General features: G+C 46.6%; 3 protein-coding genes and 1 long non-coding RNA gene across 10 annotated transcripts; 1 reads left to right on the forward strand and 3 right to left on the reverse strand.

Annotated features, from left to right (window-relative positions):
- Positions 1–34361: 34361 nt before the first annotated feature.
- Positions 34362–102480, reverse strand: Rasgef1c (RasGEF domain family member 1C). Of its 3 annotated transcripts, none has more exons than XM_052758081.1 (14): positions 102402–102480; positions 56113–56295; positions 55856–55978; positions 54578–54715; positions 52593–52793; positions 51950–52024; positions 45968–46057; positions 44121–44223; positions 43590–43720; positions 43408–43503; positions 42250–42345; positions 38136–38259; positions 35627–35699; positions 34362–35096 (listed from the first exon to the last, which is right to left on the reverse strand). In XM_052758081.1, exons 2-14 carry the CDS (start codon positions 56287–56289, stop codon positions 35072–35074), a joined length of 1452 nt encoding a protein of 483 aa, XP_052614041.1. In that variant the 5' UTR covers positions 56290–56295; positions 102402–102480; the 3' UTR covers positions 34362–35071. The 3 variants fall into 3 exon arrangements, with proteins under 3 accessions (XP_052614041.1, XP_052614040.1, XP_052614039.1); XM_052758080.1 differs by having other exon boundaries at positions 56113–56291; positions 102402–102424; XM_052758079.1 differs by lacking the exon at positions 102402–102480 and having other exon boundaries at positions 43590–43669.
- Positions 102481–102570: 90 nt separating this feature from the next.
- LOC128123202 (uncharacterized) lies at positions 102571–107511 on the forward strand. The gene is made up of 3 exons (XR_008222597.1): positions 102571–102970; positions 106042–106222; positions 107267–107511. It is a non-coding gene; the product is annotated as an uncharacterized LOC128123202 (long non-coding RNA).
- Positions 107512–116382: 8871 nt separating this feature from the next.
- On the reverse strand, positions 116383–162160 carry Mapk9 (mitogen-activated protein kinase 9). Of its 5 annotated transcripts, none has more exons than XM_052758090.1 (12): positions 161939–162158; positions 151834–152004; positions 142807–142936; positions 138935–138993; positions 136942–137080; positions 129467–129632; positions 128004–128075; positions 123907–124089; positions 122401–122525; positions 121329–121392; positions 120450–120518; positions 116383–119491 (listed from the first exon to the last, which is right to left on the reverse strand). In XM_052758090.1, exons 2-12 carry the CDS (start codon positions 151953–151955, stop codon positions 119334–119336), a joined length of 1287 nt encoding a protein of 428 aa, XP_052614050.1. In that variant the 5' UTR covers positions 151956–152004; positions 161939–162158; the 3' UTR covers positions 116383–119333. The 5 variants fall into 5 exon arrangements, with proteins under 5 accessions (XP_052614050.1, XP_052614049.1, XP_052614053.1 ...); XM_052758089.1 differs by lacking the exon at positions 128004–128075 and adding an exon at positions 128423–128494; XM_052758093.1 differs by lacking the exon at positions 161939–162158 and adding an exon at positions 151226–151466 and having other exon boundaries at positions 151834–151947.
- An 8032-nt stretch (positions 162161–170192) lies between these two features.
- Gfpt2 (glutamine-fructose-6-phosphate transaminase 2) lies at positions 170193–216682 on the reverse strand. The gene is made up of 19 exons (XM_052758100.1): positions 216557–216682; positions 203357–203464; positions 201205–201303; positions 199295–199420; positions 197947–198005; positions 197157–197291; positions 193724–193785; positions 188421–188500; positions 187817–187934; positions 185516–185679; positions 185053–185148; positions 184871–184968; positions 184443–184563; positions 182120–182277; positions 181759–181873; positions 179730–179857; positions 176115–176282; positions 173540–173701; positions 170193–171079 (listed from the first exon to the last, which is right to left on the reverse strand). Exons 1-19 carry the CDS (start codon positions 216561–216563, stop codon positions 171035–171037), a joined length of 2049 nt encoding a protein of 682 aa, XP_052614060.1. The 5' UTR covers positions 216564–216682; the 3' UTR covers positions 170193–171034.
- Positions 216683–288358: the final 71676 nt, after the last annotated feature.

Raw genomic sequence — 288358 nt, forward strand, 5'->3', positions numbered from 1 at the left:
ACTGACGCGGCTGAAGCCAGGAGCCAAAATCAATCTTCCCTTCTTGAAGTTGCTTCTTGGGTGTCCTTGTCACAGTGCTGAAAGTCCGGCTTCCACAGCAACTCAGAGAGGTGGAGTGAGAAGCAAGGGAGATGGTGGATGGGTGGAGAAGAGTTCTCTTAGCTTAGATGCTGAACCAGCCCTCCCTTCTCTTCTGCACATCTCTGTCTAAATCACTCTGTGAAAGATCTCCTGCTAATTACATCGAAATGCAGTTCTGAATGATATAAGTGGATTAAAAGGGAGTAAATTAAAAGAAGAGAGATACTTGAAGCTTGAAATCTGGTTTCTGTCATCTGGAGACTTCCCATGCTGTTTAAGACACCCAGATTTGTTTAAGCCTAGCCTAGAGAAACGAGCCATTCTTGACTCAGCTAAGAAAGGCCCGAGGTCTTTGGCTATGAGGGAAGGCATCTGGGAGAACCTCAGAGCAGGATTGTAGCCTGCAGATCAGGGTGGCATGTCATCATTTGGTCTCATTTTAGTTGCCGGAATTCCAGTTCAGTCAGGAGAATTTAGTGGGACCTTTATGCAAAGTCTGGGGCTTATTCTCACTTCAGGCACCACTATGACAGGAGACTAAGAACTGGGGGGAGACATCAAGATTAACATGTAAAACAAGCCAGTTCACAGAGGAAGACTGGGAGCCCTTCCTTACCTTGGCATCATCTAAAGAACAGAGCATGCTCATAAAACAGCCTGGGAAATACAAAAGGAAGAGGAGGGGCTATGAAAGACAATACCCCTGAGGCTTCGGGCTCTTTCCTCAGCTCATTAGCATCCTTCCATTCTTGGGAGTGCTTTTTCCTTTCCTTTTTTTTTTTTTTTAAATTTTTTCGAGACAGGCTTTTGCTGTAGAATATTATTTTAGCTAGGCAAAGATATGTTACATTTGTTTCTGCTATGGAGTATTTATCTGTGTAAAGGTGTGTTACACTTGTTTCTGCTGCCTTTGTTAGTGATGTAAGGATGTATTGCATTTGTTTGTGCTGCAGTTGTTTAATTAGGTAAAGATGTGTTGCTTTTGTTTCACCTTGCCTGCCTAAGGCACCTGATTAGTCTAATAAAAAGCTGACCTGCCAATAGCTAGGCAGGAAAGGGATAGGCAGGGCTGGCAGGCAGAGAGAATAAACAGGAGGAGAAATCTGGGCTCAAGAGGAATGAAGAAGGAAAACAGAATGAGGGAGAAGGAGAACATGCCTGGAGCCAGAAGCCAGGCAGCTGCCAGCCAGCCAGCCATGGAGCTGCAGGAAAGTAAGATAGATAGATAGATAGATAGATAGATAGATAGATAGATAGATAGATAGATAGAGAGGGAGGGAGGGAGGGAGGGAGGGAGGGAGGGAGGGAGGGAGGGAGGGAGGAAGGAAGGAAGGAAGGAAGGAAGGAAGGAAGGAAGAAAGGTAAAAAGCCCTGAGGCAAAACATAGATAAAGAGAAACAGATTAAAATAAGGCCAAGCGTTCATAACTAATAATAAGTCTCCTTGTCATGATTTGGGAGCTGGTTGGTAGCTCAAAGAAAAAAACCAGGTACAGGGTTTCTCAGTATAGCCCTGGCTGTCCTATAACTAGCCCTGTAGACCAGGTTGGCCCCAAACTGAAATCTGCCTGCCTCTGCCTCCCCAGTGCTGGGATTAAAGGCATGCACCAACACCACAGGCTTTTATCCTTTTTTTTTTAACAAGCTGTCTCTTTGTATTCCAGGCCTGTCGGGTCCAAAGCACCCCTTCCCCACTCCTAATGGCAGTAGTGGTGACCATGTTCTAAACTTGAAAGACTCCAGCTAGGTAAACCTAAAGGTGGGTTTCTGTTTACTAGAAAAAAACAGATCTTTTAAGGTAGTTCCTGTTTGCTAGGAACCCTCTCCCCATCCCCTACTCCCTACCCCACCCCCTACTCCCCACCCCCCACCTTAACCTTCACCCAAAGGTCAACCCACCTCAGGCAAGGACTTGTAGTTAGTCAATCTGGGCAGCCTGTATCAGCTCAGATCCTCACCCTGAGGACTGTCATGTAAACTATTCTTGCTTTTCTGTCACTTTGCTTTTCTCTTTCCCACCGCCAAAGACAGCCTTGGCAGTTGATCCCCAATAAATCTTTTTTTCTGCCCATAGAGTGGTCTAGTTCAGAAGTTTCTGTGCACCATTGCTTATATTTGGTGCCCAAATCCAGGAGGTACACTGGACCTCCCAAAAGGCCCAGCCTCTCATAAATGAACCAAACTGCTGAGTTTTGACCCCACCCCCACCCTGGGTATGGATCACTTGCTCTTGCTGGTTCCTGCCACCCGCTGTATTCAACACCGAATTTTTCTGCCTCTCCAGCCACTTCTCCACCTGTTCTAACCACTAGTCTCCCCCCTCCTACTTGGTAAGTGTCTCTCTCAGAGCTGCCTGCTCTGTCTTTCTGGGCTCCTGGAGCCTACCACAAAAATCACACCAGGGAATCAGGCAGCCTCCCTATGCCCTTTGGGTCTCTCGGTCAGCTTGGGGACACCCTGGATTGAAATTCTTGTCCCACAACGCTTACCCTTTCATGCGTCACCTTCCTTGTTTCTGATGCAATATTGGGATCCTTCTTCTGATGGAATCCTGCTTGCAGCCCCCTACGTCTCCCCATCCCCTTACTCTGCTTCTAGCTGCCGTCCTGCTTACTCTCTAGCCATGGCAAACCACTTGTCTCTCCTGCCTCCCCTTAGGAGCTGCCTGCTCCGTCTCTGTCCCTCTCGCTGGCTCGCTGGAGCCTGCTGTGTCCCCTCTCTGCTCCTGGAGCCCACTCTACAGAAGTCCTGCACGTGCACCAGGCAGCTTATCCTGGCCCTCTACAGTATTGGTACCCTCCCTCTGGCAGAGTCCCCCTCCATCCCTAGGCCTGCTCTACCTGCCCTACCTCCTTCTAAGGATGTCCTTCCTGCTTGCTCTGTCTCTCCCCTCGCCCGTCTCTTCCCATGGGCTTGCCCAGGCAGAATTAGACGCCTCCACTCCTCTCCTGCCCTCTAACCTCTTTGCTCCTCAGACTCAAAGATTCCTGAAGGCATGCTGTCTCACTGCCGACAGTTTGGCATCAGTACAAACTAGATAATCAGTCTCAGTGACCAGAAAAGGGCACACTCGATTTCCAAATTCTCACAAATTGTAACAAGTGCCACCACACATGTAAATGTTCCCCCAGCCCCCTTACCTCTAAGCCTTCTCTGTTCTCCACTCTTGAAAATCTCCACTCTCTGAGTCTCTGCTTCCTCCCATCTTTCCCCTGGCCACTCAATTCAGTCTTACAGGGATTCAAATGTTCAGTATTATCTGAACACTTGTTTCATACTTGAATGAAAAAAGAAATAAATGGAAAGACATGGCTGCTGCTAGGTATGGTGGAGGAGAAAGTTTTTTGTGGCTAGAAGGGAGAGCATAGCCAGAGTCAGAGACATTTGGGACAGTCCAGAGTGGACATGATCCTGAGCCATGAGAGAAGTGGGGGAGGGGAGGAAGAGGGAAGCAAGGGGAACCAGGTGCAGCAACCAAGCGGCCAAAGGTACAAAAAGGGCAGGTAACCAAAATGCCCTTCTGGGGGAAGGGTAGCCCAGCCCCTGGGCTGGAGAGTTGGGGTAGAGGGCAGGGTGTACCTGCCATAGCCTATAATAGGTAGGGACCGAGGGATGCTGGGAGACGTGGTGGCCAGGTCTGCTTCAATATGTTAGTCGGTCACCTTAGCAGTTTGCCCCAGGGTCTGAGACAATGCTGTTCTACTCCACTAAAAGCTGGCTCTGGAGTTTGGTTATGGCTCCACATCTCCAGACCCAAGCATGCTTGTTTAAAAGTTTCCTCCTTGGGTTGGGGATTTAGCTCAGCGGTAGAGCGCTTGCCTAGCAAGCACAAGGTCCTGGGTTCGGTCCTCAGCTCCGAAAAACAAAAAACAAAAAAACAAACAAACAAAAAAGTTTCCTCCTAAGTCTGTCCTGGATCAGGGCTGGCTACCTGATTCTGTGACAGGGAGAAGGGGAGCAGACAGATCAGCCCAGAAAACAAAAACAAAAACAAAAACAAAAAACCACCATGAGCTTTAAAAGCTAAAAAGTGAACTGTCCTCCAAAGTGATTACTGTGGCTTATCTCACACTCTTTTTCTGGGTTTTATTGAACTCTCTAAGTACTCTCCTTCTTAGAGCTCTAAAACTTTTGTTAAAGTATAATTAATTAATCTCAAGATGTGTAAGACCATTGTGTAAACTTTCTGTATTTCAGGATTTGTAAGTTCACTGGGTGCAGTAAAAAAAAAAATCTGTAGCAAAACGTTATTTAAAACAGGTAATAGAAAGTGTTGATAGTTTAAAAATTTTTTTATATAGGAATTCTTAATTTGCTACAGCATGTGTGCATGTGACTTGGTTTCAGTCCTTTTTAGGACAATGTCACCAGCACTGACATTTTTTTTTTTGGGGGGGGGGGGAACTTTGGACCTGACAGAGCCTAACTTAAAAGGCATGGACTTTTTTTTCCATCTCACTTCCTCAAGGCTGCTGGGTTTTCACTTAACCTATACTAGGCTTTTTTTTTTTAAACACTAATACAATTGTCCTTGAATTTCCTTCTGAGTCCATTTCTAAATTTTTTTTATCACTGAGACTAGGAACTCCCAAAAGGAACCTCAATTTCCCCAGGAACACACTACATCTAGGAAATTAAAAGATAACATCAGAGTTGGGTTCCAGCCCTGGCTCAGCCTTGATCTCATCTGGGTTGATATGTCATATTCTCGGATGGGCTTTATCAATCATCAGTCTCACATTTCACAATCTCCAACTGTGGGAGTGAAAAGAGCTGTATTGGAGCTCTTCGGAATTGTGATTGCAGGAACCACGGGCTCAGATAGCTCTGAAACAAACATATGAAGGAAAGCTGGCAATGGACTGGGGATGTCACTCTGTCAGCAGAGTTCTTGCTGCACATGCACGATTCCCTCCCTGCGTTTGATCCCCAGCATTTCATAAAACCAGTGTGATCCTAGCACTCAGGGAGGAGTTGGGAGGATCGGAAGTTCAAGAACATCCTCAGCTACATATCAAGTTTGAGGCCAGCCTGGACTAAAAGAAGGCCCATCTCAGAAACAACACCGAACCCAAGGCAGAGGACATGACATGAGAGATTAAAAGGGGAAGGCTATAAAACAATAACAATTCCTTTGTGAGCCAATAGTTTGCTCCTTACAAGGTCAACCGGCTCCCAGAGCAATATGAGGCATCTATTAAAATGTTCTGTAGCTCTGGTGGACCACCTGCCATGTTCTTCATGGGGGTGGGGGGCGCGGCGCGGACTCTAACCGGTGTCCAGCCTCCTAGTGGTTGACCTTCCTACTAAGAGGAGGGTCAACACAGGAAAAAACTCCTTAATGCTTCCAAGCCACGTCAGGGTCAAACAGGGCTTTGACTATCCTCATACAGATGGACCACGGGTAAAAGGAAAGCTAGAGGAACCAGAGGTTCCCCCAAACCCAGGTGATCCCGAGGACCAGTGCCTCAGAAAAACAGAGGGGGGGGGATGGTTAATTTGTGGCCGCTTACATCGTCTTAAACACCCGAATGAAAGTATAACCAAAGATTAAAAAAAAAAAGATCCAAATGTTTCTTTAACAGTACAACAGGAATCACCCACCCAGATATTAGGCTTAAGAGATATTATCCAGACGGCCATTTCTCACCCAAGATTTTTCTTTCTGATAAGGAAAATGCTGCCAGATAGAGAACATCATGACCTTGGCTCCATTCAACACTGCAGAGCCTACCTGAAGCCAAGAGAAACAGGCCTCTTATTGTCTTAAACTAAAAATCAAATGATGGCTGAAGTTTTTCTCTCTCCCCTTCTCTGGAAGCCATCTGGGAGGGACCACACTCTGGGATTCTAGCCACTCCAACAGCTGGGACTATCCTGGATTCACCACTCTTGAGTGTGATTAAAAGAAAACCAGGAGGAGCCCAATAGATGGAGACTCTTGGGAGCTCATCAAGACAGTCGAAAGAACTTTGATTTTTTTTTAAAACATTGCGCTCTGTTCTGGCTTCTCCTGGCTCCCTGGCTAGGACTTGCAATGCTAAATACTTTTGCTTTTACTTCTTCACATCTCTGTCCAGGCACTAGTCAAAGATGTCCTTTCCTCCCTACACCTCCCTGGCTGTTACAAAATGGGACTACTGATACACTCTTGGGGTCTTTCAAATAGTCCCACTGGAGGGGGTATCCCCACTGCCACATCTGATGCCCCCCATTCAACTAGAAGAAGCCAGATCTGTCATCACCCAAATTCCATAATTGCAGTTAGGGTTACCACTTCAGAGGGGGGCATGTTGAAAACAGTAGAAAATGACTAGGCAGTTTGGAGTAAAAAGCCCCCAAAGGAAAGTAGCCAGTTTCTACATTGGTTAAAAGCCAGAAGCATCCCTGAGCCTTTTGGCATCTTTATCCTTGCCAAAGGTCACAGATACCAAACATGTCTGGAGGCTCTAAACCCCGATCTGGTTCATAAATGACTTTTAGGGTTACTTCTTCAGGGGGAATGTTAGAGTAACAATAAAGGTCCATTAATAAAAGAATTCCGGCCGGGCGGTGGTGGCGCACGCCTTTAATCCCAGCACTCGGGAGGCAGAGCCAGGTGGATCTCTGTGAGTTCGAGGCCAGCCTGGGCTACCAAGCGAGTCCCAGGAAAGGCGCAAAGCTACACAGAGAAACCCTGTCTCGAAAAACGAAAAAAAAAAATAATAAAATAAATAAATAAATAAAAGAATTCCTTTTGGTCAAGAGGATAGAATCTGAGGCCTAGGTAGAGACTTAACATTCCAGTTGGTTTGGTCAATCACCCCTAGGAAGGTGGGCTCACCTTAAGCTATGCTAAAAAGACAGACAAAATACTTTTTCCTATAATGAGATACCCTTCCCTCCTAGAATTTGTGGTCCCTGCCAGCCACCTTGAGGTTCAGCTGGATCTGCCCACCTTTCTGAGGCCCAACTTTTCTGTTCTCTTTTTTTCCGTCTCCTCTCAGAACCCAGATGTGCTTTTAGTGACACTATAGGTATGGTGATATTTTATTTGTACTGAAATGTGATTTTATTTGTATGTTAATAAATAAAGTTGCCTGGGGGTCAGAGCTAATAGCAAGCCATAGCAGAAGCTGGGCGGTGGTGGTGCATGCCTTTAATCCCAGCACTTGGGAGGCAGAGCTAGGCGGATCTCTGTGTGTTCAAGGATACAGCCAGCATGAAGACACACGCCTTTAATCTCAATACCAACCACAGAAGACCTGGAGGTCTGTACAGACAGGCAGTGACGAGGAGGTCATGTGGTTGGGTTTATAACCAATGAGAAGGCAGAAGAGAAAGTCTATAAAAAGACAGATACACAGGAAGTAGCGCTCTTGCGGAGAGGAAACACAGCAGAGGCAGGGAAGGGTAAGGTTTTTAGCTATTAGCTATTGCTCTGACCTCTTGGGCTATTAACTCTGCATTTGGCTCTGTGTTTCTTATTTAATAAGACCGTTCATCTACACTATAGGTGTCCTTACTTATTCTTTAAATACCCGCCTTCCACTTCCCACTGTGTGTCTGACCTCTATGGTGGCTTAAACAGCAGGACTTCTTTCCTTCTCTTCTTCATTCTTCTCTGGGAAGCTACTGAGATTTATAGCTTGCCTGCCTTGGGGGTGTTTACCTTTTAAACTCTAATAAAATTGTCATTAAGCCTCCTTTTGAGTCCATTCTTCAATTCTTTTTATTAATGAGATGAAGACCCCAGGAAGGGGCCCCAGACTCCCCTGTCTCAGTACCAGCAGCTGGGGAATCAAACCTGAAACACATGATGTTTGGTGTACATTTATGATTCCAAACATGACAAAGCTCTATGGTCACTTCACTTTTATTAAAAGTTGACATATACATTTGCAATCTTGTTGGCTATAACTATCTTAATAAACAGGTGAACTTTTTGTCAGGTCCAAAAGAAACAACAAAAATTCCTTTGTGAGGTCGCATGTAACGGCCCTCACCTGTAATCCACGCACTCAGAGGCTTGTATTCAAGGTTAGTCTGCACCACACGATGAGACCCTGGTTTGGTTTGGTTTTGCTTTTTTTTTTTTTTTTTTTTTTGGTTTTTCGAGACAGGGTTTCTCTGTGTAGCTTTGCGCCTTTCCTGGAACTCGCTTTGGAGACCAGGCTGGCCTCGAACTCACAGAGATCCGCCTGGCTCTGCCTCCCGAGTGCTGGGATTAAAGGCGTGCGCCACCACCGCCCGGCTTTTTTTTTTTTTTTTTTAAAAAAAAAAAAAGGAAAGAAAAGAAAATATAATGAAGGGACTTTGGGAGTGTAGTTCCATGGTAGAGTGTTTGTTTACCGTGTGTTGAAAAAGAATATTCTTGGCATCGCACCAAGAAACACGAACAAATTCAAAGCCACCTGGCAAGGAAATTTCCTATTGCAAAGGGGGTGTGCCACAACCCAACTGGGTGAGCGAGCACACCGCGGGGGAGTCCGCTTTGTTTTTAACGAGGTGACAACTGTGTCTCTTTCTATTGGTGGGAGCTGGGCCTCACAACCTCACAGTCTCGGCTAATTCATAATCTGCATGTAGGAAAGAGTGTGGTAGAATCAAGGCCCAGGAGTGTCCAGGGGTTGGCCAAACAGGCATGTGCTCAGGAGTTTCATAAAATGGGGTGCTTATGGAATGCTGGCCCTGGGCAGGTGAGCCATCTTTGACAGGAAGAGAACCATTTCTCACATATGCCAGATCTTAGGTTTGATGCCCAGCACAACCACAGACACAACTAAATTACTTTCTAGGGAACTCCCTATTGACATTGAAAATTGAGTGAGAGCAGGGGCTACATGGCACAGGCTAATTAACAAGGAGGAGATAAGAACATGTTCAAAAACCAGGAGGCCGGTGCTTCTTGTTATGTGCCCGAGTCTCTGGAAGTGGTGTAACTCTCTGGTCTAGATGCCTACGGTCAGAAGGGACCCCAAATCCACACTCCCATGCAGCAGCTGGAAGCATGCCTAAGTCCTTCAGTGGTCTCCTGACTCCACCCCAACGGGCTCTCTCGATGTCCTACATCATAATCATCTTTCTTTCCTTACCTTTGAACTTCTGACCCTTCACCTCCACCTCTCCAGTGCTGGGATTACAGGCATACACTGCCATTCCCAGTTTCTTGAGTAGGCCTGCTTAACTCTGAGGAGCAGGAATAGAGGGACCTTGACACAACCCTGTCTGTGGACTGCGAATGGATGGTGTGGTTGAATTAAAAATAAAAAACTAAACATCTGGTCTTTGCCCCCAGTTCTCAGAGCACAACTCTTAAAACCCTGGGAATTTCAGATAATAGTGACTTTGGTATGCTAATTTAATAAGTAACTGGGGGGCTTGTAGATAGCTTTACATGGGAGTTGATTGGCAAAGGAACTAACCAGGTGAATAGGCGAACTGGACCACTCAATACTATGGCCAAAGCTCCCAAGGAGGGGAGAGAGGCTGGAGATTGAGTTATTCACCAACTGCCAGTGATTTAATCATTCAGACCTATACAAGTAACCTTCAAAATCCTTAAATTGTGTGGCCCTCAACTGCACACACAGGCAACTAAGGGATACTGAGAACGGAAGAAATAGTCTTCCTCAGGGAAAAGCACCAATTGGTTGTCCAATACTAAACTGTCAGCCCTAAAAACATACAAGTAACATACAGACTGAGCAGGTTATATTTAGGAATTTATACATGAATACAAGTATACATATACGCATGCAATAACAATTAATGAAAGGAGAGGCCATGAGTTTGAAAGAGAGCAAGAAGGGTATATGGGAGGATTTGGAAGGAGGTGAGAGAAGAGAAATATAATTACATTAATTTATAAAACAATAAAGAATAAAATAAAGCAATCCTTAAATTGCAGGTCCAGAGAGCTTATGGGTTGATGAATGAATTGATAGAATTGGAAGGGAACATCCACAGAAGGGACATAGGAACTCTACATTCATTCCCTAAGATCTTGCTCTATACTGTGGGAGGCCTTCTCCCACCTTTTAAAGGGTTCCTATGAGGAGGAGAGAGGTATAAAAAATTTTCTGATAGAAAGACAGAAACACAGGATAGCTTTGGGAGGACCTGGGTCAATACCCAATGGCCCCTTCTGCCTCTTCAAAGGGGCTTTTTATAACAATGCCAAGGGGTGGGACAAAAGACCTCCCCTTGCTAGATCAAAGCACACCGCACAGCCAAGTGTAGACCCTTCCAAACACCTGGTAAACACACCCGTGGTCAAATCATCCCCTTATGCAGCCCTGCTGGGTAAAGCAAGGCCAGATTCTCAAACCCTGAGTAATTTGAGCTCCCACACTATACATCTCTTCCATTTGACTGCTCTTAAGTTATATTCCTTATAGGCATTTTCTAATGGTTGTGCTATGGTTTGGATGTCTCCTCAAAACTCACATTGAAATTTAATTGTTATTCTGATGGTAGGGGGTGGGGGTGGGCCCTTTAAGAAATGATGGGGTAAGGCCATTATCTCCTGGAGTAGGGTGCATATCTTGAGAGCAGGTTATTAGAAAAGTGAGGTCAACTACCTTGTGTTCTCTTGCTTTCATTCTCTCACTGTGCAATGCCCTCTTCGAGGTCAAGACCCAGCAAGAAGATTTGCCAGATGTTGGGTCCTTAACACTGGACTTCAGCCTCCTGCACCATGAGAAACACATTTCTCTTCTTTATAAATTATCTATTCTGTGATATTCTGTTATAGTAACAAAAATTAGACTAAGCCCTTGTTTCCAGAGTCCTGTGAGTTGTGCAAAGTATAGTACAATAAAGAGATGTTGTGGGGACCTCTGACTTTGTGGCCCAGCTGGACAGAAGTGTGGATATTTGGAGAGTTGGAGAACTCAGCTGTTTGTGTGGCAGGGGAGATGAACAGAAGGGTTTCCTAAGGAATTTGGGGTGTTTTTGTAAGCATAAAGAGTGTAGCTCTGAGTACAGAAACTAATAGACACACCTGGACCTCTTCCCTATGTCTACAGGTATCTTGCTCTGATCCCAGGCTCAGAGTCAGGAACCTCTCCTGCACACACAAAAGGGAAAAAGGACCTTGAAACACTCCCCAGGAGCAGCCTGGGCTGGAAGGAGACCTATTGGCAATCCATTGGGATGCTTTGGGCTAAAAGTAGCCAAAGACCGGCCTTGGACTGGCTCACCTGAGAAGGAAATCCAGGAACAGGAAGGGCAGCAGACGGGCAGCTGCACATCCATTTCTTCACGCACTGACTTTGGCCCCAGGCTTTCCTCCCACTGCTGTACCAGCCGCAGCTAGAGCAGCTTACACCCTTGTTCCTGCTAAAGAGGCAGAGAGAAGGCCTTCTCTCTTCTCTACAACAGAAATGATCTTCAGTCAATTTTGATCCCTACCCAACAATCTCAGACAGGAAGGGTCAACAAGGAAATGCCAAGGCTCACTGATTTAAACCTGGGTCCCTGCTGGAAGATGGACAGGACTGCTCACACTGCTAATGTGCCCACATTAACCTTCTGAAGGAGCGGACTGCATGCAGTCAGGGTGGGCTCGCTCTGGGTAGACTTTCTCAGCACACAATGGCCACTGCCTAGTGCTGTCTTGAGCCACAGGGAAGACCTCTCGCCTTCTCTATCATTCCCTCCTCTTCCCCCTTTCTCTCCCATTTTGCCCTCTTTCTGCTCCACTGCTCTGTTCTTCTATCTCTTGTTTACCTTCCTGTGCCTTCCTGTTTTCTGGAAAATGTACATGTGTATATATCATACGTCAGCTATTCTGGTGGGCAGTTTAGCTCACATGAGTGCACATGCACAGCTGTCACCCGGTGTCTTAGTTCACCTACTTTAGAATATCACAGACCAGCTGTCGTGTGAACACAGCATTCTAAACAACCTCACAGCTCTGGAGGGTGAAGAATCCAAGACTGAGGTGCTGATAGATTGGGCGTTTGGTGGGGGCATTTCGTAGACCCTAGCCATGCAGAGACAGTGTGAACATGAGAATAACGCAGGCTACAGACAGCAGCCTCCTCAGCTTCATCTCTCCTGGGGTCACGTGTGAGCTTCTGTGGTTTGCCTGCCCTTCCATATCGTAGTTAATGATATACATAGTGACTTTCAGTTGGTCATAACCACGAACCTGCTTATAAAATTACGACTGGAGCCGGGTGGTGGTGGCGCACGCCTTTAATCCCAGCACTCGGGAGGCAGAGGCAGTCGGATCTCTGTGAGTTCGAGGCCAGCCTGGGCTACACAGTCAGTTCCAGGACAGGCTCCAAAGCTGCACAGAGAAACCATGTCTCAAAAAAAAAATTATGACTGGAAATCCTATGGGAAAATTCCTGTTGTCCAGTAATAGCACAGGGTCATGCTTGTAGAAACAAACTCACGGTCTTGCCAGTCATGAAGAGTTTAACATTTTTTTTTCATTGCATTACATATGATCATAGACAATGGGCTGTCTTACTGGTCTATGTGTTTTCTGAATTATACTTCTTGTCTCTTTATTTGAAAGAGGATTAGACTCTGAAGTCTAGGGATTATGCTTGACTGGCTTTTAACCCATAGCAATCCTCCTGCCTCAGCCTCCTTTCTGATGCTTTAAAACTATTTTATAAAACTATTTCTGTGTGTGTGTGTGTGTGTGTGTGTGTGTGTGTGTGTGTGTGTGTGTGTACTTGTGCCACCAAATATGTGTGGTCAGAAGACAGTTTGTAGAAGTTGGTAACCTCTTTCCTTGTGGGTCCTGAGAATTGAACTCAGGCCACCAGGCTTGGCAGCAAGTTCCACAACGAGCCATCTCACTGTTCTCGGGCACTTTTAAGTTATTATTACAATTTGCTTTTTTGTATGCTGGGGTGAGTGGGAGGGTGCACGTGTGTGTGTGTGTGTGTGTGTGTGTGTGTGTGTGTGTGTGTGTCGCACACACACACACATACATGTAGAGGCCAGAGGTGGGTGCTGGGTATCTTCCTCCTCTATTGATCCCCACTTGATTACTGTTATTGTTGCTGCTGTTCTGTGTGGGAGGCACCCTTTGTGTGCCATGGCACACTTTGTGGAGGCAGTCCTCTCCTTCCACCTTTCCGTGGGGTCCAGGGAGAGAAATGAAATCTCCAGGCTTGTGTGGCCAACATTTTACCTGCTGAGCCGTCTCACTGGCCTTCCATCTCACTTTTTGAGCCAAGGTCTCTCACTGAAACTGGAGCTTGCTACTTTGGCTAGACTGGCCGGCCAGCAGGCCCCAGGCTCCTCCTATCTCCACCTCCCCTGCACTGGTGTTACAGGTCCTACTGCCCCGCCCAGCTCTTTTCTTTTCTTCTTCTTCTTTTCATACAATATATTTTGATCACGTTCTTTACCTTCCCCAATTTCTCCCAGATTCTCCCACCTTCTCACCCAGCCAACTTCATGTTCTTTGGGTGTGTGTCTCTCTCTCAAAACAAAACAAAGCAAATGAAAATCAAAACAACAACAAAAAACAAAGCAAAAGAAATCCAAACAAACAAAAAAGTACACACATAAAGCAAGCAAAAAAACCAAAACCACATGGAGTCCATTTTGTGTTGGCCAACTGCTTTTGGGCATGGGCCTGCCCTGGAGTGTGGTTGAAATACCCAGCAACATTCCATTATAAAAAAAACTGATTTCTCCAGCAGGTATCAACTGCAAATAGCTTCTCAGTTAGGAGTGGAATCGTGTCTATTTCTTCTCTCCCCTCAGTGTTGAGAGCTGGTCTGCCCTGCCCAGCTTTAATGTGGATGTTAGGGGTCTGAACTCTGGTTCTCACAGTTGTACAGCAAGTACTTTACCCTGGAGCCATCTCCTCAGCCCACATTTATTTCTTCTTATATAAAAAAAAGTTTGCTGTGAAATAGTCTAGGAGCAGCAGCTCAAACATATCTCTTGAGTGTATCAAGAGGTCATGATAAACAATGGACCTTGACCATCTGTTTTTGTGTGAGTACGTGCTGATGTCCACTCAGTAGAAATCCCCTAAGAAAGCATTTCTCAGAATGTACTCTGACTGTTGGAAACTGTGTGTGTGTGTGTGTATGAGTGTGTGTATAACGCCTTGTTCCCTCTTTATCTCACACAATTCCTTAGGTTCACAGTGAGCATATGATCATAAAGCCGGTGAGGCAGGCAGTCCCCTCACAGATGGCTCTGACTCATCTGTTAGGCTCAGTAGGCATAGTGCCTTAGGCCACAAGGCTGGTAGGGGCTCATAGAGATATCTTAAGATTACAAGTAAAAGAAAAGCCTTTCAGTCAAAGATTATATTAGTCTTTATACTGATGCAGTCATAAAAATCGATTTTGTGAGGGAGGGCTGGGGGATGGCTCAGTAGGCAAATGTTTGTTGTGAAGCATGAAGGCCTGAGTATGGGTCTCCGGCACTCATGGAAAAGCTGGGCACAGCAGCAAGTCTATAACCCCAGTGCTGGCAAGGGGAGTGGGTGGTGACAGGCTGATCTTTGGGCCTTTGCTCAGTCTGTGTAGCTGAATCAGCGAGCTCCAGGTTCAGTGAGAGACTCTGTCTCAAAAGCTAAGGTGGAAAGAGATTGAAGAAGACACCTGATGTCCACCTCTGGCCTCCACATGCAGGTATATACACACACAAACACACACATCACACACACACACACACACACACACACACACCCACACACACCCCTATACACATACACAAAAAAACCCACAAAATAAATTGTTTGATACCTTGTATCATATATTTAGTTGTTTTTTTTTTCTAAACATTTTGGTATTTTAGCATCTTAAATGATTCCTTCTGGCTGAAGAGATTAGCTCTCCAGAGCTAGCCAACTCTTAAGAGATTGGGCAAATTTAGCCAGGGGCATCCCTGAGGTATACAGACTGACCTATTATAGTGGCACCTCCTCCAGCTGGCCCTAACACCCCAGGAGGATACAGGACCATTAATTACCTCCCAGAACCAGGTCCAAGGGGCTGAGGGAACACCTGTCTTGGCCTGTTTTGTGTTGTTGTAACAGAGCCCCACAGCTTGGGTGATTTCCAAAGACTAGAAGTTTGTTTGGCTCATGGTCTGGAGGTGGCAGAGTCCAAGATTGAGGGGCCAGGGGTGGTGGGTGCTCTTAGGCAGTGCCGCCTCCATGGCAAGACTCTGAGAGAAAGAGCAAGAAGGGGCCACCTCTTGTGACAAATCCTCTCAATGGCAACCCATTCTAGCAATCACGGCACCTACTCTGTCACGAAAAGCACGCCACTCACCACCTAACCAGTTCCTATTGGGTCTTCCTGCTGTTGGGTACTGAGTTTCCAGTGCATGAACTTTATGGGCACACTCAGTCACAGTACCACCCCTGCCCTAGTTTTGAGCCTGATGAAATTCTTCAAGCCAACCAGTCCTAAATCAACAGACAGCCTCCTTTTCAATTCATGAGGAAACCGTAATAAAAGCACAGTGTAAACCTGCCCTTCACTCTTGTCTTCTGCCTCTTGAACACCCTGGTGTCGTTTTCACGTGGCCTCGTGTGGCATGATACGCCTCCTCTGTCTGTGACCTGTGAATACATGCACTTTGATTCCTGGAGCCTTGTCTGAGAGACCCCCTGAGCTATCTCACTGGTCAAAGACACTCATCAGCAAGCCCCATAGCCTGAACTCCCGGAGTTCAATCCCCAGGGCTCACATGCTAGGAGAAAACAGACCCCCAGCAGCTGTCCTCTGACCTCCATATATGTGTGCCTTGTTATACGTGTGTGTGTCCCCTCTCCAACACGCAACTAAATAAGTGTAATAAAAAATAGAAACATGTAAACACAAAACATGTCTTTTACGGAGGAAGGGAAGAATGGCGAGAGTCCAAAAACATCACAGTGCAGCCCTGCCTACCGGTGGGCAAAGAGCCCAGTGTGGGTGTGAGCTGCAGCTGTGCTATGCATGTTGTTATGGTTAAATATTAAATGTCTTCCAAAGGCACCTACTTTGAAGGCTTGGTCCTTTGCTGGGGGGCTATCTCAAGCAATGAAAACTCCAAGAGGTGGGACCTAGGTGGAGGAAGTGGGTCTCCGGTGGCACGTGGTTGGGAGCCCCTTCCTGTCTCTCTGCTTCCTGCCCATGAGGTGATCGGCTGTGCCCCACCACCCACTCTCCACCATGACTCATGTGTCTCTGTCTATGGTAGACACATCGGAGTCAAGTGACTATGGACTAGAACCTCTAAAACGGCCCAAATAAAATCGGCTTCCTTTAAGTAGGTTTTTCTCAATCTGTGGGTAGCGACCCCTTTGAGAACTGAACGACCCTTTCACCAGGATCACCACTGGAAAACACAGATATTTACATTATGGTTCATAGCAGTAGCAAAATCCCAGTTGTTAGTACCAATGGAAATAATATTAGGGTTGGGGGTCACCACCAATGAGGAACTAACTGTTAAGGGGCCACAGCATTAGGAAGGTTGAGAACTACTGTTTTACGTTTTCTCAAGTATTTATCACAGTGACAAGCAACAAACACACACACACACAACCCTGACTAACTCAACACAGGTGTGTTCTCAGAGCCTTCCTGGATCTTCTGCGCAGGAGTATTGGCACATGTATGGAGGGGCTGCCCGAGAGGAGAGCAGGGCCAAGAGGGAAGCGCCAGCTCTGACCACTTTGCAGGTCCATCTGGCTCCATCTGGCTCATCTCAAGCCACAGTTCAGCCGGGCTTTCCAGTTTCTTGAGCCAAAGACTGAAATTTTTGCTGAGACCGGTTTATACTGAGTTCCTGTTACTCAAATCAAAAGAGTCCTGACAGACAATCCTACAGGGAAATGCTTTCTTTCTCCTTCATAAAACTACTGGAGTGCTTTAAAATTACAGGTGTGTCGCTTCTGACAAGCTCTCTTTCTCTGGGCCACAATTGCGGTGGCTTTGCTGTTATTGTTTTGGACCCTAGGCCTTGAGCAGGCTAGGTAAGCAAGCTATCATGACCTCAGCCTGTGTCTTTGTTTTTTCCTATACGTGTGGTGAGATATTTGCTTACACTGTGTAATGATATGTCACTCTGATTGGTTTAATAAAAAGCTAAACGGCCAATAGCTAGGCAGAATTTCCAGGCATAGAGGATGCTGGGAAGAAGGGCAGAGACTCAAGGAGACACGGAGGAAGCAGGAAAGCAGGATGAGCAGCATGTAGATGAGGTAAACGAGCCCCAGGGCAGCACATGTGAATAGAAATGGGCTAATTTAAGTTATAAGAACTAGCTAAAAACAAGCCTAAGCTATTGACTGAGCTTTCAGAATTAATAATTAGTCTCTGTGTTGAGGTTTGGGAGCTGGTTGGTGGGACAGAGAAAGACTCGATACATACATAAACTCTTGATAATATTGTCTCATTCATCAGAGAATTTTTACGTATTGTAAAAAAATGTAAATTGATGAAGTCAGTAATTTTTAGTTAATTATTAAAAGTAAATTGATGACATTAGTAAATTGTACTCATTGTAAAAAATTCTCTTTTCATTCTAAGTCCGATTGTGGTTCGTAATTTGTTTAATTAAACTATTCCTGTTTATTAAACTTTCACTGTTCAAATTATTCTATGGGGCTAGGAATCATGGTGCATGCTAATCTTAGCACTTGGGAGGCAGAGGCATGTGGATCTCTGTGAATCTGAGGCTAGCCTAGTCTATGTAGTGAGACCTTGTCTCAAAACTGAAAATAAACACAACAACAAAAACCTACTCTGGTTTCTCCATCCGGACAAGATGCACGTGTTTATGTTGTGCTCTTCTGTCGTACAGATGTGGAGACCGGAGGACAAACTCAGTGGCTGTTCCTCGGGTTCCATCCGCCTGTCCTTGAGTCAGGGTCTCTTACTGGCCTAAAGTTCATCAAGTGGGCTAGGCTGGCTCGTCAGCATGCCCCAGGAATCTGCCTGCCTGGGCCTCATCAGTTCTGAGACTATAAATGTACAGCACCACACCTGGGCTTTTTCATGAATTCTGGGGGGTTGAACTCAAGTCTTTGCGCATGCTTCACGCAAGCATTTTACTAATGAAGTCACCTCCCAGGCCCTGGGGAAAAACAGTAAGTTTTTAAAAGATGCTTATTTTTATGTGTGTGTGTTTTGCCTGCATGTATGCATGTGCACAGCGTGTATGTGTGTTGAATGCTGAAGTCTTGCTGGATTTTGAACCTTGCTCATGCTCCCTGTCCATCTCCAGCTGTTGGCAGCTTCGCTCTGTATAATTCTTCCTCGTGGACCTCATAGACAGAGTCTCCATGGCTTGAACACCGCTGCTCTCAGGGGCAACAGGAAGACTAGGACATCTACCACCTCTACCCACATTTCCCTGACTGAGATGCAGCACTGACTGCCTACAGGTGGGCAAAGAGCCCAGGATGGGTGTGAGCCGTGCCTGGTAGGCATGTTGTTATGGTTGAGAATGAAATGTCTTCCAAAGGCATCTGGATTCCAGAAGACAGAGGAGCGTCATCAAACCACAGGCCCAGGAGGACAAAGAGACAGACATTTCCATGATCAGCATTAGTCACCAGAGTAATCTAGTCACATGGTTATTTATTGTCACACAGGATGCATCTACGAAGAACATAGCCACATGGGTGACATATGCACGTGATACACACGCTCTTCAACCTATCCTGTAGTTATATCCTAAAATACCCATTCTACGTGTAAACATATAGTGTAAATAAAGCATGCATCATAAATACTACATATGTCTAATCTACCAAACATTGTATTATGGCTTGGCAATGAATTGTTATTGTTCTTTTCAAAAGCTGGTGTTCAAGGCATGCTTCCTGATGCAGTGTTCTGAGGCAGGCCTTGGGGAAGTGGTTAGATCATGGGGGCTCTGATTTCATCAGCGGATGGCAGATTTATGGAGTCATATTTTGATGTTGTTGGGAGGAGATAGATACCAGGAAGAGGGGCCTGGTTTGAGGAAGTAAATTGCTGGGTGTCTGCCTTGTTCCTCCCTCCCCCTCTCCGCCTCTCCTCGCCTTCCTTCCGTCTACCAGGGGTGAGTAACTTCCTTTTCCAAGCTCTTCTGCCCTGATGCACTGCCAGCTGAGCCCTCTCAGACCAAGAGCCAAACAGAGTTTTCTTCTTAAAAACTTACTTCTCTGTATTTTATGTGTGAATGTTTGCCTACATGTATGTGTGTGTGCCATGTGCATTCTTGGTACTTGTGGAAGTTGGAAGAGGGCATCAGATCCCTGAAACCAGAGTCCACCAATGGTTGTGAGCCACTGCCTGAGTGCTGGGAACTGAACCTAGGTTCTCTGTAAGAGAAGCAAGTGCTCTTAACTGCTGAGCCATCTCTCCAGTGGCTAATTTTTTTGTCAACTTGACACAAGCTAGAGTTATCTTGGAAGAGGAACTTTAATTCAAAGAAATGCCTCCATCAGATTGCCTGTAGGCAAGTCTGTGGGGACATTTTCTTGATTAATGATTGATGTGGAAGAGCCCAGCCCACTTGGGGCATTGACATCCCTGGGCAGGTGGTCGTAGGTGGTATAAAAAAGCAGACTGAGCAAGCCACAAGCAGCAAGCCAGTAAGCAGCATTTCTCTGTGGGCTCTGCTTCAGTTCCTGCCTTAACTTCCCCTAATAGTGGACCCTGTAAACCGAATAAACCCTCTCCTCTGCAAGTTGCTTTTGGTCACGGTGTCTATCGCAGCCATAGAAAGCAAATGAAAGAGAGTAAGTTTTTCTTTTCAGTTGTTTTTGTCACAGTGATGGAAAACTGACTGATACACGGAGCAACACAGCACTGCAGAGAACAGGCTGGTTCTCCACGTGGTGACGAGGCCATCTGGGACCTGCTCCTCCTGCCTAGACCATAATGGATCAGTCTGCACAGAATCGACTCACTAACTTCATGATACAAAGTATGCTGCCTACTGAACGCAATATAATAGCATAAAAAAATTAAGCTCAAACCACTGAAGTTACGGGTGTCAATGTAACCACATGGAGATGTTCTGAGGGGGGTGTGTTTACATGAAACACATCTGAACAGGTTCAGAGATGGGCTCGCCCCTCCCCATCAGACACATCAGCACTTTCTCTGGTTTTGTGTAGTATGTAATAGCTATATATAAGAATGCTTGTCACAGCATTGTTTTTTGAGACATCTCTTCAAGCAACCAAGAGCAAAATAACTACATACCAATAATAGAATGGCTATATCAGTTAGGACACATATATCATGGAGTATCACAGTTATTAAAATGATGATGAAAAGTTCTCCTTTAGTTTGGAGGGATTTCAAGGCTCATCAGTGGGTGAGAAACATGATTTGGTAAAGGATGGAGGAAAGCCAATGTTTTTGTAATAGAATTCTATTTTTGTAAATGATTCAAATCCACTGTACGTAAAGGTTATATAAAGGATATAGAAAATATATATGAGAAAAATATGGACGGGTAGTGATTAGGAGGAGGGGGAAGGGGGAGGCCAAGCAGTAGAACAAAGAAGATCATCAGAATGAGGTCAATGCGCAGCCATGATTGCTGTGGAGGAAACCATCTCAAAACAAATTGGACAGTTTTTGAAAGTATATGTTCAGGAAGTTAATAGTGGTTCTGACTGGATAGGGCTTTCCATTGATTTTTCAGTTTTCCTTCACATTAAAGTGGTTTAGATTAAACTGAGTAGTATAATAATACAGAGGGTTCCTAACTTAGATCGCTCAACTTAAGGCACCTTGATTTCATGCCGCTTCAAAAGTGACTCGTGTTCAGCAGAAAGTTCATACCCTGGAACCGAATCCGTGGGGGGATGGAGTCTGCTCTTGGGTCACTACAGTGGATTCTCACAGGTGAATTAAAAAGAAACGTACTCCTTACCATCCCGGGTGCGGGAGAGTCCAGTGTTAAGATGAGGACATCTGGGAAAGACCATCCTGCTGTATCCAAGGCGAGGCAGAAGGTGTCACACAGAAGGGAAGCAGCAGGCACATTGCTCGGATCTCTGTGCTTCTTAAAAGCCAGTAACTCCGTCATGGAGGGTCTACCTATGACCTCATCTAACTCACCTTATGACCTCATCTAACCTATCTCATGACCTCCTCTAATGCCCACTTTATGACCTCACCTAACCAACCTTATTACCTCATCTAATGTCCACTTTATGACCTCATCTTACCTACCTTATGACCTCATCCTGCCCTATCTTATGACCTTACCCTATCTCATGACTTCATCTAACCTATCTCATGACCTCATCTAACCTATCTCATGACCTCTAATGCCCACTTTATGACCTCATCTTACCTACTTTATGACTTCATCCTGCCCTATCTCATGACCTCATCTTACCCTATCTCGTGACCTCATCTTACCTACCTTATGACCTCATCCTGCCTTATCTCATGACCTCATTTAATGTCCACTTTATGATCTCATCTTACCTACCTTATGACTTCATCCTGCCCTATCTCATGACCTCATCTTACCCTATCTCGTGACCTCATCTTACCTACCTTATGACCTCATCCTGCCTTATCTCATGACCTCATCTAATGTCCACTTTATGACCTCATCTTACCTACCTTATGACCTCATCCTGCCCTATCTCATGGCCTCATCTCACTTTCACCCCAAGAGCTCATGTTAACTCTACCTTATAACCCATGTAACTCCCTTTATAACCTCATCTCACCAAACTGTAGGGCTTCATCTAATGCTCACCTCATGAACTCATTGAACCCTCCTTACGACCATATATAGCCCCCCACAACCTCATCTAACATCCCCATTTAACACCCACCACAGGACCTCACCTCACTTTCAAATACTATCAACATCTTGAAGGAATAAAGTTTTTAACTATGAAGTTTTTGGGGGGCATATTGAAGGCCTAGTGTAGGGTAGCTGGAAGACACTTGGGAAGGGTCGTTATGATCATGAGTGTAAAGCCCTCGTGTAAAAGATTGTTATCATTATTAAAGAGGCCCAAGGGCACCGTGCATAGCTGTGCAGGTCTGTAATCCTGGCACTTCAGAGGCTGAGGCAGGGGGTTGAAAGTTCAAAGCTAACCTGGGCTAAATAGTAAGGCTCTGTCTCAAAAACATAAATAAAAATAAATAAGAATAAAAGAGATCTGAGAGAACTCCCCATTCCTATCCCATGGGCACATAGTGAGCAGTACCTCTCCACGAACCAGGAACCAGCCCTTACTCCATACTAGCTGTATGCACCTTGTTCGAATACTTCCTTTCAGCTTCAGAACTGAGAAGCGCAGTCTGTGGTCTCTAGCCCTGCCAGGCTGTGGTGGACTGCCCACGGCCCAGGTGGGTGGCACACACACAGGAAAGAGTCAACAAGGGTCAAGTGTAACGTTGTGAGAAAGCCAGGCAGGAGCTGGAAGACAGGGAGGCCTTCCAGAAGTGGCCAGAAACCCGTGTTTTGAATAGTTTTCCCATTCTAAATGTTTGCCTGCCGTCAACTAAATTGCACCCGTTGTGGTTGCCAGGCTAGAGGGACTCAGCTGCTGTCTGGGTTGAGCACTTCATGCTTTTATGTGGTCATTGACTTGAACACTGTGCAAAAGCCCAGGCTGCTGTTTCGACAGCATGGGGCCTGCCCCCACCTGCATTAGTTACCATAGCGACGACTTCTGGGCCTACCTTGACTTCCCGAGCCAGAGTTCCAGGTGTGGGATCAGCGTTCCTGCCTCTGCTAGAGTGCCACAGTGGTGGTTCCTTCGTGCTCAATTTGAGAATTCTGACAACTGTAGGACCTCAACAATGTGCTTAACTTTTGGCCTTAGGATGCCTCTGTAGTCTAGATCACATGATCTGCACCTTGGCTTATCATTTAAATATCTGAGTGTAGCCAGAAGTTGAGTTTGAGAGCCCCGAGCTTCCGTCATTCACGGGCCGCCAACCGACTCAAATCAGGCAAACAGATGTGAAATCAATTAAGCAATCTCCACACCTCACCCCGGTTTTCTATGCATGAATGCTACCTGACCATGTTGCAGGCAGCTTTTCAAACACATTAATATTCTGTGGGTCTCCCCGTTCACCAGGTATTCTTTGCTCAATTAAAGTCTGTGAAATTTGCCTTGTCTGAAGTTTTGTTTTTGTTTTTTTCACTTGCAATAAATGTCATTTCTGGATTTCCATGACATAGGAAAATTTTGTTCGTGTTGCTGTTTTGAGGCAGAGTCTCACCTGGTATTTGTTCTGTAACCCAGTCTGGTTTTAAACTCATAACAATCCTCCTGCCTCAGTCTTCTGAGTGCCAGAATCAGTCACAGGCATGCATGAACCATCATGTCCAACTGAACCCCGCCTCCTCAATAAAGTTAGCTGCCGACATCAGAGATGGGGCCGTTTAACCCACAGCAGTCAGGACAACCTTGATCTTTGGGAGATGACTCGGCCATGTCACCTGTTTGCTCCCTCCCTCCCTCCGAGTCATGTTGTAAAGTGGGGAGGGTAGGTATGTGGGGGGAGCCAGAGGGGTAGAGGTAGGGTGGGGGTAAAATGTGGAGGTGGGGGTAGAGGTAGGGAGGGGGTTGGGGGTAGAGAGTAGGGGCTTGAGGATAGGTGGTGGGAGGTTGGGTGTACCAAGTGAGGGGTGCTAGTGGCCATCTAGAGGATTCCAGGGCTCATTCCTTCCCTGGCAAGTCCAGAGAGAGACAAGAGTCCCATCGAAAGAAAGCAACAGCTGTATCCCTTTGGGACGGGAAAAAATGGCCCTAAAGCTGTGATGCTCACGGATGCTGGTCGGGTATTTTGTAGGGCCTCTGGTCCTCCTCTTTCCCTTGTCGGTTCTTTTGAGATATGCTTCGACCTTTTTCTCGAAATGTCTCCTGGGAACCAGAAGCCACCATGGGAGGTGGGGGCGGGGCTTGTTTTCCCTTCCTTGTCTTCCTATGTCCCTAACTCCCCTGCACTGTTCCATCCTCACATGGCCCGAGACCCTCGCTACCCTGTCTTTCTCAATCTGTGTTGCCACTCCCAGAATCCCCTTCTCCCTGGTGCCACTCCCAGAATCCCCCTCTCCCTGTTGCCACTCCCAGAATCCCCCTCTCCCTGGTGCCACTCCCAGAATCCCCCTCTCCCTGGTGCTCAAACATCACTACTTTAGGGAGGCTTTCCCTAGAACCTGGGCGCAGCTCTTCTCTCCCCCACTCTCCAACCTCCCTGCTTCATTTTCTTTCTTAGCCTAATAGTTTTCACATAATGACACAACATGTAACACATTTTGTTCCCGATCTATCTCCTGAACATAGTGCCCAGTACAGATCGGAATCAGTGGTTCTCAGCCTTCCTAATGCCGCAACCCTTTAATACAGTTTCTCATGTTGTGATGACCCCCAACTGAGACGGGTAAGGCCGGTAAGGCCGAGAGCCCTGGGCTATGCCTTAAGCAAACAGAGAGCTCTGACAGGCGCAGTAGTATCCTGACCCAGAGGACCCTGAAACTGGACCCCTAAGATGACCACTGCTGACATACGACCCAGAGCCAACCAGGAAACACCACAGCAGCTGGAAGCAGAGCCCACCAAAAAGTACACACATAAATACCTCAGTCCTTTGTTTAATAAACGAGATTGCTTGCAGTCTACCAGAGCCTGTGCCGTTGATTTTGAGTCTATTCACCCCGTGCCCCCGGAATCAGAGACAGTGGGATTCCCAGCTGCAGAGCCAGCAACACCCAACCATAAAATTATTTTCACTGCTACTCCATAATGGTAATTTTGTTACTGTTATGAACCATAATGTAAAGGGGTTGCAACCCACAGGCTGAGAACCACTAGATTTTGTTGAGAATTATTTGTGGAGTGAGTGAATGGTGTCTGTGCAGACGCTTTCAAACTGGGCCTTTGCAGGGTGCGGTGGTTTGGAAGAAAATGGTCCCCAAAAGGAGTGGCACGATTAGGAGGTATGACCTTGTTGGAGGAAGTGTGTCACCGTGGGGGTGGGCTTTGACGTCTCTTTTGTTCAAGCTTCCCTCAGTGTGACTTTCAGTTGACTTCCTGTTGCCTGCAAGGCAAGATGTAGCCAGCACCATGTCTGCTCGCACGCCGCCATGCTCCCCGCCATGATGGTAACGGACTGAGTCTCTGACACTGTAAGCCACCTCAATTAAATATTTTTCTTTATAAGAGTTGCCATGGCCGTGGTGTCTCTTCACAGCGATCGAAAACCTTAACTAAGATACAGGACTTGGTGCCTGAGTTTGGAATGTTTTTTTCCCTCAGAAGAACTCCTATGTGGCTCCTTCTTGTCACTTAGGCCCCATCAAGTGTCTTTACCACAGAGATTCCCTTAATATCTCACCCTCCAATGCATCTTTTCCCTCTTCCTTAAGTTGAGATATAATTCATATAACATTTCATGTAACATAAACTCACTGTCTTAACATACATAATCAGGGCTTGCTTGTGGAATGAGCAATGTTATCAAATTCCCGGTCATGCCCATCACCACCCAAAAAAAGCCCATGCCCGTTAGCAGACATTCCTCATCCTCCTGACCTAGTTCCTGGCAAATGATGAGATTATTCTGTCTCTGTGGGTTAGCCTGCTTCAGGTATCTCATAAAATGGAATTCACAGCATACAGCCTTTTGTGTCTGACTTCCTCTATTCAATGCAAGGTTTTCAAGGTTCATTCTGTGGTGTTGATTCGACCAGAACTTCCTTCCTTTTTCTGGCTGAAACATGTTCCATTGTATGGGCAGAGCACATTATTCACTAATAATACATTTATTTTTATTTACTTTTCCCCTCTTGCTTTGGATCCTATGGGCAATGCTGCAATGAACATTTGTGTACAAGTCTTTACATAAATGCATGTTTTCATTTCTTTTGGGTGGATATTTACAAGTGGAATTGCTGGGTCATATGGTAACATTAACTTTTTTCTTGCTCTCTGAAGTTAACATTGGGATTTTAACAGTCTCTGCTGGGGCTGGTGCTAGAGTGCAGCGAGGACAGTGCTCAAGGCATGCTAAAGTATCTCAATCGCTGGCAGAAAGAATATTTTCAAACTTCAGGACCGGGGCTGAAGAGATGGCTCAGAGATTAAGGGAACTTGCTGCTCTCCCGGAGGACCCGAATTCAATTCCCGGCACCCACACTGAGCAGCTCACAAACACCTGTAATGCCAGCTCCAAGTAATCTGGTGCCCTTTATTGGCCTCCATGGGCACTGTATGCATGTGGCATTCACACACACATGCACACACGCACAGACACACAGACACGCGCGCACACGCACACACACACACACACGTACCCCCCTGCACATAAATAAAAATATTAAGTTTAAAGAATTAGAGCCACAAGATAGCTAGCTCGAAAAGATGCCTGCCTGCAACCATGGTGAGCCAAGCCATCCCCGGGACCCATAGGTGGAAGGAGAAAACTGACGCCTGCAAGTTGATAAGTTGTTCTCTGACCTCCACGTTGTGGCATGTGTTACCACTCTCTTACACACTAAGTGAATTTAAAAATTTCATTGGGACATAATTTTACATTTTTATGGCATATAGGATGATAATTTGATCTACCTATATAATGTACAATGATCAAATCAAGATAATTAGCATTTCAACTATAAGGTCAAAGCTGGAGCTTGAGACAAGAGGAAATGTGTAATCCTGGCGATGAAATATTAATACTTGGGCCATCAAGATGGCTCAGTGAGTGATCACCACACGAATTTGAAAACTAGAGTTTGGCCTCAGGACCCCATGGTGGAAGCGGGTCAGACTCCAGCAATAGTTCTCTGGTCTTCATTCCTGTGACGCTGCTGGTTCTCTTTCATAGGACACTAATTTAAAAATGGTGATGTGGATTCATCTTCACTGACTTTTTCTCTTTAAATTGCAACCTGGTGTGGTACCCCAGACCTATGATCCCAGTATTCCCAAGGCCAAAACACTAAGATTGTAGGCTCCAGGCCACTTTGGGCTGCACAGCAAGATTCTGCTTTGTTGTATTTGTTGTTGTTGTTGCATGAATCCTAAATGGTCTTATAATAATAATAATAATAATAATAATAATAATAATAATAATAACCCAGAGCCAGATATTGGGGTAAATGCTGAAAGATCAGAGAGACAAAGGAACAAGCCACTGCCATGTCTTACCTTGCCAACTCCACTAATCCTCTGACTGAATAGCTCTGAGTCCTCAGCCAAAAGGGGTCCAGCCAAAAAGACTTTAGTTCCTGTCTCCTCACGCTTTATATATCTTTCTCCACTCAGCTATTTCACTTTCTTCCTAGGGCTAGGATTAAAGGTGTGTGATTCCCAAGTGCTGGGATTAAAGGTGTGTGATTCCCAAGTGCTGGGATTAAAGGTGTGTGATTCCCAAGTGCTGGGATTAAAGGTGTGTGATTCCCAAGTGCTGGGATTAAAGGTGTGTGATTCCCAAGTGCTGGGATTAAAGGTGTGTGAGAGAAACTGTCTGGCTCTGTTTCTCTCCTAGGTTGAATCAATCTCATAAAGTCCAGGGTGGCTTTGAACTCACAGAGATCCAGACAGATCTCTGCTTCCTGAGTGCTAGGATTAAAGGTGTGTGCCCCCACTGCCTGGCTTCTATGTTTAATCTTGTGGCTTGTTCTGTTCTCTGATCCTCAGGCAAGCTTAATTTGATACACAATATATTACCAATATATTTTTTTTGTAAAAACTTCTTCATTAAGCTGGGCATAGTGGCTCATGCCTGTGACCTCAGCATTCCAGAAGCAAGAGGATAATTTCAGGTTCCGGGACAGCCTGGTCTATATAGCAGATTGCAGACCAGTCAGAGCTACACATCAAGAATCAATCTTCCTTTTCTTTTCTTTCTTTCTTTCTTCCTTCCTTCCTTTCATTTATTTATTTATTTATTTATTTTGAGACAGGATTTCTCCGTGTAACAGTCCTGGTCATCCTGGAACTTGCTTTGTAGACCAGGTTGGCCTTGAACTCACAAAGATTCATCTGCTTCTGCCTCCTGAGTGCTAGGATTAAAGGTGTAGGCCACCCCGCCCAGCTCCAAGAATGTATCTTTTAAAAAAACAAACAAAAAACACAGAAACCAAAACATTAAGATATTATTAACCTGAGTCTCGGTCACTCTACTAAATTTTGCACCAGGCTTGTGACATGCCCACTCATGACTACCCAAGTCCCTTCCAGAACATAAGCCTCAGACAGGCATCTTCTTCACACACTCAACAGCTTCGAGAAAGTTAAGGAAGGAACTGTTAGTGTGCAAGGATTAAACTACCAGCCTTCACTTTACAGTAGGTCCTCCAGCTGTGAAGTCAACCGTAAAATCAAATTATGAGAAAGACCTCCCCAGGGCATCTGTCTGCCTGTGCTGGAGCTGTGTAGGGGGGTGATGGGGAGAGGGCGCCTCCTAGTGGCTCCTCGTAGAACTGCTCACTCTTGATAACAGGCTCAGATTTGAAGAGGGCAGTACAAACCTCAGCAATCAGGATACTATTTTAATGCAATATTACAAAAAAAATCAATCTGTAAGCTGCTGCTTATGGGCTGGCCACTTTATTGGAAATTTGGCAAAGGGCAGAGCGCTAAGGCTTCTGGTGCCTGGGATGTTCCACAGAAAGGCACCAATAGGGGGATTGGATGGAGACACAGCTATTCGGGAAAGGAATTTGCAGTATCTGTTCAGATCTAAAAACCTTGGTCCCTGGACTCGAGAGATGGTTCAGCGGTTAAGAACGCGCACTGCTCTTTCAGAAGATCCAGAGGTCGATACCCAGCATCCATGTTGGGGCAGCTCACAACAGCCTGCAACTCCGGTTCTGGGGGATATGACGCCCTCTCCTGGCCTCCGCGGATACTGCACTTGTGCACCCCACATATTTATAATTAAAGATAAAATATTAGTAATTAAATAAAGCCTTGCTCTCTCCTTATACACCCCCCCCCCCGGCCTTCCAGTGTCGTTATTTTCCTTTTGTTTCCCACCTGGCACAATGACCACAGGACCCTCTTTCTGAAAAATAACGCGATGGTCAGAACCATGATTCTTCAATGGCTCCTGAGTTACTTATCCTATATCTTTATGACAAATTACATAACAGAAGTGACTTAGGGAAGGAAAGGTTTTTTTTTCTGATCGGGGAAACACGGTAGAGTCATGGTGATGGAAGCGCGGGGCAGAGGCTCAGGCAGAGAGCTCGGTGTTCAAGGACTAGATACGTCACCTTCCAAAGTTCATACCTTGGGTGATATTTTGTCTGTGCTCTGACAAATAAAGCTTGCCTGAAGATCAGAGGGCAGAGCTAGCCACTAGTTAACCACAGAGGCCAGGCAGTGGTGGCACACACCTTAAATCCCAGCACTTGGGAGGGAGAAGCAAGAAGATCAGGAGTTCAAGGCCACCCTGGGCTACACAACACTGATCCAGTCCAAAAGAGAAACAGAGCTAGGCGGTGGAGGCTCACACCTTTAATTCTAGCACGTGGGAGGAGGAGACAGGAAGTGATATGGCTGGGCGGAGAGAGGAATATAAGGCGGGAGGAGACAGGAGCTCAGTCCCTTTTAGGCTGAGGAGTTGGCGAGGTAAGAAGTGGCTGTGTCTTGCTCTTTTGTCTCTCTGATCTTCAGGCAAGCTTTATTTGTTAGAGCACAAACAAAATATCACCGCAATAGCCCACCAAACCAGGACCACCAGCTGGTAACCAAGTGAGCCCATGGGGGACAGCTCACATTCAAGTTATGGTAGCTTTCAAGGACCCAGAAGGTGAGAGGCGATTCCTCTGCACACACAGCCCCTGTCTGGCTTCCCAGTCTCTCACCCTCTACTCTCTGGCTTACATCTGGGCTATCCCCTGCATTCATTACATTTCCATCGCTGGCCTAAAAATACCTGAAAGAAACACCTAAATGGAAGAAGGATTTTGGCTCATGGCTGGAGAGGATAATGTTGTCCACTGTGATGTTGAAGGCATGGTAGTTGAGGTGACTAGAATGCAGCTGTTTACATCTGGGAGGTGAACACTGTCACATGCTCTTAGGAGATTCTGTTCATTTTCCTTTTCCCCTGTTTTTCAAATAGTATATTCTTTTTTGGTTTGTTTGTTTGTTTTTTGTTTTTTTCGAGACAGGGTTTCTCTGTGTAGCTTTGTGCCTTTCCTGGAACTCGCTTTGGAGACCAGGCTGGCCTCGAACTCACAGAGATCCGCCTGCCTCTGCCTCCTGAGTGCTGGGATTAAAGGCGTGCGCCACCACCGCCTGGCAAATAATAGTATATTCTATATTCATCCATCTTTCCATCTTCAAGCTTGCTGATTCTTTCTCTTTCCAATTCAGGTCTGCTGTTGAGCTCCCCCCAGTAATATTTGTTTTTTTATTTAAAATTTTAATTTTAGGTGTGTGACTGTTTTTCACCTGTGTGCCACCTGCATGCAGTGCCAGAGGAAGCCAGAAGAGGGCATCTGATTTCCTGGCAACTAGAGTTACAGTCAGTTGTTAGCCACCATGTGGGTGGTGGGAATCGAACTAGGCTCCTCTGGGAAAGCAGCAGCACTCTTAACCTTTGAGCCATCTCTCTTAACTGCCTCCACCAACATTAAAAAAAAAAACCTCATTTATTGTACTTTCAACTTCAGATACCATTATTTTAAAAATACTTTTTATCTGCTTGTCAATATTCTGTATTTGATGAGTCATTGCTCTCATAGTTTCCTTTATTTCTCAAGCACGCTCTCCAGTAGCTATTTCAACATATGCATAATGGTTGCCCTGGGGTTTGTTCACCTGACAGGTCCTCTCACAGGCAGTTTCTGTAGCTTTCTCCCACCCTACCCACACACCTCCCCCCACCCCCATTCATGGTGTACTAGTTCTGCTCTGTTTTGAACTCATGTCTTTTAAATTTTGGTTGGACACTGGGCATTTAGAGTGTGGCCCTGGACATACACGTGGTTAGTCTGGAAGGACAGTGGCTTGCCTAGGGTGCCCTGTGACTGTCCCCCATCTCCCTGTTAGTCTTTGCTGGGGTCACACCTAGCCGTTAGGTTCCACCTCATTGATAAGTAATGGGTCCGCTGCTCACAACTATGTCCTAGGGCATGCATTGCTGAAAGATTGATGCACCTGAAATACAGGCTCCTTCCCCAGGGGTAGTTTCCTGCAAGACTGCAGTTTGTTCTGACCCCAGGAGGGCTCCCTGTGGCTCAGTTTAAAAAAAATAAATAAATGATTTTCTCTGGTAGCTGTTTGCCTTGTGGTTTAGCTTATTGGGATTATGAGGCTGTGGCCTCCTGTTAATTTCTCGCTACCAAGATCTCTACTGTTTTTGAAACTGCCCCTGAAGAAGTCCTTGAAGAGTTTAGATGTCGGTGTTTACAGCTTGCCTGTGGCCACCAGGGTAACACCTTGCTTTCTGAGTTGAGTACTAACTAGGTGGGACTGGAGCTTCATCTGGCTCTTTTTCTTTTCTCCCAGCATGGTATTTCCACTGCATGGGTGAGCTAGTGTGAGCATGACCAGGGCCCCAGCACTCTCAGAGCAAGTGGCCAGCGCAATTTCTGAAATGTGAATGGGGCAGGGTGCAGGAAGGGCTCCTTGCCTTCCAGCCATGCTCATTCAAGACTGCATCTTGGCTGCACAGAGCTGGAGTTCAGTGGGAGAGGCTGGTAGCCTCTTGCCTGTAGGGCTGAGCTCTGGACTGGGGGCTGGTGAGGAGAGCTGGTGTGTTCTTGGCTGTGCCCCTGGAGCTGACTTCTGTTCCTCACGAGAGGAAGTGGTCACAGTTCTAATATCACAAGACTCATCGTTCTTACACAGTTTTAGTAGATTTTCTTTTTTCATTGTGTGTGTGTGTGTGTGTGTGTGTGTGTGTGTGTGTGTGTGTGTGTGTGTGTGTGTGAATGTTTTGGGTATGCTCATCTGTGCATGAGAATGCAGGCCAGATGTCAATATTCAGTGTCTTCTATTACTCTCCACTTTATCTTTTTGAGACAGGGTTTTCACTGAACCGGATTTCACCATTTTTGGCTAGACTGGCTAGCCAGTGGGCTCCTGGGACCTGATTGTCTCCCCCCACTGGTGCTGGGGTCACAGATGTGTGCTGCTGTGCCTGGCTTTTACATGGGTGCTGAGGATCTGAACTGGGATCCTCCTGCTTGCACAGCAAACATTTTACTCCCTGACCCATCTCCAAAGTCCAGATTTTCCTGAATAAACTTTCTTGAGTTGCTCCACGATCTAAGATAATTTCCAGAGAATTTAGAAGTCATTTCCACCACAAATAGCTGCTTTGCTGGAGGAGCTTGTCCACGGAGCTCTTCACATCAGCACAGGGCTCTGGGCAAGACCATAGGCTCTCAGTTTTGGGAGCTCGATCCCACCTCTCACTTGAAATTATTGCAACATTTGGAAGTCCTGAAGATTGAACTCAGGACTTTGTATATTCTAGGCAAGTGATCAACCACTGAGATGAACCACATCCCAAGGCACTGGAGAGGGAAAAGGTTTATTTTTGAGATACAGTCTTGCTATGTAGCCCAGGCTGGCCTTAGATCCTTGTGCCTCAGCCTCCTGCGTGTTGAGATCATAGGCATACAACCCCATCTAGCTTAGAGATTCAGTATTTGTCCAAGTGTTATTTGTAATAACTCAGTGTTGAAAGGCTTGTAACAAAGGCCTCCCCTCATTTCTCCCCCATGTCTTCCTTATCTCTATCCCCAGAGGCACTCTGCAGTTATGGGATGACCCACCGGCCAGCTTACTCTTCATGGAGGTTCCTCCTGGTGCCCTGGCTTCTCCCTCACTCTAGTTCCTCCCAGCTCCTCTCTTAACCCCAGCCCGCTGTCCCTCCAGGACTTCCTGTTCATTTTCTTGTGTTGGATTACATGATGGCTGAACCTCATCATCTTTCTTGATTTTATTTCTTTATTTGGGTGGCATGTATCTTGCTGCTGGTGGGGTTTGGGGAAGGACTCCTGAGCCATGCTGATGGGGTACAGATGGACACAGCCACCGTGGGGGGTCACAGGCATACCTTTTCTTGTCAGTGCCTAAAGCATCCTCATCACACCTGAGGAGGTTGGGCTCCGTAATCACTGACTTACGGATGCTGTGCGGTTCCCAGTCTTCTTTCTCTCAAACAGCTCTGCAGTAAGAGTTCATAAGCATAATGGCCAGATGAGTCACTAGGGGTGACAGCCACAGACAACATTCAAACATCTGTAATTTTGGTGGCACCTCCCTACTCTGGTTGGTCCCTAGATGGTGGTACCGGAAGGAACCTTGGGGCTTTTTTTCTTTCCTAGCTAGGGTTTCTTTGTGTAGCCCTGGCTAGCTCTGTAGACCAGGCTGGCCTCAAACCCACAGAGATCTGCCTGTCTCTGCCTCCTGAGTGCCCGGGTTAAAGGCATGTGACACCACAGCCTGGCAGAGCCTTGGAGCTTTTAAGAGAAGAACGTGAATGTAGTCCTTGAGGGAATCGAGGGTACTGCTCTCTCTATGAGGCCTCTTGGGAATTACTGCGAGGAACTCTCTCGGGCTGTCTGTAGAGTTGGCGATCCTCTACCCTCACAACTCTCCATCATTTTAATCTGCCCTGATGTGCCACAGTAAGGGACTTGCCAGAGCTGAGTCAATTCAGGTGCCATGTCCCTGACCCTCTGGACCTCCAACTAGACCTCCTTATTTTGTTAGTCTTTTCAAGTATTTTGCTAAGTGATTAACAGTGACTGACACCCTGTCAAAGTCAGCTCTGGAATGTATCAATTTACATTATAAAGGGCAATGCTTGGGCAGCCCTCATGGAGGGCTAGATGTAGACAAGTCATTGGCCCAAGGGCTGATGCACTCCCCAAACTCCAGTGGGCATCAGTGAGGAGTTGCATGAGGCAGAGGAGGCCATTTTGGTTGGATGCTGCCAGAACTCTTTCAGAATTCTAGGGATTCCTCACAGGCCTTCAAGTTGTCTTTGTAGCCGGGAGACAGGGATGGAGCTTTCTACCTTATTTTCTTGGGGGGGACAAAGGTTCTCACTGAACTTTCAGCTCAGCAACCAGCCACACTGGCTGGCCAGCAAGCTCCAGGGATCTGCTTATCTCTGCCCATCCAGCACTAGGGTTACAGATGTGCTCCACCAACACTGGCTTCTGCACAGGAGCTGGGGATCCAAACTCAAGTACTCCCCCGAGAAAGCCACCTTTCAACCCCACATCCTGTTCTGAAAGTGTACTGATACATTCCCAGGGACGATCTGGGAACCCCGCACTGTACTCCGTTAAAGCTCATCTTGGACCTAAGGATCAGACACACATCATGGACACTCATGTGCAGGATAGGTATACAAACGTGTGTGTTTACTCCGACTCTAAAGTTTACAAGGGAGCTAGGCAGAAGGTCATAATATACACATTGCCGACTCCATGACTCGGGTTTGGCTTACTGACTTGGTTCACTGCTGTCGCCGGAAGGCTATCCTGATACCAGCAGGATGCGAAAGGAGATGGGTGACTGCAGAAACAAGTCCACCGGCAGGGGCAGGACAGGGGCCCATCAGCAGAATGCCAGGGGCCAGAGTGGGCTCTGAGCTGGTGCAGGCACATCCCATGTTGCACCATGATGCCTGTTGCTGTTTTAGAGGCTCCCAAGCCACCTGGTGACAGATGGCGGTGTTCATCTCCATAGATCTTAACAAGATCATGTGATTGCAGTCGCCCAGCCCATTGGGGTAGCGCCGTGTCCCTGTCCAGAATGGACAGACTGAGTATGTGACCCACTTGGTCATGAAGGCAAAGTTTGCCCAAGGCATGTTACCCATGCTCTTGGAGGCCCTGCAGGTCAGCCAGGGCTGAGATCCCGTAAAAGGTTTCCTAGGCCAATGCGGCCATTGTGGCAGGTGCCAGGCCACAGGGTCTGGTTTGCAAAGTAGCGAGGCTTTGCGTCAACCTCCACCTGTTGGGCCATCTGTGACAGGGCTGGGATGGGCTGTCAGCTCCATTGCTTCCTCCTCCTCCTCCTCCTCCTCCTCCTCCTCTGTCTCGGCTTCTCATGTCTTCCCCAGAATAGAAGATCTGCAGATTCAGACACACAGGAGAGTAAGGTGAACCCCTCCCCTGGGGCCAGACTGCTTCCACCAGAGGGCACCTTCTCAGCACCGTAGAGGGGCCCAGAGGGGGTGTGGCAGATCCTTTGGGCTCGGCCCTCTGAGCCCATTGCTTGTTTCTGACTTCCACCTGGCTCTGCTAACATGCTGAGCAAGCTAGAGACAGTGTGTATGGGCGGGGTGGGATGTGCGCGTGCAAGCGTGTTGTTTTCTGGCATAAAAAATATGGACCAGGAGTTCCTGGCCCTGGGATATGCATCCTGACCATCCCACAGAGGTGCAATGACCCCAGGGAGGGGTCACTGGCTCAGTCTCCTTCCAGTATCCATAACCCTTGAGTTCCTCTCTGATCTCTCTGGTCCTGGCTTGTTCCTCTTCCCTCCTCACAGGGAGAAGACTGTTTCCTTGCAAACCCCTCTGCCCTGTCCTGGCTCCAAGTGACCCACTTGTCTCCCTCCACCCACCTTGCATGCCCCATCCTGGGGCACACAGACCCACCTTAGGGATCTCCACCTCTCCTTTTCTGTCTGGTTCTCTGGGCTCTCACTCTCATAGGAAGCCAAATACAGACCTAAACCAAAACGGAAGTGAAATTATACAATTATGGTAGATGACGGTAAAACTCTTTGTTCACCCAGAACTTGACCAGCTTTTTGTTTGTGAATTAAACATCTCGTCTGGAGGTCATTGTACATAGGCAGTTTTACAAAACAGCATGCAGAAATCCCATGGCCCCTCTACTCAGTTTCCCCCAGCAGTACCCACGTGCGAAACTATAATACAGAGCGTGTCCTTCACTTATGATGGTTTAATTTTTTTGCTCATGATGATGGTATAAGATGACACAATCTGAAATTTGAATTCGGATTTTTTTTCCTTGGCTAGCAATAGGAAGTGTGCTCCCCTCTGTGAGCTTCAGCCACACCCCCATCAGTCACGTGACTCCAACACATACAGTGTATCATAGTCAATAAACAACACGGACTATTCTGCATATAGTGATGTAATCTGTTTCATGTTAGACCAGGCATGTTGGCACACCTTTAAGCCCAGCACTCAGGAGACAGACGCAGTCAGATCTCTGTGAGTTCAAGGCCAGCCTGGTCTACATAGAAAATTTCGTGCCAGCCAGAGCTACATAGTGAGACCCTGTAATGTAAGCATTCTAAGCACGTTTGCCGCAGGTGATCTGTAGGCTCAGGGTACTAGAGATGTGTTTCTGACTTACGGTGTTTCCACCTTAGGATGGGTTTACTGGGGTGTAATTCCATCATGAACCGAGGTGCCCTGGTACAGTATTACCATAATCAGGACACTGACATTGGCAGAGTTTAGACACCAGTCATTTCATAACAGCTGAAGCGCCCATGGGCAAAGGGGCCCCTTTAGAGTCACCTCCACATCCTTTATTGCCTCACACTTCCTTTTTCCTTTATCCTCTCCTCCCCTCTTCTCCCTCACCCGCCCCCCCCTCTTTCTTTCTTTCTTTCTCTTTCTGTGATATTGGGGATTGAACCTAGGGCAGCATTCCATCACCAAGCTACATCCCAGATCTCCCGACCCCTTTTCTTAATTTCTGACAATCACTAGTGTAGTCTCCATTTCTTTCTTTTGATCATTTGAAGAATGCTATATAAAGTCATATATATATATATATATATATATATATATAACATATATGTAACCTTTTTGAGACTGGAGACTCATCCATGAGGTGGCATGTATCAGTGGCATGCATCCTGTTTGAGTCTGAAAAGGTCTAAAGCAGGGGTGTATCACAGTTGGTTTAACCATACACCCACTGATAGACACTGAGTTGTTTTCAGGTTGACACTGTAACAAAGGGAATTTATAGACACTGATATATGGAATTTAGTTTCTCTGTGAGCATGGATGTCATTTGTCTAGACTAAATCAATGCCCAGGAGTGCAATTTCTTGGTCATAAAATGTTAATAGTGCTCAGTTTTACAAGAAACTCTTTGTCAGTTGGGCATGCCGGTCCCTGTCTGTAATCCCAACGATAAGGGACCCAAGTGTGAGTTTGGAGTTAGTCTGGACTACATAAGTTCTAGGCTAACCTGAGCAACACAGTGAGACCCTACCTCAACAAACGAAACAGAACAAATCTAGATAACCACAGAAAGCAAAACAGACAACCCAAACCAAGCCCCCTTTGTCTGCACAGGGACTTCCTGGGATGTGACAGTTTGTTATGACCCGGCTATGTCCCAATAAACTCCTACAAAGGGAAACTGCTGTTCTTAAATCCATGCATTTAACAAGCCAGACATGGCGCCACAGGCCCGCAACCCCAGCTGCTCTGGAGGCCGAGGGAGGAGGATCATCAGGTCAAGTTTGCCTGGGCTACAAAATGAGTTCAAAGCCATCCCAGGCAACTTAGTGAGACCCTGCCTCAAAATAAAAAAGAGGCCTGGGGATATAGCTCAGTGTTAGGATATTTGCCTGGTGATGGTGTGAGGTCTTGGGTTCAATCGTTTCCAGAAATCAATGTCTCATGCCAGTGTGTATCACATGCTGCCCTCACACATGGCCCCCACACATGCACCATCCATGGAAAGACCCATAACTGGGCCATTGCTCTGCTCTCTCATATGAGCCCCAGTTCTTATCCTCATTCCTATCTTAGGAATGAAGAAAACAGGGGAGGTTGATGTTGAAACGAGCCTATACCCTACTCTAATTCTTCCATAATGTATAGAGTTCTGACACTGTGGAAAGACAACCATGTTAACTTATGCTTGCAACATAGTATGCCCATGGCAGACAGACAGGCTGCTCATGGTTAGAATGCCCAACGATGAAGTCCTAGCATGTACTGTTGAGTTGGCCTTGTGCTCCTTAGGAGGCACCTGGGTGCTCATTAGGGCCAGCAGTGTGATGTGTCTCTGCCCAGAGTTGGGGTCCCTGCACAGTGACTGACTAAAGGGCTGAAAGACCACTGGACAGTCTACTACCTGGATGCCAAGGCCATGGGGCTAACTTACCATCTTCGCTGAAGATGGGGGCGGTATACAGGTAATGGGTGATGCTGGGATCTTGCTCAAAAGGACATTCCACTTGTTTCCAGGTGATGAACTCTCCAACCTGTTTGGCCAGTTCCAGAAATTTCTGCAGGGTTTACAGAGACTCAAAATGGAGCAAAGTGAGTGGCTTGCCTTGGCAAAGCCCTGGCTCATCACCCTTGAGTGATCTTGTGGATCTGAGAAGAAACATGGGGCCACAGGTGACAGAGAACCTAGGAAGGATGCTGGGACTTCTGGGAGGATCACCTTGCCAATTCTCCTTCATCCTTCATAGCAATTCACGACACCTGTCATCTCATCAAGGGGGGTGGCAGCCATTAGCCTATAGTTTTGTCTCATTATGTAGCCCTGACTGGCCTGGAACTACCTATGTACGTCAGGCTGGCTTCGAACTCACAGAGATCCTTTTGCTTCTGCCTCCAGAGTGCTTGGATTTAAAGGTGTATGCCACCACACCTGACTGCCCAAAGCCTTTATCTGCATGTAGCAAGAATGTGCATAGCTTTATTTGAATTTATTTTAGTGTTTTTCTTTTGGGAAAGTGACATACACTTGTTGACTTATAGGGTGATGTAAATATAGTTCAGTAAAGCTATTTAAGTAAAATTCAAGTAATTTTAAGAGATATGTGTTATTTTTAATTATGTGTATATATGTGGGTATGTGCACATGAGCACAGGTGCCCACAGAGGCTAGAAGAGGGCGTTAGAACCCCTGGAGCTGGAGCACAGGAATCCATCCATGAGTCTCCTGACATGGTGCTGGGAACCAAACTAGGGGCTTGTGGAAGATCAGTACATGCTCTTAACTGCTGATCTATCTCTGCAGCACAGGTGACCTCTTAAAAATGTTATGCCATTTTATTTATTTATTGTGCATGTATGTACATGTGTAGGCATATGTGTACCTTGGTGCTCATGTGGAGGTCAGAGGACAACTTGCTGGGGTCAGTTCTGTCCTTCTAACCATGTGGATCCTAGGGATGGAACTCAGGTCATCAGGCAGCCAGTACCTTCATCCACGGGCTATCTCAACAGTCCTCAGTAAACTATTTCAAGTGTATTTTTAAATAAAATAATCTTTCAATATGCACAAGCAGTTGGTTCTAGGATTCCTTCAGCCCCCACCAAGATACCCAAATCCACAGAGGCCCCAGTCCCTTTTCTAAGATGGTATATTATTTCCATGTAGCAGATATACCTCATGTTGCCTGCTTCAAACCATCTCCAGGTTTCTCCTGACACCTAACACAATGTAAACGCTACGCAGATGGCTTCTGTGTGCACTGTTCCGGGAAAAGTGACAAGGGAAACAGTCTGTACATCTCCAGTACAGATGTAAATAAGAAATGTTTTCCACCAATGCAGAACTCACGGAAACAGAGGGCTGGCTACATGTGTGTTTAAATTTTCCAAGTATGCTAACTTTCAGAAGGGTTTTAGACACATAGCAGCTGGCTGTGGTTTGACTGTGAAATGCTCCCCACAGGCTGGTGTGTTTGAACACTTCTTCCCCAGCGGGCAGTGCTGTTGAAAGGTTACGAGACCTTCGGGGAGGTAGAGATTTGCTGGGTAAGTAGGTCCCCGGGGGTGGGCTTTGAGGGTTTACAGCCTGGCCCCACTTATTTCCGGAGTGCAGACGCAATGTGGTCAGTCAGCTTCCGGCTCCTACCTCCATGCTCCCTACGATGATGGACTCTCACTGCTTTAGAACTATAAGCCCAAACAAACCCCTTCTCCTTGGTTCTTGTCAGCAACAGCAAGGAGAATAGGACACAGCCCAAAGCCATGCCTGGGGCTGACAACCTGCCCTCGGTCACCCCTCAATCAGCCCAGTAGCTGGGTCTAGCCGCCACCACCTGCTCCCTCACTGTGTGGTTTCATGAGGGAGTGTTTCACAGTCTTCCCCAGCTCTGATTCTAGGGACCAATTCAAGAAGAGGAAATGATGGAGTCCCAACTCCCAATTATATGTCAGGATCACCAAAAACAACAACAAAAAGCCCATCCCAGGCCCCTGTGCCCCTGTGATCTCATCCATGTGGCCTCTAGACAAAAGCCTGGGAACACATGCTGGGTTGGACAGTCCCCTGGCTCTGCCAGCTTTGGGACAATTAGGCCTGTGAGTCACCTGCTATAGGCCAAAGAGCCTAGGCTTGTGCTGTGGTCCTCATGAGCAGGGAACACTCAGAGAGTTTTTGACAGCCGCCAAGACCTCTGTATGGTCACAGTTGTGGCCCATTTCACAGAGGGAGGGGATGAGCTTCCTATATCACTTCTCGACCTTCCCTTTAACACAGCTCCTCATGTTGTGGTGACCCCCGACCATAAAATTATTTTCATCGCTACTTCATAACTGTGATTTTGCTACTGTTAAGAACTGTGATGTAGCCAGGCAGTGGTGGTGCATGCCTTTAATCCCAGCACTTGGGAGGTAGAGGCAGGTAGATCACTGTGAGTTCAAGGCCAGTCTGCTCTGCAAAGCAAGTTCCAGGACAGTCAGGGCTACACTGAGAAACCAAGGTTAAAAAAAAAAAAAAGGATTGTAACGTAAATATCTGTGTTTTCCGGTAGTCTTTGGCAACCCCTGTGAAGGGGTCATTTTTGGACCCCAAAGTGTCGCAACCCACAGATTGAGAACCACTGAAATAGAGCAAGTAAAGGTCCAGGACTCATGTTTCTTGGAGCTGAAAGCTGAGTGGGCATCAGGTGACCATTGAGGGAGATCGGAAGGTCCCATTCCCACAGATCGGAAGGTCCTATTACTCCATGCCTTGCTCTGTTTGTAGAGCCCACCAGCCACCCTGGATGTGGGTGGACCCCTCTGAGGCATTCAGGAACTCCAGTTCTCTGAGCGAGTAACCAATGCCCTGGCCGGCTGTGGACCCCGGGCAGTGGGATCTCTCTGCCTGAGAGGTGCTGGGGACTTTCTGGAGGAGGGGACATTTGATGAGACTGGTGATCTGAGGGAGCAGATATCTCTCTTTGCTTCTGCCCTCTGTGGTTTCTGCTTCACAACTCCATCCTGTTGTTCAGGGACCGTCCTTCTGGGGACCTGCCCTGGCTCCCATGTACGACGCATTTGTGTGGTCCCTGGAGCACCTTGACAGCTGTTGTCATGGGTCTCCAGGGTTGGCTTTCTCTTCAACCTGATGCTCTTCAAGGATCAAAATGTTCCCTGTGCTGAGAACAACATTTAGCACGGAGGGCTTGTTGGCATGTGGCTGAGCCTCATCCTCTCTCTTGTTGGGGGACCCAGATAATCCTACTCCGAAAGGGCTGTAAGCTGTTGTACTCTGCCTTTTCTGGAGCCCCCATTAATCCAGGTATCTAGAGGCTAACAGTCCCATATTGTGAGATATTTGATTACACTGTGTAAAGATATGTCACTCTGGCTGGTTTAATAAAAAGCTAAACAGTCAATAGCTAGGCAGGATTTTTGGGGCAGAGAGAATGCTGTAAAGAAGGCAGAGTTGCCAGCCAGTCAGAGAGGGAGCAAGATATTCAGGAGGACAGGTGAAAGCCGTGAGTCATATGGAAACAGATAGATTAATAGAAATGGGCTAATTTAAGTTATAAGAGTTAGCTAAGAACAAGCCTAAGCTATCGGCCGAGCATTCATAATTAACAAGAAGTGTGATTTTGGGGCTGGCTGGTGGGACAGAGAAAGACTCACTACAGTCCCATGCTGGCAACTTTTGTCTATGCGTGTGTTTGTATCTGCATGACTACAGGTGCGTGTGGGCAAGTAGAGGCCAGGGGACAACCTCAGGTACTGTCCAGCTTGCTTTTTGAGACAGTCTCTCACTGGCCTAGAACTAACCAGTTAGGCTGGGCTGACTGGCCAGAGAGCCCCAGAGATCCACCTTTCTCCTCCTTCCAGGACTAGGATTATGAACATGCGCCAACAAACTCAGCTTCTCTTCATATGGGTTCTGGGGTTGGAACTCAGGTCCTCAGTAAAGTGCATCACAAGCACTTCAGTGAGGTGTCTCTCTAGCTGCCTCCCCTGTTTGTGCTGGGAACTTTTAGCAGCTTGTCTCACTTGCTGGCATCACTGAAGGCCTGTGGACCCACCTCAAAGTTGACATGCCCATTGGGAAGGCGGTTGGCGCAGCCCTCGTTGAGGAAGTAGATGTCCTTGATGAGCAGACTGAAGAAGGGGATGACAATCTAGAAGGGAGAGGGTGCAGAGCAACTTACAAGCACAGTCCCAGCAGCCCAGAGCCAGAAGGGGGCTCGGAGTACAGGCACATGAAGCCCTAGCTTATGGTCACCTGCCCCACGGTCACCCAGCCTCAGCATGGATGGGAGAAAAATCATGCAGAGATACACTGTTGGAAGAGACTTCTCCATTCAGAGCTCAGCCCAGCTTCTATATAGTCTGCCCTACAGTCCAACTCTTGAGCTGTGAGCCAGTACCTCTGTGACTAAAACACAGCACCACCTGTGTCCTGGCAACAGAGAAGCAGTCGATGGACTATAACAAGGCCATGGTATTCACAGCTGTGCAAGATGGGGTTTGATACCCGGCTCTGCCACGGCCTAACAGTACAACTGGACAGTGAAGAATCCTCTCTGAGACTCAGTCTTCCAATCTGGCAGATGGGAATGCTGAAGCCTGTCAGAGTTAAGCAGAGGGCCGGGAAGCATGGAGCCCAACGCACTAGATGCTCAGTGGAGAGAGCTTCCTGCCCTTGCTGCCTGGCTTCCTAACGTTCTGGGTCCTAGGCTGGGACAGGCTTACGAGGGCAGGGATGGAGCTAGGTGATCTGGTCCGCCAGGTTCCTAACTGCTACAGTTTGGATCCTGTGTTTTCCAAAGGCCCATATGGCTATGGATTGCTTCCCAGGGAGGTGTTCGTGGGAGGCAGTGGAAACCTTAGGAGGTAGGGTTTAGTTAGCAAGAGATATTTAGTTTCTGGGGATATGTCTTTGAAGGGACTATGAGACTCTGGGTTCTTTTTCTTCTTTTTGGCTCCCCTACCATCAAGTGAACAACTTAATTTTTATCATGTGTCTTTACCAGGAAAGGCCCACAGCCACAAAGTCAACCGATCACGGACTGAAATCGTTGAAATGATCAGCCGAAACCAAACCTTTGCTCCTTATGGGTTTCTGTAACAGAAAGCTGATCAACACATGCAGTGATACAGCCCGCCTGAGATAATACGGTCTGGAGGAGGGAGGAGCTATGGAGGCTGGCACTTCCGGCCTTTGACGGTCCCTTCCCTACCTTCTCTCTGCTGCTGTGGGCAGTCAGGGAGCGGTGAGCCGCCCCACGCAGGGCTGTCCTATAGTTGCAGAAATTCCCCGTTGGGTCCATCTGGTGCTGGAAGAAGACACGGAGGCATTTGAGCGGCTACGTTCGTTCGGGGACCTGCTGGCCACACCCCTTGGAGCAGCAACCCTGTTTACCTCTAGGATGAAGAACTTGGCTGTTTTCACTTTGGCCCAAGTCTTCTTCAGCCTGGAGACAGGGCTCATGTTCATACCGGCTGGAAGAAGGCGTATAGAGCTGGGAGGGATCCTCCAGCCTGGACAGTCCCCTTTGTTCCCACATGAAAAGAGGTCTCAGTGTGCCCCGACTGTGGCTGAAGGGAAGCTGAGTGGGCAGGTACTGGTGGACTCTGGACTGAGGTTGGCAGGTAACTGACCCTGTCCCAACTACATGGGCATCACCAGTACCTATTTTGGTCTCCTCATTCTCTCTGTCTCTGGGTGCACACTGCCAAACTCTTCAAATGCACCCCTTGGGGACTGGTCTTGCTTCAAATGGAGCAGCTCCATCAGCCTCTGGGGCAGGGATACGGCCTACTGGCCCCCTAGCCCACAGCCACCCACTGCAGGGAAGACCCTTGACATGCACCCCACCTGCCAGCCGTGCCCACTTTAACCTCTCTGGGGGTCCTCACACAGGGTGTTCCAGGCCCGGGCAAGCTCACTCACAGATAATGGCCATGAGGGAGTTGAAGTTGCCGATGTTGAAACACTCACGGGCCACATCAATGAAGAACTCGATCACCTGGGCTCTCTGCTTCTTCTTGGCTGGCTGGGGAGAGGACATCAGAGCTGCAGGGGGCACATGTCCCTCCCCCTCCCTGCCCAAACACCCCGTTCCACCAGCCTCCTCCTGCTCTTCTCAAAGCCCATTTTACAGCCGAGAAGACCAAGGCCCAGGGTCTCAGGACCCTTTTGCAGCAGAGCCAGTGCACACCGTAGAGGTGTGGAGGGCAGATGTGACCTGATGAAGCTCCTGTGGGGGCACAGGCACCCCTGCAGCTGCCAGGGGCTGTGAGGCATCTTTGAGGTGGTTCCCCTCAAGGCTGAACTTCCCCTGAACGACAGAAGTCCTGACATTTCCTTCCCTCTCGCCACGGAACTTGCCCTCTCCTCAGTCAGGGCCATACACCAAGTCCAGGTCCTGCTCTGTGGGCTGCCCCTCCATTGCTTTCTGTCTGAGAAAGTCACCTTGGGGACAAGTACTTGGGACTCTCTACCTTTCTGGCGGGTTGGAATCGAACTGTCCTTTTCCCCAGGCCACCCCAGGTGGGTTCCTGGGTGTCCAGCTATGCTCTGTCCAGCCTCCACACAGGTAAATCCTGGCTGAGTTGCCGAGCCAGTAATGTGACTATGGGAACGGGGCCGGGCCAGTACAGCTCAGGTGGATCCTGCTTGTCTATCCACACAGTGGTAGTCTCGCCAGCCACCAAGAAGTGTACCGTGACACCTCTGTAGATGTGGCCACCAAAGCCCCTCCAAGGAGTGGTCTCTGCTGCAGAAAGCTGCCCACCTGAGGTCTAGTCCTGTCCTTCAAATGGCGACACTCACCGACGACAGCGACAGAGGTTTAGATAAAGGCTAACATCTCACCCCACTATGGACACCCCAGGGCAGTTTCTCCATTAGCACACGCCTGACTGCCCTGTTCATGTCTCAGGGGCTGACCCCTAATGAGCATTGACCCTTGACCTCTGTCTCAATGCCTGCACCCAGTGAGCCCAATTGGACTGGCCAGTCTGTCCCGTTGTGCTTCACCTTATCGGACACTGCCCTTGGTACAAAGGAAAAGCAGATGAGAGGCAGGGTGTGGCCAGGGTGGCCAACACCGGGATGCCAGAACTTCCTGCTGACAGAAGCAGCCATTGGCCTGGACTTGTTTTACCATTCCGTTTTTTAAGAATTATGGTCCATCATTTTCTATATTCAGAAAATGACATATAAAAAGTGCACTGGAGACTGATGGTTTGGGTGAAATTGTTCAGACCCTTCAGAACACTGACTATACATACATGTTCAGTGAAACCTGCTTTTCCCCCTCAAATATCGTTTACTAACAGCACTAACAACAGCATAGCTTTAGATTACACTCAAGACTCTAGTAAAAAGTAATAGGGGCTTGATATGAAATAAAATAAAGGATTTAGGGATAGATTTATTCCCAATCTCATTGTTGGCCTGAACTTTTAACATGCAATTTCCCAGTTCTTAGAGGTTAGACCATTTTACCTCCAAGCCCCAAGCAAGCTACAGAGCCCAGCTGCCCGAGGCAGACAGGCCCAGAATGAGGCACACAGCCGCCAGACCTTGCTCCTCAGCAAACAGTCCGGCTTCCTCTGCAGCCTCGGCTGGTGGAGCCACCCTGAGATTTACCTACAGGGGACCTTCACTGGAGGGAAGAGGTGAACCTGGTCTGGAACGGTGATCCAGCCAAGCCCTGGACTTGGGAGGTTGGGATTCAGTACATCCTTCCAGGTAGCCTCTGGCTGGCAGGCAGGGCCAAGCTGGCTACTCACCATGCAGATCTCAGTCGCCACGAGATAACACAGCCTGTTGAACCACTTCACATAGGCCTCTACGTTGTTACTCTTGTCACTGAACCGGGGCTAGGAGAGACATGTGCACTGAGTCTCCTTGTTGGTAAGTTTTTAGGGAGCAGAAGCAGATCACAATCATTATAGAGAACCCAGACACTGTGACCGTCTCAAAGTCAGACAGAAACATAATGACCTGATGTGAACTTTCTGATCTTCTTCCTACAAGCCGGCAGCCCTGGTCTCAACCCCACCATCACGGTTCAGGGGGAGAAAACAAAGATGAGGACTGGGGTATAAAGCTCTGCAGTAGATTGCACACTCCTAATGTGGGAGGTCCTTGGTTCCATCCACAGCACCAGATAAAGTACAAATAAATGAATTAAGGAGGCTGTAATTCAAAATTATGGGTGTGTACACACAGAACCAATATTTATTATCCATAGACTCTGTATTTGCAAATCTGTCGACTGTTTAATTGTCTTCTGCAGTTCCAACAACTTGTATTGATCTCCCATTCATTGTGTGCAGGGACAGAAAGGCGAAATATCTGAACCACTCAACTTCCATCAGCATTTCCAGCCAAGACTGAACTAAATGAAGCTGTCCTGTTCTGTTCTGCTCGTACTGTGAGCAAGGATCCTTTCCCTGCCTTTGTTCAGTGTCTCTTTTATTTTTGTGTTTTCTTTGGAGAGCAGTTTCAGTGTTTGAAAGGATTCCAAGAATAATACTGAAGTGATATATTTTATTCCTAAGCACACGAAGGTTATGGTGTGTCCTACAGAGAAATAAGTGCTACACTGCCTTCATTTATCTGTGACTTATACAGACTTGGGTAGACAGAGAGAGAGATGGATATATAGACAGACAGATGGGCAGACAGACAGATAGATAGGTAGATGGAGAGATAGACAAGTCGGTAGATAGATTAGATATACATACAGATAAATATTTCCTTTCTGTGGTGCTAGGGCCTTGTGCATGGTAGGCAAGCTTTCTACTCCAGAGCTACATCTCAGACCTAGGCATGAGTTGGTCTGGCCATCTGCCCTGAGTTTAGTGTTAATCAAGGATGCACAGTAAATATGTGTCTTTAAACATAAGCACATAACCGTCATTATGTGTTGATTGTTTCTAGAAAGTATTAAAAAGTTTGTCAGAACCTAATGCTGCATTTTCCTCCAAGAACAATAGCTTAGGATTGCTAATTTGATGTTTGTGTTGGCATTCTAGAACATAATTACTTGGAATAGCAGAATCAACTCTGTATGTGTGTGTATTATGTATGTATGTATGTATGTATGTATGTATGTATGTATGCATGTATGTGTGTGTGCATATCTATAACTATAGATTTCCATTAGAAACTTTTCCTGAGTCATAAAATGATAGGAGAAAAACAAATTTAAATCTACGCTGAACATTCTCTGTGTGGTATATACTTGTGCCATTGTTTAAACGATTAAACTTAAGGTAAAGAAATGTGTATGTTGAGCCGGTGGTGGTGGTGGTGGTGGCACACGCCTTTAATCCCAGCACTCGGGAGGCAGAGGCGGGTGGATCTCTGTGAGTTTGAGGCCAGCCTGGTCTACAGAGTGAGTTCCAGGACTACAGAGAGAAATCCGAGAGACAGAGACAGAGAGAGAGAGAGAGAGAGAGAGAGAGAGAGAGAGAGAGAGAGAGAGAGAGAGGAGGAGGAGGAGGAGGAGGAGGAGGAGGAGGAGGAGGAGGAGGAGGAAAGAAATCTCTATGTGAAAACTAGCAAGATAAATTACAATTACTAGAGGAGGAAGATGGAAAAAGATGCAGAGAAAGGCAAGAGAGGGAAGTAGGCGGCCAAGGGAGAGAATGACAAATGCCGCGGGAGTCGGTGAGGACAAACCCTGTGGAGCGGCCACTGCAACCAAATCCCACTTCTTGCCATTTTCTAAGTCAAGGATAGAAGTAAAAAAGAAATAGGAAATTGCACATTTGCTGAAGGTCACATATTTGGAGGATCCAGACCTTTGTGGCTCAACTAAGATTTTTCAGCTTTATGGTGGGCTTGTCAGGATAGAACCCCGTTGGGAGAACAGGAGGGCCTGTAATGTTCGGACAGGTCTGAATGCAAAAAGTATTCTGAGGGAAAAGCATTGTAGAAGCAGTTAAAGGGTAACCACACAATAAGAGGTCCAATTCGTTAGAAAAATGTCCTGAGTTCAAACAGGTTTGTGCTAAGCAACATTATCTTCAAAATGTGGAGGTAGGGCTGGGGAGATGACTCCGTTTCCCGAGGTTGATGCCAAGAACCACAAAAAAAAAAAAAAAAGCCAAGCTTGGTGGCACTAACTTGTAATCCCACCCGGTGATGTGATTGTTACATTGATGAAGAAACAGAGAAATAAATCACAATGACTATTAAAGAGATGCCAACGCGGATGTGAAGAAATTTAAGAGAACAGTTATTAGTGAGCAACTTTGTATCTGTCAATGTGAAAACTTAAGGGAAGTGGTTAAATTCTTGAAACACTATAAGAAATTACAAAATAATTTAAGAGGAAAGAGAAAAGCAGGGCCCAGCTACAGAGGCTGAGGCAGGGGGATCCCACTTTCAAGGTCTGGCTGAACTAGTTAGTGAGCCTGTCACAAAATTTAAAAAAAAAAAGCGAAGAGGAGGGTTGGGGGTGTGCAGCTCAATGGTAGAGCATCTGCCTGGGAAAGGGAAGGCCCTGGGTTCGATCCTCAGTACCATGGGAGGTGGGGGTGGGGGTGGGGTGGGGGGGAGAAGAGGAAATAGAAAACCTAAACAGTCCTATAGTCACTAAATAATAGCAAAAAATAAACTAAGAAACAATCCAACAAAAACAAAAATTTTAGAGGAACGTGTTTCTCCTAAGAACACATCAGACTCAGATGTTTCCCTGGCAAATGCTGACTAATGCTCCAATAATAGGTAATTCCAGTCTTTGATACATAATAGAGAAAGAGTAGCCAAAAATAATGCCAGGAAAAAAAGTACCAGATCAATCTTACTCCTGGTTAACGATGGCAGAAACTCTAAACAAAACAGCTCACAGGACCCAGGGACGCACCAAAGAGATAAAGGTTTCTTTTGTCCCAGTTCTGCTTATTTCAGAAATGTAAGGTGGATTCAACGTTGATTTAAAAAAAAAAACTAATAAAAACAATCACTTAGCAGTTTAGAGGAGAAGCAACACACGAGTTCTGTGGCGATGCATTATGATGAAAATACCTCTCACATCTCAGAGACGGGAACTTCTGCTGCACCTTACAGGCAAGGTAATAATTACCTTGAGGTCACTGAAGAGTGACTGATAGTCTGCTGTGTACTCAGCCTGTTTGTTCAGCCTACCTCTAAGAGAACAATGTAAAAACATCCGTACTCGCCTTAGATTTTCCACATAATCAGCTTTTGCAGCCTCAGCTAATGCATAGCTTTAATCTTAAAGTGTGTATTCTTCCATGCCCCTGGCCCAGAGCAATGCATGTGTGTTTGTGTGTGTGTGTGCTATAGAAGTCGTTTGCTGGAAATAGCAAACACTATAAAAGAGACCTTGTACAATAAATATCTGCCACTAATGCTGAAAACAGCATGGAGATAGTCTGTCTGCAGAGCTGTTTGTTAGCTGGGTCAGTTGGAATCAGTGGGTTCATCCCTTGTAAAACTCTATGTTAGAGATTTCTGTAAGGTATCCATCAGTCCTTCCTCATGTGATGCCTTCTGTGCTGTTTAATAAAGGAAAACAAAGGCCCATGTTAGGGACAGATTCATAGGGCAGCATTCAGGCAGGCACAGAAATCAGACTCAACCGACAGATTACAGACAGGACAGACGGCAGACAGGCCAGAAACCATAAGCTACACAGAGACAGGAGACATGTGGAAAGGAGTGGAGAGTTCAAATTTGGGCTCACTCTTGGCCAAAGACCTCCAAGAGGAAGTGTTAGATTCTTTTCCTTAATTCTTTTCCTTAATGCGTATCGGTGCATCCAAGACTATCTCTAATGCTGTTAGTCTGTGCAGAGCAATAGAGCTGGAGAAAGAATTCAACAAAACTTCACAATCATGCATGAGGGACCTCTTGACAAACTAAGACGCAAGGCACCTTTCAGACACCTGAAGAAATAACCTAACAGCAAACACACTTGGGTATGGCCTGCTGAAAGTGTTCCTTCTAAAATCAGGAGAAGAAGGCTGTCTTCTCTCAATACCACTGCTCGACATTGTAGCGGGGGTGCAAGCTGGTGCTGTAAGCAAGATCGGGCAGGGGTGTCCCGCATTGGTTAATGATCTTAGCATTTCAGAGACTTAAAGTGATAGAGGAAGGCCTGTCTACTGTTCATGTCCCTCTTATACCAGTAGATTTTCTATTTTATGGCTGCCACAGAAAGAAAACCAATACTGTTTCATTGCTGGAGGGATGGCTCAGTGGTTAGGGGCACTTGCTAGAGGCTCCCAGCACCCACGTGGTGGCTCAGTGGTAGAACACTTGCCTAGCATGCACAAGGCTCTAGGTTCAATCCCTAATACCTAAAATAAAGTTCCATTCAGTACTGTCAGTTACAAAACTGATATCCAAAAAATTACTGTCATCTTAAGGCGGAGCACCTGTTGGCCTCACGTTGAACCACCCGCTGGTTTTCACTGAATATTATTCTGACTTGAATGACAGAGAAACTCTCATTATTCAGACCAGCATTCGGCTGATCTGGCCTTGATAATGAATGAAAAGCTTGTCACCTCCAAGAAAACAATCCACAGCATTTGCTGCCAATGATGAAGTTCAAGCTTTCAAGAGAAAATTGGGAACTTACAAAACCCCTGTCCACCTCCGTGAGCGTGACAGCCTCCGGGTGTTCACAAAGTTTCTTCCCCCCAGCAGTGGGGAGATCTGCTTCACTCAGTAGTATCTCCAGGTTTTTTAAGTGGTCAATGTATCACATATTCAAGGTGCGTGACAGTCCAGTGATGTCACGGTGTATGGAAAGCTCACGGATACATTGTTAGATCTTATGTTACAACGAACTTTTAAAAACAGCACTTGCAGTACCTAACAAGAATATGGACAAATATCTCACAAGAATATTTCAAATTCTCAACTACGCCCCACGAGATTGGCACTGGGATGGAACCCAGGGTTCCCTGCGTGAGAGGAAAGTGCTCTGCCCTTGTCCTCCAGCTCCCAGCCTGAGGACATACATCTCTGTAGTTGATGCCATTGCTCATCGGCCTTGTAAAGTCATGTGATCTCTACCAACAGTGTACAAGAGCTTTCTTTTCCTTCCATAACCACAGTATGATCCTTATGGTCCTTGCCTCTCTCAGAGGCAAAAAAAGGCACTCACACACCACAGCATTTAGTTTGCACACCTTTTGTTAGGCAGGGCCATCGGGATGCTTCCAGTTCTGGCTGGATCTAGCCCTTCGGTTAGACACCCTACTTCGGTGTTTGGGCCTCTAGGAACTAAGAACTAGCTCTAAATCCTGGAGTGGCTCTATGTGCCCAATCTTCTCAAGCATGGGGCACCAGCCAGCACTTCCCTCGGTGGCCGCTGGAGGGCACCGGCGCCCGCCGAAACGCACAAGGAGGACCTGCAGGTCCGCGGATATGCAGGATGCACCCTGTATCCAATCTCTACCCAGCATAGACGTAGACAGCTGACTCAAGGTGACAGCAGACTTCTCGACCACACAACCACCCTGGCTGGATGAGTGATTTGATGAGGTACACTCCGTCCGTCCCCTAGGCTCCCCGGGACTCAGTACTGTTGCCATCTGAGCTGGAAAGGCCTGGATGTAGTGGCCAGGGGCCCTCCATTCCGTTCTGGGCAACATCAAGGTTCCCCCAGCTGATGCCCGTGAAATCCATTCATATCACGCCCACCCCACCCCCACGCCCGCCTCCTACGTGACCACCACTGGGTGGAGGCCAATGTTGTTTCAGCTCTTCCAAGAACCTTTTACCTTTGTGCCCACCAGGGGGTCCTTGTTCACAAAAGCCTGGACAAACTCCTCGGGTCCTATGTGTCTTAGTCGCTCCTGCGTGGGAAAGGGAGAAGAGTCAGAAAAGAGGGAAGGCAGAGGGAGGGGTTGCATGCTGGAAGGCAGCAAGGGAGCCGTGAGGGGTACAAGTGTGGCAGGAAGGCGTCCACTTCCCTTCATTGCTTCTCTGGGGGTGGGGGGTGCTTTGGCCTCTGCACCTACGTAGAACCCCATGTGTTTGGGGCAAGGTCAGCTCATTCCCTTTTATCTGCATGAAGGGGGGCTTAGCTGCTACTCTGGAAAGCTGGGAAGGGCAGCCTCCCTCCCCCGACCCCCATGCACGTAGGGCCCAAATGGGAAGTTCCTCAGGCCTGAGAAGAGCAGGCATATTGAATGGCATCATGAGAGTTTGAACCCAGTTCCTCTGTCCTCGGCCTAGACTCTTATGCTGGCACCTCTAGACCTCCCGTCCCAGGCCCAAGGATGCTGAGGGACTGCTCCAAGGCCTTCTGCAGATGGCCCTGGTCACTAGGCCTAGATCCCTGGGCTAGCCTGAGATCAGGAAAGACAGGTTGGGGACAATACTGGCTACTTATAATGGCTCCCTTCCGTAGGTCCCACTCACCAGCTCCACATGGGTCAGTTGCTGGGCCAGCGTGTAGGGGTCGCTGCAGACACCTAGGAGCTCCCTGTGGATGGAGGCTGGAGGCTTGGTCCTGTACGAGATGGGCTTGTCCGCCCCTACCAGGCCTTCTGGCCCCTGGCCAAGTGATGCCAGTTTCTGGTGCAGGGTCTGCAGGAGCTGATGCATCCTGTTCCCGTAGGTCTAAGGCAGAGGTGAGGGGAGAAGGTGCTCAGGCCTGAATACCCACACCCCAAACTCATCCCCAGCCGCAGGCCCCTGGGTGTGTGTGTGTGTGTGTGTGTGTGTGTGTGTGTGTGTGTGTGTGTATATACACACGCGCGCGCCTCTGTGGACAAGGCCAGGTACCAGCAAATATCGTGGGACCTATCCCATCCTGAAAAAGGACTCTATGTTGGACATGTAGTTGGGGCCAAAGTGAAGGCCTGTTAGGGAGAAGGCTGGAGGGTTCCAGGTGGGGGCTGAGAAAATACTTTGGGTAGAACATCTCTGGCTAACGTACACCAGCTGTCTGAGCTTCGGGGTGAAGTGGAGAAGGCCAGCCAGGGAAGGAAGGAAGAGGAGGAAGGGACGGCATGGGACAGGCCCTGCCCGGAGGACTGGCCTCTTACTGGCTCCCGTGGGAACCATCCTGCTCTTCCAGCCCAGCTCAGAAACGCCTTCCCGACCAGCCTCACTCTCCCGCCTCAGTCCCTGGCAGTGCTACCTTCTTCAGTGAGACTTCTTCGACAGGGCCCTGGCTAGAATGATGCTGAATGGGACAGGAAATGCCATCTCTGTCACCAGAGCTCAGCCCAGCTCTGGGCATGCAGCATGTACCCCATGAATGGGGCAAGGACAAAAATCCACTCCACATGGAGCTCAGATGGACAGCCTGCTTTGGATTATGCCCTAAGTTGGGGGCAGGGACAAGAGGTTCCTAAAGGGGCACCCTCTTCTACCCACAAGGGGGAAATCCATCATCTTTCCTTCAGAGACCTTATTTCTTTTTTTTTTCTTTTCTGGAGCTGAGGACCGAACCCAGGGCCTTGTGCTTGCTAGACAAGCGCTCTACCATTGAGCTAAATCCCCAACCCAAGACCTTATTTCTTTAAAAAAAATTTTTTTAATTAAAAAAAATGGATGCAAACATGTTTGTTTGTGTGTGGGTGTGTACATTTCAGTGCAGGTGCCCTCCAAGGCCAGAACAGCGCTTCAGTCCCCTGGAGCTTGAGTTACAGGTAAGTTGTGAGCTGCTTGGAGTAGATGCTGGGAACTGAACTCACATCCTTCTGCTTTTAACCACTGAGTCCTGTCAGCCCCAGAGGCACTACTTCTAAAGAGAGAGATGCCACATGGGTTATTGAGACGTCTACATATCCCAAAAGTTTGGGCCAGTAACCCAGAATAGCCCCCTGAGTGTGTTAGCCTGTGGCAAATGTCACCCCGAGAGATGACTCTACTACTCACGAGCCAAGGAGCTATCCTGGGAGCTGGCAGAGCAGCAGTAGGCAGTGGGGGAACCTGCTCTCTCAGGAGCTCTCGTGGTTCATCTGTGGAGCCCTTCTCCTGCCTCAATTACAGGTCCCTGGTCACGAACACTGACTACCAGCTCGACTCTGCATGGGGAGCAGGGCAGTGGAGGGAGGCCCCTGTAGCACAGGTCCCTGGATATGGGACTTTGCAGGTGGCTTACTGGGCCAGAGAGCCTGGACACCAGTCCATCTGCGCCCATTGGTGGGTCTTATTCACCACCTAACACCATTGCCAGGACAGAAGGGAGAGGAAGAGATCCTGAACCTAAATCGGGCCCTGGGTCTCCTCCCTGATATGCAGGGTCTGGTTCCTCCATGGGCTCCGGAGGGCCCACTGAGGGGTTGTACTATGCCATGTGGGGAAAGAAGAGCCCAGAGGAGGCTGGAGGCGGGCTCAGGTCCTAGATAGGAAGATACAGGAAGGGGGAGTGACTTCCACCCCGGCTGGCCCACCTCGTCACACGGGGCGATGCGGCCCACGACGTCTGTTAGGTGTCCAATGGTGGACTCCTCCTCGAAGTCCCGGGGGAAGGTTTCAGTCCACTCGGCCAACAACTGGAGCAGCTTGGCCCCAAACTTCCGGACTCGGGCCTGCAAGGCGAAGCAGAAGCAGGGGCCACTTGGCCGGGGATAGTGAGGAGTTCTCAGGGCCCCAGGAGCCCCTCACTGAGCATGCTCTGCCTGTCGGGATCATACCATGGGCCCCCGCAGGAGGGGTGGTAAGCCTCAGGCTATCTGTGCCTGCAGCAGAGAGAGGACATCAGACTGGGGGGTGGGAGGGGAAGGTGCCCACTCGGCCCTGCTCACACAGGGGACGGGAGTGAGGCAGACACACATCTTGAGGCTGGGTCCATCTCATTTCTGTGGCCTACAGCATCCCTGGCTTCTCTCTTTCCCAGGGTCAGGGTATCTTAGTTTTCCCACGGGGCTCCCTCTCTTTTCCCAAGAGGCTCAGGGATGGAACTATATGAGCGCTACCTGATTGGTCCTAGCATTCAAATTCATCCTCTAATTCTATCACGTAATGACTGGCACACAGATGAGCATGTGACCTATACTAGGCCAATGAAATCTCAACCTTTTACCTTTAAAGGCCCTTCCACGTGATTCAAAGGTTAGAAGGTCTCCCTGACAGAGGAGGCCACCTACCACCGTGCAGGAGAATCTGCCTTAGTCCCAGATGAGATCAGGACAGAGCATCCAAGTGAGGAAACCCATGTCCTAAGTGCTGGGACTTGGGCCCCCAAAGAGAAGGCAGTTACACGAGTCAGTCATATCCTTTCCTTGAGCCGGCTGAAGCTGGGATTCTACCACAGTACCCAAAAGCCTGACTGACACGGGTGTAGAAAACCATGAGGTCAGGGAGAAGGGAAAGGGTCTGAGGCGCCGTGGCATGGAGAAGCCATCCTTCTCATACAGAAATAGAATGCAACTGGACGGAAGCCCAGCAGAGGCATGCGGCCATCCCAGGTCACAGGTGGCAAGGCCCCTACAGACTAGGCTCTGGGGACCCAGGTCTGGCTTTAACACGCTCTCACTGGACTTTGGAAAATGGCACAGGTATAAGGGTGCCTGTCCTTGCAGGTCCTGGGCCTCAGATAAGTCACAAACTTAATAGGCTCCCTTTCCAGAGGGCGGAGCAACCACGGCCTCCCGGAGAGGCTGACACTGGGAGGTCATGCCCCCGGGACACAGATGCACTCAGGGGCCCCCTCCTGCCCAGCCCCTCACCTTGTCCAGCACCGGCTTGTCCAGCTGCTGCTGCTCTATGCACAGGTGGCACACCCGAGCCAGGAGCTCCCGGGGCTCGATGAAGAGGCGTGAACTCAGCAGGAAAGTGAAGACATAGGCTTTCTGGGGAGGGTACCGCGCAAGCGCATCAGAGAGGGTGTCACCAGCCTGCCCCAACTCCCCCGACCCCACCGTCCCGTCCCATCAGCTGCCCCATGCTCTCTCCTGCCCCTCCCCCTGCCAGGAGGCTCACCTACCTCGGGGTAGTAATCGGCTGTGGGCACTAGGTGCTGAATCAGAGTGTCCAGAGAGGCTGAAGATGGAGCTCCGTCCAGGAGGGGCTGTCCAGCCTGCTCGCCTTCTGTGGATTCTGTGGGAGGCGGGCTGAGGCTGCCCGGGGTGACCATGTCGGAGGCACTCAGTGTCCGGGGCATGCCTGCCTGCAACGGTAAGAAACAGTTGGGGTAACCCGAGCTGGGCTCCAGGCTGGAGGACTCTGCCTCTCGCTGTCCGCTTCAGTTCAGTGAGCACGTCACGTGAGGCGGCCTGTGTCCCTTACTCCACAGCCCAGCATCCACTCTCCATTTTCGTGTAGCCCCTCAATTCTTCCCCTAGGAACTATCTCTTCTTCACTGTCCGTTTCTCCAGAACCTTCTCTTCCTGGGAAACCCTCCATAGAACCTGCTTCTCCCTCCGTTTCTCTCTCATCTTTATACTTCAGGCTGGCCTGTAACTCTCAGCAACCCTCCTGTTTCAGATTTGTCCGAGGCTGGCACTCCAGGGGTGAGCCTCCATGCCTACCCTTAATAGTCCTTAATAGTCACCATATTCCCCCAGCTACTGGCCACAAAGAGGCTCAGGGATGACCATGATCCAGACTAGGGGTTCAGGAACAATCCCAGATCTTCCTTGACTCTTTGAAGCTATTGTTCCCCTGAGGTCCTATTGACTGGATTTTGGGGGGATGGATGTAAGCTCGATATTGTTGAGTTCATCTTGTCATTATGAGGATCTGGGAAAGCAGGCACACTCTTTTCTGGGGGAGAGAGCTGAGAGTGAACCCTTGTGTATACTACCTAAGGGCTCTACCACTGAGCTAACATCCCCAGCCCTTTTGCTACTTTTCATTTCGAGACAGGGTCTTCTAAGTTGCCCGAGCTGGCTTTGTATGGACTCTGTAGTCCAGGCAGGCCTTTGAACTTATGGTCCCCTTGCCTTAGCCTACTGAGCAGCTGAGATCACAGACCTGCACTACCATGTCTGACTGAAAGCAGACACATTCCAAGAACAGTGTTAGAGCTGGATGCCCTTCCTGAGCCATGCTGCGGACTTCCCGGTTATCTGTATCTGCTGAAGTTGGCGTTCTTGGCAGTGCAGTTCAAATCTCTGCCTCCCGCAGCTGCCATTCCAGGAGCTTTGTGACACGGGTCCACTCACCCGCCCAACCTTGCTTCCTCCCTTTCCCCTTAGGCTTCTGCCACCACCACGTGCTCTCCTCTCCAAACATGTCCCATTCTGACCCCTGTACATGCTGTCCTTCCTGCAGGGTGGCTCCCACCCTCTTTACTTCTCTTCCCTCAATCCGTGTCTGAAACACCTCTGGGGCTATCCCTGCTTCCTCCCAGTGTCCCTCTACTCCAAGGCCATGCCTGATCCCTCGTGGACACCAGGGATCTTTCAGAGTCCTGTTCTAAGTCTGGGGCTTCTGTCAGCTGCTGGTGTAGAGAAAGCCCTCTGTAGGCATTACAGTGTTCTCTCCATGCAGGCCTCCTCTCCACCAGTGCCAGAGAGTCTCTGTGGCCTGGCTAGCAGAGGGCTGCTGCACATTTTTACAAGGAGCGTATGCTTACTCCCAGAAGCTCTTCATCACATCCCTATAGGCCAGTCTGTGGGTTTTGGACCAGCCTCAGCCTAGACAGTCAAATCACCCCGCTTTCTCAAACACAGAAACTTATGGGATCACCCCAAGGAACTTGCCAGGACTTAGTATTCTCTGCTGCCCCCTGAACGACTCTGGCTTTTTCTGCCCCTGAGTGACTCTGACCTGAGAGTAGAGACAGAAAGAGAGGGGGTCAGAGCACACTCAGGGATGAGAGGGAACCCTTCAGAGAGCTATCCACAGTCTGTGGTGTTGGAGGTGCTGGGATGGGGCTCGGTCGCCAGGCATGGTGGCACACACCTTTAATTCCAGCACTCTGGAGGCAGAGGCAGGCAGATCTCTATGAGTTCTATGCCAGCCTGGTCTACAAAGCAAGTTTCAGGACAGCTAGGGCTCATAGAAGCCCCGTCTCGTAAAACCAAAAAAAAAAAGGGGGGGCAGGGGGCTGGTCACTCCAGGTGGAGGCAGACTGGACAATCCTGACCTTGGTGACAGTCACAGATTGTCACCTCTCTAGCAAGCTGTAAGCACTCAATTTTCAGTCCTGAAACTATAAATTTCACAAACCACCTCTTGCCCAACCATGTGGGGAAGCCACTGTAGATGAAGATATGCAGGGGTGGGGCTAGGGTCCCCTGAAGATTCTCATTGGAGAGGGTGGCTATCTCTAGGGACAGCGGGTGCCAGCTCTGCCTCATGCCTGGGACTCAGCACCTGGTTCTAACTTCACAGGCCAAAGTGTGTGAGCTTAAAAGGTCCCCTCTCTCCTGTGTGATATCTGCTACCTCTTCACCCTGCAGCCTGTCCTGGACCCTGGTCCAATTTTCTCCAAGATAGCCTAGTGACAACATGGAGGTAACACTGAAACTCTCCATGGGACAGGGCAGCAGTCTGCCACATGGTGGGAGGAACCATAGAGGGATGCTTCACGAGACAATCAGGGAAGCTCCCAGAATACCTCTGGGCCTGGCTTAGCGGCCATCGGGCATTTGATGCTGGGTCCACGACAGTGGGTGGCTAGATCCCCAAGTTCACACTGGGAGCTGAAGGAGTGTCCCACAGGGATGACCTGAGAGGGGACAGGCTGCACACAGGAGGTTGGGAAAGTCACTGCACTGAGGCCTGAGTGCAGGAATGAGCCCGTGGAAAAACATGCCTGGTGAAGGCTGGGATGATTACGGAAGGTGTGCTTAGGTGGCAGGGGCCAGGTGGCAGGTCCTGAGTGACAGAGTAGGGGATAAGGGAAAGAACAGGCCTGCCCCCATATGTCCTTTCCTGTAAGTATGACTGACTTTTTATTAGTTTCTTAACTATTTCCCTGTAGCCTCTTTACACAAAGACAATATGAGCATATATTTCCCCCTTTCTTTATTACACACATACAAAATAGCATATCCCCCACACTGATCAGCTCTGGATTCTTTTCACTAACAATACATCTCGGAAATCTTTCTGTGGAAGGCCAGGGTTTGTTTCATTTTTTTTTTTTGCTTAAAATTTTATTTTAATTTTAAAACCATTTTATTCACTATTTATATGTCCAGAAGTAATTCCATAAAGCCAGTGATGAAGCATCCTACATGTTCATCAACGGACGAATGGATAAACAAAATGTACTAGATATATATGATGAATTATTATTCTTCCTTAAAAGGGGAGAAAATTCCGATACGTCCTACGGCATGGAGAAACACTGGGGACATTAGGCTAAGGGCAGAAGCCAGTGACAAAAAGCCAAAAGCTAGCCTGGGGAGACAAGCAGTTCCGAGCATATACTTCTCTTGTGACTCACAAAGCCCTCTTGTGGTTCCCAGAGGTACCACACTCAGTTGTGTTCTCTGTCTCTGTCTCTCTCAGAGCAATAACTGTTTGAATTTCTCTCTTGGCATTTTTTTTTTTTTTTTTTTTTGGTTTTTCGAGACAGGGTTTCTCTGTGTAGCTTTGAGCCTTTCCTGGAACTCACTTGGTAGCCCAGGCTGGCCTCGAACTCACAGAAATCTGCCTGGCTCTGCCTCCCGAGTGCTGGGATTAAAGGCGTGTGCCACCACCGCCCGGCTTCTCTCTTGGCATTTTTGGTGGCATGAAGCTGTGTGTGTGAACTGGATCCAGGCACGATATGGTTTTAGGAGGTCTCCATTTCATGACGCATCACTGAGCTTCACGGTACTGTAACAAATACCTGAGATAGTCAACGTATCAAGATAAATGGTTTATTTCAGCTTACTGTTTCGAAGCTTCCTTTCTGGTCAGTATCCGACTGGCCTAATCGCTTGGGCTAGCGGAGACACCATGATAGGGTTCTTAGTAGAAAAATAATCACTTGCCTCATAGCTGGTAAGTGAAAGAGATGAAGAGTAAGAGCTCAGCTACCATAGTCCTCTTCAGGTGCATGACCCCAGTGACCTGAAGAGCTCTCACTGCATTACACCTCTTAAAGGTCTGCCACCTTTCCACGGCACCATCCTGGGGACCAAGCTTTGATGCACAGGTCTCTGGAAGAACCTCAAGATCCAAACTAGAGTAAGACCATGTATAAGTTATTGTATCACTGCTGTGATAAATACCCTAGAGTAAGACCGGGTATAAGTTACTGCAAGTTACTGTATCACTGCTGTGATAAATACCCTAGAGTAAGACCGGGTATAAGTTACTGCAAGTTACTGTATCACTGCTGTGATAAATACCCTAGAGTAAGACCGGGTATAAGTTACTGTATCACTGCTGTGATAAACACCCTAGAGTAAGAACACGTATAAGTTACTGTATCACTGCTGTGATAAACACCCTAGAGTAAGAACACGTATAAGTTACTGTATAGTTGCTGTGATAAAATAACCTGACAGACATGGCTTAAGGGAGAAAGGGTTTATTCTGTCTCAGTTCATCATGGCAGAGGAGCTGTGGTGGCAGGAGCTGGAGGCATCTGGTCTCATTGCATCCATAATGACAAAGCAGAGTTATAAGGGCTGGTGCTCAACCTAGCTTTCTCCTTTTTATGCAACCCAGAACCAGAGCCCAGGAATGTTGCCAGTCACTTTTTTTATTTTATTTTAATTATTTAACCTAATTAAAATAATCCCTCACAGGCATGACTTGAGGCTAACCTAATCAAGGAAATCCCTCATAAGAGAGCCGGGAGCCACTAACCACCACAGACCACGAAATAGATAAGAATTATACAATAATCAGTGCTGGCGGGCATGTTGGAGCAACCCTTTGAACACTGCTGGGGTGAAGGGGTACATGACGACGTCGGTGCTTTTGACTTGTACCAAGATTCGGTTTCATGGGCCAAGTGCTTTGAATCCCATTGTCCTTTCACGCCAATCAAATCCTTGGCCACACACTCCATGACAATAATCACAAGGGAGGGGTGCTGGGAAGAAAGATGTGTGCGTCGGCTGTAACCTGGATCATAACTGAAGTGGCCAAGCCAAGGCTTACATTGCAAAGTCCACTCTGTGGTTTGTACTGGCAAGGGTCCCCTTATTTTTCACACTAGCAGAAAAGCTGCCAGCCCTCTACCCTCATGGGGACTTTACCTACTGTGTTTAGGTCATCTTATTTTTGTCATGAACGCTGTTCAATTTCGCCACTTCCTGTTCTGCACTGAGATGACTGGGCCTGTGTATGTGTGTTTCCAGTAACTGTGTACTCCATCCATTTCCAGTTGAACCATCCTTGCCTTCCATCAGTGGCTCCCACTTAATCCTGTGGTACGATCCTTTCAATGTGCTGCTAGGTTTGGTTTGATTGCTTTGTTGTTGTTGTTGAGGACTTTTGCATTGCATCACTGTTCCTGGAAGAAATACTGTCCTCAATTTTTCCTTTATTGTAGGACACCTGCATCAGACCAAATACTTGCCCTATAGAATGAGCTAGGAAGTGTTCCTCCCCTTCGATTATTGGTAAAATTTGAAAGGATTAGTATTAGTTCTCCTTCATGTATTTAACAGTGAGGCCATCAAGTCTGGGGCTTGTCTCTGTTGGTGCTTTTGATCATTAGCCCAATCTCCTAACTAGTCTCGGGGCTTTTTCAAATCTTCATTTCTTTGTAATTCGGATGTCATAACTTTTGTGCTTCTAGGAATTTCCATCTGCTTCATCTAGCTTATTCAATTTGTTGGCATACGATTGCTCGTGGCATTCTGATATCACTTCTATTTCTGCAGAACTGGCTCCATTCAGCTGTACTTCTTTCTTTCTCCTCAGAGCTTTTGGAAGCTTGGGCAAGAGGCTGGAGTCCCCAGCTTTCTCTCAGGGCCCGGAGCCAACCTGCTGTGTGGGCAGGCATCTAGAGGCAGGTGTTTAGGGTCGCAGCCAACCCAGGGCAGCAAGGCTGCTACTTTGCTTGGCTGCTTCTTCAGGAACAAGGAACAACCTATGTCCTTCAGGGCTGAGGCCCTCAACACAGGGCTGTTTCCAAGGGTCTGGGTGAAGAATTTGCTCCACCTAGTCCAGACAGGTTCTGATCTCCAGACGTTTCAGTAAGAAACAAATTCTGTGCCGCTCCTGGTCATTTAATCCTTAAAGCATCCTTTAATCCACCTGGCTTCATCCATAGGTGGCTGGTGACAGGACTGGCTGGGAGGGGAGCACTGGGCTGACTTACCTGGGGCTCCTGCTGACAGAGCCTGCTGCTTCCACACTCCCAGAAGCAGTGGTTTTGAAGGGCTTGGGACACTTGCAGGAAATCTGTTGTTGCAAATGTGGAGCACCAAGACCCACTGCAGGCTGGCTGCTGAAAAACAGAGTTCTCCAAAGAGGGCAAAGGTGGTGTCTCCCCTGCTCCACTCCCCACCCTCAGCCTTGTCGACAGCCATTTCCTAAACTTTATTTGGGGAGAGGCACTGGGTCAAAGGACACCATTCCTTGAAGAGCTGTCCCACTTAACTGATCCCCGAAACCACAGCAAAGGGCTACTGTTTCTACGTCCCAATCACCATGCTTCTGAAATTTTGAGTTGAGACAGGGTGTCCCTCTATGTAGCACTGGCTGTCCTTGAACTCGATATGTAGACCAGGTTGGACTTGAACTCACAGAGATCCGCCTGCCTCTGCCTCCTAAGTGCTGAGATTAAAGGCGCTCACCCACCAATGCTTGGCTCCAATCACTGTGCTGCTATTGTTGTTGTTATTATTATTATTATTATTAATTTATATGTCCGAGTGTTTACCTGCAAGTATGTATATGCACCATGTAGGTGCCTGGTGCCCATGGAAGTCAGGGAGTGTGTCAGATCCCCCAGAACTGGATTTTCAGACAGTTGTGAGCCATCACAAGGCTCACAAAAACCCAGGGAGTGCCTTTAAGCGCTGAGGCATCTCTCCACCACCCCCCAAGCCCCACCCCAAACCTCACTACCACTATCCCACCCCATGGCGCTTCTTTGCTTCCAGAAGTCACTTTTGCACTGGTTGGCACCCAAGCCAGGAAGACTAGAGGCAGGGTGGGGGTGAAAGAATCTGGTTCACGAAAGTGTTGAATCCTTTTCCTGCTGAGCTAGTGACCCAGGTTATACAATTAGAGTAACTTCCTGAGTCCTGTTTGGAGAAGACCATGGAGAAGTGTCCTTTTGGTATTTCCCCTTCATTAATAAAAAATTAAAAAAGAAGACTCTATAAGCATACCCAGAAGTTAAATAATAACAACTATTATTATTACTATCATTGTTATAAAATGAACATCTGCGACCTACTTCCTAAGCTAATAAAACGAGCATTACTGGTACTACAATGTATCATGCCCTTCCCTCCATCAGTCCCACTATTCACCCTAACCTTTGGTGGATAAGCGTCTTGACTTTTGTGCTAAAAGTTTCCTTGTTTTTATTTATAGTTTTTCTCATATATCTATCACTAGGCAATATGCAGCAATATATTGCTTAATTGTTGGAGATTTAGGAAAAGAGTTTATTAATGACTGAGAAATGCATCATTAGGTGATTTCATCATTGTGTGAACACTGGTATATGCTTATACAAATCTAGGCCAGTTGGTGCAGCCAAGGACGTGTGTGTGTGCATGTGTGTGTGTGTGTGTGTGTGTGTGTGTGTGTGTGTGTGTGTATGTGTGTGTGTGTACATATATGTACATATGTCATTGCTCCTAGGGCTATGGGGAACAAAAAATATGAGAGCAAACCAAAGACAAGAGAAAGTGATTTAATCAAGAAAAGTGACAAACGCATATGTACAAAGTTGTGCCCATGTGACATGATATACTTATTATCAAGGGTGATGGCTGGTATATTGTCAACTGGATGAATTTTCGAACCACCTAGGAGATGGGCCTCTAAGCATGTCTGTGTGTGTGGCGAGGGGTATCTTGATCATATTAATTGAGGTAGGGAGATCTTCCCACTGTAGGTGTCAGCATACCTTGAATGGGACACTGGAGGATATAAACGGGGAGAGGGAAATGAATGGCGCAGGCATGCAATGTGATCCGCTGATTCACGCTCTGCTGCCTTGATTTGCCTGCCGTGAGGGGCTGCACCTTGAACTGAGGACCAGAAGAAGCCCTTTCTCCCTGATTGTTGATCCTGTTTGGGCATTTTATCACAAAGTTACAAACAAAAAACAAACAAACAAACAACCACCAACAAAGAAAAAAAACCCCAAGACATCAACCAGTTTTATTATCAAGTTCATTATCATTAACAAGTGCTGTGGTTTAAATTTAAAAATGCCCCATCCCGGCTTGGTGTTTGAAAAGTTGGCTCCCAGCCAGTGCTGCTATTTTGGGAGATTGTCAAACCTTTGAGAAGTGGAGCTTAGCTGGAGAAAACGTAATGGAGCACAAAGGGTAGTCTCGGAAGGCTGTGGCCACCAGGGGCTCTAATCTGAATTCTCTACTCCCTGTTCTGGTCACCATGTAAGGTCACAAGCTCCTGTCACCGTGGCCAGGAGCCATGCTGTCATGCCACGAGAGACTGAAATATCTTGATGCTCTGAGTCAAGACAAATCTTTCTTCCCTTACGCTGTTCCCGTCAGGCACTTTGTCATAGCAACCAGAAAAGTGACTAATACAGAAACCTGGCGCCAAGAAGTAGAGCTGTGGCTGTGACAAACCTGAACATGTGGTCCTCGGCCTTTTCAATCGGCTTAGGGGAGGAAGGGGGAAGAGCTCAGAGACGTGGGGTAGAGAAGTCCTAGAGAGCTAAGTGGGCCATTTGGGTAGACGTTTGGATCAAAATGCTGGTAGACATGCAGGCAGTAAAGACAGTGCTCATGAGGGTTCAGACAGGAACAGCGACTCCAGCAGGAAATGAAATAGAGGCCGTTTCTGTTATATTCAAAGAATTTGTCATTCTGTCAGTGTCTGGAAAATGTGGGTGACACTTAACTCTAAAGTAATCGATCAAATGGTTTGGCTGAAGATATTTCAAGACAGTATCACATCCTGGCTGCAGCATGGTTATTACTTGCTGCTTTTAGCTAGATATGCAGAGATAATTTTGCAAAAAGTACAGCAAAAAGATGTGAAAAAAACGTGCAGCTTGGCAAAGAAAAGAATGCATTTAAAGCTGCAGACAGGTGGGTCAAAGAGAAACCATGCAATTTGTACTTGGACAACAGGAAAGATGCTTTGCTGAGGCAAGACTCTTCCCACTGAATACCTCAGCCTGTGAAAATACAGTTTGAAAGACTTCCCTTTGGAAAGAGAGTGTTTGGGAAATGGAAACTCTAGGGTACCTTGCTCAAACAAGAGAAGTAGTTTCCCTGGTTCAACTGTGTAGGCATTTGCAACCTACTGCGACCGTGATCAGGCAGAGCCCTGAGCTGGCAGCAAAGCTTGGTATAATTCATGTGGTGCCAATTTTGCAGGCAAGTCCAAGTGGCAGAGTTGTGAATCAGAGTTTCAGAAAGAAAGCCCGTGAAATCAGGCCATGTGTAACAGGGTCAGATCCCCTGCATGGAACTCTGAATGAACTGTACACGATGCTTTAAAGAGAAGCCTGAGTTGTAAGGAACCTCCAGGATTTTGGAGATTCTAGGAGCATGGAATATGTTGGAGTGGAGCTTGTCCAAGAGCAAGCCTGTGTGCTGAAGGCAGAAAGGCAGAGACACCCAAGCCTGTCGACCTCAGATGGTGCCACCATGACCCCCTAAACCTTCTCTGCTCAGATGGGAGTCACACTGCTGTGCCTTCTCAGTCATGGTGGACCGTAGCCTCTGGAAGGGTGAGCCAGAATAGATCCAACTTCCCTTCAGTTGCTTCTGTCACAGAAATGTGAAAAGTAACTAATACTTCAAAGGTTATGCGTACATAATCGTGCACACGGTGCTCTCTACATGGGGTAGCAGCATGGTAATTTTGCCACCAGCACCACCACGAATATGCAAGCAATGCACTATGACATCATGGGGTGATAATCTTCTGTCGCATATACAATCCATTACTGGCCAAAATGTTATATAGCACTTGACTGTACTTTCAAGGCAAAGAACAATTACAAAAGTGGCCTGCCTCCTCTGGATAGAGGCTCCAGGAAGAGGTACATGTAGATCAGTCTCAAGGTTCTGGTCTCACCTCTGCTTCTTCCATAGTAGCCAGAGAGGTTGTGTCAGCCAGAGTCTTGGTGGGGAGGGGGCCGCTCAGCACAGCTGGGAGTCTCGCAGGGCTGAGTTGTGGACTAGAGCTTGGACATGTGGCTGAAACAGTCGGAGGGAGGGGGCTGCCCTGTATTCTCTGCTCCTAAGATTGCAGTGACCTGTCTCCAGAACTTAAGGGAGAAACTGAAAACTTCTGTGAGTGACATGGAGGTCCTCAGCAGAGCAGAAAGGGAGAGACTCGCATCAGCATCTGGTGAATATGAAACAAATACTGTTGACAACCTAGGCCAAGTTCTCCAGGGCTTCTGTCCTCAGAGTTATCACACAGCCTGATGAAGACTGACTCGAAGTCAGCTGCAATCAGCACTGTGGTATGGTGAAAGAACAGCCCAGAAACAGTCAACTCCCAGAAACAGACCTCACACACAGTCAACTCCCAGAAACAGACCCCACACAAATACAGTCCACTCCCAGAAACAGACCCCATACAAATACAGTCAACTCACAGAAACAGACCCCACACAATACAGTCCACTCCCAGAAACAGACCCCACACAAATACAGTCAACTCCCAGAAACAGACCCCACACAATACAGTCCACTCCCAGAAACAGACCCCACACAAATACAGTCCACTCCCAGAAACAGACCCCACACAATACAGTCCACTCCCAGAAACAGACCCCACACAATACAGTCCACTCCCAGAAACAGACCTCACACAAATACAGTCCACTCCCAGAAACAGACCCCACACAATACAGTCCACTCCCAGAAACAGACCTCACACAAATACAGTCCACTCCCAGAAACAGACCCCATACAAATACAGTCCACTCCCAGAAACAGACCCCACACAATACAGTCCACTCCCAGAAACAGACCCCACACACAGTCAACTCCCAGAAACAGACCCCACACAATACAGTCCACTCCCAGAAACAGACCCCACACAATACAGTCAACTCCCAGAAACAGACCCCACACAATACAGTCCACTCCCAGAAACAGACCCCATACAAATACAGTCCACTCCCAGAAACAGACCCCATACAATACAGTCCACTCCCAGAAACAGACCCCACACAAATACAGTCCACTCCCAGAAACAGACCCCACACAATACAGTCCACTCCCAGAAACAGACCCCACACAATACAGTCCACTCCCAGAAACAGACCCCATACAAATACAGTCAACTCCCAGAAACAGACCCCACACAATACAGTCCACTCCCAGAAACAGACCCCACACAATACAGTCAACTCCCAGAAACAGACCCCACACAATACAGTCAACTCCCAGAAACAGACCCCACACAATACAGTCCATTCCCAGAAACAGACCCCACACAATACAGTCAACTCCCAGAAACAGACCCCACACAATACAGTCAACTCCCAGAAACAGACCCCACACAATACAGTCAACTCACAGAAACAGACCCCACACAAATACAGTCAACTCACAGAAACAGACCCCACACAATACAGTCCACTCCCAGAAACAGACCCCACACAATACAGTCAACTCCCAGAAACAGACCCCACACAATACAGTCCACTCCCAGAAACAGACCCCACATAAATACAGTCCACTCCCAGAAACAGACCCCACACAATACAGTCCACCGGACTTTGATGAGGGAACAAGAGCCATAGGATAGAGAATATATCACCTCTGCCACAAGGGTGCCAGAACATCTGGATATTCTCATACGAAAAACTAGTCCAGGGCTGGTGAGATGGCTCAGTGAGTAAAGGCCAAATTCTGAGTTCTATCCCTGGGCTCCCATGGTGGGAGGAAAGAACCAAATTCTGCAGGTTGTCCTCTCACCCTACATGCATGGAATGCATGTGCCTCCCCAGCCCCACCCCACTAAATAAAATGTGTAAAAAAGAAAGCAGTGACTATAGACACGGATATCACATTCTCCACAAATATCAAGTCAACTTGGTCTGTAGATATAAATGTCAAACACAGACGTCTAAACTCCTAGGAGAGAATGTAGACGAAAACTCAGGTGATCTTGGGCTTTTCAGGTTCGACACCAAAAACGCGTTCCACGAAAGAGAGAAATAATATGCTGGACTTCATTAAGATGGCCATTTTCTGCTTCTGAAAAGGCACTGCCCATCAAAAGGACAGAAAGAGGAAGCATGGTCTCGGGGTAGATGCCCTGTCATTGGCACTTTCCCGGTTAGCCTTTGTGGTTTTCTGAATGGGTACCATCTGCTATCAGGTACCTGGGCATGCTGTGGCTGAGTCTCATGACCTTCCTTAGTCTGTGGTCAGGGGTTGATTCCTCACAGAGGATGAATTAGCCTGTGTTGGAGACACATAAAACTACTGCTTCACCTCTTAGGTTCCCCCGCCTGGCTCCTTGAGTGGAAAGAAGACCTTCAAGCTAGCTGCCCACACCCACATCACTAGTCTATCCAGCATCACCCCTTCATCCATGCCAGCTTAGCCTCTGGGAACTGGCCCCTTGTTTCAGGAAAGCCATATTCAGTACACCTGACACCAGTGATATGGTGCTGGAAAGTTTTTAATGCCCCGACAGCTGGAGTGATGGCTTAGCGATTATGAGTATGTCCTGCTCCTGCAAAGAGGACCCGAGTTTGGTTCCCAGTCCTCACATCAGGCAGCTCACAGCCACCGTTAAGTCCAGCTCCAGTGCCCTCTTCTGGCCTCTGTGAGCAATGGCACTCATTTGAACATACCTATGTGCAGGCACATATATACATGCAATTAAAAAATAAAATTAGATGCTGGTGGTGGTGGTGGTGCAGCACACCTTTAATCTCAGCACTCGGGAGGCAGAGGCAGGTTGATCTCTGTGATTCCAGGCCAGCCTGGCCTACAGAGTGAGTTTCAAGGCAGCCAGGGTTACACAGAGAAGCCCTGTCTTGAGGAACCAAAATAATAATAATAATAATAATAATAATAATAATAATAATAATAATAATAATATCTTAAATTATAAAACGGCTTCAAACCTAAGAAATACAACATGAGCCACTAGATCAGAGCATAGTGGGAGGAAATGCAACTACCTACACCCCCAAGGGTCTGTGTCCAGTAATTCATACACAGTTCAGGAACCCACCCATAAAAACAGGCAGCTCCACAGTGCAGATTCACAAACGCTTCCCACAAGTGCTTCAGACCATCTTCCTCGCCCTGCAAACAATCTCATGCATATTCATAGCATCTTTATTTACAGTGCAACACAATGTGGTGATATGCAGGAACTGTATCAGTAAGACAGACAACAGAAAACTAAGAAAGGGGCGCTCGCCGGCAAACTGGGACAGCCCGGGAAGGCCGTGGGCTTTGAAGAAAAGTGGGTAGGAAGAACATTTCTTAAAATAGTGACAACTTCCCTACCAGCATGCCTTTCCCCATTCCGTCCCCACTCCCACAGCCGGCCCACACTCGGAGCCCTGGGGGAGGGGTGGCAACAGAGAGCAGAGAAATACAAAGACCCTTCCTTGGGCCTTTGAGCCTCGCTCACCCAGGGAGATTTCATGGATGGAGGGACGGTTCCTCCACTACAGTTAACAACAGTGGTTTTCTGTATACTGAAAACTCACCATAGCAGGAGATTTTAGGTGCTCTTACCATTAAAAAAAAGTATCTATATAAGATGATGGATATGTGAATTTGTTTAGTAATAACTCTAATATCTATCTATCTATCTATATCTATATCTATGTCTATATATATATCAGCACATTACATTACAAACGTCAAAAATAGCATGCAGAGTAGAAAGAAGTTCCCTTGCTTGAGGGAGAGGACATTACAGGAATAAAGGTTGAGTAAATGTTGGTAGCAAGTGGGAGAGAGAGAGGGCTTTCCCTCAGCCTGGGTCCCTCTGCAACTTTGGGGAGGTAAACATTGGCCACACAGGTGAGTGGAAGCAGTTTCCATGGGAAATGTGGAGGTAGGAGGAGAGCAAGAAATGGCTGTCGGTCTCTCTGCTGGGAGCCCCCACCTCACCTCATGTGGTTGACTCCCTATCATCCAGAGCTCTGGAGGATGCTGTCTCCTGGAGAGGACCTCTCAGTTCACACCACGCAAACCTGTCCTGTGGGTCCCTCAGCGTGACTTCACTGGGGTTATTTCTCTATAGCCTCTGGCATCTACTGAGGCTGTTTTTGTTTACTGATTTCTTCTCTGTCTCCCCCATAAGGCTGTGAGCCCTGGGACAAGGTCTCTCATATATATAGCCATGATCCCAGTGCTTAGAAAGTACTGGGCACCTGGAGGGTACAAGCCTGAAATGAAAAATGAGTCAGGGAATGGATGACTATTAGTCGTGTTTTTATTTGACTACCGACTTGCTGGGTGGCTTGGACAAACTGCTTCTCTGCTCTTGGTCTCATTTCCCTCCCTGAACTGTAGGAACGGGAACTTAACTTTGGCCTAGTACTGGTCTGCTGAGAAGTATGAACATTATAGGAAGTCATTAGCTGCCTGGGTTCCTGTTCACAGGTCCCACCTTCCTCCTCTTGAAAATCAAGATGCTATCCAGTTGTCTCTAGCCCCCAACCCTCCTCTTCTTCCTACACCATAGGATTAGCATCTAGCCCTGAGTTCTTAAGCACCAGGGGTCAGATCTATGTGGGCCAGGTAGGAAGCTCAGGGAAAGGGCATTTGTGGCATAGGGCCTGTGTGGCGGGCAGAGGACAGCCTGAGGGAGACAGCTCTCCCTGCCACCACACAGACCCCATGAATTGAACTTAGGTCATCGGGCTTGGTGGCAGAAGCCTTTACCCACTGAGTCGTCTCATTGATCTGTGTTGTTTCTGGTTAGAATATGACTGTTGACCTGCCATCAAGATAGCTCAACGAGTAGTTTGCTACCAATCCTGATGGCCTGAGCCATGTCCCAGGCTCCTCAGCTTTTCGTCACTACAATAGATGCCAGAGATGATCAATTTATAAAGAAAAAAGGCTTCATTTGCCTCAAGGTTTCAAAGGTTCAGTCTGTGACTGGGCAAACTGTCTATATCTAACCTGCGTGCAGTGAGGATAGTCTGTCCAGTGGAGCAAAACTGCTCACCTCACAGTGTCTGTGATGGTTGATATTGTCAATTTGACAGGATCAAGAACCACCCAGAAGACAGGCAGGCCCCTGGGTACATCCACAGGGGATTTGGCAGATTATGCTAGACTCTGGGCATGCCTGTGAGGAATTATCCACATGGAATTAACTGAGGTGGGAAGACCCAGCCCAGACAAAAAGGAAAACAGGAGCTGACCACAGCATTTACTGGTTTCTGATTCCTGACTTCAGGTACAATGTGACCAGCTGCCTCCAACTCCTGATGTCAGGGCTTCCTTCCATGATGGACTGTACCCAGGAACTGAGCAAAAAAAAAAAATTATTTAACAGCCTATGTCTCCTGAGGGTAGCACTCTCCACCCTTGCAGTGTAATTCCATTTAAACGTCTTTTTAAAAAGTTGTTTTTTGAAACTAGCTTCCTAATTAAAGGGTTTCTATAAGGCTTTTAATGTCTCCCTAGTTTTGGCTAACACACCCACTATTCCCTCCTCCACCCCATTCTTGTTTATTCCTTCAACTCCCAGTATTCCCCACTTTGAATACATATTCATTCTATTGGCTCTGCTCCTCTGCATGAACCCTAACGCATATAGAAAGTGATTTTTAAAAGGGTCCACTGAGCATGGGTGTGACATTGAGAGACCTGGTAGAGGTGGAGTAGGAGGCAGGTGGAGAGAAGCAGTATGGGTGTAGATGGGGTTCCTCTTCAATCCTCAGTTCCTGCCGCCATGCACAATGAAGATGATAAGCCTGTGTAGGTGTGGATTGGCTCTGAGCACACATGCCCTGCTCAGTACCACCTGTACATCTTACGATCTGCCCCGGCCTTCCTGCTGGCTTAGAGGGGCCCACCCCATAGGCACCAAGCCCATCTATCTAACATTATACATTTCCCCTACCTTCTCTCTTGTGTCCATGTGGGGTGAAGTCCTGCCATCCTTACCCTTAGGAATAAAATACACAACCTCTGCTCAGAGCTTGTACTCATTCCCACCTCAGGGCTTGCTGTCCTCTCATTGGACGCACCCTTCCAGGTCTTCCCCCTGGCTGCTCCTTCTCCTCCCTAAGAGGCTTCCCCTTTAACTGATAGTCTACATGGTACTTGCTGCTCAGTCCCTCTCTACCCTGGACCACATAAGTCATCTCATAACAAGTATTAAATTGCAACGTGAGTTCTAGAAGGCTCAAGCTATACTGAAGCCACAGCACCTTCGACATGTGGTTGGCTCCTGGGGCCCCCCAGCCTGGATATCCTCTGTGCCCAAACAGCTGCTAATTAGCCTACCCTTGTTTATGGTTGCCCTCCCAGCACGCCGAGCAGACTCTGCCAATGCTTGCCAGATAGACGAATGAATGAGTGAACGCACGACACCACTGGAGGTGAGTGGAGCAGATGGAGGAGGCTGGGTGGCAGGGCATGGAGGAGACAGCTCCGGATATGGCTGGCTGGAGGCCAGGGGTGACAGCAGCGACCTGGCCGCTTCTGCAGGGCTGACCAGCTGGAGGGCAGGTGGGATGGTGGGGAAGCAGCATGGTCGGTGAGGCGAAAACAAGTCCCTTATTTATTGTGGGGAATGGATGCCAGACTGTGCCAACATCCTCTTTGCCACCAAGACCTACGCAGTGACAAGCGCCCAGGGACACTGTGTCTTTGAACTGCCCTCACCCCAGCTGAGAAGCGCCGTCTTCTAGGACTGCCCACCCTGCCTAGGCATGACCACCTAGTCTCTGCTGCGACTCTCCTAAATCAGCCACGGTGGCTTCTTCACCCAGTACACCTTCTGTGGGGAACCTCTGCCCAAAGCCAGTCCTCCAGCGGCATTTCCTTCACCCTTTGTGCGGCACTGGGACCCCAGACGGCCACTTGCCCTGCCTACCTGGCCTCGTCATTCGATGCCTGAAGATTCTCTATGTGCTGCTGCCAGAGGGCTTCACCAGCCTGTCAGGCCACATCCCTCTCCTGATCCCGGTCCTCAGGGTCTGGTCGTAGTACAGTGACCCTTCCCTGTGGATCTGCCCCTCAGGTTGGGCTCCTTGGCTTGTTACCCCAAGTCCCTTTCCTTCCTCTCTCCCTCCCTCCCTCCCTCCCTCCCTCCGTCTTTCCTCTCTCCCTCCCTCCCTCCGTCCTTACTCTCTCCCTCCCTCCCTCTCTCCTTCCCTCCTTCCCTCCCTCCTTCCCTTCCTTCTTCCTTCCCTCCCTCCCTTCCTTTCCCTTTCTTTTGTGTGTGTGTGTGTGTGTGTGTGTGTGTGTGTGTGTGTGTGTGTGTGCTTGCGTGCACACGCACATGTGGAGGCCAGAGGTCAACATCAGGATGTCTTCCTCAATTGCTCTCCACCTTATTTTTTGAGACAAGGTCTCTCGCTGAGCCTGCAGCCCATTGATTGGGTAGACTGGCAGCCAACAAGCCCAGGAATCCTTCCCAGGGTTGAGATTACAGGCATGGGCTCTCTCATCTGGCTTATTTATGTGGGTGCTGGGGAATTTGATCATAATGCTTATGTAGCATACTTTACCAGCCCTGGGCTGCCCACTCTGCCTTCTCGTTGGCTTTGTTAGATGGGGCGCTGGCTCCTCCTGTCTGAAGCATCCTTGTCCTGCCAGGGCCTGGACAGGAGGAATACTGCTGAGCTGCTCCATTGGATAGGGAGATAGCTCAAGGCTAAAGTTTCATGTTCTAGGGTGTGGGGATCACTGTGTGACATAGGTCATTGTTCCCCATAATAGACCCTTGTCCTAGTTAGGGCTACTATTGCTGTGATGAAACATCACGACCAAAGAGCAACTGGGGAGGAAAGAGCTTATTTGGCTTATGCTTCCACATCATAGTCCACCATTAAATTAAGTCAGGATGGGAACTTAAACAGGGCAGGAAACTGGAGGCAGGAGCTAGTACAAAGGCATGGAGGGGTGCTGCTTACTGACTTGCTCCTTGTGGCTTGCTCAGCCTGCTTTATGATAGAACCCAGGACCACCAGCCCAGGGATGACCCCACACACAATGGGCTGGGTCCTCCCATATCAATTACTAATTAAGAAAATGCCGTACAGGCTGCCCATGGCCCATTCTTATGGAGGTGTTTTCTTAACTGAGATTCCCTCCTCTCAGATGACTCTAGCCTGTGTCAAATTGACATAAAATTAGCCAGCACGGACTCCTATATCTTTTCTCTAGTCCCAGCATAGGATCCTTCTGGGAAGCAAGACTCTAGTAGCACATAAGATGCCGAGAACCATTTTCAGAGGTGAGATTTCTGAGCCAGTTTCTGAGCCACGAGAGCCTGGGATGCTCAGTTCCTCTGGAGAATACACACACACACACACACACACACACACACACACACACACACACACACGAAAAAGAAGACTTGAGATGGAATATGTAAGGATGAGGGAGCAAACTGCAAAAGCAAAATGTGACCTGCTCACACTGGGGGTGCAGGTGTGGGGGGGCTAGAGCAGTGGCTTGTGTTTGGACATTTTTTTTTTTTTTTTTTTTTTTGGTTTTTCGAGACAGGGTTTCTCTGTGTAGCTTTGGAGCCTGTCCTGGATCTCACTCTGTAGCCCAGGTTGGCCTCAAACTCACAGAGATCCGCCTGCCTCTGCCTCCTGAGTGCTGGGATTAAAGGCGTGAGCCACCCCCGCCCAGCCCTGTGTTTGGACTCTTAAGACTTGTGGGAAGGGAATGTCAACAAAGACCACAGTCCTTCCTCCTTACAACTTTGGAACCCTAACAAAACTTAGAACCAGGGACCCTGCCTTTCTTTGGCAGTGAGCTGAGCCATCCCAGAGCCTGCCTGGGGATGGGTGTGCAGTGTTACTGCCCTTGCTGTGTCCATTCCAGCTGAGGGTGTCACCACATGGGCACCTGCTGCCAATGTGGGGCTTTGGGCTCGGCCTCTTGTTGCAGCTGGGCCATCCTGAACACCTGCTTCCTAGTGACAGGCACCCTGGAGAGATGCGGCCCACCCACCCACCCCCCTCCTCCAGAGTCTAGGGCAAAAATAGCCAGTTCCATCTCCAAGTGTCTGAGTGAGTCACCCACACCTCCTGACAAACCCCTCTCAGGCTCCTTCCAGAACGGGGAACATCAGGCAAAAATAAACACTTTACTTTTCCTCAGCAGGCTGCGGGAATTATGTCTAAGAGTGAGCCTGAGAGACAAAAAGTTTGGATGCGGCCTCAAAGACCTGCTTCAGAGATAGGGTCGGAGTGTGAGCCCTAGGGGTGGGGTGGGTGCAGAACAGCCCCCTCTACTTCCCAGGTGGGTCTCAGGCTATACGCTTTTAAAGTGGGGTCAGGAGCTGAAGACAGTCAGTGTTCCATTGGTGGGGTCCTGCTCCACTCATGTCTCCCAAAAGATGGACCAAGGGGGGGTCAGGAGGACAAGTTCTGTGATGAGAGGGACAGTAGGGGGAAAAGCCGCCGCTGGGTGTCTCAAGCCTGACCCAGGGATTCAGGACTGCACATGCTCACCAGCTAGCTGGCTGGTCATCCCTACCTGCCAACCTCTCTCAGGTGCCACCTCTGGGAAGCATCTCTAGGCCTGAACTGCTGTCCCTCCATCGCTGTTCTGTGGCCCTGGCCTCCACTGAGCTCAGAATTCAGGCCCTGGCTGAGCGCCTGTGTCCCGGTGTCCATGAGGTGGCTCCGGCAGTGGGGTGTATGTTGGGGAACAGGGGTGCAGGGGTCCCTAGCAGTTCAGACCCTGAGGCCACAGCAGCTGTATCTTCCAGATGGAGTCTGCATCCGACTCCACTCACACTCTCCCACAGAGCCACAAAGCTTAGGCATGAAGGTGCAGCCATCTTACGGGCCTCTTGGCCAGCAAAGAGCCAGGTCCCCACCCTCATTTTCTCAAGAGTCCCTGCCTAAGGCTGCACCCCAAGCTGGGGCCCACTCAGTACTTCCTTCACACACTCACCTACCTAGAGCGGTGCCCTCCCCACTTGTCCACAGTGTTCACTTCCAGCTCTTCTCTGTGCTCCCTCTCTCCATACCTTTGTGTCTACACTCTCTTCCCAGACTGTCCTTTCCCGCCAGCAGGCCTGGCAGAGGTTGTTCAGGTTCAACCCACGTTCTTTCCTCCAAGAAGCCTGTCTCAGCTCCCATCCTAGAGGCCATGGCTCCTTTTCTGGGCTGTGTACAGTCCTTTGGGTTCCTTTGTCTATTTTTTTGGTCTTTCGAGACAGGGTTTCTTTGTGTAGCCCTGGCTGTCCTGGATCTTGCTCTGTAGACCAGGCTGGCTCGAACTCTCAGAGATCTGCCTGCCTCTGTCTCCCAAGTGCTGGGATTAAAGGCGTGTGCCGCTGCTGCTGCTGCTGCTGCTGCTGCTGCTGCTGCTGCTGCTGCCGCCGCCGCCGCCCGCCGCCGCCGCCACAGCCACAGCCACCACCACCCTGCTACCTTTGTCTTTTGACACGTCCTGTTACTACTCCCTGGCTAGCTCCCAGCCTGTTCTCTTACCCCTGAGTCCCCTGAACCAGTCCTGGTAGGTACTTGCCAACTGCATACTGATGGCAACTCCAGATAAATGACTCTGAGGCTAACATATTGGGTTTCATGATGTCCTTTTTTCTATTAATGTGCTGGCATTATTTACCCAGTGGTGGCTTTCATGACAGTGTGTCTGCTTTCCCTGGCAAGCTAGGGGGATTGGCCAAATCAAGACATCCGTGCCTGGTAATGTCCATTGGCAAGAAGTGAGTGGTCTGCCTGTAGCCTGGGGAAGCCACCACAGCATTGCCCGATCACCTGCTCACCCCTGCTGTACCCAGACTGCTGTTCTTCATCTTATGACATCTTCTGTGGCTATCTCAAGTCTGGTCAGGAAGGGACTGAGGCAAATGTTCTGCTTCCTGAGGACACATCAGCAATCAGATTCTCACAATGACCTCAGATGTTCAGGCAGAAGTGACCACATAGACATCACACCTCGGGACCGTTTCCTTTCAGCTAGAGATGTCTGCCAAGGGTACAGAAAATCTTAGGTAATGAAGAATTAATAATCAAAACAATTTACATTTCTCCTCTAAGTCTGGAAATTTGGGGGAATGGGTTAAAACTTGTATTTTTTTCATAATGGTGATTTGTGACTTGAGTACATAGGTGTGGGGAACCCAGGGTGGGCACAGAACGTTGGGAAATTGAGAACCTGCTGCATCCTGAGAAGCTCCACCCTGTGAGGGATTTGGGGCAGGTCTTTATGGGGGGCAGGTCTTTGTGGTATCCCTAGAGACAGCGGGACTCAGAGAAACATCAAATGGCCACCATGGAGCTCAGGCCATATGGCGTGGGCTTGAAAAAACCAAGACACCAAATAAGACCCGAAATAGCTGAAAATAACTCTGAAAAGCAAGAAGCTGCTTTGAATATTTCTCATTTTTTTTTTGCTGGAAGAGTAGGCCCTCATGGCTGAACTTTAACAAATTCGTCACCGTCTTTTCTGGGAAGGACAAGAAAGATGAAGTCATTGGTGGTGTGATAAAACAAAGAAACATAGTGTTTCCTCTGCCTTCCCTTAGAAAAGACAAGCTCACAGAGAAAGGGCCCTTGTTAGAAAAACTGAGATGTGCGTGCGTGTGTGTGTGTGTGTGTGTGTGTGTGTGTGTGTGTGTGTACACCCCCACTCCCAGCAGCTCCACACAAAATTCTGGGCTCGGTCCCTTTCCTAGGTTACAGTCTCTAGGATAGTGGGGCCATCATTCATAGCCAGCACCCAGTGTGTGCACAAACACACAATCACTAACCTCCTTTCCTTCAATCGGCTGCTAAGGATTTTAAAACATGATAAGACGTGTTGGGATGAAGCTGACACACCATTCCACCCCCCACATGAGATGTACAACTCAGTGTCTTTTGGTGTGATCGTAGATTTCCCTCTGATTCCACAGGGACTTTCCTGTGCCTGTCTATCCTCATGGCAAAACCACTGAATCTTAATTATTACAGTTCTCTGCCTCCCCCACCCCCGTGTGTGTGTGTGTGTGTGTGTGTGTGTGTGTGTGTGTGTGTGCCTGCACCTGTTTGTGTTCACGTGAGTGCAGCTGTGTGTGGAAGTCAGAGGTCACTATTCTTCAAGTGCCACACACCATGCATTTTGAGACAGTCTCTCACTGGCTCATCAACTAGCCTGGCTGGCCAGAAGGTCCCAGGGATCTGCCTGGTTCTGCCCCCCAGCCCTGGGATTATAAGCGCTCACCACCACACCACCCAGCTTTTTTTTTTTTTTAAACTGTGGGCTCTGAGGTGGAGCTCCCACCCCCAGGCTTGCAAACCAAGCCCCTTACTGATGGGGTTTTCTCCACTGTTGTGGCTTTACAGTAAGTCTGCACATTAGAAAATGTGGGTGCTCAGTTTTGTTTTTCATTCAAGAGTGGATCGTTTGGAGGTCCTTGAATTTCCATATGAATTTTAGGGTCACCTTGTCAAATTTTCCAAAGAAATCCTCCAAGACTGTTTGCAAGGTTGTGTAAAGCCTACAGGTGATTTAGGGGAATGCTGCCTCCCTAAAAAAGCATTTTATCTTGAGGTATCCTTTTAGATAATCTCCAACTCAAAGATTTTATGCTGTAAGTTTTACATTTTGATAATCTTATTTTTCTTTTCTTTTTTTTTTTTTTTTTTTTTTTTTTTTTGTGTGTGTGTGTGTGTGTGTGTGTGTGTTTTCAAGGCAGGGTTTCTTTGTGTGACTTTGGAACTTGTCCTGGAACTCACTCTGTAGAGCAGTTTGGCCTCGAACTCACAGAGATCTGCCTGCCCCTGCCTCCCAAGTGCTGGGATTAAAGACGTTCTTTCTGTGTATTTTATGATTAATGCTATTATTTGATTCATATAGCATTCATAATCATGTAATATTTGTGGGATACAATGTGAAGTTTCAATACATATGATTATCTAATGAAGCTAACGGCCATATCTACAGCTTTAAGTGGATATCATATTGTGGTGAGAACATTAAAAAAATCTTCTCTTGCAAAGCAGTTGTGTTGCCATCTGCATTCCACAGGAAGGGAAACTGAGGCTTCAGCAGAGCCTGCCTACCCTGCACTTTAGCATGCAGCAGGAATGCAGGGTGATGGCTCAGGCTTAGCCCCTCCTATGGACTGAGACTGGTAATAGGTTTTGAGCATCTTTTGAAGATAGGTTTGGGGTTTCCTGTAGGTAAGGTCTCTGTTTCTGACTGGGGCGGGGTAGGTCTCCAAGTCCTAGGCAGCCTTGAGGTCTCCGTGGCTCAGCCCAACTGGGTCCTTTGATCTGAAAAGGAGCCTTCGTTTGGGCCCCTCCCACATGTGCTGTGTGACTCTGAGTCACGCAGAGAGCCTGGCCTTGGCTCAGGACCTTCAGGTCACTCCATTTCAGCGCTGTGAGTTGAAAGAGTCAGTTCAGGGACATTCCCTGGGGCCGAGCCCTCCCTGTACCACTCCCCCTGTTACTTACATTTTAAAATGAACGTTTATCCTCACCATGGTATCCGTGGGCTCAAGGGTAAAAAGCGCTAACTACATTGCTTTTTAGAATGCATTACAATAAACACTACTAATGACTGAAGACAGTGACTGATGTGGCATTATTGTATCTGGTTCTTAGCCTGAGTCAGGGAGGCAGAATTGCTGGACAACAAATCGGTGGAGGACACAGGCTGTTGGGGTAGATCGTAGACCTTGGCGGATTAGTCATTAAGAGGCTGGCCCTTAGCCTGGGTCTCAGTGCAGCAGGTGGGCCCTAGAGGCAGAGGCAAAGAGCCAAGGCAGCCCTCCCCACCCTTTGCAGGCTTTTGGTAACAGACAGTCCCCTGGAGGGCACTTGATTCAGCCACGCTAAGTGCCCACTTTAATCTTGCGAAGACGGGGCCTCACCCAGGTCCATCAATCCTGTCATCAGAATAATGACTTCCGGCCACATCTCTGCAGTTCTGGGATCAGCATGGGGCTTCTGGTCAGCTCAGGAGCTATCTATCACACCCACCCAGCTCTGCCAGGACAGGATGGGGGGGAGTGTTGCATGGGCTCAGCTGAGCTGTACCAATGATAGTGGGTCCTGGCTCTGTGTGTGTGTGTGTGTGTGTGTGTGTGTGTGTGTGTGTGTGTGTGTGTGTGTGTGAGAGAGAGAGAGAGAGAGAGAGAGAGAGAGAGAGAGAGAGTACGTTTGTGTCTAAGTATGTGTGTGAGAGTGTGTGTGTGTATGTTTGTAAGTTTGTGTGTGTGTGTTTTCAAAACAGATTCAGCCATGATAGAATATAGAAACACCACAACTCTAGAGATGCCAGCTCTTGCCGTTGGGCAGGGGACAATCCTATCTCCCTGTCTCAGCTTCTGCATAGCCCAAAGCCTGGCCTCTGACTCCTGCCTCACCTTAGTCAACCTGGCCTCTTCAAGGAAGAGGCTGAAGGTAAGGCAGAGGGAGTCTAAAGGAATGTTAATTTTATTGGTTTGTATGGAATTGGAGTGATAGGCACGGCCCTGGCAAGGATAGAGAGGTACAGCCAAGTAGAGTTACTTTCAGAAATGTCTAGAAGAAGATGCCTTCAGAGTCCTCTGCACAGGAGCTCTGTCTGTTTTCTCCGCCCAGCCTCCTCTCTGCCACTTATTATTCAAGCTGAACTCACTGAGTGCCTTGCTGTTCTCCAGCGCTTCCCTGAGGAAACAGGCTGCTAATTGTCTCCACTTTCAGCCTGTCTAAGCTCCAGCAATGAAGGCCCTCAGAGCACGCCATTGCTCGAACCTCCCAACCAGGCTGCAGGGAACTTGGGCACAGAGTGAGGCTAGTGTGGGGTAAGCCCTGTGTGAGCATAGCTTGCCTCTGGGTCCCTTGCCAAGGCTGGGACCTGCTGCAGCTGCCCAGGGTCGCAGCCTCTATGGCTTCCGCCTGCCCAGCATCTGTTCTTCCTCCGACAACAGAACCATTTGTCCTTCCTCTCTGGCCTAAAACAGAGGACACACAGTCCCAATGCCAATGGAGACGAGTCGCCTGGGTCGGCACCAGTCTGAGATGGACATGAGATCCAGGCTTGGGTGTTTACTTGGACTGTGAGTGCAGAGCCTGGCTCCTCCTGCTGAGGTCAAGGGAGGAACAGGAGGTGATAGTGAAGCCATTGGACCTTGTTGGGAAAGTCAAGAGTCAGACAGACCATGTCTTACATTCAACTGTGCCTGAAGTCTAGACTTTCTGTTCACAGAAGTTTGCTTTTGTGCTTAGGATTGTTTGAGTCAGGCTTCCTTACTTGTCATGGAATCCTAACCCCCAGGCTCTAGAGCCGGCATGTTTTTGGAGAGTGCTATTACCACCCACTACTGTGAGTCAGGTTTGGACTGTGGGAAGTTGTATTCACCTGTTTTCTGTTTCTATAACAGAATATCTGAGACTAGGTAATTGATAAAGAGCAGTGTATGCTGGTTCATGCTTCTAAAGGTGGAGACATCCAGGAACACGGTTCTGCTGCACCTCATGGTGGGAAAGAGGAGTGGGCAGAGGTGTGTGTGAAAGACATGGCCAGGGGCTGCTTTGCTTTATACCTATTTTGTGGTGATGAATTCACTGAGAGAGTTTACTCAGTGCTGTTACAGTGGTATGATCTCTCCACGAGGACGGAACCTTATAACCCAAACACTTCTTAATGGTCCTACCACCTTCCCAGACTGGGAATCATTGTGCAACACAACCATGTGTGTGTGTACACATGCACATGCATGTACATGTTCATGTGTGTATGTGCTTGTGTGTCTGTGCATGTCAGGGCCAGAGGTAGGCATCAGGTGTCCTCAGTTGCTCTCCCCTTTATTTTAAGACAGGGTGTCTCATTGAACCAGGTGTTTACCGATGCAGCTAGACTGGTCGGCCAGCAGGTCCCAGGGACCCTTCTGTCTCTGCCTCCCGAGATCTGGGGTTCCAGGTATGTAATGTTGTGCATGGCTTCTTTTTTTCCATCTAGTTATAAAATGGGTGTGTGTGTGTGTGTGTGTGTGTGTGTGTGTGTGTGTGTGTGTGTGTGTACCATGTTATATGTGTAGAGGTCAGAGGCGAGCTTGAGAAAACTGGTTCTCTCTTTCCACCATGTGGGTCCTGGTGAGCCATTTGGCCCATTTGGCTATTTTTTTTTTTAAATGTGGGTGCTGGTGACCCAAACTCAGGTTCTCATGTCTGCGCAGCAAACATTTTCTCGACCAAGCTATCTCCTAGCCCCTCAACGTGAGTTTTTAAGGGAACACCCCCCACCCCAGTCAAAGCACAGTGGCTTTCCCACAGGCTGATCAGAGGGCAAGTGTGGGATCCCTGCTGGTTGTGGGGTCCAGGGGATGTCATTTCCTTTGACATCTCATCTGTAAAATGGGCCTAAGGACCCCACCTCACAGGAGGATGTCGACAAGTGATATCTGGTCTGGAACATCACACAGGAAGGGCTGTGGGATGGACATCCCCAGAGCAGATGGAGATGTGAGTATGAGTTGGTGGGAGAGGAAGTAGAAGGCAGTGAGGACCATGGCCCAGAGAAGAGAGCACGCCGAGAAGAGCATCGTCATTACGTCTGGAACGAGGTGAGGGAGGACTCTCACCAGGAGGCAAGAGTTGTGGTGGAAGTGGGTGTGATCAAAGCCCCAGAGCAGCCCCGGAGTGGACAATGGACGGTGGCCAGAGGGAGAGTCAAGGGTCTGGAATGGACTGGACTTAAGTGGGTAGCAAGAAAGGGCTGCAAGCTAGCTGGACAGATCCGAAGGATGACACCCTGGGTCAGGCTACTGTTTGGATGGAGGTGGCCATCACATGACACATGAACCCTTGGCTTCCAGGGTCAGAGCAAGATAGATCCTTCAAGGACACCCTCCCCGCCCCTGTGATCCAAATCCTCCAACCAGGTCCCACCCTTTATAGCCCATCGATAAAATTAACCTTTGGTCATCTAGTCACTTCTCAGTGACCGGTTTCAGCAGCTGGGGTCCAAGCCTTCAACATATAAACCTTTAAGGGCACTTCATGTTCAAGCTTCAGTCATGGGAGAGTGTACAGAAGAACTGGAGGGTTTGGGAGAGGTGTGAGCTGCAGGAGGGAGTCCTGAAAAGGGAGGGGGTCTTGGCCATGCACTGAAAGGGTCCAACAGGTATCCTGTGACAAAACACCCTGATCAAAAAGCAAATTGAGGAGGAAAGCGTTTATTCAGCTTACACTTCCGCAATGCTGTTCATCGTCAAAGGGAAGTCAGGACAGGAACTCAAACAGGTCAGGATCCTGCAGGCAGGAGCTGGTGCAGAGGCCATGGAGGGGAGCTGCTGACTGGCTTACTTCCCCTGGCTCACTCAGCCTGCTTTATTATAGAACCCAGGATCACCAGCCCAGGGTGGCACCACCCACCATAGGCTGGAACCTCTCCCATTGATCACTAATTAAGAAAATGTCTTACAGCTGGACCTTATGGTGGCATTTCCTCAACTGAGGCTCCTTCCTCTAATGACTCTAGCTTGTGTCAAGTGGACATACACAACCAGCTAGTATAATGGGCCAGGAAAAAAAGAAGCCAGTCAGTGGACCAGAGATGCAGATCAGGGAAGAGGAGCTTGAGGGCATGAAAAACCCCAGAGTGTGATAATCCCAGCTTTGAGGATCCCTGCCCCCTCCAGAGCAATTCCGGAGAAAGCCATGAAAGCAGAAGCCAGCTGGAACTGATACCTTTGAGCCTGGACCCAGTAATTATCCTGAGGACCTAATTCAGAGAGAAGATGGCCAATGCAGCAGCTGTCAATGGCAAAAAAAAAAAAAAAAACCCTGACCACAGCACTGAGCAGTGAGAAGCAATTAGTCCAGCCATGGATGTGGGGTAAGCAAGAAACAGTCCACAGCCTCAGAATGCACACAGGGGCCTGGGGCTGAATGGCTGAACAGCCAAACTGTTTAGGACAGAATCTTCCTGACAGAAAACCACGCACCTCCTTGCAACTCGGAGAAAAGGCCAGGGTGTCTTCAAATACCTGGGTGTGGGAGGTGAGCGCTTTATTTTCTGGGTTAGCGCTCTGCATTTCTGACTTTTCCTCAGACAATGAACTTGGATCATTTTTACAAATAGAAAAATCAGAAAGGTGCTCTCAGTTTGGGCCGGGAAGAGGGGAAGAGAAAGGAAGAAAGAAAGAGAAGAAAAGAGAGAGGGGTGATGGGGGGTGGGGGTGGGCAACAGCTCTCTGTGGGCTGCAGCCCGGACTGGACTCTCTGGGCTGCCACCAGGAGGAGGCAGCCTGCCTGTGCGGGGACTTCACACAGCTCTGGGGGGAAGCCAGCCAGCCAATTACTCTAAAAGGCAGCAGATGTAGTTTCCTCTCCCTCCAGCCACTTATTACTCTGCAGAGGTAATAACACATCGGAGCATTTAGGGCACATTTGAGTATGACAAAGAGCAGGGATGATGGATTCCAAGCCATTTGTCAAAGTAGGAGTTGGCATGAAAGGTAGCCCCTGGCTGCCGACAATTACAGCTACCCGGGGCGCCCTCTTTTCTGAATCCAGCGCCCCATCACCGCCCTTTGATATGAGCTCCAGGGCCCACGGTCCGTCAGAATACTAACCAGCCACCGCACTGTACTTCACAGTTGGCAGCGTCAGACTGAAAGGTGCACGCCACCTTAGAGTTTGCAGAATCAGGCTGGCATGGGCACCCCTTTACAGTGTGCAGCGCCAGATTGGCACTGTGTCACATTTACAGTGTGAAGTGACAGACAGGAGCTGCTGCTGCTGCTCCTGGGTCCTCGGTTTCTTCATACACACTTAGGGAACTAAGTCGCTGTCCTAGACTGGCCACTGGGCAGTGTGCTACCACCCAAGGGACAGGCAAACCCATGCACCTCTATTACCTCTGGCTCCACTTCCAGACTCAGTTGTTGTTTGTATGAAGTTTTTACTGAAATGTACCCTACAGCATGAGTTATATATAATATATTATATATGTACATATAATATAATATAATATAATTTAATATAATATAACCTACAGCACATGTATTCGAAGGGTCAGCTAGGTAAATTCTCCTGACGTCATGACCATTCTCAGGCCAGCAGCACCCACACTAGGAAACAGAAGTTTCCAGCTGTCTGAAAAGCCACCAGTGTCCCTTTCCACTAAGCTCTGGGTTCCAACCACGAGGAAACATGATTAAGAGTCACCACATTGGAATTCGTTGCTACATATACCAACTTTCAAGTTTTAACACATTGTCCCCAGGTGAGGGCATTCCCTGAACACAGAAGAACGCCTGACACCATGGACACCAAGATGGGCCACAGGAAACAGCTGCTAGGGATCTGCCCACCTGCTGGGCCACCCCATCTTCTTCTCACATTCAGTAATCAGGACTTTTTCCCCCATCAAAATATATGTCAAGTATCCGTAATCCAGAAATCTGAGCTGCTCCAAAATCTGAATTCTTTGTGTAGCAACATGAAGCCAAGAGTGGAAAAGCCCCACCGTGGAACACACACACACACATTAGTAATACTGGTTAGCATCGTTCCCGGGCTGCAGATTGAAGTTATATACGACATATCCGTGAGTCTTGTGTTGATCCCACTATGGAAGTGTAAAGATTTCAAAATCTGAAAACAATTTGAAATCGGAAACACTTCTTGGTCCCAAGTATTTTGGATGAGAGATGCTCAACCTGGGTCACAATGAGGGAACACCCTGTGACAGTGACAAGAGACTGGAGTAGTGTGGCTTCACATCAAAGAATACAAAGAATTTCAGGGAAGCCACTGGAAGCTAAGAAGAGAGCAGGAAAAGGATGAGTCCCCTTCGATTCCAGACACACCACAGCTCTGCCGTCACCTTTAAAAATATTTTACACACACACACACACACACACACATACTCACTCACACTCGTGTACCCATGTGCCCACAGAGGCCAGAGGAGGACACCAGATTCCCTGGAGCTGGAGTTACAGGTGGTTGTGAACCCCCTGACTGTGGGTGCTGGGAACTGAACTGGGGGTCCTCCGTAAGAGCAATGAGTGCTCTTAATGACTTAGCCATCTCTCCTGCACTTACAGACCTCTTGCTTTCCTCACGATGAGAGAACAGACTTCTATTGTTTTATGGCATTCCAGTTTGCAACATTTTACTAGGGCAGTTCTAGGAAACCGACACACGTGCAAAGGCCTAGAGAGAGCCTTTGGAGGCATGCGGGCCCAGGGCTCACACACCTTCCTGAGGGAGAGCCTCTGGAGGCATGCCGGCCCAGGGCTCACACACCTTCTCCAGAAAGAGCCTCTGGAGGCATGCCGGCCCAGGGCTCACACACCTTCTCGAGAAGTGCAATATCCTCTGCAGGCCGCCTGTGCCAAGTTAACAGTGTTGCAGTGGGAAGAAATCTAAGATGGCCCCCAATTCCCACCCTGGTGTACCTCGCCTCGTATTATCCCCTCTCCTCGAGTGTTGGCAGGACCTGTCAATATGATGGATGTCACTCCTGTGATTAGGTTATGTTCTCTGGCAGAGATGAAGGGAGTTTTGCAAATTGAATTAAGGCCCTTCATCAGTTGACTGAGCTAATCAAGAGGGAGATTGTCTTCCGCAAAGCTAACCTGGTAAGGTGAACTCGGAAAGAAAGTCTAGACCAAGGCTCTCGTTTTAAAGAAGCAAGCCGCCATGAATTCAGCAGCTGCAAAAAAAGTTATGCCACCAGCCAAATGAGCGTGGAAGGAGAACAGGAGAACCCTGGTCTCAGGCGGAACCCGGCCCCAGCCCTGGACTGGTGGGGCCATAATGGCAGGACCTAAATAAACCATCGAAACACCTGATTCTTGCAAAATCAAATAACAGATGTGTGTTTTAACAAAGAAGAGATCATGAACTTGCAGGTGAGAAAGGTAGGAGGAGCTGGAGGGTGGGAGAGATGTACATACAGGGTTCACATATGAAGTTATCCAAAATAAAACTACAAAAGTAAGTAAGTAGATCAATGTGTGCTTTACCTTTTAAAGGTGGCTTAATGTTTGGGTGGCATATGTGTACTATGTCCCTTAAGCACTGAAACAGAATGAAAAGGAGCTAAAGTCAGACAACAGAGGGCATTAAATAGAATCACAAGTAGCTAATTCATTCAGAAGATGCTAGAAAAACAAGATCAAAGGAACAAATAGCTATGACACAAATAAAAATAGATTGAAGGAGGTTGGAGAGATGGCTCAGAGGTTAAAACCATGTACTACTGCGCCAGGTGGTGGTGGCACATACCTTTAATCCCAGCACTTGAGAGGCAGAAGCAGGCAGATCTTTGTGAGTTCAAGGCCAGCCTGGGCTACAGAGTGAGATCCAGGACATGCTCCAAAACTACACAGAGAAACCCTGTCTCGAAAAACCAAAACCGAAATAAAACATGTACTGCTCTTGTAGAGAGAGGGTCTCGGTTTGATTCCTAGCACCTATACTGGGTGTCTCATAGCCAGCGATAACCACAGGAAATCTGATGCCCTCTTTTGGCACTACAGGTACACACACACACACACACACACACACACACACACACACACACACACATTTTTTTGAGACAGGATTTTTCTGTGTAGCCCTGGCTGTCCTGGAACTCACTCTGTAGACCAGGCTGGCCTTGAACTCACAGAGATCCACCTACCTCTGCCTGCTGAGTGCTGGGATTAAAGGTGTGTGCCACCACCGCCCAGCTGTACACATATTTTTAATTAATAAAAAATAAAAGAATATTAGCAATAACAACAAAACCAGTAACAATAAAATTCCTAGAGAAAAATATAGGGAGAAAATATTTGTAACCATGAGGTAGGTTAAATTCCCTTAAACACCAAAATATGATCAAAAATATTCTGATGGAGCATGGACCCTCAAAATTACGAATTTACACTGATTCAATCCATAGTGGGGAAGATAAAATAATGAATCAGGTATCTGGTAAAGATCATGAATTCACAATATATAAAGAGCTATCAGAAAACAATAAGAAATCTTTAAAAATATGGAAAAAATGAACTCATGGTTCATCAAAAAAGATTTACAAATATCACAAGCATCAAGAAAATGAGAACTGAAGCCACACCAAGACATCACTACATACCTATATACCTAAAATTTAAAGGATAGATAGTATATTAAATGTGATAAGAATATGGTACAAACTAGAATTATCTTATGCTGCTAGAGGGAACATAACATGATTTGATTGCTTTGGGAAACAATTTGGTACTTTTTGTTAAAAATTAAAAGCAAGGGGTAGTGAGACGGGTCAGTGGGTAGAGCATTTGCTTAACCAATGTGAGGACCTGAGTTCAGATCCCTCGTCCTCACATAAACATCCAGGCATGGAGGGGGACCTTACTGGAGCTGATCTAGTCAGTTGGCAAGCTCTAGGTTCAGGGAGGGATTCTGTCTCAAAGCATGAGGTGGAAAAGTGATTGAAGAAGACACCTGATGTCAAACTCCAGCCTCTACATCACATAGGTACACACGCTGTATGCGCATGCACACACACAAGCGCACATACACACACACTCACAAGCGCACACACACACACACACACACACACACACACACACACACTGAAGTAAATTTAGCATACAACTAAGTCATTTGATCCATAGGCATTTATCTGAGAAAAACAAAATCCTGTGTGCACACAAAGACTGTCACAGCTTTATTTATTATCTCCCCAACCCAAATCTTCACCAGTAGGTTCAATGGCTACAAAGATTAGTTTCTTATTGCTGTGGGATTAATGAACACAAATTTAATGTTTTGGAGACAAAGCAAATCCATTGTTTCTTAACCTCCTGTAGGCTGGGATTCTGAAGCATTCGCATTGGATCCTCTGCTCACGTACCCAGCAGGCTGATATTAGGAGGCCCATTTGGTACTTAGTACTTTTGAAACTTAGTCCCCAATGTAACATGCATTGGTGTTTGGCCTGCATTCATGTCTGTGGGAGGGTATTGGATCACCTGCAACTGGAGTTACAGATAGTTGTGAGCTGCCACAGGGGTGCTGGGAATTGAACCAGGGTCCTCTGGAAGAGCAGCAAGTGCTCTTCACTGCTGAGTCATCTCTCCAATCCCAGAATCTGAGAACTTTAAAATATGTTTCCAACTATAATTTTTATGAAATTCAAATACATATCAATTATTTCTGATGAAAACAACCTTGGAATGGAGAGGTGCTGTATGTACAAAAAGATCACATTTGACTTTTTCAGTGTCTGGTTTTATGTTGGGTAATAACTTCTTAAATATATACCAGTTTAAATAAAACATATCATTAATACTCTTTTTAAAATATTTATTTAAGCCTGGGTGTGGTGGCATACACCTTTAATCCCAGCACTCAGGAGGCAGAGGCAGGTGGATCTCAGAGTTTAAGGCCATTCTGGTCTACAGAGCAAGTTCCAGAACAGCTAGAGCTATACAGAAAAACCCTGCCTCAAAAAACCAAAATAAAATAAAATATTTTTGTGTATTTGTGTATGGTGTGTATATACATGTTCACATGTATGTGGGTGTGTGTGTGCGCATGCATAGGAAGTCAGAAGTTGGTGCTTGGTGTCTTCCTTAACACTTTTTATATACTGAAGCAGGGCCTCTAACTTGAACCCAGGACTCCCCTATTAAGCTAGTCCAGGTACCCAGCCTGCTCCAAGGTTTCCTTGTCTGCCTCCCGAGTGCTGTCACTTTAGCAGGCTTCCATGCCCACCACCATTTCTGTGGGTCCTGAGGATCAGAACTCGGGGTGTCATGGTTGCTTGACAAGAGCCTTACTCACTGAGTTATTTCTCCAGACCCCAAGTTTCCCTTTTAATTCAGCTACTAGAAAAGTTCAAGTCACCCATGGGTTCCACATGCTACTTCTTCTACTATTAGCTCTGTAGGTCTAACTACTGTTGAGGGGGGTGCATCGCACAGGGAATAGACAGATGAGTTACATGACGTTCCAAGAATACAAACAACCAAATCCAGACTCATGGGATTCTCTCCAAATGCCCTATTTCTCTTAACACATCAGTGGACAAAAAGGAAAAGAGACTTAAGAGTTATAAAAAAGCAAAGACCACACGTGGAATCTGAATCATTCCCAATGTGAATAAATCAACTGCAAAAAGGCATGAGGGGGCTGGAGAGACCGCTCAGTGGGTAGGATACCTGCTGTGTAAGTGTGAGCGGATCCTGAATCCCCAGGGCCCACGTGAAAGAGCGGGGCATGGTGGCACGGTGGCACACAGGCACGCAGGCACGCATCCGTGAGCCCAGCGCTTCTACCGAGAGATGGTAAGTGGAGACAGGAGAATCCCTGGAAGCTTGAGGGGCAGCTAGCGTGCTGCACTTAGCAGTGATTGATACAAAGAGACTCCATCTCAAACAAGATGCAAGGCAAGGCAAACCACTCGAGGCTGTCCTCAGACCTCTGCATGCATGCCATGGTATGTGTGTGCTCATGTTCACACACAGGAATCTACTCACACATACAACACACACACATACACACCCCAGGAAGATTTCAAAATTCATTTTGAAGTAACTGGGGCATGACTGCCATAGTTTGAGTGTGGTTCCCACCCCGCCCCCAACAAGGGTCATGTTTCAGAAACAAATCCCTAAGGCCATATGCGGATGGTATTTGAAAGTGGGGCTTTTGAGAGGTCATTAGGGTTAGATGAGATTGTTGAGGTTGGGCCCCTAGGGTGGTGTTAGCGTCTCTAAAGGGAGAGGAGGACAGACCGAAGTTGACACAGTTGCTCTGCCTCCCTGTGAGAAACCCTCTGCCACTCTGTGAGGGAAGACCCTCAGAGGACACCAGCCAGTGCCAACCCATGCTTTGGGTTTCCCAGCCTCCAGAGCCATGAGCCAAATACATTGTTAGTCATTATGTGCAATACTATCTGATCTTAGGTATTTCCTTACAGAACTACAATATTATTAAATTACTGCCAATATGAATAAATTATTACCACTTTCAAGAAATACATCAAGAATACTAGGGTTATGAAAATGTAGTTGCTGTGTAGCCAAAGATATATATTGGAGGCTTAAGAGGACTTGAGATGGGACCTTAGATTCTCTTTAAGAAGCTAAGTGGAGGCCAGGTGGTGGTGGAGCCCACCTTTGATGCCAGCACTGGGGAGGCAAAGGCAGGCAGATCTCTGTGAGTTCGAGGCCAGCCTGGTCTACTAAAGAGAAGAACAACTCACAGGAGGTAAATGGAGGAACAACAGAAATGGCTAAGTCAGGAAAGCGCTTGTCACGGAGACCTGAGTTCAGATCCCCAGCATGCACATAAGACTCCACCAGAAGCCATGTGAGCGGGTGAGCTCCAGGTTCAGCAAGAGATGCTGTCTCAAGGTGGAGAGTGATGAAGATATCCACCTCAAACCCTGGCCTCTTCGTGCATGTGCACACATATGCACAAGCATCCATGCACACACAGACAGACAGACAGACAGACAGACACACACACACACACACACACACACACACACACACACACACACACACACACTAGAAGGCAAGCTGGGAGCTGATATCTGTGGGCGCTGGGGGATGGGAACAGTGTGACTTACACTCAGTCTATTCTCTCCATGTTTTTGAAATTTTCTGTAAGAAAAGGTTAGCCTTGAACTCACAGAATTTTATTAAAAAAGAAGAAAAGGAAGAAAGAAAAGGTTAGGGGGAAATAAGGCGGGTCTGTGACTTTCTTCCTGGAAGTCTTGGCAGCCCTTGATGCTGTGCGACCTTGGCTTTGACAGGGAAACCTGCTGGCTCCTGGTCCCTGTCAGAGCCAGGGAAAGACGGTAGCAGGAGGGACAGTAGGCCCCCCGTTGCTCTCTCTCCTCATTAAGGTGAGTGGCAGTCCTGCTGATCGCGTTCATTATGTGAAATGTGCCTCTGTCAACGACTCCGCACATGAAATTGGTGACGGCACAATAACCTAATTTGTTCCTCTTCCTTAGACTTGCTGTTTGCAAAATAGAAGTCCATTTTCCCCCGAACAGCAACCCAAGGCGCCTGGCGCCCCTTCCATCACCCTGAGTGCTATACAATTTGGCTGCGCTCGTTCCCAAACATCTGTTTGTAAACCGCAGGCCACTGGGGACCTGCAATTCTTGTCCCCAGAGCAGCTGTCACACACTCTGTCATCTCCGCCTCTTTAAGCCGTTCCCGCAATCTGCCTCGCACAAGCTCCCAAGACCTCTGTGTGTGCCATTTTTTATCCTTTAAGGGGCTTGTCAGAGCAGACCCACTGCCAGAAGCCCTGAGCTGGAGAACGCCCTGGTGTGGTCTGGACACGGCCACTTCCCAAATGACTGGAGGTGGGTGCTGCCGCCAGACACTGGGGTGCTGCGAAGTTAAACCATTTGATGGCAATTTGTCACCAGTAGAGAGCAAACCCCTCTGGGGATCGACAGAGTGTGACTGACCTCTGAGGACTCAGAGCCAGCCCATGGTCCCCAACCGGTAAGCAGAGTGGTCAGGGCCTGGGAACCGAGACTCGCCTTTTCAGGCGTGTTCCCAGTCTGTTGTGGCTCAGAGCCCCAGGCCCCACCTCTGGCTTCTCTACCAGCCCCTTTGGTGCATGGAGCTTGCTGGGGTTTGGCAGGGAACCCTGGGATGTCTGGTTAAGGGAGGGTACATATAATGAACCCCAAAATACGGTGGGGTAGTGGGAAAGGACGTCCAGTGTTCTATAGCACAGTGGGGTCACTTGGTCTACAAGAATTAATTCAGCATGCCTCAGTGGCCAGGGAGGAAGGATTGGAAGGATCCCAGGACAAAGAAATGATCACACTGAAGAGATGGAAAGGAGAAGCCCTGGCCTGATCATTGCACACTGTCTGTGCATGGTAGTGGGGTGTTGCATCCCATTAATAAACACTAACAAGTCAGCCTACAAATAAATCTTTTAAAATCAAAAAGGGAAGACAGCCCGGAGCCCTTGCACATTTGATATACCACCTCACCCCGGCCATTCAGGATGGAGATGATAGAGCAGCCCAGGGCTCAATGCAGTGGGTCCTGAGACCAGGGTCTTCCATGCCAGGATCTAACCATCACTCCTTCCTCCCCCAAACATATTTGGTTTGACTTGACAGCTGGGGCATCATTGTCCCATATCAGCTCCCCTTAAGTTGATCCCCACAGCAACACACACACACACACACACACACACACACACACACAGGAACACCCTGGTTCCACGCCCAAAGCCTACTGCAAAGAGGCCCAGTGACCATGTGGCTTCATTAGTCAATGGTGTCCAAAGTGAGAACAGTCCATAGAGAGCACGGGAAGAGGGCATAGGGACTCATCTCAATATTTTATTACAGACTGAAAGTCCAAAGTGTGGACTGCTCCAAAATCCAAAGCTTTCTGAGCAAGTGGAAAATTCTACATCTGATGTCATGTGATAGGTGCAGCCAAAATGAAGGTACACTAAAAATACTGTAGAAAATGACTTTCAGGCCATGTGCGTGAGCTGTAGGAGAATTTCCTGTTTAAATCTGGATCCTATCCTCAACATGTCTCGTTATGTATACATAAATACCCCTACCCCCAAAGAAAAACCCTTAAACATATAAACTGGTTTTGGGTATCTTGGATAAGGGACGGTCAACTCATGCTCGTTGAAAGGATCATGTTAATATTCTCCAAGAATGTGTAGCATATGTCATGAATCACAGTAGCAAATTAGAAACCTAGGGGATTCTGGCCGTTCAAGCAGTAATCGTCATTAGTCATTGTCTTAGTTAGTGTTTTTATTACCGCCATGGCCAAAAAGCAAGTTAGGGAGGAACTTCCACTTCCACATTGCTTTTCCTCACCAGAGGAAGTCAGAACAGGAACTCAAGCAGGGCAGGGACCTGGAGGCAGGAGCTGATGCAGAGGTCATGGAGGCGTGCGGCCTACTGGCTTGCTCAGCCTGCTTTCTTATAGAACACCAGCCCACCAGCTCAGGGATGGCTCCACCCACAATGGGCTGGGCCCTCTCCCCCATCAATCATTAATTAAGAAAATGCCTTAAAGCTGGATCTTACGGAGGCATTTTCTCAAGTTTCCCTTTCTCAGATAACTCTAGTTTGTGTGTCAAGTTGACATAAGACTAGCCAACACAGTTATCTATGCCCTGACCCCAGATCCAAAATATATGACATTAAAGTTTTTTTATTTTTAAATTAATTTAGTTAATTAGTTTTTTTTTTTTGTGTGTGTGTGTGTGTGTGGTATATTCCTGTGTATTCACATGTGTGCACATGTAGAGGCCGGAAGCAGATATTGACCGTCTTCTACTGTTCTTTGCCCTATTCCCTTGGAACAGGGTTTTTCAGTGAACCCGAAGCTGTCTGGCTAATGAGCTCCCCGAGATACACCTGTCTCCTCCCTGAAATACTGTGGTTCCAGGCATGCCAGCCACACCTGACTGTGTTGGGGACTCAGTGCTGGGGACTTAACCCTAGGACTTCAGCTTATACAGCAAACAAGCACCCTCACCCGCCGAACCGTCTTCCCAGCCCCTATTAAAGCACCTCTTCTGAATAAAAATTATATATGTTTATGGCAGATGACATGCTATTTGACAGAGATATGATGAGATCAAGCTAGTAGTGTATTCTGTTATATGGAACTTTAAAAATTCACTTATCGAACATTTTCTCTCAGGAGAAGTCATCCCTAAACACTACATTGTACAGCTGGTTTTTACATCTTACAAAAATGGTGTCGTCCTCTATATTACAGTACTTTTTAATCTAACACGGTGCATGCACAACTACATGGCTTCCAGTTGTTGCTAGGGAAAGCCAGGGGTCTCCCATGGACAGACGCCATGGGGGCAGGACTACTGCTTTGCAAGTGTATACAGCAAGGACCAATTACACCAAGTGATTTCACAAACTGGTTATAGAAATCCACACCCCTACCCAAAGACCCTAAGGGTCTCTGTCCCCCACACCCTCACTGGCATTCGAATTGCCAGATGTACTGATTTTTACTGACAGAATGAAGGTGTGATGGAATTTCCTTCTTAAATATTTGGTAGAATTCACTGTAGAAGGCTCCTGGGCCTGACATTTTCTATATAGGAAGAATTTAAATTATAAATTCAATTTCTTTAATTAAAATAGTGTGCAGGTTTTCTCTTTCTTATGTTATTTTTGATAAACTGCAACTTTCAAAATATTTGTCTCTTCTACATAAAGGATCAAAGTCTTGTTTTACTTCTAAAAAGGCCTGGTTATCCTTTTCTCGTGTGTGTGTGTGTGTGTGTGTGTGTGTGTGTGTGTGTGTGTGTGTGCGTGTGTGTGTGGATTTGCAATGATATCCCCCATTTTCACTCTTGATATTGGTGACCTGTTTCTCTTTCTCTCTCTCTCTCTCTCTCTCTCTCTCTCTCTCTCTCTCTCTCTCTCTCTCTCTCTCTCATTCTCCTCGGTCAGTCTTGCTAGGAGTTGACCAACTTTATTAACCTTTCCCAAAGAGAATTTCTCTACCATTTGTGTCCCCCTTTATACATGTCCAGTCTCATAAGATAATGCTCACGTGGACCTGGTACCCTGCATAGTACATAGTAGGTACTCAAAAAGCACTCTACTGCAAAGCAACACTTAACTATAAACACTCCCAAGTATCGCTTAGGTTTCCTAAGACCCAGCATCAACACCAAACATACAGCCAGATGCTGTTGGCTGGAGGCTGACACTGATGGAGCTCTCTCCAAATCTATAATGGAAGGACAAAGTCACTCTCTCTGTGGCCAGCCCAACACCAATATCCCGTCAACTCTCCTTAATCTCTCTGGAACCACGATGCCTTTCCTAGAGTCTCAACCTAACTGTGACGTAAGGAGGAGTTTACCTTAAATTCGAGGGAGTACTCGTGCTTGGAAATGCACACCCTTGTGAATTACTAACAACTGCTGGGTGCAGGGGAGTGCTGACCCTGAGACAGCAGAAGAGAGACTGTGACAGAGTCACAGGTGCCCGTCAGAGCAGTGGTGGCTTCAGGTGGTGGACACAGAGTGGACAGGAAGGTGTCTGAGAAGCCTTAGCATAGTTACTTCCTTTGTTCTTACATCCTTCCCCAATCCTTTTGGGGAATTTACATACCCTCACTGGTGTTTGGCATTCTAAATCCTAAATAGAAGCCCCATTTACATGGTTACCATGCTGACAATCTTTCGTCAGATTTCTACACCCTAGAACACCTGATGCCCTGTGCAATAGCCCTCAGATGCACCAACACACACCAAGTGTGGCTGGAGCTAGTGCTCCCAAGGTGAAGGATAAAAAAAAAGGATGACGAAGACCTCTGTCCCCATCCTCCTTCTCTTCCCTGTAAAGGCCCCTTGGGATTAGAGGGGTCTGGATGGAGCTCTGAGGAGGCAGCTTTATGTTATCTTTAGGAACAGCTTTGAATAAGCCTGATTCCTTCGTGCTAATGCATGCCTCTTGAATGTTGGCTTGCAAGTGGCGGACTTATTCCAGCAACACTCTCAACTGGTTCAGTAAAAACACTGAGCAGTGAGACCCAGCAACTATTTCCCACTGTTTTAAAACCTGGTAAATTTAGACAGAGTACACCATTCTTTATGATGTTTTCCCAAGTACCAAGGTTGGTGACATCTCCAAGTCCCCATAACAACATCTTATCGGGTTTAAGAAAGGAATTCAAGTACTTTACAATCAGCCGATCAACCCTTCAAGAATCAGGGGCAGAGAGAAAACAAAACCAAGAAACACTAGTCACGAGCTCTTCTTAAAGATCCTGTCAGAAACTAAGCAAGGGACGGCAGGAGACCTTCTAGCAAAAATAGACACTAGCAACCTGAAATCCAACACCACAGTGGCCTGTCTCTATAGCACCCAGCCAGCATCCCTCTCTTGTGATTCATGCCCTGGAGAGTAGATGGGAGCTTCTTTCACTTTGCTCAAACTGGTGAACTACACCAAAGGTGACAGAAAATCGTGTCCATGATGATGTCAGCGCTGTGCCGAGCTATGTTTTGCTCAGTTACGATGCTGCCCTGTAGTCTTTCCTCACTAGCTTAGTGGAGAAAGCAGTCATGGGAAAGACTCCCACATGACAAGGAACTGGAGGGGGTCCCTGGGAACTGTGGGTGACCACTGAAGGTTGAAGGTGTCCTCCAAAGTCTGTGCGTTGATGTCATCCCCCAATGCAGCAGTGTTAAAAGGAAGGGGCTAATGAGAGGTGATAGGTCACAGGGGCTCCATTTCAGCCAGCACCAGCTCTGAGCCAGACCCGAGTGATAATGGGCGTGTGCCTTAATCCACTCTCTGTTACACTAGCAATCACCAATGTAACACAGCAGTCGTTAACCAATACAACCATATTAAAGCAGAATGCACCCTGCTCACATGGAGTTGGTTTCAGGAATGCAGGGATGGCTGAGGACTTTATTTATTTACCTCACCTTCATCCCAGACCAGACATTAAGGAATCCCCTAATATGGCTCACTGGCCCAACTGTGCCAAGGAGAAGGAACATATGCTTCAATAAAAACAGAATGTTTCCAATAGAATTGGAATGAAGAAATGATACTCCATGACACAGTGTCAGTGTGTCCCCCCAAAAACCATGTGTCAGAAACTTTACCCTCAATACTACAGTGTATAGAGGTAGGAACCAGGGGCTGAGCATGGCGGCACATCTCTTTAATCCCAGCATGTGGGAGGCAGAGGCAGGTGAATCTCCTTGAGTTTGAGGCCAACCTGGTCTACATATTGGGTTCCAGGCCAGCCAGGGGTACAAAGTGAGACCCTAATATTAAACAAAAATGAGGTAGGAGATCCAATAAAAAGCCATGGGTGTTCAGCTCTTACAAATGAGTTGTCCTTTTTCCTAGGACGGGTTAGTGGGTCATTGGAAAAGTCAGTTTAGCTCTCTCTCCCTCTCCCCCCTCCCTCTCCCTCTCATCTTTCCTCCTTCTGCTATGGGATAGCCAGGCACAATGGCCCTCAAAGATGTACTCCCTTAATTGAGGACATCCCAGCCTTCAGATCATGAACCAAAAAACAGCCACTGTTTACAGATCACTCCGAGTTTGGTATTCTATTACAGAAGCAGAAAAGGGACTAAGACATTCCCTTCATAGCTCCATCCCTGCCTCCTCCAAAGTCTGCGTCTTTGCTAGCTTTGGAACAAGGTAAAGATGCCCACTGCATCCAATATTTAATGCTGAACCAGAGGGATTGATTTATTTCTTGTTTATGTGTCTGTATGCATATATGCCACATGCGTGCAGGTGCTCACAGATGTCAGATGAGGGCACTGGATCCCCTGGAACTAGAATTACAGGTGGTTGTGAGCCACCTACTGTGGCTGCTGGGAACTGAACTTGGGTCCTCTGGAAGAATGGAGGTGCTCTCAACCGCTGAGCCATCTCTCCAGCTCCAATTAGCTAACTTAATTGGATGAAAGTAATACATTCCTAAAAGTTAGTAAAAAAAAAAGTGATACTGTTGAGTTTGTAGATGACAGAATACCCAAGCTATCTACAAAACGATCACAAAACAAATAAATCGAATATGGTAGAAAAACACATGTGCGGGGATAATAACCACTTAGGAGACACAACGGAAGGAAGAGATATTTACAACGACGACAAGCCGGGTCAAGTTCTCCTGAGTAAAGAAATGTGAAAACCTTGTACAAGGGCAGCTTCACCTGTGGAAGTGACCTTGAAACAGAAAAGCATCTGTGATTCCTATGGCTGCACAAAGACGTCCGTTCCAGAAGCTGAGATAGAAATTCAGCTGAGAAGAAAATGAAGTTGGTGAAGTGTTTACCTCCCAAGCACAAGGACTCAACTGTGATCCTTGGAAATCACGTTGTTTTTGTTTTTTTTAAAACCAAGGTTGATGGCTTGTGCTTTTAATCCCAGTACTAGGGAGGCAGGGACAGGGCAGATCCTTGGGGCTCTATGGCCAGATGGCCCAGCTTAGCTGGCAAGCTCCAGGCCTGTCTCAAGAACAAGAAGATGGAGGGTTTCTGAGGAATAACACCTGAGGCTGTCCTTTGGCTTCCACACTCCCCCACACACCTGCACCTGCACACAGGAACATGTACACATGTGTGAACACACAAATATGATCCAAATCCAAACATCATCAACACGATGGAATAGCTAGAAAACCTTTGGAATAAAAAGTGACAGCAATTAGCCCAGAAGACACAGAAACATAGTGAGGGGGGACTTTTGTTCAACTGCTCTCCCTGCACCATGCTCCTGTGTACAATTTTTCTTCCCTTTAAATGAAGATAAATAAAACAAATACTTTAGTTAGTTAATTAAAATAAAACAGGCTCGCAGATGCCTGTAACTCTACCTTCCAGGGATCCAACACCCTCTTTTGGCCTCCATAGACGCACATCCACAAACAGACACATGCACACAACACACACATATAAAACAAATCTTTTAAAAAAGACTGAAAGGGAAAAAGGGAAATCAAAAGCCTGGAATAAAAAATCAAAGGTCCACCCACAGAACACAAATTGAAGAAACTAGGGGACAGCCACACAGTGGAGTGGGGTGTAGTAGTAAAAAACACCTGGGAAGGTCTCTACAGACTGGCGAGAGCTGACTTTTAGAAGGAATTTTTATCAGAATACAAAGGGGATGTAACATATGCTAATATAATGTATAAATGGCTTATTTGGTAAAAAAGAAAGATAGATAATCTAGGGACTGTTTAAAATGGTTACCTCTGATGAGGAACAAGGACAAAGACACTATACCTCTAAATAACTTATAAATATAGCATTTGTATACCTTTGAGCCATAAAAATATTGTACAGTTTCAAAAATAAAATTGTATCATGAAGACCAAGGATGCGCACAAACAGGCTGAACGCAACCAGAAACTCACAAAACCAACTCCATATCAGACTGAAAACAATGCTCAGAGCTCCGGGTGCACACCCAAGGGCATCTGAAACTTAGTAGTAGTTTGGGGTTGGTAGTGCTTTACACATTTAATTCTGAAACAAGCTCTCTCTGTGTGTGTGTTCTAGGATTTAGCAAGTGATCAAATATAGTGATGATTTGGGAATCAGGTTCCCACTGTGAGAAATGAGACAGAAAATTAATTTCTAATTTGTTTTAAAGACGCTTTGGTTGGGGCCACCTGACAACGTCTAGACTCAGTGACCCCAGGGTGGCCATGGGCACACCTAACCTAGACGGTGGCTTCTAGGCCCCTCAATTCCCACTTAAAGGAGCAAAGTGCTCTTTGGGAAACGGCCGACTCTAGGTTTGGTCTAAGTGCAAATGTGAGTGCTGCACCAGAACTCTAAGACACCTAAGGACAAATGAGAAGGTCCCAGAGGCACCCAGCATCTCATTGGACCTCTGCAACCCCGCCCACAGTCGTGCGCCCCCTACTGGACAGGAGTGGGGCAGCACTTGAACGAAAAACAAAACGAGGTTCCCTTTCCACCTGAGCTCCTCAACTCACTAAGAGACTCCTGCCCTCTTCCCGGCTCTGGTTTTCCCAGGACAACGGCCTTTGAGTGGCTGCTATACCACCAGGGGTGGATTGCACAACCCGAGCCTCTCACACATCTCAACACCTCTGATCCCCCAGTCCAGTCTGCGTTCTCTCTGCCTGGCTACTCCAGCCCTGCTTTCTTTCTACACCCCTGTACACCTCTTCAACCACCATTAAGCGTTTCCTTCACTATTCAAACTCCAACCATCGGGAGGCTGCCCACTGCACCCAGAACATCCAAGCCCTCCTTCCTCTCTCTGACTTACCTGGTCCCAAGCCCTTCCCATCCCTCGCCTGTACTTGCCCGAGGGATGTTGCACCTGTTCAGCCCACGGGCTGACTTCTTCAAGGGCTCCACTCTTCATTGACAGCACAGGGGTCTCTAGCCAGGGACAGACACCTTCTCTGGCCAGGCCCAGGCTCTACCTCCCTACCGTCTCTCTCCAGCCCATCACCCCGTGTTACTGTCTTCCTAGAAACGATCTTCTGAGCCGGCCTCAGGCTTTCCCTTGGTAGCTAACTATGCTGTGGTATGTCCCTCTCACACCAGCGTGGGGGCAGGGCTCAGGGCAGGAGCTGGCAGCACACAGTAGGTGTCAGTGAGCATAACATCCTCAAGGCACCCGGCAAAGTGGCTGAAGTACTGGAGTAGGAGCCTAGGACCTCACATCTGTCACTTCACGGCCCGAGACAAAATACATGAGTCTGTTTTCTCGACTCTGAAGTGGAACCAAGGCTCTGTCCATCAGGTGGGTCTTCCCAGGACCCTTCTTGGACTCTCTTACCTGTCCTACAGCCGCAAGAGGCAGTCAGTTGGGGTACAGGGGACCTCACCACCTCACCACCTAACCTGCTGGGTAGACAGCAGGGTTGCAAGCACCCACTTCTCTCCAGGGCTTCTCTGTCTCCATCCTTGAGCCTGCCCCCGGCCATGGCCTGAGGGACACACCCGGAGCCCCAGCAGATGCCACTACCCTGCAGCCCCTCCAATGGGCACACTGATCCTCTGATTCCCACAAGGCCAAGGACCTTCGCATCCTTCACACGCACATCGCAGGTCAACCTTGCTGTGCCCGTTTCATAGCTAGGGAAACTGAGGCCCATGTGGGTGGAGATTCTGGGCCCAGGCTGGCATTTTCTGCCACTAGCAGGTGCAGGGAGGTGGCCTCCCATCAGTGGCTGGGGGGGCGTGCCCTTCGCTGGGCCCCGGACCTCCAGCTGATGCTGGGCATCTCCACCCCAGGACCTCACGCCCGTCCCGCGCCCTCAGGAGGTGGGGGGCCTCCCGCGTCGCTCGGCCCCCTCGCCGTCCACCTCCCCGCCACGCGCGCCGCGGCTCCGGCCACGCGCGCGCACTGTCACCCGCGCACACCTTGCCCCGGGTCAGCCCTGCGCGTGCCCGCCCGCCCGCCCGCCCTCCTGCCCGCGGCCCGCTCCTCCGTCCCCGCCCACGCCGCCGCCTCGCCCCACGCGCGGACCTCGCCGCGCCCCGCACGCCCTTGTCCGTAGCGCAGGTGTCCCGCGCCACCGCGCGTCACTCACCGGCTCCCGGCGCTCCGGCAGCCCGGGCCCGGCCCATCGGCAGCGCCCGCCGCGCCCGCCGCAGCCGCCGCACCGTGAACCGGGCGCTGCCCGCCCGCCCGCAGCCCGCCGCGATCCCGCGCGCTGCCCGCCCGTGCGCCTGGCGGCCTGGCCGGAGCCGTGCGGAGCCCCCTCGCGGCCGCACGGGGAAGCGCGGGTGGAGCCGCCCGAGTCCGCGCTGCGCAGCGCTTGCCCGCTGCCCTCCCAGTCGGCTGGCATGCCGCCTTGCCCATCAAGCCTCTCTTCTGCTCCCAGCTCTCCGGATCCTGGCCAAATGTCCAGGCCGGTGCTTGGGATCCTCCAGTGTGGTTCGCCTCCCGCGGGCTAAAACTTGCCCCTATGGTGCCCTCCCAAGCCTGCTCCCTGAGGTCTCTGAACTCAAACTACCCCCCTGGACAGACCTCTTCGCTTGACCAGCTTCTGGTATCCTGAAATCCAGGTCGCACTTGCCCCAAGACTGAGTCCTGGCCTCTCCTACAATGGCCACTGAACTTTGGGTGGTCTGTGTCCTCGAGTCCTATTGGCACAGGGTGGGTATCAAAGGGGTGGTGAAGACTGCAGTCACCTTTCTCCTTACAGTGAGGGACATCGCAGAGAATCAGCCATGTTTCACGGCTCTGGAGGGTCTGGTGTGTTAGAAAGATAAGGGGTGGGGAGGGGGGGGTGTCACAATTTCAAGTGAAGAGAAGGAGCCTACGCGGGACCTAGTTAGTGACTTTCTGTCCTGGCTCCATCCAGGTGTGTCTCACTGTAGAGGTCAGGGCATCTGTCTTCTGCTTCAGTAGGTCCTGCCTAATGAACTGTGGCAGAAACCCAACCCAATTCACTCAAGCAAAGAGTTTATTGGCTAGTAAAACATAATGAAAAAGATCAAACTATGTTGATTTCTGGAGTAGTTAAATTATGGACTTTGGATCTTTTGTGGGGAGAGTGCCAAGGTGGAAGGGAGCAGGGCTGAAGTAGCCTCCTAATCGGGTGAAGAGCTGGACCTTGTCCTTGGATGTGGCCCTAGGGACAAGTTTAGGCCCAGCTCTGCCTAAAGCACTCCAGCGAGAGATAATGGTGTGTCCCCAGCTGCACTGGCCTTGGCTCCTAAGAAGCCCCCTTGCCTTGGTTTTCCAGATGGCATCTCCCATTCACAGGGCCTGGACCACAAAAGCTTGTCCCCTCCCATAGGGTCGTCACTGAGAGGGGACAGAGGGAGAAGCAGGAGCCACTGAGGCAGGGGCATGCCGAGGACAGCTGAGGAGTACAGACCCTAAACAGGTTCAGGGAACAGGGCAGGTCCAAGGAAGGGATGTTTCCAAGAGAAAAGCCACAGGACTTGCTGATCCAGGGCAGGAGAACATGAATCGGGGCTTCCATGTTGGTGGGGAGTGTGGGGGGTAAGTTTCCCAGGGGTGGGTGTTGGGTAGGTGGTGGTTGTGAGGTTTGTCAAGGAGCCCTTTCCTAACAGGGGATGAGACTGTGTGACCAACGAAGATCTTGAGGGATTCCTAGAGGTGGCTGAACTAGTGGGTGCAGTCTGGGGTTGGGTGCTAGGGGGTAAAAGGAGACCCCTGGGTTTCAGGGTCTGCAGACACCCTGTGTGGTCTCAGCAGCATGTCTCTCTCAGCCTTGGCACAGATGCCTCAGGTGACTCAGGAAAGAGGCTGACAACCCACAAGGTGGCCAAGCAGGATCACAAGAACAGACAGGACAGAACTTTGGGCTCCAGCCAAGGCGTTTTTATTAGCAGAGCCCATAAACTGTCCATTCTCAGGTCTCTGTGAAAGCCCTCCCAAGTTACTACAAGGGCAGAGCACTAGGAGAAAGTCACCTACAGTCAGCCACAAGGAGGGGTGTGTGTGTGTGTGTGTGTGTGTGTGTGTGTGTGTGTGTGTGTATCACAGTCTCATTGTATACAGACCAGGATCCTACCTTTCCACAGAGCCTGGGTGAAAATTGGTGAGGGGGAGGAAGAGAGAATGCCAGTATGTGTATATATGAGCAATATGAGCATGCACATGGTTAAGTGTATGCAGTATATGGTTCATGGTGGTGTTCTATACATGCATGCAAAATAAATGTGTGTGATATGTATGCAGTATGTGGTGCATTTGCATGTACATGATATACGTGGCCAGTGGTGGCATGTGTGGCATTGGGTGCATGTGTGTGTGAAATACATGTGGAATAAGTGTGGGTCTGGGTGTAGGTGTAGCGGGTTCCCAGCACCATGATGAGGCTGGTCCCGAAATAAAGGATGATATCACAGATAGGACTCCTGGTAATGGAACCGGAGATAAGACTGAAGGTTGCTGAGGTGGTAGGAGATTCCAGGGAGCCAGGGCTGGAGCAGGGAAGGAGAGGCAGCTCACAAAGGATACATTGTGAGGACGTTGACCATTCCAGCCAGCTAAAGCCTGTCTTCCTGGAGACTCTGTGGTGACTGTGCTGAATGCACGTGGTGCGGATTACAGAGGGGATAACGCCTGCCTGCTACAAAATACCTATGGAACACAGACTCTTGTGGGTCCTACATTAAGCCCAGAGGTCACCTCCCTCCTCTACCACACAAAGCCACAGGCAGCACCTTTTCCAGTTTGCACAAAAGCCTGAGGTTGACCTGCAGGGTCAGAGCAGTTTCTCTGTCCCTGTTGGGCCATGGCTATGTGCACATCTTTGGTTATAAGTAGAAACAGAAGCAGAGTCCTATGGCCTCTGAGTCCCAGACACTGGCCCCCGTCTTTCCCATGGCAGAAGTCCGGCCTCTTACTATGATGTGACTAGGAAATGTTCCCCACTGGGTCACACTCTCAGTCCCCAGCTGCTGGAGCTAGTTTGGAGGCTGTGGCATCTGAGGAGGTAGGACCCAGCAGAAGGACAATCTTTTGCAGGTTATTGTAGGGCCAGAGTCTGGTCCTCTCCCTCTGTCTGCTGTGAGGTAAAGTTCCTCATCACAGACTCCTGCCATGATGACACTCTGTCCAAGGACATGGGACAAAGTGACTCTGGCCTGAGCCTTTAGAAACCATGAACTGCGGGCGGTGGTGGCGCACGCCTTTAATCCCAGCACTCGGGAGGCAGAGTCAGGCGGATCTCTGTGAGTTCGAGGCCAGCCTGGTCTCCAAAGCGAGTTCCAGGAAAGGCGCAAAGCTACACAGAGAAACCCTGTCTCGAAAAACCAAAAAAAACAAACAAACAAAAAAAAAATTAACCTGTTGGGGCTGGAGAGATGGCTCAGAGGTTAAGAACACTGGCTGTTCTTCCAGAGGTCCTGAGTTCAATTCCCAGCACCCATATGGTGGCTCACAACCATCTGTAATGAGATCTGGCGCCCTCTTCTGGCCTGCAGTCATACATGCAGGCAGAACACTGTATACATAATAAATTTAAAAAAAAAAAAAAAAGAAACCATGAACTGAAAATGTGTCATCAATTCCCCATTGTTGTTGTCTGGTACTTGTTCATGACAACGAGAACATTGATGAAGAAAAGTGTTCCCTGTTGCTGAACCTGATGATGTGGTCTTTAGACCTTTGGAAGTGGCTGTGGGAGAAATTTGAAGACTTTGAAAAAGGAGGCTAGAGGAGTTCTAAAGCGTTGCTCGTCTTAACAGGCAATTTTCTTGGGCACTCGGGAGAGCAGAACTCCAGCAGGAATGCAGACAGTGAAGACTGAGGCTTCGGGCAGGCACAAGCACCGTGCTGGGAACTGGACCCGGGCTGCTCATGTTGCAGTCTGCCAAAGAACTTCTATATTTCTACATCCTGAGACTTTATGGGAGACAGAGTTTAAAGGTAGCAAAACTAATCTCTAATCTCTCTCTCTCTCTCTGTGTCTCTCTCTCTGTCTCTCTCTCTCTCCCTCTCCCTCTCCCTCCCTCTCTCCCTCCCTCCCTCCCTCCCTCCCTCTCTCCTCCCTTTCTTTTCCCTTTTTCTTTTGGAGATGCCAAGGACTAAACCCAAGGCCTTGTGTATGTTAAATAAGTACCCTGACACTGAAATGTATCCACAATCCTTTTTCCCCATTAAAATAAAATGCTTTTTTTGAGATAGGGTCTCAATAAGTTGCCCAGACTGGCCTTGAACTTGTTTGGTAGCCCAGGAGAATCTTAAAGTCACAATCCTCTTGCCTCAGCTTCCTGAGTAGCTGTGGAACCAGATCTGGCTTTCCAGAGGAAATGTGAACACAACACATGGGCAGACTGTGGTTTGGTTATTACCGGCTGCTTTTAGCCAGACTTATAATAAGAATCAGGAGTAAAAAGAGATTTGAAAATATGCAGCCTAGCTGGGCATGATGGGGCACACCTTTAATCCTAGTATTTGGGAGGCAGAGGCAGGCAGACCTCTGTGAGTTCGAGGCCGGCCTGTCTACAGAGTGAGTTCCAGGATAGCCAGGACTGTTATACTGAGAAAACTTGTCTCGAAAAACAAAACAAAACAAAACAAAAAAGATGAAAAATGTGAAGTGTAAAAAGGTGGAGTTTTTCTATCCCTACTGCCCGGTCCCAAATAAACACACAAAAGCTTATATTAATTACAAAATGCTCGGCCAATAGCTCAGGCTTATTATTAACTAGCTCTTGCTTTTAAATTAACTCATTTCTATTAATCTATAATTATTAATAATTATTATAATTTATAATCTATTAATCACGTGGCCCATGACTTTACCTGTTCTCTGGCATCTTGCTTCTTGGGTGGCTAGAGAGTCTCTCCAGACTCCACCCTTCTTCATCCCAGTCCTCAGTTTGATTGTCCTGCCGCCTACATTTATCCTGCCTTGCTATAGGCCCAACAGCTTTGTCATTAACCAATGAGAGTAATTCATACTCACAGCATACAGAAGGATCATCCCACAGCAGTGAAGTCTGGCCATGGAAAGAATGGTGTTTGAAGCTGAAGACAAGGAGAGTGTGGGTGTTAACGAGATTGGTGCCATTAAAAAAAAATCCAAGTGCTTGCACCTTGAAGGTTATGGCAGAGGCACAATCTACTCCCTCAAATGCTCCCATCTGTCTGTCTGTCCACCTGTCGTCTGTCTGTCTGCCATGAGGTGAACATGCTCCTGCCACTATAATGTTCTTCCAGGAGCACAGGACTAAGGAACCATGAAGTGAATCCTCAAAACTGTGATCCTAAATAAACAATTACTCCCAAGAAGTTGTTTGTCTGTCTGTTTCAGGTATTCTGTCATAGCACAGGGAGTGTGACCAATACCATGGCTCTGCACAAAGTTCAATGTTCTTATGCTTGTGTTCAAAACTAGCCTTGAGCCATGCACTGATCAACAGCAAGACTTGTGCCAGGAATTTCAAGTTATAAATTTCCTTTGCTCATAATGACATTAAAAGGCCCATCAAAATATCAGGACAGGAAGGGAGGAGATTGGAGAGAGAAGAGGAAGAAGCGGGGGGAGGGGGTTCATGTTTTGGTAATTTTGTGTATGCTGTGTGAGGCTGGAGCATTGTGGTTAAATTCTCCCAAATGCATTTGCTGAATTCTGAGGCTGTGGGGTGGCTGTGGGGAGGGCTGTGGGGAGGGCTGTGGGGAGGGCTGTGGGGAGGGCTGTGGGGTAGGTTGTAAGGAGCCTCTCTGCTCAGGGATTGAGAGCCGGAGTTAAATCCTCATTTCCCAGGGCTTAGGAGACCAGAACCCTGAGGAGGGGACACGAAAATGCAGCAGGTAACCCTGAACTGGCCCTGAAAAGCCACTCTTGCCTCACCTGGTGGGAACCCTTACCACTTTCAAGCCAGGCATAGCCTGGGAGTCAGAAAAACCACCAGAGACTACAATTGTTGCAGAGGTGAAGTAGCCAAGTTGGAGACTACGGACACAGGGTTCCCAAAACACTTGTAAAGACTAGATCAAGAAGGCTAAGGTGTTTTCTCTTATGGCAAGGAGCTGGAGACCTCCATCGCAAGAGTCCACGGGCCTGAAGTTGGCCAACGCTTCAGAAGGAAGCAGGCGCTATCCAGAAGCCCTCCTCACTGACACCTTTGTCTCAGCCTCACGTGACCTACAGCAAGCACATTACCCAAGCCAACTTGAGGGTCTTGGACCCAGAACTGTGAGCTGATAAATCACAGTTGCTCTGAACATTTGCGGCCATTTGTTATGGCAGCAACGGAAAACTAATACAGTAAAGCGGCATCTCACCCGCCTCCCCCGCCTCAGCAGTCCTGCTCCCATGGGAGAAGCATGCCCCAAGACACATGCAGAAATGCTTAGCACAGCACTATTTGCCACCGCCTCAACCTGGAAATGATCCAAATGACTATCAGCAAAAAGGATAAGTCAATTATGCTGTCGGATGTGGCAGCAATAGGCAAGGAGTTACAACCGTTCAGTAACGTGGAGAGAATCAGAAACTGCACCCGCCATATTACACAGTAACTCAGCACGGGGAACTGTTGGTTAGGGATGGGAGAACGGTGACCTTGGGGGTCTGTGACCGCAGAGGGGAAAGGGGGGAGCCTGGGGGAGTGTGAAGTTTCACGTGGAGATCTGGGTGGTCCTGTCCGTACAGGTGGGCTCAGCTTGGAAAACTTCACTGAGCTATCCACTTGAAGTCTGTCCAATTTCTTATATATGTGTTACATTTCAGAGAAAAGGCTATTTTTTTTTTATAGAAAGCATACCTGTTCACAGCAGGCATTTGACATGTAGTTTGTAATCTGTTGATATCAGGTATATTGCTGTCACAGGTTGATCTAAATACAATTCATGTACTGGATTGAACCAGTATACTTGTGTATGCTGGTTCAAATGCTCTACCAACTGAGCTACACCTCCTCCACCCAAGTCTTTGACTTAGAAAGGGATCTTTGTAGAGTGCATGGTGGGACACACTGTAATCCTAGCACTTGGGGGCTGAGGCAGGAGGCTCATTAGTTCCATGCCAGCCTGGGCTACATAAGGCTGCCTCAAAATAAATAAATAAATAAATAGATAGATAGATAGATAGATAGATAGATAGATAGATAGATAGATAGATATAGATAAATAAATAGATAGATAAATAGATAAATAAATAAATAAATAAATAAATAAATGAATAAATAAATAAATACAAAGCCATCTTCAGGGTCAGGTGTGACCTTCCTGTCATAGTTTTCCCACCCTAACCCACCCAACTGTGGCCAAGGACTGATGCTGTCGTTGACCATATCCACTAATGCTGGATTATTTGGTTGTCAGAGTCGGAGTGGTGGGTCTTGTGTATGGTTCTGTCTCTAGCCAAAGATCCCGAATAGAAGAATGCTCAGAGGACAGGTGATGAAAATAAGCGGCATGCAGTGAAGCTGGGGACTTTGGGAAACATCTCAGCAGAGCTGAGGAGTCATGGGTTGTTAAAGACTTGCAAACGGTCTGCTTTGACTTGGGTAGAGGCAGGTGTTTCCCTGGGGAGCAGTGTTCCTGGCCTCCATCCGGGCTGTTGTCTGTTTCTGGACTTGGAGCTCTGGCTGCCTGAAGGGGCTTCCTTCTGTCTTTTGCCTTTTCTTGTGTCTCAAGTTTATACACATATATGTATTATGCATGTATGCACAAGTGGGAGGATATGATGAGGCTGTAATGACAGCCTTATCTCATCACCAAGTTTTGTCCTCTTCCAGGAAGGCTTATGAGATTTCAGCATCATGTTAAAGAGGAGGTGCAGAGTGTCCGTCCCTTCCTCTGGCCCCATGTGTGGAGTGACAGTTGTAACCCCTTCTGCTCGTCCCTAACAAGCTCTGCCATCCCCAGGAGGGAGTTCAATTTTTCTAACACTTAAAAAAAAAAGCCTATGTATCCGAACAGCTCTATGTATCCGAACATCCTTGTACTCTGGAAGAAGGCATACGGTCCTGAGTTAGTTCACAGCCTTCGAGAAGGCCATAGAATTTTCTCGACTTCACCCAACTTTGGAATCCAGGCAAAACTAGTCTGAAACTGGGTTGGGAAAGCTTCAAGAATCTTAAGTGAAATAGGGTTTATCTGTTTCTTGAAGTTAGTAAAAACAAAACAAAACAAACAAACAAAAAAAACCCTCACTGCCAGATTAGTTTAACTTGGAGAATAGTTGGGAGCAGGTGGCCCTTGACTATATTTCATCTTCTTTGATGGTCACTGGTCCATCTGAGTTTTCTGGAAACCATCTAAATACACAGTCTACGAGCAGGGGGCGGCTGTCTGCCATCAGCTCGAGACTTCAGCTCTTCACGTCCTTGCTTGGGGAATGCTTGCTCTCCCTGTCTGCAATTTGCAGATGAAGATAGCAGGACCATTCTCATGAAAGTACTGAAATGAGATAGTTAACACACGTGGTGTGCCCTGCTCTTGTTTCTTGGGCCACTTCCATAATTGTACATTTATAAGAAAATGTCTTTGTACAGATGATCACAATTGCCGGAAGATTCTAAACATCCTTTCTCTCCAGCTGCTTCCAGACCCCACTTCGCAACCTTGCACTCTAGATTTATCTTATTCTGTGGCTTTGATATTTTTTCTCATTCTTACTTTCTAATGTCTTTGTGTGTGTGTTCATGTGTGTGTGGGTGCACGTGTGTGCAGGTGTGTTTGTGTATGTGGAGGCCAGAGAACGATCTCAAATGTCATTCCTCCTTTTTTTTTTTATTTTTGGAGACGGGAGCTCACTGTCAGGCCGGGCTGCCTGGTGCTTCCCTCTCCCCAGCACCAGGCTAACAAGCGGCTGCCACCACACCAGGCCTTTCGTATGTGGGTTCAGAGGATCGGACCCTTCATGCTTTTACCAGGCAAGCCCTTTCCCGACTGAGCTGTTCCCACACAGCCCAGCTTGCCCTGTCTTCTAGTTTCTTGACCCCTGTGTCCATCTTTATTGTTCTTTTTGCTTGAGTTTTCTCCGCTCATCAGAGTTAATTTCTGGAGTTAAAGGCTGAACACATTTTCTGGTCTCTGTGGTAAATGTTTGTCAGCCCATGCTGGTTTCTATGAAATGTAGCATTTGGGCTATGCATTTTTCAGGGATTTTGTATTTTCCCTCATAATTTCCTCTTCTATCTAAAGTGTGAAACCTTATCAGATTTATTTTCGATTCGGGTAACACTGTTATACCAAAAAATCTTATGCCAACTTTGGAATTTATTGATACTTCCTCTGTGGACTGGTAGTTGGTTTTCCTTTAATTTCCATGGCATGATCAAAAAGAATATGCCCGGTGGGTACAAATATCCTCTATGAGTCCAGCTAAATACTGATACTTCCAACTTCAAGATTTTTCTTCAGCTTTGACCTGTCTGACCTATCAGTGTATGCAGATTTCCAACAGACTTGATGTTTTTCCTGTGATAATGTCAATCATCTATATACCCACAGCTACCATTGTCTAGAATATATATAACGGTGGATGCTTTTGTATCTCATATTTTGATACATTTGTATTTGCTCAGGATCCTTACACATGCTGATCAACTTGCTTAAGCCATAATCCCTGGTGATAGTAGCATTTATTTATGATTACATTTCTTTTTTTAATATTTCCTTTTTTTTATTTTTCTCTTTTCCTGTCTGAATTTCCTTCTTTTGGCTCGTGTTACAAATTTAAATTTTCTGTTAACTTTATCAGGTTTTTTTGTGTGTGTGTATGAATGTTTTACTCGCACATATGTCTGTGTATCATGTGTATGCCTGGTGCCTGCTGAGATCAGAAGAAGGTGTCTGTCCCTTGGAACTGGAATTACAGACAGCTGAGCTGAAATGTGGGTGCTAGGAACCAAACTTAGGTCCTCTAGAAGAACAAGTGTTCTTAACTGCTGAGCCGTCTCTCTTTCCAGCCCTTTAAAATGTCAGGTCTCCAGTTCTGTGACCCTCAATTTTAAGCAGGTGTTAGCATACTCTCACATCCCCTCTGGGCTCTCTGTTTCACCCCACTGCTATCACTAAAGCATGTATCCTTCTGTGGCTTTACCCATGAAGTCCTGGGGCCACGACAATGTTCAAAGGTTCCGGAACAATCCCTTAGAGTCCTCATAAAGTTTCAGGGTTCTTCAGAGATGTCCCTACAGCTAATGTGGACATGTTTAGCTACATGAATGCTGGTCACTGTCAATACCGCATATATATCAGCAGACACAAGCATGTCTCTGCTTGTAGCTCTACCTTTAAAAATTAGATGTATATACTTTTTGTATACATGAGTTAACAGACATTAAAAATCTGGTTACTAGCCGGGCGGTGGTGGCGCACGCCTTTAATCCCAGCACTCGGGAGGCAGAGCCAGGCGGATCTCTGTGAGTTCGAGGCCAGCCTGGGCTACCAAGTGAGTTCCAGGAGAGGCGCAAAGCTACACAGAGAAACCCTGTCTCGAAAAACCAAAAAAAAAAAAAAAAAAAAAAAAAAATCTGGTTACTAAGGCTGGGCATGGTGGCGCATGCCTTTAATCCCAGCACTTGGGAGGCAGAGGTAAGAGGATCTCTGTGAGTTCAAGGCCAGCCTGGTCTACAGAATGAGTCCCAGGATAGGCTACAAAGCTACACAGAGAAACCCTGTCTCAAAAAACAAAACAAAACAAAACAAAATCTCGTTGCTAGCCAGGTGGTGGCAGTGCATGACTTTAATCCCAGCACTTGGGAGGTAAAGGCAGGTGGATCTCTGTGAGTTCGAGGCTAACCTGGTCTACAAAGCGAGTTTCCAGACAGCCAGAACTGTAACACAGAGACACCCTGTCTTGAAAAACAAAACAAAAACAATCTGCTTGCTTGTAAAAAAAAAAAAAAAACCAAAAAAAAAAAAAATAGGGGGAAATCAATGACTGTGTATTAGTATAAACACGTGTGTTTATATGTGTATGCATAAATGCAATTGTGCAGACAGAGGCTAACACATATTTGGAAAATGTTAACATCTGGGGGTCTGAAGTGGGTATACAGGAATTCTTTGTTCTGTTCTTTCTGCTTTTCTATCAGCCTGAAGTTACTTCAAAATTAAAACTTGAAGACTTAATGGGAATCAATCAACACGGCATAGGAACTAGCTTTGGGGGGCCCACAGTTGTGGCAGTTTAAGTCTCAGAAGGAATAATGAGACAGACAGAAAAGCAGAGCCTCGGGTGAGAGCATGCAGGTGGCCTTTACGCTGTGCCCATTTGAACACCAAGTACTAAAGAGAGAGCAAAGTGCAGAGGCCGTCTTCAGGAAGCAGCCCTCCCTGATGCAAAGAAGAGCTTCCTGACAGCATATGACAATCACTGACAGCCAATGACAGTCACCTGGATAGATGAATTGAGGAAGTCACTCTTCCTTAAGGCCCCATGAGATTCTCACTCCCAGGAGATGATCAACCGAGGTTGACAGCATGAAAAGTGTGACAGATGGGGCATCCCCAAGGTAAGCCCACACAGACAAGCTTCTCATCACAAGGAGGAAAATGTACCTGAGAAGGGGATTAGACTGTAATCATGCTGGCCAAGTGGTCAGCTTTAGTGTCTATGATAGTGGGCCACAGAGACATGCAATGTCTTTGGGTGTGATTGAATAAAGGACACATTATCAATTAAATGTATGATTACCTAAAGATCATGCAAACCTGTCTGGGCTTTTGGTATGCCTCCCAAATTCCAGAAATACAGGAAAGGGATAAAAGATCAGTGCGACCTTATGGAAGCTGCCACACGTGGCTAGAGGTGCACATCTTACAGGACAGCCTGCTTTAGTCTGTTTTCTGCTGCTATAACAGAATACCCAAGATTAGGTCATTCTTAAAGAAATGTATTTGGCTCACAGTTCTGGACGTTAAGGAGCACTGCAATGTGCAGGTACTTGCTCAGCCTCTGGTGAGGGCCTCTTACTGTAAGATATTACAGTAAAAGGGCAGAATGGGGATACAGGTGCATGGTCATCAGAAACACAAAGGAGAACGTGACCTGTTTGCTAACAACCCACCCTTGGGACAAGTAACCTAGTCCAACACTTAACTCACTTCCATGAGACCCAACCCAGACTCAAGAGAATACACTCAGTCTCTAAAGAAAGGCATTAGTCCCACCATGAGAGCCTCTCGCGATCCAATCACCTCCCACTAAACTCCACCTGTTGAAGGTCCCACCACTTCTCAATTCTGGTTATACTGGGGACCAACTTGTCATCGCATGAACCTCTGCGACAAACAGTATCTGTAATGGCTGGTCTTGAGAGTCAACTTCATGGGATTTGGATCTACCTAGGAGACACACCTCTGGGCATGGCCATAAGGGCATTTCCAGAGAGGTGCGACTGAGGAAAGATCCATCCTGAAATTGGATGATGCCATCCCTCTGCCTGCATATGTGTGCCCCAGACTGAGGAAAAAGGAGAGAAAGAGAAAATGATTCAAGCCACCAAGCCTCCCCCATGATGACGAACCATACCCTCAAACTCTGAGTCAAAGTAACCCCCTTATTTTTGTAAGGTATTTTGTCACAGCATGAGGAAAGGGACTAATACAACATCCAGGCCACATCCAACTGGTACCATACATTACCTTCCCTGGGGATGAGAAATACTTAAGAACACAACAGTTAGAAGCCCGATGTCATCACAGACACGACTGGGCTCTGGCCTAAAGGACAAATTATGCTCTCAGTGATGAACTTGTGAAGACAAGCCCAGCAGGCCCTGGGTCACAGCTGTCTCGCAGGCTCCGGTGATGCTTCTGTTGGAAGGGCTTCTCCCCGGATTCTCAGAGGTCTTTATAAACCAAAGAGCATGAGGAATGAGTCGATGAACTCTCTGGACCTTGGAAAGGAGCAAGTAAGTCTGCTGTTCACTTCTTTATGCCTGGCGGGTATGGATGCTACCTCTCCCCACTTCCCTCTATGATGGGGATGAAGGTGAAATTACTTGAATTTCCCATCTAACTCCAAGTTCCCAAGACAAAGAACTGAAGCAGGAAACGCTCTGTCACAACGCTCTCTGGGTTTTTAAACCATGGAGGAGCATGCAGTTCAAGGCTTTGCGGCATAGCATGGGACCAGTTCCCAATGGTTGTAAAGGAGTATTCCTTTTACATCATGGTGACATTTAGCTGCAAGGGATGTGACTCACCACACTGCCACCCTATTACTGATGTTGCTGCTGACTGGTGATTCAAAATGACAACACCAAAAAGATATCAAACCACTATCTTATTGTCAAAGGTAACCTTATGCTTAAATTCACAGGAGCAGACACTCTTCAGAACAGTGTTGAGTAGCTGACCACACACCACTTTTACATACAAGTACTCCTACTACAAAAAACAAAACCCTTGGGGCTGGAGAGATGGCTCAGCGGTTAAGAGCACTGACTGCTCTTCCAAAGGTCCTGAGTTCAATTCCCAGCAACCACATGGTGGCTCACAACCATCTGTAATGAGATCTGGTACCCTCTTCTGGCCTGCAGTCATACATGCTGTATACATAATAAATAAATAAATCTTTAAAAAAAAAAAAGAAAACAAAAAACAAAACCCCATCAAACTATATACACAGACCACCTCAGTTAATAAACGATGCTGGAGCTGTCTATATTGAGAGATGGTAGGCCAAGAGAATTTCCCAATCTAGACCTTAACACCAAGGCTGGTGCTGACTATCTGCACCGGTTCTGGTTCTGACAGAAAGAGAGCGAGCCTCGGGAGGCCTGCTCCTCCTGCGGTTTGAAGCTTCAAGCGTCCTCAGTGTTTGGAACAGAGATGAGAACGGCTCATCCCGTGCACAAAGTTACAAGCACGCAGGCACAGTTAAGGCTTTAAGACACAAATAGAGACAGCTCGGCAGGTTCTCCTGGTTACATCTTGTGAGAAGAAACCTTCACCAATATTCTGAGCATATTATACAATTTTTAAAGTCAAAACTTACTGCCATTGTTTTGAAAACAGATACAGGAATTTGCAGAAGCTTTTCAGTGAGAACTAACAGCAGTAGTCTTACTTTGGATGTGAAAACACTTGTGGATGTCTGAAATCACGACACTTCAACATCTATTTGTGTTAAGTTTGTAATCAAAATGGTGATGTGGAAAGATACAGTCAACTGTCACTTTAAAACACACAGGAACTGGACATGCTGTACATTTCTCTTTTAAAATGTAGCTTGTATTACTTTCCACCAATCAAAACACACATAATAGATTTTATTATAAAACATTAGGCAATGTTACTTTTGAGATATGCAATTTGAAAGGTCACACCTGTATTTACTACCAGCATGAGACACCGGAGGAGTCACATCAGAAACTAACCAGACAAACTCATACACCATTATTATGACTCACACATCACTCAGCCCAGATGAAACCAGTGTTGTGTTTTTGTTTTAGATGCTGACCCTGGCTGTCAGCAAGGGCCTACGGAGGGCTTTCTCCTTCTAACACAAGGGCTCTGGGCTTTGTGTTCTAAAGAGGAGAGCACAGCCTGGCTCCAGTTGCAGGCCCAAAGCTGTGAGGCATTATGTAGCCTGTGCTCTGAGGCCGCTCTCCTCCTCGGGCTGGACACGTCTGCCCTCCAGACCTGTGCTTGAAAGGGACAGACCTGAAAGGGGCAATCATTCCACTTTTGGCTGAAAACTAAGCCAACAATAACAACAACAACAAAAACTAACCTAGTGCAAATTCCAGATAATCATCAATTACCTGGTTTATAAAAATACATGTCCAAAATAGTGACTTCCAGGGTGTGTACAATATAAATTACAAAAATAAAATAGAAAAGATGAAAAAGTTGAGCACATTTCTCAGTTCTTCATCCACCTTCGGCGTTCGCCTGCAGAGGTCAGTTCAAAACCATTCGCATTGTCCCAGGACCCTGGCGAATCTAGGCTCAGGAGGGAGGACCCTGAAACTGGGGTGAGGTATTTCTTTGGAGCTCTGTGGCCAGTCACAGGTGCACCTGCCTGATGGAAGGGGTCTTTGCATGAGACCCTGTCCACAGCAGCACAGGCTCCATCCACAACAGGCTCATTGGATACGACGCAGAGTAAGGGGAGAGCAGAAAGCTGCTCCACTTACGGGTATCTCCTGTCAGTGGGACCCTGGACAAATCTCTATCATAGCATGCTCCCTTTACAGTGGAGGCAGACAGTGCAGCTTAAAAGCTCACTTTCTATACTTCCTCTCTTCAAGACAGTCTTAGTGAAGTCTTTGAAAAGAATGTGCCTCAGAGAGAAGGCTGCAACTGTAAGATGTTTACATATGTATAGTGGTAACATTCATACCTGTGACTTCTGGCTTCCAGGGTCTAAATAACCTGAAGCCATAAACAGGTGTTTCTGCCTCCGCCCACACTAGCATTTCCACTTTGTACCTAAAAGTGTCCATACATGATAGAAAGCTAGTCCTTACTTCAAGATGAATTTTGTTCACTAAATGTTCCAGTGATCAGACCAACCATTAGGACACAAGTGGTGCAGACAGAGTCATGTATCAGATATACTTTTCACCAAAGTTCTTATCAAATTTCCTCCCAGAACACACTCCATAGCTCCCAAAGTAATTGAACACAAGATATGAATTGTTAACAAAATAAGCTCGAGGGAGAAAACACTCTGAGCACAGGTAGCCAAGGTATGACCATCCCAACTCCATTTCTGCAGCACAGAACACTCAGCATCTTACTACATCCTGAGTAATTTACAGACCAGGATCTGAAAGAATCGATTTCAGGTGAGCAGTTTTAAATCAGAAAATATTCAAGAGTGGCTACTTTCTAGGGTATTTCTTCTTATTCTCCTGAAGAATGTTTCCAGAACATTCATGGATTTCCCTTAGGAAAAGGAAATGCCTCCACAAAATGGAAAATGGCAGCAGCAAACAGGCATAGTGAGTGAGCCTGGCCTCCTAAGAGACCACGTGCTCTTGCTGGACGTGGCTTCTGTCAGTGAGAAAGAAAGTTTAGGAGGTAATGCTACAGAAGGAAAGGCTGTGAGACCCAATCACCTTTCACCTTGAATAAAGAGAGAGGAGCAAAGAATGGGTGGTCTCTGCGGAGGGAAACATTGCTCACTGGCTGTTCTGGAGAGGCCACTGTCAGCTTTAGGCCAACACCAGGCAGTGGATTCAGGAATCTCTGCCGCCAGCATTCTATTGAGATGGGTGCTTTGTGATATGCAGGATTCTAAATCCAAGTCCAGAGGACCAAGAAAAAGGAGATGCGTGGGCAAGATTCAAGGTGACGTATGTCTTAAGCAGCACGAAATACAACTGGAAATTTTGTCATGCAGAAAAGCTGTATGTAAAGTTATCCCACACTGGGTAGTTTAAAGGACACAGAGTGTCTATATAAAGAACTTGGTTTTAGCAGCGGTAATTCTCAGCCCAAAACATCACAAATTTAAGAAAAGCTGTATTTTTATTTATTAAATAAATTTAATTATATTCCTTCTGAAATACAAAAGATAGAATAAATCATACCATAAAAGTGGGTAAGATATGATAATATGACGGTGGCCAATTAATACACATAAATCTATTTTTTTGTGGACAGACACCAAATTACTAAAGAGGATTAAGAGATTATTCTAGAAGCAGAACTACCTGGAAGATTATTTGGCATTTAAATACTGATTCCCAAAGTGCTACATGGGCAAGTTCAAGCAAGCATTTGTGGTCACATGCATACGAGTTCCCACGGTTACACATGAGCTGTCACCACGGACACCACACAACTTGGAAAAGAAACTCATCTATTCTAATTGCTCACCTGAAATGACCTTGAACAAAATGTCTAACAGTGTGGTTTGTACTTTTTCTTCAGACATAGTCTGCCTCATTTTATAGTCTAAGCAGGCAATCCTATTGGAACTGAGCAGGGGCAAGGCATCGTGTTTCTTACATGCAGAACATGGAGTTTTCAGTTTGGTTCCATCAACTCCCATGTGCTTCAGGGCCATGGAAGCGAGAGTTCCTTCACAGACAAGCGCTCTGTCTCCAACAGATCATCGGCAGCCTTCAAGGGGTCCTGTGGAGGCGTCGAGACTGCTGTCCGTGTCTGAGGCCAGCGTGTGCTCAGTGGACATGGACGAGATGTCGTTGATGGATGACGACTGCGAAGGTGTGGACTGCGAAGGGGCGGTCTTGCTGCTTACTGCTGCATCTGTGCTAAGAGAACCACACGGAATAAAACCGAGGCGCAGCGTCCATCCCGCACAGCATCCATCCCCGCACAGCGTCCCGCACAGCAGGCCCGGGGCTCCAGGCCACTTCCTGACTCTGTGCTTTGCAGTTTCCTGATCCTAATGATCAAGAAACCAAGAGCTAAGAAACCAGTCAACTATACTTTTGAGCGTCTAGGATTTTTCCTTGGGTCCTTCTTTGGTTCAGTTTCCAAACAGTCTTGGCTCTCCCTACAATATTCTCTTTTTCTTTCCTGTGGCAATGTGTATGTGGTCACATATGATCATGTTGATTACTTAAAAGACACACCCGCTGACTTCAAACATACCTTACAAAGAAATGGATGAATTTATCCTACAATTAGCACAGGAAGCTTAGGCCTGAGTGGGATTCAAATGTCATGGGACATTTCATTTACAACAGACATACCACATCTACAGGAAAAAAGCATTATGATTCAAGAAATCTTTTGTGATAAAAATGCTTTCTGAAATAGATACCCAAAAAAGAAAAAGGTCAGTGCCTGCCATGAATTTTATTTTTGTTTAATGAGTTTAAAAACTGTTATTTTAATTTCAAAGTTAAATAAAGTTATCCTATTTCCTACTACCCATGTGTCAGTGTGGCCTGAACAAAAATAAAACATGCAGGATCATAGGTCTGCACAAACGCCCTCCTTTTTCTGAACCGAGGGCCACTTATTTTAAAGTCTGCAAATCCAGTCTCTTCCTCTCTAAACAGCGGACAGCATCTGCTGCAAATCACAACGGGAATGTTTCAAAGGCAGTTAGTTAGTTAGGGCCTGCCACCTCAACAAAGTGACTGCATCAGGTGGCTGTGTCACACCAGGGTGGCCCAAGTGGCATTAACACATCATTGCCATTTATAAACATTGAGTAGACAAAATATTAGACAACAAAAGTAAAGCAATCACCAACCTGAAGGCTGGTCCTTCACACCATTCTTGCTTCTTTCTTCCCAGTCCATCACTTCTTTGTAAATTAGTTCTTCAAAGAGAAACAGAAGTTACGATGCTGTGCTTCCCCTGCACCTGAACTCTGCCTCCACACCCCTGGAGCCATCCCAGGGCACCAGGATTCCTCCACTTCCTTTGGCTACCACATAAGTTATCAGGGGATCACATCAGCATACTGCAAGCATACACTGTGAGCATTGCCATGATGAGTGTGTACATGTGTGGGCCACTGGCATGCCAGTCTGGAGAGGCTATGATCAATGTTGGCCTGTGCTGACTGTGGGCCTTAGTTCCCAATGACACTGCTTCTGAATGAAAACTTTCAAGTCTGGTTTCTTTGTTAACCAGCTTAGTTCACTGAGGCTGTGGGGCTCATCTTAAAGTGCTAGTGATACCTTCTTGCCTTTTTTGGCAATTTCCTTCAAACTAGATTTAAAACATAAAATGATATGCCTTAATAGACAAAGACATGTCCCACAGCTGGGCTCCCCCACACCTGCTTAGAAAGGCATCTCTGCAGGGAATATGGCCTGTCCATTGGGTTCGCTCGATGAACTCCCATGCTATCAAGATGAGGGTAACACTGACTTCACATCCACACATCAGCATGTGATCATGGAAAGTCCTTGTGTCTCACCTGAAGCAAACTAAGATATCACACATGTTCCACTCTGACACTGCTAGAGTCACACTCTTCCTCAGCTGGGAAGTGGAGAGAGAGGATATTGGGGCTTCTGGGTCTCAAGGTCCTTCCCAAGGGGCTAGTATCAAAATTAAGTGAAAGCAGGTTCTGTAGGACTATGAGAATGTCATAAGTAAGGATCAAAATACGCTGCTTTACCTTTCCACTCTTCAATCGCATGCTCTCTTTCTTCCAACTGTGCATCATAAATTTGAGGCGGTGGCTGAAAATTAAATGACACGTCAGGTCAATAGCTCAAAACTGATGGGACATGATGGACAGATAACACTACTAAGAATGTTTTGAATCTACTTATAACATGGATTTAGCTTAATTAACATGCAAAATTTTTCTTGTAAGCATAATATATTTTATCAGTTTAGTTAACCAAAGGCAAGCTATAAATAATAAACCTCAATAATCATATGACCTCAAAATGCTCTGCAAACACAGCCCAAAGGAAATTACAAAGTTAGTAACCATAGGCAGCTTAGGTTCCCAGGGACAAGGCCGTGTGGGAGTAGAGTGAGGTGTGGTACTTTCTCAGAACACACTTTAGTTTACAATTCTTTATGACAGGACACCCATGCCCAAGCCACAGCTCATGAATGGAACATTCCACAACTGGCTGTTCATAAATCCAATTCTTTTGATATAACATAATGTCAAAATGGCAGTGAAATCTATACCCAGGACACAGCAGTGTGTTCCATAGCTGGCATGAAGAAAATGCCCCACTGTGTCATTATCTTACTCATAGCTAAAGATCATTCACACAAGTGAGGCCATGAAAAACAGATGGGAGGTGAGATGCCTAGATGCAATGGGGAGGCGTGAGCTAGTGTGTCACTTGGGGAGGCGACTTAGCCTCTCTGATTCGTAGGTCTGAGTAAGATATAAGCAAAGCCCATGGCCTAGTACCAGGCATGAAGCAGACGTTCCATGCATTGTTATTGCATGTCAGCTTTACAGAGGCCATCTAGACCGCCACAACACACTCACATGCACTCCTGAGTGCTCAACTCTGCAGCTATAGCCCCAGCAAGTGCTCCTGGGGTACCGACCAAGGCTTCAGATAGTACTTCTTTTTCTGAAGGGAGGGCCCTAAAATCAACAACCTGCCATCCTCATGTAGCCATTTTGGACTAACAGAGAGAAAATCCAAAGACAGTGGGCCCTGGATATGAAAGTGAGCCCTCCACATTGACATCGTTTCCAGACAGACACTTACCGCTTCTGCTTCAGCAGGGTCATACCAAACAGTAATATACGGGTGACGCAAGGCTTCGTCCACAGAGATCCGCTTGTCAGGATCAATCACTAACATTTTTGATAACAGATCTCTGGCTTGACTTGCTAGGGTGCAAACAAATGACATACTTACATTGCTACCATGGAAAAGAGGAAACCACACAATAAAGAACCAACTGTGAGAGTGGAGGGTACAGAGATACGCTGACTTCAGGAAATGTTTAAGGGATTCCAGATCAACACAGCTCACAACCTTTAAAAAGTCCAGTGGCCACCATTACAGACCAGGCTTTGAGCATGTGAGATGAAGGCACTGGGGTGGCAGCCTCAGAGCAGTGTCCAGATGACCTGAAGCTACGAGGTCACAGCAGAGAAGATGGCAAGCACCTCTCAGGATGGTGCTGCCAGGGGTGTGGACATGAAGTGCCAAGAGGATTCTTCATTTGTGTCGCAGTAGAACAATGTAAAAACCTTCACAGTACCCACAGTCCCAGAGCACAGCTTGCTTCACAGGTTTCTCTGCTTTGCCTAACTGTATACAATGCTGACAGTATACACTTTTTGTTTTCAATCTAGAGGTTAGTAGCTAGGAAAAAAAACAAGCTCAATTTAATTAAGCAGAAGGCTCAGTGAGGTCTCAGCAATGAAGAGTTCACAACGTACACAGCCAAGGAAAGACTGGGTGACCAAGGTGCTGCTCACCCTGGGGTAGAGGAAAGCAAAGTCATTGTTTTTTCTCAGGTGATCACATACTAGGAAGGGCACAGAAGGGTGGGGAGGGCCTTTCCCACTGAACCACACTCAACAGTTTCTGTCTGGAATTCTTACTCAAGTGTTCTTTATATTTGAAAACGTTTTGAATTCGGATCACTGACATCACAATGAGTCGTGTGTGTGTGTGTGTGTGTGTGTGTGTGTGTGTGTGTGTGTGTGTGTGTGTGTGTGTGCGTGTGCGCATGCTCACGCACCCACACCAGTACACATGCACATGAACGTTTTGAGGGTGTGGGTACCATGTACTCTGAGGCTAGAGGAGGGAGTCAGGTGACTTTCTCTATTGCTCTCCCCTTTATTCTTTTAGGACAGGGTCTCTCACTGAACTGGAGCTTCGATGCAGCTAGACCGACTGGTCAGCAAGCCCCCAGGATCCAGCTGTGTCAACCCCAGGGCGTGGGGGGTTGCAGGCACGCCTGTGCTTTCTGTGTGACGCTGGAGACACAAACGCAAGTCCTCACACTTGCAGCCATCTTCTCACCACAACCTCAGGGCTGTCCAGAATGGTCTGGACATTTTAATTTTGGCCAGATTTTTCGACCTTGTTTTAGCAAGGTCAAGACTCTTGGCCTTTTAAGTTTTTACTCTGTGGTAACTTTGGATGTCAGTAAGAGACTCCATTTCAGGGTTTCAGTTACTGCCCTTCCTAACATACATGGGTTTTACAGTTCAAACGTTAGAGAAACAAGTGTAGCATAAAAGAATGCCTTACTTTTTATTTTGTCTCGCTCAGATTCTGATGGAAATATCCAATCTGGAAAGAGCTCTTCAAATTTGATTCCAGGGTACTTTGGCCTGTTTTCCACATAATTCCTCACGGTTGGCTGAAGTTTCTTCATGAACTCTGCGGATGGTGTTCCTAGCTGTTCAATAACTTTATTCCACTGATCAATATCTAAGGATTCTCTTGAGGAAAATAGAGCTGAAATGCTTCACAGTCATAATACATACAATACCATCATGCAAAGGAAAATTATATTTATATGGACAAGTAAGTAACTAGGCCACCCCACAGGATCAGCAAAAACATTTTGGAATAATATTTAAATAAAGTTTGGGTTTCTAAATTACTTAACAAAAATTCTTATTCTCTGCATCTTAAAAACTATGATCATGGTTCATTAAATCAACATAATCTATGTTTTTCTGTTATAATTCAAAATGAAATTATGACAAAAATGATTTAACCTATGATATGATTAAACATGAAATAAATAAATATTACATAAGCAAACTGAAATCAATTTTCATACTAAAGCTATCTTAGACTCACAGGTCTCTGAAGGAGAGATGAGCTCGAGAGACCATGTGACCTCTCTCACGGCTGGGCAGCAGAACCTGTGAGACAGGCTGACCAAGAGAAGCATGGAGAGGGAAGGGGCAGGGGTCCAGGCCCTGGCCTTCCCCACAGACCACACTCCTTCCTGAAACTGCCTTAGACAATGGTGCTTTCAGAGACCATTCTGTTTGACTTGGCACTGGGCCATCCCTTCAGCATCTAGTGATGTGCTGTTCCTTCCTTTCGCCGTACATGACCTGGGTTTCAGTCAGTGTGTACTGCCCTCTCAAGGTGACACCAGCTTTGCCTAGCTCTCAGGTGTTCATCAGGCTGAGGGTGGCGGGGACAATGTCTGTGCAAAGTGACACTGCAGCTGTAAACAGTCACATGAGACAATGCAAGCTAAGGAATCACATAAGCAGGAGCTTGGAAAGTGACAGGCTTTCTCAGAATATGCATTTACACCACTGGACATCGCCTAGGGCCAGCCACACACACTCAGGGTGCTCACTTGGAGGACCTACGCAGGAAATGGGTTCAGAGGGTGAGATCCTGAGTGCTCTCCTTCTTCTCTTCTCCTTTCACACACTTTGACAAATCGGGATTATGCACACATTTTTATTTAGTTGCTTAGCCAAAACAGGGGACCTCGCTCATATTATCCCTCTTTCCGTACACTTTTAACACCTCCTCCTTATACTCATTCCTCACTGTGAAGACTAATCCTAAGAGCGATGTGTTGCCCCCACCCCCATATCTCTGTGCCACTTACACTGGGAACCATCTGGGCTTCTGGCTAAAAGCCAAGCCCACCTACCTTCCCCTTTCACCTACTGAAGGACGAGGGTCTTATTCTTATTTCCTGCTGCTCCACCCCCAACCTGATCTCTACCAGAACCTTCTGTCATCATGCAGACACGATGCTCTCTTCCACGTTAACAACCACCACTTTCCTCTGACACCCTAGCCTGTTGACTGATACCTGTATCTATTTTTCTCTCCTTATCCTCTCCTAAACAAATTCTCATCAGGCTTCCCTCCCCTGTCATTTTGAGAACTGTTTCCATTAAGGTTGCCAGGGGCAACCACTAAATCCAATGGTCAGTTCTGAGTCCTTCTTCCTTTTCCTTAGTTCCTGATCCTTTGTTCATCTCGTCAATGCTTAGGACCAGCTCAAGGTTTCAGTGCTATCAACAGACCAATGATTTCCACATTCCTTTTTGTATTTCAGATCTTTGCCTTGAACTGCACACTTGATAGATCAGATACTCCGAATCCACAAAGTCATTTGAAGGTTATACCCTCAGAGCAGACTCCAGGGCCAACCCACTGGCCTGGCGTGAGCCCCCACCATCTCTTTCTGGGTGACTAACAGCCTCTGCAGTGTCTCCTCTTTTCCTGTCCTCAAGTCAGTTGGGCAGTGAGCCTTTTACACCCTCACTTGGATGAAGCAGCACCTAGAAATGGGTAGGTGCTCACTATATATATATAGTGATTAGTGGATTAGTGCTACAGGGTTGATTTGATTGATGGCAGGGAGGTGGCATGGGGTGGGAGTCGGGTTTACCTGGGAAAGCACGGTGGGCCTTTTAGGTGGCTAGAACACAGGTCTTTCATTAAAAAAAAATACGAAGCCATGGCCCAGAGAGGCCTGAGTTTCTCCAGGAGGCACAGCTGCCGTGGAGCCATCTGAACCTGGGCTCCAGGTAGCCAGGCTGAATCGTTTTCCTTCTCAGAAGCCACAGTGAGGACAGCAGTTACTTTTTTGCCGAGATCACGGGCAAACCTCTAGAGAACCTCAACTAGGTTTCTGGAGCCTTCCTATATCACCCAAATTTTCAGTCTAATCTTTGAAAAAGTGAGCAAAACTTTCTTTAGAAAATGATGTTAATTTCTGTGTGACTTTAAAGCACTTTAGGTGACCTTATATATAAAACATCAACTATTGTAACATGTTAATACATGAAGTATTTTTAATTATAATTTAAAATTATTAAAGTGTACCCAAAAGTACATATATTTTTTCATTTATTTTTGCTTTTTGGAAAAATTCTTTTTTTGTTTTTTGTTTTGTAGAGACAGGGTTTCTCTGTGTAGCCTTGGCTGTCCTGGATCTCATTTTGTAGACCAGGCTGGCCTCGAATTCACAGAGATCCACCTGCCTTAGCCTCCTAAGTGCTGGGATTAAAGGCGTGCGCCACCACTACCCAGCAGGAAAAGTAATTCTTAATGGAAAAAAAAGGTAGAAAACAAATAAGAACTGCACAGATTTCATCTTAACCGCCATGTGTAGCCCATCACAGTAACCACCCATCACAAGCCCACATAGTATTTCTAAGTCATTGGCTTCAGAATACCTCAACTTTTCCTTAGTTGATTTACTTCCAAAATAAAGGCTTATTTATAACTTGGAACAGATAAATCCAAGGTAAAGTTATGGAAAAAAATGCCAGAGAAATTATTAGAGCAAAATAAAATGCTATATTTAATTTTGTATATTTTATAACCTAGGAGGAAAATGTAAAGAATGATAAATACAAAATGAGTGGAATAAAATATTTCACTCTAAGCTCATGTTGTGAGGAATTTGTATTTTAAGAAAGCTGTCTTCATGAGATTATAAAAACTAGAGCACTTTTTGTGACGCACATACTCCAAACCCTGACTGCAGAGCCTGTTCCCTTGAACTATGGGTCTCCTACCAGACAGAGGTCACTACAAGCTTTCACAACACAAACAAAATCAAAGAGCAATGAAGATCTACGGGGTTAGAACACAGATGGGAAGCACACATGAAGAAGCATGTTAGCGTAAAGAATGCGGAAGATGGAGAATGCACAAGGGGAGAGACTAGCACTGCTGTGCTGTGGTCTGCCCCCTTTACCCTCCACGCCGACAGGACTTGCTGGCCACGGCATGAGTCATCTTTTGGGTCTAAATTTACCTTCCCCAGTGCCACAGACACCCCTCTGCCTGGAGCCTTTAGAAATGTCTATAAAATGTCAACAAAGCAACAAATGAGAAAGTGTAATGTATCGATCCTGACGCAATTTTCATCTAACTGTTTCCCTTAAGTCTGCTGCAGCTCTGACATCATACCAGTAACTAACAAAATCATTTATGACCTAAATCACACATGCATGTTAGCCTATTAAATTTAGACTGCACCTTTCCCAGTTAATTAATGGAATGAACTAATTTATAAAATAATATTTCCACTTAAATATCAGAATATATTGACCAAAGAGAAATAATTTTACATATCCAGCTCTGTCTGATGAAAGAGCTAATATGACTGGTTTAGCATAACTCTAAGTCTTTACAAAACTGTCACAGGTACTTGAGTGAAAAGAAGAAAATGTAAAACTGAACCACTTGGTCTGTGACACTAATTCAGCAAGTGTAACGAAGACCCTTGAGTACACAGTCTGCATCCCCACAGTTCCTTCTCAGAGTTCAGTAAGTAGGCGCAACCATGCTGCCCTTGGCATGGAAATCATGGCCAAGGTCAAGGTCCTGGGGAAGGATACGGTCAGTGCCTTGGAATATCACACAACCTTTCACCAGCTCTCCCATGATGCAACCCACTGACCAGATATCAACTGAAAATAAAATGAAATGATAAAATTATGAAGTGTCATGAACAAAACAAAAGTGAGAGAAAAGGAACTCTAACAGTGTACTAGACACACAACTGTGGGCGAACTGTTCACACAGCACGATGACTGCTGACCTCTACTTTAGTCTCCGGTTTGCAGCAATCTGTGGTTTAGTGCCAGAGTCCAATACTCTACAGCTTCAAAACAAAACAAAAGAAAACAAAAAAGGAACAAACAAACAAAAAACCAGACACAGAAAGTGCCAACAAACACGAAATTCTCAGGGCCACACCCCCAGCCCCACCCCAGCCTCCAAGGCCGAGTGCTGGGTCTCTCCCTGTGAAGGATACAGTCTCTTCCTGGGAACAGGACTTTATGGAGGACCATTTCTGCCATGATGCACCCGACAGACCAGATGTCCACTACCAAATATCAGGTGATTAAAAAACAGCCAGAGAGCCTTGCATCTCTGTTTCTAAACCACCTCCCAGACAAGGGCAGCCCCAGTAAACACTCATCAGGTGAACTTCAGTAAAATCCTAACACTGAATGTGAATGACCATTTTCTAAATTGCCACAACAGAAAGGTGGCAGCCAATAAGGAAGGACTGGACTCCGGGCAAGGCGTTGCTTGAGCCTGGCTCTGTGGTGTCTGTCCTCTTGTGTGGGGTCAAGCATGGGGCTTGGCTGAATCTTGTGCCTCGGCCAGGGAAGGGAGAGCTGAACACAGGCAGCTACTGGAGGGCATTGTGCCTCTCAGAGCAGGCCATAAAGTACCTATATAAACTCATAGTCAAACTCATCTCTACAAACTTCAGCAAATTTCCATTGTTCTCTCCTTTTCTCTTATAAATAATCACAAATATTTGTTCAGGGCTAAAGTTTAGCTTATATTTAGCTGACACTGCTGGAACAAGTGAACTTCTGATGTCAAAAACATCAGCTTTACGTGAAAGGAAACACAGTATTGTTCCGTTCACATCATGGTTAAAAAGAAGTAGTGAAACCAGTCTACAGTTGGCGACCAAGGGACACAGGTCCCAGGGCTGCGGGTCATGTGGGTGTGCCCACTGAAAGCTGCGCACCCAGCACTGCACTCCTGTGAGCACACGGTACTCTGATCAAAAGTGAAAGATTTTTAAGTCCAGCATGGCAGCACATGCCTTTAACTCCAGCATTCAGGAGGCAGAGGCAGGCAGAGTTCTGCGACTTTGAGGACAGTCAGAGTTGGGGAAAAAAAAAAGGAATTTGACAAATGGAAATACAAAATCAATGATTTCTTATCTGTGGACTACAGGCATCTACACACAGCACGGTGCTCAAGCTGCATCTCACATGGTCCTTGCGGAAGCACTACTTTACTGTTGAGTGCCTGTGGTCCTAACTACACTTACCATTCTCTTTGTAGCCCATGCCCAGGATGACTTCGGGAGCCCGATAATAGCGAGTCACCACATAGGGAGTCATCATAAAGTTGGTGCAGGCTGTCCGCGCCAGGCCAAAATCAAGGATCTTGAGAGTACAGTCTGATTTTACTACAATGTTGCTAGGCTTCAAATCCTAGAAAACAAATGGGTTAGCTATTTAAGGAATCACAGCATATTAAATACACAATTTCATATGTCAGTACTTGGGCCAGCGTCCCTGGCATCTAGGCTGCGTGAGCAAAGATGGTGCAGCAGCACCACTTCTAATGATGCAAACACAGCACCGGAAACTTCTGTGGGTGTTCTGTGTGCTGTGAGTGTGTGCCGCTTCTACGGAAGACAGGCCAACACAGCACCAGAAACTTCTGTGGGTGTTCTGTGTGCTGTTAGTGTGTGCTGCTCTGATTGCTTGATAAATAAAATGCTGACTGGCCAGTAGCCCGGCAGGAAGTATAGGCGGGATAAATAGACAAGGAGAATTCTGGGAACAGGAAAACTGAGGCAGGGGATGCCAGCCTGCCTGCCATCCAGGGAGCAGCATGTAATGGCACACAGGTAAAGCCATGGAACACGTGGCAACATATAGATTAACAGAAATGGGCTGAGTTTAAGTAAAAGCTAGTCAGTAGTAAGCCTGAGCTAATGGCCAAGCAGTTTTGATTAATATAAGCCTGTGTGTGTTTACTTGGGTCTGAGCGGCTGTGGACTGGGTGGGACACAGGAAAGAAAACCTTCAGCTACAGGAAACCACTCAACAGTGACAGCCTTCATCTGTCAAAGGAGACCTAAAGGATGGGGAACAGCCCCCATCTAAAAACTGTAGTGATGAGAAGAGTGTTCCACGTTACTGCCATCTGCTGGACAACTGGGGTAATAAAAATACAGCTCTGGATAGCTGTCAGGACACCTGGTGCTGTGTGCAAGGTGTCACTCCAGGATTGTGAGAGGCAACTGATGTCTGCCAAAGAAGTAAAGAGGTCACTGAGGTTTCTCAGCTCTCCCCAACACCCACAGACTCTCAAACTATCTAATGACTTGAAAGACTCATTTTCAGTGCCAAGATAGCAGAATCAAGACAGTTCTGCCTCTTCAAATCTCGAGGACCATCCAAAACACAGTAAACAAGAAACAAGTAAAGATACAATGACCCTCAGGTCATGCTAGACCTGCAGAAGGCTGCGGAAATGGTTACTACAACATGGCAGCCATAGGAGTGGCTAACAGATCCAAAATAAGCGAGAAGAGAAAGCTGTGTGTGTGTGTGTGTGTGTGTGTGTGTGTGTGTGTGTGTGTGTGTGTGTCATCCTGGCTTAACCACCACTACTGCTTGTTCAATTCATAGATCCAGAGCCACCAACTGAAGACAACTGAAGAGATGTCCTAAGAAGGAGGACCCTACACATCAGGACAAGTGTCTACTGTCTGGATTTCCGTGGTCCTCGCTCATAGGTAACAAAGCCATTCACAGAGGGAACGGGGAATGAATGGAAACTTTGGAGGGATGACTGCATACAAGTTCTGAGTGTATGCTGAGCTGGAAGACCCTAGGTATCACCACGCCTCCTCTACTTGGGGGAGTTTGGCAAAGGCCAGGTAGTAACTAGAGTCCGATCCAGATCCCCTCAGATGTTAGGGTAAAGATGGAGAGTAAACACAGACCTGGGAAAACTGTAAGAGAACATCACTATCCACCCCACAAAAGTGGGAATGGTTCCTCACCCTTTTTGCAATCAGCAGAAAGAACGCATCTGCACAATCAACATGTCAGTCCCAAGGCCTTACTACTTTTAGCATCTATACTGAACCAGGACAGTAACTGCAACCCTAGGTAGTGGTCACAGCCATTCTCCAGGATTCATGGGAGTGTCTTCAAGGACCGGAGAAGTGAATTAAACTGAGTCGTAAGAGGGACCCCCACCCCTGCATCCCTGAGATTTTGATGGTGGTACTAACATCTGTATCTCTACACTCACAGGGCAGTGATTCTCTTGAGCTGTGTGCTAAGGAGGCAGCTTCAGGTTTCTATCTGGCTTTCTCCATCTTTGCAGCTCTTACCTCACAAGCCAAGGAACCAATGCACAGGTTACTTGTGATGAGAGGCAAAGATGGGCAGACATTTATATAAAGCTTTGCACAGGACTGGGCAGGACTAAACAAATTAAAAGGGAACTCAGAAGAGGGAAATCAGTGCACTGAGTAATAAAATAATTAAAAATTTTTACACTCAGAGATGACAGAGCACACAGGCAACAAGAAAAAAACACTATTGAAAGAACTTAAAGATTTTAAAAGAGGTGTGCTGACTAAAATGTTTCCGAGAAAGACTAAGTACCGAGGGGATTCTAAAGAAACATGCTTCCCAGATCAAAGGGCCACATGCTCAGCTCATTTAGTAAGAAAATGTCCATATCGAGGCAAAATACAAAGCTATTATCTTGAAAGTTTCCAAAGATGAATAGGGACACTTACAAAGAAACAGTAAAGAGAGCATGAGAAAATTCACTGTGGTGGGTACCATGTCCACGACTGCAGGGGGCTGATGTGTAACCAAGAACTCCACAGCTCCCCATACTATTAACTGTGGGGCGAAACAAATCTGCAGCCTCAAAAATTTTCCCTCCTGCATACTTTATGTGTGAGCACGTGTGTGTGTGCACGTGTGTAAACATGTCATGGCACATGTGGAAATGAGAGGTTAATTTACAGGAGTCAGTTCCCCCCTTCTACCATGTGTGTCTCGGGGACTGAACCTGGGTCATCAGACTTGACGGCAGGCACCTTTTCCCACTAAACCATCTTGATGGCCACCACACACTATTTTAAGCAATTAACTGAAGACACAGAGCAGCCAGAGAAGGGAGTAAACAGAGAGAAGGAGACAATGAGGGTCAGGAAGTACAGAATCCAGCATGGGAGGGAGGTGAAAGAAAGTGTCAGGGAGACTCAGGGTCACCCCTGCATGAGGTGTCTGGGCTGCAGTCCAGAAGGGAGCAAGCCTGGAGATCCAGCATTTACTGGATGTATCTGAGTGCGTTTCACAAAGCGGTCCAAACTGTAGGGTATAAGAGTAATAAGAACACAGTGTCAGGCTGGTGAGACGGCTCAGCTGGGAAAGTGCTTGTTGTGCAAGCATGAGGTCCTGAGTTTGAGCCACAGCACCACGTAAAAAGCTGGATATGACCGTGCATTTGGAACTCCACACAGGGAAGAGAGAGGGAGCCAGATTTCTGGGGGGCTCATCCCAGTGAGTGACTCAAAAAACAAGATGGGCAGCTCCTGAAGAACCATACCTCAGGTTGACATATGAGCCTCTACACACACACACACACACACACACACACACACACACACACGAACATGAATAACACAAGGACACATAACACATATAGTCCTAATCCCCCTTAAAACAAGCAAATGCACAACTCAGAGAAATAGAGGACAAGTATTAACTCCAGGAACAAAACATTGAAGGGGAAAGAAATATAATCAGAGTATTAATATAAGGCTCAGTTGTGAAAAAAATTTCTATGGTTCTGATGATATAAAATACAACACTGACTCTAACAGAGCCAGACTATAACTGAAGTGGGAAGGCAGGGAAGAGACAGTGCCAGTCACAGAGATGGACGAGGAATACATCAACAGCTTATGTCCCAAACTGAAAAGGGCCAACGAGATCTAAACACACTGCCCTGAGATATGGACATGAACACCCAAGTAATTCACTAAAAGAACTGAGTATCGGGCTGGTGACATAGCTCAGTGGTGGAATGCTTGCCTAGCATGCGTAAGGCTCCAGTTCCATCCCTGGTACCACAATTAAAAAAAAAAAAAAGCAAAATCCAAAACAAACAACAGTAACAACAAAACTAAATTCAAAGTACACTTCTAAAAGGAGACAGGAATAGGAGCAAGGAAAAGAAGGAATCCAGTTTTCATAAATGTTTGTGTAACTATTCGATCCTTGATGAAAGTACAAATGCAAGCCAACCAATTTGTTTGGGAAGTTACACTGCTCTGTCAAGAGGATTTCGACTTTGGAAACTATTAGTTAATGACAGACGTGTACAGGCAGGCTGGCACTGGAGCAGGTGGACAGAGGGGCGAGCATCTGTGCAAAGCTGGAGGGAGGAGCAGCCGTCTCCAGGTGGCTGCTGGCCTGGTGGAGGCTTTCATTTTCCCACATTTTGTGAATTATATAAAGTAAAAGTGGGAAGGATGAGGGATAAAACTTCACCTTTTGCCCTGTATCACTCTAAAAACTTCAAATAATTAAAAATTTTGTTTCTTGTGAAACCATTTTTGTTCCTTCAAGACAGAGTCTTGCTATATGGCTTAAGCTGTCCTTGAAATTATGACGGTCCTGTCTTAACACCCTGAGTTCTGGGATTACAGGTGTGTGACAAATCAATTTAACAGCAAAACTGAAGGTATGTGTCTTTGTGTGAGGTGCTGTTTAGAAGAAGGGGTCAGCACTGCTTACGCTGGACAGTTGGCACGCTGAGGCTAATGTCATTCAGTTTAATGGACCTGTACATTTGAAACCAACTGTGGTTTCAGTGCTGGTTGGTTTCAGCGTTGGTATATCAATGTACTAGCGATGATGTACCTGTGTGTTTGAAATGTCTTCTCAATGACAGCTCACACCTTTCCCAAGTAGACACAGATGTGAGTGTGTGAGGCAGAAGTGTACGAGGGATCCAGAAGGAACTGGTAAGATATGGTGGAGGTGTAGGGCAAGGAACAAAGTGGTCACAGAACATTTTCTCAGGTTGTCAAGGGTTCTAAACACTGCAATAAGCAAAACATACACTTCTTTGACTCTGTCTCACCAGCTTGTAGGCAGGAGTGCTGTCCCTGGGCTAAAGGACCAAATATTCCATGAAAAGGCAAGTACATGCCACAGTTTCATGAAGTCTCCAGGAACTGGGGAACATTCTTCCTGCCCTTACCTTTCTGGCTTCAAGGAGAGAAACAAATAAGGGAAAATATTTCCCCTTCAAAAATTAATACAGCTTGTGAGTCTGGGAAATTATCACGATGCATACATTTCATTAAAGATCTACTCAGAGGGCTGAGAACACAGCTTAATGGTAAAGCACTGCCCCATTTGAACAGGATCCTAGGATCCATCCTCAGCATCACACAAGAGGCAATATATTTAAGAGACACTATGAATGCCTTCTGGAAGGCAGGTGGGTAGAGAGATGGCTCAGTAATTAAGAGCAGTTAGTGCTCTTCCAAAGGACCATGTTTTGGTACCTGACACATGGCAGCTTATAACTATCTGCAACTCTAGTTCCAGGGGATCTGATGATGCCTTTTCCTGGCCTCCATGCATGCATGTGCTACACCTACATAAATGCAGACAAAATATCCATACACATAAAAAATGAGTATCTTTTTTAAAAAATGCTTTCTGTATGAGGGAAGAAAACAGCATTGTACTTTATAAGCATCACATTGTTGGTGGAAAATTCAGTATCTTAAATAAAACTAAACTTCAGTTATTTAGAGGAATTTTCGAGAAACAATGATTCATTGGAAATTTTAATTACTATTTTAAAAGTGAACTTTGCCATCATACTGTTATCACTTGAAATGACCACTTGGTGGCAGCAAAGGCTACATTTTGAATAACAACTTGGTTGTGGGGGTGCACAAGGATATGAAACACTGAAATCCAACACAGGCCTTTGGACAGTCTGCAGGGAGGATCAGGTCTCTGCTTCCAGGGTGGAAGGGCAGGGACGGGGGTACACCCTGGGAAGCTTCCATTCAGTGGCTTGTGCTAGACCCAACCTTTCTTGGCACTGAGACCTAACTGATCAGAAAGAACGCTGCCCAATGCTCTGTTTCAACAGGCTTCATTGTCTGTATCTCATGGTGGTTTCCCTGCAGAAGGGGACTTCTCACTGTTGGAGCAAAGAGTCTGGAGACCGTCTAGGCAAAATCAGCATAGAAGCAATTTAGAGAACGCTGTGATATTCCCAGTAAAACCAGTTATGATCTCTGCTCCTTGTCTCCTGTAACATGCTGAGCATTTTTTAAATTATTTTTAGTGATACATGCATTTGGGGAGTTTGTACAATGTGTGTAGGTTCCCCTGGAGGCCAGAAGTGGGCGTCAAATCCTCTGGAGCAGGCAGGTGTTAACTCTCTGACCTGGGTTCTGGGAACCAAACTCAGGTCCTCTGGAAGAGCAGCAAATCCTCTCAACCTCTGAGCCAGGTCTCCAGTCCCAGGTATTTTAAAAATTATCATGATTCTCTGTTTATACAGCAGTACACATTTTAAAAACCAAAAGCTTATCAAAGCAGTTCGGAGCATCAACCAACTCTCTCTCTGACCTTCACTTTCAAGTCTTGACAGTGACAGCTCCATTATGTTCCTTGGCCACTGGCGTTCTCCTGCCCCAATCTAACACGACTCAGGGTCATTGGTATTGTGGAGCCTTTTAATATTCTTGCACTTCTTCTCTAAGTTTAAAGTTAACGCAAAGTGAGAAGTTGAAATAGAAAACCAAAACTGTGGCTCCCTATCTCTGTGTCTACAGTGGGGCGTGGGCAAAACAGAGTTGGTCTGCAGTGTTTTGAACAGTATGACTCCATAGTTTAACCTGGCTTTCCAAAGTATCAAATTTAAGGAAAAAAAGGAAGTTCTTGGGGGTGGGGAGATGGACTGACGAGTAAGAGTGGTTTTACACAAGCATGGGACCAGAGTTCAAATCCCCAGTGCCCGTGTAAAAGGCTTGACATGGTTACACACATAATGTAAACACAGTACTGTGGGGCTGGGGAGAAGCGGAGTCAGGAGGATCACTGGGTTTGCTGGCCACCAGCCTCCCTCCAGGGAATAAGGCCAAGACTGAACATTTGATTGCTGGGGATGTCTTTCTGTATGCTGTGAATGTGTTGCTCTGATTGATTGGTAAGTAAAATGCTGATTGGTCAGTAGCCAGGCAGGAAGTATAGTACAGGCGGGACAAGCAGAGAGGAGAATTCTGGGGAAGTGGAAGGCTGAGTCAGAAGACACTGCCAGCCACTGCCATCATGAGAAACAAGATGTAAGGATACCAGTAAGCTACAAGCCATTGTGGCAACATATAGATTTATAGAAATGGGTTAATTTAAGATATAAAAACTAGATAGCAAGAAGCCTGCCACGGCCATACAGTTTATAAGCAATATAAGTCTCTGTGTGTTTACTTGGGTCTGAGTGGCTGCAGGAGCTGGGGTAATACAGGAAAACTCCAGTTACATTTGATAACCTCCCCTGGCCTCTAAACATATGTAAATAAGTGTGCACTCACACATGTACACATGTGCACACACACACTCACACTCTCTCATACACAAAAATATTAAGTTCTTTTATAACTAGATGACTATGACAATCAAATGATGATTACTTTTAAAATAAAGTTATTATGTGCTTACTTACTCTGTGAATTATACCAGCTGAATGCAGATGCTTAATGCCACAGAGCATCTGGTAGAGAAGGTATGACATTCTTTCATGGTCCAGTTCCATATGAATAACCTGACATAAGTTAGCATCCATTAACTCCATAACCAAGTACCTGAATATTCAAAAGAGACAAACCACATTCATTAATATTATTTATATAACAATTACTTCATGATTGTTAGATCACAATTATTATGAAATAGTAGGATATAATTATTGCACAGCTAGAGTAAAAACACAAGATGTTTCACTTTGTAAAATTTCCCAAAGAACACACAAACAACTAACTTACTCAGTGTCTTCCTTTCAAATTATAAACGAAGCAACTTTTACACCATGGAAACAATTTTATACAAACTCTTCTACTTTTCTTTTTCACCTATTTATTCATCCTTCCATTCTCTACACTGTGCTCCTATAGATTCCTTGATCTTTAACAATACATGATTCTGATAGGGCTGCTGGTGGGAAGGTTCTACTATACAGGGGTAATGGAACTCTGAACTTTCTGCTCAGGTTCATTATGTATCTGGACTGCTCAAAAAATGAAATCTTTTTTGTTTGTTTGTTTTTTGAGACAGGGTTTCTCTGTGCAGCCCTACCTATCCTGGAACTCACTCTGCAGCCCAGGTGAGCCTTGAACTCACAGAGATCCGCCTGCCTCTGCCTCCCGAGTGCTGGGATTAAAGGTATTCTCCACCATTGCCTGGCTGAAATCTGTTCTTTAAGACTGAATATACAACAATAAACAGAAAACTTTCAATCTCACAGTCCACCACCAGTGCATGTCTTTGGCTCATTGGGAAAGCATAGCTGCCCCCACTCCCACCCCCACCACCGAATAAGTGCTCAGACACATCGTCTCTACTTTTCTTCCCACTGTTTGTCACGCCATTCTGACTTGGCCTGTGCCAATTCTCTGCTAAAACTGATGGCTTCTACATCTGCAGAGACCCCAACTACGGCTTCCTGCTGGAGTGGCTGTAATCAGATGCCAGCTCTCCTCTCACAACACTTTCTTGGTGACATCCAGTCTGCCGTGTCTTTAAGGACCATTTACAGATTCTTTGATTCCTTTCATCCAGGTCTCTCTTCTGAACCCCAGGTTCTTTCCTATCTACCTACTTCAGAGTTCCACTTGGATAGGCAATGGATACCTCCTGATTCTACCTGCTCCCCACCCGTCTAGTCCTCTACAGTTTTTCTCACCTCAGTTGTGAGCCTGTGTGTGAGTCTCTCCATTCCTCTCTCATAGTCAGCGATCAGCAGAGCCTATGCCTCCACTTTCAAATAGCTCTCCTGTCTAATCTCAGACCTTCACCCTCTTACCCACCTGAACCTCTCACATGAATTGCTGTGATGCCTCTCCATACTAACTAGGTTTTTCTGTCCCTATCTCTCACAGTGGATTCTCAGCCCCCCACTCCCCAAAACTGTTCTTTTAAACATGTCAGGTGAGATCACGGCTCTGCTGGAAATCTCATTCTGGCTCCTTTCCTACCTGCACACCACTTCTCTAAGTCCACCCTCTCTGTCCTGTCTGCCCCCCACTCCAGCCACACAGGCTTCTTGTTGGTAGCAGCACACACTAGCCATGCTCCACTGCAGCTCCTTGGCTCTGGCTAGTCCTCCATTCTCAAGTCCACCTCAGCCCAGTACCTGTAGGACAAACTCCTCCCCTTCCCTAAGCCCTTCTCCTAATGCCACTGCCCTTTTCTCCATCTACCCTGGGATGGTGAATTATAGAAGTCAACTTGACCAGGTCAAGGAATACTGCACTGGTGAAGCCTCAGACTAAAAGCTACACCCCTGACATAGCCAGTGGTCCTGGTTCTGTGGCCTTTGCACTTGGACTGAGCCTCACTGGCAGCATCCTAGGGTCCTGAGCTTGCAAATGGCCTACTGTTTCATAAGCATAAAAATCACCAACTTTCTAAATTTTCAATCTGATGCAAAAGATACTTACACATCTTGAAATTCTTCTAGAGTTTTTTGTGGTGTGAACACATTTAACAAGCTAATTATCTGAAATGAGAAAATAAATTAATTATACTTTAGTATGTCAGATGGATTATAAAAATTAGGTTGAACATTGAAATGTATTAAAGATGAAAAAATGATGGCAGAACTCAATATTTATCATTACTATGGCTGTCACCAAAGCATTCTAGTGGATGGCATTGGAAAACTTAACCACCAATTGAAAGATGTACTTTTAACAGAATCACTCATGTCCCCAGTAACTTAACCATTACCACAGAATTTACATATATATAAAAGAGTAAAAATAATGGTTGGAAACAGTAAATAAAGTACCATGCTAACTCTGGAAACTTAAATGCTATATACAACTTTCTGGGAAGTTTTTAAGTTTTATGTTTTCTGAGCTTGTACTTTATGGTCAGGAAGATGAGGCCTCATGGCCTGATGTTCCCTTAAGAGGGCTAAGAAGCAGACCTTACTGCTTACTCCTTGTAGTCTCGGCGCTTGCAAACCAAGTGTTTCAAGCACACACCCTCACTCATTTCACATGAACTAGAGAAAGGTGAATTACTCATCACACAGACAGGGGAAGGAAGGGAAAGAAAGCTGAATCCACCTTTCAGTCTTGGGAACAAAATGGAACAAAGTCTAAAACACTAAGGTATAAAGCAAAGAATATGAGCAAGCATATCTACTGTCCAGGTGTAATAAATCTTTTCTAAGCATGACAGGAAACCTAGGCTATCTAACTACATTGAAACAACACCAGAATTAAACAACAAAAAAAAATCAGCATGACCAAAGCAACATATGAAGTCAAATAGAAAAATGGAGGAGGGGACAGTTGAAGCTGGGCCTGGGTGACATGTCACATGTAATCTCAGCAGACATGCCACCATGCCCAGCTTCCACTATTTTCTTCCCATTTGTTCCATTTCAGGCAGGAGTTTGCAAGTTTGAGTCCAGCTACAGAGTTCAAGACTACCCTGGGCTACATAGCAAAATCCAAGAATGAAAAAGGTTAATAACTGAATGTATAAAACCACCTATAAGTGAATTCAAAAGACACCAAACAGTTTAAGAAAAAAATAGAGCCACAGCCATGAAAAAGCCAATTTTCAATGAAATAAAAATAGTTGGGGCTTGTTTGGTGGCTCAGCGAAGGGTTCAGACTCCAGCGCCCACGTAAATGTCAGTGGGAATGGCGGCCCACTGTAATCTCAGAGCTCAGAGGAGGGAACCCTGGAGCAGGGTGGCTAGAGTGCCAATTTAGCAAGCTCTAGGTCCAAGGGAGACATCTTGCCTCAGGAGATTAGGTGGAGAGTGATTCATGAAGACACCTGACATCATTCTCACACACAGCAGATCTGCACACACAGGTGTGCCCATACACATGCAAATATGTACACAAACACACACACACACACACACACACACACACACACACACACACACACACACTCAATCAATCCCATAAACATATGGAAAGGAAATTCAACCTCACAGAATAAAATAAGATTAGTTTTCGGGCTGGGCGGTGGTGGCGCACGCCTTTAATCCCAGCACTCGGGAGGCAGAGCCAGGCGGATCTCTGTGAGTTCGAGGCCAGCCTGGTCTACAGAGCGAGATCCAGGACAGGCTCCAAAGCTACACAGAGAAACCCTGTCTCAAAAAACCAAAAAAAAAAAAAAAAAAAAAAAAAAGATTAGTTTTCATATATCAGATTGGCAAAAAGAAAAACGAAACCAGTACTACCTAGCGCTGGGGGAATCTGAAGTAAAACATGCTCTCAGAGGCTTTCCATCAAAGTCTAAACTGACAGTCTTCCCTGACGTCCATTTGTCAGCGTGTACAAAAGAGGGAATTGTACGTATTGTTTCACCAGCAATCGTGGCCAAGAACTTACCTGGATATATATGCCAAGTATTATGAATAAGGATATTCATTGCAAGGGGAAAAAAACAAACTAGAAATAATCTACCCAACAACATGGTGTGTGTCTTAGTTTGCTTCCTATGGCTGTTATAAAACACTATAACCAAACCTGGGGAAGAGAGGGTTTATCTCAGCTTACAGTTTACAGTCTATCATGAAGGGAACTCAGGGCGAGGAACTCAAGGAAGGAACCTGGAGGCAGGAACTGAAGCTGAGGACATGGAGGAACACTGCTTATTGGCTTGTTTGACTTGCTTTTTCAAATACAGTCCAGAAGCATTGGGCCTTCCCACATCAATCATTAATCAAATGCCTCACAGACTTGCCTATAGGCCAATCTGATGACATATTCTCAATTGAGGTTCCTCTTCTCAGATGATGTTAGCTTGTGTCAAGGTGACAAAAATACCAACCAGCACAATTTGTTAACCAAATTATTATATATCTATATATGCAGCCATTTAAAAATGTATTACAGCTGTGTCCATTAAAGTATATGAAATCTGCCAACATTATAGGGACGGGAGAGAAGAAGAGCATAATTGATCTTGTTTATACATATGTAAACACACATACACAAGTATTCTCACTAAAATGCTCATGCTAGTGAACTGTGGCTGAAGGGCCAGGGAGGTTTGCCTTCTAATATTATTTTAATTTTTTTTTTTTTTTTTTTTGGTTTTTCGAGACAGGGTTTCTCTGTGTAGCTTTGCGCCTTTTCCTGGAACTCACTTGGTAGCCCAGGCTGGCCTCGAACTCACAGAGATCCGCCTGGCTCTGCCCCCCCGAGTGCTGGGATTAAAGGCGTGCACCACCACTGCCCGGTTTGAATTTTTAAAAATAATAAACATATATTTTTGTAAACTGACAAAAATTAAATAAGTAAAATAAAACATACATTGAATAAACTGAAACCAACTCAAACCACAGATCCAGATGAAGGCCAGGGAGATGGCTCAGTGGCAGAACACTTGCCTTGTGTATGTAAGGTCTTGGGTTCAGTCCCCAGCTCCCCCCAAAATTAAAAAACAATGTGACAAAAGAATGAACTGGTCTTAGTTGCATACTTAATGTCATAATACAGAAAGATCTAGCACAGATGTTGACACAAAAGAGAACATATAGAGTTTGGTATAATCCTAAATATTCTCCACTCATCTAAAACCGGAGAGAGATGTCATGAACTGATCATTCAAACCTCCTCTAGAGGCTGAAGAGAGGGCTCAGAGGGTAAAGGCAGTTGTCCCGAAGCCTGCTGATGACTGATCTCAGTTGTACCCCAAGGTCCCACACGGTGGTAAAAAGGTAACTAATTCTAGCAAGTTGTCCTCTGACCTCCCAAGTGAGCACTGGCATCTCCCTCCCCCCAATACCTAGATGCAATAAAGAATATATTTTATCAACAAAATTTAAGCTTTTTTATAGTGTACTGGCTGGTTTTGTCTGTCAATTTGACACAAATTAGAGTCATCAGAAGAAGCCGCCTCAGTTGAGGAAATGCCTCCATGAGATCCAGCTGTAAGGCATTTTTGCATTTAGTGATCAGTCGGGGAGGGCCCAGCCCATGATGGTTGGTGCCATCCCTGGGCTGACAGTTCTGGCTTCTAAAAGAAGGTGGGCTGAGCAAATCATGGGAAGCAAGCCAGTAAAGAGCACCCCTCCATGGCCTCTGCATTAGCTCCTGCCTCCAGGATCCTGCCCTGTTTGAGTTCCTGTCCTGACTTCCTTCAGTGATGAACAGCAATGCTGAAGTGTAAGCCAAATAAACCCTTTCCTCCCCAACTTGCCTTTTAGTCATGGTGTTTCATCTCAGCAATAGAAACCCTAACTAAGACATACAGTTTGTCTCATCATTAGTTACTCTTTAGTCTGACCACACTAGTGACGTCAAAGCCCACAGAAGGAGCGCCTGTAACTTACATTTTTATGATTGACACACTTTAAGAGGACGAGTTCACGATAGGCTCTCTTTGCATGCGTCTGGTTCTGGAAAGGACGGCTTAACTTCTTGACAGCAACATTTATCCCAAGAACTGTATCAAAAGCAGCACTACAATTAGGAAATATAATAAACAATCTATTAAAATGGCCTTTGAAAATAGCAACAGAGAATGACAGACAAAGAGAAATGTTTCTGTTCTTCCCCAGTCAAGTTTTATGTATGCATGTATGGAAAGTGGAGTGGTTGGGCCGGCGAGACACACTAACCCCACCCCGGTCCCCTCAAAGGCACCAAGCCTTTCAGCTACAGTTCAAGTAGAATTCTGCAATTCTTTGTACACTGAATTTTCTGTTAGCTAAGATTAGCAGGTTCAGAAACAGGTAATTTAAGCCAAAGCATGTAACATAGGTCAAGGAATGAAATTTTCAGTTTAAACATGTCAAGAAATTGAAAACTTCCCTGTTATCACTGATTAAAATGCCAGTATATTTTGGAGTACCACAGCAGATTCTGTGGTTGAGCTCATGGAAGGAATTTAATAAATCTAAGTTTTGACTGATTATGCTCTCCCAGGCCAAAGAATCTAAAAAGAAACAGAAGCCCAAGTCTCAGCTCATGATAAATTCCCAAGACACAGAGTCCCAGTGTAAGCACTTGCTATATATATAGTTCTGCAGGAAACGCTCCTCCTTTTATAGGAAGAAGAAAACCTAAAGCTCCAGTTTCCAGTTCTCACATCCCTTCATGGATTTAGTGTTAATTTTTCTCCGGAAATTGGACAGAAAAGTGAGTGGCTTGATGACACATGGTCAAGTTTCAAGTTAGCAGTACACAGTGTCATCAGTGAGAGGCCTTCTGATGGCCCAACAGGGGCTCAGGGCTGCTAGAGAGCCTGCGAGCCCAGGCACCCCTTCCAGCCCTGCTTCTGGGTTTATGTTCTCTACTTTGTAATACTGTTTGCTCTTAATCCTTTCTGTTAATAATACTTTTTGCTGAACAACTCTAACTTAATTCAACCTGTTTTTAAGTTAAAGGCAGTGCATGGTGGAGCTGGCTAAGGAGAACCGCTACATTTGTTGTGTGTGTGTGTGTGTGTGTGTGTGTGTGTGCGCGCGCGCGCGCGCGCGCGCATATATACAAGTCATAGGTAAGCCCACATGCTCACAGGCAAATTTACTAATCATATGAATATAGGATGATGAAGAAAATCTATTGAGAAACCATTAATGTGCCTGTGTGTGTGTACACTTGTATGTATGTATTTCTTAGATTCATCTTTCTGATCTCAAAGTTTTGTCTGAATTTTCAGACAAACAGGAGTTATGACTGAGTTCCAGGGCTCTACAGAATAACGTGGTGTCTTCAGTTGATAACATTACTATAATGTGTTTTTTTTCTTTACTTTTTCTTCGAGTCAAAGTCTCTCTGTGCAGTCCTGAAACTCGCTATGTAAATCACTCTGGCCTGGAACTCACAGAGATCCGCCTCCCCCTGCCTCCAGAGTACTGGGGGTGCAGTCCTAAAACTTGCTATGTAAATCACTCTGGCCCTGAACTCACAGAAATCCACCTCCCCCTGCCTCCAGAGTACTGGGATTAAAAGCGTGCACTACCGTACCCTACTGTATTCTTTAAAATTGAGAGTAGATGTTAAGTGTTCTCACTGCAGAAAACATGTGAGACATGTATATGTAAATTAGCTGAATTTAGCTATTCTATAATGTATATATATTTTGAAACACTATGTATATGTATGTGTATGTATGTATGTATGCATATATGTATGTATGTATTGACTAGTTTTGTTGTTGTTGTTGGCCTGACATAAGATAGAGTCATTATGGAAGAGGTAATCTCAATTGGAAAATGCCCCCCACAGACAGGCCTGTGGGGCCTTTTCTTGATTAATGACTGATGTGGAAGGCCCAGCCCATTGTGGGTGGTACTACCCCTGCATGTAGGGACTGAACAAGTCGGGAGGAGCGAGCCAGTAAGCAGCACTCCCCATGGCCTCTGCTTCAGTTCCTGTCTCTAGGTTCCTGTCTTGACTTCTCTGGATGATGAACTACAAGCTCTAAGATGAAATAAACCCTTCTTCTTCTGTGTTGTTTTTGGTCATGGTGTTTTATCAGCAATAGAAACCTATCTAAATAAAATAAACATATGCGTATGTCAATTAACCTTTTTTGATGCATAAAATGTGTCAAATGAACTAATTCTAAGCACTTGGAGCCAGGCCTCTCCATTCCTGTTCCAGCTCTAGGGACAAGGACCTGCAGCTATCCATGTTTTCTGTTCTTGTGGTCACCTTTTAACTAAAAGGTGCGGACACTTCCTAGTATGCAGCGGAGGGTGTAGTTCCTTACTTGGCACCTCCCCCCCCCCCCCCCCCCCCCCCCCCCCGCCAGCTTTGTTCTAAAGGTATGTCAGGGTTTTCTCTGTAAGTGGGTTGAACGGACCTTCTGTGCTCTTCCCCCACAACATAAGGTGACTATTATGCTCCACCCTGCTCTCTTCTATCTCTACCTTCCTCCTTCTTTCCTCCAAAGCTTTGCCTTAAACACTCAGGCTGGCTAGCATCTTCATTTTAAACTGACAGCTACACCTCTGTGCTACTTCTCCCAGCTGTCTATAAACACTGATAACCAACAGGAAAGTACATGTACGCATGTAAATATTACTAGTTGCAGAGCTGGGATTATGCTTCATTTTCCAAAGATCACACCTATCAGCCACTTGAACACCCTGCCCTTCTGCTTTCTATATAGACCATGCCTCTTCCTATACTTCCTTCCACAAGTTTCTAATAAACATCTTTTTCCTAAAAGGAGAAAAGCTCATCTCCCAAAGCACCGTGCCTTCCCACTCAGCTATCTATGCTTGGAATCGATCCATCCTTTCTTTGAAGGCATCTCAAAGCCTGCTTCACAGAACTTATCCTGGAATCCCACTTCTGGCCTCTTGTATTTACTGCCTTCTTATATTACATGTTCTCTTGTTGTCTTGATTGTTGAAGTAAGTCCTTAAAGAAGGTCCCCAGACAACATACGCTGAAGATAAATGATCTTACTCTGCCCTCATCTTTGACTGGCAATCTGTCTTTTAGGCTGAAAATCAATTTCCCTCAGAACTTAAGTTAAGGCCGCTGCTTTCCAGCTTTGAGTGTTGTTGGTGAGGGAGGCTTTCATCTGACAGTCACTCCTTTGCTTTGTTTTGTTTTTGTCCCTCTGCTCAATGATGTATCACAAAGAGCCATGCTCTGTTGCTGCCCCCCAAAGTCCCCTTAACAACCCTTCCCAACTGTTATCATTTTTGCCCACCAAAGAAGAAAATAGCTTCCGAGGTTTTCATTTATTTATTTTTATTATAAATTTTTTGGTATTTTGAGACAGGGTCTCTCTACATAGTCCTGGCTGTCCTGGAACTCACTCTGTAGACCTGTTTTTCTGGTCTGGAACTCAAGAGATCCTCCTGCCTCTGCCTCCCAAGTGCTGGAATTAAAGGTGTATACCACCAAGCCTGGCCTAACTTCAGACTTTTATGACAATCACTTTCTTGCTTTCACAAACTCAACACGTGCCCTTATACCTATCACTTAACTCTATCACTTATTTTTGCCGGTTTTTTTTTTAGAAGTCTTTGACTTTTCACTCAACACTGTATCTATGACTCACCCACTGGTCTGAGTACTGTAGTTTACTGCCGTAGTTACAATGTTCCTTTGTGTGACTGTCACATGACACGGATTGCTACTTTAGTTCTTTTCAGTTCTCAAGTGATGGTCAGAAGCACTGTCATCCGCGGCTGCGTTCATGTGCGTGGCTCCACTCCTCGAAGCATGCGTCTCTGACAGGCACATAGGCAAGTGGGAATGCAGAGGTTCTACTTTAGTAGATGAAGCCAGACTGTCTTGTAGTAAGTGATTACGGAGCAATAAAAGATGAACACATCCTTTCTTCTGTATCCTACTCTTTGGTCTCTGAGGCTTCATTCCGGGGATTTTCTGCGGATGCACCTTCCGCACGACCATTCTCTCTTCAGTTATGTCTCATATTTGCAAGCACTTTCTGTGAGTTTGTAATTCAATCACCACAGCTTTCACTTTCACGTCTATCATCTCCACCTAGTTCTCTTTTGAAGTTCTTGTTCTTCCACTCAAGTTTTCATCTTGTCTTTTATCATCTTGAATGCATCACCACAGCTATTTAAGTTTTGGATCTAATGATGCTGGGATCCCCTGCTGAACTGACCCTTTTGTCTTATCTCCTTGTATCTAGTCATTTTTAACTGTGTTAAGACCTTGCATTTATAAAGCTGCTGTAGAAAGGATCTGAAATGGAAGGTAATGCGACCCTCTTTCAGAATTTACATTTGATCTACTGGGCACATGGGAGCACTAACCGTGTAGACTCACCTCTAACATTTCAACAAGTGCATGATGACCGATGCTGAGTGGCAGGGCCTCACTCAAGTTAACCCCATTCCTTCTAGAGTGTGGCCTTTCAACAGCCCCAAAACAAAGCCAAGGAAGTTTTCCAGACCCTGTTAGAAAGCCTCAGGATCTCATTCCTATTCTCTAGCCACACAGACAGTTCCAGCAGTCCCTTTCAGAATTTAAATGATCCCAAGAAACAGCCCCAAGCATTGGGCTTCCTATACTAGCCTGACTGATGGGACACTGACTTCAGGAACTTACTAGCTCTCTAAGGGCAGTGTGGGAACGCTGGCGGCAAATGGGAACCTGGGTCATTGACGTGTTTAACATCCAGGTTTTAGCCTCCCCCCCATTGTGGTCTCTGTACTTACAGTAGCCTGGAGTTCTGCGGTAGAAAGGCTCCCTTCTGGTGACAGTCAACACTCTACTTACTCTCACCCCCTCTGCCGTGTCATCTGGATCAAGACCCCCAACTTATTTTATGTTGCAGAAATTTATTACAACTTTTTTGCTCACTGATTATTGTCATTCTCTTCTGTTTGGCTCTTTGATTTACCATCTGAAGTCTGAAGTCTCAAGCCATCATTTCACTCATGAAGACACAGTCAGCTGCCCAAGGTCACCAAGAACTTCAGCTGAGGATCTGCACTGGGCTCAGAACCCAAGTCTCCTATCTCACAGCCATTCTATGCTTCACACTAAGAACCTCCTTACCAAAAACATGTTATTCTGGACATTATTTATGGTTTGTTTATATTAATAGAGGTAAGTAAGACAATTTAAAGACAGATGAGTGTTCATGCTTACAGAAAGCTAGAAGGAAAGCATGAAAGATCTATCTATACTAATTATTTTGCATTAAGGTTCTAACTGGTACTCCTAGGAACTGCCAGGCCCAATATTAAAACCTTAAGGAAAGGGGTTAAGCATGTCACAGGACCAAAGGTTTACATTTTGGGCTGAACAACTTAGATTTTAGAAGGAGAAAGGAAAAGTATACACTTGAGTCAATGATAACTTTAAAAACTTATTTCCTAATAAGTTTTTCTGTCATCTTCTAAGGAACAAAAACATAGAAACAAATCAAATAAGCCAACAACTGTAAAGACAATTGAGAACAGGAGGGAGGGCCTGGGAACACAGCTCAACAACAGAGGCTCGCCCAGCACATCTGGAGCCGAGTCTGATGCTTAGCACTGCAAACAACAGTGAAATAAAATTAGGGGTCAGAATATTTTATCCTGGCTCCAGCTCTTACACTTAATTCTGTGGGTCACTGTGGTTCCCATGCACACCTGGTCCTATGTGTTTACAATGGTCTAGTTTAACAAAACTAACTGGTTTAGAAACCACAGAGTGTTGCTAACACATTTTATTTCTCAAAACTGTAAAAATACACTTACGTCTACATCAGCTCCCAGTGTTGTTCTTGTGGCTACCGAATGGCCACAAATTATTGATTTAAAACAACACAAATTTATTATCTTACACTTCTGGACTTCAGAAGTCCAAAATTAGTCCTAAGGGGCTAACATTAAGGTCAGGGGGCTGTGATCCTCATGGATGCTCTGGGAAGAATCCATTCCCTTCCTTTTTTCCAGCTTCTAGAAGCTTCCTGCATTCCTGTCCCACAGCACTTCACACTCTGTGATCACATTTCCTTCTCTGACCAGGATATTCCGGACTCCCTTTTGTAAGAGCAACTTCGATTACCCTGGCCCACCAATGCTCCCACCTCAAGATCACTGATTTGTTGCTTTGTTTTTCAGACGGGATCTCACTCTGTAGCCCAGAAGGCCTTGAACTCACTATGTGGCCCAGCCTGACCTGCTACCACTAACAGTAATCCTTCTGCTTCCAGGACTTGAATGTTAAGATCACTCATTTAATCAAGTCTGCAAAGTTCTTTCTGTCCTGTAAGGTCATAATCACAGGATTCCAGGGTTAGGACGTGGCTATTTCTGAGGAGGCATTATTCTGCCCATCGTACCCTCAAAGGTTTATTGATGGACATTTCTAAAGTACAAGCTCAATGCTAACAAGAAGTTCTAGACCATTAATTAACAGCAAAATGGCTAGACCTTAATGAGATGGGTAGAAAACCCAGTTCTATTGTCAAGGTAGCAGCTCACCCATTGCTGAGATCATTTCAGCAAAAGTAAACCTTTTGTTCTGCTTTGATAGGAACGTGCCACTACCTGACCATTCCCTATCCGATCTGAAACCATACAGCTTGGCAGGATGAAAAAAGAGGAAGTGGAGGGCGGGAACAATCACTTCTGAAGGTTTTACTTTCCTATAGAAGAACATAGGTGGGAGGATACTATAAAACTGTCAGTTAGCCGGGCGGTGGTGGCGCACGCCTTTAATCCCAGCACTCGGGAGGCAGAGCCAGGCGGATCTCTGTGAGTTCGAGGCCAGCCTGGTCTCCAAAGCGAGTTCCAGGAAAGGCGCAAAGCTACACAGAGAAACCCTGTCTCGAAAAACCAAAAAAAAAAAAAAAAAAAAAAAAAAAAAAAAAAAAACTGTCAGTTACAGTTACAAAATTAAAGTATATGTACATATGCACAGATGTATACATGGGTGTGTACATATATGTATATGCACATGTGTGTGTATGTATATATGCGTGCATAGGGTATATCTGTGTATGTACGAATATGTATACGTGTCTATATATACAGACATATGTATGTACACATGGGTATATGTATACAGGTATATGCATGTATGTATATATGTACATATATATGTATGCATGCATATGTATGGATGTTTTAGTGCTGGCAAGAAATCCAGGTACTTCCATATACTAGGCAAGTGCTGTACTGCTGAGCTTCCTCTCTAGCCCTCAAAAGTTCTTGGATGTAATCATCCTACAAAGATGAATATAATTTAGTAAGAATTTCTAAAGAGATATTTAATGAATATTGATTTGTTCATTATTATGAAGATTTTAAACAGAGATTAGGTCAGAGTCCTGGTCATACAAAAAGTATCAGTGACTCAAGTCATCAAGATTTAACTAAGTGCAATAAGGTCCCAAGAGACCAACAGGTGGTTTAGACCCAGATCTATCCCAAACCCATGGATGGAACAGATAAAAGTCAATGAGCTAGTCCTCCACACATACAAAGACGGTCATGGCAGATCTCATTATATAATATATACTAGTCGCTTTACTTTTAATCTTCAAAAACAAGTCAATGATGGGCCAAGTGGGATAAATGAAGCCCATATTTAATATGGATGCTCTATCCACCCTATAGGAAACTTCCCAAGATAATTCACATTCCCCCTTCTTCCATCCTCTCATCAAATCACTATCTAATTCCAAATAAGAAAGAGTTTACAACTCACGTAAACACTCATGACTTTATTACTTCAAAATCTCAGCACTCTAAAACTGAAGCTTTTTGAGCACTGCCATGGTGCTCAGACTGCTGGATTTTAGAACATTTCAGATTTCAGATTTTGTGATTAGAGATGCCCACCAGTAAAAACAAATATTGAAAAATGTGACAAGAATCTAAACTCAGAAATACTTCTGCTTCCGAGCCATACAGATAACTTAGAAGTTAAAACCCCACTGTGAGCAGCCAGCACTCCTTCCAGGCAGCACCTGTTCCTTCCCCAGTCTCTCCTCTGAGCACCCGGGGCCCTGATCAGAGTCTCTACAGCAGAGGATCAGCTGAAGCCCACTGATGATGCTACGCTCAGCATCTTCACAGGAAAAACCAAAACCCTCCTCCCGGAATGCCCAGGAGAGGCCTTTTATTTTCAATCCTCTTTGCCTACCAGCTGTAAACATTAAATGTTTTATCTTATCACAATTTCTTTTAAAGACAAATATAGTCTTGTTGATCAGTGAGGGGGAAAAAAAGCTTTGTCCAGAGAACTACAGTCTAACATGTTTGCGAGGTGCTGATAACGGTAGTCTAGAAAACATGTGAGAAACGTTACCTTTGTCTGGCCAGTGACGGTGCAGCCGCTGACTGTCTTACCATGCAAGAGCCTAAGGTTCAGGGTCAGACTAATGGTTCTGACGTCCTGGGCTGGACACATAGTTGAAGAGAGACACCAAAGAAGAGACGGCCAGCCCAACCCCTCACACAGCAGCCCTTCCTGGTTAATCCATGGTGTGATAATGACACTGCCTGGCCTCATCCTGCCAATGAATGGCAAGGCACTGCAATGATGGCGTCTGGAAATGAATAGGAGTGATTGGGAATAAAAGGAGGAGGGGGGAGAAGGTGGCCATGATGAAGAAATGAATAAAATGCCAAATCCCTGTTACACCTCACTGTCATACCAATTATTCTGATATCATAATGACAGGGCAAATGAAAAGAAAAGAAACTAATAAATAAATAAAACCAACAACAAAGCAAAAGAAAAATTGAGTTTGTATCCTATAAATGACTGTCTATAACTATTGCAAGGACTGATTTAGCTTAGCTAAAATCTAATCTACAACAGGGGTATTATTTTTTAATCAGTGCTTCTAAACTCTGATTTAGTTTTACTTTTTACTAAAGATGTAGTCTATGCTATTAGAACGTCAGACTTACCAAACAATTCCTTGGGCTCCAGAGCCGATTGGTTTCAATTGCTGGTAACGCTTTAGGACAGTGAAAGTCGAGTCCGCCACTTGCACACTGTAAAACTGACCATCACTTTTACTGTCACTCATGATGTAGTGTCATGCAGTATTCCGGCGAGCGGGTACCTTCGTCAGATCCCTGGACAGAGAAACAGAATGAACTGATGCACTTACCAAATCGTATACATGGAGCTCCATTCTTGGTGGTTCCGATCTGCTGGGATATAAAGGTATGGCTATGAAGCCGGGCGATGGTGGTGCATGCCTTTAATCCCAGCACTTGAGAGGCAGAGGCAGGCGGATCTCTGTGAGTTCGAGGCCAGCCTGGTCTCCAAAGCGAGTTCCAGAAAAGGTGCAAAGCTACACAGAGAAACCCTGTCTCGAAAAAACCAAAAAAATAAAAAATAAAAAAATAAAGGTGTGGCTATGAGATAGGAAAAATCAGCTTGGCCAAGCTCTCAATTTAAGCAAGGGGCACAAACTAAAAAAAAAAAAAAAAAAAAAATTTCAGTGGTGAAAGTCCATCAAAAGAAGGAATTAAAACAAAATTTTTCTAACATTTATTTATTTTATGTATCTGGGTGCTTTGTCTGCATGCATGTATGTGTGTGCCTGGACAGCTGTGAGCTATCATGTGGGTGCGGGGTGGGGGGGGGGGGGGGGGGGGGGGGGGGGGGGGGGGGGGGGGGGGGGGGGGGGGGGGGGGGGGGGGGGGGGGGGGGGGGGGGGGGGGGGGCCATGGAACCTGGGTCCTCTGGGAGAGCAGTCAGAGCTCTGTTGAGCACCTCTCTAGCCCTGAAAAGAAGGGATTTAGAGATGCAGAAAGGCCACGATATTTAAAGGACTGTACTATAATAAACTACCTTGGGGCAGGGGCGCAGCTCAGTAGCATGCACAAGGATGTGAGTTCACCTGAAAAATGGGTGGGGGTGGGGGTGGTGAAAGACTCACCTCTGGAGAAAAGAATTTATACATTATTACCAGCCATGGTAAGACCACTGTGTCACTAATGTGTCTCACCCACTTCCTTCTTGTGGGACACCAGCTTATGTCTAGCAGTCTCAGGCACAGATGGGAGCATTAGTTCAGAATGATTGATTCTAAAGTTCCTGGAGACAGCAAGTACTAGTCATCTAAGTGCGTGGACTCAGGCTACTGTGTAACAGGCTGTCAGGAGGATTAGGGACACTGGTGTGAGGTGTGCACCCCAGCGATGGGCCTGTTTTATGAAGGAGCCAGAGCTTGCTTCATTCCCTGCACCCCAAACGCAGCTACAGCACACAGTAAAACAATTATCTATACTCTAAGTATATTCACAAATACACAAATATACAGTGGCTTCAGAAAGTAGTTTCCTTGTGGTTTGGGCAGCCGGCTGATTCCCAGTTTGACTGGAGTGTGAAATGTCCTCCATAGCCTTGTGTTTAAACACTTGGTCCTCAGAAGGTGGCGCTGTTTGGGGAAGTTGTAGAACCTTTAGGAGGTGCAGCTTGGTTGGACAAAGTGGGCTGCGAGAGGATAGCATGGAGGGTAACAGTCTCACTGTTTCCAGCATAAATTGCTCCCTGGTCTGGGGAGACTGAGGAATCCCAGCAGCAGGCTCCCACCACTGTGTACTCCATCAGGGTGGGCTGTACCTTGTAAGCCATGAGCCAAAATAACTCCTTTCTCCCCTAAACTGCTGTCATGCATTCCATCACAGTGACTAAAATAGGGAGAAATGTGACTGATATGCTCACCCTGGGAAAGGTTGGATGATGTTAACTGAAAAATAAGTGAGTTACGATTTTGGCCTTTTAACCTAAGATGCCAACAACAAAGTCAGAGAGGCAAACATTCCATGAACAATTTTTTTCTACAGCTCCACCAAACCTCTGCCTTTCTGGTCCACCATCTGATATTTAATGGCCACCTGGTGAGTTTTCGGCAAGGAGAACTTTCTTCTCAACACAGTGATGCCTCGAATTTCCCTTGAACATGGAAATAAGTTAGTAAAGGCTGAAACAAAGGCTCAAGGGCAAATGAGCAATGGAAGCCACATGCTAGAAACAGCTGAGCTGCCCACCAGCCGAATCACTGAGTGACCTTGTGGCCCAAAGTCCTCCCCATTTCTGGACCACCTGGCCCTGCGTGACTGGCACAAATCTCAATCTTCTCTGGAAACTCTCTCTCTTCAGCTGCTCACATCCCACAGCTGGACTAGTATAACACAAGGCTAACTTCCTTGAACTTGGGGACTAGAGCTAATCAGACTAGGCTCAGGAATTATTAATATAATTTCACCCCAAGATTTAAAATCATTCTAAAATTAAGATAAAGTGCTCTTGTTAGCTAAGGAAAAAAGTCATCTAAGAATAAACCTTTCAAAGCCACTCCTCCTGTTCTATTTGGGCTGCATGAGAAGACAAAAACCACCCCACAGAGACACACACAAGACAACCTGGGAAAACATGTAACTTAGGCACTAATGGATCTATTCAGTTGGAATGACATTTTAAGTAAAAGGTCCATAAAACGGGGCTCAGGAAAACCATTTTGCAAGCGGGGAAGTACAAGCATTCCTCAAGCAACCATATTAGCCACACAACCAAACCTGGATGTACTGCCTCTGCCACGCCACCAGCATGGGTCCAACACAGTCTCCATCCATGCCACGTCTACAGTCTTGGCAGCTCGCTGAGCTGGGGCTATAAAGGCTTTTATAGGTCTGTCTTTTCCCCCAGGCCATGAGCTTCTTCTCAAAAAGTAGGGAGGTACAAGCTGGGCAGGTAACTCAGTGGTAGAGTGCTTGCCTGGCATAAGGCCCTGGATTCATTCCAGAGTGGGGTGGGGTAAGGGCACAAGAGCAAGGAGTGAGTAGAACAGCACAGACTGTCATGAAGGAAGGCTTCAGAGAGGCAAGACCGATCCTCAAGTTTGTTCACAAAACTGTGGACCTGAGTATTGGTGAGAACTGTAAGGTGGTGAATCATACAAGTAATAGCTGCTAATGATGTGCATGCATGTGAATCCTAACCCAGCAATTGCAAGTCTAGAAATGCACAGGGTGAGTATGTGTTCAATACTCAAAGATATCTGTCCAAGAACAGAGCACATCTAACCAGAAAGACTATGAACAACTCAAAATATAAAGTACAATGAAGGCATTAAACAGAATTCAGGGACTGTGTGTACTAGCTTGTAAAGATAGCTAAGAGACACAAAGGAAATAAAGCAAGTTGAATTAGAGTTCACATAATGCCAATCTGTGTGCACTGAGTATAAACACACAACACATACACACATGTAAGCACACAGTGTGTGTGAACACATTCCCCCCCCCCCTCTCCACAGACTGTATACCAGCAAGAACAGAAAAATAAATGGGACATGAGAAACGTTCCCATTAGAACTTTCTGTTCTGTTTAAACCACATAGGTTTATATTTTAAAAAACTAATCAAGCCGGGCGGTGATGGCGCACGCCTTTAATCCCAGCACTCGGGAGGCAGAGCCAGGCGGAGCTCTGTGAGTTCGAGGCCAGCCTGGGCTACAGAGTGAGTTCCAGGAAAGGAGCAAAGCTACACAGAGAAACCCTGTCTTGAAAAGCCAAAAAAAAAAAAAAACCAAAAAACAAAAAACAAAAACTAATCAAAATTTTAAAATGAAAATGAAAAGCTACCAAATGACCTTGTGACAGCTGCAGGGATGACACTGGAGTGGGGAGAACAGCTCAGGTTCTGAGAGACACATTTACAAATTCTTTCAAGCAACCTGTGAGGGGTGGGTGCACTGCCATCCTGACAGTGAAGGAGGAAGCTGAGGTTTCTGGACAGTAAGGAGCTGCCCAAATTCCCAGTGTGGCCCCGAACTGAACTGAGCTGTGTCTGACCACAGTACCCTCCTTCCTCCTAGCACACCAATCGCACATCTCTAATTAATGTAGGACAGAAAGCCACGAGTCCAAGGGCTGGGCAGCACCATGCCAGAGCAACATGGGCTTCCCTCACCAACACACTTTTCTCTGAAGAAGACTGAGTGGTTCATACTCAATTAACCCTTTAATTACATTGAAGTTTCAGCATGCCCAAGACCTGCACTATTTAAATGGACCTGTTGCTATGGCTAAAAGCAGATTTTTAGTCACCCTGTTTCAAAACACACTCTTTACATTTTTTTTTTCATAAAGCTCTTCACTGGCCTATGCTAATCCTCATGGGAGAACAACAACAAACAAACAAACAAACAAAAAATGTAGCTTATGGTAATTTAAACTGCCCCCATGCTGGGGACTGAGCTGGAAGACTCACATGCTAGGAGTGCTCTACCACTGAGTGACATCCCCATCGCCAAATCCTGACCTGCTGCTGCACTGTAGTTAGGCAGACATACAACCATTTCATTCTCAAGAACATCACAGCCTTGCAGGGCCTTCCTTCTGAATTTCTGTTCTTGTGTTACTATGTGTGTGTGTGTATGTGTGTGTGTGTATATACACACACACACATACACACACACACACACACACACACACACACACACACACACACACACACACACATACACAATACAGGACATGGTACTCACCTCGCCACCTAAGGACTCCGGCAGGTTTCTTCTTCGCCAGCCCTGTTTTCAGGTACCAGGCCCCTTAGCTGAACTATCTGCCCACATGAGAACTGGCCACAGATACTCAGAACAACTTTGTCACAGATCAAAACTAGAAACAGTGCAAATATCCATGGCTGCATATTTAGACTACAGAATACTAGCCAGCACCGAAAAGAGCCACACTGCTGACTGGGTAGATCTCAAATGCATTACACAGTTGGTCTCCATATTCATGGATTCTGAACTTTTAAATTCAACCAACCACGGGTAGAAAAGATTTGGTAAGATCAACTGTACAGTTAGGTAGAACAAGACATTCTATGTGCCACTGCACAGTAGTGTAACTACAAATCACATTAAAATACTGCACACTTCACATAGCTAAAAGAGATTTGAAAGTTTTTATGACACGAAATGATAGATGCTCAATGATCTAGATGTGATTTGACCTAATTTAAACACTACATGTATCAAAACATCACATAGTGCCCCATTAACAGGCATAATTTTTATGTTTCCATGTATCAATTAAAATCATCATAAATTAAGTGACATTTGAGGGAAATTATATCTGTATTGAATGTATACAGCACATTTTTCTTGTCATTTCCCTCAAGTCATATAATACAATAACTTCATAGTATTTGCTTTATATTATAAATACTCTAGAGATGGTGGAAGACATATGGGAGAATGTGCACTAATACTGCACCATTTTATATGACTTGAACACCCATAGGCTGCGGCATCCATCTGGGAATTCTGGATCCAGTCCTCCTGAGGATGCTGGGAGACAGCTGTCCTTACTGAAGTAAGTGACCCTTGAAAGGTCACCTTATAAGCCCATAAGGATTCTTCAAATGACAAAACTGTAGACATATAAAACAGATCTCAGTTGCCAGGGGTTATGCTCGGTGGGGGGCTGGTGAGTGAGGCAGCCACGCAGGGGCTACAGGAGACCTTGGGGATGCTAAAAGGGCTCTGTATCCTGTGGTGGCAATGGTGGTTCAGGAACCTGCATGTGATAAAATGACACTGAACTACACGCACACCATAGCGATGCCACCTTCCTGTTATGGTACTATACTGGAGTTATGTAAATAATCAGTGGAGAAAACTGGGTGAGAGGTAGGTGGGATTTTGCAGCTTCTTGTAGATCTATAATAGTTCCACAGTAAGGTATTTAAAGAGAGACTGTTGGAAACACACAGCAACCCCACCCTTCTGTCTGAATTCTTCTGATAGTGCCTATGAAAGCTTGATTCAAGTCCTTAGCATAAGAGCAGAGTGCAAGCCCTCTGGCCTGTTCTTGGACACCAGACACACCAGGAGACTGCACACCTGCAGGCCTCTGCCCAGCAGCTCCATCGGCCTAAGCCGACTTCTCCATCCCTTCTGCTCTTCTGGTCAGCATTCACCCTCCTTCAAAACCTAGTTCAAGCACCTGCTTCTCATGCAAGGTTTCCTGCTCGGCCTTTCCCAGTAAACAGCGCCAAAGGCTCCTTTCATTTTGTGTAGAAAGCCCATCAGTTCTACCCCAAGTCCCTCAGTGGTGGAGGCTGTACTGGCTATTTCTGAACGCTGGTCCATTATACAGCTCAAGCAATACCAATCAAAAGCAAAGCCAAGCAAAAGGATAAATGTGGGAAGGCAGTGTGGGACAGGTTAAGGTCAGGTCTCAAGTCAGTCTCGTGGTGGGCCAGTCACTCATCCAGGGCCACACGACTACCAGAGGAGCACAGAACCTCAGGACACCTCTAGATGTGAGTTCAGCGGACCTGAGAAGGCACTGTGACCTGAGTCCACCCTCAATCTGAGTGACTATCATCTAGATTCAATGACTACTTCTCAGGAAATATAACACTACGTTATACCACAGAGATGGCATCAGTGAACTCCAACCATGGAGGTGCTCCAGAACCACCAGCTGCGTCCACAAGTAGACTACAAGGGAAGCAGGGGGACAGTAACAAACTGAAGGAACTTCTCTGCCTGTAATTCCAGCATACGCAGAGCTGAGACAGGAAGACAGCCATGGATTTAAGGCCAGCCTGGGCTACATAGTGAGTCTGAGGTCACCCTGGGCTACAATGTGAGATCATGTCTGAAAGAAGAAAATTAATAATAAGCCAGGCGGTGGTGGCCCACGCCTTTAATCCCAGCACTCGGGAGGCAGAGGCAGGCGGATCTCTGTGAGTTCAAGGCTCACCTGGGCTGCAGAGTGAGTTCCAGGAAAGGTGCAAAGCTACACAGAGAAATCCTGTCTCAAAAAAACCAAAATAATAATAATAATAATAATAATAATAATAATAATAATCAACCAAAAACCAAAAGCCAACAGAGAAAGAGAGAGAATCAAAAGGTATCAACCAGTAATCAACAACATAGCCTTGGTTCTCCTTTCAAACGAGAAACTATAAAATACATGAGACAACTTGAATATTGAATTCCACACCTTGAATGAATATTTATTCAACAACTGGAATAAAATACATGAGGCAATCTGAATACTGACCGGTCACTTGATGCTATGAAAGAATTATTGCTTTTAAAGGGTAAGAGAGCCCGTCTTTTAGAGAAATGGACTGAGAAGTTCGCAGTGATATTTAGGTCCTGCTTTAGAATCTATTCCTTACACTCTGAGGAAAGTTTATGCACTTCCAGATCCGGGATGAAACAAGACTGCCAGAGTTCAAACCTGTAGATGTTGATATTAAGCTGTTTATTCCTGAACATACTTGAAAGTCCCCATCATAAACAATTAAAATAACAGATTACTGTTGAAATCAGTTCACAGAGAGGTCAAGTACAAACCATTGAGAATTTTTAAAAATAAAATTACCACATTCCTAGCCGGGTGTGAAAGCTAACTTCATAATTAGACAAAAATAGCAGCCCTCCTGACAAATCAAGGGTTTCCTTTAAAAATCGGATTTTTGTTTTATATTATAATAATTTTTAAAAAATTGGTTCACTCAGGGCTGGAGAGATGGCTCAGCGGTTAAGAGCACTGACTGCTCTTCCAGAGGACCCGGGTTCAATTCCCAGCACCCACATGGCAGCTCACAACTGTAACTTCAGTTCTAGGGGATTCAGCACCCTCACACAGACATGCAGGCAAAATACCAATGCACATTAAAAAAAAAATAAAAAAAATAAAAAAAGATTTAACCAAAAAAAATTGGTTCACTCATAAGTAATTGCTTTTTGGCATTTTTTTTATGCAGAATGTTAAGATTTTTTTTTTTCATTTGAAACTGACATATTCAAGTATACCCTTGACCGTTTATTTAAGGGATGGAGCAAAGCCATTTTCTACTGTTAACAAGTTATTATAAAGTCCTGGCACCTTGCAAATTAAAACCTCAGGAAAACCAAAGCTCTCTGGAGATTATGCCCCCAAAAAAGACAATTATTTTTAACCAGGCAGGACTCTTATGAAAGGGAGGGGGAAACATTTATAGATTGGCTATTGTTCTTCCAGCACAAACTGAAAGCCAAACACAAATAGAGCTGAGAACTGTAGATTTCGGGGTGCTCTGGGTTCGGGTTCTCACCAGCTGCTTGTGCTGAAACAGACAGCTGAAGCACTGGGAACCTCCGTTTCTTCCTCTTCGAAACCTGCTTTCACAGCTGCTGTTCACGGAGTCCCAGTCACACTCAAATGAGTACCTGGCTGGTATCTGGGAGAACAGGGCCTAGCTCTTCTGGCCTCGGGCTACTGTTCCTGCTCCTCACTGCTTCTCCCTCCCACACTGCCTGCTCAGGAGGTTAGCGGTGCTGCATGAGGTCCGCATTTGGCTTGGCGTCAAATACCTAGTTTTAATTAGCTATTGCCAACATGGAAAAATCAGCGTCCAGATACAAACTTGGAACCCTAGCTTTTACAAAAGCTGCTGAGGGTTCTGGAGCCTGGGGGGGTCTCTACCACTCCACAACCCCACACTTGCTTTGGAGGGTGAAGTTCCTTGCTGATCTTGCCCTTTCATTTTCTGGGTCCGTCCCTGTTTCAAGACTCACCAGCACCCCCACTCCATGTCCTCCATTTCTAGGGCACAGACCCTTCACTACAGCTGGTGACATATCCTGTCCTAGAACTGTGTGCATGCCAGCCTGCTCTACGAGGCTCCAGGGCTCTCTGGGGGAAGGTACCCTGTTGCTATCTCTTTTGTGTCCCTAGAGCCTGGAAGAAAGCATGACCTAGATAATGCAGAATTCAGTAGATAACTCCTGAACGTGTGGGAGGAGGCTGGAGCAAAAACTCTTCCCAAAATATAAAAATGTTTATCATAAATTGTTCTAACGGCTACTAGACAGAGATTAAACACAAATGTAAACAATTTCACCAAATGAGAACAAGAGTCTGTTTGCTTACAAGTTTCACAAGTTAAAAGTCATCAACACAAACGGACAAAGCGGAGACAACAGGTAGGCAGGGACGAAGGTCTTGCGGCTCATTCACTGAGCCGACACTCCTGAAGAGTATACCAGCCAAACTATCCGTCTTCGCAATGCTACAGAAAATGAACAGGGCAATAAACCAGACAGCCTCAAACCACAGTAGGTGCTGGAAGGAAAATCAAAGAAACGACGGATCAACTGGAATGACTAAGCCAGGGAAAAAGGGTGGTCAAGGCAGGCCTCACCAAAAACAAGCCGCTGAACCGCAGGAGGGAGCACTATGAGTGACAACAGAGTAAAAAAAAAAAAAAAAAAAAAAAAAAAAATCATACCGACAACTCCTAACATGGAAAATTGGAAGTGCAAAGGTCCTGAGGTAAATAAAGGCTTTGGGCACGTCCAAGGCAGGTGAGGAGAGTGGGACGTGAGGAGAGCTCAGCTTCGGCCTTTAAGAGGGGAGGGGAGGGAGTGGCAGGCGGGTGGGCAGGGCCCACTCTGGCTTTGCTGGGCGCTGAAGATGAATGACAAGGCACTGGGGGAGGGGGATCGGAGGAGCGAGAAGCGGGGGCCGGGGGGAGGGCTCGAAGCGGATGAGGGAGAGTTCCTACCACACGCATACCAGCACTCCAGAGGGCACTCACCCACCCAGGTGCCCACCAATGTGCGCCCGAGGTTGTTTCTGCCCCAGCGCTTTGAGACGGTCACACTGCCTGATAACAACCCCGACCCAACCCGAGACCTTCTACCACTTCTCCAAGGGGAAAACAGAGGGCCGGTGAGGGGGAGAGTCACCGCCAAGGTCGCGGGGACCAGAGCTCGGGCTCCTGGGCATGCCGCGAGGTGCAGCTGCGTGCCTCACAGCTGGAGGGAAGGCGCCCACAGACCCCTGCGGGCAGGTCTACTGGGGCCCGGCCAGACAGCGAGCGGGTCCGCAGCCCGGGGCTGCAGACACCGGGCGGGAGTGGACGACTGCCGCACCGTGGACAGCCGGGCGGTACTGAGTAGCCCACGCCCCGCGCCCCGCAACCCAGGCCCTGCGCGGCCCGAGCAGCCCCGCCAGGCCTAGCCGCCCGCCGGGCTCACCTCGGCTCCGCGCCGCCGCGCCGGAGGCAGAGGGAGGGCGCGCAGGCGGCGGTGCGTTCTGGCGGTTCCCGGCTCCGCGGCCCGGACCCGGCCGCCCCGCCCCGCTCTGCTCCGCCCCGTCGCCGCCGCAGTGGGTGTGAGGGGCGCGGGGCGCTGCGACCCTTCCGGTCCGGTTCCCTTCTGCTCCGCTGCTGCCGCCGCCACCGCCGCCGCCGCCGCCGCGGCGCTCGGCCTGACGGATCCTCAGACCAGCCAATCAGAGCAAGGAGAGCCTGGCAGGCGGGGCCAATCGCGACAGGGAGGCGGGCCGAGGCTGGGCAGTACGGGCGTGGCTGTAGGCTTGGTGTGGGCGGGGCCAGGGGAAGGCCCTGGGTACTCGAGTGCGGAGTGGCGCCCCCTAGGCCGCTCGCGGGCCTGGCAGTCTGCTTGCTGCCAGCTTGCGTGCTAGTGTGTGTGCAGCAGGCTGGGGGAGCTAAGACCCTCTCCTGAGCCCTCCCTCCAGGGCCAGGGGACCCGCATGCGTCAGAGAGAGTGGACCAAGGGGAATGGGAGCCGGGGAGGAGCGAGGCGTGTCTTTGCTACCATGTAAAAGCGGTAGTCAGGCCTCGGTGGCAGCAGGTGCAAGTGGCAAGGCGGCCTGGAAAAAGACGGGACAGACAGGACCCCCGGGGCAGGATCAAGGCCTTGGCATCCAGGAACCTGGAGTATAACGGCACGGGAGGAGGAAAGAGGGCGCGGAGCTTAGGGTCTGTTGCTTACTAAGGCTGGTGCGCTGCCTGCGCATGCCACACTGAATGGGCTCCTAACAGGGGTGCGGCCACATGTCCAGAGAGTGGGGTTGGGGAGACAGTGGCCATGACCCTGGTGAATCAGTAATGGGGTATGGCCTAGAGAGGAACTCTTGCAAGGGACAAACTTCTGCTTCGGTATAGAGGGGCCAGGAGGGCATTCAACGCTGAATGGGTTCTAGACGGGGGGGTCTTTGACACGGCTGCTTTCCTCACCTCTCCTGCAGCCCTCGGGCTCTCAGATATGTTCCAGCAGGTCTGAGGTTGTATAAGACATTTGGAGAGCACAGAGTTTTAGGTGCTGATCACTATATGTTTTGATAGAAGGTTGTAATTGAGACAGGGAGGTTGGACCCCTTTGGGGGAAAGCTCAGAGTATAAACAGGATAGGCTCAGGGCTGGCCTTTAAGGGATTGGAAAATAGAGATAGTAGTTGAAAAGAGGTGACTATAGTGGTAGAGCTGTTGCCAGGGAACAGTACCCTGCATATAGAAGGTCAAGGGACTAGGAGGCCCCAAGGATCTGGGCAGAATTTGAAGAGAGCTGCAACCCTGTGACTCAGGTTTCAAGTACTGAGCCAGGGCGGCGGAGGCGTTGGCCTCAGAGGAGCGGTGGGATAGAGAAAGGGACCCAGTCACCCATGCTGTCCCTATCTTTTTCTGCTTTTCTGTTGCTGTGACAAAGCACAATGACCAAAAGCACCTTGGGTAGGAAAGGGTTTATTTGGCTTACAACTCTCAGGTCACACTCCATCACTGAAGGAAGAACTCAGGCAGGAACCTGCAGGCAGGAACTGAAACAGAGGCTATGGATGAACACCACTTAGTGGCTTGCTTGGGCTCCTTTCTTATACAATCCCAATCACCTGATTAGGGATGGCTAGGGCCCCCCTAGCCTTCATTAATGAAGAAAATGCTCCCACAGACTTGTCTAAAGGCCAATCTTACAGAGGCATATTCTCACTTAAGATTCTCTCTTCCCATTTATGACTAGGTCATGTTGACAAAACCCAACCCCAGCACAGGCCTCCTTTGGCCACCCCCTTGGTCACCAGAGGGAGTATGGTTTATTCCTGCTTAAAATTCCCTACCTCCTGAGTGTGCTGCATGGAGAAAGGCTCATTTTGTGGGCATCTGTCCACACCTGTCCTCACCACACCAGCTTTACCTGGCACCTGCTTTAGGACCACCAAAGAAAACAGAGCCAATAACTTTGGCATTATTAAAAGCCAGTACAGCCTGGCTGTCATATTTGCAGTTTCAGTGAAGAACACTGATCACAGTTCCCTTTCATTTGAATGGCCCTCTGCTCCCCAGACATCCAAGACTTGTTTTATGGCACCAACTCAATGCCAAGCAAGTAACCAAAAATCATGGTTATGTTTACAGTGCCTATATTTACCCACTGAGTTTTCCATAAGGATTCTGTTCATTCTACAGACACCACTCTTCATTATGACTTATAGAATAATGGGAGACATAACATGCAGAGCTGAGGGGACATGACAGGGTGGGGTGGAAAGATGCTGGTCCGTGCTTTGAATGAGTGCCAAGAATCCTGGTCGAGGCTCACAGTGAAAAGATCCTGCCAAAAGTAGGCTGTGAACTCCATATATGGATAGTGACACCTGATGACCCTGGCCAGGCAGGGAGACATAGTGGAGTGAGGACTCTCGGCAGAAGGAAGTCCTTACTGGGGCTGGAAAGACAAAGGAAAGTGCTGGAACTGGGACTTAGAAACACATTTGGGCCAAATGCTCAGGAAGGAGAGGGACATGTGTGCTGTGTCCAGGGAGCCACGGCCACCTGTGCTGGCAGGAGAGGGAGGTGAGAAGGTTGGAGTAGAACCATCCTGGGGATGGCCTGGCTTCCCTGACCCACTAGTGGCACATGGATTGCCTTCAGCTCACTGCTATGTTTTGTTTAGCTAAAGGGGTTTGGATAGGTGGTTGTTTGTTGTTTGTTTGTTTGTTGACATAATTGCGTCATCTAAAAATTGAGAGGATTCCAAAAAAAAAAAAAAAAAAAAAAAAAGCAAAACTCCACTGTTGAGTTCTCCTCATAAAGGGCAGTGGTCACGAGGAACTGGGAGGAAGCTTCCCTCCAGGTGAGGCTGCAGCTTTCCTCCACCCTTTTCTTCCTGCGGCCCCCACTTCTCAGCAGCTTCACCCTTATCTGGTGGCCTTTGCAGCGTGATAGGGTGGAAACCTGTCTGGAGAGGTAAAGGGCCGCCGTTGAGAGTGTTAAGCAAGGAGTTAAGCGGTGTGATTCAATGTGTGTTTTAGAAAGATCACTAGAGCCGGGCGGTGGTGGCGCACGCCTTTAATCCCAGCACTCGGGAGGCAGAGGCAGGCGGATCTTTGTGAGTTTGAGGCCAGCCTGGTCTCCAAAAAGCGAGTTCCAGGAAAGGCGCAAAGCTACACAGAGAAACCCTGTCTCGAAAAACCAAAAAAAAAAAAAAAAAAAAAAAGAAAGATCACTAGAACTTGTAAGAGCTGAAGAATGGTGGGCTTAAGACCACAAGACTAGTTGAAGAGCTAGGGCAAAGGCCATTTTGAGAAACTGAAGCCTGGGCTGGGGCCATGGTAGCAGGTACCATGAGGAAGGAATTGACTTTAAAGCTGCTTCAGGACTTCAGGGAACTATAAATGGGTCTGCAATGAGCTATCGCTACACAGCCACTAGGACTGGTGCTCCAAAATTTAATATCAGGTGTTGGTGGTGACATGAAGCAGTTGGAATACTCGTGCCCTGGTGGGAAGGCAAAAATAATATAATATTTTGCAAAGCAGTACAGCAGTTTCGGATAAAGCTGAAAACACACTGAACATGCCATCCAGAGATCTCAGGCTCCCCTCTTTGGCTTCCTGTCTCTCTTCTGCCACGCCTCTTGGCTCTATCCACTCCTTGATGCTATGGCAGACAGACTCCGTCCACTTCCCTGTCCCACACTGACCCCTTTGCCGGGAAGGAAGGAGCACAGAAGGCATGCGTCCTGGGCTGGGGGTGCTGGGATAACAAGGATTTGTCCAGAGGCCTGCTTCCCATGCAACCTCTGGACTGATAGATTTCCTCAGCCTGCGTTCCAATCTAACTCTGTGTATCAGCAATACTCCCTAGGGCAAGGGATTAGCTCCTCCAAGGATGATTCTGTGGGAAATAGTAAAGATGGTGATTATAACCTTTTAGGGGTGCAGAGAGAACAGAGACCTGAGAATGCTGCTTCTCCTGCTGGCTTCCTGTCTCCCTCTCCTCCCTTCCGACTCCTCTCAAACATTCCTTCTCTTCTCCCCAGCTGTTACCAGAGCTGACGAACCTAACTGAAGACTGTTTCAACTGTGCTTTGTAGTGGGGGTAGGGTGATGGTGATCTACGCACAAACCAGTGGGGGACAAGTATTGTCCGTGTGTGTGTGTGTGTGTGTGTGTGTGTGTGTGTGTGTGTGTGTGTGTGTCAGAGAGAGAGAGAGAGAGAGAGAGAGAGAGAGAGAGAGAGAGAGAGAGAGAGAGGTTTGTTTAGGTGTGTGGTTGGAAGTAGAGTCGAGAGGCTTTATCTGGTTATGGCTTTCTTGTTGGCAAAGTCTCCAGGTAATTCAAGGCACCATATTGTATGAGACAGAGACTGTATACTTGTATATGTGTGTGTCTATCTGGTCTTTTTCCTCATAAAACCACCAGAAGTCTGTTCTAATCCGAATGACTTTATCCAATCCTAATCATTTCCCTAAGGCCTCACCTCTAAATAGCATAATTGAAACAACTTTCCACCTCTTCATACCTCACAGTAGCCCTGGGGGCCACTCACATCCCCTGAGAACCACAGCAGGACGTGTATCGGGATGCTCTCGTGCTGTGGCACTGTGGTGAAAGCCAGGGTAGAGCCTGCCTCAGCAACCATCTGCTCAGGAGCCAGAGCTGGAGAAGCCAGGGAGGGGTCACTATTTCACGTCCTGCTCTTCTCTGGGTCAGCATCTTTCTCTTGTTGTGGAATTCCTGCCACCTGCGTTCCATTCTGCTCCCCCACCACTCAAGAGCAAGAACCCTCTGTCCTGAAAACTCAATGTAAAAGACTCAGTGAACCTCTTCTTGTAGCTGCTACACATGTGCCAATCAGGGTCAGACACGGGTGTGGTGATATATTGTGTGCCCTAATAAACTTGCCTGAGGATCAGAGGACAGAGCCAGCCACTAGATTAGACATAGAGGTCAGGCAGCGGTGGCACACACCCTTAATCCTATTACTCGGGAGGCATAGATCCATCTGGATCTCTGTGAGTTCAAGACCACACTGGAAACAGAGCCAGGCAGTGGTGGCTCACACCTTTAATCCCAATACTGGAAAGCACGCAGGCCTTTAATCCCAGGAAGTGACATGGCTGGGCGGAGAAAGGTAGATAAGGAATGAGGAGAATCAAAAAAGGCAATTCAGATGAGATCCTTTCCAGTGAGGACTCAGAGGCTTTCAGTCTGAGGAATTGTGGAAACAGGATCGGCTGAGGAGTTGGTGAGGTGAGGTTGGCTGTAGCTTGCTCCGCTTCTCTGATCTTTCAGCTTTCACCCCAATATCTGACTCCAGGTTTTTTAATATAACACCATTTAAGATTCGAACAACACACGGGCTCAAGTGACAACACAAGTGAGTGGACTAGACTGGCTGGAAAAGGCGGTAGTCTAGGGATATATTCTCTGATAACCAGAGGGTGTAAGAGGTGACATGGAGGCACCCTCGAGGGGCCTCGTGCTGAGTGGAGGCAGATACTCAGGACTGTATAGCTGGAGATTGAATGCTGTGGCCTCAGCCCTCTTTCTCCAGGCTTCTTCCAGAGTGTCAGCAGCCCTGACTCCCAGCCGGACGACCAGACAGCTTTTCTGAAAGTCTGACAAGTTCTAAGAGGACATTGACATTATGACACCCCACATCACCTAGGGGTTCCCAGCAGTGAATGTCCCTGTTAAGAGATGTGTCCACAGAACTTCTTATCAGCCTGTCTCGAACCTGGGCAAGACAGTCCAAGGTCATATGGAAGAGAATATTAATACAGTCAAACAGAAAACTGAATCTTAGTCAGGCGGTGGTGGCACAAGCCTTTAATCCTAGCACTCGGGAGGCAGAGGCAGGCGGATCTCTGTGAGTTCAAGGCCAGCCTGATCTAAAGAGTGAATTCCAGGACTGTTTCACAGAGAAACTCTTGTCTTGAGAAAGAAAAAAAAAAAAGAAAGAAAGAAAGAAAGGAGAGAAAACTGAATCTTGCCACACACAGAGACACCAAGAAGAGGATAAATTCCAAAAGAAAAAAAGAATATTACTGTTGGCTTCAGAGGGACTGAAAATATATCACACCCTTGAGACAAGAGCCAGCCATTCAGAAGCAATTCTGAATACTCAGACATGTCCTTGGTGTCAGGTGAGGTGGCCTAGAGGTAATGATATCCCAGTAGCAGAAAGCACACCCAGAGCTCAGGTCTTTGCTTCTGTATTCCCTGACAGAGGTGACTAGGAGCCACTAGATATGGTAAATCAGGGCTGGTTAGGCAATGTTCAAGTTAGACCTGGAGTTTAGCAGAGTATAAATCAGGAAGTACTTACAAAATACACACAGACAGACCCAGGATGGTGGGGGCGTGTCAGAAACACAGAGGCCAACTCAAACAGCTCCTAGCAGCCAGAGGTAGGATCTCAGGAAATAACATCTGACACAGCATCTTTGCAGAGGCAAAATCTGGCACCAACTGCCTCAGGTAGGTTAATATCAGATCAAGATTAACACTGACAGGGGCCAGTAGTGTCAATAGTTTGTGTCCTGGAGGTGAAGTGAGAAGAATGTTGCTCTTCCTCCCCCAGCTCCATAAACCCATTCCAACCACAAGGAAAAGATGAGACAAACCCAACTGGTGAGCGTTCTACAAAATTCCTGCCTGTGCTCCTTAACACTTGATGTAATTTACTAGTAGATAGGTTGGTTGCAGATAGGGCAGTAGATATAGTTAGGGAGAGAAGACTGAACAAATTTCCTAACTAGTTGAACTAGAAGACAAGATTGACGGTAGGAAGGAATGCATAGACCCATCCCATCAAAAAGCCTCAAGCTCTGAATCGGACACTGCGCTTCAGAGAGGCCAGAGGAAAGTCAACATAACTCCATAACAAAGTAGTTCAAGGTTTCTCAGAACTCTGGGGCTGGAGAGATGGCTCAGTAGTTCAGAGCACTGGATGCTCTTCCGGAGGACCTAGGTTCGATTCCCAGTACCCATACCCCCTAACCTGTAACTCCAGTTACAGGGGATCTGACGTCCCCTTCTGGTCGTCATAGGCATCAGACACGCAAGTGGTGCACATGAGCTCACACATAAAGTAAAATGATCCTGTTCTCTCCCAGACCTGAAGGGGATGCATTTCTTGACTGAGCTTAACATCTAATGAAAAGACCCAAGGCACTACGCTGCAGTATTTGAGGACACCAGAAACAAAAAGAGAATTAAAAAAAAAAAAAAAAAAAGAAAGGTCACTGACAAAGACATAGCAGAGTGATTTTAGACTCAATAACAACACAAGGAACAAGAGAATGGAAAATTCTAAGAATTTTTTTTTTCTGACTTAAAATTCTATATTAGGCAAACCTTCATTGAAGTGTAAGTAATAGTTTCCTGAGCTATTAAGTTCTCAAACATTTACCTCTTGCATGGTCTATGGATTCGTATCTCTCCCCTAAGCCAATGTTCACAGCCCTAGCCCCCATGTGATGGTAGTGAAGGTGGAGCCTGGGCTGTAGGCTCAGTGGATACAGCACTTGCTGAGCAAGCATGAAGAAGCAGAGTTTGGAGCCCCAGCACCCATATAAAAGCCAGGATGGTGTGGGGGCCTCCTGCAAGCCCAGCACTTAGGAAGTAGAGATGGGGATGGGTCCCCAGGGCATTCTGGCTAGCCAGACTAACCAAACCAGCAAACTCTGGGCTCAGAATGAGATCCTGCCTCAGTAAATAAAGTGGAGTGCAATCCTGAAAGATACCCAGTGTCAATCTCTGCGTACACACATACACGGGCTGCCACACATGTATGAACATGCAGATACAAGCATGCACACATTAACAAAGTAAGGCCTTTATAGGGTGACTGGGTCATGAAAACGAAGCCCTCATGAATGCCATCAGTGCTCTTTAAAAGAAGCCCTGGGAAGCCGCTCTCTTGCCTCTTCTACAGAGAGAAGAAACAGAGAGATGGTCTAGTAGGAAACAAGCAGACTTTCCCACATACCAAGATGGCTAGTGCCTCGATCTTGGATTTCTCAGCCTCCAGAGCAATGAAAAAACATCCCACTGAGGATTAAATTTCAACACATGAATGAACCACTGGAGGAACGCATCCAACTCATATCCAAACTGTACCACTAATAATGGGAATGTTCCCATCAGACCCTCAGATGTAAGGAAAATGAGGTTAACCAAATCCAAACAAACAAGGCAGGAAAAAAAAGGTGCACTGTCTTTATTGTTGTAAAATTGCATAGTACATTGATTGTGCACGCTTTTAAATAGAGCAGGGCAGCCCCCTCAACACCACGTTCTTGCATGGGGCATTTCAGGCTGGTTTACTATGAATAGGGAGCAGGGACCAAAGTGCTGCCTGGGCTTAAAAAAGATCCACGATCTGATTAAGTAGAAGTCAGAGAGCTGAGGGATTTGAGCCCATCTGAGGATATTGGAAGAAGCGGAGACTTCAACTGAGCTCAGAGGAGGCATCGGAAGTGGGTAGAGGGGACTCACTGATGTCAGGGGACAGGAGTCAGGAGCATCTCATGGAGGGAAGAAAAGGAGAAAAAGGAGACAAAAGGCCCAAAACTGAGATGAATGACACTCGCCAGGAGTGAGCCCAGAGACAGCACACTGGGTATCCCAGATGCACGGCCTGGGCGTTTCCACGGCTACAGAAAGCCACATACTAGAAAAATAACTTAAAAGCTATACAATCATCATTATAAATATTTCATCTTTTAAAACTAGCTAGTGTTGGTTAAAAAAAGGTTCACAGTTACTCTGAAGAGAGCGGTATCTCTATTGCACAGTAGTGGAAAGTCTGCTCCGATCCCCATGTGTAAACAATTCCTTCTCCTCAGTGACTTCAGGACACAGAGAAACAGCATTTGCTGTAAGCAAAGCACTTGGGTACAAGGCACGTCAAAGCTGTCAAGCTCTACTGGGAGCACGGAGGACCCGTGGAAGGCCCACTTCTTTTCCCATGTGGCACCTTTGCAGTCGGTTCAGGTCTTGAATCAGACTGCAGGTGATGATGGTCTTGTCATGGAAGTCCTGTTCTCATTCCACAGTGACAGACTTGGCCAGGTTCCTAGGGAAGTCAACCTACAAAGAAAGATGGGAAGGCAAAGGATAAAGCTCAGTTGACAGAGTCCTTGCTTAGCTTAGTATGCGCAAAAATATGGGTTTCCTCCCCAGCACCTCATAAAACAGGCATGCAACCACACAAACTTGGAAGGCAGGAGGATCAGAAGTTCAAGACCAGCCTCTACCACATAGCAATTTATTCAGTATCTCACAGGTGCCAGTAACACGCTGTCTCTTCCCAATCACCTCTAACCAATCTACCTGAACACTTCCATTTTGAAAGTGGATTCCTTATTGCAAGAGGCTTCCTTTAACGGTACAAATTTCCTTCACTCAATAAACATTTGTTATGACTTGACATGTGTCCTCTTGTGTCCTTCATATCTTTTACATCAGGTAGCTTGGTGGGTGCTGTTAAAAAGTCACTTTTCAGTCACAGGTATGGTGGTGTTCTCTTGTAATCTCAGCACTCAGGAGCTGAGGCAGACAGAGTAGAGCACAGGCAAGCCACGTCTGTACAAGTCCAAGGCCAGCTTGGGCTACACAGTAAGAGCCCATCGAAATGAACAAGCAGGGGCTGGAGGGACAGTCCAATGGGTAACAGTTCACACTGGTCTTGCAGAGGGCCCAAGTTCTGTTCCTAGCATCTCTATCAGGAGGCTCACAACTGCCTGTAACTCTAGCTCCAAGAGATCTGAGACCCTCTGCAGTCACCTGCCTCTGCAGTTACCTGCACTCATGTGCACTAAATCACACACACACACACACACACACACACACACACACACACACACACACAGCTTCAGTAAAGAGCAAATAAAAAGAACAAACAAAAAATTTACTTTCCAGGATTGGGGTATAACTCAAAGATAAGAGTGTACAGCATATGTAAGTCTTGGTGTGACCACCAGCACTGGAAAAATTAATGAAAAAAATTCACATTTTTTGGAAGGATACACATAACATTTCTCAAGACTTGTTGTGTTGGGTAAAGACTGAGAAGGAAATATGACTGAGGATAGGTAATAAATCGAGCCTCTACTTGGTCTGCAAAAAGGTATTTTATTTATATGCTAAGAAAAGATGAAAAAGAAAAATACAACCAAAAGTTATCAAGTGTCAATTAGATGACATACATTTAGGTGTCTGGGATATTGTTCTTTGAATTGTTATAATTTATAAGCTTCTTAAAACTGTAGCCTGGCGGCTGTCGTGCAAGCCTTTAAGCCCAGTACTCAAGAGGCAGAGGCAGCAGGACTTCTGTGACTTCGAGGCCAGCCTGGTCTACAGAACTAGTTCCAGATAGCCGGGGCTACACAGAGAAACCTTGTCTCAAAAAAACCCTGTCTTAAAAACAAACAAAAACAAACAAACAAAACCCCAAATCAAAACCAAACCAAACCCGTAACACAGAATCTGTTTTGTTTCACACAGTGAATTGTGTTCTTATACATTTGCTGGTGAGATCATAAACTGATTCTTTTCTGAGGAACAATTTCGATGTCAGTCGTCTCAAAATGTCATTTTCTCCCCAATGATAAATCTTAAATGTGGGACAGAGATGTGCATACAAACATGTTCACTGCAGTGTTATTCATAAAATGAAAAACTGGAAACAGCAGACTAGTTAAGTAATTGTTCAGAAAATCATGCTATATAAGCTTATAATAGCAGCCACAGAGACGTCTCAGTGGTGGAGAGTGCTTTGCTCTACCAGAGGATCTGAGTTAGCGTCCCACATCAGTGGCTCACAACCACCTGTATGTTAGTTCCAAGGGGATCTGATGCCCTCTTTGGGTTTCTGAGGGCACTGCATGCGTGTGGCATATAGTTACATGGATACACATACAGACACATAAATGAAAATGTTAAAATGAAGATTTTGATGGAATACTGTACAACAATTAAAAGTATGTAACAAGTTCATAAAAATGAAAAATCAATATCAATAATAAAAGGAAGAAACAGAATTTTAACTTTGGTACAATATTAAAGTTTTGTGTTTGTTTTTTTTTTCTTTTTGTGTTTGAGTCTATGTAGCACAGGCTGCCCCAAATTTGTAATTTCCCTGTCTTAGCTTCTTGAGTGTTGGCTTTCCGAGTACGCTACACCAGTCCTGGCTTGAAAAACGTTTTTTCTTTTTTAAATTTGTATGTACAGGAGAAAGAATTGAATGAAATATTGACCGCATTGATCAACACTGCCTCTGGATGATGGTTTACTTTTTGCAGTTCTTGAGGAATCTAAACAATCTTAAAATGAAAGTTACTTTAAATGACATTATTTCTCCGATGAGCTTTTAATACAAATAAGCATTTAAAAAACACAAAAAGGCAACTTTGCCATTACATACTGTATGTATGCATTAAAATGGTACCCTGTGCCCCATAAATACATACAAACATCAATAAAAAATAAAAATGCATTGATTTAGCTTTCTGTTTCTCCTGGCTGTGCTCATGCAAAGTTTAGACTTACGTCATAGCCTCGGAGGACAGCCAGGTGGAAGGACAGAAGCTGCAGTGGAATCACACTCAGGATGCCCTGGAGACAGTCGACTGTGTGGGGCAGTTCGATGGTCTTATACGCGAACTTGGAACTCTCGGTGTCATCCTTGGAACACAGTATGATTGGACGACCCTAAAGCAGAGAGACAGGCCCATAAAATACCGCGCCTCTGAAAGAAGCAAACCCTCTCTTGCACCCAGCAGAGTTTCTGGAATTTTCTGGAGTCAGCATTACTGTAGCGATAATATTAATCACTTTGACTTTGCTAGAATTACCGGTGCGGTCGTGTACATATGCCACGTGTAAAGGACAGTGTGCGGTGCTTCTGGGTGTGTTTCTTCCCCTTCCCTGGTCAGGTGGCTGCACTTTGCGCCATCATTGAGCATTCATTTGTTGACTGGCTTCCAAGTGCCTTGTCCTGACCCACTTTTAACTCTAATGGGGCTCAAAATCCAGTGATGGAAATAAAATCATGAACAAAGATGAATTTTGGATAAATGCCACAGCGGCAATAAAACATGAGTGAGAGATAATAATAAGCTTTGTATGTGTTAACATTGACTGCCTCCAAGCCTGTCTGTGAGGGATTATCTAGACTATGCCAGCTGAGGTGGACAACACATCCTGAAAGTGGGTGGCACCATTTCCTGGGCTATGGTCCTGGACTGCATAGAAAGGAGAAAGTAGAATGAGGGCCAGAAAACTCAGTTTGACTACCTGCTTCCTCAAACCCTGCTACCATGACAGACCCTTGAGCCATGAGTCCCAATAACTTCTTAAATTGCTTTTATCAAGGTATTGTATCACAACAACCAAGAAGTAACTAAGATGGTTTGGGAGGACGAAGCCAAGCAAGCTAGATCTACATAGCAAGTTCAAGCCAGCCTTGGCTACATAGAAAGAGCTATGTAGCTCTTTGCATCGGACTATGAAGCTATTTTCATTAAAACCCTTCCCTAGTCCTACCCCCAAAACGATAGGAAGAGCCAATGCAAAGGCTCAGAGGAAAGAATGAGCTTGGCATGAGTGGGCATCAGGACAGGTAAAGACCTGGAACTCAGTGGGATATGGAAAGGGGCCGTGTGACGCAGAGTGGGAGAGGGGTCACAGTAGAAAAGGACACAGTTGTGTTTTTATACTAGTATACTTTTTTTTTTCCCAAGACAGGGTTTCTCTGTGTATCCTTAGCTGTCCTGGGACTCACTTTATAGACCAGGTTGGCTTTGAACTCACAGAGATCCGCCTGCCTCTGCCTCACGAGGGCTGGGATTAAAGTGCCACCCCCACCTGGCTTAGGTTACTAGTTTTATACTAACTTTATATACTAGTTTTTATTCTAACCACTGTGCTGAGATGCATGTGGCCGTGAATAACACACGTGGCTGTTTAGTTCCCAGGAGGGAGCCAATCTACCTTTGGACTTTGAGCAATTAGAAGTGCCACTGTTCACAGTGGACCCCTTGCACTATGCCTGAGTTTATCGCTATCAAGATAACTCATGGTAGACCACAAGTACTTTCAGGATGGGGACTGACCATGCTGGAAAGATAAACCATGATTAGAAAGTTGAAGCCTGGAATCGCCAAGCACAGAAGCAGGGCAAGTTCAATCACATGGTCCATGATTCAGTCATCCGTGTCTACTTAATGAAACCACAAGGAAGGTCTTGAAGTCAAAAGGTCAAGGGGCTGCTATTGTGACACCCACCAATGTAGCCAGGCAAGCTAGATCTATATAGCAAGCTCAAGACGACAGAAGCTACCCATCTGGGACCTTCACACTACGGCTTCTTCTTCTGCAGCAGGCCCTAATTTGAATTCTTTATAATAATACTTTAATAATAAATACTGCCCTTTCCTAGGTTCTATGAGTCGTGCCAGAGAATTGCCAAATGTGAGAGGTCTGGGGAGCCCCCAAATTTGCAGCCAGTCTTGGGTTTGAGTGCCCATTCGTTCCTCGTGTGTGGGTTCAGATGGGAGGACAGTCTTATGAAGGACTGTGCACTTACCCTGTGATGTCTGACTTAACTCTGCAAAGTTAGCATCAGAATTGCATCACAGCAACCCTGGGAGGGAACTCCAGTCCTAGGATGCTGCCCTGGCCCTGGAAGTGCCTCCTCTGTCCCCAGCCCTAGGATCCAGGGCAGCTCAGTGACAGTCTGGTCACTGGCCCTCACTAAGGAGCTGGAGGATATGACCTCAGACTCCTTGGTTTCTTGCCAGATTTGTGTGGTATTCAAAAGGGATCCCAGTGAGCCAGTGAGATGACTTAGTGGATGTATGCTTCTGCCAACAAGCCTGAAGACCTGAGTTCCAGACCCAGAACACACACGAGGTAGAAGGAGAGAACTAACTCCTATAAGTTGTCCTCCAATTTCCGTTCATCTGCCATGGCACAGACAGGCCCCTCCTCCACATGAAAAGATAAATGTAGACCAAAGTGACAGGACAGAGTGTGGTCACACCCACAGACAGCCGTCGGTGAGATGGGTATGTGTGGTACGGGACAGGAAAGCAGGGTCCTCGGTTTGTAGGAGAGTCCTCACCTGGCGGGCAGTGACCTGCTGCAGGGCATTCTGGCATTTGGCAAAGCAAGGGTCCTTCATGATGACCATGATGACCGGCATCTGCTTGTCAATGAGAGCCAGGGGCCCGTGCTTCAGCTCTCCAGCCAGGATCCCTTCCGAGTGCATGTAGGTTATCTCTTTAATTTTCTACGGAGACACAAGTCGGGATCACTGTTACACCGGGAAGGCGGGGGCTGTGACAGAGAAGACAGAGGGACGCTGGGAGAAGGAGTTACTCTAGGGTAAGAGCTAAAGGTCTCAAGGCAGATGGGGGTGTAGACAGGTCAACAGCAGCAAGGGATGCTCTGGGCCAGGAGAGAGGAGGGCTGCTGTCCAGAGCTCGGACAAGGCAGCAACCTTGCAGCCCCCAGGCACAACAGTGACACCTCTCTTCAGCTCCATGCACAGTCATGCACTCAGACAGAAAGTTAGCCTCAGTCCAGTTTGCCTTCACCCCCACCCCCATGGCAAGCCACGTGGCCTCCCCAGTTACCACAGATAATGGTGGCATTGTATTCTGCTTAGATATGCTCTTATTCAATTAGACGGCTAACGATTCTCCCAACTTTAGATCCTTAATCACATCTAAACAATTGCTTAGATTGACCTAGCTGGTAAATTCCCATACCCCAGGCTATTATGCGAATGTTTTTTCTTTTCCCTTTGTTCAAGTAGCTCCATTTCTGTTCATTTACTGTGAAGTTTTCATCATTACACCAATGAAAATGTTAAAGAATATATTCCTCCACATGTCTAGAACTAGTTATTTGGGTCAGGCAAACCCTGTGAGGAACGAGGCTCCTCCTTGGAGACTACAGACAGCTGGCATGCTGGCCTCCAAGTGACCACACAGAGGCCATTGACTTGTACCAACAGCAGCCTAAACACCCCTTTCTTTCCTCAAAGACCAACTCGGAGACACAGCTGAATGTGCATCTTTCATCAGCAATGATTTGCCACCGCAACTGACCCCCACAGCCAGAGATCAGAACTATCAGGGGACTGAAAGTGCACCCCACCCAGACTTTGCCTCTTCTGTGGCCCTGAATGCCCAGCACTCTGTTCCTTATGAGAGTTGGACTCTCGGAAGCGACCTGAGTTCACAGTGCAGGGATTGACCAATGTTGGAAAAGGCCCCAGTAGTAATCTTTACAGTCAACTTGGTGGGATTTAAAATTCCATAAAAACAAACTTCTGGGCACGGTGAGAGCACATTTTTAGACTGGGTTCACAGAGGTGGGGAGACCCACCCTAAGCATGGGTAAAATGGTCCATACTCTGGTCCTGGACAGAATGAAAAGAAAGGAAGCTGGACACCAGCATCTGTCTCTCTGTTCCTTGTGGACACAGTGTGAAAAGCTACCATATGCCTTCCCCATCAGGACGGACTATATCCCCAAACTGAGAGCCAAAGCATACCCTTCCTTCCTTCCTTCCTTCCTTCCTTCCTTCCTTCCTTCCTTCCTTCCTTCCAAAAAAGTTGCTTTTATTGGGCATTTTGTCTTAGGAAGGAGGAAAGCAGCAGACACATATGTTTGGTCTCTGTCCCTTTTATTTTTTAGCATGTAGTCCCTGAAATCCTTACAGTGTTCAAAGTGACAGGTGTCTTTCCTTGCTAATAATAGCAACAGGACAGGTCTCTACTATCTAGAATAAGGCTGGTGTAGAGGGTTGGGATTTCCAACTTTACAGCAACTCATCCTTGCAGAGAGAACGTGGGCTGAAGGCTAAGTTCATCATCAGTGGCCAATGACTAAATTGATTAAACCTGTATGTAAGGACGCCTCCATAAAAACACAAAAGGATGTCTGGGAGAGCGTCTAGATCACTGAATAAATGGTTCCTGGAGAGTGGCATGATCAGAGATGACAGTGAAATGCCACATCCCTTCCCGGACACCTTGATCTGTGTATCTATCCCTGCATCTCGGGTTCATCAGTATCCTTGGTTGGAGCCTTTACAGTGAACCAGTAACATGAGGAAAGAATTAATCTGCATGAAATGCATACATTGGAAGCTGACACTCAGGGGTCAATTTACTCCCAGCTACAACCACCTGCAGTAGTCCCTAACTGCCTTTTGTGAACTACCCATCTACTAACTGGCTATGATAAGGAGGGGAGCCAATACGCTTGGTACTCCTGTCTTGGTTCACAGGGATGTCTCACCTGGAACACGGAATCCCTTTAACCTTGTATGGCATTCTGATCTATAAACAGCAAACTAATAGTGAGAAATTTGGACGCCCAAGAGTCAGCTTTGCCAGCCTTCAGTAGCCTTCCACGTCCAGCACCTTGTCTCAGCCCTACTAGCTTTCTCTTCCATTAGTAATTCATTGTCACAGGACAAAATTGCAAGTCATCGATTTTTTTTTTTAATTCAGGCTCATTGCTGTGGGAATGCAAGTTCTGCCCCCTTGGGAAGTTTGAGGGTCACAAGGAATATAGAGATCTTGCAATTTCCAACTTCCAAAATCCTTCCCTCATAGGTTGCTTGTGGTAGTGGACCTGAATTTGATTTACCTCCTGTATGAAATCTGTGTGTACAGAGGTGTGTGTGTGTGTGTGTGTGTGTGTGTGTGTGTGTGTGTGTGTGTGTGTGCGCGCACACGTATACCTTGATGTCATTCCTCAAGAGCCACTCACTTTGGTTTTTGAGACATGATCTCCCACTGGAACATGGTGCTCCCCACTTAAAATAGAGTGGTTGATGAGTGAGCCCCAGATGTTGTTGTTTTTTATTACTCTTTTGGGGGGCCCGCCACCCAGCTCTCAAATAACACACAGAGGCTTATTCTTACTTATAAATGCCTGTCCTTAGCTTGGCTTGTTGTGAGCCACCTTTCCTTAACTTTAAATTATCTCATCTGCCTTTTGCCTCTGGGCTTTTCCCTTTTCTTCTGTAGATCTTACTCTGTGGCGTGCTGTGTGGCTGGGTGGCTGGGCCCTGGAGTCCTCCTCCTTCTCTGGATACTTCTTCCTCTCCTCCCAGATTTCTTCTTCTATACATTCTTTCTGCCTGCCAGCCCCACTCTCTCTCTCTCTCTCTCTCTCTCTCTCTCTCTCTCTCTCTCTCTCTCTCTCTCTCTCTCTCTCTTGCCTTGCAATTGGCTATTCAGTTCTTTATTAGCCCATCAGGTGTTTTAGACAGGCACAGTAACACAGCTTCACAGAGTTAAACAAATGCAACACAAACAAAAGTAACACACCTTAAAATAATATTCTACAGCACCCAGAGATCCTCCTGTCTCTGCCTCCCCAGTGCTGGGATTACAAGCACATACCAGCTTTTTTTCACATATAGATTCTCACAGGACAGGTACTTGTAGGAGCTTCACCCAATGCCCTTTCCCTTTCTCTCTGGGGACTGATACCTACTTCACTCACTCATTTCTGTGACTCCAAGGTAAGAGTCAATGCTCAAGGCAGGCTCATGAGGGTGCCTAGTGGGTTTGCAAACCCTTCCCTTCCAACACTATGCCCTACCCTCCTTCCCATTGGCTTCTTGCAGCATCTCCCAAGCCTGCCTCCATGATGCCCCAGGAAGCTGTGCAATCAGCTCTTAGAGGTGGAGGCTGGGCAGAGAGGAACTCACCAAGGCTCCTTCCAGGCATGTGGCATAGTTGTATCCCCGTCCCATCACCAGGAGTGACCTTTGTGTGTAGAGCTCCAGGGCCAGGTCATGGATCTTCTCATCCAGCAATAATACTTCTTTGATCAGCTCTAAGCAATGCAAAGAGGTCAGGGAGAGAGCCAGTCGTTCTGACTTCCGAACATTCACAAGGAAAATCATTGGCTATAACAAGGTTTAGACACTTCCATTGCTCAGGAGACACTGCTTCCTTGAGTTACTTATAAGGGCTTTAAACTCTGTTTAAAATCAATTCTGTGATAACTTAGGATACTGGCCAGGACCTTATCGGGTTGGAAGTTCCTGTTTGCATGAGTATGCTTGTGAACATCTATAAGGTAGGCTATGAGCTCTCATGTTACAGGAAGTAAACCAAGAGCCCAAGAGATTAAATCATGCCCTGGGAAGACACAGGACTGAAATTCCAAATTAACCCCTCAGTTCCTTGCCCTGGGCTGGGTCCCAAGGCGAAGCCAGTGTAAGGCAGACCTGTTACGATCAAACTTCCTGGTGCTGGACCTCTGTTTATTATACTCTTACAAATTATTGTACTCCTCAAGAGCCTTTGAGCTTGTGAGTTATAACGGTCAATACTTATTGGATTTGAAGAGAACACTAATTACCTGGGTAAGGTGGTATACACCTTTAATAATAATAATAAAAAAAAAACAATAGCAAAAAAAAAGAAAGAAAAGAACACTAATTAAAAACTTTTAAACTATCAGGGCAGTGATGGTGCACACCTTTGATCCCAGCACTTGGGAGGCAGAGGCAGGTGGATCTCTGTGAGTTTGAGACCAGCCTGGTCTATAGAGCAAGTTCCAGGACATCCAGGGCTACACAGAGAAACCTTGCTTTGAAAAACAAACAAACAAAACAAAACAACAAAAACTTTAAAAATGCTACTTCACTCATTGGAAAATAGTAACAGCAGTAAGCCTATAATGATAGATTTTTGAAAAAATGAGTGAGAAGAATGGTATTGTTGGACATCTTTCAAAAATTTTTCATTACATGTGGAGGTTGGAAACAACTTGCAGGAGTCAGTTTTTACACCATGTGGGTTTGGGGGATCAAACTGGGGGGTCAGACTTGGCAGCAGGAGCTTTACCTACTGAGTGACCTTCGCAGCCCAACACCTTTGTGCGTTTTTAGGGTCTGACTTTTGATAAGAGTTGGTACCACATCCGCTTCTGCATCTGAACTACTGTGATTTTTATCGTTGTTACTGGAGTGCAGATATTTCGCCAGACCTTACAAAGACTTGTATTTGGAAAAGGGAAAGGTTTAAAATGTCTTCAAATCATTGGAAGTGTTTTCCGATTCTGTATCAGACAAGAAGCAAGTTTCTTGAAATGGGGAGTTGCAAGCAGTTTCTCTGTTTTTATACATTTGGCCTGCTTTGCTCTTAAATGGCTCTTTCACACAATTTGATGATAGCATACCAAGGCCCAGAGCTAGGCAAATCTAAAAATGGACACATTTAGTTACAAATTTATTTTACAAATCACCTTGTTAAAAAATCTCCAACTTCTTAATAAAACAAAACAAAAACAAAAACTTCAAATCTGGGAATTGGCTAAGCAGAGAGACGTTTTCCAAATTCTAAATGATGATTGAAAAATTGACCTTTACTATTGGCAACAAGTACTGTTGTTTGTTACACTCGAAGGGCAGGGCTAACTTCCTTCATTTTAAGGTAAACATCCGCCACTGAGGAGGCAGATCTTGCTACTTAGCAGCTGAGGCAGTCCCGAGAGGAGGGCGGAGGTCCTGGAGCTCTGCTGACCACTGAGGCTTTCATTTTTGGCCTAAGCAGGATTTGCTGGGCAGTTTGGGGGGTGGGGGTGGGGGTATAAGATTTATCATTGGGTAGAAAGATCTAGTAGGAGAGAGTCATTAACAGCATCCTTTACATAAGAATAAAGGATGAGAGCGACCCAAAGGAGCTCAGTGAATTTGGAAATACAGAAAACCATGTTCTGGGACTTACCGGGCAAAGATCTGAGGCCCCGGATGATCTCTTGCCTCCTGTTTTGTAGAGAAATTCGGTCTTCAGACATCATCAAACCAAACATCACCAGAGAGATGAACTGGCTGGTGTAAGCCTGAGAACAAAGGAGGGGGCCCGTGAAGACTTTAGACAGCCGTCCCAAAGGTGTTTAAAGAGATGGGAGAGCTAAACCACAACGTGGACAAAGATGGGGGAGAGATGTAATGACAAGACTAAGAGATGAGGAGCGGAACGGAGGGAGGAGAGGAGGGGAGGGGAGCCAGCTGCAATTGCAAGGACACCCGTCTCTCTAGCCGATGCCACCACCCAGGTTCTCCCCGGAGAACACAGCAATTCGTACCTTGGTGCTGGCCACCCCGACCTCCGGCCCTGCGTTGATGTGGACGCCACAGTCGGTCTCCCGGGAGATGGAGCTGCCCACAGTGTTGGTGATGCCCACAGTCAGCGCCCCACGGTCCTTACAGTATCGCAGCGCCAGGAGCGTGTCTGCAGTCTCACCTGCAACACGGGGATGCTGTCAGTGAATATGCAGGTGCTAGGCCAGCTAGAACCCTCTCCTCCCCTCCTCCCTGCCTCCTCATTCACCCCTACTCCTCCTGCTTCGAAATTCAAAGCCTGTCCAACCTTTGAAAAGAAAGCAAGGGTTCAGAATCTTTCCTGTTTCTTAGATTGAAGATCTCATTACTATTTATGTAGCAAGTGTGTTCTTGTCCCCTGTTTCTTTGAATCCTGATGTCCGCTCCATGGGGGCCTCAGTCCTCATTTCCCTTCAGGATGAGGAGTGTGGAAAATGCAACTCATTATCTCCATCCAGGCCTTGCCGCTGGCTTGGAATGCCCTTCTGGGACTCTAGGCTGCCTGGGTCGGATTTGCTGAGGTATAAACATTGAAAAGCAAGACTGCCCACCACATGGTGTTTCTCAAATAGAACCTGTTTGAAGGACACGTTTCTTGAAACTTCCCAGTGTGGACTCAAATAGTTTTTCTAATTAGGTCACATCAACAGCATAAGCCGGCACCAACTCCCTATTTGCTAATTTTAAAGAAACTCAAAGCGATACAAGGCCAACCATAAAATCAGGCCCAGTGAATTCCCAACCCTCTGACTGTTCCATCCACATGGTCACGGCTCTTGACTGTGTTCAACTTAGTTCCTGACCTGTCCCCAAAACTGGTGTCGCCAAGTGCTTCCAGATGGTTTAACCTCTTTTCCTTTTTCTCTGTTGACTTCCGGGTTCACTGCACAGGACTCAAGTCCGCAGCAGCAGCAGGAAGAAAAGGCAAAGGATGGCACTGTCTGCACTAGCCTCAATCTCGGATTTTGGTAGCTTGCTGCTTGCTTAAATCTTTAAAAACTTGATACTTCCGTACATAGACCTGTGAACTGCCACTGTACTGTTGTCACGTGAAATCTACCTGTTTTCCTACCTATTCATGAGCTACATTTCGGCTCTGATGGGAAGGTCAACCCAAAGGCAGTTAGTCAGTCGGTGGGATGGTGGGCATGTCTGCACTAGTTTTTCTCAGCTTGTCATGAAAATGGGAATGGTATTAAAAATTCAAAAGGGAAGCAATATTAAACCACCCCCCATGACATTAGAAGAGTATGTTCAGTTTTCGATTGTGATAATGATATTATGGGTTTATGCTTTATCATCATTTTGCTTTGTCTCACATTCTGAATTATCTATGCAGAGAGATGTCACATGATGCTCAGGGTTTGGATCAGCTTCCAGATGATCCAGAGGAGGAGACGGGTGATTGGCACACATGGATGACCCTAAGTTGGCTTGGATGGTAATTTCTAAGGTTGGATAACTTGTTATATGAATATTCCTGCTTTAATAAAGGTTTGGAATTCACCAAAATTGAAATATTTCAAAACCCCTCCTTAAATCTCTAGGGTCTCGACCCCAAGGATATGACTCAGCTGGAGCACACCTTTACCCGGTGTGAGGATGACACCCAGGTAAGGCTCACTCAAGCTAAAGGAGAGTGCTCCCCACTTTAACCAGAACCGTGTCTCTCCATGCCTCCCCCTGCTGGACAGTGTGGATACTGCACATAGCAGGCCTCCAGAGCTTGGACACAGAGCCTACCAAGGATTGAATTCAAGGATGGGACTCTCAACCCAGGAGAATTGAGACTTTTTTTTCTCCTTTAAATTATGCCCAGGAAACATTTAGGAGCATGTTGGGGAGTGTTCTTGGAAGTGCTAGAAGGCTTAGAATGGCAGGGGAAGCCAGTTTCTCGAAGGGAGCTCCATGGATGCAGATCTCATGGGTCATAGTCCATGCCAGGGAGGGCTATTATCCCCTGATGCAGCTGCCTTTGAGTAACCTGTCCTCCGGTAAGTAAGCTCAATAACCTCACTGGCTCACTAAGCCAGCCTTGGGTGGGATCATTTCTTTAGTCTGTCTTTGGTGACCTATGTGGGGTGAAAACACGTTTCGTCACCTTTCCCCAGGAAAACTCACACATCTTCACACAGTGTTGCTAGTACCAGATGCTTTTAAGGGTTTAAATGACCCAGTGCGTGAGATCATATGTGGTACACTGCAGACGCACAGAGGCTGCGCTGGAACAAGAGGGAGGATGCATAGAGAGAAGAGAGCTCGGAGATGAGCCAGTGAAAACCTGGCCGTGCTGCCTGCCTCCCTTACCTGATTGGCTTATGAAGAAGCAAACATCATCCCTGAACACAGGTGTGTTCCTGTCCAGGAAATCACTGGCAAGTTCAACCATCACAGGGAGCTCGGTCAGTTCCTCTAAAACTTGGCGTGTCTGCAGCCAAACAGAATAGACACTGAAGTCAGTAATGGGCCTCCCAGGGACACAGGGCACTGGGCTTCTAAGGACAGTTGTTATGACGGGGTGTCTTGCTGTCCCAGTGGTATGGGAACTTTGGCCACTCCCAAGCCACCGTGCTAGAAGAATGGCTCAGTACACTTCTCACGCTGGCTCATGGGAATGGGTTCAAGGACTTGGTCCAATTCAGAGGCCAGTGCATGACAGCCCTGTGACCAGCATCTTGGTCTTGGCTGCTGTTAACTTCCCAGGACTCCCTTAAGGTCTGGTGTTCGGCACTTACAGCCACAGCAGCGTGGTAGCTGGTTCCACAGCCAATCACGATGAGTCTTCGGCACCGTCGAATCTCCTTCAAATGGTCCTTCAAGCCACCCAGGAGCACTGCAGGACACGAGGCAGGGTATTAATGTTGACTCTACACATGACTGCTTTCAATGGAGCAGGGCATGGACCGGGGCTTCTCACCTGTGTTGGTCTCAAAATTCACCCGCCCTCTCATGGTATTAAAAACAGATTCTGGCTGCTCGAAGATCTCCTTCTGCATAAATGCACTGAAGTTACCTGGCAGGGAAACATCACCAAGGTAAGTGACTTTAATTTAGATACATTTTTATAGCTTAACTGGGAGCCAGGAAAATCCTAGCAAAAGGCTTAGCTGCTGTTGCTTTTTAATTTTCTGCCAAGATGTCACTTAGGCCACAGGGCTAGTATAGCCATAAAGCCCCCCCAATTTTGAAGAGTGTCTGGAGGTGTTTTCTTGTCTGAGGCTATGGAAACAAATCATATGAAAGTGGGTCAGATACAGTGACCATCCAGTTTACACCTTAGACCCTGCAGCTTTGGGGGTTCAGAGGCCCCTCCATCCTCTGACCCCCGAGAGCACCTGCTCTTCAAGGCAACTGCACAGGGACTCTTGGAGGACACCTGCCTTTCATTATTTGCTGCAGTTCCATCTGCAAGGTCTGGATGGCTCGGGAGGGGACATCACTAGCTGAGCGCTTGACTCGGTGAATGGAGAGTTTCCCATCAGCCACTGCGGCAATGTCATCATCTTCCAAGAAGATGACCCGGTTGGTGTGTTCTATGATGGCACTGGAAGGGAAGAAAAAGACATCAAAGTTCGTGTTACACCCTTGAAAGTCACAAGGCACCAGCCACTTGCTGTTTCTCAAGCATGGGATCCTTGTCATTTTAGGCATGACAGTGGCTTCACAGTAAAAAGGTTCACAGGTGAGCCCTCCCATTCTCCATACCTCTCTCCTCCAACAACTATTCTGAAACCTAACCTTAATCGTAACCCAGTAGAGAATGTATAGAATTACACCATTTCTTCAGCAAACATTTTTACATATATCTATTAAATCTTAAGGACTAAATTTTAACCTATTATAGGACCAACATTCTCTTCAAACTTAACAATTCATCTTCAAATCATCAAGTAGCTAATGTGTTCAAATTCCTCCCCCAGGCAATCTCATGGATGTCTTTTTATAATTGGTTTCTTCAAATAAGATACAAAAACCATGTCACCTTTGGAGGGGTTGGGAAAACATACACTGTTCTGATTATAAAGGGAAAGAAATAAGTATTTGCTTTAAACATTTTAAAATTAATATTCATTTATTCATGTGCCCATGTGTGTGTGTGTGTGTGTGTGTGTGTGTGTGTGTGTGTGTGTGTGCACGCGCACATGTGCTATGGCACGTGTGTGGAGGTCAGAGGGTGACTTACAGGAGTCACATCTCCCCTTCCATCATGTGGGTCTGAGGCCCATCTTGGCTGCCAGGGCCTGCACCCCCACTGAGCCATCTTGCCCACTCAGTACTTGCTTTTTAGAACCGTATAGTTTATGAAGACAAGTTTCTCTTTCTACAGTAGAATCTAGCTAATAAAGAGCAAACGATAGAGTAAACAGTTTATGGATTCCTAATTATGAATCGCTCCAACCAAGGATCTTGAATGGCTGTGGAAGCCAAGAGGCGAAAGCTGAATCTTCAGTCAATGAATGAGGCTGATAGGACTCGAACCTCTGATTAAGTGCAAAAAGAAAACTGATGGAATGCTATGTGCCTTCTGAGGGAAGGACACACTACCACGCGCGCTGAAATTCAAAGCTGAGTCAGGTCTAAAAAACGTCTAGACGCTTGGCTGTGGATGTGTGTCCGAGAAGGGTTGTCACGATTGTTAATTGATGGAGGAGGCTCATCCCACTGTGCGCAGCACCGTAGTCCTGGGCAGGTAGTCCTGGGCAGTGTAAGAAAGCCAGCTAGGCGTGAATCAGCAAGCGAGCCAGCAAGCAACATTCCTCCGTGGCTTATACTTCAAGTTCCTGCTTGAGTTCCTGCCCTGACTTCCTTTGTGGATGGAAGGTGACCAGAAAGGAGAAGATGGAAAAAACTTTCTCTTCCCCTAAGTTCCTTTTGGTCATCCTACTTGTCACAGCCACAGCATGGAGCTAGAACACTAGACGGGGCTGAGAGGTTTTGTCAAAGTGGGGCTGTTTTCATGGTAGTGCATAGTCTGGTTTTTTTGTTGCTTTTGTTTTGTTCAACAAATGTCTGCTAAGAGTCGATAACACTTAGTCCTATGAGAAGCTTCTAGAAGGAATAAGGTAGGCTCGGTCCCTGCTGGCAGCTTAGCGGTGACTGCGGCGATGTAAGATTTCCACATATTTATTCTCTGGGAAGCTGCCAGTATTAGTTCTCACAGCTTGTCAGTTGGCTTTGAAAGTGTATCATTATTTTGCCTGTGAACACTATTTCATCTTCCTCCAGGCCTTCGTGCCTTTTTCTAATCTTAGAAACACCTCTGCCGTCACTGACTATAAGGTAAGAGCTCGGTGGCTTCGAGCACTTCTATGAAATAAAAACTTCAGCAGATTATAGTGCCCAGACACCACTTACAGGTACCAAAATCTCTTTCGAATAGTCCCTCACTCCTCCTCCTTCTCTCTTCTCTTCCCCTACCCCAACGTTTCTTTCTCTGTGCCTGTATATTTCTAAAATTTATGGACGTGTGCTGGGGAGGTGGCCCAGTGGGTAAGAGTGCTTGCCACCAAGTCTGACGACCTGAATTCAATCCCCGGGACCCAAATAGCAGAAGGAGAGAATCAACTCCTAGAAGCTGTCCTCTGACCGACATACATGCTCGGAGTGCACGCACATGCGGTGTTCAGACAGTCATTCTTTGGGTATACAATCCCAATAAAACAATGAAAATGTTTAGCTACCTTGCATCAGAAGCAAAGAAGAACTCCACAGCTTTATCACCCACGGCGTGCAGGCAGGTGGAACTGTCCAGTCGCTTCATCCTGGTCTTGCAGATATTCTTCACATTCTCAATATTGCCTAGTAAACAAAAGAATGGGTTGCGAATCTCAGCAGGCTGCTTTATTTGCATAACACGTGGCAGAGAACCCATTTTCCTCTTTTGAATATTGTGTGGGAGAAATCTGCAATTTTTAGCTATGGCTGTGCCAGCCAAATCACGTAAAAGCTCCCCAAATAGCCCAGTAGCGCTGAAAGAGCATTTAAATGGCGACCGTGGGAGAGCAAGGCAAACGAAAACAAACCAAAGAAACTCAAATCAGGGCACAGTTACCATTCTCCCCAGCTGCCTGCTGCTCCCTCTATTTCTGTGCAGGTCTCAAAATATTCACAATGAAGTGCTTTTTTGAAAGATGGAGCTGAGTCCCCATTGCATGAACATCTTTGAAACCCAGAGTCACACGGCAGCTGGGCCCAAGACAGTGTTTGGGGGCTGCCTCCAAACAGAACTGGCTGCAAGGGGGTAGCTACCCTGCAGCTGTCTGTTGATGTCTTCACGAAACTCACATGTCCGATATAAGACGGGGATCTGCTCTGTGGAGAGTTTGTATTTGCTTCGTACCCCAATGAGCAGTGGGCTGCCTCTCCTGCAGGAAGAAGAAGGTATCAAGTGACCCATCACCTTTGAGACGCCAGGTCAGATGTCTTCCTAGCCTCTCGGTACACCCTCCTTTCCCTGGAGCAGAAGACTGTGTTTAGGTCACACAGAAGGGACATCTTGACCATGAGATGCTGCCCTTCAGGTTTGGAGCAGGGACCAATAGACTGGCATGGAGATGTCAGCTCACTCACATCATCACCTGGATATCTGACCAATTAGCCTGGTAACATGCTCTCCATAACACTTTTATGAGATGTTGAGCTCCTGGGTCTTTATATCCCCATAAGCAGCTAACCCACATGGATAGGTCTCAGAGGCTGAACACTTACCATGTGAGAAAGGCCTGGTGTAAGCAGAATATGGAAAAGTTTTATGCAAATACTACACTACACTATTTTATACATGGAGCCTGAGCATCTAAGGGTTTTGGTATCTGGACAAGGTTTAGTGCCAGAACTTCCAGAGATACCAAGGGAAGACTGTGCTCGACTCTGTGGGCTGCAAAAGGTAGTTTCAAGGGTAGTTTCACCTTGGCTTAAATGATACCCCTCTAAGGGAAAATTAGAATCTTTGACCTGTACTAACGTGGATTTCATCACAAAGGGAACAGTAATTTTCACAAAGGTCTTCCAGGAATGACAGAAGTTGACAAGGGTGAGAGTCTCTAAATCAGGCTCCTTCCTTGGTGTCCATCTCTGTCACCAGCACTAGCCTCTCTGATTATCTTGGGATAGAATCTTCAGTGAAACACTTCACGGTATTTCTTTCCTGCTTACTATTGCTTTGGATAAGATTGTTGGAGGCATTAAGTCATGATTTTTTTTTTTTTGGGTGGGGGCGGGTTCTTCGAGATATACTTTCTCTGTGTAACAGCCCAGGCTGGCCTGGAACTTACTTTGTAGACCAGGCTGGCCTCGAACTCACAAAGATCCACCTGCCTCTGCTTCCCAAGTGAGCCACTACTGCCCAATTTTAGGTCATGATCTTAATGGCATCTTGCCTTCAAAATGCAATTCTTTGCTTTATCTTACAGATTACAGCACTCACATCAGACAAGCAGATCGCTTTCATAACTCACACAGTTTAGATCTCTGCATCCTAGAACCCACGCAGGCAACATTCCAGGACAGCAGTTCCTCACTGCCCTCTGTCCATCCATGCAGACTGTGGTCTTACCACCTCCAATTGAGCACTAGGGAGATAGTTCAGCTGGCCAAGTGGCTACCATGAAGGCATGAAGACCAAGGCAGGATCTCCAAAAAGCTACTTAAAAGCTGAACACAATGGGTGGTGTGTATGTCTATAACCCTGCAGGTGGGAAAGGGAGGTAGAACACTGAGACAGGAGATGTATGGCTCCTTGGAATTCATTGGCCAGCCAGCCTACAGCTAGATGAATGGGTGATCTCCGGGTTCAATGATACCTTTTCTCAGAAAATAAGGTGAAAGGGCTGGAGAGATGACTCAGTGGTTAACAGCACATACTGATCTTGCATAGGACCTGAGTTTAGTTCCTAACACCCCCATGGTGGCTCACAACTATCCCTAAGTCCAGATCTGATGCCCTCTTCTGACCTCTGTGGGCAGCAGACACACAAGTGGTGCACATACATACATACAAGCAAAACACTCATCATACACATAAAAGAGAATACCTGATGTGGACCTCTGGCCTCCACACACAGCTGCATCTTCAGACATACATGCATACACTGCCGCGCGCACACACACACACACACACACACACACACACACACACACACACACACAAACCTCCAGTATAAGCCTGAAACTGCAGATAGTGAACCCAGTACACACAAGGTCTTCATATGCGTTCATACCAATGATGGTTTAATTTAGGGGAAATAAAAGACTAACAACAACAACAAGATAAAAAAATTATAACACTGCACCATAACAAAAATTACTTTAAATTTACGAATTGTCTGTTTCTGGACCTTGTTTGACCAATAACTGAAACCTTAGAAAGTCACACTTTACATTGAGTGGGGGTGGGAAGGGGGTTTCTGTAGCTAGTGTGGACTGCGTGCCTTTCTCCTCCAACATGTTAACTGGTTGATAAGAAAACAGTGAACACACTTTGTTAGGACCATCTCAAGCATTTGACTTCAATGTAGTGGGCTAATATTTTATCTTAAACAACTTCTTTCTAACATAGACTGATGTGCTTACAAACCACCTGCTTATTAAGTCTGGATTCCGCCCACACATGGGCATTTGGGGTGTCCACCTGACTCAGACAGGTCTCTGTTATTTCTTTAGCAGTGACAGGCCTGCTTCTCAGGAGCACTAACTTACTTAGACTCCCTCTTCTGATTTCTTGAAACGGGACAAAGTTCAAAAAGAATGAGAAAAAGGTGCTTTGAGTGTCCTGACTATTTTGTATAATCCTTTGTTTTGTCTAAAACTAATCAGAGACCTTGTTCTAGGTCCAGAGAGGAGCTAGCTCAAATTGCCCCTAAATAATGATAGATTTTAAGCATTAATAATAGTGCTTAAGGCTATCTGGGTTTCTGGGTGAATGGCTCCCTGGATCTTATTGTTCAGACTGAGCTCTCCTTTAAGACACAGAAGCCTCCTGAGACATCCCAAGGGCTGGCCTGGATGTTCCAGCCATCCGTCACAGGCAATTTAGAAAAATCAAGCTTTATTGCTTCCTCACACCACATTCATTTTAAACAGTAATATCACATTATGAGATTTTAAAGGGAGCTTCTAGATTTGATAAGGACCAACTGGTATTTTATAATTCTATTCTATGATTTGATGAAATTACATTTCGAATGACAAATTAGTCCCAGTCCCGGGGAAAAAAGTAAGATTATGATAAATTTATCTGATTTTCTGGGTAGATATTGTGATAGTCTTCAAGGGACAGTCTCACTCACCTCTTCTCAGGTCTCCCAGAGCCACATATATATTCTAAATGGTTCCTTTGTGCCTTTAGAATAAAGCCAGCAGCCCACAAGACACCAAGGCCCCTTAGAGCTGGGTTTCTCCCAGAACCTCCACTCACCACTAGCCTGTGAAGTTCATGGAGCGATGTCTATAACCACCTGATTCACTACTGTCCCCAAGCCCAGCCCCCAGCAGGTATCAGTAAACATACATGGAGACCGGAAGTCCTCCCTCGGGCCGCATCTACCCTGCCCTCACACACCCAAACTGGGAGGCTGGAGAGCCACACTTTGGGCTTATCTTTCCCTGTGTTGGTCTTGCTGCTGGGGAAGCAGTTACTACTCCCCGACTTTCCTGGGTTGACATCTGCAGCACTCTCAGGCCCCTGGTACAGTGGCCTCCCAGCCCCCACCCAGAGCAGCAGTCTTCTGGAACAAACATCCTGGGAACATGTCCCAAAGTCTCCAGAAGCCTTCTCATACTAAGGGTTCAACAAATACTAGCTGGATGTCTAGGTAAGTGAATAGTCAATCCATCTAAATTTAAAATAAAAGATGACATTTAATCTCCTTCTATGAATCTAATCAGCGATGAGGCACCTTTGAGACAGGGGCTCCAATAGAGGAATGTGTGGCCAGACCAAGACTTCTTAGATGAATTCTGTTACGCTCCTACCGAACAGGTGACAAGGCATGAGCTTTGGGCTTTTAAGGACTTTTTTTTTTTTTAAATTGTGTTTATTAGTTTATTGTGTACATGTGGAGGGAACGAGGCGGGGAGGTGCACGTGTGCCACGGTGTCAGTGGAGGTCAGAGAACACCTAGCAGATGGTTCTGTCCTCCCACCGGGTGGGGTTCAGGGATTGAATTTGTCAGTCTCCGCAGCAAAGGGCTGTCACCTGCTGGGCCATCTCGGGCCCATTGAAGAACTAGATGCAGGTGTTCGCCTTGGTCCGTTTCATAGTCACAATTGTGCAGGCTTTGCCTAAGAGGGCGCCCTACATTCATTAGGATCTGAGCCTCCATAAAACTTGAGTCTAAACCCTCATACACTTTTATTATTTTCTGTTTTATTTTTTATTTGGGGGGGGCAGTGTATGTGTGTGTGTATGTATGTGTGTGTGTGTGTGTATGTGTGTGTGTATGTGTGTGTGTGTATGTGTGTGTGTGTGTGTATGTGTGTGTGTATGTGTGTGTATGTGTGTGTGCACTTGCGCACATGTGCAACAGGTCAGCCTTGACTGTCATCCCCCTGCAGCCATCTGCCTTGGCTTTTTTTTTGACAGAGCCTCTCTCTGAACCTGAGCACTCACCAGCCGGGTTCGGCTCGCCGTGAGCTCCAGAGATCCACCTGTCTCTGCCTCGACAAGGCCAGGATGGCAAGCGTGCACCACCACACCCAGTTTTTCATGGGTGTGCTGGGGACCAAACTCAAGTCCTCGTGCCTAAACAGCCAGCACCTGACTGACAGCTGCCTCCTCACCCCCAATACCTTTTGTTATTATTACATTTTTACAAAGACACTTATTCATTACTGGAGAGGGGATGATGGTATAGCATGCAAGCACAGAGAGGTCTCTGGAGCCAGCTCAGTTCTTCTGCCTTTACATGGATCCCAGGGAGGTAACTCAGGTTGTGAGGCTTGCACAGTACCCAACATTTGTTTGTTTGTTTGTTTATTGGTTTTTTGAGACAGGGTTTCTTTGTGTAGTTTTGGAGCCTGTCCTGGTCTTGCTCTGTAGACCAGACTGACCTTGAACTCACAGAGATCCACTTGTCTCTGCCTCCCGAATGCTGGGATTAAAGGCGTTCGCCACTACTGCTTGGCCATTTACTTTTTTAATATTAATTTGTTGTCAACTTCTAACAGTCGAGAGATTTCACACACAAAAAAATCCAACTTTATGTTTTCCCTTTTATTTGAGGGTTTTCTTTTCTTTTTCTTTCTTTTCTTTTTCTTTTTTCTCTTTTGAGACAGGGTTCCTGGATGTCCTGGAACTCACTCTGTAGACCAGGCTGGACTTGAACACAGAGATCCACCTGCCTCTGCCTCCTCAGTGCTGCGATTAAAGGTGTGCGCCACCACCACTTGACCTATGTTTCCCTTTTAAAAACAGGAGCTCTAGCACCACTGGCCACGGTAGCGCAGTGCCTGGGCCACAGCTGATGTCCTTTAGACCCAAGAAGCACTGGGCAGTTTGCTAGAGACCATAAGCCCCCTGGTGTCCCAAGCCAGATGGTTTGATCTTATTTATTTGTTTGTTCCTGGAAGCACCCACACGCTTGCCTTACCTTGTGGCAACAGCTTCTCCCGGGTAGTGGATGCTCTTGAACACCAATGCAAAGGCACCTTCCTGAAAACACAGCAAAAAAGGTGAAGGGTTGTGGAGTAGCAGTTGCTCTGACTAGCCCCGCCACTGCAGACCCCTGGCCTAGGCAGGCACCCCCAGCTCCTCTCCATGGCAGATATGAGTTGCATAAGGATCTAAGTGCAGAGGCAGCTTACGGAGGATGCAGTCAGAGCGGAAGCCAAACAGATGGCATCGTGCTCAGGTGCGGAAGTTCACCCTCACGAGGAACTCCTGATAATGATGCCCAGGGTGGAGTGGTGTAGCCAAAGCCACAGAGAGTAAGGACCAGGGCTAGAGAAACCCAGCACTGGGCCTGTTCAGGGAGCAGCTGGGAAGGTCCAAGAGGTTGATCAACATGGCTCAACACTGGGTCAAACCTAGGATCCAATTCTGGCTTTATCTCTTCCCTTAATTAGGCAGTTGCTTCAGCCACCTTCATGCCTCAGTTTCCTTCTCTGTGACCTAGAGGTCAGCATACAGTTTATCTGTATGACTTTGAGGTTCAAGGCTAATGTACAGTAAGTGCTTAGAATGGTGCCTGGCCTTTAGAGAATCCAGGAGAACTGGTGGTGTTAATTCTCTTATTTTCATTTCTATGGCTATGACTGTTATTTGCCCCTGTGCCTCACCTTGCTGTTTTCACAAAGCTAGAACTAGACTCTAGTTTTCCTAATTCAGGACTACAAATTCCTTTTCTAAGATTTACTTATTTGGTTAATGTGCGTATTTGCCTACATGACTTTATGTGCATTATGTGTGTGCAGTGCCCACAGAGGCCATAAGAGGGCGACAGATCCTCTGGAAATGGAGTTACAGAAGATTGTGAGCCACCCAACATGGGTGCTGGAAACTGGACCTGGGTCCTCTACAAGATCAGTAAGTACTGTTAACCAGTGAGCCGCCTTCTCCACCATATGTCTTTTTTACTTACATTCTTCATGAAAAATTATCCCCTGAACTTGACCATCCCAATTTGCCATGGCCCCAGAAGATTTCAGTTATGTACAACAAATTATGAACCTGAATTTCTATGTGAAGTTCTTAATCTTTAAAATTCTGGGTGGACCTCAGGCTCTATGCAGCCAGGGTGGTACATCCAATTTGTGGACAAAGCCACAAAAACAGTGAGTTCTGGGGTTAATGACCTAGGCTCTCAGTGGGTTTTCAAACTGCCCAGGAAGAAGGGCTTCATGCAGATCTTGAGTGTCACAACATCATGTGGTTCCTGCTTGGTTTATAATAGCAATGAAAGACAGAACAGAAATACATTTCCTATTCTCCATCAAAAAGAGTTCTAGTTTCTTCAGGTAAGAAAGATCAAACAGTCTAAAGGTGCCGTGATGGGGAAGGCATTTCTAAAACCCAAAATCAGAGTACAGGTGATGTAGTCGAGTAGCAGAGTGCTTGCCTAGCACTTGCCAGGCCCTGGGTTCAATCCTTAGGACGGCAACAAAACAAAAACAGCAAAGAACAAAACACTGTTACAATACCCAATCTGTTTGCTGTACTTTATTTACAACTGACCCTCCATATCTTTGGATGCAGATTTGAGTGTGACTCGGTGATGGAGAGCTTGTTGAGTGTGTGTGAGGCTCTGGATTTGATTTCCAGCATCAGAAAGAAAAGAAAAAAAATGTTCTGAAAACATGTTCAGTTGTTACTGTGTGGACTGCACAGCTAGCATATTATGGAGTACCCCAAGTGGGCATGCCCAGACTTGTCCCTGCCACTATTCCCTAGAGTATCCAATGTAGTGAAACCATCATCTACATGGTTCCATTGTATTAGGTATTATATCTAATATATTAATCTAGAGATAATTTAAAACACATAGGGTGATGCGCACAGGTTATATACAAATACGGCATCAGTTTATATGAAACTTGATTGGGGTATCTAGGGCCTTGGAACCAATTCATACTAGTACCAAGGAATGACACTGTAGAAGATGCTGCGATTTAGAAATAGGTCCTCTAAATTATGGACCCCCAAAAGAGGGTAGCACAGATCAAAATGTTTTGGCAGTAGATCCACTCTAAAAACTTTTGCTGTAGGCTGACAGATCTAAAACCATAGCGTAGTGCTGTGGGATGCCTTTCTGTGTGCTGTGAATATGTGTGGCTCCCATTGGCTAATAAATAAAGCTGTTTGGGCCTATGGCAAGAAAGCTTACAGCCAGGCGGGAAATCCAAGCAAGACAGAGAGAGAAGAAAGGAGTAGTCAAGGGATGTGATCCAGCCACCCAAGAAGGAAGACGTTAAAGTACAGCATGATAACCCACAACACTCTCTGACCCAGTGTGTCCTCGATTCTGAGCCTTGAACACTATCTCCAGGCTGCTGTAGCCTTAGACCTGTTCTTGGACGGCACGATACCTTGGAGATGGGCTCTGAGATATCCAACCCCCTTTTCCCTCACTCCCATTCCATGCAGTTTTCCTCCTTAGACAAGGACCCAACCCCCATGTCTATCCCCCTGGACAAGGGGCCCCAGCCTGCTGGATATGTTTATTTGGGTCCGAGCAGCTGTGGGATTGGTGGGTGAGAGAGATTTGTCCTGACCGTGGGCCAGGCAGGACCAGGAGATAACCCTAGCAACACCAGCCCCCATGTCTATCCCCCTGGACAAGGCTGTCCCCCATGTCTGTCCCCCTAGAGAAGCCCCCAGTCCCCATGTCTATCACCCTTTGAGAGTAGCTGTGCTTCTTGAGTCTAGCTGTTTGATGCATCACCAATCAGTTCCTCCTGCTCTTTCCTGGGCCATTCATTCCCTTCAGCATTTCCCTGCACTTCGATCTCTCCTATCACAAAACCACAATCTTCTTCTGGAACTGGGACCATCTCTTGCCCCACAGCTCTTGCTGTGCACCCCTAACAAATCAGATAATTCGGAAATCTATTCCTGTGTGCTCTATGCATGCCTGCCTTCTTCCCTCCTTCCCTTTTTCCTTTCCCATTTTGTAATTAATTGCGGGCATTTCTCCCCGACTGCTTTACGGACAAGGAGGAAAGACTACAGTTCTAAGTCTCCAACCTCAGTCACGTTCATCTGATTAGCATACAACAGTGCATATAATTCAGTTTTAGAGACGACAACACGAACCGTGACAGCTGCATTCCCACGTGCACACAGCCCACGGTTATAAAAACCATAGATTAGAATGCCAGCCACCATCTCACAGGGGCTAAAATGAAGCAAGCATTTTGTCAGAGATTCACTCCCCAAACTGGACTTTCTCCAGATTCCACAGGAATACAGCATTGTAAGTGCTATAAACGAACTCTCTTCCCCCCTCAGTACCTTGTGCAAATTTGCACAAGTGAAAAATGAAGGCGTGTTTAGACAGACGGCACTCACAGGGACTCATAACTCACCAACTGCTGAATGACTCTTTCGACCAATGTTGAAAAGGTGATGTCCTCAGTCTCTCTGTTGTCGAATACGTATTTAATCAGCTTGGCGATGGTCTCCGTGTCTGTTTCTGACTCAAACTCATAGCCCTTGCTTTCCTGGAATATGGGGTTGTACCCAGGGTGACAGATTTTGGTCATTGTGCAATTGCTGGCTGGGCCAACTCCCTCTAGTCCCTTATGATATGACTTAAGGCAAGAACAAGCAAAACTGGGAAGGCATGAGAAAGGTCTGCCAGAACCCAGCAGCCAAACACCTCTGAGTCACCCTCTTATTCCCAGAGAACTCCCTCCTCAGGAGCTTGTCGTCACTGTTAATCTGGACATTGCAAAATAGAAGCAGTTATGATAAAATATGTGAGTCAAACCCTCTCACATCCCAACTCACACCACATAACCTTTGCATGGTGTGGACACTCACCGTCTGGCTTCCCACCCCACATTCTTTGGGTGTCTGAGTGGATGTGTTACATAGTAGAAGCTACTTTGGTGAAACCCAGTTCACATTATTTTGATTCTGTGAAACCACAGCAGCCCTGGAGATAACACACTAAAGCCCTGGAATCTCTCCCTAGACATTCTGAACACGGTGGTCCGGCTGAGGGTAAGATTCACGCTCAGGGTTGTGACATGGCCCAGCGTGGGTGTCACTCAGTACCTGTGTATGTTTTTGAAGGGAAATAGGCTAAGTGAAAGTGTCAGGAGGAAGATCCATGCTGACTCAGATTTGACTTAGCCAGGGGAAGCCCCTTACCAGAAATTTCCTTAGATCCTTGTAATTTGTGATGATCCCATTATGGATGACAACAAATTCTGAAAGAAAAGTGTAGGGGAGAGAGAAGTGAGAGCTGAAAGTAAAGTTCAAGCTAGATGCTGAGGGAGATGATCGACAGCTGGACATTCCTCCCCGAGACGTGTGGTCATGTGGTTTCATTTGCAGTGACTAAGACTGATGTCTGTATCAGCAGCTTTCACCGGAAGAGCCAACCTGTCTGTCAGTGATAATCATCTCTGCGTAGCCCTGGCTGTCCTGGAACTCATTCTGTAGACCAGGCTGGCCTCGAATTCAGAGATCTGCCTGCCTCAGCCTCTGCTGGGATTAAGGGCATGCGCCACCACTGCCTGGCTCTTAGCGTATTCTGAATGAGGAGCTTCCGGTGGGGTTTACCTTGTCGCTAGGCAGGACAGGAGGCTATGTGGCTGCAGCCTCTGCCCCTCCAAACCTTAAACTCCTGGCTGCTGAGCCCTGACTCTGGGATCTAGGGCTTGGAGAGGCACCTGGGCACTAACCATAATCAGCAATACCGTCTGCCTTCCCTTAGGACCACTCTGTCGGGGAGGGAGGTGAGCTCCGCTGGGAGAAGGAGCTCCATGCTTCTCTTTAGGGTCCTAGCCTTCTAGAACATTTTGCTCTTCTCATACTATCTGTTGTGGGTTGAGTGTATCTTTCAAGAGCTCAGGGCATGTGACACTGGGTCCCCAGGGTGATCATGTGACAGGGGGTAAGAACATTAAGAGATGGGGCCTACTGGGAGGTTATTGGAGACACGCTTGCAGAAGAACCTAATAGAGTTCTCATGGGATCCTGGCTAGTTCTGGAGAGTGTGTGTTGTTACGGAGAGAGGCCACACACTTGGTCCCTCCCTCACACCACGTGGTGTTGAAGCCAAGGGGAGTCTCCCCAGAGGTCAGACAGATGCACTGCCTGATCAAGGATTTTCTGCCCCTAAAACTGAGACCTAAATAAATCTCCTTTCTTTGTGAACTAGCCTGCTACAGGTACTTTGCTATAGTGATGGAAAATGAATTAATGCACTGTTGTATTTCACTCTTGGAATGAATTCCCAAGAGCCCTTGTGATAAAATGCCATCATTTCCTGTGTGTACCTAGGTCAGCAGCACCCAGGGGACTAGATGTTGGCCTGACTAAGGCCCTCTGTGACCCAATAGGATATTAAGGGAGGAGATGCTTAGATTGTCTCAAGGGGACTGGGCAGGTGGGAAAGGCAGTTTGAAGTGGGCATGGAAGCCACTTTGGCCAGGATCATCTCTGACAGGCCATTCAGGGACAGGAAAAAACATCCTGAACAGGGTCTACTTACCATTGTCTTTGTCTGAGCGCTGTGGATGACTGTTGACAGCATTGGGAACACCATGGGTGGCCCAGCGTGTGTGGGCAATGCCGAAGTGTGTCTCAAACTCCACCTTCAAGTCCATGCTGTCTTGCTCTAAACAAAAAGAAAATCAGCTGCTGTATTTGTGTATGCTGTGCATGTGTGTTTGTGTGCATGTGGTGTGTGTCCATGTGTGTTTGCATGCATGTGTCTGGGTGGTGTGTGCATGAATGTTTTCATGTGGGGGGGGGGGCCCAAGGTGGATGCTGGGGTGTCTTCCCTGATTGGTGGCCAGCTGCATTATTCACTGAGGCAGGGACTTGGGTTAAACACAGAGCTCACTCATTGTGGCTAGTCTGGCTTGCCAGCTTGCTCAGGGAATCCTCTGTCTCTGCCTTTTTGTTGTTGTTGGTAGTAGTGATGGGTTTTGGGTTTTTTGGTTTTTTTTTTTTTTTTTTTTTTCGTTTTTTCTGAGACAGGGTTTTTCTTGTGTAGTCCTGGCTATCCTGGAAACTTGCTCTGTAGACCAGGCTGGCCTCAAACTCACAGAGATCCGCCTGCCTCTGCCTCCTAAGTGCTAGGATTAAAACATTCACCACCACGGCCCAGCGGCCTCTGCCTTTTGACAGCTGGAATGACTGCCATGCCTATCTGGCATTTATAGAGGTGCTAGGGTCTGAACTCTGGTCCTCAGGCTTGTGTGGCAAGCAAAGCCATCTCCCTGGACAAGTGTCTGTACTTTAAAAACAAGCTTTGGTAGCTGGGTGGTGGTGGCACATGCCTTTGATCCCAGCACTTGGGTAGCAGAGGCAGGTGGATCCCTAAATTCAAGGCCAGCCTGGTCTACAAGTGAGTTCCAAGACAGCCAGGGCTACACAGAGAAACCCTGTCTCAAGGTGAAGAGGGGGGAGAGCATTGGCATCTCACCACTAAGGCAAGGTGGTTTCATTACACTTGACACACCATCTTAACTAATGGTCCACCTTTAATGTCAGTCACACACGTGGCAGACACCACAGGGATCTGCCATATCTGGATACCACCCATGCTGTTAAGTTTTACTTAGTGTTATTTTATTTTATTTTTTTTGGTTTTTCGAGACAGGGTTTCTCTGTGTAGCTTTGCGCCTTTCCTGGAACTCGCTTTGGAGACCAGGCTGGCCTCGAACTCACAGAGATCCGCCTGGCTCTGCCTCCCGAGTGCTGGGATTAAAGGCGTGCGCCACCACCGCCCGGCTTTACTTAGTGTTATAACTGAACCCATTTCCTTTTTCCCTTTTGAGACAGGGCCCTCTAGCCCTGGAACTCATTACATAAACCAAACTGGCCTCAAACTGGCAACTGCACTTCTTTCTGCCTCAGCCTCCCAAGTGCTAGGATTACATGCTGGGGCCACTATGTCGTACCCTTATTTTTTGTTGCTGGTTTATTTATTTATTTATTTATTTAGTCACAGGGCTTCTCTGTGCAGCTGGCTGTCCTGGATCTCACTCTTTAGACCAGGCTGGCTTTGACCTCACAGAGATCCACCTGCCTCTGCCTCCCAGAGTGCTGGGATTAAAGGCATATGTCACCACCACCCGACTCAATCTTTATTTCTTAATCAAGATAAGTTGATTTAGAAAGGAAAATGATATGTCTCTAACATAAATAGAAAAGCAGTATTGCATGCTAGAATAATTAAATACATAAGTATTATAATAGTTTTTAGAGTCTCCGCATATAGCTGCTTAAAATATGGCATCCTACACTTTGACACAGTCTTAACAACACACCCTTAACCCTTTTGATAGTCACCCAAGTGTAGACGAATTTTCAGTCTCAAATGCTGTTGGCAATGACATATTTTCAAGGGCCCTATGTGCCAGCCATCACTGACACAGAGCGTTTCCTACTCACTGTAAAGTTCTTCATCCAGAGCCTTCACTTTTCCCCGTTTCTTCACGAGATGGATGTGCCTTTCTTTGACTTCATGGTTATTCCCATCAATGGCCACACCTACAGTTTACAGAAAGCACGGAGTTCTGATGTCTGCCTATTACCAGCATGACCCCTCAGAAACGCTCAGAAAGAGCCCCTACTCCAGAGAGGCAGCTGCTGTTCACACTTCCATCACAGTAGAGCACTTTGCTTATTTTAGAACTTCGTAAACTTGAAAACAAACATAAACATCTTTCACGGTGGTGTTGTTTTCTCATCGCACGGTGCAGTTTGCCAGCTCTGTCCAAGGCTTCACACCCATGACCAACCAACAGATGATCAGAAGTCTTGAAAATAAAATAGGGGCTAAGGTGATAATAGCTCAGCTGGACCTGAGTGCAGTCTCCAGAACACACGTGAAAACGCCAGGCATGAGCCGGACGGTGGTGGCGCTTGCCTTTAATCCCAAGCAGGCAGATCTCTGTGAGTTTGAAGCCAGGCTGGTCTACAGAGTGAGTTCCAGGACAGCCAGGGCTACATGAAGAAACCCAGTCTCAAAAATAACAAAAAAAAAAAAAAAAAAAAAAAAAAAAAAAAGGGAAGGAAAGAAGGAAGGAAGAAAGGAACATCTGCCATTAAAGGCCAGAGGCGATTCAAAGGCACTTATCCTGCTGTGCTCTTTGCAGGGTGACCCCTAGCTGTCATCTCCCTCTATTTACATGCCTGTAAACCTTGTCAGTCACCAGTCTCCTTGACTCAGCAATCTACTTAATTAATCCTTTGGCCAGTGGAGGAGGGAACCCTGAGACAGTCACCTAATAAGGATTGGGAAGTGAGTTAGAAAGGTACTCAGGAAGGGCTTTGGAATTCGGAAGTGCTAAGAAAAGTGAAGAAAGATTGTAAAGCCACAGGGACTGAGGATGTGATACCAAGTAGAGTGTGTGGAAAGCCCTGGATTCGATCTGTTTTGTTTTGTAGTTTTATTTTCAAGACAGGGTTTCTCTGTGTGTAACTCTGTCCTGGAACTCATTCTGTAGACCAAGCTGGCCTTGAACTCAGAGATCGGTCTGCCTCTGCCTCCCTCCCGAGTGCTGGGATCAAAGCTGTGGGCCATCATGGCCCCCACCACCCAGCATAACTAGCTCAGTCTTTAATATCCTAACTAGTTAAATGTTACAAAATTGCATAATGATGGTTAAGGGGGGAAAAAAAGAAAGAAAATTTATGATGGTTAAGGGGGGGAAAAAAGAAAATTTGTTTACAAAACTCTCTCCATCTCAACCCAGACAGTATCAATGCACAACAGCAGGGGTGCAGGAAACTGCTAGAGGGGAATTTACTGAGGTATGATAGACAGGCAAAAAAACTGCATGGATATCTAATGTACCAAACTCGGTGGACTTAGAGATAGGGATCTACCGGTGGAAATACCCACCCCAACTTCTTCACCTAAGTTCTCTCCTGCCCTCCTTCCTCCATCAACATTAGCGTGTGTGCACATTAAACATGAGGTCTCCTCTCTTATGAATGCTAAAGAACACAGTACCATATTGTTAACCATCCCCTCTAAGCTGCGGGGGGATCTCCAGGACTCACTCATCTCGCACAACTGAAACTTTGTGTCCTTTGAGCAATACTGATGAGGCCATGTCTGGTAGAGATTTTGTTAGAGATTTCTTTTTAACCCTTGTGTTTTCTTTTCTACTGTTAAAAATAAAATGTTTTCTCAATTTTTCTACACTTTTGAAACTTCTTTAATAAGCAAGTGTGGTTATTCTTAGATTATTAAAGGCAGCTGTAGAGAGACTGAAGGGGGAAAGAAAGAGGCTTGGTCTGCCCTTAGGCAGGGCAATGTTTATTCACAGCGAGGGGGCACTTTTACCACCCATGTGTGCAGATGGCCAAAATGCCTACAGAAAAGGGAATGTGGCCCCTTAAAGGGCAAATGTGACTTCCACAGTCCACAAGGGAAGCTGGGAAGTGTAGTCTTTCACCAGGAAGCTACCAGTTATTATATTAATAAAGTAAGGGTAAGAAGTGTCAGGGAAATTCCCAGGCTGAAAAAGCCCCACCACAAAGAACATGGATAAGAGTCTAAGCGGCCATGACGGGGGTGTCTCGGGAGACCTACCTGCGGAGTCATAGCCCCGGTACTCCAGCCGCTGCAGACCCTTGATTAAGGTTTCGAAAATCTCTTTCCTCGTCTTGGGAACTCTGTAATTCATATATGCAAAGATTCCTGTCCAAAGAGAAAACAAAATGTCACCTTAAGAAAATACCAGTGTAGCCGGGTGGCAGTGGCGCATGCCTTTAATCCCAGCACTCTGGAGGCAGAACCAGGCAGAAATCTGTGAGTTCGAGATCAGCCTGGTCTACAGAGCGAAACCAGGACAGGCACCAAAACTACTGTCTCAAAAAAAAAAAAAAAAAAACCCAAAAAATAAAAAGAAAATATCAGTGTCCTGTTTAGGACAGGAAAAAAAACCAAACAAACAAAAAACACCACCAGACAAAGGAGGCATCTCAGCCCCTAGGCTGCTTGCAGAGGAAAGGCCAGGAAGAATGACTGGCCCTCCTGTCCTCTGGAAGAGTTGTATTCTGTCAGCCCTTCTTTCTGTGGCAAAAGCTCACATGAGCCCTGTGTCATGACCCATGACCTCAAGGTTCCACTGCAGAGAATCTCTCTGCCACCCACTGGCAGACCTGAGGAACTAAGGGACCAGGAGTAGTAAAACAAAGCAATTTACTTAAGACCTTGCAAAGCTGGGCACCACCAACAGAGATTAGAAAGACAAAATGGAGGGTGTGTCTCAGGAGTACACAGAAGTTTTTATTGCCCTGATGGCAGGTCCTTCCTCCTCTTTCCTCACTGGCTGAGAACTCAGGAGGGTACAATCTTACACACCATCTATCTATTTCTCAGTAAAGACCACACATGGGTCTATCTCTCAGCCCAATCTGATGGATATCTTTTCAATTAATATCCCCTCTTCTCAAATGACTCAGCTTGTGTCAAACTGACAAAAAAAAAAAAAAAAAAAAAAAACACCAAACCAAAACAAAACCTAGCCAGCACAGGTTGTTTCTTTTCCTTTCCTTCTGTATCGTGCTCGGGGTTGGACTAAGGGTGTCTTCGTGCATGCAGGGTAAGCACTCTGCTAACTGAGCTGTATATCCTCAGCTCCTGCTCCAAGGATAAATGTAAAAACAGCCAGAATAGATCCATCTCTTGGGAAAGCCTTGTTAAGGTAGGCTAGCAAGCCAAGATGACTCAGTTTGGCTTTATTTACTTATTTTTACTTTTTTTTTTTCCTTAGTGGAAAGATGAAGATCCCTGCTTTACGTCTTTTATAAGGATCAAAGTTTGGTCCCCATGCAGCACACAACCATCTGCAACTCCAGCTAGCTCCACGGATATCTGATACCCTCTTCTGGTCTCCAAGGGCAACTGCACTCATGTGCATATACACACACAGGCACAGGCACACACACACACACACACACACACACACACACACACAATTCTTTAAAACATGCATAGCGTGCTTTCTGTGAAGTTTATATGTTTTTCTTTTTAAAATGGCCAAGGGCAATTTTGACACGAAGCTTCAGGTCAGGGGAGAGAGAGGTGCTGAGAATAAGGGCTGTGTGTGCAATATGGAACCTTCCCTAGCAGTTCATACTTTCTGCCCCACACTTCAAACCAAAATACATCTGGCTCTTGGGTGTATTTTTATTACATTCCTTATTTTTTAAAGATAGTTTTCTTTCAATATCAAAATGAAAAATTTTGAATCTTCTTGAGATACAAATGTACTAAGTTTATCTTTAGTCTTACTCAGTTTGTACAAACACTGCCACAATCTATGTCTAGGTGAGCCTTTGCTCACATTAGTTTTTCAGTGAACCATGAGAAAGTTCCCTGGGTTGCATGGCCAAAATTCCAGTCAATAAATGGACATATAATTATCTGGGACAGTCACAGAAGATGAAGCCACTCAATACAGTAGTCTTCCCTTAACTGAAATTTTGATTTCTGAGGTTTCGGCCTTGGCCTGAAAGTATTAACTAGAAAATTTTGATAAATAAATAATTCCTAAGTTTGAAATTGCACACCACTCTAACATGAGGAAATAGGCTCCCACCTAGCATGTGAACTAATTGCTTATTCAGAGTAGCCACGCTGTATACATGACCCACACACTGTCTGCATTACCAGAATGAGTATCAGAGAATCTCAGTACCAGATGCTAGCAAAGCATCACAGGATCAGGTGATGACTGAAGTTCCACAGCACCACATTCGTGTTTAAGTAATGTTTGTTTTATTTAAAAACAGTCCCAAGTGCAGGAATAGTGATAGCAAGAAATGACAGCCCAGAAGGTGCTCTTACATCCTTCCTTTTAAGTGAAAAGATAAAAGTTATTGATTGAATAAGAGCAGGAAAATCGGGGCTGGAGAGATGGCTCAGAGGTTAAGAGCACTGGCTGTTCTTCCAGAGGTCCTGAGTTCAATTCCCAGCAACCACATGGTGGCTCACAACCATCTATAATGAGATCTGGTGCCCTCTTCTGGTATGCAAGCATACACACAGAACACTGTATACATAGTAAATAAAATCTTTAAAAAAAAAAAAAGAGAAAGAGAGAGAGAAGGAAAATCATATGCTGGGGTTGCTCAGATCAACAATAAAAAAGAGTATTCTACCTAGGAAACGGTGAAAGAAAAAGAAATGTGTGTCTCCTCTGTTGTCATCCCTCAAACTTCACATTTACGACCACAGACCACGGTAAAGGCTTCGTTGATGAACAAGACACAGGCTGTGTGTGTGTGTGTGTGTGTGTGTGTGTGTGTGTGTGTGTGTGTGCATGAGTGTACATGCTGGAGTGAGAGCATGCAGAGGCTAGAGCAAGACACTAGATATTTCCCTCTATTGCTCTCTACTTCAATTGCATTGAGACAGAGATTCTGGAAGCTCACATTTAGGGTAGGCTGGCTAGCCAGTGAGCTCTTGGGATCCATCTGCTCCTACTCCCCAGTGGTGGGGTCACAGGCACACACAACCATACCCAGCTTTTTATGTGGGTGCTAAAGATTCAAACTCAGCTCCTCATGCCTATGAAGCCATCTTCTCAGACCCTGGAGTCTTTTTAAACTATGTTTTTTGTTTTTGTTTTGTTTTTTTTTTTTTTTTTGGTTTTTCGAGACAGGGTTTCTCTGTGTAGCTTTGCGCCTTTCCTGGAACTCACTTGGTAGCCCAGGCTGGCCTCGAACTCACAGAGATTCGCCTGGCTCTGCCTCCCGAGTGCTGGGATTAAAGGCGTGCGCCACCACCGCCCGGCTTAAACTATGTTTTCCTAGCACGCCATGAATGTTCCAGAATCATACCTACACCCATTAAGGGGACTTGACATTCAATGCAGATAACATAAAGGACTAGAAAGGAGGCTATATCACCAAGATTTGAAAATAATCTTGAAAAAAATTTTTCCATGTGATGCTTAGTTAATATTTGGTGGAGTGTAAGATATAAATTTTGATATCTTGGGTCCTGGGTATTTTTACATATCTATAAATTAGATATCTATAAATATAATAAAGATTAAAAAAAGCTTTTAAATCTGGATTGTTTGGGGCAGGAAGCCTCCGGGTGCAGCCCACCCATGCTCCCTGGCTCGTCCTCTTCTTCCAGCCACACTCCACTTCTGAACACTCATCTAGCACGTATGCTTTTGCATGGCACTGAAGATCTGCAACGGCTTGGGGGAAGGGACACATTGGAGCCCCCTGGTGGGATATTAAAATGTCCTTGTCCTCAGGACCACCAGCTGTGTTGACAGCCAGCCAGGAGCTCGGCAGGCAGTTGAAGCACAGTGAGTTGACTGCTGTGGAGCAAGCTGCCAAAGAGGGTTTGCGAGGCCTTTGCACAAGAAACATAAATCTCCTCATTTTCGTCATGAAATACCTACTCAGTGACTTTTCATTAGTGAAGCACCGACCCTCTCCCTGTATAGCTAATCTTCCGACCCTCTCCCTGTATAGCTAATCTTCCTGGTCAGCTGGGTTAGCACAGAACTGAACTGAAATGAATAAACTAGTATACATACTGCTAATTAGTAATCACATCATTTTTTTTTTTAAAGATCATATAGTAGAAGAAAGCTGCTTTCCCAGGAATTTCTCTTGTCAGAATTGCCTCTTGGAATCCACTATCCTATCTGTAAAATAAAGTGACGATGAAAAGGCAATTTTAAACGGAGAAGATCAGTTTGCATTTAAGTTCATGCAACCTCTTCAGAAGGCATTTGGTAGTCGTCTGAAACGAAAAGTGAACACGTGTCCTGATAAGAGCTATTTCGGTTCTAGAAACACACCCAGCAGACACCTTCGGAGAAGAGCATGTGTACTCACAAAAGGTGAGCAGCTCAGGCTTGTTTGTGACCCCCACAGACTGGAGACAGCCTGGTGCTTGGCTGGACCCAGGCAAAGACCGCTGTAGGTGCACAGAGCAAGCAGGAGCAGCCAGGCAGAGCCCTCCACAGGGAGCATGACGGGGCCAGGCACTCTTTCAGAAAGCAGTCAAATCTCCATGATGTATGAAAGGAAAAAAGCATCTTGTGGAACATGAACAAATCATGCAGGGTGTGATGGAAAGCCATGTAGGAAGATTTTCCCTCAGTGTCTGTAAGAGAATGGGTTCAGGATGTCCTGGGGATACCAAAATACAAGTGTTCAAGTCTCTGTTAGATGAAAGGGTAGAATTATACATGATCTACCTACACATGCCCTCCCTATACTCTCCGTCCCTTTCCTCTCTCCCATCCATCTCCCAGGGCTTCAAGTATACTAGGCAAGCACTTCACCATTGAGCTAGAGTCTTAACCTTAGAAAAGATCTAATGAGAAAATCTCAGCCGGGAAGTGGTGATGGACGCCTTTAATCCCAGCATTTGGGAGGCAGAAGCAGGCAGATCCCTATGAGTTCGAGACCAGCCTGGTCTACTGAGTAAATTCCAGGACAGCCAAGGCTATATGTAGGACATCCCAGTGAGGTCAGACTGGCTCAGCTCAGGGGGAAGCAGAGAGGCAGGAAGGGAGTGGGGGACTGGCATTTGAGACCTTGGAAGGGAAGGGCATGTCCGCGGTGACCTAACGGGAGGCTTGTAACCACCTGAAGTAGCACTGACCTCCAAGAGCCAGGGATTTGGCTAGAGATCCCAGGTGTCTCTCCACTACTGGATCTGCCCTTGAGAAGTTTCAGCCCTCCTCACAGGCATAGCAGTCAGCCCAGAAAACCAGGATTAACTAGGGCTGTGACATAGTCACCACTGCCCCAACAGTTCATCCTTGTCAACCTTTGTTCCTTGGCAAGGATGTCCCCCTTAGGATGGCATGGGAGATTTTCTCTCTTTATTATTTTAACTTTCTATTTACAGTTATTTATTTTACGTGCATTGTACGTGTATGTATATGAGCATGCTTGTGTCTTGGCACTCATGTGGAGGTCAGGTCTTTCCTCCCACCATGTGAGCTCCAAGGATTCAACTCAAGTCATCAGACTTGGTGGACAGCACCTCTACCAGCTGAACCATCTTGCTGGCTTTGGAGATTTTTTTTTCTTTTCTTTCTTTTTTTTTTTTCCAAGACAGGGCTTCCAGGTCATGATCACCTGGAAGAACAGTAGCCCTAAGAGGGTAGAAAGGACTCGAACACAGCTCCCCATCAGATCCATAAAAAAAAAAAAGGCTTAAGGTCATGACATCCTCTCCCTCCCATTTACTGGCCATGTGACAGCAAGAAACATAGAAGGTGGGGGCCGAAGTCCATAGCCAAGGCCAAATGCCCATCTCTGATCACATCCCTGCCCTCTGCATTTTGTGTGGCCTAGACAAGTCACTGAACCCTGGAAACTTGATTTTATCAGTGAAGCAGGGGTGATAGCAGCATCCACTTAGCAGGGTAATTATGACAGTTCAGAACGTCTTTGTAAAGCCCTCAGAACACTGTCACATAACAAGTGTTCATGTGAATAAAATGAGGCAAGGAGCTTCCCACCCCAAGGCTGCCGTCAGTGCAAATGCCACGCATTCCTACAGCACAAGGTCAGTAGTCCTCAAGAAGTGACTGTCAAATAAAGCCTGGGTGTGGGGGAACACTACCACTATTTTTTCTTGACCCTTTGTCTGGAAAAAGACGGTTCAGTCAAACGTGCGATCTGGCTGTGATTTGAGCAAAGTTTAGTCCAATCCATAAACATATCCTTAGCCCCTTGGGGCCTTGTCACTGTCATGGTTCAGTGAAATGTAGGGATGAGCCTTACAGAGTAGGGTGAAGGAGCTCATAGAGGCATAGGGGTGCCCAGAACTATGATTCATAGGCAGAGGGACTAAGGGCTGAGCACGGGGGACATGCTTCGTATTAGCCTGGGGGGAGACATCTCCAAGGTCTGGCTCTTTACAAAAGTGGCTTCTGTTCGCTCTGTATCATCTGGCAGGGCCCCCATGAGGTTTGCTGAGTTCTCTAGTTCCCACCTTAGAGGTCCGAGAAATATTTGTTTCACATACTTGCTTCCTCACCCTTTTGTCTGACTCCCAGCAAGATACAACCTTTTACACTCTACTACATACAACCACACCTACATTAGCGTCCTCACCACATAAACCTATGTTAGGTGCACAATAAACAGTTGTTGAGTGGATGAATGCATGAATAAATACATGGATGGAGATAACCAAAGGTAAGCAGCCTTGGAACTAGGCCTGAGACAGCTACACTCAGCCAGGCAAAGGCAGATCTGTTCACTAGAAATCATCTCCCCTCTGCACAGGCTTGTGAGATCACTCAGAGACTCAGTCTCCACAGAAGTCACACAAACAGAGGTCCCTGAAGTTCAGAGCTCAGCCTCCAAGTGACAGATAATGACAATGACCAGGTCAGGGAAGTAACTTCCTCTGAGTACCCAGCCAGCTCTGAACACTTAGAATTTATCAGCAATCCCTTGAGTGGTGGGGGAGGGGAAGGACTGGTGGATGGGAACCTAGAGGATAAAGAGGGCAGGCTGGGATTCCTCTGATCCTGTTGGTAGTTCATCTCTGTACATTGATTTCCCAATGAGAACACTGTTCTCACCCTGAGTGAGGGCAACAACTCCACCCAGAGGCCCAGCCTGAACCCTCACAGAGAAGGGCCCTGCACCATGGGAGCCACATCAGCACCCACCCAGGCTGGGGTACCCAGTGTTGAGCCTCCTCCTGACTACCACCGTTCTCAGAATCAAAAGGGCCAGGAGTCTAATAGAAAGGAAATAACTGTCTGAGCAGGAGAGCAGGGTCAAGTTGGTTGTTTTGTTTGTTTCTCTATCTCAAGGAAATGCTCATGAAATTCTTCTGTGTTTGTGCTGGGGAAGTTGAGGCAGGTCTACTTTCTTGAGCAAGGCCCACAGGTGTGGTGAAGTCACTGAGCCAAGGGTATGAGACACTATACCTTCTCCGACTGGCCCTCACTCTTGTAGACTGAGTTAGACCAATTAATTGGTGTGCAAATAACAGTTCTTGCTGCCTCCTTCAAAGGGGGAGAATAAAAGTGGACACACCATGTAATATGTGGTCCCACAAGCGTGCACACAACACACAACACAACACACACACACACACACACACACACACACACACACACACTTGTAATTCTAGCACTTGGGAGGTGCAGAGGCAGGAGGATTAGAAGTTCAAGGTCAACAGGGTAGTGGTGGTGAATGCCTTGAATCTCAGCACTCAAGAGGCAGGCAGATCTCTGTGAGTTTGAGGCCAGCCTGTTCTACAGAGCGAGTTCCAGGACAGCCAGGGCTATACAGAGAAACTCTTCTTGAAAAAACAAAAACAAACAAACAAGATTCAAGGTCTTCTTGAATTTTATAGCAAGTTGAGGTTAGCCTGGGCTACATGAGACTGGTTTTGGTTTTTTGGTTTTGTTTTGTTTTGTTTTAAGTGCTGTTTACTAATGCCATGACACACAATTTGCTAATTTTTCTGGATCTGGGAAAACCTAGGTAAGGAAGACTAACCCATGGAGGAGCACAAGACAGGAAGGCACAGAGAAGGGGACAGCCAGCATGGAGGGAATCCTGCTTAGTGAACAATGGCTGAATTCAAATGCTCTAGCACAGGGTTGGAGAAATGGCTCAGCGGTTAAGGGTGCATACAGCTCTTCCAAAGGACTCAAGCTCAGGTCCCAAATGAGTGCCAACATCACTACTAGAGGTGTGTGTAGGTGTACCGAGATTGCCACGGTGGCTTCCAGGAAGCAGCTGGGTGCTGTTTCCCAATTACTCATTCAGGGACTTCCCATGACCCTCACCTGAAACTAGCTGTGGCGGAAGAATGTATACCATAGAAACCAACAAACTAGGGGCTGAAGAGATGGCTCAGTGGGTAAGAGTGAGTACTGCCTGAAGCTCTGGCTCCAGAGAACTGGATACTCTCTTTTAGCCTCTGTGGGCATCTGCACCCATATGAACACACATATACATAATTAATTTTTTTAATGGCAAACCAGAAAGCAATATATACCTTCGCATCACTGGGTCTCTGTTTTGCCCATTTTCACCAACAAGGCTTGGAGTGATATTAAGCCAAGCAACTGACCCCCAAGTCTGTCTACGTCCTCATCAACTCCAATTCTCAGAAGACATTGCTTCCTTCTGAAGAATCCAGCTATGAACTGAAATGTCACAAGAAAGAAATGAGTGTCATAGCTGATTCCATTTTGAATGTTGGAAGAAGTCTTCTTTTTTTTTTTAAGATGTGGTTTTTTTTTTTTGTTTGTTTGTTTTTTTTTTTTTTTTTTTTTTTTTTTGGTTTTTCGAGACAGGGTTTCTCTGTGTAGCTTTGCGCCTTTCCTGGTACTCGCTTTGGAGACCAGGCTGGCCTCGAACTCACAGAGATCCACCTGGCTCTGCCTCCCGAGTGCTGGGATTAAAGGCGTGCGCCACCACCGCCCGGCGTGTTTTTTTTTTTTTAAATTTATTTTATTTATTATGTATACAGTGTTCTGCCTGCATGTGTCTTTGCAGGAGAGGGCACCAGATCTAATTGCGGGTGGTTGTGAGCCACCATGTGGTTGCTGGGAATTGAACTCAGGACCTCTGGAAGAGCAGTCAGTGCTCTTAACCTCTGAGCCATCTCTCCAGCCCCGGAAGAAGTCTTCTAATCCCCCTGGACGGACACTACCTAAGCTATTGACACAGAAGATCTGCATTTCAGCTGGGTGCAGTCCTCATACACTGGACGATTCTCCCCAAGAGTTGCTATATACAAGCAGATACACTTTGTGTGCTTGGATGCACACATGAGTGCAATGCTGGACAAATCTGGAAAAATAAAACCCATGGCTGCTTCTCTTAGGGACATGATGAACAGGAAGAATGTGTTCCAAGTGGAGGGCAAGAGGTTCTGTGAATGCTTCATTATATGGCACAGCAGCTAACTTTTAAATAAATGAGGAGATCTGTTTGGTCCAACCAGCACATGTAGCACAATGCCCATGAAGCTGGGGCAGGGGGAGGGGTGTGTGGGGGGGTGGGTGGGTAGTATTTGAATGCTCCTTCACTCAGTCTTAGAGTGCTGGGACCAGGGTCCTTGGGTGTATAGGATTTTAGGGACCTGTTTATGGACCTGTGAATTAGGCCCTCAAGGGCAAGACTTGAGCATCCAGGATTCCAAGCAGTCGAACAGTTTGGGAGATGGTACCTGGAAGAGACTATCTATAGCAAGATAAATAATTGCCCTGGAAGGTATCAGTCCCTAATCCCCAGAATCTGTAGAGGTTGTTTTATATGAGGAAAGTCTCTACAGATGAGAGCAAAAGGATCTCAGACTGTCTCAGATCATCTGAGAGGCCCCCAAAGAATCACAAGTCCTTTTAAGAGAGAGGAAAAGGGAGACTGGCCATGGAAAAGGAGGTCACGTGACCAGGAGACATAGAATGCTGTGCCCCTAGCCTGGCATGCCTTCCAGCCCCTCTCTCTGTAGCGCTCACATTTGAGTCTGCAGGCACCATCACTGGCCTCTTACTCTTCTTGTCAGTCAGTTCTCTGTTCCTCTAGCTGTGCTGGTGTTCCAAACTGCTGGGAGTCAACAGGTAACTAACTCTACGATGTCTCAGTGAGTGAGACATCCATGAGACAGCTCGTGCCCATCATCTAAGAGACCAGCAGAGTGCCATTCAGAAATATGAACCCAGAGTTGCTCATCTTTGAATATTTTTTTTTCAAGAGAACACACACACACACACAAACATAAACATTTTTATGAGCTCTCTTAATTTTGTAATCTGGTAACTAATCTTTAAAAAATGTTTAAACCCTGTGTGTTGAACAAAAAGCTGTCTGTCTGCCTGGTTCAGTCTGGCACTACCAGGGTGTAGCCTGTGTGTCTGAGGTACCAGCTGGCAGTATTTGCCAGCTGGATTATCCTGTTGTGGCCACAAACTGGACTACAGCAGGATGGCCATTTTCTTCACCTGTCCCTTCTTAGAAGTGGGTGGCACAGCGACATGACCTTTAGAACCCCAGAGCCTAGAAAACATAGAACCTCTCCACAGGCAATCATTCATGGGGATGGCATGAAGAATAAAAGAATGGAAGGAGGAATGCAAGGGGGGGTAAAGAATACAATAACCTTTCTATTGGCAGAAAGTCAACAGGATGCAAGCAACTCTCTGATGTCAATAAAACTGCACGTGGGTACCTGTGGTGGTTAGGTTTAATAGTGAATCTTTCTAGAATCCCCTGGGAAGGGAGTCTTGATGAAGTTGACCTGTGGGCATGCTTGTAGTAGATTTTTTTTTTTTTTACTTGGGTTAGTTTAGGTGGAAGACTCACTCAGAATGTAGGTGGGGCCATTTCATGGGCTGGGTGCTGGGCTGAATGAAAAGGAGGCAGAGAACTAAGGGCTACATGCATTCATTCATGCCTTCTGCTCATGACTGTGGATTTCATCTGTCTAGCGGTCTCCTGCTCCTGCAACCTGGATCCCCCCCCCCCAACGATGGACTGTAACTTGGAATAAGCGCCTTTCTCCCTTAAGTTGCTTCTGTCTGGATATTTTCTCAGAGCGACAAGAAAGCAAGCTAAGGCAGTCTTTAAGGGTTAGTTCAGCTAAACTCTCAACAGGCTGAAGGTTTTTGAGTGGAGGATGGGATCCTGTTGGGCCCCAGCTTTCTGTGGGTGGAGACGTCATCAGAGCATGGTCATCAGCCAGCGGATAAGGACAGGCCTTTGTTCTTGACCCCTGAAACCTGAGGCTGCTTTGGATGAAACCAACAGGCGTGGCCCAGGGAAGTGAAATGACCTGAAAGTTCTTGTTCAGACAGGCCACAGCGGGCCTCAGTTTCCCCAAATGCAGAGGGAAACTGGTCCAATATTTGTTGTATCCTTATGCCCAAAGCACAATCATTACCATTTTCCTGTAAAATTCACCAAATTACAAGAGAACACAGCCACAGAAGGAAAACCATTATCCTGTGACAAACACGTGCAGACCACACACTCCAAGAGAACCCAGACCAGTGTGTTCAAGTCTAGGCACCTGTGCTGCGAGCTCTGGACCTGGGACAAAGGGTGCCTGGGAAGTGACAGAGTACTAAAAACACAGTAAGCTTTAATCCTTAGTCAGGATGTTACAGGATCCCTGGCTCAAGGCAGGCGGCTGGGGTAAGCATCAGTAAGAATGATCTCAAAAGAAAAAATCCCTAAAATTTGAGGAAGCCTCCAAGTCTAGAGCATCTGAATTTCTGAATAGAAGCTCAGCGGGGCCAAGACTTCTCCTCAGTCCTAGACGTCCTCCGGTGACCCCAGGACGCTTCTACTCAGTCACAAATCAATACCGAAGTCTAGAAAGGATACAGGTTGATTATCACCCCAAACTTGATCTCTCCTAAAGAGTTGGGGGAGACAGTCCTCCTTGGAAAGACACTAGAGAAAGACGGATACTAGGAGAAAGCAGGGTGGAAGGCTCACGTGGTTGGTGGTGGGGACGGAGGGCCATCTGAGGACCAGCAAGGAAAGCCAAATAGTTCAAATAGTTTGAGGTTCTCGCATAAGTCTGGCTCTAAGGCCACCAGAGACCTGCAAGGGCTCGAACCTAGAGAGCTTTGAATCTGACAAAATTTCCATCTATGTTTTATTTCTGGGTCCAGAAACGCCCGAGGCAACCTTACATACACATTGCCAAGGATACCTGGGAGTCCTAAGATTCTGTCTGCTGGGCCAGGAATTTAAACCGACCCCAGCTCTCTCTGGAGGAGGCTGTGTCTCAAAGCCTTCTGCCCGCTCCCTGGTCAGTGGTTGCTTTTCCCTGATCTCCTGGCTCATGAAACAAGGCCTGTACAGACCTTGGCTTTGGACTCATCCCCTGGCACACCCCACCTCGCAAGCCCTCAGCAAAGTCAGAGAGGCGCCTTTCATGGCTTCAAAAGTTCCACCAGGTTCTCCAGCCGCAGGGGGCTGGAGTGGGTAACTGAATCCTACTCAAGGAGGAAAAAAAAGCACAGTGACCTTTTGTCCCACAAGTTCCCGGCTTTCCCCGGCCAGACAGCCAGCGGAGGCGGCCCAGCCAGCCAGGAGGGTAAGGAATTGCAGATGTGCGCCCAGGGCGGCCGCCCTCCCTTCTGCTCCCAAAGCCCCGCGGACACCTCGGCGTCAGTGTCGCCCGGGGCTGCGCCGCTCTCCGGTCCTGGGCTCCCGCTCTTAGCTTCGGGCCAAGGCTCCGGGGAGTCACTGTCTCCCGCGTCCCCCAGAACCCTTCACCACAGGACCCACCCTTCTAGGGACAGGAGGAGGTTCATTTCGGGTCGCCAGAAAGACGCGCAAACCCGCCCGAGAGCACCCGCAGCTGCTCCGGACGCCCCAGGGCAGGCTGCTGACACGGCACAGGTGAGCTCGCCTGTCCTCGGTGGGCGCGGCGGACTGGGACTCGGGACCTCCACTCCGCGCCTAAGATGCTTAAGCTTGCTCGTGGCGGCCTTTGTGGGCCAAGTGAAGGAAGAGCCCTCCCGATACGTGGGGTGGAGATACCTCCGCGTTGCGGAGATCCAAGCCGGGGACCCGCTCCGTTGCCTCTACTCCGTGCTGTCCCGACTTGGGTCTTCTCACACCGAGTTTAGACGTCCCCCTCCCCACGCCCCCCATGTCCCCGAGACGTCACCCCGGGGCCGGGCGCGGGGAAGGCAGGCCTGGCTAATGAAAGCCCCACGATCGCCGCCCCCAGCAGGTCCCCTGCGCCTGGCTCTCTGGCCTAGGCTCTAAAAGGTTGTGAGGGAGGCTGCCCTGCACTCACCGCACATGGTGGCTGCCGATCGCTCCAGACACTCAGACGACTCTCTGTGCCTCGCGCTCCCAGGCTCGGGCTCCCGCCGCTCGGTCTCCTGCCCTTATAGCCAGCCACTAGCCCTCTGAGAGGGGTGGGGCTGGGGCGGGGCCTCATGCCGCCTGCTTGCCCCTCATTGGTGGTCCCTGGTTGTCGTGACAACGGCGGGGGGCCCCCAAGACTCAAGGAAAGAAGTGAGGGGCGGCTCCCAAGCGTCAGTCCCTACTGTAAGGGGAGGGAGGAAGGCCAATCGGCGGCAAACACCTTGAATTCAGACTTTAAGTCAGATATATTAGACGAGAAACCTTAGCCAGGGGGACAGATAGCTCTGTGCCTCAGTTTCCTCATTTGTAAACTATGATAACAATAGAATGTACCTCTCAGTTCCTCCTGAGGTTCAAGACAGGCCGGGTATGCACAGAGCGCAAACACACACACACACACACACACACACACACACACACACACACACACACACACACACAGCTCTTGTTCTTGCAATGTGCCCCTCAGTGCCAAACTTCTTTCAGATTAAGAAAAAATAGTACACACTAGGCTTGTGAACTTGTACACACACACACACACACACACACACACACACACACACACACGGCTCTTCTTCATGTAATGTGATCCTCAGTGCCAAACTCCTTTCAGATTAAGAAAAAGTAGTACACACTAGGCTTGTAAACTTGTTCCCATCCTGCCAGGCAGCGAACTGGGCTTGGCAGACAAAGGAGAAAAACTGAAGCTCCTTGGAGAGATAGAATCTTGACCAAGATGTGGCAGAACTCAAACCTGGGAACTCCTGGTATGGGGATTCCCCAGGTCCCAAGGAAGGCTGGGTCGCCCCGGAAACCGCCCCTAATGGAGATGCGCTGGCAGACTCATCTGGCAAGCAGTAAGCCTGCCTCTGCACCCGAGCCAGGGGCTCCACCGCCCCTGTGACCTGGAGCCTCAGTTCGACCCTGAGGATGAGTCACCGAGGCTGGCTTTACCTCGCCCTACTTCCGGCTGTCTCCTCCTTTTCCCCACTGCTCTCTAAGCCCCTCATCTCCTGAGGAAGGTCATGAGAACTGGCCCAATATTTGCCCATTTTGAAGCCATCTGGTGGGTGTATGGTTTAACTTAAAAAAAAAAAAAATCAAGAAATCTAAATCGTTGGTATTCCCCAATCACGAGTTTTTAAAAGAAGAGAAAAACCAGCTTAAATCTTGTGTGGGGCGTTTTCCTTAGCTTGGCATCCCCTGGGGTGGAGGTGTGTGTTGTACCCATTGAGGAGATGGCAGTGACGGAGGAGGAGGCTTGACTGAATCAGCGGATGGGAAAGTGCAAAGCTGACTGGAGAGCTGCCAGTGTTGCTCCTTGCCCTTTGCTACACGGGATGACATTCATTCATTAATTCATCCATTCATCATTCATTCCCAAGCCTGCAAAACTTTACGTCTATGTGGCTGATAGGGACTTGATGAATGAGGACAGATCCAGTCTCCTGGCTCTTACAGAGCAGTGGGTGGGACAGACACTAAGCTAGGGGTCCCATAGGACATTGGCCATCTCTGTAGAGAAGGGTCTGGGCCAGGCAGAACTCAACAAACTAGAGAAGGGGGCAAGAATCAGGCCTTCTACTGGCACCAAGACACCAGGGTCCCTGTGTCCCAGCACAGTTCAGATCTGTCCTCCATCGTTTTTTGTGACTTTGTATCTCCATGTGAAGAGCGGCATGGGTGAATGCTATGACCCTATGAAGGCATCTGTAGCAGATGTCTGCCTAGCAACCCCTCTGCTTCGGGGACCAGCATCCCTGGGAGCCCTTTGGGAGAATGATGTCCTGGGTCTGATATATAGCCGGCTGGAGTCACCTGGCTCTAGGATTGGTTCAGAGGTTACGCTGAGGTCTTGATAACCTGCTTTTTCCGATGTAGAGGAAATTGGCACATCTATATGGAGGATTGTTTGGGGATGCCAGAGACTTTGTCAACACCTTTGGGGTGGGATACAGAGAGGCTGTCTCAGAGTGGAGTGAGCCAGGGTGAACTGGATCCCTGGGTGGAGAAAGCTACACATTTTCGGAGTCCCTGGCTTTAGCTGGGATCTGTTCACTTTTCTGTATTGCAGTTCCACAGTTTAAACATGTCCCCAAAACAAGTGCTGTGAATATAATTCTCAATACAATAATGTTAAGAGGTGAGATCGGGCTGGAAAGATGGCTCAGAGGTTAAGAACACTGGCTGTTCTTCCAGAGGTCCTGAGTTCAATTCCCAGCACCCACATGGTGGCTCACAACCATCTGTAAGGAGATCTGGCTCCCTCTTCTGGCCTGCAGGCATACATGCAAACAGAGCACTGTATACATAATAAATAAATAAATCTTTAAAAAAAAAAAAAGAGGTGAGATCTCTGAAAGTTGATTAGGACAGGAGGCCTGAACCTTCACCAACAGATTAATGCTAATTGGAGGAGTACATAAAACTTTTGAGTATGCTTTTTCACATCCTCTTGATCTAAGGTGTCTTCCTGTGAGATAATAATATAGCAGGAAGATCCATGCCAGACACCACGCCTCAGTTATGGACTTCCTCGTCTCCAGAACCACGAGCCCATTAAAGGTTCATTGTTTATAAATCACCCAGCCTATGGTGTTCCTTGATAGCAAACTCAGTAAATTTCTGTCTTTACTTGACACGCATTGAAGTCACTTCTGTCGTTTGTGACCAAGTACTTCCCTGACTCCTTCAACTCGCAAGTACTCTGATCTGAGGTTCAGTGGAATGGGCAGGTAGGCAGCTGGTGGCCCCAGTGTCTTAGGTCCTGGTTGGAGGCAGCTTCCTTTCTTATCCTCACCTTAGTAAGGGACCTCCTCTAATATAGTCTAGGAACCCCAAAGAACCAAACTACAGAAGAGGATTTAGACAAGGGAGCTGAGGTATGGGCCTTTTTGGAGTGGGAAGCAGTGGGACAAACTTCTGGGCCTCTCTCGGCATGGTCCATTCCTGACTTTAGAGGAGGGTGAGCCCTCACAGCTACAGCCAGAACCCTGTCTGTCTGTTCAGAGCAGGCTGCTGTGTCTGGCCCCAGTGGACCCCAAATGCTCAGTACTAAGATGATATCTATAGGTGACTCTAGCTCCACTTTCCAGAGACACTTTGACCCCCACTGGCCAAGAAGTGGGACCATGTGTTGGTGCTGTGGAACAACCTTTTTGTAGACTGTGGATATGTATGACTCTCATTGACTAATAAAGAGCTGCCTGGCCAATAGCTCGGCAGGAAAAGGTTAGGCGGGACTTGAAGATAAAAGGAGAGCATGGGGTAGAAGAAGGTGGGGTTGCCAGTGAGACATGGAGAGAAGCAAGATCAACATGCCATGCTGAAAAAAGGTACGGCCACATGGTAGAGTGTAGATAAGAAATATGGGTTAATTTAAGTTGAAAGAGCTTGTTTGTAACAAGCCTAAGGTATCGGCTGAGCATTTATAATTAATATTAAGTCTCTGTGCGGTCATTTGGGGGAGCCAACTGATGGGACAGAGCTGACTGGCAGGACAGAAAAACCCCACCTACATGTTGGAATTGCAAACTGCAGCCATACACAGGGCTTCTTCACCTGTACATGCGTCTCAAAGCTCTTTGTAGTTGGGAGATTGACTCTCTGCCCCTCCCTGCCCCCTACCCACCCTAACTGAACAGTCCAGTGAAGTTACATGGCCATTCTAGAGACATGGAATGAACCTGCCATCTCGCAGGCACAGGCTCTGCTCAGCTGCTTTTCCTGGGACACTTGTGCTGTAATCTGACCATAGAGTATCCACTTCTGTCTATACCACAGTGATTCCTTGGGCTCCTAGCTGGAATTCATCATTTCTCATGTTATCATGAGGGGCCTCGTGGCCAAGTTTCCCTCAGCTTGGTCTATTGCACAGGGCAATCTGAGATACATCTTTTCCCTGATATCCTTTTGGCTCTCTCAATACAGAAACACCACACAGATCCATTTGTCAAGACACCCAGCCCAGTCCATTGTTAAGGAGCTCAGGGCTTCCTGGATTTTGGCAGAGGCATCAGGGTGGAGGATGCTGAGGCTTGCAGCTGAAAACCTCTTGTAAGATCACAAGGGATGATGTGTACACGTAGGAAGATCCACGAGAGACCTGTGAGTAGTGCTCAGAGCAGGCAACAGGTGGGGTTCAGGATGTCCAGCCAAATATCCCATGTGTGGGAACTTGGATGGAGTTCTCCACCTTAGGGTATCTAGCCCTCAGCTAGATATGAGGTAGAAGCATCAGGAGTAGAAAGTCTTGGGGGTGAACTTGGGTACAGAGAATGAGGCCAGTCTCCCAATCTCTCCTGCTATGAATAGAAGATTTCCCTATAGGCTCATGTGTTTAATGCTTGGTATGCAGCTAAGGATACTGTTAGGGGGAGGTTCTGGGAACTTTAGGAGTTGGACCTCCTCTTCTTTCTATTCTGCTTCTTGGCTTCTAAAATATAAGCTACTTTGCTCCACCATATCTTATTTACTGTGTATTGAAACTATGAATCCAAATAAAAATGTCTCTGGGCAGTGGTGGCACACACCTTTAATCCCAGCATTCAGGAGGCAGAGGCAGGTGGATCTCTATGAGTTCAAGGCCAGCCTGGTCTACAGAGCTAGTTACAGGACAGCCAAGTTTACACAAAGAAACTCTGTCTCAAAAAACCAAAAGAAAAAAAAGAAAAGAAGAAAATGTCTTCTGTTAAGTTGTTCATTCCGCCAATTTGTTACAGCAATAAAAAGTCTCACCAATGTAGAAAACTGGTGCCAGGGAAGTGGATTTGTTGCTACAACATTACCACATGGCTCAGAAACTTTTAGAGCTGGTTTTCAGGGAGAATAAGGGTAGTTTGGGGAAGCCGTAGGATACTGTAAGCAGAGCTTGGTGGGACATTCTGATGTGCTCAGAATACCAGAGTGATGATAGTCATATGGACAAAGAAGATGGCTCTCATGAGGCTGCAGATGGAAACTGGACAAGAAGCCCCTCACCCACGTCCTGAGACTTTGTGGGAAGGTGAATTTACAGGCTAATCAACCTGTTGAAATGTCACGGTAGTCTAGCACTCAGGCTGTGGTACAGCTATTGCTAGCTGCTTTCAGACAAGTTTATGGTGGGTATTAGGAGCAAACTGCAGACAGAAAGTTAAAAACAAACAAACCAAAGAACCTTGTAGTTTAGTCAGAAAGGCAGCATTAAGTTGGGACTATGAGAGACATAGTTTCTGAAGAGATTAACTAAATAATGAAGAGATTAACATCAATAAACAAAAGCCAATAAGATACCATGAGGGTATCTTAGGAATCAACTAGACTGAGCCTCACTCAGTGCGAGCACAAGGGGGTAAAAGGGCAGACTCTTTTGAAGTATTTCCCTTGAGCAGAGAGGGCCTTAGGGTTCTCAGCTCACACAGGGCTATCCACAAAGTTGTTTCCCAAGGTTTTTTCACTGTGTGCATATGCCTGGGAATTCAACAATAAGAAGATCACAGAGGCTTCCACACAAACTTCAAAGAAAGCCCAAGAAGTCAGGAAATGTGTGGCAGGGTCAAGATCCCTGCAGGTAGTCCCTTCGAAGACAGTGCATAAAGTTGTGAAGGTGAAGCCTAAGCTTCCATAGAGACCCCAGAAAGGAACGATGTCAGAAGTATGGAGTATCTGTCTGCAGAGGTCAATTGTGGGACCAGTGGGACCAGCCCAAGAGAGAGAGGTCATGTGGATTAAAAATGATAATGTATTGGACTGCCAAGTCCATTGGAGCCCACATCAATACCACGAACTCCAGATGCCAAACATGGTCTATAGAGTTTAATATCGCCCTGCTAGGCTAGCCTGATCCTTCTTTGCTGTTCTCCTACTTCTTTCTTTACAGACAGACTTGTTTATTCTGTGCCAGTGTACCTCAGATGGATGTGACCTTTTTTTTTTTTAATTTTGTGGGGGTTCACTGCTAAGACTTTTCCTTGAGTCTCAGAAGACTTTGGTCCCAAATACTGGAAAAATGTTGAAACTCTGTTATGGTGGTTTGCATGAGAATGGCCCTCCATGGACTTACATGTTTGGATACTGAGTCCTCAGTTGGTAGAATTGTTTGGGAAGGATTAGAAGGTGTGGCCTTGTTGGAGGAAATGTGTCTCAGGGGCAGGCTTTGAGGCTTCTGAAGCCTCCCTCCATCCTCTGCTTCCTGATTATGTTCTAAGGTGTGCGCTCTCAGCTGTTCCTGCCTCCAGCCCTTCCCTCTTCCATCATGGACTCTAACCCTCTGTAACTGTAAATGTAAAGACTTTCTTTTATAAGTTGCTTGGGTCACAGTGCTTCAATCACAATAATAGAAAAGAAACTGGTGCATCTAGTAAGACCTTTTAGCTGCTAAGACTCTTTGGGGTGGACTAACTGCGTTTTACATCATGACCGGGCAGCGAGTCTTTGGAGGCTAAGGGTGGGATGCTGTGTTTTGAATGTGAAATTTCCCCCACAAGCTCAAGCACTGAATACCTTATTCACAGATGATGGTACTGTTTGGAATATTCTGGAACTTTTGGGAGGTGGGGCCTAGATAGAGGAAACAGGCCACTGGAGGCACGCCCTTGAAGGTTATTCATGGTCCCTCCCTTCTCTGCTCTGCTTCCTGGCAGCCATGATCTGAGCTTCTCTATTCCTCCACAGCATCTCCGCTATGATGGGCTGAGACCTCTAAAGCTGTGGGCTAAAATAAGTCTTTACTCCCTTAAGTTGGTTTTCTCTAGTATTTTATCAACACAGGCTGACATGGGCTGAATAGGGTAGAAAAAGCCCATGATTAAGACACTGGGCAGGAAACAGTGGCTGGAATCTGCCTTAAGGGCAAGAATCTTAGTGCTGGAGTAGTGGCTCAGCGGTTAAGGGCACTAACTGTTCTTCTAGAGGATCTGGATTTGATTCCTAGCACCTACGTGATGACTCACAACATCTTTAACTTCTGTTTCAGGGAATCCCACGCCCTCTTCTGGTCTCCACAGGCAACGCATGCGCATGGTGCACAGACCTACACGTAGGCAAAACACTTATACAAATAAAAATATTTTGGGGGGAGACAGAGTATTACTATGTGACTCTGTCTGGCTAGATGTCCTGGAACACATTTTGTAAGCCAGGCTGGCCTCAAATTCATAGAAGATCTGACTGCCTCTGTCTCCCAAGTGTAGAGACTAAGGTCATGCACCACCACATCCAGCAAAAATAAGTCTCAAAAAAAAAAAAAAAAAGGCAAGGGTCTGTGGGGAAGAAGATTGATTGACCTGCAGCCGATCAGAAGCTTGACTTGGGCATGTGCCAAACAGATTGTCAGCACAGCTCAGGGTTGGCTACATTGTTTCCCACAGGCTGCCCATTCTACCCAGGAGCCTAAGCGGGGAAGGATGTCCCACCCCTCCATCTTCAGCATAGGCTGTTGCTGCATAGTGGTGATGCTCCGAAGTGCTCTTGGCAGACTTTGGCTTGTTCTCTCTCTCTCTCTCTCTCTCTCTCTCTCTCTCTCTCTCTCTCTCACCTAGGAGGATGTCTGACAAAATCTGAACTCACGTTCTCTGTTGACTGTGAGTTAATCATTTTAAAGACAGTTATCTTCACTGTCAATTTGACTGGCTTTAGAATCACCTAGGAGACACCTGTTTAAGTGAAGAGAGAAGACCTATCCTGAACGTAGATGTCACGTGTCGAATGTGCGTGTGAAGGTCACAGTAGACACTGCCTGTCTTCCTCAATTACTCTCCACATTTTTTTTTTGAGACAAAACATCATAGTTTTTGTCACTTTGACTCGAATCTAGACATACCTGGGAAGAGGGAATCTCGGTTTAGGAATTGCCTCCATCAGATTGGCCCGTGGGCTGATCTGTGGGGCATTTTCTTGATTACTGATTGACGTGGGAGGGCCCAGCCCACTGTGGGCGGCGCCATCCCTGGGTATGTGACCCTGCTCAGTATAAGAAAGCAAGCTGAGTAAGCCAGTTGCAGTGTTTCCCTGTGAACTCTGCTTCAGTTCCTGCCCGGGGCTCCTGCCCTGGCTTGACTCAAGCGAGAAGATGAAATTAACCCTTTCCTTCCTGTTGCTTTTCGTCAGTGTTTTATCATAGCAACAGAGAAGCAAACTCAGAAACAAGGTCTCCCATTGAATACGGAACTCACAATTCAGCTAGGCTGGCTGGCCAGCAAGCTCCCAGGGATCCTCCTGCCTCTGTCTCCCCAGTGTTGGGAGAAAGAAAGAAAAAAAAAAAAAAAAAAAAGAAAGAAAGAAAGAAAGAAAGGAAGAAAGAAAGAAAGAAAGAAAGAAAGAAAGAAAGAAAGAAAGAAAGAAAGAAAGAAAGAAAGAAAGAAAGAAAGAGAAAGAAAAAATAAAGGGAAGGACATGACTGCTTCTAGGTATGGTGGAGGAGAAAGTTTATTGTAGATAAAAGGAAGACATAGAAGCAGGAACATCTGGGAATTTGAGAGAGTCCAGGGTGGACATGACCAGGCTGAGCTGGGCCAATGGGGGGCGGGGGGAGCCAGGTTCAGCAGCCAGGAGGCCAAAGATTCAAAAGCGGTGGGTAACTAAAGTGTCTGGATTATACAGGGAAGAGCCTCTGGGCTGGAGAGTTCAGGGGAGAGGGCAGGATATGCCAGCCACACCCTGTAACAGTTAGGGACTGAGGCATGCTGGGAGAACCTGGCAGTCAGGTCCACTTTGATATGTTAAAGAGGCACCTTAGCTGTTTGTCCAGGATTTGAAACTTAACAGGGATCATAACTGTGCTCTGCCACATCAGGCTTTTTAACCCATGGGCGAACTGGGGGCCTGAACTCAGGTCCTTACGTTTGTACAAGTACTTTAGAGACCAAGCCACCTCTCCAGCTCCAGGATACAGAATTTTTTTCAAAAGGGTTTACCTCCGTCAGTTTTTGCTATCCTAGGCACATACTGCCATTGTTTAAACAGCGCTGTCTGACTCAGGGGATTTCAGCCATGCTGCCCAGGATCTGGCCCAGGAACAGGGAGGCACTGCATATGCTTCTAATGCCACGGCTCTCAGGAAAAGCTGGCCTTGCCCTGCCTGGCTGAGAAAGGCAGGAGCCAGTGTGAAAGCTGATGCTGCACCAACCAGCGCTGTGAAACAGGTGATAGGAGAGTGCCTGGTGCACCCAAGTTGTGTGGCTCTCCTCAGCTAGCGGCTAAGACAAGGGGACCGCTACCATAGTCTGAACGTCTGTGTCCTCCAAATATAGGCAATGGTGATATGTTGCAGAATATATGCAAAGATGTGTTGCATTTGGTTTTTTTGTGTGTTAGTTTGTTGGTTTTGGTTTTGGTTTTCCAAGACAGGGTTTCTCTGTGTAGTTTTGGTGCCTGTCCTGGATCTTGCTCTGTAGACCAGGCTGACCTCAAACTCACAGAGATCCACCTGGCTCTGCCTCCCAAGTGCTGGGATTAAAGGGGGCCTGTGCCACTGCTGCCCGGTGCATTTGTTTAATTAAATAAAGATGTGCTGCTGTTTCACCTTGCCTGCCTGAGGCACCTGATTGGTCTAATAAAAAGCTGAATGCCCAATAGCAAGGGAGAGGGTATAGGCAGAACTTCTGGGCAGGGAGAGTAAGTAGGAGAAGGAAATTAAGCTGGGGGAGGGGGAGGGGAGAGAAAGAAAGAAGAAGAAGAAGAAGAAGAAGAAGAAGAAGAAGAAGAAGAAGAAGAAGAAGAAGAAGAAAAGAAAAGAAAAAAAAAGAAAGAGAGAGAGAGAAAGAAAGAAAGAAAGAAAGAAAGAAAGAAAGAAAGAAAGAAAGAAAGAAAGAAAAGGAAACAACAGGGGCCAGACGTGGGGAAAGCAGGAAAGTAGGACATGCAAAATGAAGGAAAGGTGAAAAGCCCCAAGGCAAAACATAAATGACGCCGGGCGGTGGTGGCGCACGCCTTTAATCCCAGCACTCGGGAGGCAGAGCCAGGCGGATCTCTGTGAGTTCGAGGCCAGCCTGGACTACCAAGTGAGTTCCAGGAAAGGCGCAAAGCTACACAGAGAAACCCTGTCTCGAAAAACCAAAAAAAAAAAAAAAAAAAAAAAACCATAAATGAATAGAAACAGATTAAGTTAAAAGAGCTAGTGGGACAAGCCTAAGCTAAGGCTGAGTATTCATAATTAGTAATAAATCCCCATGTCCTTTATTTCGGGAGCTGGTTGGCGGCCCAAAGAAAATGCCAACTACAATGATAGGAGACTTCATGGCCAGCTCAGAGGGCAGATTATAAAGGGATAGTGTCCAAATAAAAGAAATCCCAAGGCTGGGCATGGTGGCACACGCCTTTAATCCCAGCACTCAAAGACAAAGGCATATGAATCTCTGAGTTCAAAGATAACCTGGTCTACATAGTAAGTTCTGGCCAACCAGAGCCACAAAGTGAGACTCTGTCTTAAAAAATAAATGAATAATAATTTTTATTTATCTATTTATATGTCTACCTACTATCTGCTATCTATCTGTCTGTCTGTCTATCTATCTTTTATTTATTTCTTTTACAGACTGACAACAGTTCCCCTTCCCTCCTCTCCTCCCAATAAACAGTAATTTTTTTAAAGTTACAAAAGAGATCTCAGAAGCTGCAGCTCCACCTCTCCCATGTGAAGAACCCCATACAAAGCACCAAATGAACCAGACACCAAATCTGCCAGTGCCTTGATTTTGGACTTTCCAGTCTCCAGGACCCTGAGAAATGAGTTTCTACTGCTTGTAAGCCTCCTGTGGTATTTTGTTGTGGTAATTTGTACAGACAAAGACAGTTGGTGACTTATTTTTTTCCTTTCCCTCCATTATCTGGCACTGCCCTAGCTTATCCTACCCACTCTAAGCTGCTTCAGTTATCTCAGACAAAAAAAAAATCTCAACAGAAAACCCTGCAGGAGCAGTGGAGGCCTCACACTTTGAGGCCATTTAAATTCATTTCTCTTACAAATGTTCTCAACACTTGTGTCTGCCCTGAGTGAGACCAAGGGGGAAAGGGAGACAATCCTATTTTCCATGCTGGGGACCTCTAAGGAAGTACATACAGAAAGGTATATACAGGAGAGGGAGGGAGGGAGGGAGGGAGGGAGAGAGGAGCAAGGAAGAACTGATAGAGTGGAAAGGAGAGGGGAGGGGAGGAGAGGAGAGGGGAGGGGAGGAGAGGAGAAGCATTGTGGGGAGGGGAGAGAGACAGATATAATAAATCTGAGATTACCTTCTAACTGAAGTTTCTAAACTGGGAAGGAATTCAACTAATGAATGGGATGAGGAAGAACACCTAGGTAGAAAGGTCCTCATATTCAAGGGCTTGGGGGGGGGGGTGAGTGTCATAGGAAGTAGGTGTTGTCTGATTGATATCCCACACCTTGTTTAGAACCAAATGCCCCTGCAGTGCAAGCAAATGCTATCAACAAGAAAGGCAAGAGGGCAAGAGGGGGCAATAGAGATAGGAGGGACTGTGGAGACAGGGATCACAGGCCCCATCCCCATTTAAGATCCTTCTAGGTACCAAAAATTAAGACATAATGTTGATGCTGATCAGTGAGCAAGGAGGGAGGGGGAACGGGACCCATGTTTAATATGTCAAGGTAGATACTTCATGTTCCATTAAATTGTTTATTCTATAAACAGGGTTTTCCTGAAAGCATAGCAGGGGCTCCTGGGAGTACATCTCTGTTTGCTGAGCTGATCCAGGAAGCCACAGGAAACCCAGAGGTGTAGGAGCTCTGAAGAGCTGGAAGGGAACAGTTGTAGCTGCATAGTCAGGGGTCCACCTGCTCCAACAGAGCTCCCTTTGTTTGCATTCCAGAAAGGAGGCTGCCCCAATAGCCTAGACTATGGTGAGGGGTTCACCCAAGGCTGCAAGCGCGGGGCAGTGACCCAACAGAACCAGACAAGAGAGGATGCATTAGATAAACAGCTTGTTGCTACCGATTTTACACATTCTTTTAAAATATGAAAACCACAGGGGTCCTAGCACCCAGGAGACAGAGGCAAGTAGCTCTCTCCCTATGAATTCAAAGACAGCCTGGTCTACATTATGAGTTCCAGGCCCTCCAGGGCTCCATAGTGAGACCCTGTCTGAAAACAAATGATGATGATGATGATGATTATAAAATATGAAAGACTCTCTAAGCTTGCTGAACATTCAAAGCCAACCCCAAGGGCAGCATTTGGCTTGGGTTGGGTCCTGGTTGCTGACCTGTGTTTTAGCGGAAGTGTGGGCAATGGAGTTCAAGCCCCAGTAGAGGAGGCTACACAAGTCCACTTTGTGGCTGTCTAAAGAAATAGTTCAGCTGGTAAAGGCATTTGCTGCCAAGCCCAAGAACCTGAATTCAGTACTCAGGTCCCACATGGTGGAAGGAGAGGACTGACTCCTGCAAGCTGTCCTCTGATCTCCACATATTCACCATCGTGCGTGTGTGCGCGCGCGCGCGCACACACACACACACAATGTAATACATTTTTTTTTAAAAGCCAACTAAAGACTCCTAGTGCTGTTAGCAGTGGGTAAAGAGTTCACATACACAGTGAGAACTAGGAACAGAAAGCCAGCAGGGTTCGTGAAAGGCCCACCTTCCAGAGCCCTCCAGAACACCCCAGAAGCAATTCAGAGATAGCACAAGGCCTCTGCACGAGGGATACATTGGCCCTCCAAGGACCAGCTCTACATACTTTTGCCAGGAAGAAATATGTGCCCTCCGGAGATTATAACAACCTTGTTCACAGGTCCCATTGTGGACCTCAAGGCTTCCCAGAATGCATCCTTTGGGAAGGAGTCCATGATGCACATAGAAGGCACCTTTAACAGTCCAAGTCACTCACTGGAGCCTCCAGGGTGATCAAGGAGGGTTGGAGGCTAGTGGCTAAGGCAGAAGCTGCATCTTTCAGTTTACATCTTCTGAAGGACCTGCTTTGGAATCTCTTGGCCATATCTTTGCCTGTGTACTGCATGTTTGCCCCGAGCCCATGTAGCCCATCCTTTACCCACACACCTTGCTCTGTGCCCAGTGAGGGTACTTCATCAGGAGTCCCATGCCTCCTGGCTTTTGGTTAATTTCGGCTAGTGGGAGACTGAAGTGTAGGAAGACAGAAGTGAAATCAGTCCATTTATCTTCTACGAGGTGACTGGCTCTCCCCCGAAGACACTTAGGTATGTATGTCTGGTGCCTAATTTGCTCTCCGGGGATCTGGTTCTTGCAAGTTTAGGATTGGTCGCTTCCCAACTGGACAGCTCCCCATGCCCCTCTCTTTTTCTTTTGCACTACTTGGGATTGAACCCAGGGCCTCATGCATGGTAGAGAAGTGCTCTACCACTGAGCTCCATCCCCAATCCCCTGCTGAAATTGCCCTGGCCTAGGGAGTAATTGAGGTGAATGTGCTATCTGAGTTGGTCCAGGGCTGTCCTGGTTTTAGTACCTGGTCAACCTCTTAACCCTGAGCAAACAGAACACTCACTGTAGCTGCTACCCGGCTCCTACTGAACCCCTGGTACTGTTGGGTAGCCAGCTAGATAGTAACAGGACTAGGGAACTTTAGAGCTGACAGCTTCTAAAACCAAGGACTGGAGCTTCAAGACTGTAACTATTATTGATCACCCATATCTCTAGCCCTTGGAGGAGATGTGGCATCCTGAACTGCCCGGAGTGTCGTTAACTGATAACTATCTAAACCTGGCCCCAAGAGCCCCAAACCCTAAAGATTACTGTAGAGCAGGAAGTCTTCTGATGAAGAATGAGGACATACCACTCCACCCCTCACCCTGTAGAAGTCAAACCATACAGGCCTGACTACCAGACCAAACAAAGGCTCCCGGGGAAAGCTGTTTTCGAGAGACTTTAGAAATAATGCAAAGCCTGCCCTAGGATAACATTAAGTAGCTATTTCTTCCAACCAGTGCACCTCCAACTCCTCAACTTAAATGGCTTCAGGACATTGTGTGTGTGTGTGTGTGTGTGTGTGTGTGTGTGTGTGTGTGCGTGTGCGCGCGCTTCTGGGCATTGAATTTATGATCTCAAACATGCTGGTCAAATGCTCTGCCACTGAGCTACACTGCCAGCAGTTAGCTGTTTCCTCTGAATTGACAATTCTCCTCCTTCCAGAAGAAGGTAGCTCGTGAGACTCAGGAATTTCATGTAACTTACGAAGTTCTGCCAGCTGTCCTCCGATCTCCACATATTCACCATCGTGCGCACGAAGTTCTGGAAGCTGTGAATGAAACTCAGGAGACCCATCCCCAGGGTGCTGGGAGTCACAAGCCCCTGAGGAGAGGAGACACTCTGGGGCAAGTCGTGCAGGGAGCTGCTGGGATGCAGGTTTTGTAGATTCATGCTGCACTTCTCAGTCATGCAGCTGCTTTCGAGTCGCCCAGGCTCCGGTAAGTGACCCCGATAAACACACTGGTAAGCCAAGCTAGAGGAGGGCAGAACTGTGCCTTTGGTCTGTGCTTGATGCTCTATCTGGGGTGAGTAGACATTGTTCGAGTCTCCCCAGGAAGAGTCTCACAAGAACTGGAGATAAGATAAAGGTCTCTTTGGCTTTTGTCCCCGCTCACCCCTGAGTGTGTACTGTGCTCTGCAATAAATGCCTCCTATCTTCTGTGCTAAGCTCTGTGTGTCTCTGAATTCTTTAGATAGCCATCAGGAGGACCGTGGAGCCAAAGGGAGTCAAGTGAGAGCCTGGTGACAACCCTGCATGTCTGGTTCCTTGTTTTTGTTTTTTTAGAGACAGATTCTCAAACTCACTCTGTAGTTGAGGATGGCTTTGAATTCCTGATCCTCCTGCCTTACCACTTGAGTGCTGGGGTGACAGGTATGTGCCCCCACATCAGGCTCTTCCACACATTCTTTATGACTAAGCGCAGAATAAGAAAATCCCAGGGCTGTGCCCCGAGCTTCTAGTCTGTCATGGTCACTGAGAAGAACTGACAACCCTGGCCCCACCTCAAGGGTGACAGTTGTCTGGCAATGAATCTGGCTATGTCCTTAGAGGGGCTTGTGCTCAAGGTATTCTTGTCCCCCCCAGAACCTGATGCTGGATGCCCTTACCATCCCTGTTTCCTGCCGGTCCCCATAGGTAGCTGAACCTGTGACTACTATATATTTTTGAGAATGATGTAGGTAGGGGTGAGGTGGGGGGATGAGGGGAGGGACGAGGGGAGGGTCCTCTGAATCTGAAGGTGAATGTCTATCTTAGTCCATTTTCTGTTGCTCAAACAGAATAGTGGGGGTTGGCTAATGTTTAAAGGAAACAGGCTCACACAGCGTATAGTTAAATAGCTCACAGTTAGGCCGAAAGTCAAGCAGCATGGGCCTGGCTCTGGTGAGGTCTTGTAGGCTGCAGTTTGTCATGGTAGATGCTGGCACAATGTGATCAAGAGGGAGAGACTGTCTTGCGGAACAAGAAGCCAGAGACCAGGGAGGAGTCTGTCCATCTAACTACCGTAACCACCCTCTTCTGAAGTCCTTCCAATGACCGAATGACTGCCCACTAGGTTCTACCTGTCAGAGATCCTGCGTTAGTTAGCTCTCTCTCATCATTAGGTATGTAAAAAACAAACACACGAAAATCCTTTACCCACTGCCCAGCTCACCTGCCTCCAGGTTCTCTTACATCACCACACTGGGGACAAAACTTCCAACACACTGACCTTTAGCAGAAAATCACACAGAAACTATAGCAGTGTCTCCTCCAAGTTATCCAGTGCCCGAAGAAGGGACAGAAGGTAAGGTCTGGGACTCAGAACCCTTTGCTCCATCAGACAGAAGAGAGGGGTTGACACTCGGTGGGCCTTGCAGACAGGGCGAGAGAAGACATCTCAAGCGAGGGTCAGCCTAGCCCAAGAGTATGGCCTGGACCCCGAGCCTGCCTGAAGTCCTTCTCTGTCTCTCTTGTGGCCCCATTTTGTCTTTATTGACATGGTTGGTTGTGGGACCCTCCTAGGCCTGACTGGTGCAGGAAGAAGGGCCTGCCTGTGTTTAGCAGGCATGCAGAAATGGTATCTTTCGGGTGGCCACAGCCAGGGGATAACATCTGTACCTGTTTTCCTGGAGATAGCATCTTGGATTTCCTCTGTTGAGTCAGGCCTCTACTCTCAGCCTTAAGTCACATGAGCAATCAACACAGCGGACCAGTTCTGCTGACTTGTCAAGTTCTGCTCACTTACTGAAATAACTTTACCCCTCTACAAAAACCTCTTCTTAAAAATAGAAACCCAATGTGCATATGACTCCCTTTCCTCAACAATGTTATCTTTAGACCATCTTTCCTGATGATAGCAGATAAGTGTGCATCTATTTTTTGTTAGGAAAAAAATTCAAATGAGCACCAGACCAGTAGATTACTCCCTTCTACTCATTTCCTACAGTCAGTCATTATCAATATTTTATCAACTTGTTTTACTGACCCTTCTGACTTTTCTTCTTTTTTGAAACAAATTATGAGATGATTTGTTAATAATTCACTGTGTGGACTTACAAAGGAAGGTTCTTGTGACCATAATTGACTTTAATAGTATCAAACACTTCACATCAAACTTTCTCTATTGTCTCAAAAATATGTTTCTGTTTTCTTTTTTCTGGTCCTAGAGATCAAATCTATCTTACACATGTTAGTTGGGTGTGGTGGCTCATGTCTGTAATCCTAGCACTCAGAAGGCAGAGGCAGGAAGAACACCAGGAGTTCAATGCTAGCCTGAGCTACATAGCTGCTCCATGACAGCCTTGGCCACATGATGAGACCCTGTCTTAGAAAACAAAAAGTAGCCGGGCAGTGGTGGCACGCACCTTTAATCCCAGCACTTGGGAGGCAGAGGCAGGCGGATCTCTGTGAGTTCGAGGCCAGCCTGGGCTACCAAGTGAGTTCCAGGAAAGGCGCAAAGCTACACAGAGAAACCCTGTCGGGTGTCGGGTGTCGGGTGTCGGCGGCGGCGGCGGCAGCGGCGGCACACACCTTTATTCCCAGCACTCGGGAGGCAGAGCCAGGCAGATCTCTATGAGTTCGAGGCCAGCCTGGTCTACAGAGTGAATTCCAGACAGCCAGGGCTACACAGAGAAACCCTGTCTTGAAAAGCCAAAAAAAAACAAAAAACAAAAAAAACCCAAACAAACAAAAGGAGCCATTCCACTGAGGTACATCCTTAGCCATTCAAAGCATGCACTTATGGCCTATTTGTTCAAATGAGGATACAAAAAGCAACTGTCCGTTGCAAGGGCAAACATATCTCCAAGATTTAAGAAAATAAGTAATCCACCAAAACCATTTATAATTTCCCTCATGTCATTCACTTTCCGTGGCTTTGGACAGACTGATGGTAACAAGTGTTTTTCCACCCTGCTAAGCCTGTAGACATCTGTTTCCTGGCTCACTCTCTGGCAAGGAGACTGTACCACGTGCTGCTGGAAAGGAGAAGCCCTGGAGCCCAGAGTCTGCATCTGAAGACGAGGGAGGGATGTAAAAGTCAGCATACTCCAGCGGTCACTGCCAGGTCATGAAGAGAACTGGCCCTGGAGTTGGCTGGCCAACAGCAAGCGTCGTATGCCCTGAGGCGTCAAGCAAGCACCATCTTCTGTTAGAGAAGGGAGCTGGTAGGCCCTTTCACACAGTGCTTCAGGAAGCATCAATGGGCACAACCTTCTGGAGAGAAGTTTGGCAGTATGTAGCAAAGGTCTTAACATATTTATGATCTGGTGCAACATTATTCCAATGAGATAATGAACAACTGGGAAAATACCTGTTGACCTGGGGCTGTTCTTCTCAGCAAACTTCAGAAAGAGCCGACACCAGTCAGTAGGAGATTGGTTGGTTGCATGAAGAATGGGCCTCACAGTGGCTGGAGAGATGGCTCAGTGGTTAAGAGCACTGACTGCTTCTCCAGCAGACCTGGGTTCAATTCCCGGCACCCACATGGCAGCTCACAGCTGTGTGTGACTCCAGTTCTAGGGGACCCGACATCCATGCACATAAGATAAAAAAAAAAAAGAAAAAAAAAAGGAAATTAAAAAAAAAAAAGAATGAGTCTCACAAGAAAATTCCCTGCGGCTCTGAGATGCCAGGAGATTGTACTGGCTACTTTGTTAAGTGGAAGAGGGTCCCTACTGTGTAATATAATCAGCGTTATGTTTTTGTTTTATATTTAATGGCTTTACATAGTTATCACCCACTCACTCACTGAAAATGTACGAAATAGGAAGTATTGGTTAGAGGACACAAAACTTCATTGAGATAGGAGAAATAAATTCTGCGGAGCAAATATACAGCATGGCAACTCCAGTTACACTTGAAATGTGCCAAGAGAAACTATCTTTTAAAACCCCAAACTGGTGGACTACCTTGGTAACGAAGCCAGAGCAGGAAGAAAAGAGACGCTGCTCTCGGAGAGTAAAGCTGTTCCCATGCCATGACCTCAGCCTGGGAACTCAGATGCTCTGGACCCTTTTGTGGGTCTGTTGTTAGGCAAAAAGGATTGACAATAGACCGGGATCCAGACACGCCGCCGGTCTGCAGCCTGGCACACCCATGTGCATGGATGGAATTGTAGCAGGCACCTGCTTTGCTGACAGGGATGCTCAGCCTGTCCTCTCTTCCACAGACACTAAATGCACAGGTGGGTCATAGTGACTGCACATCCTGGAGATGCAGGAGCTCAGCTATCATGGGACCTTATGCCAGGTGCTTGCAATCCTTGATTGCCTGAAGATGACTTGGGATGTGACACTCTGTTCTCTAAAGCCTCCACATGCGCCTTCCTGCGCTCGGCTACCCATGGAGCATGTAGCTCTTTCCTTTCTTCCCCTCCCAGCATCTGTGCTCACACTGACACTCCGCAGTCTCAGGTAGTACTGGCCTTGGGCCTCTGCTCGGGCGCCGGGCAGGAACTCATTGCAAACTAGCTTGAGCAAAAAAGAAAGGCAATGTGCTGTTCCTGGGGCCTGAGCACTGCCTTCATGATGCTGTTCCCCACTCACACCCACTGTCTTTTGCTTGGTCTGTCTTTGGGGGCTTGAGCAAGTGCCCTCTCCAGCTGGCAAGGAGGTCTATACACAGTGAGCTCACTTTGTCATGGGTTTGTTTGGAGTCCGGGAACCAGAGTTCATGCTGAAACTGCCTGGAATTATAGGGAAAGCGAAAGAGGCTGGTGGTCCAGTACACGGAGTCCTCAAAATTCACCAACTGTCTGAGGACCTCAGGTGGCTCAGATCAGGGGGAACTACCGAGGAGGGGGGATAGTCCTCCCCATTCCTCCCTCCTCCTAGTTCCTCAGACAGTCAGTGCCCGGGAGAAGCAAAGGCGTGTGTAGTAATTCCAAAACAAGGCAGAGGCCCTGTTCAGGAAGCTTCTCCCAGCCAGGGAGAGGACTCATCCATTCCTGGAGCAGATCCTGGGCTCATCAACTCGAGCTGGTGCTGCAAGGCCATGACAGCTGACCTCCTCCATGCTTGCCCTTGACAGTTCATGGTCAAGCTGGAAGGCACATACCAAACTTACTATGCCACAAAGTACAACGGATGGGGAGGAGCAAGTGGGAAGAGCCACCCACTGTGCCTAGAAGTAGAGTCCCTTGTGGTTACCCCCAGAGCTTGCAATCAGGAGAAAACTCTAATGGTATAAGTGAAAAAGACACCTGTCTACACACCCGAAATTCAGAGCGTAGATGAAGGCACAGGTGTATCCAGGTGTTCAGATAATGAAGATTCCTTTTTCAGTCCCTTAGCTCGGCTCCCTGACCCCATTCCCCTTTGTTGGCTTCTAGTCAACTTTCTCTACCTAATGAATGGCCTCTGGCAATTCCAGGCTCACATCCTACTGACTGAGTCACCCCACTGGCCCAGGGAGCATCCTTCCCTCGAATTTTTTTGCGTTGTCCAGGGAAACATGCGTCGAACCTATCACAGCACATGCCATGATAGGTGTGTGTTATAGACCCGCTGGGCGGTGTGGGGGTGGAGTGGAGAACTCTAAGTCTGAGGTGCTATTACCAGACCAAGGACATGGCCAACGGGCTGTAAAAGTGTCTTCCTCATCCCAGCTGAGTAGATGTTTTCTAATTAATTGGAAGTGGTGGGAGTATCTGACCAGGCAGGGAGAGGCAAATGAAGGACACGGGACCTGGGCCTGCAGGAACTGGAACCTTGGATTGAGCTTGGAGTTCCAGCACAGAAGCCTGGGTGTGGGGGCTGGGAACAGGGCAGACCTGGCTAAACTCTCTGCTCCCTCTGTTTTCAGAGACTTGGTGGAAGTCTTTTTTTTTTTTTTAAGGATTTATTTTCATTTTTAATATTTATGGGGGTGGGTAGAGGAAGAGGAAAAGAAGAGGAGAAAGGAGAAACAGCGTGTGTGTGTGTGTGTGTGTGTGTGTGTGTGTGTGTGTGTGTGTGTGTGTGTGGTGCCCACAGAGGCCAGAAGGAAGCTCCAGATCTCCTGGAGCCAGAGTTATAGGCTGCTATGAGCAGGCTAACACGGGTACTGGAATCCAAATTAGGATCCTCTGGAAGAGCAGTGCACACTCTCAACCTCTGGGGTATTTCTCCAGTCCCATTAGTGGAAGTATTTAAGCAGAAGTGTCTGGGTGAGAATTCCGTTTTAGAAAGATTTCAGGGTTGGGTGGTATCCAGGTGTTCAGATAACAAAGACTCCTTTTTCAGTCCCTTAGCTTTCCGACCTCCGGTGGGAAGAAGATGAGGAGGGGAGCCCAGAAAGTAACCCAAACAGGCCTCTAGTGCTGCAAGGTGCAGGGTGGGGGTAAGACAAGAATAAACTGAATTCGATGATTTCAGCTCTAGGGGTCAACAGGAAAGCCGTTTGCTGAACTTCCACATACACGAGGGTCGCAGGTTGCAGTTTGGTTAGGAAGGGGATGTTTGTTAGGTTTCTGTTGCTGTGATAAAGACCGTGATCAAAAGTAACTTGAGAGCAAAGAGATAAACCTCTGATTCAGTTCCTGCTCCTAGGTTCCTGCCCTCCTTCCCTCAGGGATGGAGGCCATGGACAAATGCTGCTCACTGGCTTGCTCCTCATGTCTTCCTCTCCTGCTCTCTTATAGCACCCAGGGCCACCTACTCAGGGGCGACACTACACACAGTGAGCAGGACCCTTTCACATTAGTCATGAATCAAGAAAACACCCCACAGTCTCAGACTAACCCGATGAAGCATTTTCTCAGCTGAGGTACCAGTGGACACCCTCTCCCTGACTGAGGTCTGCAGACCGTCAGCTATGGCTCTAAAGCTCAGAAAAGGACCTGTCAGAGACAGAGCCAGGACAGAAGACGGAGGTCTGAAGTGGCGAACGGTGGGAAGAGGAGAATGCTGAAGAAACCACAGCAGGAGGCTAGATCTGATGTCAGGCGTCCAGGCTTGCTGGCTTTGGACCCCGGGCAAGAGTTATTAATCCCACAGCCTTGATTTCACCGTCTGTAAAATAGGCTGAGAAAGCCTAGCTCCCAGTCAACTGTAGGGTGGGTGGGAACCCAGGAAGCCAAGAGTAGATGCTGAGAAGACAGTAGGCAGAACAGGCGTGGACACAAGAGCTGCAGCTGGGGAGGGGTACTGGCCATCCATGAAGAAGGGACGACTTACTTCTGATGCTCTAAGTGAGCTAAATACAAGGGCCCCGCGGCAGAGACTGGTGGGTGGGGCTGGAGCCAGGGAGCTTCACGGTGGAGCTCTGCTTTAGGGGGTCATTGCCCAGGACAGCAAAGAGTCACCCTGTGGACAGCATCCAGAACCCTAATTACTCTCTTCCCAAACCACAGCTTGAAACTAAATGATCCCTGGCCTCAGGATGGGTGTTGGCCAGATGGCGCTTCTGACACCCATCCCAGCTGAGAGAGAATTTTGGAGACTGCCTTGTCATCGGCGGATAAGGAAAATGGTCCATGTGTTGCTTGTTTGAGAGGCACGTGAGATTGAGACCATGGCAGGCTGCAGGGATCCAAGGCCTTCTGCACCAATATGCCCATAGATGGGAATGGGACCTTCAAATGTCTTCTCTGGCCTCCATACATACTATGTATGGCACACTAGTACTTAAATTCATGTTTGTGCGAGCATCTTAGGATAAACTCATACGCATACAGAGACACATACAGTGCACAGTAATAATAATACTAAGAAGCATAATTAAAATTTAAATAACAAAGCAGGGAACCATTTGAGGAAGACACCTGGTACTGAGCTCCGTCCTCCACATGTGCTCCTCCCCCACACAAACACACACACCCATGTGAACACGCACAAAATACTAAATAAGACAGACCCTTGCAGGTGGAGCTCTCCCCTCCTCTCTTCCACTCACTCGTGTCCCAGCTGCTAGCACTGCGGAGGCGGCAAAGTGGCTGACAGGACAGAGTGAAGTGGGCTTTGTGGTGAAGAGAAGAAGCGAGGAGGAGGAGGAGGAGGAGGAGAAGGAAGGTTCCAGAGACTCTGAGGGTTGCAACCCTAGGGCCAAATAAAACAAGCCTCCGTGTGGTCGATACCAGCTGGGAAGTAGGAACAAAGAACAAGGATGTTTCTCCCAGACCACTCTAGCACCTTCTAACAGCGGGGACTTCTAAGAGTGAAGAGAACACTACCTATGCCAAGGTGGCAGAGGTAAATTGGGGGCCAGCCCCACAAATCTGTAGTACGTTGGCTCTGCAATCATCATAAAGAGACTTGGGACTTGATCTTCATCCATATGTACCCTTTCTGCTCCTGGGGAACTGAAGCTGAGGCAGGAGGGTGCTCGGGAGCCCAGGGGACTGAGTAGAGAATGGAAGGGACCTCCTTCCTGGTTCTGATCATCTCGTCCTGACTGACGCCTAGGAATTTTGGCATAACTAACCACGCCACCTGTAAAAGAGCTGTACTCGTCTGTCTGAGAAACATCACAAATTTATATTTTTTTCAAGATAGGGTTTCTCTATGTTGCCTTGGCTATCCTGGAACTCACTCTGTAGACCAGGCTGGCCTCAGACTCAGAGATCTGCCTGCCTCTGCCTTCCAAGTGCTGGGATTAAAGGCGTGCACCACCACCACCATCAAGTCACAAGTCAAATTGTTAAGAATGGATACATTAAAAAAGTAAATAAAAATTAATCTTTGGGGCTAGAGAGATGGCTCAGTGGTTAAGAGCACTGGTTGCTCTTACAGAAGACCCAAATTTGAGCCCAGTGGTGGTGGTGGCATATGCCTTTAATCCCAGCACTCAGGAGGCAGAGGCAGGTGGATCTCTGAGTCTGAGGCCAGCCTGGTCTACAGAGTGAGTTCCAGGACAGGCTCCAAAGCTACACAGAGAAACCCTGTCTCAGAAAAAAAAAAAAAAAGACAACCAAGTTTGGTTCCTAGCACCACATGGTGTCTCACAACCACCTGTAACTTTAACTCTAGGGGCTCTGACATTCTCTTCTGGTACACACACATATGCACACATGCTAAAAATAAAAGAATGGATAACAAACTGTGCCTCCATCCCAATCTTTTGACCCCAGTTTCTAAGTAACAATCCTTTAATCAGTGGTCTTGTCTCAACTGATACTGCCTTCTCTAGCTGCAAGCCTGCACAACATGCCTAAGCATCTCCTCTCCACAGGTAGAATTCTGTGGGTAAGAAAACTAAGTATGCCCAGCATATACTTTCCCTCGTATCTAAGCTTACTTGCACATTAAGTGACTTCAAAGTCACAAATGACATTTGTGACTACTGTTGGGACACTTCGGCACATCCCTCTTCTAAGAATTGTTGACCAACTTCTTTTGAGCTACCAGCTCCCCAATAATGACACAGAGACTTACTATTAGTTATGAAAGCTTGGCTCATAGCTTAGGCTTGTTTCTAACTAGCTCTTACAACTTAAATTAACCCATTCCTATTCATCTACATGTTGCCATGTGGCTCGTGGCTTTTACCTCTCCTCCTGCATCTCTTGCTTCCTCTGCATCTGGTTGGCGACCCCTGACATCTCCATCCTTCTTCTTCCCAGCATCCTCTGTACCTGGAAATCCTGCCTAGCTATTGCTCATTCAGCTTTTCATAAACCAATAACAGTGACACATCTTCACAGGTGTATGTACAAAGAGATTATTCCACAACACACAATTGCACTGAGTGTCTCAGAGAGTTGGTTAATCATTGATCTCACTAATTTTGCTTCACTCTGACTCTCTGAATTTTTTTCTGTGCTAAATGTAGGTACCAGGATGTACCTGAATACAATTTCCTGAGGCTCCAAGGGGGTGGGGGGTTCCCCAGGCTGCACTGTCTGCAGCGGTGAACTAGCTGCACTTCCTGATGCCAGTGATGAAACCATCTTCCAGGTTTGCATGGAGCTCTTGGATGCTGCACCTGCATTCACTCCAGACATCACCGCTGTTCATTTCTTCTTGTTACCAAGGACATTCTAGTCTAGTGCTTAAACTTTTGGTGGGAAATGTTCATCTAAAACCTTTTCCAATACAGTGTTTGAGGTTTCACTTTCAGAAGTGAATGATTCACTCTCAGTCAATGCCTGTCTGAAACTCCTAGTGGAAAACTCTGTGTAAGAAATAGTTTTAACCGGGCGGTGGTGGCGCACGCCTTTAATCCCAGCACTCGGGAGGCAGAGCCAGGCGAATCTCTGTGAGTTCGAGGCCAGCCTGGTCTCCAAAGCGAGTTGCAGGAAAGGCGCAAAGCTACACAGAGAAACCCTGTCTCGAAAAAAAAACAAAAAAAAAAAAAGAAAGAAATAGATTTATAACATTTAAACTGTCACTCTGAATAACATAGTGAAGGTTCTTGCAGTCTCTATCCTGCCAGAGACAAAGAATTATCTTTTGTTCAGTGTATCTGTTTGGTATTCGATACCTGCTCCATGGCAGTTGTATGAGACAGACCCATATTTACCCAATTCTTGTTGCTAATGCAATAGTTCTTTTCTGTTATTTGTTGTTATCTCTACTGTCCCTAATTACCAATTAAACTTGACCATGGGTATGTGTATACAGGAAAAAAGAACTCAGTACTAGTCACAGTTTTGAGCATCTGAAAATCTACATTACATTATTAATATTAAAAAATCACATTCATGATTCTTATCATTTGCAACTATAAAGAAAAAGGGATCCAATTCACTTTTTTTTGGTGATTTTACTGACAATCTTTCCTTTTTTAGAATTATTTCTTGCATACCAACCTAGTCTAACCAAGATGGAACTGACACAATGCTCTTCTGTTTGTAGAAGTAAACACAGAGATTTCAAAACTACCTCCCTGAGCTCAGGAATTAATTTTAAACTGTTGTGTAAAATGAGCAAATGACGCCTTTTAAAAAAGCATCTTCAGCCGGGCGGTGGTGGCGCACGCCTTTAATCCCAGCACTCGGGAGGCAGAGGCAGGCGGATCTCTGTGAGTTCGAGGCCAGCCTGGACTACCAAGCGAGTTCCAGGAAAAGGTGCAAAGCTACACAGAGAAACCCTGTCTCGAAAAAAACCAAAAAAAAAAAAAAAAAAAAAAAAAAAAAAGCATCTTCAACACTTGCCAAGTAGCCAGACCTCACCATTTGTTCAATAAGCTCTAGTGAAACTTAATTATCTTTCAAAGAAAGAAATGAATTCCATGTTTCAAATACTTTTAGATTACAGTGAAACTAACTTTAAAACCTTGCACCTGGGCTGGAGAGATGGCTCAGAGGTTAGGAGCACTGGATGCTCTCCCAGAGGTCATGAGTCCAAATCTCAGCAACCACATGGTGGCTCACAACCATCTAAAATGTGTTCTGGTGCCCTCTTCTGGCCTGCATTGCAGGCATACATGTAGGCTGAACTGTATACATAATAAATAAATAACTCTTAAAAAAAACTTGACACCTAGAAACAGTACAATATTGCCGTGTGTCACCTGGACAAGATTGCACCATGGAAGATTTCCCATGCGAGTGTGAGAAAGCCTGAACAGGACTAGCCTTGTGGAATATAATGAGTACATCAATCATGCTCTTGGATATATTTGCATTCACTGCTATATCAGAAGGTTACGAAACTTTCCAAACAGGTTTAGTGTCAGAGCTTGTCTGATCTGTAATAAGTGACAAACAGTTATGGCCCTGTGCTGTGTGACACCATTCCTGGGGAGATGGGACTAAACATTTACTCACCCCAGGTAGGAACTGATGGCAGATCAAAGTAAGGGTGCCAGCAAGGTCCAACTTGGTGACAATGAACTTTGTTGGGGTCACTTAGTGGAGCAGAATGACCCAAAGACAGCTGCATCTCCAAGAGCCTACCCCCAGCATGGGTGACAGCTCAGGGGTGCTGGGAACCTGGACGGCACTTCACAACCTGCAGGCAGCTTCACAGGTTAAAGAGTCCTTTCCAGGCACCTTGGCTGGTCCTCTGCTACTTCCAGGCAGCTTGACTAACCGACTTCTTTTAGGCAGTTCAGTTGGTCTAGAGTATCTCTTGGTAGCTCTTACAGCTTATATATACATGGGGATGGAAGGGCCTAGTGAACTCACTCAGTTTCTGGAACTTCCTGAAGCTGTTGAGTGGCTGACTATCTAAACTTAAGAAGCTTGCTTTCAGGATGGAATGTTTTACCTCCCCTTTAGAATATGCCGTGTCTTAATTAGCTCTCTTCCAAAATAGAATATTTTTATCTCAGAGAAAATTGTTATGAAACACACTGATCTGTAGGGTAGGAACACATTATTATTGTTGTTGTTGCTGTTGTTGTTGTTATTTTCTGAGACAGGTTTTCTCTGTGAAGCCCTGGTTGTCCTGGAACTTACTCTATAGACCAGACTGGCCTCGAACCCACAGAGATCTGCCTGTCTTTGCCTCCCAAGTGCTAGGATTAAAGGCATACTTTACCATGCCCAGCTAATAGGAACATGTTTTAAAAACTGTTGTTATAGGTCCATAACTATTGCCTGGCCCTTGGTTGCTATAGCAACCAAGTATCTCAGCCACTTGATGCTCTAAAGCCTCATTCTGCACCCATGCTTATCTCGTGCTAACAGCAGTCATCCTGAGTAATAATGACATTACCACATGCTAGATGTCCCATGGTTCATGTCCACATAGCCACATAGGTGAGATCTGTGTTGTTTAAAGACATCTGCAACCATCAAGGTCCCAGAGGCTATTTGGAGGATCTGTTTCCTGGAAAGATTCAAATATGATCAACTGAGACATATTTCTTTTGTTATTTTAACTTGAAGCCTCGTTAAGTTACAGCTGATACAGGACCACCATATATACCTGTGTGTGTTGCATGCACCTATGATGTTATCATAGCCTTTAAAAACAGCACCTCTATAAACACATCCATCATCCTTTCTTGTGCTCTTTTGAGGGTGTGTGTCTTTGTAAAAACGCTTGCTGTGAGCTCGACTCCCCTACCGTGTTTCAGAGTGCACTGTGTTGTTAACTATAAACCTCTCACTGTGTCAACGACGTCTAGACGCATTCAACTTGCAAAACAGGAACTAGAACCCACCAAGAAACAATGACCCCCTACTCCCCAGCCTCTACCAGCCACCATCCTCTTCTGTGAGCCGGTGTTCAGTGCTTTGTGTGTTAATGGGTAGAATCCAGCAGTGTTTGTCCTCCTGTGAATGGCTGACTTCACGTAGCACAGCATCCTACAGCTTCATCTGTCTGACCGCAAATGGCAGCCTTGCTCTCTGTTGAGGGAATTCATTAGGAGGTCCGATAGGGTAGAGGAAGCCCCCAGGACCATGCAACAGCCCATCAAGGTGCTTTCTACCTGCAGTGAGGAAACAGTGAGCATTATCAGAAGCTGGGCATGGGATGTGTGTGTGAAAACGTAGGGTGGTGGTGAGGGTGTGAGGAGGAGCCACTTGCCAGGGTGCCATGACCTTCGGTAAAGAAACACAGCTAGGTCAAGTTAACTCTGCTGGGAGGAGTATGGTGGGATGATCTTTTTGTACACTGTGAAGATGTGTCTCTGACAATCACCTTCTGATTGGTTTAATAAAGAGCTGAACAACCAATAGCTAGGCAAGAGAGGATAGGCAGGACTTCCGGGGAGAGATAGGAACTCTGGGAAGAAGAGAGACAGAAATTCACCAGTGAGACACGGGGAAGTTGGATGAACAGTATGGAGGAGAGGTAATGAGCCACATGGTCGAATATAGATTAATATAAATGGGTTAATTTGCTATAAGAGCAGGTGGGAACAAGCCTAAGCTAAGGCCAAGCTTTCATAATTAATAAGAAGTCTCTGTGTCATTATTTGGGAGCTGGTGGTCTAAAGAAAGTTGGATTACAGAGGGGACCTGGGGAATAAATACCCTGACTTCTTGCTGCCTTCCCAGGAAGGCCTAAAGGTTTATCTCAGAGGCCAGGCACCCAAGGTAGGGTGCAGAGTGTTTCCTCAAGACAAACTGAAGTTACCTGATACTCACTGTGTGTGCTTCTGAGTTCCTGCCTTGAAACTTGGATATCCTACAACCTCGTGCTGTTTTGATGAAAAACAATGTGTTCATGCTCCCTGGAGTCCAATCATAGAAATCTCTGTGAAACACATCACAGACATCTTTCCTGGGGGTGGGGGTTGGTTTCAGAACTCCTAACAGATTCCAAAATTGAAGGATGCTCAAGCCTCTTATTAAAACAATGTTGCATTCACACATAATTGGTGTGCTTCTTCTCTATACACTAATCATCTTAAGTGACCTAGCACAGTGTAAATGATACAAAAATATTTCTGATAATATATTGATTAGGGAGTAATGACAAGGAAAAAAATCCACACAAGTTTAATGCACATTTTTTTTAAAAGATTTTTAAAAATTATTAATTATGCATGTTTGTGTGTGTGTGTGTGTGTGTGTGTGTGTGTGTGTGTGTGTGTGTGTGTACTGGCTGGTTTTGTGTGTCAACTTGACGTAAGCAAGAGTCATCAGAGGAAGGAGCCTCAGTTGAGGAAATGCCTCCATGAGATCCAGCTGTAAGGCATTTTCTCAATTAGTGATCAATGGCGGAGGGCCCAGCCCATGGTGGGTGGTGCCATCCTTGGGCTGGTGATCCTGGGTTCTATAAGAAAACAGGCTGAGCAGGCCAGGGGAAGTAAGCCTGTAAGCAGCAACCCTCCATGGCCTCTGCATCAGCTTCTGCTTCCAGGATCCTGCCCTGTTTGAGTTCCTGTCCTGACTTCCTTCAGTGATGAACAGCAATGCTGAAGTGTAAGCCCAATAAGCCCTTTCCTCCCCAACTTGCTTTTCGGTCACGGTGTTTCATCACAGTAATAGAAACCCTGACTAACACAGTGTGCGTGTGTGTCTGCATAAGGGTATGTGCACCTGAGTCCAGGTGGCTGCAAAGGCCAGAAGAGGATGTCAGATCCACCTGGAGCTGGGCAGTTGTGAACCCCTCAACATCGGTGCTGGGAACCGAACTTGTCCTCTTCAAGAGCGGTACACATCCTTAACCTCTCCAGCTCCACGGCAGGATTTGTTTGTTTGTTTGTTTGTTTTTGTTTTAAAGTATTTTTCCCCGCTGTTGGTTGAGCCCATTGGTGCAGAGCCCATGTACTCTGGGCCACCTTATGATATGGCTAGGTCAGGTGAAAAGTGCATGTCAGAATCATCTGCACTTGGGTTGACATGCAGAACAAAACTTGGACTGTAGGCTGGGTGGTGGTGGCGCACGCCTTTATTCCCGGCACTCTGAGAGGCAGAGGCAGGTGGATCTCCATGAGTTCGAGGCCAGTCTGGGCTACAGAGTGAGTTCCAGGACAGGCACAAAGCTACACAGAGAAACCCTGTCTCAAAAAAATTAAATAAATAAATAAATAAAGATAGAAACTCACACTGTAACCAAGTATTTGTGCGCTTCACACCACCCTTAAAACATTCAAAACTTCCAAGCTCATCACAGGCTCATTTCTGGAAAGTTTCAATCCCTCGGAAGTGAGTAATGCCGCCAATATTATTATTTATTATATAATATACATTATATATACTTATTAGTCAGATCAGGCCAAATTAATAAATCCAGGTTTAATCTGAGCAGAGCAAAGCAATTCCTGGGTGGCTCTTGGGAAGGCAGGGGAGGAATCACGAGAGCACAGGGCAGGTATGGCAGTGGAGGGGCTGACTCTTGGCAGGCTTTCTTAGGGGTGGGGTCGAGAGAGGGAGAGAGAGGGGGGGGGAGGCTTTCGCCTAATCATCCCAGATTCTTTGGGTATACGGCATGGGCAGGGCTTCTACCTGAACAATCTCCATGACCAGGAAAGAAGCATCCACCAATTTAAACTGTTTGCTCACAGAGGATCCTTCCATGGGCACCTAACCTGGTCCTCTGTCCCCTCTTCCTCAAGCTCCTCTTGTGAGATGGCCCTTTGTTTCCAATTTCTCCAGGACAGCGAGTCCTTGTGCCCTCCCTACACCACACTATCAAGAAAACTCTCTTCTCTACCCATTGGATTCCAGCACCACCCTTCACTGGCATTGTGTATACATATTCTGATTGGGCTAGCCAGATATTGGGGCCCTGAGTGACATACCAGTCCAGATGTAGGCTGTGCAATATGAGACCAAAACTGACCTCAGTGGGTGTAATGGTTCATTGTCATTGTCAACGTAAGTACATTTAGAATCACCTAGGCGACACACCTCTGGGCATGTCTGTTTTTAGAGGTTCAGCTGAGGAGGGGAAACCCACCTTGAATATGGGAAGCACCGGCCTGTGAGCTGGGGCCCTAAACTGAATAAGAAGGCAGAGGGAGGAGAAAGTGATGTGAGCGTCAGTATTTATCTCAATGCTCTGCCTGGTAACAGTGAATTCAGTGTGACAAGCCACCTAATACCACGGCTGCCACCACACTTTTCCACTATGATGGACTGTATCCCTTCAAACCACAAGTCAAAAATAAACCCTTCCTTTCTTAGGTGGCTTTTGTCACAGCAGTGAGGAAAGTAACTAAGACATGGGGTGAAGGGACAGAGTCACGTGGTGACAGAGGCTGTCTCACATGAGAGCTTGCCTTTGACTCCTCTGACACTAGCCCTATTGGAAGTTTTTAGACAAACGTGGAGGCCACAGACCCAGGAGACCTTGATGGACAGTTGCTAGAATGTGATGCAGTTGTGTTTTTATTTTGTCTTTTTTTTCCCCCTGGAGCTGAGGACCAAACCCAGGACCTTGTGCTTGCTAGGCAAGCTCTCTACCACTGAGCTAAATTCCCAACTCCGACAATTGTGTTTTTCTTGAACGTATTTTCATGGTTACCTTCTATTTATGGAAAATTAAGCTAGGTTTATGTTTAACTTAGTGTGTAATGCTATAGTTTAAAAACAAAGGTTATTTAAATGAAAACAGAGAGACTTTTTTTTAAACTCCAAGTGGTGAGCAAACGTGAAGTAATACCGATGATGGGTGTGTCTGGGAGACTTGAGAGTCACTTGGTGACTGTCTCTCGGTGTGCTCCCCAGGCCTGCCTCCTCTTCTCACCCCAGCCCTCTACAGTGGTGCATCAGCTTCCTGTGACCACAGTAACAAACCCCTCCAAAATGGGTGAGTCAGAGCTCTACACATTCATTCTCACGCAGCCCTGGCGGCCAGAAGTTTGACTGTGCTCCCTCTGAGGTCTATGGGGCGATGCCTTCTCATCCTCTTCCGGTGCCTGGCGTCTCCAGTCCATCCTGGAACTGTCAATGTTTAACCGCCATCTTGTCTTCTGCCAGCATTTCCCCCCTGTGGTTTCTCACAGAGGAACACCATTGGATTTAGGAGCCACCTACATAACTCAAGAAAACTTCATTCTTGAGATCCTTATATTAATCATTCCTGTGAGAACTCTTTTCTTTTTTTTTCCAAAGAAGGCCACCTTCACAGACTCTAGGACATGCATATACCTTTTCTGAAGGATGGTCTTATCTCCTTTTCTGTTGCTATACCTGAACACCACAGACTGATTTATAAAGAACAAAGGTTTGTTCAGCTCATAGTTCTGAGATTCTGAAAAGCTCAAGATCAGATGGCTGTATGTGGTGAGGGTCCTTTTGCTGGGTCGTGACATGGTGGGAGGAGTCACCTGGCAAGACAGAGCTCAGATCTCCTCCCTTCTCTCCTTATGAAGCCACAGACCTATTAGATTAGGGTTCCAGCTTATGGCCTAGCTTAACTTTATTGCAGGATTAAGCTTCTACCCTTCTAGTAGAATTTAAACCTCGTAACAGCTTTAAATTCCAACATAAGCTTTGACTGGGCATCCATCCTGTGCTGGGGACATCCATCCTGTGGTGGGGACATCTATCCTGTGGTGGAGACATCCATCCTGTGGTGGGGACATCCATCCTGTGGTGGAGACATCCATCCTGTGGTGGGGGCATCCATCCTGTGGTGGGGACATCCATCCTGTGGTGGAGACATCCATCCTGTGGTGGGGGCATCCATCCTGTGGTGGGGACATCCATCCTGTGGTGGGGACATCCATCCTGTGGTGGGGACATCCATCCTGTGGTGGAGACATCCATCCTGTGGTGGGGGCATCCATCCTGTGGTGGGGGCATCCATCCTGTGGTGGGGACATCCATCCTGTGGTGGGGACATCCATCCTGTGGTGGAGACATCCATCCTGTGGTGGGGACATCCATCCTGTGGTGGAGACATCCATCCTGTGGTGGGGACATCCATCCTGTGGTGGGGACATCCATCCTGTGGTGGGGACATCCATCCTGTGGTGGGGACATCCATCCTGTGGTGGGGGCATCCATCCTGTGGTGGGGGCATCCATCCTGTGGTGGGGGCATCCATCCTGTGGTGGGGGCATCCATCCTGTGGTGGGGGCATCCATCCTGTGGTGGGGGCATCCATCCTGTGGTGGGGGCATCCATCCTGTGGTGGGGGCATCCATCCTGTGGTGGGGGCATCCATCCTGTGGTGGGGGCATCCATCCTGTGGTGGGGGCATCCATCCTGTGGTGGGGACATCCATCCTGTGGTGGGGACATCCATCCTGTGGTGGAGACATCCATCCTGTGGTGGGGACATCCATCCTGTGGTGGGGACATCCATCCTGTGGTGGGGACATCCATCCTGTGGTGGGGACATCCATCCTGTGGTGGGGGCATCCATCTTGTGGTGGGGGCATCCATCCTGTGGTGGGGGCATCCATCCTGTGGTGGGGACATCCATCCTGTGGTGGGGGCATCCATCCTGTGGTGGGGGCATCCATCCTGTGGTGGGGACATCTATCCTGTGGTGGGGGAATCCATCCTGTGGTGGGGATATCCAGCCTGTGGTTGGGATCAACGTTCAAGCCACCACTGGGATGTTCTCCACACACACCGGATACTGTCCACCCTCTGCTCAGATGCCTTCACAGCACTCTTCTTAGTCTCCTGCTTAGTCATGTCACCATAGCTGTCCCGAATGAAGTTTCTGGAACATGCTAGACTCTTCTACCTAGAGCTCTCTTATTCCAGAATCCTACAGAATCCTCCTATGCCACCTCAATGAGCTATTCTCTGAAAGCCATGTTTGAGTAATGAAGCTCTTTAGACCCCACCCCCAATGCCTCTCTCCCCTCTCTCTCCTCCCTCCCCTCTCTCCCCAGTTCCTCCTACCTCAGTTCTCCGCAGAGTTCTCATGTTAGCTTAGGGATGTAGTCCTTGTCTGTCTCCCTCACTAGAAGGACAAGTGACCTGCAGCTGCGACAAATCAGCTGACTTCAGGAGGAAGGGATATTTTTGGCTCACAGTCTGAGGTACAGTCCATCATGGCGGGGGGGGGGGGGGGGGGGGGGGGAATGGATGGTAACAGGAGCTGGAGGCAGCTGGCCACATGGTGCAAAGTTAGGAAGAAGAGGGAGGTGAATGCCAGCGCTCAGTCTGTGTTCTCCTTTTCTTTACTTCCGGGTTCCTGCAGACAGACGATGCACCCACATTCAGGGTGGGTCTTCCTGCCTCCATTAACCTAGTCTAGATAATCCCTCACAGGCATACCAGGAGGCTTGTCTTCCAGGTGATTCTAGATCCTGCCATCACTATTGACAACCACATCCATGAAGACTGAGTTTTTGTCTGTTTTGTCTGCTGTTATCATCTCAGGTTCTGAATGGTGCCTGCTGTATGGGAGAGGCTCAGAAAGTGTACATTGACTGTGGTAGTTTGAATGTAATTGGCCCCCATAAGCCTCTAGGGAGTGGCACTATTAGGAGGTGTGGCTTTTCTGGAGCAGGTGTGACTTTGTTGGAGGAAGTATGCCACTGTGGAGGTGGGCTTTGAGGTCTCATATAGGCTCAAGTCGCTCCCCGTGTGTCAGTTTACTTCCTGTTGCCTATGGGTCAAGATGTAGGAGTCGACTCTCAGCTCCTTCTCCAGCACCACATCTGCCTGCATGCCACCATGTCACACCATGATGATAATGGACTAAACCTCTGAAAATATAAGCCACATTAATTGGTTTTCCTTTATAAGAGTTGCCATGGTCATGGCTTCTCTTCACAGCATAGAAACCCTAACTAAGACATTGGCCAATGAGTGCATGCATTTGGTGTATAAGATGGAAAGAGGCAGGAAATGTCAGGTCTGGAGATGCCCAAGGCTCTGCTGTAAAGGACCATCCTCCAAAGGTCTGGATTTGACATCCTTTGTCTCCAAGGTGGTGCTGTCAGGAGGCAGTAGAACCTCTGAGAGTTCGGGCTTAGTAAGAGGTTTCTAGCTGTTAGGGGCACACCTTTGAAGGGGACTGTGAGACCCCAGCCCTTCCTGTCTCTTTTTTTGCTTCCTGTTCACTAGGCAAACAGTTTTGTTCCATCATGTGCTCTGTCATGATGTGTTGCCTAATCAGAGACCCAAGGCAATGGGCTGCCTGATCTTAGGCTGGATCCTCCAAAACTCACTAGCAAAGTAAACATCCTCCAGGGTGGGAGACGCCCACTGGGTAAGAGCACCTGCTGTGTAGCCATGAGAACCTGAATTTAGGCCTCCGTGTAAAAAGCTGGGCATGGCTGTGTACCCCAGCACTGAGTGACGGCAGGGCAGAGATAGGATCCCAGGGGCTGCAAACAAGTCTAGCTAATTGGGTGATATCGTGTAGCCTCAAAAATAAAGTGAAGAGTGATACAGGATGCAGCAGCAACCTCTGGCTTCTGTGTGTACACATACATACTCACTCGCATTGTGAAGGTCTAGACTTAACTTTACAGGCTCAGGAATATGCCATGATAACTCCAATGGATACAGAGCAGTATCCTCCTGCAGACATCCTGTCTGCTGTTATACAGGAAAGCCTAACAGGATCCAGATACTCCTGCAGACATCCTGTCTGCTGTTTATACAGGAAAGGAAAGCTTAACAGGATCCTATCTGTGGTTTATAGCCCTTGGAGATATCTAGACAATCCTGCTGAGCAGTCCAGATAATCCTGTTCAGCAGGTTGTGGTTCCCCACCAAAAGTCTAGACCAATAGTTTCAAAAAATCACCTTGCCCCTTCCACCTAATCCCAAGTTGCCAATTCCTGGCTTGTGGTTTTTCCCTACCCAGATTGAACCTGAATAAAAGGACCCTTATGTGCTTGCATCGGAAAACGGCTCCTTGGTGGTCTCTGGGGGTTTCGGGAAATGGTTATAACATATAGTGCATTGGCCGGGAACCCCCATGACCCCGTAGAACTCCGGACCGGAGGGTTCCTGACAGGCCGGTAAGTGTGTCTCTAAGTGTCTGTCTGTCTGTCTGTCTGTGTTCAGTTTCGTCTCTGTGGTATGCCTAGGTCCGTGATTGTGATCAGGAACGGTAAATGGGTGAACGTACCACAGACCGTGATCACAAGGGGCTGAAAGACGTTTCAGACTCCATTAGTGGGGGCGGAGAACCCCACATCTGTAGTAGAACCCCACAGCTGTAGTATAGACGACATGGGTCGCTCCCAAGGACCAGCATGAGGCTGGAGTCTTTTTGGTTTTGTCTGTAGGTGCCAGGAGAGCTGTTCTGTTATCTTGTCTTATGTTGTTGGAAGGTCCTACCTGTATGAATGTGTAAGTATATGAGAAATGTGGCCACATGTAAGTGTGTTTTGTGCTGTTTTATGCGTGAGCTTGGATGGCCAGCGACGGACGTCCCTTTGGTTGAACTGTGACAGACTAACAGAACTGCCCCCATTGCTTCCTTGCTCTCTCTCTGACCAGAGTGCAAGCAGCAGGTGGCAACACTCTGCAATGAGTCCGGCAGGCAGCAGCTGCACAGCCCAGGGGCTACTGCAGGGACCCCATGGCATCACGGAGTGGGCTAGACAGGCTATGAGCACCACAGGGCCCAGATGCGGTGGGTTTGGGGCCAGTCCCCAGCTCAGGGAGCTGTGGAGTGGAGGTTTTACAGCATGGTACCGGTGGCAGCCAGGTCAGCCCAGAGGCTGCGTGGGAACTAGGCATGGCTGGGTGCTAGGGTGGGCTGTGAACACCATGGGGCCGGGACCTGGGTGGCAGGTTATGGCTGGGCTCCTGTGTGGAGAGCCACATGGCAGAGCTGGCAGGAGCCAGCAGGGGACTCAAGGAGCTCAGAGTGTGCCTAAACTGGGCAGGGGCTGGTGGAGAACTAACTGCCCCTCCAGGGTCACAGCTGAAGTGGCCTACAGGTCTGTGGGCCCAGCCGGGGACAGGGAATCCCTTCCAGTCTGCCGCTCTCGTGTACTTGAAAATCTGAGGTTAACAGTGATCTTTTTTCCCCATGGTGCGCGCCTTCCCGTCCTCTTCCTCTCCCATGCTCCCAAGACCTGCCCTGGGGCTAAAACCTGCTCAAGGTCTGGCTCCAAGAGTGGAATGTCACTCACTGCCTATGGTTGCTAAGCTACTATGGCTATGTTATAAGGCTAACCAACAGTTTCTTGTCTGTGGTACAGTGCTGATGCAAATTGAGAGTTATTCTTGTTATGGTATGTGCATGTATTTCTGTTCTTGTTTAAAATATTGTAGCTTTACAATATATTCTAGATTACTGAGGGAAATCACAAGAAAGACTTTGGTAAGAGTTTCCATGTTTAAAAAAAAAGCAGAATTTGTCTGGAGTATATGTCTGAGGGATCAAAGGAATGACTTGAGGGTACATGAAAGGTTACAGGAAGTCAGAGGAGATGTGATGTAAACTGTTTATTATGGTTTCTTATACCTGCAAATACTGGTTTTAAAAGTTAATTCTGGTTGGTTTTCATTTTAAAAATAGCCAATGATTCTGCAAACTGCTTATATATGTGTGTATATGGACAGGTGTGTGACTTCGATTTAACTGTATGTGTAAATATAAGCAAGCTTTAACTGTACGGATGTGTGTGTAACTTGGATCCAACTGTGTATATATATGCAAGTAATTATTGTTTAAATAATTATTGTTTATAAAAACATGCTTTAAACAGTAACCACGTGGCTTCCTCCATCTTGGCTGGTAACCTCCTAGGCAGCCATCTTCTACTAAGGTTATAAAGATCTACTCAGGTTAACACCTAAGTACTTATGTCTTTACCAAGTGTTCAACAGCAAGCTTCTGGAGAATTTAAATAGATGGCAACATATGTTTAATAAATAAGATATTTAATAAATATTAAAGCTGCACCTCAATACTTTTATACACAGGAATATACCTTGCTCTGGCAGCTAAACTTGGTAATTTAAGATTTACCCATGTAATAAAATGATAATGGATTTAAAGACATGAAAGGATCATAGGGAACAGCTGAGGTTTGCAAATGTATGGCAGGACTAGAGTTCCAAAGAGAGTCTAGCTACAATGGTGGACCTTAGCAGTTTTGGAAATGCTAGTGTCAGGTGATGATCACTGGAAGTACCAGCCATAATGAAATGGAGCAGGCAGGCTATGTATGTGCTGCCAAGGGTAGGGTTAAAGAAATCATCCAAGCCTCTAAGTAAAAGAACCAAAAGAATTATAAATGAATCCCAGATATTGAACTTTGGGTTTGTTTGCACTTTGGAGCTTGGTTTCACTTTATACAGATTGTGGTGATGCCATGTTTTCTCCCCCTTAAAGTAAAAGAAGGTACTTTATTGTTGACATTACAGAAGACATTTGAGAGATCTTAATTTTTTTTTTTAAATATTTATTTATTATGTATACAATGTTCTGCCTGCATATATGTCTACAGGCCAGAAGAGGGCACCAGATCTTATTACAGATGGTTGAGAGCCACCATGTGGTTGCTGGGAATTGAACTCAGGACCTCTGGAAGAACAATCAGTGCTCTTAACCTCTGAGCCATCTCTCCAGGCCCCGAGATCTTAATCTTTTTAAGAACAGTTTTTAAAATATAAAAGTTTATAAGGCTATGGGACATTTTCAGCTTATAAAATGCTCTATATTGTTAGTATTTGGACTTAGAATAAAAGGCTAAAAATTAGGGTCACAGCCATAAGCACCAAATACTAACCAGAAACTGGAATGATCATTTCTTATGATGCAGCAAGACAATGACCTAACAAAGGGCTTAAAATAGCTTCTGACTCCATGAGTCTTCACCCTTTGGGAGTTGAAAAAACTCCTTTTACAGGGGTGGCCTAGGACTACCTGTATGTCAGATGTTTGCATTGAAATTCAACAATGGCAAAACTGCAGTTATGAAATAACATTGAGATAGTTGAAAATCAATAACTTGAAGAATGTTTCTCTTTACCCAAGGTACATTCAGGCTTAAGAATGTTGTCTAGCCTCCTTGTATTTGCTAAGTTTGTTAAGCTTAAGCTATTTGGATAAACTGATGCATATTTATGTTTTATATTGATGTTTTGTTTTGGTTTCTTTTTTTTTTAAGATTTATTTATTTATTATGTATACAGTGTTCTGTCTGCACATATCCCTGCAGGCCAGAAGAGGGCACCAGGTCTCATTACAGATGGTTGTAAGCCACCATGTGGTTGCTGGGAATTGAACTCAGGACCTCTGGAAGAATAGCCAGTGCTCCTAACCGCTGAGCCATCTCTCCAGCCCTTGTTTTGGTTTCTTTACTGAACCTGTATTTGATACTAGAAGAGCTTCAACTTAAAATCATTGTTTTTAAGGCTGCTTATTGTAGACTGTTAGAGAACACAAGTAAACAGTCAGTCATAAAGAATCAAGTTTTTAATTGGAGTCAGGGTAAGTACTGATGTAATATTACAGGGATAAGATTACTCAGTCCTTTGCATATGTTTTCAGGGTTGAGCTTGAAAACAAGTAACTAGAAACAAAGTTTGTCTATTCGGATATACCTGGACAGCCCTCATACTTCAGAGATCTGCAGAATATGGCATTTAAATGTTGATCTAAAAGCTTATTATATCAGACAGACTTCCAGATCTTAGCAGTGACCCAAGGTCTCCAAAGAAGATTATGTATGAGGTACCACAACGTCTCTGCCTGGATTATGGCAACACTGACCACAGGACAAGATACCCCAGTACAACGTCTGCCGCCAGGACCCAGCCCAGACTGTGGACAAGCAGCAGGACACTGAAATTGTTTGCACCCTCTTGCCTGGACAAATCAAGGTCAGTCTTCTGTGTCCCTATTCCACGGGAAAAATACTCTGCCTTATGGGCCTGATGGCAGAAGAAGATTGATGCTGTTCTGACTGGTGCCTCCAACGCTATGGAGACCTGGGTAGGGATTAGTCCCTGTAATTTACAGGATTGGAAGCTGCTTGGTCTGCACTCAGATATAGTTTATCCTTCTCAGATCTCTGATAGTACTGATGGCTAGGCTAGCTCTAACTTTGTAAAGTGGCAGCATCAGACAACCAGATCCTTTTGCAAGGCCATAGCCAGCTTGTTAGCTCACTTTTTAAAAAATGTTCTAAGATATAAAAATTTAAGTAAGTTATAAAGGTTCAAATATGAGCCTAAGAAAGGTCTGAGGATATGAAAGCTTCTAAGCTTTGAGAATCTCAAAAAATGATTTAAAAAAAGTTTCAGATTGCTCTCCTGTTCTATGATATAGCAATTTAGAGCTTAACATTTAAGAGTCCTGATAAGCTGGTAGAGCAATGACTACTTACTGTTCAGTCACAAGCTCATCATTTTAGATGTCATCTAAATATATTTAAATATAAACCTAGAAGTGCTTCTCATCAGGCCAAAAATCTCTGTCCAATTTATACCTGGCTCTCTGGACAGAAGGAAAAGGCACATACCTTTAACCCAAATCTGTAGTTCTTGTTGGGACTCAAAGGTATGAGTCCACTTCTGCTTTTTTGCCGATACCCATCACCTGCTTTGTCTACAATATGGATTTCAGTACAGATTAGTAATGCTAATGTATCTAAAACTTTTATGTCATTTTGTAAGATAGTTCGTGTAGGCCTCAGAGGATTAAAAGAGTCATAAAACTTGGATCCACTTCACAGAGGTCAGAAGGACCCCAGATAAGTACAGCTTATTCCTAAGGATGGTATTTTTCCTCTCTCCTGGTTTTGAGACTCCTGCTTTTCCCAGTTACTAAGGGTATGGGCCTAAGGGTTCCAAATAAGTTCATAATTTTAACTTCTGTTCCTAGTTTAAGTTTGTCTCAACAGATTTCCACTTGGCTGGCAGACACCTCCAAGTTTCAGTTGCTGACTCCACAGACGACTGTGAGCTCCGGACTTGCTAAAAGCTGACATGGACCTGCCCAGCCAACATGATTGCTCCCTGTATCTATAGGGTCAGACAGCCACATGCTTCTGGCAGATGCCCCATTGCCCAGCCTTTGACCAGCCTTTCAGCCTTTTTGGGGCCCTGACAATGGTGCCCTAGTGTCAGCTCAAAGCAGTTCCAGAAGAGAATGCGTCGTCCCATGTTCCCTGTTCAGAAAAGGCTGAAATGGTGGGTCAAAAGAAAACTCCCTGGCATAGAGGCAAGATGGCCAACTACAATGCCCATTGACATACTAGGAAAATAGGTTCAGAGTTGCCAATAGATAAATTTATTAACTGAAGTGGTTCTGCAATTAGATACGACACTTGACCTTTGTGCAGAACCAAAGAGGTACTATATAAGATTATGATCTGGTTGTACTCAAAGATCAGAACTACAGGGCCTTAAAGAATGACAATAGATACAGATGTCACTGCCCTAGAAAAATCTGTTAGCTAATGGTTCTTAGGTCCCAAGAACCTCTGGACAGGTAGGACTCATGATTGAGTCCTATCATTGGTACTTGTGAAGGGGGGAATATGAAGCCTAGACTTAACTTTACAGGCTCAGGAATATGCCATGATAACTCCAACGGATACAGAGCAGTATCCTCCTGCAGACATCCTGTCTGCTGTTATACAGGAAAGCCTAACAGGATCCAGATACTCCTGCAGACATCCTGTCTGCTGTTTATACAGGAAAGGAAAGCTTAACAGGATCCTGTCTGTGGTTTATAGCCCTTGGAGATATCTAGACAATCCTGCTGAGCAGTCCAGATAATCCTGTTCAGCAGGTTGTGGTTCCCCACCAAAAGTCTAGACCAATAGTTTCAAAAAATCACCTTGCCCCTTCTACCCAATCCCAAATTGCCAATTCCCGGCTTGTGGTTTTTCCCATAAAAACCCTCTACACCTGGCCGTCACCACATATCCTTCCATCTGCCATGTGGTGGCCCAGGTTGAACCTGAGTAAAAGAACCCTTATGTGCTTGCATCGGAAACCGGTTCCTTGGTGGTCTCTGGGGGTTTCGCAAAACAGGTACAACAGCATGAGCATAGCATAAACCTCACACACAGGAAGGAAGGAAGAAAAAGAAAGTTGACTCAATCTCTTTATACACTAGGAAGTTTCTGAAGGGGGCTGGAGAGATGGCTCAACAGCTAAGAGCACTTGCTGCTCTGGCAGAGGACCTTGGTTGGGTTCCTAGCATCCACATGGAGCAGCTCATGACTGCCTGTAACTTCAGTTCCGCTGGATCTGGCGCCCTCTTCTGACTCCGACTGGTACTGCATACAAATCGTGCACATACAGACAAGCAGGCATGCGCACACAGATAAGGTTATTATTATTATTATTATTATTATTATTATTATTATTATTATTATTATTATTATTTATTATTATTATTATTATTATTATTAGTGGTGGTGGTTTTTTGAGACAAGGGTTCTCTGTGTAGCCTTGGCTGTCCCGGAACTTGCTCTGTGGACTGGGCTGGCCCTGAACTCAGAGATCTGCGTGCCTCTGCCTCCTGATGCTAGGATTAAAGGCACATGCCACCATGCATGTCTAAAAAAATTAATTTTAAACCAAGTTTCTCTGCTTCCCATTTTCAATAAATTCTAAATAACTCCACCAGTGACCTTTTTGTTTTGAGTTTTTAAAGTAAAATTATTTTATTGTAACCAAACAACAGTAAACCCAAATCACAGTAAGGAAGACGGTCACTAAGCACATTTAAAAAGATTTTTCTCGGAGTGCCTCTGGAGAGGCCCTGATCCCTGGTGTCTGTTCTCAGTGCAGAATCTGTAAACCAAGGAGGAAGCTCACAGAGTCCAGGACTCTTCTTGATGACATGTGGAAGGCCTCCACCCTGCAAACCCGAACCTAGTCCTAGCCAAAATTCAAAGATGAACACAGAAACTAGTTTCCAACTTGGAACACAGAGTTCTGAAACGGAGAAGGCCCCCTCTTGTGAGAATCCCGGGCTCTTGCCGCCGGTGGAGGCTTTGGCTGAGCCAAGCCCCTCCTCTCACTGGTGAGGAACTCTCCCACCCCAGCCCCCACCTCGCGGACCAGGAACAGAAACTTTGTTCAGCCAAGCTGGGGCGTTTGAGCACCTGGTCCTTTCAACTGTGAGTCTGCAGCCTGTGCCTGTGAACTGGAACAGGAAGGGACCGGAAAGAGCTGCCCCTGGGGAGCCTGGAACAAGGGGCCGCCAAGAATGTGCTAGAGAAGTCAGCCAGCACCTTGGGGGTTAGGGCGGGGAGGTGGGCAGGAGGGGAGGAGGGATCCTCACTTCCTCTGGGGTGAAGGCGGCTTACTCGGCCGCCCAACAGGCTGGTGGCACTCCACGGTTTGTGGGAGCAATTTTCATACTACTTTGCTTCCAGAATTCTTCCCAGGACTTGGGGACCTTGAAGCGGATAGGCCTAAACAGTGGCAGTTCTGATCTAAGTGATCTTGCCTGCTGAACCACAGTTTCCTGTCTGTAAAATGGGCTAATATTAATAGTATTCCTCCGGCGGTGAAGGCACTCCCTCTTCAGGCTAGGCCTCCAGTGTGGCACGGGCCAGCTTGCACCCTATTCTGTTTTCCCTTACACCAAAGCTCCTTCCATCCAAGTAGTACTGTTCTTGGAGGAGAAAGGGGGAGGTGAGGTTGTTCCCACCTTCATCCTCTACGAGTCAGGCTCCAGCACTCCTCTGCACGCCCCCTGGGCACTCCCACGTGACTTGACTCTCTGGGCTTCCCTTCTCCAGCTGCCCTGACTCTATTCTTGGGTCACCTGCCCCAACACTTTTGTGTTGTTTATGCTGACCGGAGGAGGGTCTCAGAAAGGCAAAGAAAGACCTTTGCCACCCTCCCGAGGTCGCCTACGAGCCTCCGTGTTCTCCTTTGCAGGAGCACAGAAATGTGGGTGGGGTGGGTGGGCTGCAGGATCCCTCCTCACTGCAGACTTGCCAGCTCAAACTGACTCCATTCCTTTCCTTCTGTGAAAAGACAGGTACGCTCCCAACCTGCGCCTTTGCTCTCTTCCCAGTCCTCCCTCTCAGCCTGCAAGACCCCCCACCCCCACCCCACCCTAACTCACTGCTTTTCCGGGTTGAACTAGGGACCCTTTCAGGGCCCTCACCCCAGGACTTTGCAAGCAGACAACCAGAGGCCCTGCTGTTCATTAATGACTTCCAGACACAGCATGGAGCTCAGACCGACAAAGCAGGGCAGTGGGAGGCCAGCCTGGGGCTTGGGGGTGGAGTGGGGAGTGCTACCCGGGGTGCTGAGAAGACTCTAAACAAAAAGCCACATAGTCAAGACACAGGCTCCACAAGAAAGATCCGGTTGTGTCTGCTGAGCAGTGGGGGTTGCTCTGTGTGCCTCTGGCTCCCTCAATAACACTATCTAGTGCTCCTTGTGGTCCTCCACGGGCACTGCCCTGGAGGTCAACTCTCTCTGTGGCTTGTCTGGCCTCTGGCCTTGCACCTTATCTCACCTGCCTCTCCCCAGTATATATCTGCTGTAGGGGTGCTCCCTCCTCTTACCACTCCTAGGATCTAGGTAAGGCTCCGTGTCCATGGTCCTTGGGCCTGGAGACTATATCCCCTCCCCACCACCAACTTCTGCTGGGGCCAGGGCTCCTCCTGCAGGTCAATTAGGCCTCAAATTTGGGTCTTCATGGACTCTGATTTTTCTTTTTACTTTCTTTTTTGTTTTGTTTTTCGAGACAGGGTTTCACTGTGTAGCCTGGCTGTCCTGGAACTCACAGCGATCCACTTGCCTCTGCCTCCCGAATGCTGGGATTAAAGGCGTGTGCCACCACCTCCTGGCTGCCTCTGGTTTTTCAAAATTAGTTTTCTTTTGGACTACTAGAGGTAGGACTGGTCCCCAAAGGCCAAACAGGAAGACTTTTACCTACAGAAGGTGGTGTTAGGATATGCATCCTTTTGGTGGTCTTAACCCTTAGGTAGCCCAGCAGCAAATGTGCTAATCACAGATAGACTGAAATAACTTCCGGTAAAATTATCAGCAAAATGTGAATGTTTGTTGTGATCACAAATTCCAAGAGTGCTTGCTGAAGAAACAGTGCAAGAACAGGTGTGGAGGTCGCACACCTGAAATCACAGCACCCAGGAAGTTGAAGCCTGAGGATCACAAGTTCGAACCATCCTTGGCTATGTAGACAGATCCTGTTAGGAAAAACAAACAAAACAACGACAAAAGAAACAGGCCAATAAAAGAAAGTAGTTAGAGCTGGGCATGGTGTCCCCTGTAAAGCCAGCATTTGGGAGGTGGAGGCAGGAGGATTAGGAGTTCAAGGTCATCTTCAGATACATAGTAAGTTCAGTGCCAGCCTGGATTACATGAGACCTAGTCTCACACTACTACCCCAAAATAATAAGGCAATTGGTTAATTGTTTGAAAGAGCAGACAAAGTTATCTTGACTTGCAAATGAAATTGCTGTACATTCAGAAAATCACAGGCATCTTTTGGAAATACACAAAAGAATTGTTAAGACAATTTAAGGATAAAATATGGTTTATTTTCAGCCTTGTACATGATAGGAAATATTTGCTAAAAATTCATGTTTTCTCTCTAAAGCAGAAAAAAAATGCATTCATGTAAGTGTAACATCTTAGTGGAAGTTGAAAGATGGCAAACCTTTGCAAGAAAACTGAAATCCAACAGAAAGATCCAGAACATATTGGAAAAAAAGTCATGTTCTTGTATGGCAAAGCATAAATGTCATTAAAAATGGCATTTCCCCTGAATTAGAATTTAAACTTAAAGTGTTTTAGCTTCTGGGGTGGGTAGGGGGAGAAAGATGAGGAGGAAGAAATGGAGCTGAATGAAATAATGTAAACGTTCAAAGCAGGACTGGAGAGATGGCTCCGAAGGTAAAAGCACTTGCCATGCAAGCCTGAGGACCTGAGTTCAAACCCCCAGGACCCACCAGGCGAGGTGGCACACATCTGTACATCCAGAGCTCCCCAACAGTGAGATGGAAGGAAGACATAGGAAAATCTCCAGAATTTCACAAGCCCGCTCACCAAACTTACACAGCCGAACAAGAGATTCTGTCTTAAATAAAGGAGAGAATGAGGACTTGAAGTTTGTTGTGGAATATTTGTTTAACTATGCAAAGATGTGTTGCATTTGTTTAATTATGGAAAGATGTGTTGCTGTTTTACCTTGCCTGCCTAAGGCACCTGATTGGTCTAATAAACAGCTGAATGGCCAATAGCGAGGGAAGGAGTATAGGTAGGACTTCCAGGCAGAGAGAGTAAGGAGGAGGAGGAGGAATTTAGGCTGGAGAGAGAGAAGAAAGATAAAGAGACAGCCAGACATGGAGGAAGCAGGAAAGTAGGACATACAAAATGAAAGAAAGATAAAAAGCTCTGAGGCAAAACGTAGATGAAGAGAAACAGGCTAACTTAAGTTAAAAGAGCTAGTGGGACAAACCTAAGCTAAGGTCAAGCATTCATAATTAATAATAAGTCGCCATGTCTTTATCCTGGGAGCTGGCCCAAAGAAAATTCCAACTACAGAAGGTGTCTTCTGTATTCCCCACACATGCCTGCACTCATGCACATGAACATGCACAGATACGTGCATACACATGATACACGTAGTGTATAAGGAAATTATTAAAGTGATTGGGGGTATTAATGAGAACAGCATGTTGGGAATAGCTTGCATTTACAGTCTGGCACTGTGAGATGCATACTCTTCCCATGAACCATTGGATTGCTGGAAGCTGAGTGAACTTCCACAGAAGAGGTAGAAGTCTTTTGCAACCAGTTAGAGAGGCATTGCCGGTCCAGCAGCTGAGACTTCCCTCAAGGAGTCAACAGGAGGACCCCAGATGCTCTCAGCCAGAGAAGGAATTAACATTGCATTTACAGTCTGGCACTGTGAGATGCATGCTCTTCCCATGAACCATTGGATTGCTGGAAGCTGAGTGAACTTCCACAGAAGAGGTAAAAGTCTTTTGCAACCAGTTAGAGAGGCATTGCCGGTCCAGCAGCTGAGACTTCCCTCAAGGAGTCAACAGGAGGACCCCAGATGCTCTCAGCCAGAGAAGGAATTAACATTTGGATATCTCATCAGCTCCCCAACCCGACAGGAGCTAGAAGAACTCACTACAGACTAGCAAAGGAACAGACCCACTCCCTCTTCCCACTACAGAGACCCCCCCCAGCACAAGGCTGACCTCACTGAAATTCACATCGTGTTATTGTGAAGTCCTCAAAGAGACGATCCCCATAGCATGGAGGAAGGATGTGATGTGGGCCACTTTCTGCCTGTCCCATTCAAGTACAGCTCTTAAACTCAGTTGAAACTGTCCATAAGTCCATAGTGTCTGCTGTTAGTCTAGATGCCATTAGTTTTATGTAGCTGCTCTAACAAGCTACCACAATCTGGATGACATAACAAAGATATACTGTCTCTCATACTTCTGAAGGCCAGGTGTCTGAAATCCAGCATCAATAGGTTAGTTCTAGAGGTTCTGAGAACTGAGGGCTATGAATGACTTTGGGGTTCCTTTGCTTGTGAACACACTGCTCAAATCTCTGGTTCCATCTTCTTTCCTCACATCACAGAACTTCAGTGGGCATGTTGGTCCCAGTCTTTACTTCCTATGAAAAACTATTGCAGCTGGAGTCTCCTGGTCAGAGAAGCATGTTGTGCTTGGTAATGGGATAAGATTGATTTTCTGCCTAGGGCAACTGTGATATTGAAAAGGCCATCAGACTGGCTCATTTCAAAATTTGCATGAAGACTATGTACACAGGGCTGGGGAGATGGTTCAGTGGGTACAGGTTTGCTGTGTGTCTTAGTTAGGGTTCCTGTTGCTGTGATGAAACACCATGACCAAAAGGAAAGTTGGGGAGGAAAGGTTTTATTTGACTTACATTTCCATGTCATAGTCCATCATTGAAGGAAGTCAGGACAGGAATTCAAATGGAGAAAGAACCTGGAGGCAGGAGCTCATGCAGAGGCCATGCAGGCTTGCTCAGCCTGCTTTCTTTTTTTTTTTTTTTTTTTGGTTTTTCGAGACAGGGTTTCTCTGTGTAGCTTTGCGCCTTTCCTGGAACTCGCTTTGGAGACCAGGCTGGCCACGAACTCACAGAGATCCGCCTGCCTCTGCCTCCCAAGTGCTGGGATTAAAGGCGTGCGCCATCACCGCCCGGCTCAGCCTGCTTTCTTATAGAATCGAAGACCACCAGCCCAGGAATGGCACCACCCACAATGGGCTGAGCCTTCCTCCCTCAATCACTAAGAAAATGCCCTACGGGCTTGTCTACGGCCCAGTCTTATGGACGCATTTTCTTAGTTGAGGCTCCCTCCGATTAGATGCCTTTAGATGACATAAAACTATCCAGCATGCTATGAAAGCACGAGGACTTGAGTTCAGATCCCCATAACCCGTGTAAAAGGTGAGTATGATAATTCAGGTCTATAATCATAGCACTGGAGGTAGGAAGGGCAGAGACAGGGGGATCGCAGGGGTTTGTTGCCCAACCAATCTAGCCAAATTGGTGAGTTCCTGGCTCAGTGAGAGACCCTGTTTCAAAAGATAAGGTGGAAAGCAATACAGGAGGACAGTGACTTCGGGCCTCCACGTGTGCACACATGGATACACCGAACACAGAGAATTTATATGTAGTGACTGAGAGAGAGAATAATATGAGATGTATTATTAGGAAGAGTCCAGTGTGCAGGTGTGGGATGCCTCCCCATGAGTCATTGGTCAAGTAGGTCCCGGAGGCCCCAGAACAACACAGGCTGTTGTCATTACTCTGTTGCCCATCAGAACTAGATGTTAAGACTTTATTGCTGAGGACACCATCCACTTTATAGGCAATATAAAGAAATCAGGCTGGAACTGAGCTGGAAGCTTCCTCCTTGCTGACTAGCTTTCATCATGCTAGAAAGTGCTGTGCACTGCTGGGGAGAAAAGACACCATCAAAAGTAGCACACAGTCATGAACCCTGTTTGCTTCAGTACTGACCTACTAGACAAAATAGGTGCATTGGTTCAGTTGTGGCATGATGATTGTTGTAGTTTGAATGTAATTGGCTTCCATAACCTCATAGGGAGTGGTACTATTAGGTGACTTTGTTGGAGGAAGTGTGTCACTGTGGGGGCGGGCTTTGAGACTTCCTATGCTCAGGATACAACTCAGTGTCTCAGTCAACTTCCTGTTGCCTGCAAGATATAGGATTCAGCTACCTCTCCAGTACCATGTCTGCCTGCAGGCCACCAGCTCCCCACCATGATGGTAATGGACTGAACCTCTGAAACTGTAAGCAAGCCCCAATTAAATGTTTCCTTTAAAAGAGTTGCTGTAGTCATGGTATCTCTTCATAGCAATAGAAACCCTAACTAAGACAGTGGTTATGGAGGTAAACAACCACTTTGTGATTGGATTTGAATCCTGGGCTACAGGAGGGAATCCATGCCCGTTACTTTAAACCTGGAGAGATGATTCAGTGGTTAAGAGCACTGCCTGCTCTTCTAGAGGACTGGGTTTCAATTCCCAGCACCAACATGGCTGCTAATGACTACTTGCAACTCAAGTTCTGAGGGATTTGATGCCTCTTCTGGCCTCCACAGGCACAAACAGGGTACATAGACATTCATGCAGGCAAAACGCCCATACACATAAAACAAAAATAAAAGTTAAAAAGCCTGTGACTAGGGAGATCATAGTTGTAGGGAAAGCTACTGTTGTTGTTGTGCTAAACAGATATTTTGTCATTGTAGATATTTAGAATTGTACCCATAGTTTAGAGTTGCCCTCAACCTTGGCTGGGGAAGCTTGTTTTTGCAGTGGACATTGGTTCATGCAGAGACTCATAATTGGCCAAAATGCTGAGAATGAGTTACTTTTGAGTGCTCATGTCCTAACTAGGACATTTGTGTCATTTCTTCCAAGGCTTAGGAAACATCAAAGAAGAGGAAACAGAAGGGATGTAAGCATCAGAGGATGAGGAAGAGGGCTGGGAAGTGCTGTCTTTTACACTCATAAACTCACAGCAGTGTGATTACCTGCACAAGACCAAGCTCCTCACTAGTCTATCATGGACAGGGGAGGGGCTTAGAGGAGCTATTGCCAGTTGACGGCTGCTGGGGGAAATGAGTCATTTTTCTGCAGTGATGTGGCCACTGGTAAGGTGCCCATGCTCCTGTAAATAGCCCCACACCCAGACTCATGCGGGTAGCCCTAATTAAATGTAGGGGATCATTAGGAAAAAAGACATGACATGAGACACGTAAATAAGAGGGAGGACTTGTGAGGAAGAAGATGTTCAAAGGAATGGGAAGAGATGAGGGAGTAATGAGGGACAAATGTACAAATGTGATCAAAATGCATCACATTCATGTAAGAAAAGGAAAAAACCTATAAGGATTAACACAGCATGCTTTCAGATTCAGTATCACGTCTAGTCTCTTGTGAACTTTTCATAAGGAATTAACCTATAGAACCTGTTGTATTGGGTTATAATGAGTTAAATCAGATTCATTTAAATTCTAAAATAATAACAAAAATGACCCCAGAAAAATAAAGAGACCAAAGTGAGTCTTAAAATAGTGTAAGCAAAAGTCAAGAGTTCAATTTTATTGCAGTCATTTCTACAGTCTTTTCACTGATGACCGACCCATGCTTTCTATTTCAGCTTAAGAATTTTTGCTAACTTTAAACATTAATGAAAAAGGTCTTTCTCTACTCTGAGATCTGAAGATATTCTTGTTTTCTTTTAGAAACATTATTGTTTTCTCTTTCACATTTAAGCCTGTGTTCATTTCAAAATGCTTTCCAGGAGCTTAGTGTGGTGGTGCATCCCTACAATCCCTGGGAGGGTAGAGGCAGGAGTTTGGGGTTAGCCTGAACTACATAAGAAGACTCTGTGTAAAAAGTACTTTTGCTTATTCATAGACATCATTTAAAAAGTAACAAGGCAAGCAACATACCAGGAGAAATTACTCATAGACTATCTGACAGGGGACTAGAATCTAGAATATATATACAAAAGTACTCGTCAAAAAGAAAACTAGCCAGGTACAATAGTGCACACCTTTGGTCCCAGCCCTCCAAAGGCCAAGTCAGGCAGGGCTTTGGGAGCCAAGGCCAGCCTAGTCTACAAAGCAAGTCCTGCCCCCCACCCCCATTAAAAAAAGAGAGAAAAATCATCATGAGAAAAATACAAATCAAAATCATACTGACAGGTCACTACATTTTCGTTAGTATTGCTAAGTTTATTTATTACTTTTTAAGGATTTATTTATTTTTATTTTATGTGAATTAATGTTTTGCCTGCCCATGTGTATATGTACCACATTTTCTGTTTTCTGTGCCTGTTTTCTCTGGAGGTCAGAAGAGGTTATGGATCCCCTGGAACTGGAGTTACAGATGGTTGTTGGTCACCATGTGGGTGCTGGGAATTGAACCCAGGTCTTCCACAAGAACAAGTGTTCTTTTTTTTTTTTGGTTTTTCGAGACAGGGTTTCTCTGTGTAGCTTTGCACCTTTCCTGGGACTCACTTGGTAGCCCAGGCTGGCCTCGAACTCACAGAGATCCGCCTGCCTCTGCCTCCTGAGTGTTGGGATTAAAGGCGTGCGCTACCACCGCCCGGCGAGCAAGTGTTCTTAACTGCTGAGCCAACTCTCCAGCCCCCCAAATAGTCTTTGTAGTTGGTCTTTCTTGTTGGACCTTTTTTGGACCTCTAGTCCCCAAATAATGACATGGAGACTTCTTACTAATTATGAAAGCTTGGCCTTTAGCTTAGGCTTGTTCCCAACTAGCTCATAACTTAAATTAACCTGTTTCTATTAATCTATATTCTGCCATGTGGCTCTATACCTCTTCTCCATTCTGTATGTCCGAGTCCCTCCATGTCTCCCTGACATGTCCTGTACCTAGATTCATTCTGAGTTCCTCTCTCTGCCGGGAAATCCCGCCTATTCTCTCCTGCCTAGTTATTGGCCAATCAGCTCTTTATTAAACCAATCAGGTGCTTTAGGCAGGTGAGGCAAAAAGTCTTCACACAGTGTAAACAAATATCCTGCAACAATTCTTTGTAGGTTTAATCTGGGCAGAGGTTACATGGGCCTAAGAATAAGTGTACTACTGTACCAAATACGAGATTTGAGAATTCTGCTCCATGTAAATTATCTCTCAATAAGAAAAAAAGCAAGAGCCAGAGAATGGACAGATTCAGTCTCTGACATTGCAGACAGAGGAGCATGTACTTGAGGAGTGTCTGACAGACTTCCAGGGAATCACACAATGACTGCATGCCTATCAAATGGGAGAGCAATCATACATGTGTGTCTGTGTGGACCTGTGTCTGTGTTCATGTTTCCCTGTGCAGTTCATACACCCCAGCACAGAGTTGCTTGGCCGACCTTTATGAACATGAATACTTTTGAGTAGCTTTATGGACTGCATGAACCACTGATCTGTCATTCCTCCATTCTGTATGCATTTTGCCCCAGGGACCAGTACTGGAGGAAATGGATTGGAACTCGACTCCCTCCTATCTTCAGCAGGGAAACTCCAGGGCTACCTTGCTTTACTTCCTCCCGGGGCTTCCCCTCACTGGTTAGTCCATCCTCTACTCCCCACCCCCATCCCAACCATTCATTCTTTTGTTTGTTGATTGGTTTGGTTTGGTTTATCAAAACAGGGTTTCTCTGTTTAACAGCGCTGGCTGTCCTGGAACTCACTCTGTAGATCAGGCTGGCCTCTAACTTGGAGATCCACCTACCTCTGCCTTCGAGTGCAGGGATTAAAGGCGTGTGCCACCATAACCTGGCACCCCTGGACCATTCTTACTGTGTTCTCTCCCTACCTGCTGACCCCTTGTCTGAGCTCATGGTCCCCCTTTCTCCTTTCTCTGAGGCCTCTCTGGCATCCCTTCCTTTCATTTCCCTTCTCTGGGTCCTGTGGACGAGTTAGAAAGACCCTTCAGTCCTCACCCTTAATCCTGGTTCTGTCGTGCCTGGGTGGGAGCCTCAGACAGGTGTCATTCCCAGTCCTGATAGGGAAAGTTACTTCTCCTACTAACCAGCTGTGGACACAGCAGGACAAGTGGGACCAGGGAGTGAATGTCACAGCCAATAGCCACACCACCGGGTCCTCTGTACAAGCAGGTGGCCTTCTCACTCCTCTGTCCCTCTAGAAGCTTCCCAGGTACAGACTTTCTGTGACTCTGTCCCTTTTGCACAGATGTTGCGCTGTGGCTGGGGTGTCTCCCAGCTTGCACCAGGCCTGAACTAGACAGCTGCTGGGAGGGTCTCACTTTCCCTAAGCCCAAGTGCTTTGCTGACATTCGTCATCCTCTATTGCAGACAAACAGTTCTGACCTCGCCATCCCCGTGGGCAGCAAGATTGAAAGTGTGTGTTGTCAGAGAATAAGTCAGAGGCTGGCTGAAGGGGAGGGAAAGCTGTGTGGCTCAGCAGGGAGGAAATGACAGGCGACATAAACAAGCATGACTTCATGTGTCCCCACACCCCCCTCTGAGGTCAGACAGACCCCTCCTGTCCCCTGGGCCTGATGTACATGGTTCTAACACGTCAGAGCTGGGCTTTCTTGGCCGCAGACTTAGAGACACATGGGCCTCCAGGGGAGAACATGCAAGCTGTACACCCATGAACCACAGGCCAGAAGTCCTGGGCATCTCTGTGAGCCTAGCTTTGGTGTTTGGTGTTTGGTCTCTGTGAGCACGGGGGGTGGGGGGGGTGGGGGGTGGGTGGGGTGTTTTTTGCTCCCTCATCTCAGGGTCTAGTGGAGGAATATTCCATCACCACTTATCATGTTCGGCCAGGAAGGAAAATGGGGAAGCCCAAGACCTCTGAGTGCCCGTCAGAAAGAGGCGGAGGACGCTTTGGAAAAGAATGGATTTTTCCACTGTGTCTTGGAGGAGCTTACCAAAAAAGATAAAGGACAAGACCTCAGGCAGGGGGGACAGAAGAGCCATCTGACAGACAGACAAGTGCAAGGGCCAGAGGGCTGGGACCCAGGCAGCGTTGACCTGTTTGTCACTGTTTTCTTCCTTTTGAACCAGGAATTCCAGGCTAGGTGTGTGAGGTTGACAGGCGTGGCCCCACCCTGCAAGCTTCCAATGATGGGCACCTTTCAGCTCTTCTCTCCAGGCTCCAAGGCGTTGGCTGTGAGAGATGACAGTGTGATTCAGTGTGAGCTTGGCCCTCCGAGTGTCCAGAGCCCACACTTCCAGGCTTCTTGTCACCCATCCTACCATCTCCACAGTTTCTGAGTGCTTGCTCCCCACTCCGGCTATAAACGTCAGACAAGGTGGGAGATTACCTACAGTGTCGCAGGTATTATCTGGGGTCAGGCCTTGAATGCTGGTTTCAGGCTCTTAGCCTGAGTGTCAAAGAGGAGGGCAGGGACTGATCAGGGTAAACCCACTATGGACTTCTGCCGGTGCCTGCCTCCATGTCCCAACCCCCTGTGCCCATGGTCATAGCTGGTGGATAAGGGAGAGTGACTTCCTCATAAAGGATTACAGTCAACATCTACTTGGGGGTCAAGGCTGGGACACAGCCCAGAGCCATGACAGGAGCTGTGTGTGTGTGTGTGTGTGTGTGATGATCACAGCAGTGGTCCAGCCCTTGCCATGAAGCCAATAGGATACAGACACAACCACCTGCTGGAGGAGCAAGTAGCTGTCAGGGATTGTGAACGGCTAGGGAGTCCCTTGTCTGAAGGGATGGCCACTGCCCAGGTTCTAGCCACCATGGCTTTGTGAAACTGTGGCTTACAATGTTGATAGACCATAGTACTGATTCCCCTCCCCTCTTTAAAAACAGGTTTGGATTTTAGGTAAATGCTTCCTGGTGTTAAAATACTAGCTACAGTTCAGAATGTTAAAATGCTCTGTGGGGGCCAGTTCAAACCTAAGGGCTGAGGTGGGCTCTGATGGTCATCAGTGCCCTCTGCTCTTTAATAAAACGTGGCGCCTGACTTAAACATAAGGGTGCTGAAGCCCAGAGGCTGCTGTGACTCCCTACAGGAGGCAAAGACCGATCTGGCACCCTCTAATTCTCCACCCGGGGTCAAGTGCAAGGCTAAAGGTTTTACCCTCTTGTGAAGGTAAGGTTGATGACCTCACTGGAGTCGTACCCCCAACAGACACGTAGGAAGGGGCTTCTAAAGCCTCAGTCTGGATCTCAGAGCCCCCCACATACCCAAGGGATACCTGGACAGGTAAGGAAGTGTTCTGGTCCTGGCGCTGTGGTTGCAGAGACCAAATGCTCTTGGGTTTCTCTCGCCATCATTCTCCATCCAGCCCCTGGGTCACCCAATGCACCTTGCTGGCAGGCTGACGAGCTGAGACTCACAGTGCGAAGTTGTCTCAAGGAGGCTATGACAGTCACTTTCCCAGGTCCCAGGAGACACACTGTGGGGGAGGGGGGTCAGGACAATTGACTGGGAGTCAAGCTGACTGTAGGAGGACACAAGGTCCAGCAGCGCTTGCCGATAAGCCCTGAGAAACCAGAATCGTTAAATGCACGGGTGTCAGTTGCATACAGTCTCTTAGTTAGGGGTGGGTCTGTGTCCACTTCTCCTTCTCAGCCCTGCAATTTTGTCTGGTGTGAACCTGCACAGGTCTTGTTCATGTTATCAGTCTCTGTGAATTCGTAGTGTGTCAGGAAGACACTGGTTCCTTGGAGTCATTCACTGCCTTTGGCTCTTACAGTCTTTTTGTCTCCTCTTCCACATGCATCCCTCAGCCTTGAGGGGAGGTGTTGATAAAGACATCATTTAGGGCTGGATAGGAGCTGCTATTTTTAAATTTATCCTGTATGTGGACTGAAACTTCCCACAGCCATTCTGGAATTAAGAGCAGTACCATTCCCAGGATCGAGACTTCCCTAGCTTTGAACTTCCCCTTGAAGTATTTTTTTTTTCAGATTTATTTATTTATTTAGTTAGTTTATGGGTTTAATTGTTTTGTTTGCATGTATGTATGTGCACCATGTGTGTTCCTGGTACCTGCAGAGGTCAGGAGAGGGCTTTGGATCACCTTGAACCGTAGTTATAGATGGTGTGAACCTCCATGTGGTTTCTGGGAAAAGAACTCAGGTCCTCTACAAGAGCAACAAATGCCCTTAATTGCTGAGCCATCTCTCCAGCTCTGGACTCCTTGCTTTTGATTGCTATGACTTCCTCCTCTTCACACTGCCCCAGAACAGACTTCCTGTCACTTTGTGAATGAACCAGTAATCTTCATGTGCAGCCTTGCTGGGAAGCTGTGAGGAGAGAGTTAAGGGCTTATGTGTGATTGCTCAATCCTTGTATGTTCCCCTGGGAGCTCAGGGCTAGGACTGTACCTCAGCCAATCCTTGGGACCATGACACTTTTTACTCCTGCTTAGTGATGTCTGTGTACGCCCAGGTCAATGGGGCCACTGCCAAGTGCTGTTTTCTTGGGACTTGCCAGGACTGAGTTATGTAAACATTAAGATAACCAATATATCTGGTTTCGCTGATGGGATCCTGAGTTTTGGTTGCGGCAATATGCTGGGCCTGTGAGAAGCACTCAGTAGGAACCTAGGTCCTGCAGCTCCAGTGGCCTCCCTGGGTGAGGGCATCTCATCAGGTCATTGCTACAGAGCTGGTGTGTCCTGGGCAACTCCAGTGATGGTAGGGATTGGCTCATATGCTTACACTTTCTTCTGACACAACCTTCCTGCTTCGGCTTCTCCCCATGCCTTTTTCCATATTACACCTCAGCCATGAGTGTAACCTGGTGTTGAGTCATGGGAGTTCTTTTAGTACATCATCAAACTTAGCCTGATCTTGAGATCCTCCAAAACAGGGGCTTAGCGGGAAGTTTCAAAAGCATCTTGTTTACCATGAGTTGAGTCTTAGCAGTGATGACCACAAGGGGCACCTCTACAAATTCAGCCTGTTCCTGGCTACCCACCCATGGATCTCATTCTTGTCTGTGACCAATGGTGGGTTTTGGCCTGACCCTCTATTCTTCTCTTATTAAATTTAGCCTTTATTCCCCAGATCTGCTTCAGAGTCAACCTCTTATCAGGGGATCATTGGTCAGGACAAAGTCCTGAATAGGTGAAGTGTAGCTGGAGTTTTCCTGTGTCCCAGCCTGCCGGCTGTCAGAGCAAATCTCTCCCACTCGCATCCCCCAAGTAAACACACAGAGACTTATATTACTTATAAACTGCATGGCCATGGCAGGCTTCTTGCTATCTGTTCTTATATCTTAAATTAACCCATTTCCGTAAATCTACACCTTGCCACGTAGCTTGTGGCTTACCAATGTCTTACATCATGCTTCTCCTCATGGTGGCTGGCTGCCTCCTCCACTCCGCCTTCCTGTTCCCCCAATTCTCCTCTCCACCTATACTTCCTGCCTCGCTACTGGCCAATCAGCATTTTATTTATCAATCAATCATAGTAATACATTCACAGCATAGAGAACATCCCACAGCAGTGAAGCCATCCATTTACTTGTGAGGCTGGCCAATTCCACCAGGCAGCCTCCTCTGAGAGGTGAAGCTTGTCTAAAGTTTTGGTGTGGTTTGTTCCCATTGAAGTTCATGGCAAACTCTGTTTCCCACGGCAGGACCCTGAAGAGGTGACAGGCAGTAAGAGGGACAAACAAGTTCCAAGGTGAGGAGGGTGCCCCTTGTTTTCTCTCTTCCACACCCACCGTCCCCCTTCCGCCTTTCTGTTGTGCTGCTGTGCAGCAAGTGAGCCTCACCTGGTGTGACTGCCTCATCAACATCCAGCCTTCAGGACCGCAAGCTGAAAAAACTTATTTTTTTTTAAAGTCATTCTGTTATGACAACAGAAAATGGATGAATTCTTCAAGCAGGAGCCCAGATCGCTCAGGGACAGAGGGACCTAAGAAGCTATGAGGTTTGACTGCACAGACACACCTCCCTTTTGAACATCATGGGGCCTGAAACCTGGGGAGGAAAGGAGGAAGTCTGGGTCAGGCAGTAGATATTGTTTAATAAAGAAGGAATGAAGCCGGGCGGTGGCGGCGCACGCCTTTAATCCCCACACTCAGGAGGCAGAGGGAGGTGGATCTCTGTGAGTTCGAGGCCAGCCTGGTCTACAGAGGGAGTTCCAGGACAGGCTCCAAAGCTACACAGAGCAATCCTGTCTTGAAAAAAACAAACAAACAAAAAAGATGAATGCAGGTCTCATCTCTCCGATCCAGGGGCTCCAGAAGAGGTCTGTTCAAAGTCAGAGTGAGGCCCTGGGTTTGATGCCCAGTACGGAGGAGGAGGAAGGATAGGAAGAGAAGGGAGAAGAAAAGGATCGAGGAGGAGGAGAAAAATGATGGGAGAGGGAGAAAGGGGAAGAAAGAATTGCTGTTGTCAACATCTATCAACCAAAGGCTTCCAGAGGACCACAGTCATAGTGAGGATAGGGTTGCGTCAAGAGACAGTGAGCACACAGGCCAGTGGACTTTACAGAATATGAGATTGTGCTGAGTAAGTCTAAGGAAGGATTGGGGGCATGAAGATGAGCTCTGGGCTGGGAGCTGGGAAGAAGAAGCAGAGAAATGTGACGACAGTGCATGTATACCACACTTAAATCACCCATCTATCCCTCCATGGACACTTGGGTGGCTTTCTCCATTTTAGCTATTGTGAACAATGCTGCTGCACACATGGGTGTGAAAATACCTCAAGGTCCTGGTTTTGATTCTTTGGGGGCAGTGTTGCTTCAATTTTGAGTGTTTTCAGGAGCTACTTTTCTGTTTCCCATAGTGGCTAATGCCATTGCGTCTTCCCACTAGCAGTACATCAGGGCTCCAATTTTTCCACATCCCTGTTAACATTTCTTATTTTCTTTTCTATTGTGAACAAGGTGGTAACTCATCATGGATTTCATTTGCATTTCTGAAATGATTAGTAATGCTGTCTTTTGTGTACCTGTCGGTCATTTATATGTCTTTTGGGGAGAAATGTCTACTCCAGGCTGCCATTCATTTTGTACTCAGGGTAATTTTGGTTCTGAGTTGGACTTGCTTTATTATATATTCTTCCTATGAATCCTTTACCAGACATATGGTTGGTGCTTATTTCCTCATATTCCGTGAGTTTTCTTTTTACTCTGTTGATAGTGTTTTTGAAGTCTGTATTGTATATTTGGAAAGAAAGTCATTGTGTCTATCACTCCCATAAAGTGAGCTGCAGGACTTCCCTTATACTCAAGTCCCCTCGGCAGAGACAAGTCAAGTTGCCACTAATCAGCAAATGCAGGATGTCCTGAGAGGGGAGACTGGGTTAGAGGTGAGCGGTGGGAGTGTCAGCGGTGGACACAATGGAAACACAGCTGACCGAAGGAACAGTCTGCTCAAAAGCAGAAGGGGCTTCCACACAGCTTATGCTTTCTCTATTGTTTCCCTGGTCGGCTTCAGAGCAGACAGACTTACAGGAAGCCCATGACCATTCAGGAAAACCATAGTCTCAATATTCTAGTTAGAAACCCAGGAAGCTGATGGGGAAAGGGGATTGGAGGTGAGAAAATCTTGATGAGATCACGTTGCAGTAGAGGCTAAAAAGTAAAATCCATCCAACCCTCATAAGTATATGTAATATACATCAGACTCCCTCAGCTGTACATGTGGAAGCCTGGATCGGACACTAACATCAAATCAATGGTGTTGAGATCTTCAGGGTAAAACACCACAGAGGCGTCAGATTAGCCACTGGGTGCTGCATCTCCAGCGGAAGGATACCACCACGGCAAAGGTTTTGATACCTGAACTGACACTGAGCGCTGGAGAGCTGGCTTGGGGTTGAGTTTACTGCTCTTGCAAAGGACCCAAATTCACTTCCCAGCATCCACATCTGATAGCTCGCAACTGCCTGTAACTGCAGCTCCAAGGGAACTCAAAGCCTCTAGCATCTGCTGGCACCTGGACTTACATGTGTTCATGTATTCACATTACAGACACATACAGAGACACATAAAATTAATAAAAATAATTTAAAAACCTGACTACAGATTGGAACTACAGTCTTCAGAAAGTGGACAGGAACTAGCCAGGTACAACACAAAACTCAGCATCCTCTACAGCCATGGTTCTCAATCTATGGGTCAAGACCTCCTTGGGGTTGCAAATCAGATATTTACATTATGATTCATAACAGTAGCAAAATTACAGTTATGAAGTAGCAATAAAATAATTTTATGGTTGGGGGTCACCACGACAGGAGGAACTGTATTGAAGGGTCACAGCATTAGGAAGGTTTAGAACCACTGCTTTACAGAATATAAATAAGACTCAGTTCCATAACATGGTGCTCAGAATGTCCTGGAGGCAATAGTGATTGCCTTACATATGAAGAACTAGGAAAAATCTTCTAGTTCTTAACTTCTCACTGGCATGTAAAGGCACAAATTATACACAATCATGGGTAGTATGGTGATGTTTTGATACGTGCACATTGTGTGATGTTGAACTTGGTGTGAACGTAGCTGTGGCTTCAATCATCTGCTGTTCCTTTGTGCTGGAAACTTGCACTGTCCGTCCGTATTTCACTGTCTGTAGCCAACCCGTTACGCAACAGTGCCCAGGAAGAGTCAACTTTGGTGCCCATCCCATCATCGACCTTTCCCCGTCCCAGCCTCTCTGAAACTCTCCACAGCCTCTGGTAGCCACCATCTCACTCGCAGTCTTTGTGAGAGCAACCTTTTTTTTTTTTTTCATTCCATGTATGAATGAGATCACTCAGGACTTGCACTTCTGTGCTGGGCTATTGAACATAACACAATGATCTCCAATTCTACCTGCTTCGTCACAACTCACACCGTCTCACTCTGCATGGCAGCTGGCACAACTGGAGAAAGGGAACTAAAGGAACTAAGGGCTCCCCCCGCCTCAAGGGACTGTTTAGGAACAGACCTCGGACTAGTCTTGACAGAAAAAGAAATTAATTTTGGCCACCCACATGATCTTAAGCACTCAACAAAGAAGTATAGCTGAAGACTAAAATGATTGGCATTTTTAAAACAGTCCAAGAAATCTCATTCCCTAGCTTACGTCCATTTAAGATGTTGCATGGACACCATTCCTCACTAATGATTTTCTTCTTAATAAAAAATAGCCGGGCGGTGGTGGCGCACGCCTTTAATCCCAGCACTCGGGAGGCAGAGCCAGGCGGATCTCTGTGAGTTCGAGGCCAGCCTGGTCTACCAAGTGAGTTCCAGGAAAGGCGCAAAGCTACACAGAGAAACCCTGTCTCGAAAAACCAAAAAAAAAAAAAAATAAAAATAAAAATAAAAAAAAAATAAAAAATGTTGCTCAGGATATCATAGCTTTTGCTTGATTTCTTTTTTTCCCCAGTTACATTTTTATAAGTTTGTACACATGCTATGGTGTGCAATGTGGAGGTCAGAGGCCAGCTTCTGGAAGTCAGTTCTCGCCTTCTACTCTGTCTTGGGTTGGGATTGAACCCAGATCACCAGACTTTGTAGCAAGCTCCTTTTCTGCTGAGCCCTCTTGTTGGCCCCCTTTTCTCAGTTTCTCCAAACACTACAGAGCCTACTCAGGACTACAGCGGAGAGAAAGGGCTGTTGGTTTAGGTACTGCAATCAAATCTTGGATTTCTTGTTCTTTAAAAAAATATATATCTTTTAGAGTTATTTACTTTCCATGTGTGAGTGTTCCGCAGGCATATATGTATGTGTACCACGTGCATGCCTGGTGCCCACAGATAAGAGGGAGGCATCAGATCCCTCATAACTAGAGTTAAAGTTGGTTATAAACCACCATGTGAGTGCTGAGAGCCAAAACTGGGTCCTCCGCAAGAGAAACAAGAGAGCTTAACTACTGGGCCATCTCTCCATCCCCATGACATCATCACTCTTGAGTTAAACTTTCGAGGGCAGAGAAGAAAAGCCAAAGAGCCCAACAAGTCCAACTGATGCCCTTGTGAGCACGTGGAGAGATCCAGTGGGCTCTGATTTGGACTTTTTCAAGTGTCCATTGTTTTGGCTTCTGGTTCTCTGCCTGGGGGTTGAATGCAAAGTTTTGCATATGTTCCCTCTGCTTTAAATGCTCAATTCCTCTCCTTCCTTCTCTTGTCTCTGACCCTTCTCCCTCGGGTCTCTCTATCTAGGAACCTATCATACACCTCATTCCTCACTTCACCAAGCTGTTATAACTATGGAACCAGCAGAGCCTGCCTGTTGTAGAGGGCTCCAGGGTAGCCAGGAGGGAATCAAGACTAGGTACCCTGTGTTCTGAGTTCTGTGAACTTCCCTGGGTTCTGGCTCTGCACTTGTGTGTGTGTGTGTGTGTGTGTGTGTGTGTGTGTGTGTGTGTGTGTGTGTGTTGGGGGCGTATGGGTAGTTGGGGGAGCTGGAGAGACTCAGAAGCTCAGACAATATAGTTTCAATCTCACTTGACCTAACCACATCTTTCTGGAGAAATAGGGCCCTCATTTTAACCAACCAAAGGCTCTGTATTATGTTGCTGTAAACACACACACAACAACAAACAAAGAAACAAAACCCCGGAATTGGGTGTGTTAGACACCCTTCTCTCAATATAATAAAACACCTGACACAGATCACTTATGAAGAGAAAGGATGTATTTAGTTCACAGTTCCAGAATTTTTAGCCCAAGATGTGTGACTTCCTTGCTTTGGCCCTCTAGTGACAGTGTTGGATGGTCACAGTGAGGGAGCAAATGATAAAGCAAAACACTTATCACAAGCTAGGAAGCAAGGAGAGAGACTGAGAAACTGTGTCCCACAATCCTCTTGGAGGGCAAGTCTCCAATGTGCTAAGGGCCTTTTACAAGTCCTGCCTCCTAAATGTCCAGTAGTAACCTCCCAATAACAGAGCTTACGGACCAAGCCTTTAACACATAGGCATATCTGTACTCACAGCATGGTTTGAGTACAGATATGCCTATGTGTTAAAGGCTCATGATTCTGGTAACCACAAGGTCCTAACAGCATAGCACGGGCCTCCTGAACAGGGTCCTGAGACACAGAAAGGCAATCAGCTCGGTACAGAAGGAGTAACTGTGCAGGAAAAGAAGCAATAGAGTGGAGGGATGGAGCATGGTCTCATGGGAACTTACCACGCCTAGCAGACCTGAGCCACTTCTAGGAGACAGCATTAATACATTCATGAGGGTTGAGCCCATGACCTACCTACTTTCCACTAGACCCCACCTTTAAAGGCCCTACCACCTCAACACTATCACTCTGGGAAATAAGCTTCCATGAGCCTCTGGGGAACAAACCACATCCAAATCACAGCAGAATCACATTCTCCATTTTTAACCACAAAGATCTTTTCTGTAAGGCCTGTTGATGGTCCAAGTCATTGGTTTCAAGTTTCCCAGCAAGCATCTGGCTTGCTGTATGTCTTCCTCTGCACATTGCTCTGGGACTCATCCTCCTAAAGGCCACAGGATGAGAATACACCATCTGTGGTGGTTTGAATAAGAGTGACCCCCATAGGCTCATATATTTGGATGTTTAGTCATCAGGGAGTAGCATTAGGAGGTGAAGACTTGTTGGGGTAGGTGTGGCCTTATTGAAGGAAATGTGTCACTGGGTGTCAGCTTTGAGGTCCCAAGGGCCCAAGTCAGGCTCAAGGGTTCTCTTCTTCCTGCTGCTCGTGGATCTTGGTGTAGAACTCTCAGCTACTTCTCCAGCACCATGTCTGCCTGCATGCCATCACGCTCCTTGCCATGATAGTAATGAACTAAACCTCTGAAATTGTAAGCCAGCCCCAATGAAATGCTTCCTTTTTTCTTTTTCTTTTCCTTCCTTCCCTCCTTCCCTCCTTCCTTCCTTCCTTTTCATTTTTTGTTTTGTTTTGTTTTTTTGAGACAGTGTTTCTCTGTAGCTCTCGTTGTCCTGGAACTAGCTCTGTAGACCAGGCTGGTCTCGAACTCACAGAGATCCGCCTGCCTGTCTCCTGAGTCCTGGGATTAAAGGTGTGTGCCACCACCAACTGGTTTAAATGCTTCCTTTTATTTTTTTTTAAGATTTATTTATTTTATATATGAATGCCCTATCTGCATTATGTCTTTATGCCAGATGAGGGCATCAGATCACACCAGAGATGGTTGTGAGCCACTACGTAGTTGCTGGGAATTGAACTCAGGTCCTCTGGAAGAGCAGACAATGCTCTTAACTGCTGAGCCATCTCTCCAGCCCCCAAATGCTTCCTGTTATAAGAGTTGTTGAGCCTCCGTATTCTTTTTTTTTTTTTTTTTTTTGGTTTTTCGAGACAGGGTTTCTCTGTGTAGCTTTGCGCCTTTTCCTGGAACTCACTTGGTAGCCCAGGCTGGCCTCGAACTCACAGAGATCCGCCTAGCTCTGCCTACCGAGTGCTGGGATTAAAGGCGTGCACCACCACCGCCCGGCGGAGCCTCCGTATTCTTCAGTGCTTAGGGCAGTAACCCTATGTTGGTCCCAAAGGTCTCTCCAGGCTAGCATCCCTCTGTACCTGGAATGACCATGAGCCTTGGAAACATCCAGGCTGAGATAATAACAGCAGCTGCCACACATTCCCTGAGCAGATTTCTACTCACAGTCCATCATCCATTGGTATCAGTGGGACATTGGTTCTAAAATGTCCTACAAATACTACAATCTGCAAACACTCAAATCCCTTATATAAAATGGTATAGTATTTGTATATACACCCTGTGCACATTCTCCTGTATGCTGTTTCTCTAGGTTCCTTGTAATACCTCATGTAATGTAAATGCTAAGCAAATCATTGCTGTACTGGGCTGCTTTTACGTCTATTATTGGATGTCCCTCCATCATTATTTTTATTGCTCTCTCCTCATAGTTTTTCAGTCTACTGTTGACTGAATCTGTAGGTGTGCAACCCATGATTACCACGGGGCTGACTCCATTTTGCTGAAACAATTTGAAATACGCAAACCCATGAATATATTTTTCTGGATCCCTTGACCACCTCCCCAAGTTCCAAGCCCCAGAGAATAACTTGTTTCTCCCTGCAGACCTTCTCTCTGCACTATACCCACTTTGGCATGCCTGAGGAGTTTCTGCTCATGTGTCACGAACAGTATAATCTGTCCATGTTGGTTTTCAGCTCAGTGTTTTTCACCATCCACCTGCATTATTGAGTGAAGCGTATGTCAGTGTGTGGCTGCTATGTTCCTCAGCACAGACAGACAGCCCTGTGTCGTCTGTCTCCCGCTCGCAGTTCTGGGTAAGAGTCTGCAGCTCCATTCTGCTGTGGGCAGTGTGTGCATTTCCCCTAACACCCATATTTTGAGATTTAGCTCCCAGGAAGATGATATTAGGAGATGAAGCTTCTGAAAGGTGATTAGGCCATGATGATGGTGTTCTCATGCACGTTGCTATTCCCCGTGTAGAGACCCCAGAGCACTTCTATGCCCACTCGCTGCCATATGAGGACATAGGAAAAGGGTCACCATGTATGGACCAGGAAGCTGGCCCTCATGAGGCACCCGCTGCTTGTGCCTTCCCAACTTGGACTTCCTAGCTACTGGAAGTGTGAACAATACATTTCTATGGTTAAGAAGCTACTCAATCTATGATAGTCTGTTACAGCAAAATGGACTAAAGCACCTTCTTTGGGGTCAGATGGCTTCTCCTCCAACATTGTGGGCTGCCCCAAAGCCCCAGTTAGCCCCTCACTCTGCACATAGCCCAGCCATCTGCCCCTCTGCCTTGCCTCGGCTCTGTAGATCCCTGATCCCACAGCTCTGTCTCCAGTGTGACTTTTATCTGGCTACCTTGACCAAGCAGCTGGGCCTGCAGTCAGGCCTCTCTGTTTTGCAAGGACAGCAGCCAGTTTATGTTTATTGACTCAAGGACACTGTTGGACGTGCTTATATCTTTCCAGAAGACACTGTTAAGGGCAGCCATAGGCATGTATGTGCACTGCCCTTGTTTCTTGGTCACCGCAGTCCTGAAAGCACAAGGCTAGCTGAACTCAAAGAGAAAAGGGACGCTACAGGAAGGCTAGCGCTTGCCTTCACATCCTGCTCTGCCTCTCCCTGGCTCTGTGCCCTCTAGTGAGCCAGGATCATGGCTGAGTCTTGATTTCCTCCCTGATAAGTTGGAGATAATGGCACCACAAGATTAGGGTTAAATAAAGTGTCATGTTCCAAATGTTACTGACTGCTATTTCTGCAATAGTCATGGCAGGTTTCTTATTCTCTTACCATGTTGTAGAAAGATTAGATACTGCCATGCATTACTTAACGAAGAGGATAGATTCTAAGAAATACAGTGTTTTATTGTGGTATGAACTTCACAGCATTCTTACACAAACCTAGAAGCACGATCTATTACACCACGAGGATATGTAGTATACAGACAGACAGACAGACAGACAGAGGTGTGGCATAGCCTATTTCTCCCAGAGCCACAATCAACTACACACACACAACATAAGAGAAAAAGAGGCAGTCATGAGGTGCTACAAACACAATATAGAGGCTGTATAATGGCTTAACCCAACCTGCTGTTTCAAAAGTATACCTAAAACCATAATAGAAAGTGTAATGTAGTAAATATATACACCTGTAACAGAGTCACTATAATAATATTATTATTATTATTATTATTATTATTAACTGCGTAGTTCCATGTTCTATCCTTAATTTTGTTTTACATTTATTTACTTGGTGAGACAGGCTTTCTTTGTGTGGCCCTGGCTGTCCTGGAAGTTGCTCTGTAGACCAGGCTGGCCTTGAACTTGTAGATCTGCCTGCCTCTACCTCCTGAGTGCTGGAATTAAAGGCCTGCACCAACACTGCCCAGCAATCTCAGAGCTTTATGCCAAAAATTTTGGACCTAAATCCGATGCATTTGCTTTAGAATTGACTTATGGTTTTGAGGATAAAGAGAAGATAGTGAATCCAGCTAAAGGATGCCCACTGGTAGGCCAGACACACTGGGGAGGGGTAATGCTATCTAAGAACACTGGCTCATGGGGCTGGAGAGATGGCTCAGTGGTTAAGAGCACTGTCTGCTCTTCCAGAGGACCTGGATTCAATTCCCAGCACCCACATGGCAGCTCACAACTGTCTATAACTCTAGTTCCAGGGGATCCGACACCCTCACACAGATACATTGCAGATACATGCAGGCAAAACATTAATGCACATAAAATAAAAATAAATTAAAAAAAAAAAAAAAGAACATGGGCTTGCCATGCAAGTCCATGGCGGGAGAGGGAGAAGAATTGAAAGAGGCTTAAAAAGCAGAACACCTGCCGGGCGGTGGCGGCGCACGCCTTTAATCCCAGCACTCGGGAGGCAGAGCCAGGCGGATCTCTGTGAGTTCGAGGCCAGCCTGGGCTACCAAGTGAGTCCCAGGAAAGGCGCAAAGCTACACAGAGAAACCCTGTCTCGAAAAACCAAAAAAAAAAAAAAAAAAAAAAAAAAAAAAAAAGCAGAACACCTGATATGATGTGCAGCCTTTGCTTCTAATTCTGTGTGAACGAGATCCATAGAAAGAGCTCTTATTTTAGGCACAGTTGGGAAAGTGGCTGGGGATTGGGCAAAAACTTCTTGATTATTTACTGTCAACATGGCATTGCAACGCCCTAGGGGAAATGTCCATATGGAGCATGGAGGGCTGAAGTAGCATCTGGTTTTTGAAAAGAGCCATGAAGGCAGGCCAAAACTTTAGTTATTTGGTGTGTCTATTTACTAATTTTCTATTAGTCTGAAGTATAAGAATATTTTGCAAGCAGTTCTCATTTCTAACAATGGAGGATACAGTTACTTGCAAAATTTTTCAGTTTAGTGACAAGAATCAATGCCAACAATGTCATCGTGAAACCACTGTGTTCCACTATTGATAATGAAAACATGTAAGCATGCAGGCAAATAATTTTGCAATAAGCAGTTCTGACCAGAAAAAATATTCATATTTTCTAGTTCATGAACTGGACTTCTGGGAATGTACTCTGACTTACTTTGAAAGACAGGGGTGGGGGCTGGAAATCCTCTCTCTGCATGGGAGTGGCTCTAGGAGTTATGTGTTTTGGCTTGATGGAGTTAGACAGCAGAGTTCTAAGGACTGTGTTGCAACTTGGAAGCCTGGGCCACAAGCTGGGAAGTGCGTGTGCTGTGATTACAGCCAAGCAGAGGCATGTGTGCCTGGGGCCCTCGCCAGTGGAAAGCCCGGAGGGGTGAGAAGCTGCTGAGTCTGGGGAGAGAGCAGGGCTGGCCTGTGGGATGCAGGAGATGGGGGACGGAGGCTTGAGGCCACCTTTGAACCTTTAGAAAAAGTTAAAGCTGGAGCTATACCATCAGGGCTCTAAGCAGGTGGGATTCCGTGGAAATGTCTGCAATGGCCCTTGAATATTACCTGGTGAGACTCAGGTGGTGAACTTGGGCTTTTGGAGGTCCTGGAAGACTTTGTCCTAACCCTTCTTTGTGATGCTCAGTGCTCATACAGACAAGCTCTTCCTGACAGGCCTGAATTGTCAGGGCTTTTCTTAGGAGGCCGGGATGAGGTTGTGAGAGTGAGTAGGGAGAGGGAAGGGGAAGGATGTGTAACAGAGAGAGAAAAGCTTTATTGGTTCCCCATCTTCACAAGCATTAGCCTATGTCTCAAAACCTTTGAGGTGAAGCACAGTATACAGTCTTTCTTTCCTGTTTCTTCATAGTTTTTTGGTAATTGTCCTTATCCTCTCCCTTATATTTTTGAAATGGGAGCTTACCATGTAGCCCAGACTAACCTTGAACTCAAAGTTATTCCCCTGTTTCAACCTCCATTATGGCTTTGGTTTTACCCTCACAACTTTTTTTGTTTGTTTTTCAAGACAGGGTTTCTCTGTGTAACAGCCCTAGCTGTCCTAGAACTCGTTCTGTAGACCAGGCTGGCCTGGAACTCACAGAGATCCACCTGCCTCTGCCTCCTGAGTGCTGGGATTAAAGGCGTATGCCACCACAGCCCCGCTTACCCTCACAACTTTAACAATGCCCTCTCATGAACTGTCTGAAGGGATTCTGACCCTGTCACACATTGCCTGGCCTTCAGACTTTTCTTTGAAATGTAGATGGAAGCCTCCAGGATCCTGGAATTCTTGCCTTTTGCATGCCTTCAAAGCCAGCATCATATGGATAATGCCAAGGTCTTCTACCACCTTGAACTGACTAGTAGTGTTCAGGTCCCTTTGGACTATGACTGCAGAGTGGCTTCTGAGTGTCTGGGTGGCTTTGTGGGCTAAAGCTGAGGATAGGGGATTGAATCCTAGGGAATCCATATGTGTCTAGGGATGGTGAAATGAGTTCTAGGAAATTCATAGCTGGCCCCATGCAAACCCGAGTCCCATTCTTCTCAAAAGAAAGTATTTCAGATGAGTCTCATAGCCTTCAGGTCACAATGGATGGGATCTGACTTATCCCTGAGATGCCTACCAGGCATTTTTTTTTTCTACTGTCCTGATGCAAAATAACTGGCTTCTTTCTAACGATGTTAATCTCTTCAGAAACTATCTCTTCCTCCTTTTCCCTCCAACTAATTTACACTGGCCTCTTCTGATCAAACTGCAAATTTCTCAAGTCTTTCTGCTCTATTTTACTCATAATCCTCAGTGAAAACTTGGCTAAACATATCTAGCAACAGCAAAGCTACAACCTGAATTCTGAGCTGCTTTGATACATCCTGCATCAGATTAGTGATTTTGTTACCTTTTAACATTTGATGTCTATAGATTCTTAGAATGAATAAAATGTAGACAGGTTCTTTATCAGAACAGAGCTTGAATGCTTTTATTTCAGCTCCCCCCACGCCAGTCTTGGCTCCTATATGAAACATACAGACCACAGTTTTTACTGGATTCCTATTGGCATTGTGGTCTTTGGGGCTCCCTCTGAAGTTGCCGACTAAACTGACTTTACAGCATTCTAGGGTTTCTATAGCCTGCATCTCCAAACTCTTCAAAAGCCCTCCCACAAAGCAGCTCCAAAGACACTAAGTATCACATGGTCAGGTTTAGTCATAACGGTGACTCTGCTTTAACAAAAACACCTAGCAGAAATAACTTAGGTCAGAAAGAGGTGAGATTTATTCCAGCTCTCAGTTTAAGAAGTTTAGTCCAAACTGGGCAGTGGTGGTACATGCCTTTAATCCCAGCACTTGGGAGGCAGAGCCAGGTGGATCTTTATGAGTTCAAGGCCAGCCTGGTCTACAGAGCAAGATCCAGGACAGGCACCAAAACTACATGACATGGAGAAACCCTGTCTTCAAAAACCAAAAACCAAAAAAAAAAAAAAGTAGCTGGGCGGTGGTGGCACACGCCTTTAATCCCAGCACTCAGGAGGCAGAGGCAGGTGGATATCTGTGAGTCTGAGGCCAGCCTGGGCTACAGGATGAGTTCCAGGAAAGGTTCCAAAGCTACACAGAAAAACCCTGTCTCAAAAACCCAAAAAAAAGTTCAGTCCAGTGTCTTAGGCACCATTGACTCTGGTATCTGGTGAGGCAGAATGTCACGGTAGCAAGGGTATGTGATAAAGGGTATATACTTTACTACATAAAAGAAGTGGGAGGTAGGGGAGAGAGAGAGGTGTGAGGACCATGGATCAACTCAGATCATCAGGCTTGTGCTGTAGGCACCTTAATCAGCTGGACCATCTCACCAGCCTATGTCTAGAAATTGTTAGTGCTCACACTACCATGGGGATGGATTGTATGGTTTTATTTCCAGAGTGTTGTATTTGTTTATCTTAATGGCATCTCATCGAATGATTGGTATTCAGGAAGATGCTTTGACTTGAAGCATTTATCTCTTATAGCAGATAGAGACTCCAGTCCCCATTTCCTCTACCAACAAGACCCACATTTTCTATCGCAGCAACTGTTTGCTGCTAGGAAAGTTCTGGTCTGAAAGCTGGGAATGAATGTAGAACTTAAAACACATGTTTTCCTTGTCTTGAAATAGTCTCTGTGGTATTCATATATTTTCTACTGTGCTGTTGTTGCCTAAGATAGGAAGGTGAGATCCAATATATACTTCTCTGTCATGGGTGGATCTTTAAAGTCCTGCTTCTCTACGTCTCTTCATTAAATGTGAATGGACAGTTAAGAATCATCATGAATTGGAGGAAAGCTTTTTATGTTAAGTCCAGAGACTAAAACTAAGAAGCAAACAAGCATATAAACTTACAACCTGAAGGAGGCAAAAGGCTTGCATAGAAAAAAACACAATAAAACAAAGAAGTCTATTATTCATATCCTTAGGGAGACAGAACATCTGTGGTCCAAGAACAAAATTTTTATTTTAAAAGGGTAAAAAAAATTTTTTCAGAGAAAAATTGCTTTTAGAAAAATAAAACACCAGAAAGACGAAGCTCAATAAAGAGATGGAAAATATGAGGGGAAAAAATAACCTAAAAATGTGTAACTCAACGCCAGAGAGCTGGTGTTTAAAGAATTGAGGTATTTAACGAATAGAGAAAACAGGAGACAAAGCTAAAAAGATAATGAGTTTTCCATAGTGCAAAGCACCCCCTTAACAACAAGGGCTTTGTACAAGGGATAAAGACACAGCGATAGCCATAGCATAACATTGTAAAACTTCAGCACAGCAAAGAAAAGGCAGATTTGTATAAGGTCCTGGTTAGAAAGAAGGGGAAAGTTCTTTTAAAAACATCGTCAGTGAGAATTGAGGGAGAAGAACCAGTTCCACAGTTTTGAGCCAAATTCGAAGCAAGCTTTAATTAAATACAGGCCAGGATGACGGACTCTGGCCAGGACCATTCCTGGGTTCCCAGGAAATGGCGACCAGTCCCATTTTGCTGAGGCTTAAAAAGGCAAAACCATAGGCTACCTCCTGCCTACATCCAAACAGGGGCAAGTGTCATCCTGATGTATTTCCAGCCCATGTGCCTCCTGCCTACTGATCAGGTACATCCTGGGCAGTGGAGTCAAACAGATATAGGACAAACAGGAACTTCATCTTAACTGCCTGCACTGCAAACAGAACCCTTAACCTGCAAGGTATATTTTTCCTGTTTTGGTCTCCTATTAACTTGCAAGTTGTATTGTTCTTGTTCCTGTTTTTGTCTCACAAGCATTCAACAGCACCTCAGAATGATGGGGTGAAAACACTTGCAGCTTACGTGCCAACATTCAACAGAAGCAGCAATTGT

The sequence above is a fragment of the Peromyscus californicus genome, unplaced genomic scaffold (assembly GCF_007827085.1).
Source record: "Peromyscus californicus insignis strain IS unplaced genomic scaffold, ASM782708v3 Scaffold_3__1_contigs__length_106647218, whole genome shotgun sequence".
NCBI lineage: Eukaryota > Metazoa > Chordata > Mammalia > Rodentia > Cricetidae > Peromyscus > Peromyscus californicus.

Coding starts and splice junctions, on each gene's coding strand:
- Rasgef1c (XM_052758081.1), bottom strand. CDS start 56,289: ATGCCCCGGACACTGAGTGCCTCCGACATGGTCACCCCGGGCAGCCTC. Junction 43,721..44,120: donor CTCCCTCATGGCCATTATCT/GTGAGTGAGCTT, acceptor GTGGGAACAAAG/GGGACTGTCCAGGCTGGAGG. Junction 35,097..35,626: donor GAGAGGTGGAGATCCCTAAG/GTGGGTCTGTGT, acceptor CTGAATCTGCAG/ATCTTCTATTCTGGGGAAGA.
- Mapk9 (XM_052758090.1), bottom strand. CDS start 151,955: ATGAGTGACAGTAAAAGTGATGGTCAGTTTTACAGTGTGCAAGTGGCG. Junction 129,633..136,941: donor CAGCTGGTATAATTCACAGA/GTAAGTAAGCAC, acceptor TTTGTTTTCTAG/GATTTGAAGCCTAGCAACAT. Junction 120,519..121,328: donor TGCGATTGAAGAGTGGAAAG/GTAAAGCAGCGT, acceptor TTCTCTTTGAAG/AACTAATTTACAAAGAAGTG.
- Gfpt2 (XM_052758100.1), bottom strand. Junction 199,421..201,204: donor TCTGGATGAAGAACTTTACA/GTGAGTAGGAAA, acceptor CTTTTTGTTTAG/AGCAAGACAGCATGGACTTG. Junction 184,969..185,052: donor GAATTTTGAGACCAACACAG/GTGAGAAGCCCC, acceptor CGTGTCCTGCAG/TGCTCCTGGGTGGCTTGAAG.